General features: G+C 38.1%; 1 protein-coding gene across 4 annotated transcripts; it reads right to left on the reverse strand.

Annotated features, from left to right (window-relative positions):
• Positions 1-74,443: 74,443 nt before the first annotated feature.
• On the reverse strand, positions 74,444-223,488 carry LOC133097486 (contactin-associated protein-like 3). Of its 4 annotated transcripts, none has more exons than XM_061199365.1 (22): positions 223,348-223,488; positions 178,507-178,654; positions 165,315-165,518; positions 164,169-164,344; positions 162,961-163,104; positions 159,581-159,842; positions 154,177-154,323; positions 144,197-144,368; positions 130,538-130,644; positions 127,222-127,341; positions 116,192-116,389; positions 112,422-112,578; positions 106,278-106,405; positions 98,593-98,763; positions 97,673-97,891; positions 94,605-94,844; positions 93,812-94,039; positions 92,408-92,541; positions 91,514-91,601; positions 78,879-79,100; positions 78,562-78,633; positions 74,444-74,637 (listed from the first exon to the last, which is right to left on the reverse strand). In XM_061199365.1, the coding sequence occupies exons 1-22, from the start codon at positions 223,471-223,473 to the stop codon at positions 74,444-74,446; spliced, it is 3,657 nt and encodes a 1,218-aa protein (XP_061055348.1). In that variant the 5' UTR covers positions 223,474-223,488. The 4 variants fall into 4 exon arrangements, with proteins under 4 accessions (XP_061055348.1, XP_061055347.1, XP_061055349.1 ...); XM_061199364.1 differs by having other exon boundaries at positions 78,870-79,100; XM_061199366.1 differs by lacking the exon at positions 154,177-154,323.
• Positions 223,489-288,358: the final 64,870 nt, after the last annotated feature.

Raw genomic sequence — 288,358 nt, forward strand, 5'->3', positions numbered from 1 at the left:
AGACTGCCCACTGCCCCCTCACACATTTACTTACATACAGCCCAGGAAGGAACAGTGATGGTTACCTGTGCCCTTGGAGAGCAGACACTATGTTGGCCCACTTTGTAGGGTGACGGGGCACCAAAGGAAAGCCCCCTGCCTCCTTAAAAGGGAAATTGGGAGAGTTAAGATGGCGGAGGAGTAGGAGGATGTGGAGATCATCTCTCTCCATGGATGCATCAGGAATACATCTATAGGTGCAATAATTCTCACAGAACACCTGCTGAACACTAGCAGAAGACACTGGACACCAGAAAAGACTATAAATATCCCTGCATAAGTGGGTAGGATAAAAAAAAGAAGGGAGAAGGAGGAGGAGAGGAAGCAGGACAGGACCCGCAGCCCAGAGCACGGGAGCTGAAGCAGAGGAGAGATTCCCAAATTTGGGGAAACCCCCTCTCTGACAGGGAAATCGATTGGGACAGAAGGGAAGCATTTGAGGCTGTCAAAAGAGGGTGAGGTGGCCGATCTGTGGCAGATGGGATAGAGTGAGAAATACACAGAAGGTCTGTACCACAGACCTATGTGCCCTGGACTGGGACGTGTGTTCACAGGTGTGCAAGGGGGCTGGGAGCTGGAGCATGGGGATTGGAGAACAGGCCTGGAGCGAGAACTACTGCTGGCTGTAGGGAGATGGGAAGGAGGAAATCCACAACAGGGAATGCCTACAGAGGAAGACCGACTTCCATGGAAGCAGGGCACTACTGCTGAGTCACATGGAGGGAGAGGAGCCACTGTTGTAGCCTCTTTCTCCCCACTTGCTGGCCCCTGCTGACAAACAATAAAAGAAGACCTCTCAGGGTGACCCCTCACGTGCCTCATGCCAAGAGCAAGAAAAGGCCCTCACTAGGGCCATATATTTTGCACCCGTGGCTGCAGGCTTCCCTGTGCATTTGGTGCCCCCAGGGCTCCTGCGACCCAAGCAGTCATACCACCTCTGCGCCCTGGCCTCACTGGGGCAGACCCAAGAACTCCAAGGCAGCCTCAGGACCAGACTCCTGTGGGTGGACCACACGCAGAGGTGGGGATAAAACCAAAGCTGAACCCCAGGGACAGGGCGACTAAGGAAGAGGACTGAAAATCTTTCCATCAGCTCTACAAGCTGCAGATTAATCCCCGCAATCAGCTAGGTAGACCCTGCGTCCATGGAATATCTGAGTAGACGATGAGTGTTCCCACAAATGAAAATGGTCTAGCTCTGGCAGCTGTGGACTTTCGGGGCAGCACACGCAGGAATTGGGCCACATCAGAGTCTGAGTGGTCCCCACAGGGCCCACAGCAGGTTCAGAGACCAGCCTAGAGGCAGAGGAGTGCCAACTGGGGAGGCAGAGGTGGGCTGTGGCTCATGGCATATGCAAAGACACTTATAGGGGAGACCCCAGGGAAACATAATTATTACTATTAATTCTATCATGTTTTGATTCACTCTGTTGTTTGTTCTGGCTTTTTTGGGGTTTTTTTTGTTTGTTTGATTTTTGTTTGATTGGTTGGTTGGTTGTTCTTGTTGTTGTTTTAGTATTTTTTTTCTTTTTTATTTAGTCTTTTGGGATCTTCATGTTTTATAACATACTTTTTATTTTTTTTTATATATTTATATTTTTACTTTGCTTTTCTGTTGTTCTGTGTTCTTTTCCCTTATTTTTTTCCTTCTTTTTCTTTAGTATATATATTTTTTATATTTCCATTTCTACTTTGCTTTTCTGTTGTCTTGTGTTTTTTCCCTTTTTATTTTAATTTATTTTAATATATTTTATATATGTATATTTCTTAAATAATTTTTTATCGGTTCATTCTGTTTCCTTGCTTTATTCTTCAGTTGGCACACTACTTTGGTTTTGTCTTTAGATTTTGTGTTTTTATTAGTTCTGATTCTAATTGTTTGATTTTGTTTTGGGGTTCTTCTGTTTGTCTGGTTGCTCTTTTGCTTTTTATTTTATTTGGTTCTGTTTCTGTTTCTCTTGCATGTGTTTTTCCTTGTTTCTGTTTTTGTTTGTTTGATTCTGTTTTTACCATTTCTCTGGGGTTTTGTCTTTTTTTTCCATTCTTTAATATATTTTTTATTTTTTATATTTCTATTTCTGGGTTGCTTTTCTCTTGTTCTGTCTTCTTTCCCTTTTCCCTTTTTCTTTCTTTTATTTTTAAAATCATTTTTGTTGGTTTGTTTTGTTTCCTTGCTAAATTCTTCAACTGGCACTCTGCTTTGGTTTTGTTTTTTGATTTTGTGTTATTGTTAGTTTTTTTTTAATTGTTTGTTCTTGGGTTCTTTTGTTTGTCTGATTGTTCTCTTGCTTTTTGTTTTATTTGATTCTGTTTTTGTTTCTTTTGTGTGTGTGCATGTTTCCCTGTTTTTGTTTTTGTTTGTTTGATTTTATTTTTTACAATTTGTCAGGGGTTTTGTTAGTCTTCTTTTTTTTTTAATCCTTTTTTTAATCCCCTTTATTGCCGGGATGAGCAACTTTCGGGGTTTGGGTTCCATGACTGGAAGTCAGGCCTGAGGCTCTGGAATGGGAGCACCAAGTCCAGGACGCTGGACCACTAGAGAATTCCCGGTCCCAGGGAAGATTAATCACTGAGAGCTCTCACAGAGGCCTCTATAGGAATCCAAGACCCGGCTCCACCTAAATGTCTGCAATTCCCAGAGCTGGACACCTCACACCAAAAAATAAACAAGGCAGGAACACAAACCCACCAATCAGCACACAGACTACCTAAAGTCATACTAAGCTCACAGACACACCAAAACACACCACCTGACACGGCCCTGCTCATCAGAGGGAAAAGATTCAGCTCCACCGACCAGAACACAGGCACCAGTCCTTCCCATCAGGAAACTTACCCAAACACTAGACCAACACCACCACCGGGAGCAGAGAACAGAAGCAAAAGGAACTATGATGCTACATCCTAGGGAAAGGAGAACTCAAATACTGTAAAGCAGACAAAATAAGAAGACTGAGAAATATCTTATAGGCAAAGGAGCAAGATAAAAACCCACAACACCAAAAAAATGAAGAAGAAATAGGCAAACTACCTGAAGAAGAATTCAGAGTAATGATAGTAAAGTAGATCCAAAATCTCGGAAATAGAATAGAGAAAATACAAGAAACATTTAACAAGGACCTAGAAGAACTAAAGAGCAAACAAATATATATAATGAACAAATACATATAATGAATATATAATGAACAACACAATAACAGAAATTAAAAATACCCTAGAGGGAATCAATAGCAGAATAACTGTGGCAGAAAAATGGGTAAATGAGCTGGAAGATAGAATGGTGGAAATAACTGAAACAGACCAGAATAAAGAAAAAAGAATGAAAAGAATGGAAGACAGCTTCAGAGACTTCTGGGACAACATTAAGCACACTGTAGGACAGTCTCAGAGACCTCTAGGGCAACATTAAGCATACCAACGTCCAAAATTATAAGCGTCCCAGAAGAAGAAAAAAAGAAAGGGTCGGGTCTGAGAAAATATTTGAAGAGATTATAGTCAAAAACTTCCCTGACGTGGGAAAGGGAATAGTCAGTCAAGTCCAGGAAGCACAGAGAGTTCCAGACAGGATAAACCCAAGGAGAAACATGCCGAGACATATATTAATCAAACTAACAAATGTTAAACACAAAGAAAAAATATTAAAAGCAGCAAGGGAAAAGCAACAAATAACATACAAGGAAATCCCCATAAGGTTAACAGCTGATCTTTCAGCAGAAACTCTGCAGGCCAGAAGGGAGTAGCAGGAAATATTTAAAGTGATGAAAGGGAAAAACCTACAACCAAGATTACTTTACCAGGAAGGATCTCATTCAGACTTGACGGAAAAATCAAAAGCTTTGCAGACAAGCAAATTTAAGAGAATTCAGCACGGCCAAACCAACTTTACAACAAGTGCTAAAGGAACTTCTCTAGGCAGGAAACACAAGAGAAGGAGAAGACCTACCAAAACAAACCAAAAACAAGAACAAATCAACGGACAGAGGATTAATCTCCAAAATATATAAAAGGCTCATGCAGCTCAATATTAAAGAAACAAACAACCCAATCCAAAAATGGGCAGAAGACCTAAATAGACATTTCTCCAAAGAAGACATACAGATGGCCAAGAAGCACATAAAAAGCTGCTCAACATCACTAATCATTAGAGAAATGCAAATCAAAACTACAATGAGGTATCACCTCACACCAGTTAGAATGGGCATCATCAGAAAATCTACAAACAACAAATGCTGGAGAGGGTGTGGAGAAAAGGGAACCCTCTTGCACTGTTGGTGGGAATGTAAATTGATACAGCCAATATGGAGAACAGTATGGAGGTTCCTTAAAAAACTAAAAATAGAATTACCATATGATCCAGCAATCCCACTACTGGGCATATACCCAGAGAAAACCATAATTCAAAAAGACACATGCACCCCTATGTTCATTGCAGCACTGTTTACAATAGCCAGGTCATGGAAGCAACCTAAATGCCCATCGACAGATGAATGGATAAAGAAGTTGTGGTACATATATACAATGGAATATTACTCAGCCATAAAAAGGAACGAAATTGAGTCATTTGTTGAGACGTGGATGGATCTAGAGACTGTCATACAGAGTGAAGTAAGTGAGAAAGAGAAAAACAAATATCGTATATTAACGAATGTATGTGGAACCTAGAAAAATGGTACAGATGAACCAGTTTGCAGGGCAGAAGTTGAGACACAGATGTAGAGAACAAACTTATGGACACCAAGGGGGGAAAACCGCGGTGGGGTGGGGATGGCGGGGTGCTGAATTGGGCGATTGAGATTGACATGTATACACTGATGTGTATAAAATTGATGACTAATAAGAACCTGCAGTATAAAAAAACAAACAAACAAACAAAAAAAACAACTAATACTAAACTTTCTTTGGGTTATTTGTATGGAAATATGTTAATATAAATGTTTCAGACATTACATGAAATTCCTAAAAATCTTATATGTTCTGGTATAATGTTATAAGTCATAATTCTAGTTATTACTTTAAAATGTATATCTCAGAAATAACTAAATTTCCTTGTCAATTGCATTATTATGAACTTTCATCAAATCTTTAACCGTGGTCATTTTTAAGTCTTTTGTCATTTACAGACAGTTCTGGGTGTACTCTGATTCTTTTGCAAATGTTTCTATAAAAGGGTTTCATCTTCAAGGAATTCATGGAAGAGACTCTGATAAGTACAGGTTTCTGGTAACTGACTATACTGCTGAACTGAATGAATAAGCATTTTCAAAACTCTAATGGAAAACTGATGAATTCATAAAAGTGCTAACAAAAGATCAAGATGGAAAAAAATTAATTACATGGGACTGAGTGAACTGATGAGGATGATTATAATTTTTGTGACTTTCTGTTTGAATAAAAAAAATGTGATGTAAATTTATGTAAAAAGAACTTAATGTAAAACATGCCACTCTTCTCACATATTTTCTCTTGTTTTGGAAAATATAGATATTTTCTGTTAAAAATGTGATTTATGCTGACATGTAATAGGTTGATTATTGTTATTATAAATGAATTAATAATTTTTTTAAGTTTAAAAAAAAACAATTAAGAAAATGGTAATAGGAACATACATACCAATAATTACCTTAAATGAGAATGGATTAAATGCTCCAACCAAAAGACAGAGACTGGCTGAATGGATACAAAAACAAGACCCATATATGTGCTGTCTACAAGGGACCTACTTCAGACCTAGGGACACAAACAAACTGAAAGTGAGGGGATGGAAAAAGATATTCCATGCAAATGGAAATCAAAAGAAAGCTGGAGGAGAAATACTCATATCAGACAAAATAGACTTTAAAATAAGACTATTACAAGAGACAAGGAAGACCACTGCATAATGATCAAGGGATCAATCCAAAAAGAAGATATAACAATTGTAAATATCTATACACTCAACATAGGAGCACCTCAATACATAAGGCAAATGCTAATAGCCATAAAAGGGGAAATCCAGAGTAACACAATAATAGTAGGGGACTTTAACACCCCACTTACACCAATTTTCTGCTTGGACACATCATCCAAACAGAAAATAAATAAGGAAACACAAGCTTTAAATGACACATTAGTCCAGATGGACTTAATCAATATTTATAGGACATTCCATCCAAAAACAACAGAATACACTTTCTTCTCAAGTGCAAGCAGAACATGCTCCAAGATAGATCACATCTTGGGTCACAAATCAAGCCTCAGTAAATTTAAGAAAATTGAAATCATGTCAACATCTTTTCCGTCCACAGGGCCATGAGACCAGATATCAATTGCAGGAAAAAGACTGTAAAAAATACAAAAACATGGAGGCTAAACAGTATACTACTAAACAACCAAGAGATCACTGAAGAAATCAAAGAGGAAATCAAAAAATACCTAGAAACAAATGACAATGAAAACACGACGACCCAAAACCTATGGGATGCAGCAAAAGCAGTTCTAAGAGGGAAGTTTATAGCAATAAAATCCTACCTCAAGAAACAAGAAAAATCTCAAATAGACAACCTAACCTTACACCTAAAGCGATTAGAGAGAGAACAACAACAACAAAAAAACCTAAAGTTAGCAGAAGGAAATAAATCATAAAGATCAGATCAGAAATAAATGAAAAAGAAATGGAGTAAACAATAGCAAAGATCAATAAAACTAAAAGCTCATTCTTTGAGAAGATAAACAAAATTGATAAACCATTAGCCACACTCATCAAGAAAAAAAAGGGAGAAGACTCAAATCAACAGAATTAGAAATTTAAAAGGAGAAGTAAAAACTGACACCACAGAAATACAAAGGATCATGAGAGACTACTACAGCAACTATATGCAAATAAAATGGACAACCTGGAAGAAATGGACAACTTCTTAGAAAAGTACAACCTTTCAATACTGAACCAGGAAGAAAGAGAAAATATGAACAGACCAAGCACAAGCACTGAAATTGAAACTGTGATTTAAAATCTTCCAACAAAGAAAAGCCCAGGGCCAGATGGCTTCACAGGCAAATTCTATCAAACATTTAGAGAAGAGATAACACCAATACTTCTCAAACTCTTCCAAAATATAGCAGAGGGAAGAAACACTCTGAAACTCATTCTCTGAGACCACAATCACCCTGTTACCAAATCCAGACAAAGGTGTCACAAAAAATGAAAACTATAGCCCAATATCACTGATGAACATAGATGCCAAAATCCTCAACAAAATACCAGTAAACAGAATCCAACAGCACATTCAAAGGTTCATACACCATGATCAAGTGGGGTTTATCCCAGGAATGCAAGGGTTTTTCAATATACACAAATCAATGTGATAGGCCACATTAACAAATTAAAGAATAAAAACTAAATGATCAGCTCAATAAATGCAGAAAAAGCTTTGGACAAAATTTAACACCCATTTATGATAAAAACTCTCCAGAAAGTGGGCATAGAGGGAACCTACCTCAACATAATAAAAGCCGTATAAAACAAACCCACAGCCAACATCATTCTCAATGGTGAAAAACTGAAAGCATTTCCTCTAAGATCAGGAACAAGACAATGTTGCCCACTCTCACCACTATTATTCAACATAGTTTTGGAAGTTTTATCCATGGCAATCAGAGAAGAAAAAGAAATAAAAGGAATCTAAATTAGAAAAGAGGAAGTAAAACTGTCACTGTTTGCAGATGAGATGATACTATACATAGAGAAACCTAAAGATGCCACCAGAAAACTACTAGAGCTAATCAATAAATTTGGTAAAGTTGCAGGATACAAAATGAATACAGAGAAATCTCTGGCATTCCTATACACTAACAACAAAAAATCAGACAGAGAAATTAAGGAAACACTCCCATTTACCATTGCATCAAAAAGAAAAAAATACCTAGGAATAAACCCGCCTATGGAGGCAAAAGACCTATATGTAGAAAACTATAAGACACTGATGAAGAAAATCAAAGATGATACAAACAGATGGAGAGATATACTATGTTCTTGGATTGGAAGAATCAATACTGTGAAAATGACTATATTACCCAAAGCAATCTACAGATTCAATGCAATCCCTATGAAATTACCAATGGCATTTTTCACAGAACTAGAACAAGAAATTTTACAATTTGTATGCAAACACAAAACACCCCAAATAGCCAAAGGAATCTTGAGAAAGAAAAATGGAGCAGGAGGAATCAGGCTCCCTGACTTCAGACTATACTACAAAGCTGCAGTAATCAAGACAGTATGGTACTGGCACAAAAACAGAAATATAGATCAATGCAACAGGTTAGAAAGCCCAGAGATAAACCCACGCACATATGGTCACCTTATCTTTGATAAAGGAGGAAAGAATATACAATGGAGAAAAGACAGCCTCTTCAATAAGTGGTGCTGAGATAACTGCACAGCTACATGTAAGAATGAAATTAGAACACTTCATAACACCATACACAAAAATAAACTCAAAATGGATCAAAGACCTACATGTAAGGCCAGACACTATAAAACTCTATGACATAAATCACAGCAAGATCCTTTTTGGCCCAGCTCCTAGAGGAATGGAAATAAAAACAAAAATAAACAAATGAGACCTAATGAAACTTAAAAGCTTTTGCACAGCAAAGAAAACCTTAAACAAGATGAAAAGAAAACCCTCAGAATGGGAGAAAATATTTGCAAATGATGCAACTGAGAAAGGATTAATCTTCAAAATCTACAAGCAGCTCATGCAACTCAATATCAAAAAAATAAACAACCTAATCCAAAAATGGGTGGAAGACCTAAATAGACATTTCTCCAAAGAAGACATACAGATTGCCAACAAACACATGAAAAGATGCGCAGCATCACTAATCATTAGAGAAATGCAAATCAAAACCACAACAAGGTATCACCTCATACCAGTCAGAATGGCTATCATCAAAAAATCTACAAACAATAACTCAATATTTTCAAGGTTTCAGTTCTTCCCAAGTTAATCTATAAATTCAATGCAATTGCAATTAAAATCCCAGCAAGTTATTTCATGGATATCAACAAACTGATTCTAAAGTTTATATGGAGAGGCAAAAGATTCAGAATGGACCACATAATATTGAAGAAGAAGGACAAAGTTGGAGGACTAATACAACCTAACTTCAAGACTTACTATAAAGCTACTGAAATCAAGAGAGTGTCATACTGGCAAAAGAATAGACAAGTGGATCGTGGAAAAGAATAGAGAACCTAGAAACAGACCCTTATACATATAGTCAACTGACCTTTGACAAAGGAGCAAAGGCAACACAATGGAGTGAAGATACTGTCTTCAACAAATGGTGCTGGAAAAACTGGATATCCACTCTAGACACAGACCTCACAAAAATTAATTCAAAATGGATCACAGACATAAATATAAAATGCAAAGCTATAGAAGTCCTATAAGATAACATAGGAGAAAATCCAGATGACCTTTGGTATGGTGATGCATTTTTAGACACAACACCAAAGACATGATCCATGGAAGAAATTATTCATAAGCTGGACTTCATTAAAATTAAAAACTTTTGCTCTGCAAAATATGTCAAGAGAATGATAAGACACAAATGGGAGAAAATATTTGCAAAAGACACATTTGATAAAGAAATATCCAAAATATACAAAGAACTCTTAAAACTCAAGAATAAGAAAACAAACAACCCAGTATGAAAACGGGAAAGAGACCTTAACAGACATCTCATCAAAGAAGATATACAGGTGGCAAATAAGTAAATGAAAAATGCTCCACATCATATGTCATCAGGGAAATGCAAATTAAAGCAACATGAAATATCATTACACACTTATTAGAATGGCTGAAATCTGGAACACTGACAACACCTACTGCTGGAGAGGATGTTATAGTAACAGGAACTCTCATTCATGGCTGGTGAGAATGCAAAATGGTGTAGCCACTTTGGAAGGCAGTTCAGTGTTTTTTTACAAGACTAAACATATTCTTTCGGCATGATTCAGCAATCATGCTTCTTGATATTTACCCAAAGGAATTGAAAGCTTATGTGCATGCAAAAACCTGCACACAGTTATTTACAGCAGCTTTATTCATAACTTCCCAAGCTGAAAGCAACCAAAATACCTTTTAGTAGGTGGATGGATAAATAAACTGTAGCATTTCCAGACAATGGACTATTACACAGCTCTAAAAAGAAATGAGCTATCAAGCCATGAAATGACATGGAAGACTCTTAAATGTATATTACCTAGTGAAAGAAGCCAATCTGCAAAGGTTACATACTATATGATTCCAACTATATGACATCCTGGAAAAGGCAAAAATATGGAGATAGTAAGACAATCAGTGGTTGCCAGGAGTTTTATATAGATGAATAGGTGGAGCACAGATGATTTTTAGGGCAGTGAAAGCACTCTGTATGATACCATAGGATGATGTTGTCATTACATATTTGTCCAAACCCATTGAACATATAACATTGAGTGAACTGTCATATAAATTATGGACTTTGAATGATTATGATGTGTCAATGTAGGTTTATTAATTGTTACAAATGTTCCACTCTGGTGGGGGATGTTGATAATGAGGGAGGTTATGCATGTGTGGGGAAGGTGATTTATGGGAAAGCTCTGTACCTTCCCCTCAATTTTGCTGTGAACCTAAAATTGCTTTAAAAAATAAAGTTTTAACTCAAGGAATTTTCTCTGAATGTGGATCAGACTAAATTATCCAGGCAGTCAGAGAAGGGCATGTCTGGAAAAGAAAGCTCACTGGTAAAGCCTTGGCATAAAGGATCTTGTGGAAATTCAGGAAATAAGAGAACAAATCCTGATTGAGAATGGTTATATTTGCCGAAGCATGATTACTTATTTGTCTCTGAAATCCTGCCATTTTTTTTCTTCTCAATATAAGAGGCATGTGCATTTTATAAACAAGTGGTTGTAACTTCATTTGTTCTAAATTACTACCTGTTTGTACTCAGTAAAGAGTGAGCTAGGGGGGATTCCCTGGTGGCGCAGTGGTTGAGAATCTGCCTGCCAATGCAGGGAACACGGGTTCGAGCCCTGGTCTGGGAAGATCCCACATGTCGTGGAGCAACTGGGCCCATGAGCCACAATTACTGAGCCTGCGCGTGTGGAGCCTGTGCTCTGCAACAAGAGAGGCCACGATAGTGAAAGGCTCGCGCACCGCGATGAAGAGTGGCCCCCGCTTGCCACAACTAGACAAAGCCTTCGCACAGAAACGAAGACCCAACACAGCCATAAATAAATTAATTAATTAATTTTAAAAATCGACTGCATTTAAAAATAAAAGTGAGCTAGTAGGTATTATACAGTCATAATTTCAAGACATGATTTTAATTAATAACTGAAGCTACTAATAATTAATAATAATTGAAGATGACAAAGTGTTTCATAACCAGGTAGTTGAGCTTCTGAGCCTTAATGAATGAATTTCTAAAACTGCTCTGTATAGAATTTTGGAACTACATTGCTCCTTCATAGTAATCTCTAAATAATTTTCTGGCTTATGAACACATTGCCAATACTTCCTCTTTTTACAGCTGGCTGGCTGCACACTTCTTTAAAATATCCTTCACTCTCTGATTCTTGAATTACCCTCACATCATTTCTGCAAAGTATGCGCTGTCTTCTTACTTCTTTCCAAAAAAAAAAAAAGGAAAAGGAGCTGAACTGATTGGTGATGGATGAAGTGTAAAGGGATCAAAGTATTAGCTGGCTTTGGATTGATCAGGAAGGCCTGATAAGCTTCCTTCAGTCTGAGGGACCAGAAATGTGGGATACTGTCACACATTATAACTACATAGGAAACTCTAATAGGGCCAGTCTCCTGGGGAGAACTTGACTCCATTGCTGTGCACTGGACATTCAGCATTTTCTCTGCCAGCTCAAGGATGAGACAGGACTTGTGTATGAATGTGGACTTGCCTGCACACCTAAACTGCTTTGATAGTTCAGTTTAAAAACTGAGTCATTTAAAAACTGAATTATTGACTGAATTCAGTCAATAAAGATTGGTTCTAGTACAAGAACCCAGATAATGAACATGAAGGATTTTTTTTTAAAGACTGCGTGGATTATATTTATAGATTTCAAAAAATGCCCATTTGATAAAATAGGGAGTAAAGAATATTTGAAATCTCTTTCATGTTAATGTGAAGTTTTTTTTGACAGTCTGGCTTATCACTTTTTAAATTTTACTTATTTATTTATTTATTTATGGCTGTGTTGGGTCTTCGTTTCCGTGCAAGGGCTTTCTCTAGTTGCTGCGAGCAGGAGCCACTCCTCATCGTGGTGTGCGGGCCTCTCACTATCGCGGCCTCTCTTGCTGCGGAGCACAGGCTCCAGATGCGCAGGCTCAGTAGTTGTGGCTCACGGGCCCAGTTGCTCCGCGGCATGTGGGATCTTCCCAGACCAGGGCTCGAACCCGTGTTCCCTGCATTGGCAGGCAGATTCTCAACCACTGCACCACCAGGTAAGCCCTTATCACTTTTTAAATCACAAATGGTTTGGAGAGTGTTTAGAAGAAAACATCCTCACTCTTTTTATTTCAGTCACAGTTCTGTTAAAAAGGCTCAGCTGACTTGGAGCCTTTCAAATGGGGTTGAAGTTGCTTCAAACTAACAGGCACAGAGCACATGGCATGACAGCAGCAGTGAGGGGGTGTGACTGGAGTATCCCTTTTTTGGCCTCAGCTGAGCCAAGGCTGACAGTTACTCTATCAAAAACTGCAACATCAGAATGAGAGTTTACAGACTCACCCCTTTCCAAGAGTACAGGCAAAAAACACAAACAGAAAGACCTGACGGAACTAAAAGACCTACAGAAGATATATCTATTAGTAATTCATCGTGTGTGTTAACACAAGCCACAGCAATAATCATTACAAGATTTATTACACTAAAGATTTCTTGTCTCCTAAATTCATATATTGAAGGACATTTGTATTAGTTATCTATTGCTGAGAAACAAATTGCCACAAACTTACAGGCTTTAAAAAACACACCTTTATTATCTCACAGTTTCTATGGGTCAGGAGTCTGAGCACAGCTTAGCTGGCCCTCTGCAAGCCTTCAATTAAGATGTTGGCTAGGCATATTGTCTCACCTGAATTCTCGACTGGGGAAGGGTCTGCTTCCAAGCTCACCCAATTTGTTTGCAGAATCTATTCCTTGCAGTTATAGGAATAAGGGCCCTATTTTCTGGCTGGCTGTCAGGTGTAAGCCCTTGCAGGCTGTTGGCTGGAGGCTGCCTCAGTTCCTAGAGGCTACCCCCAGTTCCTTGCCATGTGGGCTCTTCAACAAAGCTTCCTCCTTCATCAGAAACAGCAGGGAAGAGAGTGTGAGCTTATTAGTGAAATGGTTTGCATCTTATACAATGTAATCATATCAGTAATCACAGATTGCCATTACCGTTACCATATTCTATCAGAAGCAACTCACAGGTCCCAACCTCACTTAAGTGGGGAGGGGATCACACAGTGAAATAAACACCAAGAAGCAGGGATCATAGAAGCCACCTTTAGAGTAGGTCTACCACAACCAAAAATGATTTTTTAAGGGTAAGCATAGTAATTGTTGACACATCAATCATCTAGAGTTGTTCTAGTCAGTATCTAGAGCTGTGTTATCCAATATAGTAGCCACTAGCTACATGTTAATATTTACATTTACATTTAAATTTAATTTAAATCTCAGTTATCTGGTCACACTAATCACAGTTCAAGAGCTCAATAGCCACATGGGGCTAGTGGTTATTGTGTTCAACAACACAGATAAAAAACATTTCCATCATTGCAGAAATTTCTATTGAGAAGCAGTGATCTAGAATGACTTTCAAGCGAGTCACTTTGTTCATGGCTGTTGATAGATGACATTGGTTTTTACAAATTATAAAAATTCTTATTTTATTTTATGGAATATAATACAGTTGTTTCCTGGGATATGATTCAGAATAAAATTTTCTGTCCAATTGCAATATATAATATAATCACAACTAAAATTTTAAAAGTATTTTCAATCAAACCACCAGCTGTGTATTGTTAATGTGTAGGTAAAACAAATGTACATTTCATGCTGTTACAATTCCAAATAGATGAAGTTTAATTCTCTTGATTTTCTATCAATAGTGCAAACATATGTAAACATATATTCAAAGATATCCTTTCTCTCCCTCCCTTCCTCCCTTCCTCCTTCCGTTTCTTTCTTTCTCTTTGCCTTCCCTCCATGCCTACAAAATATGTATGCAAGGCCTACCATACACCATGTTCTATTGTAGGTGTTCAGGACATACCAGCACACAATAGGTACACTCTAGTAATAAATAAAATACTCTGTTGAAAATCAACTTTTTTGATAAAAGAATATGATAGGAGTTAACAAAGAATAACAAAATAAAATTCCTTTTTTCAGTGGCCTTTTCAGCTTGCCAGACATGCATGTCCAGCCATGGGATGATGTCCTCCAGGGTATTTTTAAAGGGCTGCTGGGCCTTGCCCAAATGAGGCAGTTAAACCTCATTTTCAATGTCAATCTTATTATAACTGAACAGAACCAAAATAAAATGAAAACAAGCCAAGAAATAAACAAAAACAAAGTTAACAGCTGAAGAGAGTCAAGTTTTTCAAAGCTTGAACATCTAATGAATTCAATGAATGTCAAAGTTTACAAGTTTATTCATAATGTCACTAACTTCAAATTCATATTACTCCTGGAAATCTTACAAAGCATATTGGCAGTTTAATTGCTCATATTTATATAATTATCAGGACTATTCCAAAGGACATTGTCAGTTTAATTATTTTTAAATGTTTTTTGACATCTTGAGATATTTTTATTATGAACTAAGATATAATTTTAAGATATGGAGAAAAGTCATTTCAGAATACAGATGCAGGTACATATAATTAATAGATCAGATCAGAAATGCCCTGACCATGAAGAATTTTGTGACTACTTATTGCTTTTATTCATTAACTGATGAGATAAGTTAAGTTACTAAAGTCAAAATAATTTTGCTTGTAAAAACACTGACCAGGTAAATTATAAGAGCAAAAAAAATAAAAAGACCTAAAAGCTAAATGAAATGTTCATGCTGAGTATAACAAAATAATAAATATGTTAGGGAAGAGTAAATTAATGTATATGAACTCACTGATTTTTATAGCTTTAGTTATCACATTATTCTGGGTGAGAAAGCTCCTTGAGGACAATCATTTTATCTGTACCTCCCTTAGCCCACATAATCCTCATTTCCATAGAAAATTCCATACTCAATACCCAGGTATTATTTTCTTAATCCATTATTTTCTAATTAGAAATGCAGTCAGTCTATTAGATATTTATGGCCTCCAATTATATATGTGTGCCCTCCAATTAGATATCTGTTTCTACCTTTTAAATATGCATACTCTTCCAGTAGACAATCATGCCCTCCATTTAGAAATGCATTCTTTTCAATTAGCTATATTTGTCCTCTAATTATACATGTTAGCACTTCTATTAGATTTGTGTGTCCTCCAATATGATATATCTGTGCTTCAAATAGATGTGTCTTTCCTCCTATTAGAAGTGCATTCCTTATGAAGTCAAATTTAAAACAAAAAGAAATAGGGGTGGGGCACACACAGAAACTTAAACAACCCTAGTAAAGGGCCAAAGATATCAAAAGCCTTAATATTCCTACCTAGGTTTTTTTCTTTAAGCCCTGTCCACTAAGAGGATGAGAGAGAAAATAATGACAGGGCTCAGATTCTTTCAAGGATAAAAGATTGTTGGTACTGGAGTTACATGTTACGGAAAAAGTAAATAGTTTGCTGCTGTCTAAACAAACTCAGTGCAAGAAGGCAAAAAATGATGGGAGGAGGGAGAAAAAACAAATAGTATTAAGTAACACTTGTAATATTTAGTAGAAATATCTGTACATTTCTGGTTGGTAGACAATTTTTATCCTTATTATCTGTAGGGTCTCATTATGACTTGTATGGGCCTTAGGAACTTTTGCTTTTCTGGGCCCCTTTCTCCACAAAAAATACAAAAAGTTATATTTTGTGGCTGTGTTGATATAAAGGCTAAAATAATCCAGCCTGTATTATTTTTATTTTTCTTGAATATCTGTTTATTGTCAATTATCATATAAATTATCTATATCAGTTTCCTAGGTCTTCTGCCACAAATTACCATAAAACAGGTGGTTTAAAACAACAGAAATTTATTCTCATATTTTTAGAGACCAGAAGTCCAAAATCAAGGTGCCGGCAAGACCATGCTTTCTCCAAAGGCTCTAGGAAAGGATCCTTTTTTGCCTCTTCCAGCTTCTGTTATTCTCTGATTTATGGCAACATCACTATAATCTCTGCCTCGATCTTCATGTAGCCTACTTTCTTGCCTCTATGTGCCATTTTTTTGTCTCTTATAAGGACACTCCCACTGGATTTAGATCCCAACTTAACCCAGTATGACCCCCATCTTGATCCTTACCTAAATTACATTAACAAAGAGCCTATTCCCAAATAAGGTCACATACTGAGGTTCTGGGTGAACATCAATAATGGGGAGGCCTTATTCAACTCACTACATTACACAAACATATTTTTACCCTTATGATTTTAAATGATGGTGTTGTCAACAAATTTTATTTTTTGTGACAGTATGCGTGGTTTAAAGTCAAACGGAAGCAAAATTTTACATTTTTAATCATAAAGTAACTTGCATTTTTAATATATTACTTGCAACTAATGTAAATGAATGCAGTTCATCTTCTTCATGGCCACTTTTTTACCTTTGTACCTGGTGATCATTGGCTCCACCCATCTGTCCCTCCCGCTTACTTTTCAAACACCTTCATCTGACCCAGTTCTGAGACCTCCTCCATCTTGGTCACTTGTCCCCACTGTTCTAGAGCCTTCACATATGCAGATCCCCAAGTGGGATGAGTTCTGGTGCTGAGTAGACAGGATTCCATCCTCTATTTCTGAGCACTCTACTTATGCCACATGCAGGAGTAGGATGTGTGTGCATTGGAGAGGTTTAGTCACATCATTGACTCCCATGAGTTTACTGTGGAGGAATTTTTGAGGTCAATTATACATATTCAGATTGTGTCATGTACTTACCAGTTGCTGTTTCAGACCCAAGTGTAGAATGAAGATGTGTGTTAACACAATTCCTACCGTCAAGCAGACACTTTCCTAACTGCCCGATGTGATGTGTGATTGTGTACATTTATGTATTAGACACATCAAGGATCTTTCCAAATATAAATGTGAGGATTATTTGGAACCTCTCTCTCGTACTTTCTTTTACTCTCTCAACTCTTCAGTATACTGGGGTTCAACCCTCTCACACCAATGGCCAGTGACCAATGCCATAGCCCACTGGAGCCTGAGGCCCTACATGGAGGGCTCCACCTAGATCTGCCTACAGTAACAGGAGCCATTCCTTTCCCTCGTCTCAAAATTTCTGTGTCCCATTTTCTTGGATCATCATAAGTTAATTAACATGCTAATGGCACAAAATAAACTGAATTAATGTCAGTGGGAACTAATAGCTTAAATTTCTACTCCTCTCAGAGAGTATCTGCAGTATAACAGCTGTCAGTCACTCCACTTCCAAATGTGTTGTGTAGGGATTTTAGGCAGTATTGCAACTCTAGTACATGAAATAATACCAACTGCAAGCATACAGCAGAACCACCACACAGACTCACAAGATAAAAAGGTTATTGCTCAATGAATGCCAACGTAAAGGATCAGAATAATAATGCAGTCTTTTAAAAACCCGCAGTGAATACTTATCTCTCAAATATTCACTTGCCTTGACATACCTCATAAATGACTGTTAAGCAATGTGTAAGAGGGAAATTGCTTAAAAGATAATTTAAGAAAAAGTATTAGCAAAGAAGCTCTGTTATCAGGGAAAATGCTAATGTGTTATGTCACTTTTTTGACAATTGGATTTGAAGAATCAGATATCTTTAATAAGCTCCTTATTCTATCACATATAAAACATCTAGAAAAAATGTATCAGAGAAACCTAACAATTATCCATGATTTGTGTTTTTAGGTTTAGAAGCTATCCTGATACAATGTGTACCTTATGTTTGGCTAAAATCAGAATATATAGGACTATTCACTCCCCAGAACGAACACTCATTGACTTAATCTGCTGTAAATAATCACTAGAGCTGACTACAGGTTGAATGTTAAGTGATTCAATGGCAACACATTTGATCTGATTCAAATTAACCATTTAGTTATATGGTGATAGATCTATTGTTAATAAATACATTCCTATTGGTGGATACAGCTAGCAAATATAATTGAATTGAGGCATTGTATAGAAATAAACTAATTTACATTGATAAACTTATACTAGAATAATCAAAGTTAAAATGGATGATCGCTTGATTTTACTATATGCTATATAATATATATTTTATACATTATATAATAAATATACAAACAGTATATACGTATACATAGTATATATATATATATATATATATATATATATATATATATATATATATATATACTGCTAACATCATTTTATTCAAAATGATGGCCCCAAATTTTGGAACACTTAGTGTTCTATAATCATTTGTTCAATATTGAATTTATGAATGAATTTCCATTAGATTTACATGTACCTTTCTCCCTTTATTTAATACCAATACTGGAAAACATGGTACAAAAAATTAAGACCTTTCCTAGAGACTGTCATACAGAGTGAAGTAAGTCAGAAAGAGAAAAACAAATATCATATATTAACGCATATATGTGGAACCTAGAAAAATGGTACAGATGAACCGGTTTGCTGGGCAGAAATTGAGACCCAGATGTAGAGAACAAACGTATGGACACCAAGGGGGAAAAGTGGCCGGGGCATGGTGTGGTGGTGTGATGAATTGGGAGATTGGGATTGATATCTATACATTAATATGTATAAAATGGATAACTAATAAGAACCTGCTGTATAAAAAAATAAATAAAATAAAATTCAAAAATTCAGAAAAAAAAAGAAAATTAGGAACTTTCCATATTTTATAGGTACAGATAGAAAATTTTTAAATAAAGTATTGACAAATCTGATTCAGGAGTATATTAAAAGAATAATAATGGTCATTAAATAGTTTTTAGCCCAAGAATGTCAGGATTTTTCTAAATTAGAAAACCTAATAATATTAACAGATTAAAGCAAAAAATATGGTATATGAAGTTATATAGGAAAAACATTTATATAATTTATATTAATTCCTAATAGAAAACAATGAGCAACAGCAGTAATGACAATGAAACTGCTGAGCAAGTACTAAGTAGAATGTATACTGATAAAAGCTATATGTTATATTGCACTATAAATCTTAAACTTGGATGAAGATAAAATTTCCCAGGATCATTCTTCCTTAGAACTGTACAAGAATTTATAGCATAGACAAAAAAAAATGGAAGATGATAAAAGTTTCAAAAGAAATTGTCAAAATTTTTTAACTCCATTATTTGCCTACACAAAAAATCCAAAGAATCAAGACATTAGAATATAATAATTCTCCAAGTTTGTTAGTTGTAAGTTCCATGCACAGATATCAATAGTGTTACTGTAACTAGTCATAGCATTTGAAAACTGTAAAAGAATCTTTTCAAAACAGTTATCACATATTTGTGGCCAGGATTTAATATAGAAAAATCATAAAGAAAAAAAAACTGAATAAGCAGAGTGAAATAACATGCTATGCAATGGAAGATTCAAGGTTATAAAGACATAAAAATAACTCCATACTAATTGATAAATCTAATATAATTCCAATCAAAATTTCAAGATAATATTTATTTAACAAGGTTGTTAGCAAAACTCAGAAAATTCTGAGATAGAAGAACAAGAAGTTCATATATACATGTATATACACACACACACACGTCTCACACACATATTTATTACAATTAAAAAGAATTAAAAGAATTTGATCTTAGCACAGAGAGTAAAAAAAAATATGTCAATGGAACAAACTACAGAGTCCAGAAGCAGCTACATTTCTATATGATAATTGATATATGATACAGGTTACATAGAATATCAGAGAAAAAAAGATGGATGGACTTTATAGTACATGATGCCGAGCAGCTGGTTTTCTGGTATGAAAAAAGTAAAATTGTACCTCAACTTCAAACCATCTTATACAATAAATGCCAGGTGGCCAACATAAATGTTAACTACAAATCTTTAAAGTGATAAAAAAGAGAATACTCTCTTGGCTTTGGGGTAGAAAAAGATTTTTTTCTTTAAGCAAGGCCATAAAAAAAATCACATATCATAAAGGAAAAGAAATTTGACTACATCAACATAAAAAGTTCTGTACAACATAAGAAACAGGGATTAAGATAAAAAAACAATTGGTTATAAAATTACATAGACCTATGTTCACAGATACACCAATGAGTGCAGGTAAAACTGGTGAAATCTAAAGATGATCTTTGGATTACAACAATGTCAATTTCCTGTTATCACATATTTCCTGGTTGTGGTATTGCACTAGAATTATGAAAATGTCACCATTGGGGGAAACTGGGTGAAGGGTACATGGTACCTCTCCTGTCCTTTTGCTTTTCAACACCTGTGACTCTACAATTATTGAAAAATAAATAACATTTTTAAGAATTGACGAAAAATGATATTTGCAACATAGGTAAAGGAAAAAATATTGACATCCAAAATAAAGACTTCCTAAACATCAATGAGGATTTTTTTCCTTTGAAATAAAGAAAGAGACAGAGAGGGAGAGAGAAGGGACTGAAAGGGGAGAGGCAGAGGATAAAAGGAAGGAAAGGAAAGGAAAAGAAAAGAAAAAGGGCAAAAGTACCAGCAGTTTAAGAAATAGAAAACTTAAATTAAAAATATATTTAAAGATTCTTAGACCCATTAGTAATTAGAGACATGCACGTTATAGCAATAATGAGATTGCAATTTTCGTTATCTGCTCTTGCAAAAATGAAAGAATTGGAGAGAATCAAGCATGGATAAAGGGGAGATAAAGGAGCTCTCCCACGATGCTGGTGAGAGAATAAACGGAAGCAGCTACTGTGCAGATGATTTGCCTACGGAGTTTACAGGTGACTATGCCCTGAAATCCTCTGCTCCAGCAACCAGACATCTTCCATGATCCAGGCAAATGGGCACTGGGGTGTCCTTGGAGGCCACACCACTCACCTTGGTGCCTGCGTGCTCTCAGTCCTCACAAGGTGATGCTATTCTAGGTGTCCTGGTGTGTTCCTGACACTGTACACTGAGCCCGTGGTAATCCTACTTCTGACTGGGGCAAAATGATATAATACGTATTTGTTTGGAGACAGTTTGCAAAGAGCAGGAAGAATATAAAAGAAATATATTTGTGCCTGTGTATAGATACCCTGAAGCCATCACTGGCCTCAGGTTTAGAAAACCTCATCTAGAATTTAGCTAGCGTGTTGTCTTTCCTCCAGACACAGTTACCTAGCTGGAATTGAGTGTAAATCATTTTGTTATATTTTCCATGGCACCAACCTAGAAAACAAAATCATGCTCACCCCGACTCTGTTACACATTTGCCAACACTACCTCCTGTGGAATTTTCAGAACATATTACAAATTAGTAATGAAATAACTTGGCATTTGAATCTACTTGGCCTCAGTTTTGGAGACATCATGGGACTGATAGGCACGGTGGCAAACAGGATGGTCTATTTTCCATGCAGAGTGGAACCACTGCTCAGCAGCGGTGCGCTGTTTGTCATGAGCAATGTTCATTTATTCTTCAGATAAAGATGATGACCATATTTAATAATAAATATAAAATAATAAAAATAAGCCATATTTATTCACCAAATAAATATGGTATTCACTCAGCGAATACCATAAGTCAGTCACTTTCTAGATGTTTGGTAAACACTGATCAAAATAAAACTCTTGCTGCCTTGGAGTGAAAGTTCCACTGAAGGAAGATGGGTGGTGAGCAAACACCCAAAGAAATGTCAGATGTCTAGTGCTATAGGTGCACAGGGGAGGGCCAAGGGGCATGACAGTGGTGGCATGAGCTTGCTGTTGTTTCATAAGACAGTTGGGGAAATCCTTAATAGTAGGATAACCTTTGAGCAGAGAGGTGAACCAAGTGGGGGATGCTCTTCTTAGCATTTAGATATCAACGCATACTCAAGAAAGGCAGGCAGTCCCAGTTTTTAGGCTAAGTCTGCAAATATTTAATTGGGCAAAAAATTTAAACCTCGTCCCTGGTCAGAATTTAGCACTCACACCACCATTTTCTAATCCCCACCATAGTGGGGGAAAAAAAAAACAACCCTGGGACCAGAGGTTGTGAGCCCCGTCCATCAACAACTCAGGGCTCTAAGTCTCCAGGGCTCTTCGATTCTAGGTCTTTAACAAAGTCACCACCCACTCTGGATCCTGGTCTCTTCATCTCACAAATAAGACGATTAAATCCTACAGTCATACAGTGCTATGATTGTATAACTATTAAGTATGATGAAAAAGGAATAGAAAAGATGATTTTAAAAGGCATAACAGAATGGCTATCATCAAAAAGACCACAAATAACAAGTGTTGGCGAGGATGAGAAGAAAAAAGAATCTTGTGCACTGTTGGTGGGAATGTAAATTGGTGCAGCCACTATGCAAAGCAGTATAGAAGTTCCTCAAAAAATTAAAAATAGAACCACTATATGAGTCAGCAATTTCACTTCTGGGTATTTATCTGATGAAAACAAAAACACTGACTCAAAAAAATATCTGCACCCCCATGTTAATTGCAGCATTATTCACAATAGGCAAGATATGGAAACAACCTAGTTGTCTATTGATGGATTAATGGATAAAGAAATGTGGTATATATACACAATGAAAAATTATCTGGCCATAAAAAAGAATGAAGTCTTGCCATTTGCAACAGCATGGATGGGCCTTAAGGACATTATGCTAAGTTAAATAAGTCAGACAGAGAAAGACAAATACCATATTATCTCACTTATATGTGGAATCTAAAAACAAATGAAACAAAACAACAACAACAAAAACAAACTCATAGATCCAGACAGATTGGTGGTAGCCAGAAGCAGGGGTTGGGGTGGTGAGAAAAATGGGGGTGGGAGGACAAAAGGTACAAATTTCCAGTTATAAAATAAATATGCCATGGGGATATAATGTACAGCACGGTAACTATAGTTTAAAATATTGTAAAAAGAAGGCATAATCTTCTTAGCAGAAATATTTCCTTCATAACTGAACAAAAAAGGGGATAAATCTCAAAGCAGTGTCCACATTTCTTCTAGCTCATATCATGATACCCAAACTCCTCCTCCCACCAAGTGCTGTAAACCCTTTAAAGTGAAAAACAAAGAGAGGAGCTGGCATTAAAAGAACAGACCCGTTAGAAAAAGGAAGGTGCAGGTGAGAACAGAAAGACAGAAACATGAAATTCCCCGTGTTCTTATTCTTCTAAAGATCATGGCCAGTTCTCCCCAAAAACATCTGTCCTTGGTGCTGCCCAACAGGTGAGTCCATCCCAAAGGCCTGTCCTCACCCGTCCTGACAGGATTAGACAGAAGGGCAGGAACCATTCAATTTCCCTGAATGAGCCTTTTGTTGACCATTTTACTATCTGCTCACACAAGTTTATTCTGAGCCAAAAGATCAAAGACAGCAAATAATCATGTTACCAGGCACAATTTTTTATAATAACAAATAAAATACTTCCCCAGTGAAAAGTTTGATCATACCAAGTAAGATTCAGTGACTATTTAAAATGACTGACCTTGGACTCTTGTGTTTAACCTCGCTCTGCCTCAGGGTCCTCATTTATAAAATAGGAAATAATAATAATAATAGCTTACCTCATAGAATTGTTACATGAGGTAAGCAAATTGAAATACCTTATATATTTAGAACAATACCTGGGAATATTTTAAGCAACATATCAGGATGCGTTTTTATATTTGCAATTACATCTGCCCCCAAATTAGAAGGCTCTCGTGTTGGCCTTCGCATTTCTCTTACATGCTTACAGAAAGCTAGAGAGTCTATTTGTTCATTGATTCGTGCATTTGCATTTATACAGGCTGATGTAAGACACAGTTCCAGGGGACTGAAACACTCATTCTGATGAAAAAGAAGAAGAACTTATAAGGATGGTTTTATAAAGCACAGGACTGAAGGGTTAGGGAAGGCTGCTCTGAGATTTGACTACTAAGCCCATATCTGAGGGATAAGGAGGCTTTAATCAACACAGAGGAGAGGATGGATGGCAAGCGGTAGAGAATTTTAAACAGAAAAGTCAGCAGAGCATAGTCCTTGTAGAGGAAGGGGCAGGGAGTGACTGAAGACTGGAAGGTGGCCTATAAGACTGATACCAACTGAGGGATCTGGAGAGGCACAAAATCTGGCCCCAGAGCACAATGAAACTGGTGGCCCATTGGCCACAAACAGCTCGCGGAGGTGCCTCTGAGTTAGGGCATGTATACATATTCCTAACAGGTAAGAGTTTAGCTAAGCTGGGTGTTGGCTGTAAGATTTGATGAAAGAGAAAATCGGAGAAAGCAAGGGCTTTGCTAAATAGAAAAAAGAAATTGTGTATCTATTCCAAATCCTGCCCATCAGGCACCAGGCAGCAAGCCAGCGTTCTCATATCTGTTTGTACAATGCACATGTTATCATTACACTGGTAAATTAAGTGATATGTTTGCCTTATTTCAAATCACTAAGTTTTATATTAGAGTGATATATTCATACCGCTTTGCTTATCAAACCAGAAAATTCATCACGCAAAGTCCATTTTTTCACAGCACATCTAAATCCTTTTCTCTAGGCAACAAGCCTGGTCCATGTTAATGCAATTCCTTTAGACATCAGTGCCAAGCTAGAAAACCAGAGCATGCCTTCAGGGGACACCAAGCACATGATGGTAATGGCTTTCTAAGATTACTTGTTTTTCACAAAATTGAAAAACTTGATACAAAAATGTGTTATAGGACACTAAAGATGTTTATCTAAAATTGAGCACAATAGTAGCCTATTTATCCTGTATGAAAGCCCAGGTTCTTTCCTTAAACAACTCTTGAATAAAAAGAAAATGAGGGTTTAAATTTAATATCAGATCCTAACATTAAATGTATTATAAGTGTTGACACAGAGAATTGGCTGTATTCCACAACTGTCTCCAGGTACAGGAATATAAATTCAAGGCAACATGCATTGGTAAGTTGGCATTTGATGTTTCTGAATTTTCCATATTTTCATTTTTCCTGAACTAATTTTCCAATATATCAAATTATTCTTTTAATTAAAATATATAACCTAGATTAGAAATAATTGCTTATGAGTTATGATTTTATCTTCAGAATAAGTCAACCCAGAACCCAATAGAAAAAATGCTTTTATCCAAAACAGTTCTTTATTTTTGCTTATTCACTAAAAAAAATTAATTAGATATTAATTCTCATGGAGCTATCATTAGAGAGTGAGAAACATACCTAAAACATTAGTACAAAAAAAAAATCCTAAACATTAGTAAGCAGTCATCTTCCCCAGCATATTTCTTTTGTCAATGTGAATGAGATAGAGTCCTAGGCAGGAAAGCAAGGAGAATGTTTTGTGTAAATTTAAATGCTGAGATATATATATATATATACTTTTTTTTTTTTTGGATAAATGCTGATATATTTTTAAATGGTACAAATGTCTTCAGAAACACATGAAAAATTGAAGGGCTGGGTGACAAAAGACATGTAAATTTCATTATATGCCTTATATTTATATCAAGGGGTTGATAGAAATATATTTAGAGTTTGGATTTTTGATTATTTGGATTTTGAGAGATTAGGAAGGAACACAAAGGAAAAAAGAAATGTTCTTTTTTTTTCTGTGATCCTCATGAAGTTTCTTAATATGGAATCATTGAAATGTCTGCAGTTTCTATTAGATAGATAACAGAAAGAGAAGGAGAGAGAGAATGATGTTAGATAAGTAGATAGATAGATACATAGATACATAGATGATGGACACATAGAGATTCCCTTTGGATATACATAGTCATCTCCTTTGGAGGTACAAAAGGAAAATCCCTGGGCCAATGCCACTTTGAACCAAGGTCAACATCCTGTTGGCCTTTGTCATTCTCCTACCAATAGAGTGACCAACACAAGGCAATGCAAAAGGGGCAAGGGGGTCATCTCTGGTGTCCCTGAGAAGCTGTTCACAGCAAAGCCTCTAATTACCATGACTCACAGATGAAAGAAGCTTACACTGACCCTCCAAGTTTTCTTACTGGTGTGTTGCTATAGTTTTGTCTTCTTTCGGGTGACCTAATTCCCTTTTTTCTCAGCCAGTGGTTCCCCCCCCCCCCCCCCCACTTAAAGGGAATGCAGCAGGGACAGGTGTCCTCTATATCCCTGGATCCTCCCTGGACCCCACAGCCCAGAGGTCCAGTGGGTGGGGAGGTGGCCCCAGTCCTAGTCCACAAGCATCTTCTCCAGTGATGCAGGCAGTCATGGACCACAGCATCGCCTTTCTCCAGGCTCCCCATGACCCGGCCTCCAGGAAGCCAGAGTCCCCTTGTAACCAATGCCATCAACTGCTCAGGTCATGACATTGTCGACCTTTCTGGTAGAGGAGGCGATCTACCCCGGGCCTGGGAACCGATCATCCGAGCTTCTGTACTGGTCAGGGGCCAACAGGTGCCTCTGTGCCACCTTACCAAAGCATTTTCTTTCTCCTAACCCATCCCTACTCTTGTGCTTATTTAGATGTGAATTTACTTTTGAAGAGTATATTGTTTGGTGCATGTTTTTGGAAAAGCACTGGGCTATACATAAACCTCATTAAAAAAATATTTTTAGGTTGTGTTTTTAGGATTAATTTGCATCTTATTTCGTACTCTTAGTTATTCCTTCAGCGGTGCTCATTGGTGCCAAGCCAGAGTGCGCGGTGCCCACCTGGGCTTCCCTTCTGGCCAGTTCAATGGCTGTGACTATTCACTTAACTTCTCTGTACCTCTTGTGTCTTTCCCTATATGGGAAGATTTGTAATATATTGTTTTTAATGAGCTAATACATATATGAATGTATTATATATATCATAATACATATAGGTATTATAATATTATATATGTGAAGATACACATATATATACTAATAATATACATATTATAAATACATGTATTAGAACAGTGCCCAGTATATATTAAGCACTGTGTACTTACTAGCTGTTATCGTTTCTTCTTTATTCTCTACAGACCCTATTTTACTTATTTATTCTACTATTGAAAAGTCCTAAGTTGGCCCAAGTCTTCCCTACAAAAAGAAAATAGTGTATTGAAAATCTTTGCCAGGTCTTCTGTGGGCCCTGGGCCATAACAGCTGCACCTCTATGCTTAGTTGTGAGATTTTTGTGTAGTGGGGTTAATAAATACTCATATATCCTGACCAGGTATAACAGCTCCCTGTCCAGGGAGGCTGGACCAGTTAGCAATTTCACGAGTCATGTGTGACTGTCCTTATTGCCCCACATTCTTACCGATATTTAACATGATTTGACATTACACTTTTACTTCCATTAGGATGGGGATAATTATTTGTAAGTTAGATCATTTTTATATGCTTATTTTTCTCTTGAGTGTCCCCGTCTATAAAATGCGTATTTGTATATTTTCCTAATTTTTCTATTGGATTTTCTGGCTGATTTGTAGGAATTCTTTGTATTAACCACTTACTAGTTTTAGTTATTGAGCAAGTCCTCTCGACCTGACACCTTTGAGTTTATCATGCCTTTCACTAAATAGGAGCTACAGTTCTAACATAGTCAAATCTAATTATATTTTTTATTCTGATTTGTGCTTCGGGGTCTTGATTAGTGAATCTTTCCCCACACAATATCACAAAGTTATTTTACCACATTTTTCTTTACTTTTTGTTCAGTTTTATGTTTACATTAAATGTTGTAATTAACTTAAAATTTATATTTGTACATGGCTTGAGATTGAAATCTATTGAAAGATTCTACCAACTAGAAACATTGTTTCTCTCTAAAATATTTTCTTTTAAAATTTTTTCTAGGGAATTCCCTGGCGGTCCAGTGTTTAAGACTCCATGCTCTCACCACCAAGGGTCCAGGTTCAATCCCTGGTCAGGGAAGTAAAATCCCACAAGCTGCTCAGCATGGCCAAAAAAAAAGAAAAAAATTTTTTTTCTAAAGAGTTAATTTTGCACACAGGGAAATTTAACCCTAGTATTATTGCTTTACTTTACTAAAAATGAACATGCTTTACTTCCCTGCTGAAAACTCTTCAATTGCTAACAGTATTAGTTACGATAAAATCCATACCACCTACCTTGAACTTCAAGGTCCGCATGATATAACTTGTGAGTCACTCTCTGGTCTTGTCTTCTACCATGTTTCTTATTGACATGATATTCAAGTCTGATATCTGGTAAATATTTAATAAACACCTCATTTAAAGGTAAATAAAGGTGATGCTAAGCTTTTCCTGCAGATTCAATCATTTTTCATCTCATGGACATGTCAGTTGAAAATAAAAAGTGTGTCCTGATGTCCATGTACTAGTGTTGGACTTATTTTGGTTTAGCTCAAAATGTACATCTGGTCTGACACTTTAGTCTTGGTGCCTCCAGTGCACAATCATGTTAAGGAACACAGATCCCAGGAAAGTGTACCTCTTGCATAATAAGGATCGTGATCATCTAGGTCAGACACCATCTCTCCAGGACAGGCATACTTTCACACTTTTAATCTAAACTTGCCCTGTCTGTTCCAAGTGACCTAGTGTCTTAAGCCTTTGTATACATCAACTAACATTGCTTGATGGCATCTGCCTCTGCAATCACCCCACCACCTCTCATTGCTCCCCTCCCCAAGGTTTTCATGATGATAATGTGACTTTGGGTACCACTGCCTACACGGAGAGAAAATACTGATAAGAGAATATTAATATACTGTCCACCTGATGGTTTGCTTTTTTGATGTAAATTATGAAATTGGTATTATGGTCGCTACCCTGCTCTCTTTAGTTCCATTCACATTCAACTGTGAAAATTTGATAAATTCTGGGTATAATGAAAAAAATTAATGTCCTGACAAATAAACCAGTGTGCCTGGTGAGGAGTGCCCTCCATACCACCCACAGGATCCTTCCTCGAAGAAGCACATTTTTCTCTCCTTGATATTTCTGCTTTATCTTTTCTCTTGGTCACTTGCTGGAATGATCCTTCCTTGCAGTCCTGATATCCTCCTCTGTCTGAACTTATGTTTCCTGGGCTTAAACCCAATGGTTTTCCTTCAAGATCAGAAACATTTGAATGAACATTCAAAGCACGTATTATTTTTGTTATAGTTTAAATTTTATATGATGCATTGTCTTGGTTACTTCAGGATGTAATTGTTTGAGTAGTTCAAAAGGGGTTTCTGTTGGTGACACACATTAACATGTCATAGGAATGACTAAAATGTCTACATTATGAATAGGAGGAAATTCAAATAGATGAAAATGGTTAACATAATGTTTACATCTCGAGAGAAAGTTATAGTAAGTATGCATATCAAAAAAATGATATCTTTGAAAATATTCAAGTCAAGGCTCACCAGATACATAAAACTTTCCAATTTTTGTAGGTGATAGAGTTGAACATTCCTAGATTTGCAAGTTTAGAAACCAAGGTTTGTGATGTCAATTTTTAACAATTATCATCTTTTCACTGTATGAGTATGTGAATTTCACCCAAATAGGTCTAGAGTCTCTGTTATCTTGGGATGGGAAGAACATCAAGAATGTCACAAGAGAAAGAGAAGAGAAACATTGGGAAACATCCAGCTCTTACTCTATGGAACACAGAGGAAGAGTCCAGAGAGAATTCCCTGGTTCTTCCTTCCCAGGCAACACAAAGCTCAGCTCAGCAATAGAGTCTTACAGGCCCTTCATCAAATGAGCACCGTCCCAACTTCACTAAGTTCTTTTCACTTTAGTTTTAGTTAGCCAGTTTTCATTTTTCCTTCCTAACAGCATTTTGCAGAACACTTGCTTTGTCACTGCCTCCTTGATCCTGATTCTGGAGACTTTGGAATAGAAAGAGAGCTAGAGAACGGAAATATATTCATAAGATTACTGAATAAGATGAAAGGTTAAGACTACCTTTTTATTAATATATTCTTATTCATCAGAATGCATTCATATAATATTCTTTCTATTGAAGAACATACTCAAGGATACATATACATATATGCAAAAGAATATGTTCTTTAAGAATATATTCCTAGTGTATACATTATTTGTGAATAGACTTATAATAAGCATTCAGCAGTGAGAAGAATATATTCATAGGAAAAGTCTATTAAGAAGAAATGATCTATTTCACCAGCACATTCATATGGACAGACTTTTCTTATGTCTCATCAGCTTGCCTCTCTCTTTTTTAGCTTCCAGCTACAACCACAGCGAGCTGGTGCAAATAAATTAGACATTCTTTAACATGTTCATATGAAGAAAATATGAAAATGAGTGAAAAGAAACACATTCTGCAAATGAGTCATTCAACAGATTGACCATTCAATGGACTGGCTTTGTCTTTTAGCCCAGGTATGAGCATGTGAGACCTGCTTCTGCAGGACCTGCCATGGCAGGGAGAGATAACCCCAGAGCAGAAACTGGGGACAGTTGGCCAGATGGGAAAATGGCAAAGTCTCAGTGGTCTGAACTCAGCAAGAGGGAAAGGCAAGCTGAGTCAGTAGGGAACTATGGTTGGCACCATCCAGAAATATTCACAAACCCAAGAAAAAGCAACAAAATATGGTGAAGCCCTGGATGCTGGAAGCTACCAGGGCACCCAGTGACTAGGATATGTCCCAGGGGACATCCCAGGACATAGTGACACTGGAGGCCCCTCCTCATGTCCACAACCCCGGTAACATATGGAAGATTCATATTCCTGCTTTAAATACACACATGAGTGTGGGGGGAAGGGAAACTGCCTTGAGTCTGAACATTACCTCACTGCCTAGAGCACTTTGTAATCAGAGCAGACCAGAGATGGATTGGAGTGTCCATTTAGTTACTAACTTTGGGTTTTCTGCTTACCTAATGCATGGAGGCTAAGATGACAAATCAATATTTGACAAATTAAGCAATATGAGTTCTTTTAGTGACCCCACTACACAAGCTCATCTGTATACCTTTCTGATGCCACTAAGATGCCACATATTCCTCTAAACATGAGAAAGGATTCTTAAAGTAGAGCCTGAATTACTGTTTTCCATGGAGGTTCATTGTTTAACTTTATAATTGCCCTGTTTCCTTCCAAGTCCAGGCTATGAACGTTTAAATCAATTTGAGATGATTTAATTATATTAAATGGTTTCCATTCATATTATCTGCTGAGCTGGAAGTAAATAAGTCTTTTCTATCCCACAGGTAGTCATAAAAAAGCAGAAGCATTTTTTAAAAATTATTGACCTTGATATTTTCCTTTTTGTTTGTTTGCTTTGCCAGGATGCTTCCTGGAATTTGAAAAGAAAGTTTTCAAGAAGTGTTATTTATCTTTATGGTAATATAATTAAACTGTGAAGATGTTTTGAAAAAACATATAAAAACATACAAAAATAATTAAGTAGATATCATGTACTCCCATGCTACACTTTCCTACAACTATCAACATGTCAGCTCTTTGAGGAAATGTGCACATTATCACGCAATTGTTAAGCAATTTGTGGTTCAACCTAAGATCAATGCTTTATTGAAAAATATAATTGTACATCAACATTATCATTTTCACTACAAATTGGTTCCATGCTTGTAAAGTATGGTTGATATATGACAGTAATAAAAGTGATTAGTAATATATGGTGACAAGACTGATTCTGTGTGTATCTGTCCCTTGTCAAATCAACCAATAGTAACTCTTTACTACTTTTTTGCACCCCCTATTCTTTTTTGTTCAAGTGTATAACCAACCACGTCCTACTTAAATCTGAATTCCTAAATATATTCACTTTAACTTACACTGAGTTAGGTTTGTTTGTTTTAAATTTATTCTTATGTATGTTCACGTTCTATAATTGCCATGTTATTTTTAACAAATATAAATCATCAGACTTGTTATGCAGCATGAAATAGTCTACATAGAAAAATATCTTAACCCCAGGAATATTTACTTTTACATCACCCATAGAAATGGTTACTAATAAGTTTCTGATCAAAAATCTAAAACTATCATCTTCCTCATTATTCCATGATTTAGAATATGCATCAATATTTATACCAGCTGCATAAAGCAATGTATAGTCACACGCACTTAACATCTGTTTAAAACAAGCCATTTCAATTGAAAATAAAAATTCATCTAGGTATATGGGTGGCACTAATAAAAGAACAAAATTTATTTTCCTTGCCTTGAATTTCTAAAAAAATATATTAAAAGCTTAAAGCATATCCTGAAGTTTAATTGGAACTTCTTTAGATGAAACAACTGTGCTACAAACAGAAAGTGTATAATGCTGTTCAGATCTCAAAAGGCATCTGTGTGTAGATTTTCTCTTGGCCATTTCAATATTTATACACCACATATGCTGCATTGATGTGAAAGGAATGCTCCTTATCTTCTTGTCTGAAACACTTAAACACATCTGTTGGGTTCTTCACAAGTATATTTTTACTCACTCATTGATGAATATAGCCATTTTCATTTACCTGTAACTGTCAAGACTCACAACCAGTGTTTATATCAAGAAAATGCACCAACTTAGAAAGTAATTCTATCTAAAAAGAAGTACTTTATCTCTGTATTTATGAAATTCCCTTTGTTACAGGTTTTTTGTTTTTTGGGTTTTTTTTTTTTATGGCTGTGCTGGGTCTTCGTCTCTGCACGAGGGCTTTCTCTAGTTGTGGCAAGCGGGGGCCACTCTTCATCGCGGTGCGCGGGCCTCTCACTGTCGCGGCTTCTCTTGTTGCAGAGCACAGGCTCCAGACGCGCAGGCTCAGTAATTGTGGCTCACGGGCCCAGTTGCTCCGCGGCATGTGGGATCTTCCCAGACCAGGGCTCGAACCCGTGTCCCCTGCATTGGCAGGCAGATTCTCAACCACTGTGCCACCAGGGAAGCCCCAGGATTTTTTTTTTAAAAGGTAAAATTATTTTTCTCATAGGAATACAAACTGAACACGTGGTAGAGATTTATTTAGCTCATTAATTAATAAGGGAGCCAGCAAGATGTAATAAGCAATTTGAAAAAGAATCCAAAGAGCAGACAATATAAAGAATATTAAGAATGCTAAAAGGAATTTGCTTAATAGATGTAAAACTGGCTGAGGAAAATCGATTGCATTTCCACTGGACAATTCATTTGTGTGTCTATGAACAAGAATCATTTGCATTGCTATAAGTTATCTACAACCCACAGAATGCATAATAGCTCAAAAGAATGAAAGAAGGCGGAAACTCCAATGGAGGTGCCGTCAGGACAGCCAATTCAAAGCCATTTACAATTTTCCTGACACCTTGCTCTTGTAACTATTAATCATCATGTTAGCGTAAACAAATTACATTGTTTGGCTGCTTAAAGAGCTGATTCAATTCCTAAGAAAAATATCACTCAAATAAATATGTCTTTTAAACAGCCCTGTCAGAAATTCAAATATAAATTTCTTTTAAAGAAATGCACATTCACTCATACAGCTCAATAGCAAAACTTCTCAAACAGTCTTATTAAAAAATGGGCAGATGACCTGAATAGAAAATTTTCCAAAGGAGACATATAAATGGTCAATGGGTACATGAAAAGAGCTCAACATCATGGGACATCAGGGAAATGCAAATCAAAACCACAGTGAGATGTAACCTCACACCTGTTAGAATGGCTGTTAGCAAAAAGACGAGATAATAAGTATTGGTGAGGATGTGGAGAAAAGAGAACCCTTGTGCACTGTTGGTGGGAATGTCAATAGGTACCAGCAACTATGGAAAATAGTTTGGAGGTTTCTCAAAGATTAAAAATAGAACTACCATTTGATCTAGCAATTCTACTTCTGGGTACTTGTTCAAAAAGAAAAAAAATGAAAACACTAACTCAAAAAGATATTGGCACCCCTGTGTTAACTGCAGTTTTATTCACAATAGCCAATATATGGAAGTAACCTAAGTGTTCATCAATGGATGAATGGACAAAGGAAATATCTTATAAATCTATTAAATGGAACATTATTCAGCCATAAAAAAAAGTGAAATCTTGCTATGTGTGACAGCATGAATAGACCTTGAATGCATTATGCTAAGTGAAGTAAGTCTGCATTATGCTAAGTGAAGTAAGAAAAAGTCAAATGCTCTCACTTATATTTGGAATCTAAAAAAAAAAAGAGAGAGAGAAAGAGCTCAAAGATAGAGGACAGATTTGGCAGTTGCCACAGGTATTCTGATTTCAGCAGCTTTTTGTCCATCAATGCCACAAAGGAACTTTCCTCCGTGTAGCATCCCACACTGGAGGGAAAGTGCACAGGTTGGAAATATATTGGGGTTACATTAGAGTAACAAGGAGGGGTAGAAGAAAAAACTCTCAGGTACTTATTTTCTGAAGTCCGTTTGTTATCAAGATCATAGACATTGGAGATCATCTAAAGCTTCATGTCATCATCAATGATTTGGCAGACTAACTTCCAACAGACCTGGTCCGGATATCTTGGGAAATCTGTCTCATCAGATGGCATCTGCTTCAATTCTGAGAAATCTTTATTTTCAGGTCACCAGGTGATGTACAGTCAGAGATTGGTGCTTTCTTTAGTTGTGTCATGTGAATCCAAGAGTCTATTCCCTGGAGTTTGGCAGCAAAAGGGTTGGTTAGCAGTACCTGATAGGGGCCTTTCCAGCAAGAGGCTGAACAGAGTCCTTCTGGAGGTCTCTTTTTCAACGGACAAAATCACCAGGTACAAGGTATGATGCTTAAGTACTTCATCTTCCGAAAGCACACTGTGAAAAGATTGTTCTACCAAAGCATGGTTATTTTTAGTAGAAGCAATTAGGCCTTTACAATACTGGAGTATCTCTTCTTTTATCAACTATGGGTCAAAAGAAGCAGGAGCCAAGTGCATCAAGTGCCCTGTGACTATGTCAAAGGGTAAGAGTTTATGAGTTCCAAAATGGGTAGATCAGGTAGATCTGAGATTTAGAAGGCCCAACAACATTGCTTTTGGCCAAGGTATTTGGAAGGCCTTCACAAATTTTGCCAGTTGAGTCTTAATAATGCCACTAGTGTGTTCAACTTAACCAGAGGATTGAGGATGGTAAGCACAGGGAAAGTGTTGTAAAACCAGCCAAACAGCACAGACTTGTTGAAGCAACTGGTCAGTGAAATGAGTTCCTTGATTACTATGAGGTTTGAGAGGAGTTTCCCAGGCAGGGATAATCTTTTCCAACAGGACTTTGGCCACAGAAGATGCAGTGGCCTGTCTGCAAGGGAAGGTTTCAATTTAGTGTGAAAACTTACAGACATGGATATGTATATCCATGAGAGAGAAGAAATTGTATGAAATCCATCTGCCAGATTCCTAGTGGTCTAATGGTCTATCAGGCAGTTTAAAATATCTGGGAGCAGTACGAACAGGTTTCCCTGGGTTGCATTTCAGACAAATGGGACAACTGAGATAGGCACTTGTTAATGTTTCCCCACCAATATTGATTCATGAATGCTACCATTTTGTCAGTGGACCAATGGTTTAATGTATGTACAGTGGTGAGGAATGGGAATATTAAATTCTCTGGTAGGACTAGCTTGTTATTTGGTCAGAACCAGAGCTTTCTTTTTTTATCAAACAGTTGTTGAATTTCCAATATTGCTTTTCCTTTTCTGAGGCCAACTAGGCTTCTATAGCCAGTTTTTTTAAGTTATCATTTGGGGAAATATCCCTTTGGACCATGACAGAGCTTTGGCTGCTGTCAGTTCCTTTAAGGGCAGAAATCCTTGCAGAAATGTCAGCAAGGAGATTTTCCTTAGCTTCCAGAGAGTCAAGTTTAGAATGCTCCAGAATCTTTTTTTTTTTTTTTTTTAAACTTTGGGTTTATTTATTTATTTATTTTTGGCTGTGTTGGGTCTTCGTTTCTGTGCGAGGGCTTTCTCTAATTGCGGCGAGTGGGGGCCACTCTTCATCGCGGTGCGCGGGCCTCTCACTATCGCGGCCTCTCTTGTTGCGGAGCACAGGCTCCAGACGCGCAGGCTCAGTAATTGTGGCTCACGGGCCTAGTTGCTCCGCGGCATGTGGGATCCTCCCAGACCGGGCCTCGAACCCGTGTCCCCTGCATTGGCAGGCAGATTCTCAACCACTGCGCCACCAGGGAAGCCCCTCCAGAATCTTAATAGTAACTAAAATGGCAGGTAAAAATATTACATCCAATAATTCCTGAACATAAGGACCATTTTAAATTTAATTTCCACTATAAATAAGGAAGCCACGTTGCTTCCACAACATTCCAAAATCATGAGCTATTCCAAAAGCATATATACTAAACTATCAGTATAAATATTGGCAGTTTTGCCCTTGGCTAAAGTGCAGGCCCATAGAAGTGTATAATTCAGCCTGTTGGACTGAAGGCGTTGTAGGTAAATATGCTGCCTCAACAACCTTAAAAGAAGTTGCAGTAGCATACCCAGCTCATTTGCCATTGTCACATTTTAAATAAGAACCATCAGTGAACTATGAGAAGTCAGCATTACTGAAAAGAATTTCCTGCAGATATGATGAGTCAGGTGGTGATCCATCAGGATTATGCAGTGGTGCAGGATGCAGGGGAGAAGATTAGTAGTGTTATGGTTATTACAACATAAAAGAGTTAATGAGGAACAGTTAACAAGAGAAATTCATAGGAGGTGAGGTACCTGACTGAGAAATGTTGAGTGTGATAAGAATTCAGGAAGGCTTCTGCCTGAGGTACAAACGTGGTTGAAAGGGATCCCACAATGATTTTCTCAGTGGCCTTGACCAAAAGGGCAGTGACAGTAATGACTCTAAGGCAAGGGGTATCCCCATGTGCAAGTCCAGTTGCTGGCTATAATATCCTAGGGGTTGATGGTGGTCCCCATGTTTTTGGGTGAGTATCCCAAGGACATTTCCTTCTTTTTCATACACACAAAGGAAAAGGAAATGTGATAATTGGAATGCCCAAGGACACATGGGTTCATCAAACTCTCCTTTGAGGCCTTAAAGTCAATGTCATCTGATTTTTCCAGATAAAAATGGGCCAGGGTTGTTATTCTTTAGTAAAACATACAGAGATTTGGCCATAAGAGAGAATTTGGAATCCAATTTCAGCAATCATCACCTAACCTGATAAAACCGCATGTTTGGGTTTTAGGAAACTTAGGACACAGTGAAGCCTATCTGGATCTAGGTGTAGCCCTTGTTCTGATATCAGATGCCCTAAATATCAAAACTGGATTTGGGCAAACTGTAATTTTTCCTTGGTGATGTTATGTCCCTTTAAGGCTAAACATTTTTAGCAAGTGGATACTGTCTTCCTGTGAGGAGACTTGAGAAGGAGAGCAAAGAAGCAAATCATCCTATGTTGCAACAAAGTAGAATCTCTAGGGAACTTTGTATCATCCAGATCAGCCTTCAGGGCTTCTGAGAAATAAGGACTCTCAGTAAAACCCTGAGGCATTAATGTCCAGGAAAATTGTTTTTCTTCCCCTAGTGAAGGCAGAAAGGTATTGGCTAGGTTCATCAACTGGAATACTAAAGAATAAAATGCCTAAATCAGTTACAGTAAAGAACTGGCTTCCAGTGGGAATAGATGTTAGTAGCAGATGAAAGTTAGGAGCACCAGGGTGTCATGGGACAATAATGTTGTTTATTGTTCAGAGGTCCTGGACAAACCTCTACCCTTGGCACTTAGGTTTTCTCACCAGTAAAATGGGAGTGTCACAGGGACTAGTACAAAGTAAAATGAGACCTTAAGCCTTGTAATCTTCTATTATTAGCTTCCTCCCTTGAAGGACTTCTTTACTTACAGGGTATTGATTAATTCTAGGAAGAAATTTTTAAGGGGTCTATTTAAATTTGGATGGGAGGTGCACTGTAGAATTTGCCAACCTCAATTGGAGATTTTCATTCTAAGGAAAATGGTAACTGATTCAATAGGGACAAATGATCAGTGTTTCCAGAATCAGCTCTAGTACCATCAGAGACAGAAAAAATAAAAGATGTCAAAGGGTCATTTAAGACAACTGGTTGGTTACTTAGATGACTACTATCAATTTCTAGAATTATTTACCCCCTTTGGGAGAAAGAAATTTTGGCATGATACTTCTCTAAGAAGTGTCAGCCTAATAAATAAGTACAGGCAGAGGAACAAAGGAGAAAAGGGCATGTATCTCTCAAAGGGCCTAAACAAAAGGCAATAGGTTCAGAGACAGGAACCTCTTGAGGTTCATTAGAGATCCCCACCATTTGAACTGTTTTAGTACTCTGAGTCAGGGGCTGTTTTAGAGTAGTGGGGTTGAGCGCCGAGACTGTGGCTCCAATGTCAATTAGAACTGGAAGATATTCATCCGAATCTGGAGAAATATTTCTCCAAACTGATTAAGAGGAAGGATTGGAAGAGACTCTATAGTTCCTTGGAGCCCCTCCACTGAGAATTGGGAGTACATTGGAAAGGCTTGTTAGAGGGCCGAAGGCACATAAAGCACTTAAATTTGTGACAATCTCTTTACCAATGTCCTTTGCAACAATAACAGAAACTGGGAGGGTTTTGATTTGTTTAGGAGCCTTCATTTGCTAGAATTGAAGATTAAGAATCTTAGCAGTGTTTTTCTTGTTGTTGTTTGTTTGTTTTTAGGTGACTCATCTAGACTGTGAGAACTGATTTGCCAGATTAACTAAATCTTCAGTGGATATGGTTTCCCATTCCATCATGGTCCTTTTTACTAGAAGGGGGAGGTCCAAGTTCAGCCCATTAATAAACACAGAGTTAAAAGCTACCTGGCTGGAATCAACGTCTGAAGGAAGACCAGAATTTTCCTTAAAAACAATCTGAAGTCAATTTAATGGTCATGAACAGGTTCATCAGATTTTTGTGTGCGAGCCTGAATTCTGTTCTAGTTATCAGGCTTTGGAAAAACCCTGGGAATTTCCTGATGACATTGCCCGGCACTGCCCAAGCCTGATCATGTAACCAGGCTGGTCTCCTGATTGTAAATAATTCTAGAGACCTTTCAGAATTTTCCCAGTGATCAGTTTCACTGAATGCTGGGCCTGACCGTCACTGACAAGCATATGAACCAGCTGATATAAGTCAGAGAAACCAGGTCAATAAGTGTGAATGACTATATTAAATTCCTCAGCAAGTCTGCGAGGATCTTCGGTTACTTTGGGAAAATCTTTGACTATGGCTCACAGTTCAGCTTTACTCCAGGAAATATAAGAAATGAAGGGTTTTAGCCTCTGGGTCCTCAGAAGGCTTTATGTTAAAGGGAGAGGTTCTGATAAGTTCAGAGGAAAAGGGAGTGGGGAGAGTTTCAGAGAAAAAGGGAAGTTTGATAAAAGAATTAGTATGAGCGAACTGAGTGTATAGATGAGGTGGCAGCAGCATAGAAGGAAAGGAGGGAGATGGTGCTGGAGGTGAGCCTGAGACAAAGAAACCAAGGAAGGGGAGCATGACACTTCAGAAGCCATTTTATCTTTCTTTAATTGTTTGTTTACCTCAGTTAATCTTAAAATCTTATTTTGTAGAGAGACAATTTTAGGCTCAATAACATTTGGAAACCTTTTTTGAAGGCATTGAAATGGGCATTCCATTCAGTTTTGGAAATTTGAGACCTATGGTTATTCAATTTACTTATTTTTTTAAAGTAAGTTTAGGGATTTCAAAAGTTCCTCATAATGGCCATTGATATTCTAAATTGCCTTTGGTCAGGTCAGTCCATTTAGTAAGAAATGAACATGAAGAAGGACAATGGTTGTCAAACACAAAAACTGATCATGGTCCCTGAAGGGGGGCGGGCACCCTCAAAATATTTATAGAACTAGAATCCAGCTTCTCAGAGGTCTTTCTCTACAGTAAGAGAATAATTTTTAAATAGCCTAAACAGCTCAAATAGGCCAAATAGCCTTGAGGCCTAAAACCAGTCAGTTTTCAGGGAACAGTCTGATCCCAGAGGAGCCAGGCTGGAACTGTTCAGCACAGTTCTAATAAAACAGCCCCTATTCCAAAGGGAATTTGGCCTAAGGCTGAAAGGGCACAGTTCAATGAACTAGCCCCTGTTCCCAAAGGAATGGGTTGAAGACAAGCCAGCTCCCAGAGGAACAGCCCCTTTTCCAAAAGGAATGCGCCAAAGGCTAGCAAGGTCCAATTGGAACAATCTGATTTCAAAATCAGGTCAAAGTGCCAAATGAGTACTCACATATAGAACAAGGCCTTAACCAGAGAGGAAAAAAACCTTAAAACACATCCCGAATAAAACCTGAAAAGCTTCAAGATGCAATGAGGGCCAAAGCTTGGATCCGGGAGAAAGATTTACCTTCAAACCCCAGGGTTGGCAAGAAAAACAGTGAGCAACAAAGGGCTCAGTGTGGGTACTGCACCTGTTTGCTCACCAGCCTTGGAGAGTTTGGGGGTCTTCTCTGGATTCCTGTATGGGCCACGAAAATGTTGACCTATAGATGTCCAGTTATTTTTCCAGAAAAAAATTAGGTTTACTCGGGATCAACAAAGAATTGCAATTTAGGATTAGTAACCATGGCAAGCCATGTGAAAGTCTCCCAGCAAAAATGAAGAGGAGAACTCTTTTATAGAGGGGAAAAGGAAGTTGGGAGGGCCATAGTAAACAGAGTGCATTGGAGGAATTGAGAGTTGAAAGTATGGTTGCTTTTCATTGGCTGAGTTATGACAGTCTCTCATTGGCTGAGCTCTTGCAGGGCAAAAAGAGGAAGTATTTCTTCTTCCTCTTGGGCTCTGCTATCCTTGTAGGGTGTGAGAGCTCCCCTTTCTGGTCTCCAACTCTATTTTAATTGAGGTTTCTGTTTATTAACTTTTTACAACATTTTACCTGGAAGTTTTGATTTTTCCCACTCTCAAGAGTCTCCATTCTTCTGTCTGACTTTGAGTCTCTGCCAAATACAAGTGATGGTGGCTGACCTCCTTGCTCTAGCAAGCACTGAATAAACAGCCTTTGGTTGTTCTCATTGGGATGATGAACCTTAGAGGATTTTAGGACCTGTTTGTGTGTCTGTTTCTCTTTACCAGATGGCTTGCTCCTTTGCTGTCTGGGGACATGTCTAATTTACCTTGGCATTGTTAATGCTCAGCGCATGCCAAAGCAGTGATAAATAAATTTTGCTGAGTGATTGAATACACACATGACTGAGAATCCAGAACTCTGCATTCTTAAGTCTTTCGATTCCTAAGAGTAAAGAAACAATTGCCGTTGGCCTGTTTTACCTAACTGAGGTAAAGCAGGTAAAAGGAAGAAGGAAGTACAGACGTAAAACATTTGTTCTGGGGATGGATTTGAAGCCAAATCCAGCCTCTGTACCCCAACACTGAATTAATTCTCGGGGACAGAGTTTTGGGTGAAGTAAAAAAGAATAGCTTTATTGCTTTGCCAGGCAAAGGGGGCCGCAGCAGGTTACTGCCCCCCAAACTGTGTGTCCCAACCTGCAGGGGGTAGTGAGGAGTTTTATAGTAATGGCTCAAAGAGGGTGTGATCAGCTTGTGGATATTCCTCTCACTGGTTGGTGGTGAGGTAAATGGGAGTCGGCATTATCAACCTGGTTCCAACCTGTCTGGGGTCTACATGCTTGTGGGCAGCAAACTGTTAACTTCTCCCACCTGGTGTGGGTTTCAGTATCTGCAAAACAGCCCAAAGATACTGTTATGTATATCCCTAGGGAGAACCAGGACCCTGCCCTAAGGCTGCACTATTGTTTCTCTTGACTGTTCCTCCCTGGTCTCTGCATCCCCCCCCCACCTTCCCTAATTAGTAATTGTTTGAATCTGCTCCTTGGAACTCAGGGAAGGTCATGGAGGCTGAATGAAGCCTATTTCCTGTAATCAAGAAATGGGGGACATAGAAAGGCTTTTGTGCCCAGGAGCCCTACAGGGTCCTGCTCAGTATCAGAATGGATAGGAGGGGGCGATTAATGTGACTGTGACTTTTGCTAGTTGGACTATGGATGTAGCAGGTCCAGGTTTTATAAAGCCATTTGGGGTTCTCTGTGAAGCAGGCAATAGAGATTTGTATACAGGCCTTGGAACAGGCTGGCACACGTGGGAGCCTCAAGCTTAAGCTTCCTTAGCCTCCAGGTGAATCTGTCGCTGCACCTGTTGATGGCAAAGGTGAGTTGTAAAACTGCAGCATGTCCCTCACAGCCGACAGCTTCAGTGTTAGGAACTGTTAAAACTTTTCACTTGAGTTAAACTTAGTTTAACTCAACTGAGGCATATTAAAAATGTTAAGACTTTATTTCAGCAAAAATCAATTTGAATCCAGCAGCATCCAGTCTAGCAGATAGAAAGGAGCTCCTAGGAGCTGTACAAAACGAAAGACTTTTCTAGGCAGAAGGAAGTGGAAACAAGGAAGTTATAATGGGAAAAAAAAAAAAAATCAGGTTTGTTATAGTAAGGTGTAAGGGGATGGCAGAGGGTTATCAGGCAGATTACCCCTAGTGCTGACTAGGCAGTTCCTGACTGACTGGTTTAAGATTCCATTTCTGGGAGAGTTGAAACTGTAATTAAGTTAAGTCTTGGTTTGGTGAGATGGGGCTTAGCACAAACGACTCCATTTTGAGTCTGTTGTGTTTTTAACAGAACACTGAGTAGCAATCCGGGATCCTGCTTGAAAAAATCTCTTAGGGGACAAGAGGTGCAGCCATACCATGAGCAGATGGCATTAAACAATTTGTTGAGCTCACTGGATTCCATTTCCAACGCTATATTTAGAGTTAAAGTCCCAGAGCTCTTTTTATTTTTATTTTTTATAATCTGGAAGGCTCATTATACTTTACAAAATGTCTTGCCAGGCAACATTCAGAACTGCCCTTGTGTTATCTCAAATACAGAATAGTCTCCTGTGGTCTGGAGAGGAATATTAGAATAGAAAAAGGCATTGGGAAATTAAATTAAGCTCCTGTAAATCCCAATTCCTAACTTGTAATTTTTCTAGCTACTCTTTTCATTGCTTCTTCACTGTTTATAATGACAATTCCAGAGCTCAGCTGCAAGGTTGTCACTGCTTTGGGAGAGTTTTGATTTTTTTTCTTTGCATCAACTGGGTTGTTTAATTACATAGGTAAAGCTCACAAACATAATTCTTATGATAAAGACATGCACATGAAGCAAGGACATACAAGAAAGAGAGATTTTTAAATACCTTGTTTTGCTTAGGGTTTACCTCTATCCATAATTGCTCAAGGAATAGTTATGAAAAATACAGTCTAGGGAGCTTGTAGAAATTAAGTTTACCTGTTTCTGCACTTAACTTCTTAGCTGCAAAGTCTGAGATAAGGTTTCCTTTATTTCATATTTTTTGCATTAGGCTTTTCACATGAAATTTTTTCACAATGACATGTAAAAAAAAATAAATTAGAACTGCTATGCTTATAATGAAGAGAAATTCCCCAAGCTCATAAATTTCTACTCTCAGTTCTTCCAGCCAGATGTACCCATTATGGTAAAAATTTGTGCTTCATTGGAAAATTAGGTGTTGTTTAGAGCACATTCTTCCAGGTTATGTGACTAATTCTGTGCTTGCTCTGATCCTTTTATAGCCTCTCAACTATTTAACATTTGGGAAAGTTTTTAATAGCAATGTTAAATAATTTTCCTCTATAGATATGCAAATAAACTTTTTAAGGTGGGCATTCAGTTGACCGACCCACTGTGGTGAAGGGGAACAAAATATACCACCCAAAACATGCCTCTTTGGCATAAGGTTTATCTTGAGCTGATGTTGTTTGTTTTTTTTAAACTGCAGACACCCGGAAAAGCTCTGAAAACTGATAAAAGTTACCCTTTTGTAAGAGGCATTTACATTTACAAGGGAAGTCTCCATTTGTAAGGGAAGAGGAGGATGACTAAATCTCTAGAAACTCTTATCAGTCGAGAAGGCTAGGACTTAAATCTGCGTAACAGGACTTCCCTGGTGGCGCAGTGGTTAAGAATCCACCTGCCAATGCAGGGGACAGGGGTTCGAGCCCTGGTCTGGGAAGATCCCACATGCCGCGGAGCAACTAAGCCCGTGCGCCACAACTACTGAGCCTGCGCTCTAGAGCCTGCGAGCCACAACTACTAAGCCTGCCTGCCAACTACTGAAGCCTGCGCGCCTAGAGCCCGTGCTCCGCAACAAGAGAAGCCACCACAATGAGAAGTCCGTGCACCGCAACCAAGAGTAGCCCTCGCTCGCCGCAACTAGAGAAAAGCCTGCACGCGGCAACGAATACTCAATGCAGTCCAAAATAAAAATTAATTAATTTAAAACAAACAAAAAAATCTGCATAACAACCATGCCCTCATTTACTGTGCCTTGCCTGATAACCTCCCGTAACTGGCCTCCCCCGCCCTCCAACGTCTTTCTTTCTTTTTTCTTTAGCTGAAGATGGTATTTTAGGAGGTAACTTGGGCCATTTGGGGGAGTTACTGTTTTTCTGAGTATGAAAGGAGGTATAGAGGAGGTATACATGTCATTAAACTTCTGTTTGTTTTTCTCTTGTTAATCTGTCTTTTTTTTTGTCGGTGGGGAGTTTAGTTAAGAACCTAGAAGGGTAGAGGGAAAATTATTTTTCTCCCCTAAAGTGGAAAAAGCCAGTTTTGCCTCCAGTAAAAAATTTATCTCAATATTCCTGATGTATGAATATGTCTATTTTGGGATTCTCCTTTGAACCAGTTGTAACATTTTCCTACTTTACTCATTAATACTAAGTTAAATAAAATATTTAACACATATTTATGTTATATCTTCACTAGATATATGATTTTATCTTTTCACCTTGTTTTGAAAATCGTCTTTAAACCCATTTTATAACATATATAGCTTAGGTCTTCTAGTGATTACAAATGCAGCTTAAAATAATTTGGTTCTTTTACTATTTCTTAATTTTTTTTTGTTAGATAACTTTGAAACTTCTCTCCTAAAATTTGAGACTTATTTTCTCTTTAGTTATTACTCAGAGTTAGCCAAGCTCAAGGGTAAGGACACAATCTTCCCGTCTGCCAAGTCTGTCTGTTGCCCTTCCAGGGCCCAAGAGTGGGCTTGTCTAACATTCAAAAATGAATTGTCTGAGGAGACACACATGCTGACAGAGCAAGAGACTTTCTTGGGAAGGGGTGTCCAGGTGGAGAGCAGCAGGGTAAGGGAACCCAGGAGAACTGCTGTGCCACATGGCTTGCAGTCTCGGATTTTATGGTAATGGGGTTAGATTCTGGGTTTGTCTCTGGCCAATTCTGATTCAGGGTCTTTCCTGGTGGTGCATGCATCGCTCAGCCAAGATGGATTCCAGTGAGGAGCATTCTGGCAGGTTGGTAGGACATATGGACTAGAGTCTCCGCTCTCCTTTTGACCTTTCCCGAATTCTTCTGGCTGGTGGTAGCTTGTTAGTTCCACATTCCTTACCAGGACCTCCTGTTGTAAGATAACTCATGCAAGTGGTTACTATCTTGCCTGGCCAAGGTGGGCAGTTTTTGTCAGTGGTTCCCCTAACATATCTAAGGCTTTAGACACCCTCACTTCAGAGCAAGCCCAGGACCACCCTCACTTTGTTACCAAATGCAAGTTCATGTGCCTGATGCACAGTGAGGCCAAACAAATGGAAATGTCAGAGTTTGGAGCAGAGAAAGGTTATTGCAGGACCAAGCAAGGAGAACAGGTGGCTCATGCTCAAAAACACTAAACTCCTCAATGGTTTTCAGGGGGAAGTTTTTATAGGTGAAATTTGGGGTGAGAACTGCAAGGTGTGCTTGACTTTCTTCTGATTGGTTGGTGGTGAGTAAAGAGGCTGGTGCTCTAGGATCTTTTGCTGAGCCTGAAATTGCCATCCTCCACCTGCTCAGTTTCAACTTCAGACCAGCTTGTTACAAATTTGGGGGTCCCCATGATCACCTTCCGGTTTGATAACTCACTAGCATGATTCACAGAACTTAGAAAAGCTCTATACTTAAGAATAAAGTTTTAATCGTAGCAAAAAATACAAATTAAAATCAGCCAAGGGAAGAGCTATGCATAGGGCAGCAATCTGAAAGGTGTCCAAATGCAGAGCTTTCCAGGATGCCATGACTCCATAACTCCCATGAAGTCATGGATGACAACACTCCCTCCCAACCACAATGGTGACAATACACACAGACTATCGCCAACCAGGGAAGTTCTCCCAATCTTTGAGTACAGAGTTTCTATTGAGGCTTCATTACGTAGGCATAATTGATTTATTCATTGCCCATCTTGTTGAACTAAATCTTCACCCCCTTTCCCCTCCCTGGAGGTCATGCTTTATCACAGGGCCCAAGGGACCCACCCTAAATCACCTAGTTAGGAAAAACCATCAAGTGCAGCTCTAGGAGGCCACCATGAATAACAAAAATGCTCCCATCACTCAGTGAATTATTAGAGTAGAAATTAGTTGGGAACAAAGGCCATACCTCTCTTTGAGAAAAGCCATATTCCTTATTACACATTTATACTGTTTATTTTTATAACTTTAAATAATAAACGTATTTGTTTTTCTCATCTCTAGACCTCTGAAATCCCAGAAGGTGAGATGAGAAAGAACACAAGTGCCCTTATAATCCTTTCCTCCTCTTCCCCCCCCCCCACACATTTCAACTTCTTTCAGCTATATCTTAGACTTTACTTAGTCAAAGTCTTTAAAATCTATTTTATTATATAAGCATAGGGTAATTATTTTTTTTGGGTCCAAAGCAAGTTATTAGTATTACAACTGCATGTAAACATTCTCTGCTATAGAGCCTCATCAAATACTCCTATGTTAATCATGATTCCTGGCTACTCAGAGAAAAATGGTTCTAGCACCAAGGTAAATTAGATTTTCTCATTTTCTACTACTTACTCAAAATTACACTTCATTTTAATTTGCATCACATTTGCACCACTATTTTCTTTTTCAGATTTTTTTTTCTCTCGAGTTTTTAATTATTATTCTTTTTCTCTTTTTGACAAAGATTACTATGACTTCAACACATCATCAAAATTATTCTGCCTCTCAATCCCATTTTTTATTATATATCATCCACTTAATTTTTAAAGATGTTTTTTCCAGGGAGGGCCCATCTAATCTTCACGTATCTTTGTTGTTTTGAAATTTTATGAGGATGTTGAGATTTCAAAACCACAACAATAAGATGTGGGAATTTTTTCATTCATTCTTCTGAGAGGAGATAGGGAAGGGTAGGGTGTTATTTGTAGTTAGTCATTTCTCAGTACGCAAAAAGAGTGGGAATTCCTCAACTACAACTGGTATCTAGAGTACCAGTCTTAGGTTCAACACTGTCACCTCTGTTGACTGAAACAAAAACACACAACATGAGAGCTGTGAGTTTCAGTTTTACTTGGGAACTTACTTAAGACTACAGCCTGGGGGACAGCCTCTCATATAGCTCTGAGGAACTGCTCCAAAGAGGTAGAGGGAGAAATCAGCATACATGTAATTTTGGAGAAGGGGTATGTGCAATCAAGCACACATCTCTGTAGAAGGATGCTGCTAGTCACAAGGCACAGGTATCTTAGTTAATGATTTTAGTGTTTTCCTAAGTATGGGAAGGTGCAAGAAATTGGGTTCATAAAATTTTCTCCTGAAAATATCTAACTATCTGAAGACCTGTTCTGCCAGTTTTCCCAGAACAGTGTGCCTCATTCCTGATCTTCACCCTGAACTCCTTTTAGGGTGTGTTGAAGGTCAGCAACTGCAGTAATGACTCAATCCTTGTTGAGCTGGATGGTGAGTATCACTCCTTAGTTGGTACCTCTTAAATCGATATCAAATTTTCCAGATTTGGCCTTTTATTGTTTTTGTTGACAGTGAGAGAACCTGGGCAATTGACTCAACTTTATCCTCCAGCTCAACTAGTAAATTCATGTTTAAAAATATTTTCCAAGTGCAATTTTAATTTCTAACTATTTTCATTTTCTTAACATCTTGTTTGGGAAAGTATTTTATATATGCAATATTTCTTTGAATCGCTTTGAAAATACTAATTCGAATTTTTAATAACACAATTCTTTCTGTTTCCTGAATTATTGATCTTTCCTTAGGGAATTAGTTTTTTATTTTCCCTACCTTTGTATTTCTCTTTCATCTTTTCTGCATATATCTAGTAATCTCTGGTTGTACCATTATTTATTTATTTATCTATCTTTAAAATATTTTGCTGCAGTGTTTTTCTTTTTTATAAATTTATTTATTTCATTTATTTTATTTTTGGCTGCGTTGGGTCTTCATTGCTGCGCGCAGGCTCTCTCAAGTTGCAGTAAGTGGGGGCTACTCTTCGTTGTGGTGTGCGGGCTTCTCATTGTGGTGGTTTCTCTTGTTGCAGAGCACAGGCTCTAGGTGCACAGTCTTCAGTAGTTGTGGCTCTCAGGCTCTAGAGCGCAGGCTCAGTAGTTGTGGCACACGGGCTTAGTTGCTCCGCGGCATGTAGGATCTTCCAAGGCCAGGGCTCGAACCTATGTCCCCTGCATTGGCAGGCGGATTCTTAATCACTGCACCACCAGGGAAGCCCTCTTTATTTTTAATCAAGGATTAGAAATCAAATTGAGAAGAGAAGAATTGAAGTTACATTTGCCCAGCACATCACAAGATTGATATGCAGAAGAGGGCTGATGCAGATAATGGGGAGACATGGTCCCCAAGTCCCCCACTAGAGTTGCCACTGAATAATTATAAGTGGGGTGACACAGGTTTCCTTTGCTGTTCTGAAGGGAGAATTTTCCCCAATCCTTTCTCCAAGTTATAAGTCTTCCTGGAAACCCTGTTGATAGAGGCTGGACATAGCAATAATAAGGCTTGCCTTAACTTCTCTAACTGAGGTACCAACTCTTTGGAAATACTACACCTGAAAACCAAGACTATTTACCCAGCCCATCTTACTGTCTACATTAATGTGCCTTCACTATTCCACTGTCTTCATCAGTGTAGTTCCAAGAAACCCTTGACCAGGATGATAAAAGTTGCAATGAATTTTATGTTGAATTCTAAGAACTTCTTGAATGACTCACTGATCCACTACAGCCATCCTGCAAATTCTGGATGGATATATCCCACTAGGTCACATCCATCACCATGTTGCTCTTTTTTTTTTTTTTAAATGGGAATTATTTATTTATTTATTTATTTATTTATGGCTGTGTTGGGTCTTCGCTTCTGTGCGACGGCTTTTCTCTAGTTGCGGCAAGTGGGGGCCACTCTTCATCACGGAGCACGGGCCTCTCACTATCGCGGCCTCTCTTGTTACAGAGCGCAGGCTCCAGACGCGCAGGCTCAGTAGTTGTGGCTCACGGACCTAGTTGCTCCGCGGCATGTGGGATCTTCCCATACCAGGGCTCGAACCCATGTCCCCTGCATTGACAGGCAGATTCTCAACCACTGCGCCACCAGGGAAGCCCCTTCACCATGTTGCTCTTTATGCTGCAGAAATTCAACTGCTGAGCCCCAATTACACGATCACCACTATAAAAGGTAAACTCCTCTTTGAATACCTTTTCACAGAAATATGTTCATGGCCGAATGAGAAGACATACATAGGTGTTCATTCTACCATTTTCCACCAGATTATTCAGTGATGGGCCCAGAGTTTGTGAATTTGCCATAAGTTAAATTTTACTTGGATTTTAAAAAGATAAACTTATGTTTAAAGATACCAACTAGTATTTTTCTAAACATAAATTTCCAAGTTTACAATTTCCAAAGCCTAGATATTAAAAAGTGAGCCCACAACCTTTATGCAGTTCCATCTCATTGATTCATCCTGGAGGCTCTTGGACTTATAGGTCCCTTCTCTACTTTTTTGCACCTTGCCCTCTGCTTGAGAATAACCAGTGTGGATGACAGCAATGAGTTTCTGTGCCCTCTGGCCAGTGGGGAGCTCTGTCAGGAGAATAAAGAGAGGAGGAGAGAGGTCTAGGTGTCATTTTCCTAGTTCTCTCTCTGTGTGGTTGTCTCAGGCTGTGTCCCAAGATAGAAGGTCACTGTTGTTCTCAGGTCGCCTGTTCTATGCACTCTCCCTCTTTCCAGATTCTGATCATCTCTCCCCATGTGCCTTCTGACTAGGGGTCATGGCAGCTTTACTGCTTCCAGCCTTGGGTCCCTGTACTGTCCTCAGTGGCTTCCCTGAAGCCTGCCCACACTTTGTAATTAGATTCTTTGTAAATAAACACTCCTTGAAGAATCTTCCCTGGTGTGTGTCATCTGTTTCCTGTTGCCCACCTGACTAATACCGGAGGTTAGTTTGAAATAAAAAATATTGTTTATCTGCACTGAGAGAAAGTCATGCCATTGGGACTAGCTGGGTAATGTTTATAATTTATTTATTAAATAATTATGATGTTTTTACTCTACATAACATTAAATAATATCTATATTTTTATGTTTATTCAACTTTGGTGTATGTATCAATGCTAGACTAATGCATTTATTATTACATGATAAAATGATGATTCCCTAAGTATCTTAATATTGAAACAAAGGTCTAATCACTTGTACTATGCCTGCTGAATCACAGAATGAATTGTTGCCTTTTTGTGATTTTATTCACCTCACTGTCATAAAATTTCCACACTTAGGATCTGGGATTCTGAACTGCCTAACAAAGGTAAGATCAAAGCTAATTCTTAAGGTGTTCCTTACCATCATATGATGCTCTACAGGGATCAGATCTCTGCTGACCACCCCAAATTGAACGACAAACCTCAGTTCGCATCCCAGGACACTCTGTCCAGCCCTTACTTTATCCTGCTTAATTTTTCCTCAAAGCATTTATAGCTATCTGACATGTTATACATTTATTTATTTAAATTTATATCATTCCCCTGACTGCAATATAAGCCTCATAAGGGGAGAGGTTTTGTTTTGTTCCTAGCTCTATCCTCAATGCTCACTACAGTTCCTATTGGTTACTGCTTCGAAAGTACCTGTTCAATAAACGAATAATGGATGTGGCTTTGGAGCTTAGGAATGAGATCTAGAGAGATACATAGATAGATAGATAGATAGATAGATAGATAGATAGATAGATAGATAGATAATTTTATTGTTATCAGCAAAGAAATGGTGATTGAAAGTTCAGCTATAAATCTGGTGACTCAAAGTATCTGTGAAGGCTGAAGATAGAAAACAGAGGAGAAAGAAGGCTGTAGGGGTCCTGAAAAAGGGAGACCAGAAAAGAAGAGGAAATCTGGAGAGAGTGCTGTCAAAGAAAATGATGTCATGAAATGAAAATTTTGAGAAGGATGAAATTGACATCTAATTATTAAATGCAGCAGAAACACCACGTAAAGTCAAAGAAACATCCATTGGATGTGGCACTGCCACAGTGAATGTTGACTTAGCACAGTTCCAGGGGAGTTGCAAGATTCTTATGCTCTATCTCAAATTCCCCTCCCTTACCACTGCATAGGGTAAGAGTTGTTGTGTGAATGGGGAAGGGCTGATCTAGATCTACCTCCTGTTCCATGTGTGGGCAAGCAAGAAGGTGTTCCAAGTCTGTGCACAGGCGAACAGGCAATAAGCTGGGTCACTTTGAATTCTTCCCATGCCATGGCTGGTGGTTTTGAGTACCAGTGGGACCTGGAGGCAGGAGAATGAGTGAGTCAGAGGAAAAACACATGTGAAGAGCAGACCCACAGCCACTGCCAAAGAGAGCAAGAAATAAACGTTTATTGTTGTAAGCCCTGAGGTTTGTGAGTGGTTTATTGTGACAGCAAAGCTGATTAGAACACCTTAATATGCCATATTCTCTTACTTTAATAACTATTCAAAAGCAGAAAAGAAAGCACCTAGCCAAGTAAAAGCCAGGTTAATAGGGTTCATTGCTAAGGTCCTAATGATCAGCAGGAACCCTGATATGATCCCTTATCAATTACTATTGAATATTCTATGATCTATATATTATAGTCTATAATAGGATTTATGGAAGACCCAGCACTCTGCAAAGGTATGATTTTAAATTATTGAAAATATAGACTTCCACTCAATTACAATAAGACTGACTGGTTAACAGTAAAATCAGCAAAGGGCAGGCTTGCTCCTCACCCCTCATTCTTCCTTCAAACTCACTCTGCAAGTTCCTATCAAAATGAACTTAGCCAACTATCTCATGCCAGCTCCAAGTAGCTGAATTTTACTGGATAAAATTAGAAAAGCTGAGTGACATCACTGTAATTAATTCACAACCATCTTAAATGAGCACTCAGAAGTGCCCAGCAATCCTACTACGTTGCTCTAGTAAGCTCTATCTCTTATTAATATAGAATACACTTTGATATATTGTCTAATTTTTTCAACTATCCCAACCTAAAGTCACTTTTACCTACATGAGCTGTCCTTGGTTCACACTTCACTGAGAAAAGACTTTGTCATATTTTCAGTAGCACAATAACACATCTATGTGTGCCCTTACCTTCCTCTCCCTTTTTCCAACTTTTATAAAAAGAAACATTTCATCTCAGATCAAAGGACAGTCCTAACATGTCCCACCATGGAGTGCAGGACCCTCATCTCTCCTGCCTTTTCAGGGAATATGTCCCATTGAATGCTTCAGTGACAGAGGGGTGAGCACCTCCTATGTACCATGCACATTCTAGGACCACAAAGCAACAGTAAGCCAGACACTTGAGGCCAAAGAAGTGAGTCTTGGACTGGAGTAACTCAATAGATAGCAGTGGTGTTGACTGGTGTAGAAAATATTGAGGAAGTCAGGACAGGGGAAAGAGGAAGCCAAGAGTTCCATTTGGATGTTTTTATATTTTAAGTTACCTTTTTGACTTACAAGTGAACACACTTGTCTGGAGAAGTTCAAACTGAATTTATTGAGAGGCAGTGGAATTACCCACAGAGAGAGTATAGCTACATGAGAAGATTCACAAGTGGCACTGAGGGCCTCTGACACTCAGCAGTTACATGAAGGGGACTCGGCAAAGAAAACTTAGAAGGAGCAGCAAGACTCTAATATGAAAACCAGAATCTGGTGAGCAAGTTATTCTGGACTTGCTGAATCCAGATGATGTGAGTATTATCACTTAGAGTTTAGCATCTCTGTTGGCCTAACCCAGATTTCAGATGACTGGTAATAATATTATTCAAGTGTTTCCTAAAATCTCATCAATCCAGATTGCATCCAACAGGCATACTATAAATAATTTATAAGAATTGCTGGGCTTGCCTGGTGGCGCAGTGGTTGAGAATCTGCCTGCCAATGCAGGGGACACGGGTTCGAGCCCTGGTCTGGGAAGATCCCACATGCCACGGCGCAACTAGGCCCGTGAGCCACAACTACTGAGCCTGCGCGTCTGGAGCCTGTGCTCCGCAACAAGAGAGGCCGCGATAGTGAGAGGCCCGTGCACCGCGATGAAGAGTGGTCCCCGCTTACCGCAACTAGAGAAAGCCCTCGCACAGAAACAAAGACCCAACACAACAAAAAAAAAATAAAAAATATAAAAATAAATAAATAAATTTAAAAAAAAAAAAGAAGAATTGCTAATATTTGAGAGCTTAATTAGAAATTACAGTCCTTTGCAACTCACATTCCAGGAGTAGAGAAAGTATTTAAGATGTTGGAATACAAATCATTCATTAAAAAGTAAAGTAAGCCAAACTGTAATTAACACAACCAATTGAATGCATTCCATGACTCATGACCCAGTCCAATAGCTAACCAGGGCAGTTATGCTTTTTAGAAATGTATATGTTATCTTTACTTCTAAATCTGAGTTTATTGTTTAGATACTGCTTTCCCTGACCCAAATAATGCAAATTTTATAGTGTCCTGTAAGTAGAGAATAGCACTAAATAGAAACTATAAATAATCTGCTTATTAATTAATAAATTCCAAAAAATTTTGAAGCCTGACTAATAAGGAAATACTTTAAATTTTATTATATCTACATAGAAAATGAGTATATCAACAATGAAAAATGTATTTTATTTATTGCATCAAAGAAGTTATTGCAGAAGGAGAGGAAAGGCCAAAATGACATAGTAGGAAGACTGTGAGCTTATCTCCTCCCATAGACACATCAAAATTACAACTACTTACAGAGAAACTATCAATGAGAACAACCTGAAGACTAGCAGAAAGAAATGATATAAAGAAGAAACTACAATGAAATGGGTAAGAGGGGAAAGCACTCAAGCTGAACAGAAAAAAGAATTTTTAAAAACATTATGACAGGCTAAGAGACCTCTGAGACAACACTGAGTATACTAATAGTCACATTGTAGGGGTCCCAGAAGGAGAAAAGAGAGAGAAAGGGGCAGAGAATATTTTTGAAGACATATTAGCTGAAAACATCACTAACTAAACCAACATCCGGGTCCAGTAAGCACAGAGAATCTGAAACATGATCAACCTAAAGAGGACCACACCAAGACACATTTTAATTAAAATGGCAAAAATTAAAGACAGAGACTATTAAAAGCAGTAATGGAACACAACATTGTAAATCAACTATACTTCAATAAAAATATTTTAAAAATTAAAAAAAAAAAGCAGTATGGGAAAAGCAAGTAGCTACATACAAGGGAACTCCCATAAGACTATCAGCTGACTTTTTAGCAAAAACTCTGCAGGCCAGAAGGGAGCAGCCTAATATATTTAAAGTGATGAAAGGAAAAAACCTACAACTAAGAATACTCTATCTGGCAAGGCTATCATTCAGATTTGAGGGAGAGATCAAGAGTTTTACCACCAAGCAAAAACTAAAAAGCACCATGAAACCAGGTTTACAAGAAATGTTAAAGGGACTTCTCTAAATGGAAAAGAAAAGGCCACAACTAGAAATATGAAAGTTACAAAGGAAAAATCTAATTGATAAAGGCAATTATACAGTAAAGGTAGTAGATTAGCCACTTATAAAGCTAAAAAGACAAAAGTAGTAAAATCATCTATATCCACAATAAATATTTCAGGGATGCACAAAACAAAAAGATGTAAAATATGATGTCAAATACATTAAATGTTGGGAGGGAGGGGTAGTAAAAATGCAGGGCTGTTAAAATGAATTCCAACTTAAGAGATCAGTAGATGATTAAAATAATCACATGTGTACATATGTAGATTGCTATATATAAACCTCATGGTAATGACACACTAAAAATCTATAATAGATACATACACAAAAATGAGAAAGGAATCAAACATAATACTAAGGATAGTCATCAAATCACAAGGGAGGAGAGCAAAAGAAGAAGAAAAGAACAAAAAAGACTACAAAACAATCCCAAAATAGTTATTAAAATGGCAGTAAGTACATACCTATCAATAATTACTTTAAATGTAAATAGACTACATGCTCCAGTCAAAAGACATTGTGGCTGAATGGCTACAAAAACAAGACCCATATATATGCTGCCTACAAGAGACTAAATTCAGCCCTAAAGACACACACACAGACTGAAAGTGAAAGGATGGAAAAAGGTATTCTACACAAAAAGAAAACCAGGGTAGCAATACTTATATCAGACAAAATAGACTTTAAAACAAAGATTGTAGCAAGACACAAAGAAGGAATAAAGGGATCAATCCAAGAAGATACAGCAATTGAAAAAATATATACACCCAACATAAGAGCACCTAAATACATAAAGCAAATAAATAACATACAAAAAGGTAGAAAGTGACAGTAACACAATAATAATAAGAACTTTAACACCCCACTTACATCAATGGATAGATTGGCCAGACAGAAAATCAATAAGGAAGCATTGGCCTCAAATGATGCATTAGACCAAATGGACTTAATAGATAGAAGTAGAACTTCCATAGAAAAGCAGCAGAATATACACATTCTTTTCAAGTACACATGGAACGTTCTCCAGGATAGGTCACATGCTACGTCACAAAACAAGTCTCAGTAAATTTAACAAGACTGAAATCATATCAAACATGTTTTCGGACCACAAAGCTATGAGTCTAGAAATCAATTACGAGAAAAAAAAAGCTGTTAAAAAAAACACAAACACGTGGAGGCTAAACAATATGCTGCTAAACAACCACTGCGTCACTGAAGAAATAAAAGAAAAAAGCAACAAATACCTGGAGAAAGATGAAAACAAAGACAGGACAATCCAAAACCTATGGGACACAGCAAAAGGAGTTGTAAGAAGAAAGTTTATAGTGATACCAGCCCACCTCAGGAAATGAGAAAAATCTCAAACAGCCTAACCTTACTCATGAAGGAACTAGAAAAGGAAGAAACAAAACCCATAATTAGTAGAAGGAAAGAAATAATAAATTTCAGAGCATAATAGACTAAAAAAAAATAGAAGATAATGCAACTAAGATCTGAAAAGATAAACAAAATTGATAAAACGTTAGCCAGACTCATCAAAAAAAAAAAGGATAAACCCTAATAAGTAAAATCGGTGGGAGAAGCAGCTCTAAAGCTGGTAAAGCTTTTTGCTGTCTTACCTCAAGCCAATCCATGCCCCAAGTTCCTTGATGGAACGGGGCCACTGGCTTTGGTCTGCCCATTATCAGCTCTGCCTGCATGTCTCTGGGTTTGAGTGTTGCTGGCTTACACAGCTTTCAGGTGTTCTCACCTGCCCTTCTGATCAGATGGGTCCAGGAGACACTCTCCACAGCAAGTGGGGCTGTATAAGTTATACTTATACTGTAAGTATAAGTATACTTACAGTATAAGTATATATATGGCTGTATAAGTTCCCTTCCCTGGGCAGGATGGAAAAAGGCCACTCCAGGCCTCTCCCATTTGGGGGAGCCAAGAGCTACCCTCAGCCTTGACTATAAATTAATCTCCCTTCTGGTTATAGCCACGGAACCCTCCAGGCCTAGTACTGGCTTTATTCTGGGATTGATCAACACTGCCTGCCCACTTCTTGGCTTTTGCACTGCTGGTTACACAGCTTCCAGAGGCTTTCACCAGCCCTCTGGCCAGATGGGGCCAGGAGACACCCTCCCTAGTGGATGGGGCTATGACTCAGCTCCTTGCTGGGTGATGGGCAAACCAGGCTCCAGGGCTGGCAAAATTCTTCCTTTGAGGACCTGAAGCAGGCAGTTCTGCACCCCAATGAGTTCTCTGGTCAGAGTCTGCCACCAAGTTGGTTCTGCAGATTAGCAAAACCACTTGTTGGGATTATTACTTAGGCACTGCAGGTATGGACTCAGTCAGCCAAGATCCATGTGCTGGTTGTTGTAAGCCCCTACCCCCTTTCTCTGATCATAGCCAGATTCCCAGTGGTTGAGCTCTGCAAATCCCCTACAATCCCCATGGGGGTGAGACCACAGTAGGGACTCCCACAAAGCAACCCACAATGCTGGGTGTGCTGGTTGACCCCCCTGGACTCTTTTCCCACTAGAGGAACAATAGGCTCAGGGTAGACCTCTCTGTGTGACGCTGCCCAGTCCTGTGAGAGGGGCAATGCAGTCAGTGTTCCTCTTAACTTTCTAACACAGTCGGTCTTGGTCTCTGTGGTACAGGGGGTGCTTCAGCCTCATTCCAGTGTTCTAGGATTCTCTCAGTTATATCTTGTTCATGAATAGTTGTTAGTTGTTCTTCTTGCGAAGGGGAGTGAAGTCAGAAACAACGTATATCTCCATCTTGGTGACGTCACTCCTGGCAGTTATTAAAGATAATTTCCAGAAAGGAGAAAATCATGACTCTCATAAACATATAAAATAAACATGCATTAAAGATTTTGTTTAAATACCATATGCTAACGTACATATATGGAATCTAAAAAAACGGTACTGATGAACCTAGTGGCAGGGCAGGAATAAAGATGCAGGTATAGAGAACGGACTTGAAGACACAGCAGGGGAAGGGGAAGCTGGAATGAAGTGAGAGAGTAGCATTGACATATATACACTACCAAATGTAAAATGGATGGCTAGTGGGAAGTTGCTGCATAGCACAGGGAGATCAGCTCGGTGCTTCGTGATGACCTAGAGGGATGGGATAGGGAGGGTGGGAGGGAGGCTAGAGGGAGGGGATCTGGGGATATATGTATACATATAGCTGATTCACTTTGTTGTACAGCAGAAACTAACACAACATTGTAAAGCAATTATACTCCAATAAAGGTATTTTTAAAAAAGATTTTGTTTAATTTATTAATTAAATGAAAGAACCAAGCAGAATGCACAAATGGAGGCAAAACAGTTTTTTCGTAAGAGGGCTGTCCCTCCAGACATTTCATCTGCATGTCTATAGGCAAGAATTATTCTGCATTGGTGACAATTACCTACAACTTGCAGAGTTGTACAATAGCTCCTATAGAGTCAGCATCAGATTACCCAGAAAGTTGTCCTATGCAGACAATGCACACTTTTCCACCGAGGCACACACTTTCCCTACACAGCCCACATCTCAGAAATGCTCATGAGTGAAGCTAATCAGGATGCCATGTGGAATCTGCTGCCCTCTGTACTGCCTCTCCTCCTGTATCCCTTGGCTGAGGTATCAGCAGGTGGCCAGTGCAGCAGTGAACAGGTGTGATATTGAGTGGGTCTTGTCTGCCTGCCCGCCAGGCTTTAAAGATGACAGGCTGGTGCCTGCAGGGTATGAAGTCTTCCACAGAGACCCTCCAAAATCTGTGAGAAGCTCCTGGGTCCCTTCAGATGACAGATGTTTGAACAATTCCAGATGGCACATCAGAAGCGCTTCTGCTTTTAGTTCTGGTCACTGTTATGGAAGGAAATTCTAATTCCTTTAGATATCAATCTCTCGAAGGAAGGCTCCATGCAGTTTTCTCCCAGCATAACATCCTCATGCTGAATAAAGAAAACTACAGACTGGACTTCAGTGTGCAGAGAGTATTAGCAGCAATGCACCAGTACGTATGCATAGCACAGCTATAAAATGCAGATGATGATGTATGAAATATTCACATGCATGCAGACCACATGATGGCCTCACAATGAGCTCTTTCATTCCCCAGGGTTTTATCACAGATGTCTAGGTCATGTGTTCAGAAGACATATTATAGAATTTTTTTAAAAATCAGAATAATTAACACATATGTTCTGGGGGTGAAGGGGGGGCACTAGTGTTAAAATTGTGCTTTACTTAGTCTCTTCAGTACTGAGTTGCTAATCATTCTGCATATGTGAAAACCAAGAAGTAGAGGAGATGCATGAGAGCATGCCTTTGTCTGGATACCTACAGTTTTTTTGGAAGAAAATAAAATTATATGTTCGACTGATGACTAGGAAAGTATCAGAAAGCCTTCCAACAGAAAAGTTTTATTCTAAATAAGCAGTGCTTTATGACCAGGAAGTTGATCACACAAAACCTATGTTTAAATGATTTTAAACTCATTATATAAATAAGCCCAAGTCAATAATAATATTGAGGTCTAGAAATGTAAAGTGACCATTCCTTTCCTTTGTGACCATTCAGGGTCACAGCAATATGGACACAATTCGGTTTGCAAGAGAAAATGGTTATTATGAACCATGTGTTACAGACCAAATTTAAAATGTAAATTCCCTACCAGTAATTGTGAGACACTGAGTTGGAGGGAAGGGAAACAAAGCAGCTTCCACCTGTTTATGAGAAAAAAAAGAATGAATTGTCACAATTTGGAAAACAAAGAGCAGGAAATATTTTTATACTGTGGATGGTCAGCTTTGCATTACCAAGCACCTGCCCCGATCTGCCTCTCCTTCTCTGGCTTGGACAACCAATGGTCTATCAGAAAAGATGCAGATAAACCTCAGCTCCAGAAGGGGGACCTCTTTCTCTCTTTCACGGGGGCATGAACTTTCCAAATCAGCAGCAGCATAAAGATTCTGAAGAATCTTTGCAGAACAGATGACAGTAAGAAAAAATGCCAGGAATTTTGAAAAAGTGGAGGAACAAAGATGGAAATAATCATTGGAGGTTCTCAGGCTTCTTGGCCTGCTTTCTGGTTCTCTTCCCGCATTTCTGTCCATACTGCTGTGCCACATTTACCATCATTTCAAGTGGTTTCCATGTCTCTTTGGTGACATTATTGTCACGTGGGTTCGCAGTAGCTTGGTGAACAAAAGGACCCCTCCAAATCATGCTCTGGAATCCCCACATTGGACACCCCAGGAATCTTCCAGCTTCCTGGAATCTTTACAGCCAATGACCTGGACTAATATGTTTATGAATGCACACAATTATTATTATTTTTTAAAACCATACTTCCTGTGATGCCTTGAATTCAAGCTATGCCTCACTGTATTTTGTCTGCATACTTCTCTCAGCCAGAAAGTGTCGATTCATTCTACTTCCTACAATGAATTATAATTGCCTCTTTCTGTTTCTATGTATAGTTCTTTACGAACTGAACTTCCACTAAATACAAATTATTAAGATATATGCTCGAGGGTATAAAATAATGAGTCGTATTGCAGGCCCTGCTCACCCACCTCTAAAAATATTCTTGACGAGTACATGCATCGTTGATAGAGTAAACCAGGAGTAACTCTAATATATCATTTGTGCTAGATCAGATGTCAGCTGATATTAAATAATAAGGTGATGTTAAATGCCAAAAGTATAACAAAATTAAACCTAACAGAGGAAATGTATTTTTCCTATGAATTAGGAAAATATCACTTTTTTCAATGTTAGTAGCAGAGCACTTTTGTCACGATCACAAACTGTCAGAAACCAGGAGAACCAGAGCAGCTTGTGGGAACACTGCAGGAGGACCACTGACCTAGTCCAACCACAAAACACACTGGAATGCATGTTTCCTAAATGACAGAGTGAGGACTTTGGCAAACTGCTCTCCCATGAAAAAACAACAAAATGACAGTGAGACATTTAAATTTAACTATTTTTGGGCTCTGAAAATTAACCAAGCCACAGAACAAACTGAAAACCACCTGTCCAAAAGAAACTACTGAACCTTGGTATGATAATGGTATTTGGAGTGTTTTAATTCCCATCCTCCCCCCAACCCACCCACAGCTCAGTGGCATGATAGTCACTGACAGTCTCACAGCCAATGGAGAGGATTGACCTATTTTGGAACTTCATTTAAAACATCCCCAATGGCACAGTCAAAATTTTTTCTAAATGTCCAGCTTTATGGAAAATCTCTAGTTCCAGGCTTTCGTGACTATTTGATTAAACTCAGAGCTCAGATCAAAAGGGAGAGGGAAGCAAGGAAGGATATGCCCTATCCCCAGTGTATTTCTGAAACCATAACAATCTTTTTGGGACATTGCAGCTGTTTAAGTCTATTATTTCAGTTGAGGCAAACAAGAGCTTAGCCGGCATTTTTAAAGGAATTTCTGGAAAAGAAGATAACCGTAAGAACTATTAAAATCTTCATATATTCCTGAGTATCTAAAAAGCTGGGTACAGGTGCAATAATTTGTGCATGCCCAATAAAGACCTGGGAAAGTAGAAGAAACCAGTCACTCAACCTTGAGGCCCTGCACAAGCAGGAAGTGAAAGCTAAGGCTGCCTTATAAACTGCTTGAAGTTTGAAGGCAAGCCTTCTCACATAGATTCCCTTGTCAAAGAGTGGAAGACATACAAATGAGGAGTTTGAGGAAATCTTGTAGATCTTTGGCTGACCAATAAATTATACTAACCAGCAGTGGCCCCTAGGAATATTGGCCTAAAAGTAAAAACAAAAGCTTAAAAAAAGTGAGAAGAGAACTCAGTGGCCACACACTCCAGGGAATATAGAATCTGTATAATTAGTCCAGAAAAGTACCTAGATAAATAAGCATCAGTGAGAGAAACAACAACAATAACAACAGAAACCTTGCAATAATAAGAAATTCAGGGAAGAGTAAAGAATTTGATACCAGACTTGTTACAATATAGTATCTGTAAGGTTCAGTTTTCAATAAAAGATTATGAGACATGCAAAGAAACTGGAAAACAATCAACCACAGAAAATCTCCTGATATGACCTCGTTGTCGGAATTAGTAGACAAAAATATTCAATCAGCTATTATAAATACATGCAAAGAATGTAAACCAAGCAAACCACATCTAAAGAATTGAAGGAAAGTATGATAATAGTGTCTCACCAAACTGAGATATCAATAAGGACATAGAAATTATAAATAAGAACTAATAGAAATTCTCACTACAATTAAAAACTCACCAAAAAAATTTAATAATGGATTTGAACTGGAAGAAGAAAGAATAATTAAATTTGAAGATAAGTTAAGTGAGATTATCCAATCTAAGGAGCTGAAATAAGAAAAAATGAATAAAAATGAACAGAGCCTCAGAGAGATGTGGGATACTGTTAAGTATACCAACATAAGCATAATAAGAATTCCAGCAAGAGAAAAGAAAGAAAACGGTACAGAAAAAAATTTATTGAAGAAATATTGGCTAAAAACTCATCAAATTTTATTAAAACAATCAAAATTTACACATCCAAGAAGCTTAACAAACTCCAAGTATAATAACCTCAAAAAGATTTACACATCTACATAGAATAGTCAAATTTATTTGCTCATAATTGCTTATTGAAGCTTTTTTATGATAGCTGACTTAATGTCTTTGTCAGATAATTCTAACATGTCTGCCACCTTGGTCTTGGGATCCATTGATTGTTTTTTCTCATTCAGTTTGGGATCTTCTTTCATTCTTAATAGGATGAATGATTTTCTACTGAAACTAAATATTTGGGGTATAAATATAATACCCCATAAATATAATGAGAATGTGCATCTTCTTTAAACCTCCTATTTTAGCTAGCTTATTTTCACACTGGTCATATAGAGGAAGTGGGGAATACCAGCTTAGTTCTGGCAGGTGGGGTACAAGTACTTCCACTCAGCCTCCTTTGATCTCCCATGAGGGGCTCTTTTTACTCCTAGGCAGGGGTGGGGTTTTGACTCCACACTAGGGTCTCTACGATACCTCCCTGGCTGGGACAGGTAGAAGTGTCTTGTGACTTCTCTCTCTATGGCCTCCAACAACACTGCTGGGAGTGGGGAGTGGTCTTGTTTTCACAGGCAGGTAGGGAAAGTCCTGACTATCCACCAGACCTCTTTTGCCATCACCCCTGTAGGGGCACCATACTACTACTGGGTAGGGGTGAAAATCCAGCCTCCCATGTGCTTTCCATGATACTAACAGGTGGAGATGAATGTCAGGACTGCTTAATGAACCTTCTCTGACACTACACTGGTGGGGAGCATGGATTGGGGTAATTCATTATAGCTTTGTGAGGGTAGAAGTCTAGGATCCCCATGTGGTATTTTGTAGCATGTGTTAGGATGGGACTACAGATTTTTCTGTGGTGTTGTCTGGAGTAGAGCAGTTCTTGTCTAAAAGCTTTCTGTCTTGTAGGCTGCCCATCCTGTGTCCTTTGGCTAGAGAGAATAGGCTTTCATTGGGATGTGTGTGTTTTAATTGTCGTAAAAAAAAGCACAACATAAAATTTCCTATCATAACCATTTTTAAGTGTAGCGTTCAGATTGAGTAGTATTAAGTGTACTCACCTTGCTGTGAAACAGATCTCCAGAACTTTTATATCTTATAAAACTGAAACTCTATACCCATCAAAAAACTCCCTATTTCCCCCTTTCCCCAGCCCATGGTAATCACCATTATAATTTCTGTTTCTACGAATTTAAATAATTTTGACACTTCATATACACAGAAGCATACAGCAGCCATCTTTTTGTGATGGTTTATATCACTTAGCATAATGTCTTCAAGATTCATCCATGTTGTAACACATGACAAAATTTTTCAATGATACTGAGTTTTTGAAAAGATCAACAAGTTTTTAGCTACATTATATAAGAAAAAAATAGAGAAGACTCAAATAAATACAATCAGAAATGAAAAAGGGAACATTACAACAAATGCCACAGAAATAAAAAGAAATGTAAGAGAATACTATGAAAAGTTGTATGCTAACAAATTGGATAACCAAGAAGAAATGGAAAAATTCCTAGAAACTCACAATTTATCAAGACTGAATCATGAAGAACTAGAAATTCTACACAGATCAATGACTAGTAAGGAGATTAAATCAGTAATCAAAGCCCTCTTAACAAAGAAAAGCTAAGGACCAGATGGCTTCACTGGACAATTCCACCAAACAAAGAAGAATTACCACTAATCCTCTTGAAACTCTTTCAAAAAAATTGAACAGGAGGGAACACTTCCAAGCTCAATCCATGAGGCCAGTATTACCATGATACCAAAGCCAGATAAAGAAACTACAAGAAAAGAACATTACAGACCAATAGCCCTGATGAATTTTGATGCAAAAACCCTCAACAAAATACTAGCAACCTGAATTCAACAGTATGTTCAAAGGATATACACCTTGACCAGGGAAGGTTTATTCCTGGAATACGAGGATGATTCAACATATGAAAATCAATCAGTATAATATACCACATTATCAGAATGAAGGACAAAAACCACATGATCGTCTCAGTTGTTGCAGAAAAAGCATTGACAAGATTCAACATTCTTTCCTTGGGTACAGCCTTCAACAAGCCATCATCTAAACCTGTCTTTTATATTATCTTTGTCTGGCTTTGCTATCACAAATGTGCTTCTTTATCCTGAAATATTTTGTGTTACATTGGAGGAATTGTTCCTTGAGTAAGTGAGGAACTTGAGTCCACCAGGACTTAGACTTTCTGTGAAAAGATTTTTGACTGCTGATGTCTGGGATCCTCTTCCTGCCTGGGACACTTTATCTAAGAGGAAAGGACCACACAGCTCCAAACACTCTGTAACACCCCACTGCTCAGGTGGGAAGGAAGAATCAGATACAAAGGATAGCTTTTGTATAAATGCCTCATGTGACTCTGTTCCCTGAACCCTTTAATCCCTTTTAAAAAAGGGTTGCTGGATAGCTGGAGCTGCCAGTGGCCAGCTGTCTGCCCCTAAATACAAAGGGCTCAATCCAGAATACTAAGATAATTTTCTCCCAGCCATGCTCCTTTGGCTCTTTACTGGTCTTCTAAAGCAGAGTCTCTCTTTTTTAACCATGCCCTTACCCTCTTCCCCAACAATGTAAGAACCTAGAACAAATTAAGTTGAACGGTATGTAATTACCATGTTATTAAGTTTATCTGAATATTAATAGATTCACCATCTTATTGACGTTATTCATTCTTTTTAAAAGTTCTACAAGAACATTATTATTATTGTTATTATTATTTTGTATATTCAGTTCTTATTCTGATTTATTCACATATTTAACTCTGTGCACCTCATTCCTTCTTGCATCTCAGACCCAACTGTTCCTAGGAATGCTTTCTTTGTGCTTGTTTTACATCTTTTGGTGCCATCCAGTATGGTAACCATTAGCCGCATGTGGTTAGTTATATTTAAAGTAATTAACATTAAACAAAATTAAAATGTAGTTCCTAAGTCAGAGTGTTATCCAATGAATCGGGTCCTGCTGGTCGCTGCTTACAAAATCAAACTCATAAACGTTGGTAGAAAGGAAAGTTGTCTTCAATCAGAATGCCGGCAATCTGGGGAGATGGCGAACTCTGTCTCCAAAAAACCACCTCCGAAGAGTCTGCTCAGCCATGAAAGTTTTAAAGGAGAGAAGGGAAGTAATCTCAGTTAATTACTGAGATAGAGGGTCAGAGCCCTCGCCATCCCCCACTGCATGCAGGCTCGTGGACTTCTTGTGATCTTCCTCTAGATGTTACCTTGTTCACACAGTTTGGTCACACAGTTTGTTCCTGAGATTACTGAAGGGGAAGCTAGGGAAGAGATGTGGTCATCTGTTAATTACTTATTCTTCGTTCCTACTTCTTTTGATCTACAGAAAGAACCAACAAGATAGGCAAGGTATTGTGTGATTAAAAGATTTGAAAGGAGTGCTCCTGCGGGAGAAAAGTAGAGCATGGGGGTGACTGGTTAAAAATTAGTTACAATATAGCTTTGCTAAAGTGGCAAGGAAAGGGGCTTCCTGCTGAGGGCGGTTTCCTGTGAAGAGCTGCTTACAAGAGTAGCCATATTTCACTTGCTCAGTGTGGCTGGTAACTACTTTTCTGTCCTCGTAGAAATTTCTACTGAGCAGCACAATTAATTAAAATGTCATTAATGAGGCTCTTAATGGGACAGACTTGCTCATTTTTTGTTTATCCAAAATATCTTGACTTTGCCCTCCTTTTTCAAAATCTTCTGAGTATAGAATTCTAGGTTGAATGCCTGCATTTGCATGCAAGAGAAAGGTTGGTACTTTAGTAATCATGCAGCTTAAAAATCTGATCCTGGTGTGCAGGCCCCAAATGTGGGGGGCAATCAGGGACTGGCCCTCAGGTGTCCTTGCTCCTGTAACTGTGAGTTTCTCCTGATGTGGAGGACCACATCACTCTCTTTTTTTTTTTTTAATTGGGGTGGAGTTGCTTTACAATGTTGTGTTAGTTTCTGTTGTACAATGAAGTGAATCAGCTGTATGTATACATATATCCCCTCCCTCTTGGACCTCCCTCCCACCCTCCCCTCAGCCCATCCATCTAGGTCAGCACAGAGCACTGAGCTGAGCTCCCTGTGCTATACAGCAGGTTCCCACTAGCTATCTGTTTTATACATGGTAGCGCACATATGCCAATCCCAATCTCCCAATTCATCCCACCCCCCTCACCGTGTCCACAGGTTCATTCCCTACATCTGTGTCTTTATTCCTGTCCTGCAAATAGGTTCATCTGTACCATTTTTCTAGATTCCACATACATGCATTAATATATATTTATTTTTCTCTTTCTGACTTACTTCACTCTGTATGACAGACTCTAGGACCATCCACGTCTCTACAAACGACCCAATTTTGTTCCTTTTTATGGCTGAGTAATAGTCCATTGTATTACTTCTATTACTTCTCTATGCTCATATGTATAATGGCCCAAATGTTTCCAGCATGGAGATAAAATTGCAATTAACTAGTTACTTTCTTTCTTTCTTTCTTTCTTTTAATGAATGTGTATTTTTTAAAATTAATTAATTAATTAATTTTTGGCTGCGTTGGGTCTTCATTGCTGTATGTGGGCTTTCTCTAGTTCTGGCGAGTAGGGGCAACTCTTCGTTGTAGTGCACGGGCTTCTCATTGCGGTGGCTTCCCTTTGTTGCAGAGCATGGGCTCTAGGTGCGCGGGCTTTAGTAGCTGTGGCATGTGGGCTCAGTTGTTGTGGCTCGTGGGCTCTAGAGCGCAGTCTCAGTAGTTGTGGTGCACAGGCTTAGTGGCTCCATGGCATGTGGGATCTTCCCGGACCAGGAATTGAAGCCATGTCCCCTGCACTGGTGGATTTTTAACCACTGCACCACCAGGGAAGTCCCACTAGTTACTTTCAGTGGATGCAGTTTCCCCATGGGGCTTAAAATATTTGAATCCACAGCTCATATTGAAAAAATAGCCAAATAATCATTTTAAATTCCATTTCAGCTTACTTGATATATATGAGATCCCCAAAGTATCAATTGACTCAACCAAAGCAGTAAATTATAATAGCATATACTATGGGTGAGGGGCTGTGCTAAGCCCTTCATATACGTTGGTTAATTTAACTTTTTGTTAGAAAAATCTATGTGCATCACTAACCTTAAACTGGGAATATCACTTTGAATTGATTACCTTAAAATATTCTTTCCACCCTTGTCTCTAAAGTGGTTTAGCAATCCTACCTTTCAGCAGTATGCATGAGAAACATTCTCATATTGTTTCTATTTCAGTTTCTAATACTTTACTAAATGAAAAGATAACTCCTTGAGGGTAGTTAATTTCTTGTCTTAGGACAGAGTAAAGCAAGATGTTATGGAACATCATGTTGTGAACAGAAAGCAAGGATCCTTTAAAAAAAAAAAAGTCTGGAAGAATTCTGGAAGAATGATGGAGTCAGGTGACTCCATTTGACTCAATTTGATGAGACAAGAGAGAATACCAATTATCATACTAATTATAGATCTTTGAACAAGTTGAGACTGTAAAGATCCATTTAATGAAAGCTTGATATGATGGAGATAAAATATAGTTGTTATTAAAAATTATTGTAGAAATAATTCTAATTAGAATTAGATTACTAATCAGTGAATTTTCTGCTTAATTTAGTTTATCTCTGTATTTAAGGAATTGTTATAGGCTTATGTATAGAAGTGGGAAAGGCTGAATAAATGAAATTATGATGAGTTTTTTAAAAAAAGTAATTTATTACCCCCAAACAGAGGTTCTGAAAATCACATAAAATAACCAAATAGCTATCAGGTCAAACAGCATGGCAAAATAATGAATTCACAGTCTATTCATAAGACACTGGAAGATACAGCCAGGACACGTCCTGGCCAAGAATCCTTGGCTGGCAGCTGAAACCTTGCACCCTGGCTGGTCTGAGAGATGTATTTTTATTCTAGGTGAAGCAAATTGTTAAATCCCCTAGAAGGTATGAGCATAAATATTGCTATAACCTCAGCAAAGTAGAAACATTGAAAACAATACAAATGAATATAAACCACATTGCCAATGGTTTTGTAATAGGTTGGGCATAAGTGTTACAAAAATTTTTGTAATCACATTCATAATTTGAGTGTTATTTTTTCTGATTTTAAAGTTAATTTAAAAATTTAGGAGAAACTGACATATTAAACATTCTAAGTAATAAAATGTTTAAGGTAATTTGATGATGGTTTTAGTCAGCCTGATTTTATTTATAAAGCTAATTTTTTAAAGTAATTTTATTTATAAAGCTAATATTTATAAACAAATTTGTATATTGTGGAAGTATATAAAATGTTGAGAAAAATTCTATTTGATAGATTCATATGTGCTTAAAATTTTGAGCAGTAAAGAAAACATGGGTATTTCTCTATACACATTAAACATTCTAGGAAACATTCAAAGAATAAACCTGGCACCGGTAGGTAGAAAGTCTTGCGTGTGTGTGTGTGTGTTTGTGTGTCAGTGTGAGTGTGTTCCTAGGCAGAACAGTTTGAATTTCATATTTTTAAACATATAAATCATATCTTCAAAGATTGAAACAAAAGATAAATCTAGCCATGGTTTATATTTACTTGCTGCAGAAAATGGGAGCAAGTCAACTGTTGGAAGTGTCAGGACCTGCATTCCACTGTGTCTATCAGGAATTAATTATCTGTGTGACACTCATCCAAGCAATGAAAGCCCTTGTGCTGCAGGTGTCTGATCTGTAAAGAGGGGATAATTATAAACATTTTACCTCATTGGTTGCTTTTAAGAATTAAAGTCAAAGATTAATTATGCAAAGTGCTACATTCAGTTATAGATGTTCTATGTTAAGAAATTTCTTAAATGTTAGGTAGTTTATAAAATTTCATTTTTCAAATCTAAAGGGCAAGTTTAGACCTGAGAGCATTTGTATTTACAAAGTCAGTGATAAACTCTGGATCCAGCATCTCATCCTTTTGTAATAGAGAACAAATCGGACTCCATATTATATCTGTTCCTTTTACTTTAACCTATGTGCTCTGTTGCCTGTGCTTAGTCATGTTGGCTCTGCACGTTTTGTAAAAGAATGTTGCCTATAGCCTGAAATATACAGGACAGCCTGTATTCTCAAGGCTTTGACCTTTAAAAGTATAACACTGCTCCATTTATATAGAGATAAAAAGTTGCAGAAGAAAGGATAACATTTGTCTTGTTAGCTGTTTATAGGAACATCATGACCTGACCTACATGCACAGCTGCAGGAACAAAGGATTCCAACACCAAGAAGTTTGCAACAACTAACCATGCCCCTCCCTCACCTTGTCTTTAAAAATGCTTTGCTGAAACCCTTCAGGGAGTTGTGGGTTTTGGGGCACCAGCCACCATCTCCTTGCATGACCCTGCAATAAACGGTTATCTACTCCAAAACTTGTCTGTTTGGCCTCACTGTGCATCGGGCACACAAACTTGCATTTGGTAACACTTTTAACACAAACAATAATACAATAAAGTGAATATACGTCATTTTTCAGTCATAATCAAAGGATGGCAAATGTACTGCATTACTAGTAATTCTGAAACAGAGGTTTCATAGGAAGTAGCAGCTTATTTTCCCAGCAATGTGATTGATCTATATATGATAAATTCAGCCACACATCTTAGGCACACACACCTATCTGCCCTAAAACACCACCCATACTTGTACTAAACTTACACCACATATTAGTGGCTGATGTTCTGATGAAACTTTCAGCAGTAAATAGCAAGAGCTGCACCTGTGAGAACTTGTATAGCAAAACAAGGCTCAGGTAACCGAACTTTACTGATAAATGGTTGTTACCCTGGACGAAGCAACTTAGACTGGCTTAGAAGGCCTGTGAAGGGAGAGGAAAGGATTGGATGGCAGGATATTTAATGCTCCTGCCAATAGACAATCTCTATGATTCTGAGAATATGAATTGTTTTTTGTTTTTGATAAAAATTTGATTTTTTTTCTGAACTTAAATTTGCTAAACCATTGTTTATGAATACTTTCATCCTTTCCAAAAGTGATAATAGTCATATGTAGGTTTAGGTAGTTCATAGATCTATCATTAATAATATTTTTTTTCAGCTGAAGTAGTAAGTTATTTTCAATGTGCACAAAATCTGTTAATATCCCCCAACCTATAAATGTGCCCATGGGCACCTGTGAGGCTGTGGGTATACATAAACACCAAATCCATTTCCCCCACCACTTTGTGTGCAGACCATTTTATGTCTATCACTTTCTTTTTCATTCTTTCTTCCATGTTGGCACTCACCATAAGACACACTTAAAAAGGGAAAGAGACAGCCAGGATCTATTGAAGGTACGGAGGGACTCAAACATTTTTGTACGTGGATTGCAAAACAGTAGATTAAGTAACCCAATAAACATGCTTTTATTTAACATATGTCCATTTCATCTCCTTTGTTTAAAGAATGGCTTGATAATCCAACTGCATAGTCAGACTTAATTAACACTAGATGGAAAGTGCTTCAATCATATTTGTCTTCTTTCAAGGCAAGGACCATGAGCATCATATTTTATTTTTAAAAATCCATTGAAAGCTATTATCTATCAAATGTTCTACATGAAAGAAATTGAAAAAAATTCCAGAAGTAGTGTTTATTTAGACAAACAGAATATAAATTCCCCAATATGTTTTTCTACATTACTAAATAATACTGGGGAGGTAGTGGGGGGAAGGGTTCACTTCATAAGGAAGTAAACAGAAATTCCTAAATTCTAGTCCCAATAATGAGTGTTAATTATATGCTATTTTCCTTTTTTATTTGAAAATAAAACTTGAGGAATTATTATGTTTGAACTTTTATTTCATAGAAGGATGCTATTTGCAGCTGGAATCTATATATATAATTAGTGCTCTAGAAACCCAACTGTCTGGGGAAAATTATGTTTAACTAGTTATGAATATATAGTAAACATTCAACAAATAACTTAATGATTGTTAAATTATTGTTCTCTGGCAAAGTTTTAAATATCTATATTGATAGGTATTTTAACTTGTAGTAGTAGTCGGTAAATATCCATTACTTTGTGTTTCACTTTTTGTATGATAATTTAAATACCACCATAAATAATATTAACAGATCACGGTATTCCCTATATATACAGTAGAGATAAAGTAATATACACACCACTACAGAATGTATACATTTGCACATTTTTTAATATTTTAAGGGAGAAACAATATAATTTCATAATTCAAATTTCATTCAACTTTTCTTAAAATATTTTCCTAATTTAATTCAAAAATGTTATTTTATTAACAAATAAGCATGAAAAATTTACAAATCAGTCAGGAAAAGTGGATGATGCATCACTGAAGTTTGGTAAAAATATTTTAAAGTTTTCCCTTTAGAAAAGAGAGCATGGTACAGTGGATTTCACTACCTATAAATCTGTAAAATTTCAGGTACCAAAGTGATGCATTCTTTTGGAACATAAGGTGATCACTTGTTAAAGCTGGAGTGATTTAATGATGTTTACACTCAGCTATGCATTTAATGGAGCCTATAATTTTTGTGTTGAATCCTTCCCCAAACTGCACATTCCGTTGGGAAAAAAACTACATATATGTAGTTTTTCATTTACCAAGGTAGGTCCTTTATATATTGCTATAGTGACATCCTAAACTTTTTTCATCATTTATTTAAAGAAACCTGAATATAGATACAATATTATGGTAGATGGACTTTAAAGGGGTCCCCATGATCTCAGCCTGCTGGTTCAGGTCCTTATATAATCCCTCCCCTTGAGTATGGGTGAGACCTGTGACTTGCTTTTAACCAACGGAATATGGCACATGGTATGTGATGTCATTCCCATGATCACATTACATTATACAAGACTCCCTCTTGCTAGCAGACTTGCTCTAGAGTCCCTCTCTCTCCTCTGCTAGCTTTGAAGAAGCAAGCTTCCTTCAATCCTCCAGCAGTAAGGAATGGAATGCTATCAGTAATCAGGGGAGCAAGGAGGCAAATCCCTCCCTAGCTGAGTTTCCAAGTGAAAACACAGCCCTGGCAGACACTTGATTGCAACCTTGCAGAAGTCTCAGTGAAGCCATGCCCAGATTCTGACCCAAAGAAACTGTGAGATAATAAATGTGTGTAGTGTTAAGTCAGTAAATTTGTGGTAGTTTGTTACACTGTGTAGAAAATTAATACAAAACCATAAGAAAATTTTTTTTGAGAAAAGACAATATAAAGGATCTCTTTTCCCATTCTTTAAAAAGAACACAGAAAAGTAGGTATACACTCAAATATAATAGCAAGGCAAAATGCATATAAATCCAGATAGTCTTATTGTGGTCAAAGTAAGTACCTGGTAGGCACATGGCAGGTGGGATATAGAGAAGGCAGTGCATTTTTAATATAACTGGCTTTTCAGCACAAATGGTGACTCCATGCAATTATCTAATGACCACTGCCACAAAAGTAGTTATTGGATCAATCCCCAGAGTTAATATGAATTTTTTGCTCTCCTAGTATTCAGATATGCCCTACTTAAAATGAACAAGTTGATTTTGGGTGCTCTATTGGAAACGTATCTCAAGATCCTAGAATCTTGACTGGAATGACAAATTTAGTTCAAATCATATAACCTGTATCTTCCCTTAACATAAGCATCCTTCCGCTGATATTCCAAGTAGTAACAAGGTGAGAGGATAACTCAGGGAATGTTTTGCCTAGATCGGCTCAAAATTTAGAAAGGAAAATGAAGATATTTGGTTCAAAATATGACTTCTTCCCTAATAAATGGCCAGACAGTCACAGGAAATCAAAGGGTTGCTGACATAACCTTAAGAAAAAAAAATCACAGGACTACAAAGAAAAGTGAAGTGACTTAATCACCTCATATATAAAGGAAATAAATTTAGGATTATATTTCATTCAGATGTGGATGGAGGATACATTTCCAATGTTAAACATGGAGTTTACACATGGGCACAAGTTTAGTTAGAAAATATACATTTTTTGTGAGCTCATTAGGTGATCATTATTACAATTTACAAAGAGTATAATGACAAATTACAAAGAAAGATAAGCAAATTATCACAGATTGAAATCCTTTACACATTTTTCTACCTATGAATTCTCTGTTCCGTATCTGAACTTACTAGCAGAATTTCATAGCTGGCATTCAACACTCATTTCATCACTAAAATGTATCAAAACTGATTTAAAAGAGACAAATAGTAAAAACAATCAGCCAAAAAAATGTTTTTCAGGTTTCTAATGCATTTTTGGCCACTGTGCTCTGGTTCACAGGAATATGGGAAAGCAGCTGAAGGCCATCCGAGAAGCACTTCCTGGTTTATAAATGTCAGCAGGTGATTGATAAAGGAAGCATAACGTAGGTTTCCATGTAACACAAAACATTAGAGTCCAACTTTGACTTTCATAAACTTCCGTGTTGAATTTTTAAGAGTAGGGCCACAGCTCAAATTCTTATTCTCACTTAAAACCCAAAGTAATTATGCAAAATACATTTAAATTTTAGAGATCAAGTCAGAACAGTCAGAAACTGCCGAACAGTGATTAATGAGCACACCTAAGTCACTGTTACATAAGTTGATCAAGAAGAAGCACTGAGCAGAGCCTCCAGGGACCATGCGTGAGCAAGTTGATGGCGCTGCACACCTACCATCTGTCCCAGGAGGCCAAGAGGGGGGCTTCATCCACTGCGAGCCTGTGGCTTAGCAAGACGGTCACATCATCATAGTAATAAGTAAACGACCACTGCTGATCAGAAGAAATACTCTTTCTGGCTTTCATTGACTGTACTTTGCATGTTGAGCTCACTTTTCAGAGTAGTCTCAGCATTGTCTCCAGTTTTTGGAATATTCGACTCATTTTTTTCATATAGCCATCTCTGTTGATAAATGCGTACAGCAATGGCAGTGATGCAGAGCAAGATAAATATCACAACTGCTATCACACCTAGAGAGAAAGGAAAACACAAAGTCAAATTATAAACTGTAAATGTCAGCCTAACTAGAATCTACCCTAGCATCATTTATCATCAGAAAATTTGAAACCAAGTGGTATTATAACATTAAGTGTACTTCTAAGTCCATGCAAACTTTAGACACAGAGGTTTTATGCCTTAATTTCCTAAAGACATATCATGATTGGATTTCAGTGAATGCTTTCACACTAAAATGCAGAAACACAATGAGGTCTCTTAGGTTATGCCTACACTTCATGCTAATTGAGCAAGCAGGTTTTTATTATTTTAAAAGTATAAAGTGTGTAGCCCTACCACAGAGTGATTAAATGCTTATGTGTATTTTAATGAAAATTCGATTAAATTTTAATGCTGATATACAGTTGAACTACAGTAATGTGGTGTGTATCCCATCTATCTCTATGAGACCAACAGAGTCTTAAGTGATTGCTGCCTCTGGGGGGTCCACACCCTTGTGTGATCCCCTGTGACCTGCTTCTAACAGAAACAATATGACAAAGGTGATGGGCTGTACCTGATTATTTGTACATGATTACATGATTATGTTATATAAGCTTGTGGCATCTGTTTTGCTAGAGTCTCTTTCTTCCTGCTGGCTATGAGGTGGTAAGAGCCATGCTGGGAAACCCCACATGACAAGGAACTGCAGATGGCTTCCAAGTGCTAAGGAAAGACTCTGTCCAGGAGCCAGCAAAAATTCAGAAGCTCTCAGTCTTACCTCTGCAAGACACTGAATGTAGCCAACAACCATGCAACTGAGGAAGTGGCTCCTTCCCCAGTGGAACCTTCAGATGAGACCCCAGCCCAAGACCCCAGATGAGGCACCTTGATTTCAGCATTGTGAGACCCTAAGCAGAGGACCTAGTTGAGATGTGCCCAAACTCCTGACTCACAGAAACTGAAGGATAATACATGTGGATTGTGTTAAGCTGCTAAGTAGGTGGTAATTTGTCATGCAGCAACAGATAACTAATATACCATTTTATAAAAAATTGTAGACATATTAATAACATTCAGTTATCTGGAAAGTAAAAGGAAAACATTTCTCTTGTTGGAAATGTATTGAAGACATTAGGTTTGCCAGCGGTTCTCAACCTTGGCTGCATAGCAGACAATAACTCAGAATCTTTTGGTGGGAGGCCTAGGTATCAGCATTATTTTAAAAGCTCCTCAGATTATTTTAATGCACCATCAGGGTTGAGGCTGTCAAGCTAAGCCATAGGAATGTTTACTCAAGCTATATCACATTAGTGAAGAAGGAATCCATTCTGAAACAAATAGATAAAAAGAAGCATTCACTAGTGAATATAGTTTTAAGATGATGGACACAGGCATTAAATAATATCTCCATTTAACAAATGTAAGCAAACATATGTTACTGCTTAGTTGTATAAATCAAAATTTGTATTGCAAAATGAGGGTTCTTCATTATACTCTGGGACAGACATAAGCAAGTGTAATGGAGCCCAACAAACTCAAAGCTTGGTTGGGTATAACTGGTCACAGAGATTCCTGGGCACATGCTATCAGGAACCCAGACCCCTTCTTACCTGAGAGGAGGTAGCATATTTATTATTTTGTGAATATTCTTAAGTATTCATAAGTAGAATATTCATTACTTTCAATAATCTTGCATCTCACTTGGGAACAAACAACACAGTTACTTTAGTTATTTTTATGTTTAGCTATAGGACCTTGCTTTAAGAGCTATATCATATCCAATTTTAGTGTCAGGGACCAGTAACTCTCAATAACATTGATCAAGCCACTTGATTATATGATGACTCTCACCATTACACTGACCCACCTATACATCCAGGGTTTTCTGTATGTGATTGATCACGTCTAACTCTAGCTTGTTTTTGTTTCGTGAGGTTTGGTGGGATCCTAGCAAAACTTCTATCTCTACCCCCTATCTGAAGAGATTGAGATAATTTGAATAATGCATCTGATGCCTTCCATAACCTTCCTATCAGCAACTCCAGTGTAAGGGTGTTTTTGACAAACGCTCATGTCTGCCTGTGTCTCTGTCTATCTACACATCTGTCTCTTTCTCTATGCATCCACCTGCCCATCTACAATATGGATCCCTTGGCAAGAAACCCTCTGTGATCTCTGGCTTACCAAGTTTGAATACTGTTTAGGTTGATTCTCCTTTCCTATAACACTCCCTTTGTTTACAAGAGGAGAAAATAATGATGCAAAATGCAGAACATGGAGAAATCCACCTATTGGGATAATCCTTTAAACAGATCAAATATTTCACACGTGGGTGCAGTCTGTGATCAATTAGAAAAAAGTCTGATAATTCTTTTTGGAACAATACACTGGAGGTCTATATACTCAGTGACTGACAAACCACCCAGCAACCAGCCACCACACAGTTGGAAGGCAGGTTCAAGTGAATTGTGTGCCTAGTAAAATGAGCCATTCTGTCCCTAAGACCTTCTGTGCTCTCATTCTCCATCCCATGTATCAGGAACCAAGTAGGATTTCTCAGGGGAATGACACTACATCTTGCCAATGATACTCAGCAAGAGCAATACAACTCTAAGGCCCACATCTTTGTTCTATCATCAATTTGACTATTATCTCTGGCCTTGCTAATAAAAGGGAACAAACTATGATAATTTGTGAAATTTTGAACTTGGATTCCTAGTTTGTAAATGTTAATCACATTTAAGTTGATTTACTTTCACTTAGCTTTGGCATTATAGTGAAGTCTTCTCATTAAAAAATAAATTAGAATGATTTAGGATTAAGGTTTAATTTAAATTTTAACACAAAAGTTATTCCTTTTAGATATGTATTCTAAATAACATTTATGGTTTTTATTTGTTCTTGGAGTTATAAAATGGAGGTCATATTCCTCTCATTACAAAAATAAAAGTAGTTGAGACAGAAATGGAAATGTTAAAATTCTTACATAGATTTGGTCAGCACTTTAAAATGTCTGAATACTTTCCTAATTGTCTGGAGAAAACTGGTGTCTGGATGGATACAGACAAAATGAACAGATCCAATCTGAGCAGGTGTGTAGCCGGCCTGAACAGTGGACCCCCAGTCCTATCACCCAGCTCTAGCAGTAATTACCTCACTTTGAGGTAGCAAGGAATGGAGAGCAGTTTGCTTCTACTCACCAAGCAGAGTTTGCAACTTACTCACATTTCAATAATCTAATTAAACAAATTAAAACGTTCTTTGAATGATAAGGAGGGAGAATTGAATATTAATTTTTTGAGTCAGACCTGGATAAATTTTGCTTCAAAGGATATATTAGAAGATATTTAAGATGCGATTACTTTTACTTCTTCAAATATATTTATATATGTATATATATACACACACATATATACATATAGATGAATGTATTTATTTGATGGACATCTCTATCTAATCTATCTCTCCCTCCATCCTAAGATAAGCTTGATGCCAGACACAGTTTTATATCTTTATGTTCAGGAAAATGACAATTTGCATAGTTTAGGTGCTTCTCCCAATATATGTTTTATTTTTAATCTTATTTTTAAATGTTTTGGGCTAAGGGGACTGAGAGGTCCATGGCTATTTTAAATCAAAGAAGTAAAAGTAAATGCACCTTAAATATGTATATATCCTGAGAGATACTAATGGCTATATTCAAACGAAAATCCTCTTATTATTCTGTAGTTTGGCAACCATCCTTTAAAAAGTGTTTCAGTGGAGCCATCGATTCCTTCTCCTAAGTATCTCCAAAGGAGCTGAATTCGGTACAATCACGTCAAGAACATGAGCAATTGTATGTGGCCTGCCACTGCCATTGACCTCACAATCAGCACGGATTCTCACGGATATTTTTTGGACTTTGCTAACAGTGACAACAACGCCAAGGACGAGGTCATTCGCGGCCTCGTTACCTCCGATGACCGCGGAGTCACTTCCGTCCGCATTAACTAAGGGCTCTCCCTCATCTGTTGATCCAGAACGACCTACAGTAGAAAAAGGAAGAATGACAGAGGAGAGTGGAAAGGAGAACTTTTGAGAAATCCACATTGAAAGAAGAGCAGACAACGCAGTGACAGAAATGAACTTGAAACGAAGGACCGAGAATGGAAAGACCAGGGAATGGGAAGTTGTACGAACAGAGGACTTTCGGAAACCTCTGGGATGAAGACTGGGTGGAAGACCGCGGGCGCAGAATGACCGCGGGCGGAGGGCCACGCACCTGCGCCGCCTGCGAGCGGTCGGGTCGCCTCCCGCGCTGGAGCTCCGGGCCCCGCCCCCTCCGCGCAGCGGGACGCGGCGGCCACGTGTCCGCGGACAGTGACCCGGGCGGGCCCGCCCGGGCGCAGCGCCGCCTTCAGCGGGGCGGCGGGACCGAAGCGCACTGCCGAGAGGCAGCCGGTGAAGCCGTGCGCGCCAGCCCGCAGCGTGTCGCGGTCCGCGCCGGGAGGCCCTGCGGGCAAAGAAGTGGGACACACAGTTAGGGCTCAGGAGCGACTGGCTGGGACGCAGGAATAGCCTGCATCTGCGCAGCAGTGATGAACTGAACTTCCCTCCGAGCCCTTCGTTTTTAGGAAAGAGCCAGAGTCGGTACCTGCCGCCTTGGTTGACGCCCTGCGGGTGCTCACTCCCCGTGTGAGTCAAGTGAAGCTTCTCTGGATGCAGTCACGGGGCACTGACGAATGAAATCCTCCGCCAATGCATTTTTCAAAATATTTTTAACAGCATTTGTGGCCAGTAATCTAGGTCTCCTCGGTTGGGGGACAGCAGCGTTCTGGGAATCCCTTCTGCAGTTCTCTCACAATTAACACTTTATTCTGGCTGACTGTTCTGACCCCCACAGAGAGGGTCTCTCTGTAACTGCAAGTGCTGCCCTGGGAACTCGGCACCACACTTCCTTTCCCCCTCTTCACAAAGGTGGTCTCTGTCCCGGGTCCATAAATCAAGGCTTTTGCCCCCATCAACCCCCTCCTGATCCCCGCCCTCATCCCCGACTGACAGAAGTTGGTTATTAAGACCGAAGAAGAGCAGCGACTGACACGGGAGAGAACATCAATTCGTTCATTTCAGTTATGATTATATCCCGCAGTGCGCTTGCTCAGTGGGCACGAAATCTGACCAAAGGCCCTTAGCTGTAGACTTCAAGTTTAAATGTGTCAGTCCGGGAAGCGTCCATGTCCCCCACAGAGGAAACCACATCAGTATGAGGCAACTTTGGCATCTGCTGTCAAACTCCCTCTCACTTCACCTTGTGTAGAAAGGCTCGTTGCCTCTTCTTTTTCAAACAATCATAAACAGCTACCAAGAATTTACCAAATGATTCCCGTAGGCTGGGCATTGTGCTAAGCGATTTATAGACTTTTGAATAGTGGCATTTGAACTCTGAAGCCAAGGGTGTGTAACCACACTTCCAGCTAGCCTTGCCTGGTGCATCAGTTGCAGGAGGTCACTCTCCTTGGATCACCCCTCTCTCATGCAACATGTGGAAAGCCCTTGGTGGGCAGTGTGTTTTATTCTTGCCTTCCCCTGCACTTAGCTTAATGTCTGTTACATAGGATGCATGCAATACATATTTTATAATCAAAGAATAAATTTAGTCCCATTACCACCCTTCTGTGGACAGTTTGGGTACTGGAATTTTTAAAAATGTGTCACTCTCAAGTGTGACCTGAGAAGTTCAGAGGACCGACCTTGTGATAAAAGATTACTTGCTAAAAAAAGATTACTCCAGCTAAAAATGTACGTACACCATAGTTGGCTGCCATCTTATGCCACTGAGTTTTACTGAACGTCATGGTAACTAAACACATCCTCATTGTTGCTAAAGTTAAACAACATACCCTGAAGCTTCTATTTGAAGGGTAGCAGAATATGCCACCCCCAAATATGCCATTTTGGCATAAGGATTATTTTCTTGAAAAACAGCTGGTACAAGGACACTGACATCTGCTTTCTGTTCCTGAAAGCAGGAGATAAAACTCTTATGGGAAAGCTGCCCTTTTTGTACCAGGAGGAAAAATACATTTTTATGACCAGAAATGAGGAGACCAGCCCAGAGAAATCTGTACATACAAACCTTGTTAAAATAACCCCCATCTTCCTTTCATCTCCTCATACATTTTAGTTACTTTTTCACAATCACCACTCTCTGTTCAACCTCATATATAAACACTTGGGGGCCTATCTGCTTTTTGGGTCTTCATTTTCCTGTAGGGACACTCATGCACATTTAAAAATCTGTATGCTTTTCCCCTGTTAATCTGTCTTATGTCAATTTAATTCTCAGATCCAGCCATAGACCCTAAGAGAGGAGAGGTCAAGTGTTGCCTCCCATACAAACTCATGGGGTAGATTTCCTGAATCTTATTACAGGTCTCACCGTTTTTCCTATTAAACTTCATCTCACTATTTCAGTCTATAATTCCGGAAAACCAAATATTCTGTATCCTTATTTCTTCTGGCTTGGAAAAGAGCTGTACCTTCAAGAAAAATGGCCGAACTTTGAGATTTTCAGCAAATGTATTGGGAGTTACTTGGGCTTACAAAATTCTGTTCATGATTTTAAAGTTGCAAAAGTAAATGTCTGCTATGGAAAAGACCTCTAAAAACAACTAAAATTGGGGGCATACATTTGCATTGTTATAATCATAATAGACATCTGTCTGATACATATAGCTACCTTGGCCAAGTTGATTATACGAGACATCAAAGAGCTTCATGCATGTGGAATTTCAAGTAGCTCCTTAAGTACACTGAAGTAAAATGAGCTAGGCACAACCCAACTAAAGGATTATCAATTAAAAGGGTACTTTAAAGATGACTTTACTTTTTAAATTTTGCATTCAGATATTATCTATTTCTTAAAGAAAGGCACCCTTGCTTATGTATACTTGAGACAATGTCAAGAAGAAATAAAATGGGAGACACTGCAATAGTAACACAGGACTTTTGCAAGGCTAACATCTGAAAAAAAAAATTACAGGTAAAATAAAAGTTTTAGCTGTTGGACAAACACTAGCTTTCCTGTTCCTGGTCAAAGTCTGACCTGAGCACTACTAGGCAAGGGTAACAGAAGGAATCTCGGGCAGACATTTATCATAATGAATTAGGCCAATTTTGTGGAATTTATTTTTTAAAGATAACCTAACTTCATGTCTTTAGTGTTGTTACTAAGGAAAGAAACATCAGTAGCATATCATATCACATTATATTTTCCTGTATTTCAAGACTCTGTACTTAACATTTATACATATATGTGGATTTGTGAGTGTGAATGTGTATGGGTGGATTTATATGTACCTGGATAGCCTATCATTAATCATGTAGCTGTAACTATGTTATGCATGTACATGTGGGTATAAATATATGTAAAGGTTTGGTGCTCATAGTTTCCTGTCAATTTTCCATCCTGAGGTCATGGTTTTGATTCATTTTTTGATTGGAGTAATTCTCTAGTATTTTCTTAAGATGGGAAGTTTGATTAGTATTTAATCTCAATCTTTCCTTGTTATCCAAAATATCTTTTTTTAACCTTGTCAGATAAGTTATATATTAGATGCGTGAGTTGCAACCATTCTTCTTAGCAGTATAACTATATCATTCTATCATTTTTATTCTATTGTTGCAAATGAGAAGTTGGATGCTGATGTCAATATCATTATTTTCCATTGTAGTAACTTCTGTCTACAAAGTCTGGAAGATTTTTCTCTATGGTTTTGTAATTCACGGATTTTCCCAGAATTTCCCCAGATGTGTGTCTTTTCTCATCAGAATCAATGAGTCCTTTCAATCTGCAACTCAGGTTGTCCTTTAGCTCAGAGAAATTTTTTTAATACGTAAGTATTGTCTTTGCTTCTAGCTCTCTTTCTGGATTTCTATTTATTCATATTAGGTTTTCTAGATCTAACTTCCAAATCTGTTTTATTTTTCCCTCCTAATTTCTACGTCTTAATCATTTTGCTCTGTGGCTTGAGACATTTCATCTACATGACACTCCGTGCCACTATTTAAGGATAACCAGTGATGATTCTCTCCTTTGGATCACCCAGTGAAATTTTGAAAAATCGTATTTATTTTAATTCCCAGAGTTGGTGCTTGTGTCTATGTGTGTGACTTTATTAAAATCTCTTTGAGTGCCAAGTTTCATCCTAGTTGTCTTCTGTCTTCTTCAATAGCTCTATTTTGATGCAAGAAATTTTATTTGTTGCTTTTTCTTCTTTCTCTACCCTTACTCTTGCTTTTAGATTCCCTTAGTGGTGGCATCATTATTTCCTTATTTATTTATTGGGACTGCTTATTGGGACTCCATGGTTAAGGATGTTATACGATACACAGGTCCTGACAACTGTGGACAGTGCAGCTTCTCTGCCCTATAGTCAGCAGCAGACCTGCATTCAGACTATCTGACTTCTTATAAAGCATAGGAAGAGGTCTCTCACCCTCAGCCTCACCATGGTAGGAAGGATGCGGCCCGATAATCCATCCCTTTCTCAGCTCCAGGACGAGCAGAGAGGATGGGGACGGTAACGTGGAGCAATGTTGACCTTCCCTTTGGAAGTCTTGAGTTCTCTGCAAGGCAAACTTTCCCCAGGATCCACGGTCTTCACACACCACCCTAAGACTCTGCTATGTACTCCTCCTCCAGTCCAGAGGGCAAACTCCTACCCCAGCTCTCTCATTCACACTTTCCTGCCTCCTCTTGCCTGCTGGGCTGGCCCTATAGTTCCTAGGTTCAGGGGCACAAGCAAGTTGCATTGGGAGTAGAGGCAAGTCTTATGGTCCAAGCTGCATTTCCCAGAAACAGGTCCACACAAAGTCAGCATCCTAATTAATAGAACTGTGCTTAGAAAGACAATGAGTGCAAATCTATCTTCCCTGTTAGCTGACTCCTGAAATTCCATCATTAAGTTCCTTCCTTTTGGCTCAAAAATTTTCTTCCCTTTAAAGTGTAAAGAGAAAAAAAAGGTGGGGGAAGAACCTTAGGAGAATACTTAGTGCATTATTAGAAATTTACACGTCAGGATGAAAATGTCTGATAAACCTCTAGCTTGAGAACACAGGCATCAACAGAAGGTAAGGGGAAATCAGGTGCAGTTTCATGCTAGGAAAGAAGCGGAAGGGAAAGTGGTTTGAGCGTGAATGTGAAGAAAAGTCATGTTTAGGAAAAAGTGAGCTAAGGGCTGAGGATAAAGTTCACTTCTACTGTAATTTTGAGTAGAACCCCTTAAATCACTTTGGATAAAAACAGATTTAATATATTTTTTCTCTTAAAAAATGTCTATGGTATGAAATCTTGAGAGCACCATCAAATTTCCAACAATTCAGGACATAGACATTCTCAACTGTCTCAGGTATTGGGTAGTGTTGCCTTTAAAATATATTGCCAAGGCCATGCATTCCAACACACGAGATGATTTCTGGTTTTGTGAGGAACAAGCATGTTAACAAAAGGTTCACAAGGAAAAGGAAGGAACAAAGAATTAAAATGTGTGTGAAGAGCTTTCTGCTACCCACAATGAGCAGTGTTTCTGAAAGGCACCGGCGGTAAACAGTGGAACAGCAAAAGGAGCATTTCCAAGATTCCCTGAGGCTCTCATCCGCAAACAAGAATCAGGAAACAAAGTGAATTGTCCATGGAATTGCAGGAAGCAATGAAGAGCATCAGAAAGGGTAAATACGTAGATAACTGAAGTGAATATCGACTGTTTAAAACAACAGCAATAATAATGTCTTGTGGAAAAGATAATATGTAAAATACATGACAACAATGGCAAAAGGGGTGGAAGAGGAAGTAAAATGGAAAAAAAATAAGGTTTTTCCATAGTTTGGGAAGTGTACATTCAAAGTAGTATGTAATAAATCAAGGATGAATAATTAATCTTAAGAGTAACTGATAAAAAAATACAAAGAGGTACAACTATAAAGCTAATACAGGAGATTAACAGTCCCAAACTGGAAGCAATCCAGCTGCCCATCAACATAAGAATAAACAAACTGTGGTATACTCATGCAGTAAAAGACCATCCAGCAAAGAAAGCAAGTGAACTACTATTACATGCAACAACATGGATGAATGTTAAAAACATTTTAGTGAATGAAATTGGCTAGACTGAATATAAATATCAACCTGCTATTTATTTTGGAGTTGATGAAACCAGAGTGAACTTCCTTTATGCTAGCTAAATAAATGACCTAATTAGAAAATCATGCTAGACAGACTTTTTCAGTCTTGTCTTTCCAACAATTCAGGGTTGGAGGGACCTGATTTTCAGAGTCAGAAAGAAGTGAATTATTCCCCCTTCCCTGCACCCCACCCCACCACACCAAACTATCCCTGGCACTTGCAACCAATACCTGGGAAGAAATCAGGGGTGATTTGGGACCCTAAGCACTTTAACAAGCACTCCCAGCAGGTATTTACTGGAAGAACATTCTTTAGTAAATTATATCAACTCTTCCTATAATGACATTTCAATAGTCTCTGCCACTCTTTCACATGACAAGGAAATAATGTCAGAATCTACATGTTTGCTGCTTTTAGCTCATCAGCTCTTTTTAAAATTGTGACTAGGCTTGTCCAGCCTTCTCTTGATGTGCCCTCACTCCATCTCAGAGGTCCTTAACCCTGGGCCTTTCCAGTTCTCCCCCTCTATTTCCCATCAAACCCTGTTCTTGAATAAACTCATTCACACTAGAGAATAAATGTCCAGTTATGACTCAGTGTTCTAACTCTCCCAGGTACATGTGCAGAAAAGGCATTAGCAAAAGAAATAAATCTCTAATGGATTTTTTTCCTTATTTTTGAGATTCATTTCAGATGCCATAAAATTCACCCTTTTAAAGTGTACAATTCAGTGGGTTTTTTTACAGAGTTGTAAAACCTTTCCCAGTATGTAATTGCTGAATCTATCACCCCAAAAGAAACCCCGTACACATTAGTGGTCACTCCCCACTCCAACCTCCCTCCCAGTCCCTGGAAAACCTAAACTACTTTCTGTTTCTATGAATTTGCCTATTCTGGACATTCATATAAAAGAAATCATACATTATGTGGTCTTTTGTGTTTATCTTCTTTCATTTAGCATAATGTTTTCAAGGTTCATCCACGTGGTCCCATGTATGAGTACATTACTTTTTATGGCTAATATTTCATTGTACACCACTTTTGTTTACCTAATCCTTAGTTGATAGACACTGGGGTTGTTCCCAATTTTTGGTTATTATTAATAATACTGCTCTGAAAATTTGTGTACACCTTTTGTGTATGGATATATATTTTCAATTCTCTTGGGTATATACCTAGGAGTGGAATTTCTGGGTCACCTGGTAACTATGTTTAACGTTTTAAGGAACTGCCAAACTGTTTTTCCACAGCAGCTGCACAATTTTACATTCTCACCAGCAATGGACAAGAGTTCCAATTTCTCCATATCCTCTATGACACTTGTTACTGTCTGTCTTTTTGATCATAGCCATCCTATTGGTTGTGAAATGGTATCTTGTGGTTTTGATTTGCATTTCCCTGGTGACAAATGATTTTGAACATCTTTTCATGTTCGTATTTGTATATCTTCTTTGAAGGATGTCTAGTCAGATCCTTTGGCCATTTTTAAATTGGGTTATGTCTTTTTACTGTTTAGTTATAAGAATTCTTTATGTATTCTGTTTATCAGATACAGGACTGGCAAATATTTTTCCTCATTTTTGTGGGTTGTCTTTTCACTTTCTTGAGAGTGTCCTTTGAATTACAAAAGTTTTTAATTTTGATGAGATCCAGTATATTTTTCTTTGCTGCTTGCGCTTTTGAGAATCCATGATCTAACCCAAGGCTTTTAAGAAAACTTCTCTAAAAAAACCGTTGCCTAATCCAAGGTATATGGTGTTAGGTAGGGGTCCAACCTGATTTTTTAAACTTGTGGATATCCAATTGGGCCAGCACCATTTGTTGAAGAGATTATTTTTTCTCCATTGAATGGTCCTGGCACCAATGTTAAAAGTCAACTGACCATGAATATATAGTTTTACTTCTTGACTCTCAATCTAGCCCACTGACCAATATGTCTATCTTATGCCAATACCACACAGTCTTTACTACTGTAGCTTTGTACTAATTTTTGAAATCATGAAGGGTGAGACCTCCAATTTTATTCTTCTTTTCAAGATTGTCTTGCATGTCCATATGAATTTTGGGTTCAACTTGTCAATTTTTGCAAAAAAAAGGCCATTTGGATTTTGATAGAAATTGTGTTGAATCTGTAGAAAAACTTGGGTATCACTGCCATCTTAGCAATGTTGAGTCTTTCAGTCCATGAACACAGATATCTTTCCATTTATGTAAGTCTTAGATAATTCCTTCCAACAATGTTTTGTTGTGTTCGGTGTACATGTCTTGCACTTCTTTTGTTAAAGTTATTCCAAAGCATTTGATTCTTTTTGATACTATTGTAAATAGAATATTTATTCTATTATTTCATTCTTCATTTTATTCTTGTGTTGTTCATTGCTAGTATATAGAAATATAGTAAATTTTTGTGTGTGTTGGTCTTGTATCTTTGCCAAAACTGTTTATTAACTCTAATAGCTTTTTTCATGGATTCCCTATGAGATCGTGTCCTTGACCAATAGAGATAATTTTACTTCTTCCTTTTTTATCTGGATACTTTTTACTCTTTTCCTTGCCTAACAGCCCTCCTTCAAACCTGCACTACAGTCTTGAACAAAAGTGGTAAGAGTGGACATCGTCATCTCATTACTGATCTTAGGGGAAGACTTCCATTATTTCACCATTAAGTGTGATAATAGCTGTGGGGTTTTTGCAGATACCCTTTTCCATGTGAGGAAGTTCCTTTCATTCCTAATTTGTTCAGTGTTTTCATTATGAAAGCATGCTGGATTTTTTCCAAATGCTTTTTCTGTGTCTATTGAGGTGATCATGTGGTTTTTGTCCTTTAGTCTATTAATATGGTGCATTACATTGATTTTTATCTGTTGAGCCAACCTTAAATTCCTGGGATAAATCTTACTTGGTCATGGCATATAATAATTTTTATACGTTACTGCATTAGATTTGCTAATATTTTGCTGAGGATTTTTGCATTTACATTCATATTCCTGAAATTTTATAAACTCTTTGTGTCTTTCTATGTGAATTTCTTCTAAATGAGATAAATTCTTAGGCAGAGCATAGGAAAGACTAATATATGTCACATAAGTCAATGGAGTTTTTAATATCTAAACTCTAGTCTCTCTATGCAGATCTCAGCAGGTAATTTCCATGAATGATTTATTACCCAATTATCATATATGGAGCTCTTTTTCAACATACAATCCTTCAGTGGATTTTCTTTCCCCCACAGATAATTGGCCTACTAAGGTTTACTCACATGACTATATTGATGTGAATTGTATTCTCCCCCAGGAAGAGATAGGAAGACATATCTTTAGTCTGCACACTTCAAAAACAGATTTTTGTTTTGCTTTGATATTTTGGGTTTGTTATTTTTGTTGTTTTTTTTTAAATGCACAAAAAACAAAATGAATAGAATACCAAATATACAAGGGTCTTTAGAGAAACAAAATTTAGCAAAAATGCTAGGGCGCCTTCCTTGGTATTTTAAAGCTCTCATACTTTGGGAGTATAAATCCTATCAGAGTTAAAACTACATAGAACACTAGAAATCTAAAGATTTACATTAAAGTAGGATTATACTAAAATTATTTTATAGTAATTGGGAAAACTTAACCTGATTGGTCATCACTAATAAGATCATTGAAGAATGGAAAGAACAAGAGCATGTTAATTAGAAGATGATGCTGAACCATTTTTCCATAGCACACTAGGGTAAATAATAATAATGACTAACTAGATTAGTTAATCATTAGAACACTGTTTTATTGTCTATATCTTGTATTATACCACAAGTGCTTTGAGGGCAGGTACAGTAGTATATTTTGCTATGAGGCATTTGAAATGTCCAATGAAATATAAGTGCGTATTAGGGACCACCAAACATTTCTGAATGAATGGATAAGTCAATGAGTCAAAATAGCTAACAAGAAATAAGTACTGGATGACTTGTCATAGTTTGGGACTACTTTATTTGGGAAATTAATAGCTCCTTATTAGCCAATCTGTTGGTCTACTTTACTATAAGTTAGTGAAAGGCAGTTCTGCTTACACTCGCCAAATCTGAACACAAAACTGTAGTCCTCTTATACTCAGTAACTGATTTGAGAGTGGCAGCAAAACAGAAGCCATCCTAAAATAAAGTTATCCAAAACATGAAACGTTTTATTAGCCTTTGATCAAGATATATACCTCTAGGTACAGATGAAATGAATATTTATAATTTTATTAGATTCAATTGCTTCAGGCTATAAACTTCATTGCTGAGTTTCAACTTTAATTTTTGTGGCCTGAGAGAGATGTTTTTGAATATATCATCCTTGAATAAAAACATTAACACCTTCAGTCCCATGCTACTGTCCTCTATATATTAACTTATAGGAAAAGAAAAATTTATATAACAAAATTTATTATTCTACTTTTTTATTAAAACAATCCCCTTCATATAATGCAGTTCAGTGATTAAGTCGATTTCTGTAATCTATTGCCTATTTCTTTATAGATCATACATTTGAAGACAAATCGTTCTTAAAAATATTCCTTTGTCAATTTCACACTTACTGATGGCAACTTTCTATTCATACTTTGGGTGACAGACATTTCTGAACATGCCTCATCTCTCCTGTCAGATGCTGGAGTCACTGAGGGCATGAAGTTGTGTGTGGTCTGTGTTTGTTTTGTTTATTGACCATATCTGTCCTCCGGGCTGGGAAAAAGAGTACACACGGACTTCTGTCTGGCAGTGGAGGAGGGATCAGATCTGGGGGCACACAGAACCATCATTCCACACACAGCTTGCACCCACTCGACAAAAATTCAGCTCTGCCGCTTGCACACCCCTTGGGTGATCAATTACTCACTGCTCAGAGTAAGGATCCGTCGGGCCAGAGAGTAGAGCTCAATATCAAAGGGAGCAAATTCTTCTCCATTTGGATATTAAAAACAATTATAACTGTTGGGCTGACAGCCAAGGATAGGGTTCTATCTCACTGTTCTCTAAAGCTCAACGTGGTCTTTGAACTTTTAGGAATTTCATAATCTCTATTTGAACATATACTGTTATTCTCATGGACAAAAGTTGAAGGAGCAGTATTCCTTTGAATTGTTTTTCCAATTCGTTTTTGTTTTTTGAGGGGTTTGTTCTTTTGTTTGTTTGTTTTTCCAATTCTTTTAAAATTATGCCACAATTTTAAATAGAATTAAAAAATCTACTAATATCATGAAAACAGGGATGTCAGAAATGCCTGAGAAACATCGAGACCACACATTGGAGACTGGAATACTCACCTCTCCAATGGGCTGTGATAGGTATAAACATCTCCCAGCCCTCAGTGGGAAACAAATGTTCTCATTTTTATTTCTGTGGTAACTGTACCATTACTATCCCACATGTGGGAAGCGCGACTAGAACAATGAACCACAGGAAAGGACCTTCAGCACAAGCTACCACTCTGTCAATACATCATCAAGGCCAGATTCTCTATCTACCTTTAAGGCATGATTACAATGCAGGACCACCACCGCTTCAGCCTGAAGTTGTTATTCACTATACCATGCTAAAACTATATTCTTACCAGTGAAGGAGCACTGGCTTAATCTGCCTTTTTAACAGTTGGGCTGCAGCGTCTAAATGTTACACTTTTGTTATTACCATTTACAAGAGCACCCTTGGAGAGCATTAGGATTCATAACATTTCCTCTGTCTGAAAAATAAGAAGTCATCATTTCATTGCCCATCATCTGTTTGAAAGACGTGATAGCTTTAATAGTTACTGTGATTCTCGACATATTTTGAACATCCATTCATGTGCCTTTTCTAACATTCTCAAGTTGGTGATGTAATATATATCTGTGGGGTAGAAGAAATGACCAAAAGAATCAATGTATAAATGGCTGAACACCTAATAAGTTTCCATCGATTATTTAGGACAAAACATAGCCATATGAGTATCAAGTACCAGAGGAGGAATAATAAACATGCCACAAGAGGATTTCCCCTAGATATCATTTAAATAGCAATAAAACATACAGTTTATATGTAATCAAAAATAAAAGAAATGACTTTCAATATCCGTTTTTATTTCAATGTAATTCTTGGTGACAAGGGGGAAAAAATGGCATCAAGAGTTTGACGTCTAAATAGTAAAGTATGCTTTTACTTTGGCATTTTTATGGAGAATAAGTGGCAGCCATAAAGAATGTCTGTAGGATATTTAGGCTGTGATTTTCCAAGAGTAGCTGGGAGCAATGAACACATTTCACCTCAGCCTACAGGCAAGGCAGGTCCCAGACCACCGCCCAAAGCTTGTTTGCTAAGAGAAAATAAGCAGCCTTTTCTCTTCCTTCTTAAACATAAATCTAGATTTATCATTAAAATGATTTCTGCATTTGACCCCTGATTACTACAGAATTTGTGAACTTATATCTGCTTTGATTTTGTCTTTCCTGAATTGTTAGAAAAATGCAAAGTTTCATTATGCTTGATTGCCAAGTGAGAGGGTAAGTGTGGAGGCATTTTTCAAGGAACGCCCTTGTTCAACTCGCAAGCAGCACTTACTCGTGATTATATGCGCACTCAGACAAGAGTACAAGCTTCTACCTTGACTGTCACTCACTGGGAAATCATGCATATATCAAGGAGCTTCTTTCAGCATGATGAATGTTTCCCGTGTTTGCAAACTAACACTTCCAATCCCAGTCACTGGGCGTTGGGGGGAGGGGGCTCTCTTTCTTCCACTTACCTAAAATTGTCCCCAACGTGAGGGATTTGACAGCATTGAATTCTGTCCCTGAAGACAGGATGACTTGTCTCCTTGCATTCTGGTTAACCTATTAAATGTTCCACATGATATAAACATCAAAATGTCAAGCAATTTTGATGATAAGAGGATGAGAATCAAAGGAAGACCAAGAAAAATGATAAAAAAATAAGCCATATGTTCCTGCTATCACAAAGGTTAAAGGAGAAAAGTGTATTATAAACAATTCTTGTAACACCTCAAATTCAACTCCACCTCATTGCCCATCCCATTCCCCTACATTTGTCTTTATGATTTAAGTATCTATAATTGGTACAATCCACAAAGAAATGCAAGAGTTACTTTGAACCTCAAGGTTTTTACTTATTTAGAGGAAATTTGTAACATGAGCGGAAAAATGTATTATTCATACAAATTCAGTATAAAAGATTATTCTTCAAAACCCAGTGACAATGTGTGACTTAAAGACTCCGATGTTTTTCAAAATGTATTCCCACTTTGAGCAAGATCTTGCTTTTTCCCTTGTGTTTAAATTTCTGTAGCATTTGTTCTTTTGTAACCCAATGGGAATAGGTTCCCACTGAAATATCTCCAGTAGTCATTATGATAAACTAGGCAATATTTCCCAACCAAATAGAGTAAAACCAACGAGGACAGCTTGGTATTTTAAATGGTCAAATATTAATAATAATTTTGACAGTCTCTTGCTAAACAAACAGACATTGCAAAACAAAACAAAACACCTTGACCTAGTAAGACTTATGGAAGATGTGCATTTCTTTTACCAGGATTTATTATCAAATTTTTGCTTTAGGTCATACATTCTGAGCATCACAATTTTGATTACTGTTGCTGTTGTTGAATTTACAACCTTACCTCGACAAAGACCACTGCTGCTTCTCTGTTAATCTTCACCTGGTGAAGCTGTCCATCAGCCAGGTTTTTAAAACCAAAGTTAAAAACATCAGGTTCTTGGTGTCTGTTTAGCTTATACCTGATTTGCAAACTTCCTAAAGAAGAGAAAAATGACATTTTTAACTGAAATAGAATTTTATAAAAACCGCCAATGCAGGTTCTAAGGCACATTTAAAAAAAAATTAATATAACTTGAATCTATGGAGCATTTACTTGAGTGCACAATAGTCACCTTTCCTGGACTAGTAATCATTTATGTGATGTTCTGGGGCCAAATTCAGAATTCAATTACACAGTCTTAAAAGTCAAGACCAAATGGTCTTTTTCCAAGTTCTTCCATTTTCCTTAATCAGAGGAAAAAGTCTAAGTTAAGCATATGAAAATGCCAAGCTAGGCTTGAAGTTAATTATTCATGTGGTATTCATATTATTAAATGGTAAAACCTCAAGGAAGATTATATTAACATTCAGTTTCTATAAGCATAACTTTTTTTAATGTGACTTATGTTAATGCATTTTAATGTATCACTGACATTCACATATATATACATATTTTTTTGCACAACCAGAAATGTTTTCTAAGGTTTCTGCCGTAATCAAGAAGCAGCAAAAAGAGACAAGTGAGTGATTTGCTACAATATCCAAATCTTCCAATCCACACACTGCTCTCCTTCATAGATGCACCCTCTACCTGGTAACTCTGGTACCACCTGTAATAGATCCTATCAGTCAGCGACAATAGAAATCTTTTCCAGAAGTTAAGCTTCTCCCTTTATTCTCCATGAGAAAAGGTTAAAGCTTGGTTTTGCTCTCTAACTTGGAAAGTCTTGGTTCTGTTCTCTTACTGGTGACCATGGGTTAGGTAACTCTCTTCCCACTTTTTTTTGTATGCAGATAGGGCATAACTGACTTCCCAAACACTGATGGGTAAAGAACAATCATATTTATCTGATGCTCATGGAAATTGGCTTTTATATGGTTTAATGCACTTCTTTACTTCCCTTCCAAGAAGGAGGAAATATTTTCCATGCATAAAATATCTTCTTTCAAAATGAACTGTGACACTAATTTATTCACATGCAGAAGGAAAGACTCCCTACCAATAACAAGAAGCACAGTTGAACATCAGATACGTGAAATGATCAGACATTTATAGAAGAAAGCCATCTTAATTTAACCACTGAAATGGTAATGCTAATGAGAAACATTTGGGGTTATCATGAAAACAAACCAACCCTAATAACATGGGTGTCACAGGGATGCACTTGTGTTTTCTTCTTTGTAGTTTAGCACTGAAAGGGCCCCCTCCTTATGGTCCTGATTTCTCCTAAGTCGGTCTTCTTGTTCGTATGGTAAAGATACTCACCATTCGGGGCGAGGATAACTGAAAGGTATTCCTCATGGAAGGAGCTCACGTAAAGCAGTAAGCTGGGCATCCCTGTGGTCCGGAAGCTCAGTGTGGCCATTTCTCCCGCCAATGTCAGATCCTCATGAAATAAAGCCACAAAGGAGCTGGAGTTCTTACTGAAGGTGTCATTGTAATGTTGAAAATCGTAAATCACTGAGGAGCCAGCTCCAAAATAGGCAGAAATTTCTGGAATGACATGTATTTTTGGTTATATTAGCAATATGTAAGTGCACGTGTCTTGTTTTATGTATATTTCTGTATATTTAAAGAATATCTCTAATCCTTAAATATCTCAAAAGAGAAAATAATAATGGTATGCTTTGCTGTTTTTTAATTTAAAAATTTAAGATGAAAAACAATAAAATATAAATAAAAAGAATCTCTCCATATTCCCGTAACCCAAAACTGAGTAACAATATTTTATTATTACCTCCAAAAGGCTTCATCTTAGGTTTACAGAAAAGTAAATGTCCAGTGTAAACATATAGTTAAAAGGTTATTGCTCTCCTCAAAGTGTTGCATTGACGACCCTCTGAGAAACCCAGAGGGGATGACATCAGATCTAACAGAAGCAGCCAACGGCCTTCACAAGAATAGAATCATACCTCCTGCCATGTGAAATGGAGGCATTTGGGACAGAAACAATTCTATTTCAGCTAATTACAGAGAACTGCCTTATCTTTTCTTTACAGTGTCAAATGCCAGAAACGTCTTCATAGAGTTCAAATGTTCCATCCTTTCCCACACTCACCATTCTCGCAGAATGGCCCATCATACGCAGAGAAGGTACAGTCACACTCGATCCCTCTGCGTTTTTCTCTACACCTCCCTCCATTGTGACACAGGTGTCCGTAGCTGCTACAGTGTCCTGGACACCCTGGCTCCACTCCTGGCGTCATTGTGGCTCTTTCTTCCAGATCCAGGGCCAGCCCGTTCAACCTCAGAGACCGAATGCATCCCAGGAAGCCTCTCTGTCTGCTTGCTGTTCCACCTACAAGGGAAACACTGCAAATGCAAACACGTTCCTGGGTGTCTTCTACGGGATTTCATCTCCACTTTGAACTGAGGCCATACGACGAAAATTCATCTGTCCAAAGTTTTATGAACAAATATAATTCTGAAAACGTAGGCTGTGGTCAAAAGTTAAGAATCATCAAATGGCACTGAATAAACCATAATGAAAATATTTTTTAAGTTGAACTTGGTAAATATTTGTTCTAAAAATACTTCAAGTTATATTTAGAAAGACATTTTTGGGCTTCCCTGGTGGCGCAGTGGTTGAGAGTCTGCCTGCCAATGCAGGGGACACGGGTTCGAGCCCTGGTCTGGGAAGATCCCACATGCCGCGGAGCAACTGGGCCCGTGAGCCACAATTGCTGAGCCTGTGCGTCTGGAGCCTGTGCTCCGCAACAAGAGAGGCCGCGATGGTGAGAGGCCTGCGCACCGCGATGAGGAGTGGCCCCCACTTGCTGCAACTAGAGAAAGCCCTCGCACAGAAATGAAGACCCAACACAGCCATAAAATAAAAATAAATAAATAAATAAATAAGCAAAATATGGTTAAGAAAAATATATTTTAAAAAAATTAAGTTAGAAAGACTTTTTTTACATTTGTTTCTTTCTTAAAGAACAAAATAAACACCATTGATCCTTTTTAAAGTTTAACTTTACACACAATGACATGCATTATAAAGGTTACATAGTTGAAAATCTTTGCGATGTAATATATATTATAAATTTGTAATACATAAATTTGTGTATGTATTTAATATATATTACAAATTTGTATATATATATTTGTATAGTATATGTATTACACATATATAAAATACTAATTCTTACTTAGAAGAGCTCTCACTAATAAAGCTGTGAAAAGGAATTGAGGCGAGAACAAAGAAAAAGAAGGCAGAAGGGGTAAAACCAAAATTTAGGACCTCAGGCCTTTCATACTCCATCCTGGCGGCTCTGAGGTCAGGTGGTATAACATTAACCAAATAATATATATCTCCCTATATTTCTATCATTTCTCATGTGAGCATAATAAATATGGGGGCACAGGAGTCACTTGGAGTGTTTGCTAAAAACAGATTTTGGATTTATTCCAAAAGATTCTGATTCAGTGGGCCTGGGGAAGGTACCCCAAATCTGAATTTTCAACTAACTCCTCAGGCTTTAGAAACATTACCATAGTGGAAACACTAGTTCTAGGTAGATTTCCATCCAAACTTTGTTCCTAGAAATTCTGCTAATTAATCCTCAGGATTATAAATCAGAAAATAGAATTGTTTAATTTGATTTGCAGTTTGATAATTTAAAAGGAAGCCTCAACTCAGTAAGAACTAACTGTGCTTGAAGCTGTTTTGTGGTGCCATGGGCTGTGTACACACACACACACACACACACACACACACACTTAAATTCACTGAATAGCATTAGTTCCTGGACATGGCAGTAGGTATCACCTGGCAAAGCAGACTGTGTGCTAATTTGTGATTTATATCAATTTTTCATTGGACTGTGTCCTTATTTACTTTAAAATATGTGAGAAAAGACCAAGTGAGAGCTACTTCGTTAATCTGCTTAGTTTCCAAATTAGAATAGAGTTATCTAAAAAGTAATGTAGCAAAACTTGTTTCTCCCTTTGGGAAAAACAAACAATAATAAAGAATAAGCAGGTAAGTTAGAGGGAAGACTCCCACTACCCAGAGCTTTAATCTTTAAAGAATGGACAGCAGAATAATGAGCCAGCTCTGGGTCTAAACAAGGCATTTGCAATACGAGAGCAGCAGAGGGGGTGCAGGACTGAGAGGAACCAGGTGCTGGGCTGGGGAAAGCCCTGCTGTGCCCAGCCACACGAGGCTGCCTCAGCCTACCTGGGCTCCTATGGCCTGTTTCTGAGGGGACTCTGGAGGATTTTGTCCCAATTACAGGGCTGGTTCTCTAACTATACTGAGAAGTGAAGTGAGAGAAATGGATAAAAATGGCTAATTGTTTTATAAATAGTATGGATAAGAAGTAATTGAAACAAACATAAATCGTCTATGATACTGAGTGCAAGCTTGGGAATCAGTCCAACATGAGTTTGGATTTTCCTTCCAGTTGGGTTTCTATGGTTAAGTCCCTTGATGTCTCTGAGGCTCCATGATCTCATCTGCAAATTGGGTACAATAATCTATAGCAGAGATATTTATATTAAATGAGCTCTTGGTGCATAGTGTCTGTGTGGCTGAACCACACTGACTCCCTTTTGTCAGCTCCATTTTAGGCCCGCAGTCCCACCCCCTCCTCTTTCTGGGTGACTGAGCTTTAGCTTACTCACAAGGAATGCATCTCAGCCAGATAAGTTCCTTATCAACCTTTACCCTTGCCTTCATCTGATATGAAAACTGGAAGAGTGCCTTTTGCTGATGCAGGTGGTCATGAGACCCCCTTGGGGAGGAAAAAATCCCAATTCCTGACCATGGGTGCTTCTCACTTGGTAGTCAGATTCTATTTTTAGTTTTGGCCCCTTTAAATCCCCCAGGAGCCTTTTCCATGGCACGAAGTGCAGCTGTGAATGTCTCTGGCTCATCGTCCCCTGGATGTAAGTTACCCACAATAAACTTCATAATTGCACTTTATGGAGTTGCCTGCTTCGATTTTCAGTCCCAAAGTTCCTTCTCAGTTCAGAGGATTTTATTCAATATCTCTGCCTCCCACCAGGGCTGATAGTAGTCACTGTGGCAATTGCTATTATCACTACTGTTGTAGCTGTGATTTTCTCTCAATCCACCTCTGCACTCACAGCACAGCTCAGTTACAAGCCGCTAGCAGCACTCACCCACGAAGAGCTGACTGTTGAGCTGCAAGCGGGCGTGCCCATCAGCTGGGGCAGTTTGGGTCTCCCTAGGGAGCTGATCCACTTGAAGGGATGCTTCTTTAACGTTCCGTTCTGCCCTCACATGGTGCCATCTATTGTCGTTAAAGGGAGTGGGGGACTGCACCGTGACCTCACAAGGCCCATTCCCCACATCAAAGGAAAAGGTCACTTCTGCAGGGGCTGGAAATAAAGATATGAGAGTTGGTCAAGTTCATTCACAGGGGAGAAAATTTGGTCTTGAGTAGACATGAAATAAGCACCATGACATGCTCCTTATGAAAGAAGACCATGATATTGATGCAGACAAATGTCACTCTGAGTTGGTAAAAAAAAAAGCAAAAGCAAAAGCAAAAAGCAAAGCTGACTTTAACATACTTCTTCTTAGAGTTTACTATTCATCTTGCTAAGCCCTAAGCAATAGAGATATTTACCTATAGAAATAAAACTAACATTTTATCTGACTTCATAGGTATAAGTGAGTTTATTTAAAGGTGGTTTAAATCTTAATATAGTTTTAAAAGCACTATGTGAAATTCACATAGTAAGAAATTAAGCTTTGCCTACTTACATAAACAATATGACTAGTCAATTAAATCACATAATTTTGTGATTTAGTCAGCAGTTATTTGACCAGTTTGGTTTAATATCCTGATTGCACATAGAATTAAGACAACAAGGAATTGTATAGACTGTTGTATGTTTCATGAATCACTGTTTTACTTTCTATTAAAAATAATTATTGAAAATCATAGAATTTTAGCATTTAATCAAGAAATACAACTGACAAAGGAAGCATGGCAATACATCAGAAATTACGTTACTAACGAGGTTATTGTTAATAACTGAGTAGCCCATGGCTTTGCCCAGGGTGGGCAACTCACCTCGCAGCTCTAGCTTGATGAAGTCTGTGATCCCCAGGTTCTCTACAAACACCCCCGAAAAAGCTGTGGTCTTAAAAAAGAAAGACACATCAGCGCTAAGCTCTCCTCGGAACGTAGGGAAATGAAGGTATGAAGTCTCAGTATTGAAGGAAGCTGAATTCCAAAATGAATCTGTTTACAAAAAGAAAAAAAAAGACAGTGAAAATTAACAATGAAACAAAACAAACAACAATTACTTTTTATATTTCTAGGATTTTTACCATTCAGTGCATTATTTGTCTTTAAAAGCCTTCATTTAGTGGTTCTTCTGAACATGTAGCCATGACATGAATGTCCAAATAGTGATTCTTTTGAGGATTAAGAACCTGGACATGGTTGCAACTAAGTGGAGGGACAATCACTTTGGAAATGACCTGTGTTTTTTTAAAAACAATATTATTTTTGAATTATCATCAAGTAAAATTGACTTTTTAGGGGCATACAGTTATATAACTTTTAATACATTCATGGATTTGCATAGCCATCATTAAAATCAGAATAAAAGACAGTTCCATCACCCCAAAAACCTCCCTCTTGCTATTTCCTTATAGTCACAACCTCCAACCACCCTTAAGCCCTGGCAATGATGAACTAGTCTCTGTCCCTATAGCTTTGCCTTTTCTAAATAGCCTATAAATAGAGTCATGCAGTATGCAACCCTTTGAGATCGGCTTCTTTCACTCAACATAAAGCCTTTGAGATTCATTTGAGCTGTTGCATGTCAATATCTATTCCTTTCTACTGCTCTGTAATAATAATAATAATAATAATAATCCATCTATGGATCTGCCACAGTTTATTTGCCCACATTCAAGAACACTAGGGTTCTTTCCAGATTTGGTCAATTACACATAGAACTGCTATAAACATTTGTGTAAAGGTTTTTGTGTGGACATATGTTTTCATTTTTCTAGGGTAAATTCCCAGGGGTATAATCCCTGGGTCATATGGTAAGTATATGTTTAACTTTATAAAATACTGCCGAACAGTTTTCCAGAGTGGCTGTACCATTTTTAATTCCCATTAACAATGTATAAGAGATACAGTTGTTTCATATCTTCACCAGCATTTGATATTGTGAGTATATATTTCTTTTATTTTATTTATTTTCAAATTGGTGTGTAGTAGTATCTTGTTGTGGTTTTAATTTGCCTTCCCTAATAGGTAATGATGTTGAACACCTTTTCATGTGCTTATTTGCCACTCTTATATCCTCTTTGGTGAAGTGTGTTTTCAACTTGGGGAGAACTGACATCTTTCCTATATTGAGTCTTCCAATCCATGAACACAGTATATCTCTCCCTTTAGATTCTTTGATTCCTTTCTTCAGTATTTAGTCACTTTTTGATGAGTTACAGATCTTATACATGTTTTTGTTAAATGTATACCTAAGTATTATATTCTTTTGAGCTATTGAAAATGACTTTGTCTTGTAAATTTTGGTTTCCATTTATACATTGCTAGCATATATGACTGATTTGTCTGCTGTTGACCTTGTATCCTGTGATCTTGTTGAGCTCACTTATAAGACCTAGTAGGGTTTTTGTTTTTGTTTTTGCCGGGGGTGGGTACATTCCTTGAGATTGTCTATGTAGGCAATCCTATATATATACAGGTGAATAGAGTTTTCTTTCTTGCTTTCCAGCCTGTATGCACTTATTTTCTTTCTTACATTATTGCCGTGGCTAGGACTTCCCATATGATCAAAGTTGTTGAATAGACGTAGTGAGATTGGATACCCTTACCTTGTTCCCATCCTTAGGGGGAAAGCATTCAGTTTTTCACCAATTATTATGATGCTGTTTTGTATAGATACTGTCCTATTAAGCTGAAGAATTTTCCTTTTATACCTAGTTTGCTAAGAATTTTATTATAAATGTTATTATGATGCAAATTATCATGTTGAATTTGTTATCATAATAATTCAAATTATAATGTTCATATTAATCGATATAGAAAAAGCATCTGGAGTGATTTTTCTTCCTTAGACTGTTAACGTGGTAGATCACACTGATCATCTTCCAAATACTGAATCAGCCTTGCATCATGGGATAAACTGCAGTTGGTGGTGGTGCATTTTTAAAATATTCCTGGATTATTTGTTAATGTTTTGTTGAGGATTTTTGCATCTATGTTGGTAATAACATTATCAGTAGTTATCATTTTTTTGCACTTTCTTTGTCTAGTTTTGATATCCAAGCAATGCTCTCCTTAAAATGTTGGAAAGAATTTCCTCTTTTATTTTCTGAAAGAGATTGTGTAGATATGGTATTATTTCTTTGGTAGAATCATCAGTGAAACAATCTTGGTCTGGATTTCTTTTTCAGAAGGTTTTTAACTACAAATTCAATTCCATTAATACTATTAGGTCTATCCCAGTTGTCTGGTTTATCTTAAGAAAGTTTTGGCTGCTAGCGGTTTTTAAGGAATTGGTCCACTTCATCTATGTTGTAGAATTAATACGTGTAGAGTTGTTTGTAGTGTAGTTTTATTATACTGTTGATGTTTGTGGGGTCTGTAATGTTATCCCAACTCTCATTTCTCATACTGATAATTTTTATCTTTTCTTTTCTTTGGATAGTTTTGTTAGAGGTTTATCAATTTTATTAATATTTTAAAAGAATCTTTTTTTTGTTTTTATATACTCTGATTTTAATTTAATTGATTTCTATTCTTTATTATTTCCTTCTTTCTGCTTGCTTTAGGTTTTTCTCTTCTATTTCTAGTTTTTTTTTTTTTGGTGAAGCCTTACATTATTGAATTGAGATCTTTTTTCTTTCATAATATAAGCATTTATTGCTATCAATATCCCTCTAAGCACTGCTATAACTGCACACTACCAATTTTGATATGCTGTATTTTAATTTTCATTCAGTTCAATATATTTTATCATATCTATTGAGACCTTGTCCTTGACTCAGGTATTATTTGACAGTTTGGTGTTTAATTTCTAAGTGTCTCGAGACTTTCTCACTATCTTTTTTATTTATTTCTAATTTAATTCAATTATGTCAAATCTTGCATTTTGTAAGATTTAAATTGTTTAATATTGGCTAAAGTTTGTTTTATGACACAAAATATGCTGTATCTGGGTTAAAGATTCATGTGCATTTGAAAAGAATGTGTATTCTACTGTTGGTAGAGTATTCTATAAATGTCAATTAGATTCATTTGTTTTCTGGTGACATTCAGGTCTTCTATATCCTTGCTGATTTTCCCTCTATTAGTTCCATAAGTTAATGAGAGAGCAGTATTGGACTTTTTAATGATAATTATGAATTTCTCTATTTCACCTTTCCACCCTGTCAGTTTTTGCTTTATGTGTTTTGAAGCTCAGTTATTAGCATACACATTTAAGATTCTTAGGTCTTCTTGGTCCTTTTTTATATGTATTAATTTTCTTTGCTTGCAAGCAAAAAATTTAATATAGAAACTCCAGATTTCTTTAAATTCATGTTTGTGTAGTATATCTTTCTCCATCATATTCTTTTATTATGTCATTATATTTGAATTGAATTTCTTATAGACAGCCTATAGTTGAGTCATAACAATCTGTCTTTTAATTGGTTTACTTAGACCACTTACATTAAATACAAATGTTGATATGTTAGTTCTATCACTTTATTATTTTTCCCATTTGTTCTATTTTTTTGTTCTTCTGTTTTCCTTTTTCTGTCTCCTTTTGGGTTATTTAAACATTTTTCAGTATTCTATTTGTATAGAAGTTTCTTAATTGGTTCTTTTAAGGATTACAATATATACACTTACCTTTCTTAGTATGCTTAGAATCTATGTTTTAACCACTTCAAGTGATTTGTAAAAACCTTGACAACAATTTTGTCCTTTTACCTACTCCTGTTTATGTTGTTGTTGCCATGTGTATTATATCTACATAAAATTAAAACCCTGTGACCCTGTGAAATAATGTCGTATTTTTTGCTTTCAACCCTCAGATATATTTAAAATAACTCAATAGGGGAATAATCTATTAAATTTACCCAGTTATTTACCATTTCTAATGTTGATTTTTTTATTCCCAAAGTTCAAAATTTCCTTCTGATATCATTTCCTTTCTATCTAAAAAAACTTCCTTTAGAAATTCTTTTAAAGGATGCCTTCAGGAGATGAATGTTTTCAGTTTTCTTTCATTTGAAATTTTAAAAAATTTTACCTTCATTCCTGAAGTATATTTTTGCTTAACATAGAATTCTGGGCTGACAATTCTTTACTTTCAGCACTTGAGAAATGTTTTGCCACTTCCTTCTGACCTCTATATTTCTGATGAGAAACTTACTGTCATTTGAATTGGTGTTTCACTATAGGCAATGCATCATTATTCTCTCTAGATGATTTCAAAACATTTCTCATTGTCTTTAGTTTTCACAGCAGTTTGTTTATGATATGTCTAGATGTGAATTTCTTTGAGTTTATACTGTTTCAGGTTCATTCAACTTCTCAAGTCTCTCTTTTGCCAAACTTAAAAATTTTCAGCCATTAGTTTTTCAAATATTTTTTCAGCACCAGCACTCTTTCCTCTCTTCTTCTGGAAATTCAATTACCTGAATATCTTTTATTATTAACCCACAGGTCCCTGAGGCCCTGTTCATTTATTTTTCAACCTTTTTTTTTCTCTTGTTCAGATTGGATACTTTCTATTTATCTATCTTCAGTGTCATTGACTGTTTCATCTCAAATCTACTATTTAACCCATCCAGTGCCTCTTTCATTTCCATTACCGTACTTCTTATTTCTAAAGTTTCCATTTAGCTCTCCTCTATGTATCCTATTTCTTTGCTGAAACTTTCTCATTTTCTATTTGTTTCAAAAGCATTTATTATTACTTGTTAGAGTTTTTGTGTAATAGCTGTTTTAGTGTCTTTATCAGATAATTCTAACCTCTGTGTCATTGGTATCTGTTGATTACCTTTGCTTATGCAAACTTGGATTTTTCTGGTTCTTTGTATGCCAAGTAATTTTGGACTATTTCCTAGATCTTTAAAATATTATGTTAACAAACTCTGGGCTTTGCTTAAATTCAAAGTGCATGTTGATATTTTTCTTATTTTGCAGGCAGCTGTCCTGGTTAGGATCTGGCCACACATTCCAACCTGCCCTCCGTGCATGGTCCATGGCTCCTATGGCTGTCCAGTTTTCAAAGCTTTTGCAGTACTATTCAGCTCTGCCTCACTTTTGCACCACTCAGTGGCCAGTCTGAGTCCTGGATGGTAGCCTCTTCAGTTCTCAACTTTGGTCTATAATTAGGACCAGATCCAGGCACGTGTAGCTCTGAGGTGAACCCAGGACTTCATAGACAACTTGTGGCATCTCTCTCTTGAACTCTTCCCTCTCTGTGCTCTTCCAGATACTTTCCAGTTCCCTGCAGCTCCCTTTTCAATCATAGAACCAGAAAACTAGGGCTCTATTCAGCCTGCTTTATTGTGCTTTCCTATTCACTCCTGCACCTGTACATATGTCCATTGCCTAGTGATGGGTGAACCGAGGAAGAAAACAAAAGTAACATGAGTCTGCCACTGTCGTAGAGTCAGGGCTCCCCCGTCCAGAGCAGAAGATGCCTTTCCTCGGAATTCTGGCTCTTGTATGTTTCTGAGGCAGCTTCTACCACTATTGCCATGGGGCTGCCTGGGAACTGGAACCTCAGAAAACAGAGAGAAGGGGAGAAATGAGACTACTGTGCTCTCTCACAGTTAGGAGTTCCCTGTCCCCTCCTCCAACCAGGACTAGAGGACACTCCTGGGACTCTCTCCATCTGGGACCCAGCGGCTGAGAGATACTGGAGGAAAAAATACATGGTGAATTTTGCTTTCTCTTTCCTGCTGCTATTTGCTTTCCAGAGTCCTGAGATAACTGCTTCATGCATTCTGTCCAGGTTTTATGGGTGAGTTCAGTGAGAGAGATGGGGTGGGTTGTACTTGCTTCACCTTATCCAGAAAGAGAACTGTAGTTTGCATATTTATGTTATGAGTGAGAAAAATAACTATACTATCATCGAGTCAAGGCACGTTCATAAGCTTTCTACATTTTGACTATCTGCATCTCAGTATTTTTATTATCTGAAAAAGGACCCTCTTTTTTTTCCAATAGCAAGGTTCAGAAATGCCAGGGTTCCCTCACATGGCAACACCTCCTATTGGGCCCCAGGGAGGGTTGTGGTTCCACAGGCCCCACTGTGGTCCTGCCTGGCTCAGAGGGCAACATGGCCACTGTGGCCTTGGTGGACACTGTACTTTGGCCTCTCCTCTGAGAGGAGTGCCAGTAGAGAGTTTGGGGCAGAAGGCTGACATGACCTGATTTTATTCCCTCTGGCTCTTGTATGGAGTATCAGCTAAGCGGGCAGAGACAGTAGCAGGCAGGCCAGTTATGGGGCCACAGCAACAATCCAGGTACAGGTGGTAATGGAGATAAATTCTGGATCCATTCTTGCAGTTAGAACCAATAAGATTTGCTGATGAATTAGATGTGGGTTATGATAGAAAAGAGAAGTTATGAGTGACTGTAATGTTTTCAGTCTAAGAAGCAACAGGAAGAATGGAGTTGCTATGCACTGATTTGAGGAAGGTTGGTGTGGAAATGCTTTCTTTTTCTTTTCTCATTTTTTGGACAAGTTGGGTTTGAAATGCCAATTGGAATGAATAAGTACAGAATAGCCAGTTGGAGGCAGGAGTTGGGAGTTCAGGAAGACTGGGTATAGGTATAGGCGTGGAGGTCATTGATGCCCATGCCGTATTTAAAGCCATGAGATGATGGGAGAAGATCACCAATGGAGAGCAGAGAGGAGAGAGGGCGGAGGATAGAGCCCTGGGGAACCCCAACGTTATCCCGCTGGCGAGGTGAAGGAAGGTTGGGGAGAGGAGGGTAGGAAAATTTTGTGGTATGCTGGCCACCACGTAAAGAAAGTGAATTAGAGAAGTTTGAATCATGGGAGGAATCCAAAGTTGCTGACAGGTCAATTCAGATGATATCAGAGAATAAGAATTGGATTTAGAAATGTTGAGTTCTCATTGGTGACCTGGAAAAAGCAGTTTCTGGGGAGCAATGGACGAGATGGAGGAGAAGGCCTGATATTCAAGAGAGAGTAGAAGGATGAAAATTAAAGATAGAACTCATATATTTTATTTCAGTTATTTCGGGGGCATGAAGGATACGCAAGAAATCCAGATGCAGTTGGAGGGGTAAGTGGAGTTAGGAGCATCGAGGGTTCCTGTGTAAAAATTCAGAATTGCCAGAAGGCATTAATGACTAGATACACTTGATGGATTCTGTCCTCTCACTTTCTCATTATCTTACCAATTTCAGGCATCTTAGCATTCGGCAAAATGCCTTATACTTAGTAGGTACATATTAGATGTTTGCTGAACAAGTGATATATTTCAGATGATTCCATGAATCTTTGCAGCACAGTCTCATGTAAATGTCATATAAAAGATACCTGTACATAATCCAGAGGTAATATGTTTTTTCTCAATTACATTAACAATATACACTTATTTTATAAAGTTAATACATTCCTAATGAAGTACAGATTATCAGTATAGACAGCGTTTTTATGAACCCAGGCAGTTCGATTTCTCTTAAAACATTGAAATGTATTAGCAGGGATGAAGACAGTTCCCCTTGCCACTACTTACTGTCTCCCGAGCAGAGCAGAGGCCCCAATGTATAAGCCACTTCAGAATGGGGTCGCCCTGTGTCTCTCATCACAACCTGAGTGACCGGCAAGTGCTTCTTATGGGAAAGGACTACTGTGTTGCTGGTCCTAGAAAACAAATACAACCACCTTAACATTATTCTGAATAATGTACAGAAAAGTAATAGTCTTTGATTGTAGTTCAAGGGGTATTAAGCTAAATTTGTGAATACCTAACAGTAGGGAAATCAAACATCTCATCTGAACACTTACAAACATACTAATATATTGAATGAGGTCTTCTGAGGACCAGAGACCTTTGTTCATCTACATGACCATAGGGAAGAAAGCAGGCAGGTCCAAAATTATGGTCATGGATACAGGCATGAGATTACATTTCAGTGCAATTAGCAGCTCATTGCTCTTTCCAATTCAGCCACTGTGTAATACTTAAATGCAGAATTTACAGAGGTAAGAGCAATCTTCCTTCATTAAAAAAAACAAACAAAAAAAAAGACAAAAAACAAAAAACAAAACCACCTGACTGACAAGACTTAGGTTTTCAATTCTTGGACTTTTTTTTTCACTAAAGTTTCAGAAATTCCTACTGTGGTTATGAGGCATTTCCTTATTTGTTGAAGCCATAAATTTAAAAACAAAATCAAAACAAAATACTGATTCAAAACCAGGACGAAGATATGATACAATATATTCTTAAAATTAATAAATGGGCTAATGCATGGGAAAGTGCTTTGCCAAGGATTGTCACCATCCATTCATTCGACAAACACTTATTATGCATCTTCTATTTGCCAGGCCCTGTGTGTTGGGGATGTGAACATAAAACCCACCATCAATGCCCCACAGTGGATGTTATAAATAATAACAATAACAATACTAATAATATCATCATGTAAGTAACTATTTGGGGACATATTAATATCTATGGTTTAATACAATAGGACTGGAACAGGAGCCAGAGGTCCTGGCCGGCAAGTTGGCTGTACCACCACCATCCTCTCTGGACAAAGTAGGAAGGTTTTTCTATACCTTGTAAGCTGTTCATATTTTTCATTGTATACTTCAATTACATACGTACTTCTGATTTATGAACAAATACTAGTTTGTCTAATTTATTGTTCTGTGTAGAACCTAGTAAGTTTTAATTCCAAATAATTACAAAGCCACCACTCACTCCTGTATACACAAGTTGAAACATTTGAAACTGCCACTTTTGCAGGTCAAAAAATCAGCTGTTTCACATGGTTCAACCTGACAGCTTTCCTGCAAAAAAATCTTCCTAACTTAATAGTTAATCATTCCAATTCTGCTAGGCATCAAAATATTCTTTTAAGTTAGAAAATGTAAAATTATTAAGATTTTTATTTTGTTTAAAAATTTGAACAAAGTGACTGGCAGTGCGTATGGTAAGATATGAAAAATAGGAAATAAAACCCTAAAATTTAAGAAACAATTTTTAAAAATCAGATTGCGTCAAAAAATCAGACTGAATTAAACAACATGGCTTTATCTGGTGAAGCCCCTGCGACTCCTGCTGTTAGAAGTACACAGGCTTCATCCCAGGCACATAACACCTGACTTTGTTGGGAACGGTATTCACAAGCTAGAAGGTGCCACTGGATTATCGGGAAGGGGGTCAGTCTGGAAACTTATTTTGTTATAAACACAGGGAGAGCACACCAAATCAATTCCTGGTATTAAATATCAGTAAACATTACAAATAGTATTTTAATTCCCGTGATTGCTATTTTGGTAGAACATCTTAGAGGAAAAATGTAAGTGCGTAAGTTCTTCATTGAGGATCTTTGAATTTTAAGGAATCTTTTAAAAGCTACACTTTCTATATAGGAAAAAGCTACATTTTAATTCTGTTTTTAACATTGACAATGCATTCACAGCCCTGAAAAAAACTTAAAAAAAAATCATAATGCATGTAGTGTGCATTAAGGCAGATAGCATCATAAAGTCTTTTTGTCCTTTTGTTGTTTGCAAAATACCTTCCTGAATCTGAGAAAATTTTAAATTCTTCTTACTAATAAAATTCTTTATTAGTACAGGTCATTCCCACTGTCCATGCTTTATGCAAGATATTATATGCCATGTTCACCAGACTCATTCAAAACTGCCTAATTTTTAGTTATGTCTGTTTTCTTCTTGCTTCTCAATTTTTTCCAAAATTTGTAAAGATTGCATGAATATCTAGGTATGAAAATTTCTCACAGACAGTTTTAAACATTCAGTAAGAGAACTTCCAAATCCACCTTTTTTGGTTTGTTTCTAATGCTCTAGAAATTCTTCTGGGTTTTTGTTTGTTTGTTTGTTTTTCAGTAGACTTTTTTGAGGTATAATGGAGCTTTGACTACTTTGAGTTGTTGGGAAAGCTGCAGGGGAGAAATACTGGGTCAACTTTAAGTTTTATAATTGCTGGGGAGAAAGAGGGACTGGCGACAACATAATTTTCATCACCCAGAATTACACATTTTGAAAGCTCCCAGGCTCTCTTTTGGGGTTAGCTGTTCTACTGGCTCATCCCTTTGGCAAACTCACACTGTATTAATTACTGCGGCATCATAAGACTTATTCACGTCTTGTAGGGCTGGTCTCCCCACATTGTTTCCATTTTCCGAATCGTCTTAGCTATTCATGTACCATTCTTTTCCAAATAAATTTTAGAACCAGTTTGTCACTACCCCCAAAATAAACAAATGTTTAGCATTTGTTTGGAATTAAATGGAATCAAGAAAATTATTTGGAGGAGAGATGCTTAGTTTTCCTATTCATGGCAGTGGTGTGATGTCTCCACTTATTTAGGTCTTCTTGTATTTTCAAAATAAAGTTTTATGATGTCTTTTTTATAAAAGTCTTGCATATTTTTGTTATCTTTATTCCAAGGTACTATACCCTTTTGTTCCTTTTGCTAGTGGTTTTTATATTTTCTTATAGTAACACATTTTTGATAAGAATCCAGTTATTCTAAGGTTCAGTAAGTAGCCTTACCAAACTCTCATTAATTTCAATAATATTTCTGTATGTTCTTAGGTTTTCTTTGTTGACAACCATATTTTCTATGAGTAATGTATCTTTATTTCCTTGTTTCCAGTCTTTCCAATTGTGGTTTTGAATTGCCTCATGTATATTTTTTTATCTTTCTGTTATTCATTTCTCACCTAATTGCATTGGAATCAGAGAAACTGTCCATAGGATAACAACTACTGTAAAATTTTTTGAGTTTTGCTTTATGGAATATTGGGAAAATCAGTTTGCAAAAATGCACTACATGTGCTTGAGAAAATTATGTATTCTACAATTTTATGTTCCCAACAAATCAAGTTGTTAATTTCATTTGAAAATATTCTATCTTACTAATTTTTGTTCATTTGATTACCAATTACAAACAGATGTACATTTAAACCTCTTCTTATCATGGTTGATATGTAAATTTCTTCATTCAGTTTTGTCAATTTTTTTCTGTATACATTCTGGGTCATTTTTATTAGAAACATACAAGTTTATTAGCATTGTTGGTTTTTTATAGTGAAATTAAGCAATATCTTATAGTAATAGTGATCTTTGTCCACATTAAACCTTAAAATTTTACTTACTTTTTCGTATATTTGCCTGGTAATTTTTTTTTTGGCATTTTGCTTTCAATATGCCTAGGTTTACAAACAAGATATATTTGTTTTTTGGTTTTTTTTAATAAATTTATTTATTTATTTATTTATTTTTGGCTGTGTTGGGTCTTCGTTTCTGTGCAAGGGCTTTCTCCGGTTGTGGCAAGCGGGGGCCACTCTTCATCGCGGTGCGCGGGCCTCTCTCACTGTCGCGGCCTCTCGTTGCGGAGCACAGGCTCTAGACGCGCAGGCTCAGTAGTTGTGGCGCACGGCCTTAGTTGCTCCGCGGCATGTGGGATCTTCCCGGACCAGGGCTCGAACCCGTGTGCCCTGCATCGGCAGGCAGACTCTCAACCACTGCGCCACCAGGGAAGCCCTGATATATTTGTTTTTAATTCAATATGACATCTGGATTTAAATGGTTATTTTTGTCACATTTATTGTGCATGATTACTCAGTTTTTATCTTGTACTTGTTGCTTTCTATTTTTTTAAAGTCTCACTTTCTATCTTCTTTTGTATTAACTAAGTTTTTAAAATCCCATTTTTTCTTTCTTCCCTCTACTGATTTGAATATTATATGCTTTGTTTCTATTCTTTAGAGGTTACAGAAATTTTAAGACATAAACTTTAAGGAATTTAATTCTAATAAATATTTACAAAACAAGTTTTAAATTTCAATAATATTTTTATTTCTAAACATTCTTTTAGTTCTTTTGTAAACCACAATCATCTCTGTTAATAGGATCTGACTGCTTTCTCGTGTTTCAAATTCATACATATAGTTACATGTTATCAGTGTCTAGTATTTTCTTCTTTTAGTTTTTAACCTCTTAGTTTACAATTTTTTTTCCTCAATATTTCCTCCTGCCTCTGAGACCTTCCTTATAAGATCACTTTCTTTCATTCTGAAAACCATTCTTAAAAATCCCTCTTGTGGAGTCTGCTAGTGGTAAATTTCTTCAGTGTCTGTTTGTCTGGATTTTAATTTTATTCCACTTTTTAAAATATCAGCTGGGTAAACACTGGAAGTTTGACAGTTATTTCACTTCCACCCTGTGAGGGGTGTGCCCCGCACTCTGTGGGCTGGGTCCTGGGCTGTTCAGGGGAGGTCTGCTGGCTGGCTGTACTTCCTTTAAGAGTCTTGCTTTCATCTCTGCTCCTTTTAACATTCTCTTTGGTGTTCTTTGATTTCACCATGGTGTGTCTAGATATGGATCTACTTTTATTTATCCTGCTTGGTATTCTAATGTTTTCTCAAATCTGGACATTTTTCTGCTATTTGAATATTGCCTCTTCTTAATTATCTCAAATCTTCTCTTCCGAAACTTTAATCAGACACATTTTCAATCTTCTCCACTTGACTCCTCCATGTCACTGCTTTTCTCGATCCCATTTTGCTTCTCTCTGTTCTGTCTGTTCTGTGTCATTTATTTACACATATTTTCCATTTCACCAATTTTCTGATCACTTGTGTCTAATATCTGATCCAACAAATCTTAAATTGGGTAAATATTATCATTGGCTAATATTCTTTTGCAAATCACAATCATCTTTGTTAATAGGATCTGATCACTTTCTCATGTTTCAATTCCAGTTTTGATTTTTCAAGCAGCTCACATATTTATTTTATCTTATGTTTTGAATGCATCCATGATCTGAGACTTTTAGGCATCTCATCTACACTTTGTAGTTTCTTCTGCCTCCCAAATCTGTCCTCTGGTGTTGTATAACTCTGGATTGTGAGCTCATGTTTGGTGGCATTTTATCTGTGGGAATCCTTTGAGGTCTGTGTGAAGAGGGAGGGCAGGCCTCCAGTGAGAATCTCATGTAATCCTATGATGAGCCAGTGGTGCTGCCAACCTGTGGCTATGTTAACTTAATTTGAGGACCATCCAAGTTATATAAATTTGGGCTCCAAATCTGTGTGAGGGCAAGTCTGTAGACATGAGTTTTCAGGGAGCTATTTTTTTCTACCCAGAGTGCCTATTGGAAGATTTGTCCTTGTCTACCTTTTCTTTGGGTTTGCAGCCTTCTGAGACCTCCAGTTGCATGGAGAGTTTTGTATTCTGTATATCCCCTTTCATGGACTCAAGGCCTTGTCTGGTTTCCCCTGTGTGGCCATTTAAGAAAATGAAACTGGAAATTAGGAAGGTCAGCAAATAGCCCTGGGTCAGTCAAAGGGTGGTCATCTTATTAACTGGATTAACTTAACTTTAATAAGTCAGATATTTCACTTTCAGTGAATGGGAAACATTAATTCCTATTTTGTCTTACTAGAAAAATAAAATGGACATGATTAGTTACTCACAAGTAAACAAAAATAGCTACCTAATATTTTAGGCTTCAGATTAATGATATCATACACATCAAAGCTTATACTTTTAACTTGCTAGGGAATACTTTAATTTTTTCTCTTTATTATACTGTTGTGTCCAATGTCTGCCTAAGGTACATAGTTTAAGCAATAAAAAAATCACAGTTTGCACAGGGAAATTATATGGAAATCACCATTCATTCCGGTCAGCATCACAGTTGCAGTAATATTGAGAATCAATGCAGTTCCCCTCTAATCCACAAGTACATTTTTGAGCATCAGGCAGAGAACCTCCCCAGTAAGTGTGTGTTTCATTGGTTCTTCCAACCCACCAGCTCACTGGGGTTCCATCTGAAAGACAAGTATGAGAAAGGTGACACCTACTTTTCCCCCCACTACCTGCCTCCCCAATATAGTTCCTTTACTTCCCTCTATTTAAAACATAGAGAGACTATTTTAGAAGTGAGCATATTTTAACTCTGCAATAGGATCATTTTTAAGAGGACTCCCAACTGTTTAAAAAAATATATTTTAATGTCAAAACTTACGTTGTCACCAAATTTTTTTCTTTTATCAGAAAATGAGCATGTAGTCCCTAACTCATTCAGGCACGATATTTACAAACTTCTCTTGAGGACTCCACTTACATAATTTCTTTGGAAATAACATTCAAGAAAGAATTGTCATCAAAATAAAAACCACAGTAATTTACACACTGAATCTAAAATCTGTTTGAGATCCTAAAATGCCATTAAAATGTTTAATGTTATTATGCGAAATATGGATTTCTTTCACTTTATTTATTAGCTAAAAACACTGGCATGTGTTTAAGACATGTACTTCCTAGCATGTCCTAAAAGTTTCTTGGAGACGTGCTTCTTCTTACACTGAATGGGTTGCTCTGTATTTGGAAACTAAAGAAATGGCACTGATAAGCCTTCTTCATGTCTGAGGCGTCTGAGGCTTGAGCAAGTCTGAGACAACTACACCCAGTTCTTCAGCACATTCCCCTCCTCAGCGCAACGTATAATTAAGTGACAGGGCCAGAGGCTGCCTCAGCTCTGCAGGACTGCTCATTTACGCTAAAGATGCTGCTGAGACCCCAGTGTGGGATTACAGTACACCTGGGGGCGGATGATCAGAAAAGATGGCGCACACGGGAGGGTGGAGGGGAAAGAGTCCCTAGTAAACAGAGAATCAGGGCAGGAGGGGAAACGGAAGTGACATCAATTCTGCAAAGATGCCCGTCCATTTTCATGTGCTCTTTCAATCTCTTAAATTGTCCCCATCAGGCCCCCACTAAGAATCTGAAACAACTTCTCCCTAACTTACAATCGCCACTGCTCATTACAGCTTCCTGTTCAATGAGACTTTTGCTTCTGCTGACAACCTCTCAGCTGGTAAACACATGGACTGCATTCATTACCACGCACTGCAGGCCCAGTGGGTGACATGTGTGCCAAGAAATCAATATCAACCATGCTTTTTTTTAATGTGTTGAAAACTTATCTTTAGGGGGTGGAATATCTTTTTAGTGTATTATTTAATAGGTACTTAATAGATATTTTTCAAAATTCCATCTTAAAAATGTAATTATTCAACATCCTCTTTCATCAATTTGAAGAGCAAAGAAATCATTATATGCCAATGTGTTACTGTTTGTTTACATTTTTCTCTCTAAAGTGAAAACCATTAAGTGCTTTTAAAGGTACAAAATGCATGTGGCTCCATTCAAGATTCCTTTGAGTAACTTAGAGAATTTGCATAAGAAATAATTAGGAATAATATGAAGAAGAATTAGAGGCTGAAATGAAAAGGAATAGGAGAGATATCAATGACCAGGGTGCACAGCTCTACTTCCTCAATTATTTTAGCCCATAGTTCACTATCCTTCTCTCCAGCCACAGCTACAATCCTCAATGACCTTAAGCATTCATAGCATGGGTAACCAAATGGTTTCCTAGAGTCAACACTTACTGTCATACAACATCCTGTTTAGCCACCTGTAATCATATCCCCTGAAACTATATGTAACACAGAGACCTTAAAGATGCTGAAGGAAAAATGTTTCAGAACCCTAGCAAGATCCTAGGCTCTCTGCCCCTCCCTGGCCCTCTTGGAAAACTAAACCTACACAAGAGCTGCTGCACTGAGGCCCCAGACTTGCTATATCTCCTCTCAAGATTACCATCACCTCAGTCTCCTGATAACTTCTGAGAATTTGAAGAGTGGAAAATTCTTGAGAGAAAACTGTATTTTGACTGACATTCCCCAACCTACCCTATAAAATTCCTAAGCTACTTGTTCCCCACATTGCAGTCCCCTTGTACTGTTTTCACACTGCAACCTTCTACTGAGGGACCCAGGCTTTGTTGTTTTCACTCCTTCCACACAAGAGTAGCATCAAAGCTCTGCACACCCATTTGCGTCTATTGATAATACCGAGCAAATTAGTGCAACAATTTTAAGGTGTATTGGACTACACTATTTGCCTGCCTCAACTCAACCTTAATTAAGCACTTCTGGAAATATATAGGTCTGTAGTGAATTTGTTTAAATTAAGTTTGTACTAACAATCCTCCAGTAGCAGCATATAAGAAATGCAAATAACTTGAGCATGTATAGTTAATGAAGTCCCTTATTTTGTTTTTTTTAGCAGGTGTTTAATTAAGTTTATAAGTCTTTTCTCTTTCCATCTTTCCCCCCTAGCCCCAATTAAATACTTGTTGAAATATTTGTTTTTGTTGCTGCTGTTGCTGTTTTATATATTTATTAACATATCGAAGGGCTAACAATTGAGCAACCACATGCAAATCAATAGGCAGACACTGGCCCTCCAGGCGGGACTCCTTTGCTGATCTGGGTCGTGTCCAGGTTCTGGAATAGACCATCTGCTAGTTTGTATGAGTTTGCTCCATGACTCACTGGGTGGTTTTATGACTTTGTTAGTGGTTGGTTCCAACACTACTCTGTCTTTGCCTTGTTTTCCCTGATTAGACAACCCATAACAATAATTTACTCTCCTGGAGGCAGCTTTCTCATTCTTCTGGGGACATACAATTTTAGCTCGGTGATCTATTTGGCATCAATCAACTAGCATTAAGTACTAAACCCACTAGCACTAACTATAAATTCAATAAACTGGAGAGATGCAAATAAGTAGCATTTACTTCATGCCATTTATAGACGTGGTGCAGTTAAGTTCTGGCAAGGTCAGTGTCTTAGCTCTGAAGACTCAAAAAAGAGAAAATGATTTCCTGAGTCTCATAGCTGCTGAGTGGCAGGGACTTGTCTAAGTCCTAAGAGCTTGAACTCAGAGGACCTGCCTACTGCCCTCTGCTCATTCCACTCCCCAGATGCCTAACCAGAGAAGGGGCAGGCCAGCCTCCAGAAAACCAAGCAGTTTCATGAAGGCAGTGAGGCTGCACATTCCAACAAAATGGGATTTTTCAAAGGAAGAAAATATAAAACTAAAAATAAGAGTTTTCAAAAGACGAAAAGATATGAGAAATAAACTATTAGCACTTACGTTGTGTGAAAGAGCCGTTGATACCAACATTGTTCCCGAATTAACAATTAGCCAAGACACTAATTGCATTGTCTATGAAAAAGAATCTCATGGGATAATCACCTCCAGGTAACTAAGCCATGTTGTTGTTAGCAATCCTTCCCAAGATAAAACAGAATTAAGACGTCCCTGCCCCTCATGGCAGATGAGCAGTGAGCATTCCAGGGGCCTCCTTAGGGGGCTTTGACTGCTCAGTTGCCCAGTTGAGTCTAGGGAGAAACTTCAGATCATTCCTGGCTTTGAGCACAGACCTTGGTCTTTGCTCCAAAGAAGAGTATCCCTGTCACTTCAGATGTGATCCGGGCACTATGGGCACAGATTCTCATGCATCTCTGGCAGGCCATTGTGACCTGTGGGGACTACAGCCCACAATGTCTGATTACTCTGATTACTCACCATGGGGAGTTGAAAGCCTTGACTTCTTGCAGTGGAAAGTCAGCTTCTGTTGGCAGTGGTCCGCATAGTCAATTATGGCCTGGAGCTGGTCCATGCTGGCTGTGTACTTGAAAAACACAGGATGGGGGCTTTCTCCATTCGAGCTTTTGACACTAACCAAGTGGGAGCCATTGTGCTGTACTGAGGTCCATGCAGTGTCTGGTGGGCAGAAGAGGGGTTGGGAGGGAGAAAGGAGACTGTGACGAGAATGGAATCATTAAACATAAATATGGAAATCAGAAGCATCTTTTATCTGAATTAAGGTTTGTATTTTTGTAGCAATCAGATCTCTTTGACATTGGAATCAGCGAGTGGAATTCTTAAAATGTGAACAGTAGGGATTCTCTTTATTGAAATTTGCATTACCATTACTATAGTCAACATTGTCAGGGCGTCAATTTTTTAAATTCTGTATTATAACACTCAAAGTTATAAACAGAACTTTTTGGCTTTTATTTTTTTCTTTCCATTACTATAAGAGGAAAGCTAAAGATTATCGCGTATATACTTATGTTTTTAACAAGCATATTCCTCATCTCACTGAGCATCTTTTCCTCTGATAATCAAAGAAATGTGTAAAAGACACATTTGAGGAACAAGCAGCCCACAAAACCATTATTTTGATCATGCAAAATAATGGAAAATAAGTATTTTTGACAAAAATTGACTAATAGTGTGTCAGCAACTTGTTCCATGGCCAGCACTAAAAGACACAGTGCCTTGGGGTATCTAATATAACAATTCCTAGCAGTAACCATAGCTACATGAATGTCTGCTGGAAAATTCTGGCATATTTCTGTTACATTGATTACCTATATTTTTCAAAGAGATTTAAAAAACAATGCACACTCCACAATATTTATAACAGAAGAAAAACACCTTGACTTCTTTTATCTTCCCCAAAATAACCTCCCACCATGAATGTATAGAAGCTCCCACAGTATAAAAGGCCCATGGCTCAGTGGCTAAAAGGCTGAGTTCAAGCTGCCTTAATTCAACTATATTTATAATGTCATGTCATATAACTTCCTCTGTAATATGTATTTGATAAAATGATCAGTATCCACACAAACTTGCCATATTACAAGGGCAGGAAACAGTCTTGTGGAGTTTATTTTTTATTATTTTTTAATAGCTAATACATGAGCAAGGTTCAAAAATCAAAACAATGCTGAATGGAACTCAGTGAGGGGTCCCCTGCTCCTTTCCTGCCCTGAGAGTTTGGGTCTGGGAAAAACCTACAGCCATGCTGGTGTCTGCAAACCCTTAACACATCAAATACATCCAGAGATCCAGGGAAAAGAACGCTAAGGGCCATGGAAAAACCTCCGATTCAAAGCCTATGGAAAAGAACATCACAAAATATGCAAAAACTAGCAAGAAAAGGAACAAACTGTGAGTCAGCATGACTAATGCAGTTTTATATTCAATTAGGAAAAAAGACTTAACAGATCACCTGCCTCTCTGCTCACTAAAGGGCGCTGTGAGTGTTCCTATGGCAACTTGAAATCCATAGATTGTGTTTCTCCCTTAATCATGTTTTCACTAGACATTTTATATTTCAACATTTTCCTGGAAAATTACTTAAATGCGCCTGGCATTATTTTTGGTAATTACCTACTCCCATTCACCCTCAGGGTTTCTTCCAACAAATGAAATGAGGGTACAGGGAGCCATGCAGAAGACTGTGTTAGGCTTAGGAGTTCATCAGTTCCCATGCCACTGTGTCATTTATTTTCATGGCTTAGGGCACAAAGAAAAATGATGTGCCTGAATAGTTCATACAGGCTAGTGGTCAGTATGATAAATTTATGGTCTTGCATGGCTAAGGTGTAATAATAGAAATCTTTTGAAGTGGAGGGAAGGGAAAGGTTGAAAAGAACCTCAAAACTGCCCTTCTGAAAAAATACTTTAAATGGTTGCCCTTTCTAGAAATATTATTTAAAAGACCCCAACAAAGACACATTATGTTTCCCTAATATTCCACAACATATTATTTCAAAACTATGAGTAGAAAGGAACCTTTTGACATGACACATAATCTTAGCCTTCAAGCACGAGGAGACAGACTAAGGAATTTAAGTGACCAGCATGATGGAAAAATACTTAGCTGTTATTCACGGTAGTCTGAAGCATAATTTTGGATCTGAGGTAATTAATTTTAATAGTGGTCAAATTTAAACAGGAATTTTGAACTATTGTTGAATTAGACCCTATCAGAACATGTTCATCCAACTCACTGGAGCCTTTCCTCTGCACAGGAGCAGGGTGACCATTGGTGGCACCTGGTTGACCGTTTGCTCGGACAAATGAACCTGCAGCCAAGTTAACTTGCTGGTTTGGTTTTGTAAGCAGGATATAAATAATGACATTGACTTACCATATCATATGACATCCTCCTCCTCCTGTTTGTTTTGCCAACTTAGATCCACTTTGCAATTGGCAACACTTCCTACGCTTTATAATAGACCTCTGAACTATACAAGGAGTCTTTCATAGCAAAACAAGTGGTTGGATGGAAAAAGAACCAGATCTTTATTCTACAGATTCAGGTAAACACACATTGAAAGCTTATCTGCTATGCTTATTTCAATCTCCCTGAGAAAAAAAGACTTCACGAAAAATATGATGCCTTTCTACTTTGTGGGACCATCGCTCATGATCTGGAAACAGACCTCGAGGAAAGTAAAGGCAAAAATCCCTTCTCCCACAGATGCCTGAAATGAAGTCCAATTTGTGTCCAAACACCACCTCTTTGGAAGTGAAGCCAGCTGCCTCTGTTTCTTCTGATGGGAAGAGGGTACACATTCTGAGAAGACTGGGAAGGCAGCATGCCAAATGATTTAACTTGTCACATCTATCTCCAGATAAAGCTGGTCAAGAAGATGCACTCAGGATGATAAATAAGGACAGACTGATGTAAACACTAGCAGCCATTCCTGGATCCACAAAAATAATCTGAATACTACAATAGAGACCCACAACAGCCTTCTCAGAATTTCTCCCCCTGTGTTACTATCCAGAGAGAAACACTGTTACAACCTTTTATCCAGCCCAACCCTCTGGCCACACAGATAAGGGAAATGGAAGTCTAGAAAAACTCACGTGCCCAACTTCACAAAACTATGTAACTTTGCCACACATTTCTAAGCAACACAGCCTGAGTCGCTGAGCTTTCTGAGTAGGTAAAGTTCTCAAAGAGTGCTGAGGTCTGTAACCTTCCCAGAGTGCCTTACCCATCTGAGCCCTCTACTATATTTCCAATGAAAAAACTCCAGAAGAAAACAGAACTAGATCCTGGGCATTTATGTGTCCATAGTGCTGGGAATGGCCAACTGCGCTGCTCTGAATGTCCAGTGGGTGCCCTGAGGAAGACAACGGTCAGCTCTCACCTGGCCCTGACCTAGATCTCAGAGGCCCTGGGCCCTGCCATGTCATCTGTTTGTCAAAGCCAAGGATGACTGGTGTGTGTGTTTTATTGAAGGGGAGAGATGACAGCTCTAAGCAGATAGTCTCCAGGCCCTGGGAGGGCCCAGAGGTGGCACTCATCCCAGGCCCACACCTGTGGGTCCCTCTTGATCAATATTTGTATGAAGACCCTCATAAGGGCTGCCACAGATCTGGGGCCTTGAGGCTTTTCATGATTTATTTTAGTATTCTGAACACAAGAAAATGCTATAAGATACAACTGGATATCCTCAAGGGAATGCAGCTACTTCACAGCCTTCTTCCCTAGGATTTCAGAGGGTGATCTGTTCACTTACTAGGTCACACTGAATACAATTTTGTGTGTCTGCTCATTCATAAGGGTAGGCGTCTGCTATTTAACATGAACTGACACTTACTCAACACGACATACATTGTCTTGAGGCAACATGTATGTGTGCTTGGCCCCGTGCCTGAAACCTCCCAAGAGCTCAGTTACTGGGAGATATTATTAGTGCTTTCCCTTGTTTATCAGCCTACCACACAGCACAAGAGCAAAGTAATTTCCTCAGAGAGTACATTATATATGCACTTCTAAAATTAGATATGGACAGAGTACAGGGTCATGGTCAATAAGAGATATGGGTTACAATCTATGGTCTTGGAAAAGTCCAAAAAATCCTCTGAGCCTCCAATTCCGTATTTGGTAAATGGGGAAAGTGGACCAGGCAGCATCTAAAGACTGAATGCTATTGTCTAGCCACCTTTGAATGCTAAGGCAATGAACCAAGCATGCTGCTGGCCTAACTGCTCTCTGAACATCTATATGTTTATTGTTCATCAAGACCATTCACTTTGTCCACCCATAAGGCCAGGGCAGACTGTGTGGCTGACAGAAAAGCAGGAAAATAAACTTTCCTGAAGCATTTGTCTTTTTTCCCTTTGGGCACGGTGACAGGACCTGCTCTAGAAACTCTGCATTGCCAACCACATTAGGCTGCCTGTTTTAGGAACTACCTTTACAAGCTGCAGGAGGCCAGCCAGAAAAGGTACCCCCAGTGGGGGCAGGAAGGGTTCTTTCTAGGCAAAAGCCAGGATAAAAGAGATGCAGGTTCATGGTGTATGAATCAATACCCATTCTATAGAGGGCTTTTAAAAAATGACATGAGTTATGTGTAAAGCAGTTGGGCTGACTGCCCTTTGCTAAACCACAGTGCTGGAGGCCTGACACAATTTTTGACACAGGGAAAAGGATGTTTAAGAAACACAACTGTGTATATTTTAACCCCAAACTCCTGATTTATCCTCCCCTCTTCCCCTTTGGTAACCATAAGTTTGTTTCCTATGTCTGTGGGTCTATTTCTGTTTTGTACATAAGTTCATTTGTATCATTTTTTTTAGATTCAACACTTACACTCTACTATATATAAAATAGATAACCAACAAGGACCTACAATATAGCACAGGGAACTATACTCAATATTTTGTAATAACCTATAAGCGGAAAAAAATCTGAAAAAATAGATACATATGTATGTATTACTAAATCACTTTGCTGTACACCTGAAACTAACATAACATTGTAAATCAACTATGCCTCAATTAAAAAAAAAAGAAAAGAAACACAATTGCTTGGTTTGCATAAAGGCAAGTGACTCAGCAATAATAATGAGTAAAAAATTCTGGATTATTAACTTGTTGAGTCAATAAGTCAAGATCTGAAGGCGCAATGGGCAGGGATGCCATAGACCCAGTCCTCAGCTTGTTCATCAAGCCTCCAGGTGATTTTTATGGACTGGACGTTGAATCACTGCTCTGACTGCAACCTATCTTCTTTCTGTGACAATCATTCTCACAATGCAACATCTGAGAAGCAGTTTCTGAACCTCACAACTATGAAAATAGCAAACAACTACCCTGGGTTTAGGGTGGGCACAAACAGTTCTATCTCTCTCAGTGAGTAGAGCCACTGGCCTTCCTCATCTTGCCATCAAAGAAGTTATGTTTTGTTTCTTCTGTTTAGAAAGGGAATAGGTCTGTCAACAAATTGCACAAGCAGTCCATTCAAAATAGCTTACTATTTTGTCTTGTTTTGGTTGTCTCTGTACTAAAGGTACTAAAAAAGACATGCAGAGTGTGTCCTAGTACTACATTTTTGAAGGCTATTACCAAGGATATAATTTTTTTTTTTCATTCTGAAATTCGATTTTTTTTTTTAGGCAAGTTTAAGTTTATTTATTTATTTATTTATTTATTTAACATCTTTATTGGAGTATAATTGTTTTACAATGGTGTGTTAGTTTCTGCTGTATAACAAAGTGAATCAGCTATACATATACATATATCCCCATATCTCTTCCCTCTTGCGTCTCCCTCCCACCCTCCCTATCCCACACCTCTAGGTGGTCACAAGGCACCGAGCCGATCTCCCTGTGCTATGCAGCTGCTTCCCACTAGCTATCTATTTTACACTTGGTAGTCCATGCTACTTTCTACATGTCCATGCTACTTTCTCACTTCGTCCCAGCTTCCCCTTCCCCCTCCCTGTGTCCTCAAGTCCATGCTCTACATCTGCGTCTTTATTCCAAGGATATAATTTTAACCATTGGTTTAGAATTCTGTTTTTTGTATATTTTCCCAAGTGTTAGTACTTGTTTTTTAATAATTAGAGGGTGTTTAATTGTCCACAGGCATCGCAGCATCATGGAGAAGGCAAATTTTTCATAGTGGACATATTTCCAGGTTGGAAGAACAGAATCAGGACCCTAAGATCTTCCTCTATCAATAAGCAGATTTGTCAGAGGGCACCTCATATGACTCCTGGGCAGTAAGGACCATTTAGCTGTAACTTTGGTTCATTCCTTGGATTTTCCCCAGGAAAAATCTGGATTTAAAAAAATTTTCATTAAATATTTTGTTGTGTAGCTGCTGGAGGTAGTTAGTCACTGGTCTTTGGACTGGCCTGTGTGTTTGTCTTCAGCACATTGCTTTCCTTACGGTGTTGAGTTTAATAAAAATCCTTGGTATTTAACAGCATTTGGAAATCTTCACTGAAGTAGTTAACTCCTGCTCTCCGTCTTGGGTATGTGTGTGTGTCTCATGATCCATTTGATGTTCCATCTCAGTCATAATTATGGAACCCTTACGACATTGATCTTTTCACATAGAACAAGAATATACGAATTTCCGGAGTTTTACATGAGAGCTAGGCAACTATAAACTTCTCTAAAAACCTTTAATTACCCAAAAGGCATTGTGATACAATAATCTCTATGTAATGTTTGTTCATTTGCAATGTAATATGAAGATATATAGTTATTAAGTATGCTTTAATAATAGACATTTACACATCAATATAAATCATTAAATTATTAGCAATAATTTTCATGAATCCCTACACAAACACATACACACACATACACACCTTACAGCTCTTGAAACTTTCCAAGATTACGTTAGAGAGTTCAGAAGATATTTAATTTAGAGAATTAGTGTCACATACTTTATCTTAATATATGTGAACCATTCCTGTTGCATTTGTGGATGCATCAGAGCCACAGGGATTCAGTGATGGATCATTAAACCTCACCCACAGCAACCTATATAAATAGGAACAACAGGATAATTGCTTGGACCGTGAAATGAGTAGCAGCACCAAAATTTTACATCTGCATTGGTTTTGTATTTTTTTTTTTTTAATAGCTACTTTATTTATTTATTTATTTTTTAAGCTGTGCTGGGTTTTTGTTTCGTGCGAGGGCTTTCTCTAGTTGCGGCAAGCAGGGGCCACTCTTCATCGTGGTGCGGGGGCCACTCTTCATCGCGGTGCGCGGGCCCCTCACTATCGCGGCCCCTCCCGTTGCGGGGCACAGGCTCCAGAGGCGCAGGCTCAGCAGTTGTGGCTCATGGGCCCAGTTGCTCCATGGCATGTGGGATCTTCCCAGACCAGGGCTCGAACCCGTGTCCCCTGCATTAGCAGGCAGATTCTCAACCACTGCGCCACCAGGGAAGCCCTACATCTGCATTGGTTTTATTTCTCCATTCTGTGATGCCCTTTGTTCCCTTTCCATTTTAATTTTTTGGACGATAGAGTAGCCTATGCCCGCTAAAACCAAAGATCCTCAGCTACACGACAGTGCTTTCTAAACCCATGTGCACATAAGCATCTCTAGAGAAGCTTAATAATAATACAGCCTCTCCTGGGATACTGCCCCGCAGAATCTGGCTGTGGAAAGCAGAGCTTCCCCTTGGGGAACAAACACGTAGGGACCTGGAGAAGCTCTATCCTGCTGGATAGTGACAGTAAAGCAAACAGGAGCCCTCTGGTCAGGTTAAATTAATTTGTAAAGTCACACTCCAAATTATATTTTTAAAAGGTTGTATTGCCAAGGATGTTATAACCACCCAGTAGGCTTTAAGAAGATACATTACACTTGTTTTATAACCAACAGATCTCCACTATCTAACTAAATGACCAATAGGCAACCCAAACTTCACATATTCACAACTGGAATCCTGGTCTTCCCTTACAAACATGGTCCTTCCCAAGAATTCTCCGTCTCTGTGAATAATACCTGCACCTTCTTTCCAGGGCTCGGATCCAAATACAGGAGCCCTGCTTGATGCCTCTCTTTCTCTCCATCGGTTAGTCCACCGGTTCTAACTCAACATTTCTCTCCTCCTCCTCCTCTGCTCCCAGCCTGCTACCCACCACCACCATCCTGGCTCAATTACTAGAGCAACGTCCTAACTAGTCTCCTTGCTTCCTCTTGGTGCACCATGATGGTTAAAGGCCCAAACTGCACAGCTGGTGTGAATCCTGGACCAGCCCCTTTCCAGCCACGTGACTTGAGGAAAGGCCACCTTCTAGTCCTTCCACCTGAGTCTGTCCAACATGCCAGCTCCCCATGGCTGCAGGCCTTCGGCACTTGCCTCCTCCCTCCCCTTGAAGGCTCCACCTCAGGTTTTCTCAGCGTTGCTTCTTTGATGTGGTTGGCACAAATGTCACTTTCCAACTGAGTCCTTTCTTGATCCCTCTATTTAAAACTGTAACCCATCCTTCTACAGTCTGTGACCCTGTTCCCTGCTTTGTTCTTCTTCACAACACCTGCTACCTTCCAACATGCCAAGTATTTGATTCGCTTCTGTCAATGATCTGGTTCCCCACCCCAGAAAGCACCCCCTACCAGGGGAGGGAGGTGTTCAGATTCACTCCCTGCTGTGGCCACAGCCGTGCCTGGCTCAGGGCAGGCGCTGACTACACATGTGTTCAATGTTGTCAGAAGCTTTTTTGCAACTCTTCAGTTTTGCGCCTTTACTTGGACATTTCTTCAGGTCACCCGGGGAAGGAAATGATTCATATCCTCAGCAGACAGTTTTCAAGCCATCATGTGTCTAAACCGACCAGGAGGGTTAATCAGTAGATTTCGCCTTTTCCCTCCCTTATTTAGAGGTTCTTTCTCATCTCTAATGTAAGAAAAACCTGCTTGTATATCATCAGGTATTATTCTAAGGTACCTGAAATCAAAAGCTGGGCATCTGTTTTTACTGTCTCTTTGCATTTTGATGATAACTACCCTTCTCTCTGGTGGTAGGGGCCAAGGTTCACTCTGAAAAGGTAACAGCAATTGCAGGGAATCAAAATACATCAGCTATGGTATCAAATTAGCATTAAAACAAAACACCTTTGAGATAGTTACACATTCCAAAGGGGCTTTATAAATATGCACAGCTAAAGCTTCATGGGGAAGCCTAGACCGCGTGTTCACTAGCATGACTAAAATACTTTTCTTTTATTACAACCATAAACTGCAGAAGATCGGGCCCTCAGCTCTCGGTTATTCCTCTTCGCAGCAAATACCTTTCCTTATAAACTTGACCTCAGCCTGCCAATAGTTAACTATTAACAAAATAGCTTCAGTCATTGAAACTTCACTCATTTTGGAATGTGCCAGTTGGGATTATTTCCACCTTTCTAGAATCTTGGAATTTTTCAGTGTGTATGGAACTCTGCTCATAGAATTAACCCAAGATAATATGTATGAAAATCTTTAACATGCCCTAGAATTCTGTGATAATTAAGAACTTAACTGATAAAGGGAAATGTTTTATTGGGATGCTAGCAACTTTATTTAGCTTTCTTTGTTCTTGGCATTCGCTTGAGCCATGGTCATGAAAGAAAATCAAAGCAGGAATTGAAATCACTTGAAGGTCTGTTATAAACCACTGCAGTGCAGTATATCTAGAATGATCCCCTGGGCTGTTTCCTCACATATTTCACTGATCACACGTTTTTCAGTAAAGGTAAGCCAATGTATTCAACTCTGTCATCACACTGCAATATTTTGGTCAGTATTTATGATAAAATGTTTACCCCAAGGCCCAAAAGAGCCATACTCACACCCAGTGCAATGCCCTGCAAGTTCTTGCATTTTCTGTACCAACTTTGGGGGTAGTTTTGGGGCTGGAAGATATATTTGACTGAATTCAGATCTAATCATACGATTAACCACTGCCAAAATGCTCAGATTTTGTTTCATGTATGAAATGGTAGTAGGTAAAAAACCACACCAGGATTGTAAGCTACTCACAAAGCATCATCATAAATTTACCCATAAATAATTCCCTCCTTGTGAGAATTGCAACCCTGTCAGGGTGACATGTAGCCATAATAACAGAAGAACAAAATTATAACTAAGTTATAGTTGCCTTAGAACCATCTATAGTTGATTTTTTTTCTGATCATTAGCTCAGAATTTGCAGAGTCAAATTCTGTGGTTGTTGAAGTACCTGTTAGGTCTACACTGCTAGAGTAACAGAAAGTTTTCTTGGAGGTTTGTCCTCTTTTTATTGGTAAAATGTTATGCGAGCATGGAGGAAAAGTTATGGGTACAGACACACATAGATACAGGTACAGAAGAGGTATAAAGAATTTGTATCAATTCCATCAGGGCAGTTGTCATTCATTAAAGTGGATGCTTTGGTCCTTTGTGGTCCTATACTGTAGGCGGAGATGTTAAATTAAAAAGTTTCAAAGAATTAAAGGCATCATAAACAAAATGTCGTAAACAAGTCCTTTAACATATAATTAGGTTTCTAAGGAAAATAAAATATTATTTATACAGTTGCACAAGAATAATATTATTACTTGAAGTATATACACTTTAGAAACATTTATTATCTCCTAGATAAACTCATGTGATTACAGATTCAAAAGAATACAAATGGATGTTTTCATAAATTTGAAAAGTGAATATTCTCCTAAGTCTGTGGCATTTATTGACATGAACTAAGAAATAAAGTTTATCCTTTTTTGTTTCAGAGTAATAAGCAAAGATTTATTGTTAATTTTGCACAAAGAAAGAACATAACGTTTAATTACCACCTCTTAACTATTTTAGAACATTATGTTTAATACTTCTGAGCAATCATATTACAATTACAATCAAAATGCACATCTACATAAAGCTGCCACTAGGTAAACTCTACTTTCCCCATCTGGGTTTTTCATGCACAGCAAGTATTTACATGAGTTTAACTGTCATAAAAAAGGCTTATTAGCATACCTGTCATGTTGCAATATACAAGGGATGGTCCCAGCGGGCCACTTCCGTCTGAGTCGATATAGTAGAGCCCTGAAGAGCTTCCTCTGTGCCTGTGGGCTTCACATGACTGCTCGTAGAGAGCTGCAAAGAACACGGGTCTCAGACAGGCGCTACAGTGGGATGGATCCCTCCATGTTGTGAATTAAGTGATACTTTCCCCAGTGACACTCATTCTGCATAGCTCTCAGGGACATTTTCTTTAGAGGAGTGTTTCCCTGTTTCAATCAGATAGAGTGAAGATTCTGAAGCACAGAGTGAAAGATTTTAGGAGGTATCACTGTGGGACATGTGGATCTGAATCCTGTATGTTCTAGAAACACAGGATTCTTTTCAAAATTTTGGTAACTGGATTTACTCTTGTCTAATTCTTTTTTGTTTCATAATACCTAAGCACCTGAAGTGCATTGGCTTAATCTCCCTAAATCATCTGCTTTTATCTAAATAATCATGTTATTTTATAAATTACTCTAATTATACTCTTTGTTTACTTAAAACAATTTACATGTGAAATGCATTTTTTTCAATAAGATGAATTTCACAAATCAGCAACTCTTCTTCATTCAGTTTTTAAAGTTTGCTTTAAAAAGAAACATCCTTAAATGCTTTGCAAATAATTCAAGAAAATTGAAATTCAAAGAAATATATATAATATATATGAAATATCTCTATATAGTTTCAATTTATCTTAATTCATAATTGAATTTTCTACATGTACAATAAATGTTTCGCTGTGTACAAGGCAAGTGATTAGCATCTGCAGATGATGGACTCAATTAATACTCAGAAGACATTTAAATGAGTGATCAACCAAGTAACATCTCCCGTGTGCATCACTCGCTGCCTTGACAGGAAAAACCCTTTGAAAACCTGAAAAACCGCTAATGGCTGCTGGGACAGAAGTGCAGCACTGATTCTGGCAGAGTGATGGACTGGATCTTTAAGCCAGCTCTAACGATTAGATTTGGCATCCACACAGACAGACTCAGGTGGTGGTTAGGCAAGATCCACAAAATGGAGCGATCCGAGTAGGATATGGCTTTATGCCATGCTACAATGACTGGATTATCTACACTTCTAACTTTGCCTACTTCAAATAATCAACAAAAACCCAGAGAGAGATCGAGGGGTTGTTTTTTCTCTCATCTCAAAGAAAAAGAAGATGAAGGGAATGCTTTTTGTCCAGAGATTTTACAAAGGTAAACATCCTTTTGTTAAACATGGCCAAGTGTCAAATGTATCAGATTGTCCCAAATCAATGTCACAGCTACTACCATCTACACTGATGGACACAGAGACAATATGGATTGCTTTTCCACCATGCGTGCATTTTGGCTGCTCATGTTTACATTTCTATAAATACATACATATGCCCATGACCACCTAGAAAATTGTCCAGAGGGATACACGAAAATTGATAGCGGTGTTTGTGTTTGGGTTGGGGCTGAATTGCCTAGGAAACAAGAGTAGAGGAAGAATGACTAGGAGAAAGCTTGCTTTAAACACGAATGTACACATGTATTAATTGTGCACTTAGACCCAAAAATAATGGTCTCCTGATCATTTATTTTGATTTGGCAATATCTCATCTTCATGTAGCTTACCAGTTAGATGATCCCAATAAAGTCAATTCAGTTATTAGACCAAATCATGGGGCACAAATGAAACACCCTACATATATATATATATAACAGATATATATATATATATATCTGTTAGTTTAAAAATCAGAGTTGTTTAGAATGATGTTTAGATCACAGTTACTGATAGCATTTTAGCCATATTTCTTACTCATTAATATTCAGTAGATATCTGCTTCATATAAGACACCTTGCTAAGTATGATGGAGGACACTCTAAGGAAGAGATCACCCCATTCCTAACTGTGACTTGGCCAAGTCACTTAGCCTCAAGTTTCCCAGATGTCCAGCTCTTTTCAAATGAAGAGTTACCCTGGGAAATTCTCACCTGGCACTAGTACAGTAAATAGAGTTGCAGGTGGAATTGCTCTGGTTGAACTTATGGGATGTTTAGGGCATAAGTCACCTCCCTTTGTCTTCCAAGATGCTTTGAGCTCCTCTGTGGAACATTCAGGGCTGAGGACCCAGGGCTCTCATCCCAACACCGATGCCTGCCTCGCTGGGATTCACTTCCCATAAAGACAAATTTATGTCAGTCCAAACTCTGCTTTTCTCCCATATGTGGAAATAAAATTAAATAATTCACAGGGAAGAGTTCTTAAAAGTGCAATGTATTCTCCCAGTAGAAGAGACTGAACACGGTGAGATCTGTGAATTTTCATATCATGCTCTCTCTCTATAAAGACCCAGAGAGAGGGGTGCTACCAGAGAAGGGATTCAGAAATATCAGCAGTGACACACAAATAGGGAAAAACTAAAAGAAAAACATATGCAAGAGCCAATAATTAGAAGACCAAGGGCATTTCAGAGGCTCTGTCATAAGCTAATGGATTAGCGGTCAATAAAGTTTTGTTAGCTTTAAAGTTGAAAGAATAATTCTTCAGAAAAGAGACTGGTGTTCTAGACAGAAGAAACACCACTGAGAGGAGATGGAGAGTGTGACCTTGGGTAAACAACTTAGCATCTCTCGTTCCTCAGGTGTAAAATGTAGATAAAAATACATTTACCTCCTAGAGTTGTTTTGAGGACTAAAGGAGCTGAAACATGCAGAGAACTAGAATCGTGTAAGTACATGGTAAGTTCCAGTAAGTTCCATCATCATCATCATCACCACCACCATCATCATCAGAGAACATCAAGATTGCAAGCATTTGCCTGGCTTGTCACTGATGTCTAGAAGCCCTACCATGTTAGCGCCCATCCTGCACTTCTTCTGAGACTTTTCTTGTTTAATTTTATAAATATTGAGAATCTAGTAACTCATGCTTTTTACTTAGGCAGACAGGACTTGAGAACTATAACTGGATTCCGCTCGAGGAAGAGAACAAGATATAATATCATGAGTTCTAGATTTAATTTATACTTTGACTATATTTTATTTTCCTATATTTATTTTCCTTTGCCTACTATTTTTTTCTATCCTATGATATATGTATTTCTGTTAGCTGGCGTATCATCAATAGGAAATAAACTTGATTAAAAATAAACCAGACAAAAATTAGTGTCTAAAATAATTATTTTTTGTTGTTGCTTTCTAGCACATGGTTGCACACACACACATATACACAAAATAATGGAAAGAAAAATAGAACTACATGGCAATCAGAACAGAAAGGAGAATGAATGAAGCGTGAGGCTTACAGGAATGGCAGGTTGCACCGGTGTAACCAGTGTGTGCGCAGTTGCAGGAGAAGGTGTCCCAGGACTGGGAACATTCACCCCCATGTTCACAATAGCTGGGCAAACACCTAGAAGAAGACAGACACAGCACTATTTCCCACACTTGGTCATGATAAATGTGTATCTTAATATGTTGTAATGAAAGACATAAAAACAGTGACTTGACCAGAAAAATTTCAACATGAACAAAAGTTGTGTCTGTCATCAAGGTTTCCAAATGTAATATCAATCATAGACTAAAAAATCCATTAGATGCTACCAACTGTCATGTATTTGTGACAGACAAATTTTCTACACATCTCATTACATCAGAAAATGTGTTTGCTTTTTCACAAATAAGGCAAGATTAATTTCATACATGACAGGGATATAAATTGCTTGCAATGGCCATAGACAGCACATTTCCCATCCCTGCTTCCATGTCCTTGCAGTGTGACCTATAGATACTTCCATCAAAAAGTATAGCTTACTTCACCTTGAATCTGGGTTGGGCATATGACCTGCTTGGATCAATGAGGCATTAGCAAACTAACACAGCAGAGGCTAGAAAAGTGCTTGGGCAGTGGGCTTGCTCTCTTGCTGAATTTTGAACCTTGAAAGCACAACCACATGAAGAAACCTGGGCTTGTTCAGGTTGTCTAGTCACCCCTGTAGGTTCAAACCACAGGACAAGTGAGTGAGGGGATTATAAGTCAACCAGCTGCCAGCTGATCCCCCAGGCAACCACAGATGCATGAGAGAGCCCAGCAGCAAATACAGAATTGTGAGATAAACAAACAGTTGTTTTCAGCTAGTAAGTTTTAAAGATAACTTATTGTGCAGCCAAAGCTAACTGATATATGTATACCACATTGTAATATGTTACCATGTTGACTTAGTACATAAGGAAACATTTTAAAGAGAAGGAAGGAAGTCAGGAAAAAGGAGAAACTCTTTATCCATATAGCATCACAGTGCCAGGGGTTCTGAATGTCATCTACTTTAGATCAGACTGATGATGCCTCTAGGAATTAGATTTAGAGATCACTTAAGACTAAGGGATTTATTGTTATTTTTTCCCCCACATAATTGAATAAACCACAAAATCACTCAGGCAAACCAAATAACCACTTGTATCTCATGGACATTGTTACATCTCACTTTTTGAAACTGAAAGTGAGAGTTTAATGTTTGTTTATAAGATTAAAATTTTTAATTGCAAGAATGTTACTTAATTTTTTCATTATCAAAAATAAGTGCTATTCTCAACAATAGTAAATTGAATCCAAAAGTGTATAAAAAATATATACAACATAATTGAGTGGAATTTATTCCAGGTATGCAAGGCTGCTCCAAAATTTGAAAAAAATAATTTGAAAATTAATATAATCTATCACATAAACAGGCTAAAGAAGAAAAACCATTTGGTCACATAAATAGATGCAGAAGAAGTATTTGACAAAATTTAACACTGATTCATGATAAAACAAAAATAAAACCAACCAAACAAAAAACCTTGGCAAACTAGTAATAGAGAGGAACTTCCTCAACTTGATTAAACAAACAAACAAACAAAACCTCCAAAACCCTACAGCAACATTATATTTAATGGTGATAAACTAGATGCTTTCCTCTAAGTATGGGAACAAAGCAAAGATTTGCTCTCACCACTCTTATTCAAACATCATACTGGAAGTCTTATCTAATGCAATAAGACAAGAAAAGGAATAAAAGGTACAAAGATTGGGAAAAAAGAAATAAAACCATCTTTGTTCACAGATGACATGACTGTCTATGTGGAAAATTTCAAATAATCAACAAAAAACTTCTGAAACTAATAAGTGATGATAGCAAAGCTGCAGGATTCTTTCTTATAAATGAACAATGAACAACTGAAATTTAAAATGAAAAACATGACACTTACATTAGCATTATCCAAAAAAATAGAATACTTAGACATAAATCTAACAAAACATATACAAGATCTATATGAGAAAAATTACAAAACTCTGATGAAGTATAACAAAGAAAATCTAAATAAGTGGAGATATTCCATGTTCATGGATAGTAAGACTCAAAATTGGCAAGATTTCAGTTATTCCCAATTTGATCTATAGATTCAAGGGAATCTCAGTCAAAATCCCTGCAGGTAATTTTGTGGATATCAACAAACTGATCCTAAAGTTTATATGGAAAGGCAAAAGACCCAACAAAATATTGAAGAAGAAAAAAGTCAAAGGACTAATAACACTACCCAACTTCAAGACTTACAAAGCTACAGAAATCAAGACAGTGCGGCACTGGCAAAAGAACACATAGATTAATGGCACAGACTAGAAAGCCCAGAAACAGACTCACACAAAAATAATCAACTCATCTTTAACAAAGAAGCAAAGGCAACTCCCTGGAGAAAGGACAGTCTTTTCAACAAATAACTGCTGGAACAACTGGGTCTCCACATGCACAAAAAATAATAATATAAACACAGACTTTACATCTTTCTCAAAAATGAACTCAAACTAGATCTTAGAATTTTAAAATGTAAAATGCAAAACAGTTAAACTCTCAGAATATAACATAGGAGAAGATCTAGGTGACCTTGGTTTGGCAATGACTTTTCAGATACAGATACAAAAGAAAAAAATGATAATTTGGACTTCAGTAAAATTAAAAACTTCTTTTCTATGAATGACACTAAGAGAATGAAAAGATTAGCTATAGACTAATGGGTAACTTTTGCAAAACACGTATCTAACAAAGGATTGGTATCTAAAATATAGGAAGAGCTCTTAAATTCAACAATAAGGACATAACCAATTAAAACCCAGGGCAAAAGATCTGAACAGACACCTGGCCAAAGAAGGTATCAAGATTGCAAATAAAAATATAAAAAGCTTCCCAGCATCATATGTCAGTAGAGAAATGCAAATTAAAGCAATGAGATAACACTACAGACCTATTAGGATAGCAAACATCCAAAACACTGACAACACCAAATACTGGCAGGGATGAGGAACAACAGGAACTCTCATTGATTGTTGGTGGGAATGCAAAATGGAAGACAGTTTGGCAGTATCTCACAAAACTAAACATCTTCTTACTACATGATCCAGCAATTGTACTCCTTGGTATTTACTCCGATGAGTTGAAAACTTACTTCCACACAAAAATCTGCACGTAAATGTTTACAGCAGCTTTGTTAATTGCCAAAACCTGGAAGTAACCAAGATGTCCTTCAGTAGGTGAATGGACGAACTTGTGCTACAGAATATTATTTAGCACTAAAAACAAATGAGCTGATCTCGGGCTCCCGGTTCCCAGGCGGGTGCTGCTGCTGCAGCTGCTGCTGCTGCGAGGCCAAAGACGAGCCGGCGATCAGGCCGTCCAGCACCTTCCTGATGTTGAATTTCCTCATGGTCTCGACGGGGTCCCCCGCAGCCTGGGAGGGGAGATGAGAAACTGAGCCAGGAAGAAATTACATCTGTTGCCCAAGGTTACGTGGCTGCTAATGCATCACTTAAACTCTGAAAAGGATTGACTTCCCCATGGAGAAATCAAATTCATAGTGTCTCAAGGAATCAAATGGCTTGAGTTTCAAGGACAAGTAAAGTGCATGGGAGTGACCATTCTGCTGGCTCAGAGCATCCCACAAGTTCCACCCGTCTGGAAAAAAATAAAAGCGGCAAGATGGCAGAAGAGTAAGACGCGGAGATCACCTTCCTCCCCACAGATACATGAGAAATACATCTACACGTGGAACTGCTCCTACAGAACACCCACTGAACGCTGGCAGAAGACGTCAGACCTCCCAAAAGCCGTGTGGATGAAAGGCTCTTGGTGCTCCAGCCAGGCATCAGGGCTGTGCCTCTGAGGTGGGAGAGCCAACTTCAGGACACTGGTCCACAAGAGACCTCCCAGCTCCACGTAATACCAAATGGCGAAAATCTCTCAGAGATCTCCATCTCAACATCAAGACCCAGCTTCACTCAACGACCAGCAAGCTACAGTGCTGGACACCCTATGCCAAACAACTAGCAAGACAGGAACACAGCCCGATCCATTAACAGAGAGGCTGCCTAAAATCATAATAAGGCCACAGACACCCCAAAACACACCACCAGACGTGGACGAGCCCACCAGAAAGACAACATCCAGCCTCATCCACCAGAACACAGGCACTAGTTCCCTCTACCAGGAAACCTACACAACCCACTGAACCAACCTTAGCCACTGGGGACAGACACCAAAAACAACGGGAACTACGAACCTGCAGCCTGTGAAAAGGAGACCCCAAACACAGTAAGATAAGCAAAATGAGAAGACAGAAAAACACACAGCAGATGAAGGAGCAGGGTCAAAACACACCAGACCTAACAAAATGAAGAGGAAATAGGTAGTCTACCTGAAAAAGAATTCAGAATAATGATAGTAAGGATGATCCAAAATCTTGGAAATAGAATAGACAAAATGCAAGAAACATTTAACAAGGACGTAGAAGAACTAAAGAGGAACCAAGCAATGATGAAAAACACAATAAATGAAATTAAAAATACTCTAGATGGGATCAATAGCAGAATAACTGAGGCAGAAGAACGGATAAGTGACCTGGAAGATAAAATGGTGGAAATAACTACTGCAGAGCAGAATAAAGAAAAAAGAATGAAAAGAACTGAGGACAGTCTCAGAGACCTCTGGGACAACAGTAAACGCACCAACATTCGAATTATAGGGGTCCCAGAAGAAGAAGAGAAAAAGAAAGGGACTGAGAAAATATTTGAAGAGATTATAGTTGAAAACTTCCCTAATATGGGAAAGGAAATAGTTAATCAAGTCCTGGAAGCACAGAGAGTCCCATACAGGATAAATCCAAGGAGAAACATACCAAGACACATATTAATCAAACTATCAAAAATTAAATATAAAGAAAACATATTAAAAGCAGCAAGGGAAAAACAACAAATAACACACAAGGGCATCCCCATCAGGTTAACAGCTGATCTTTCAGCAGAAACTCTGCAAGCCAGAAGGGAGTGGCAGGATATACTTAAAGTGATGAAGGAGAAAAACCTACAACCAAGATTACTCTACCCAGCAAGGATCTCATTCAGATTTGATGGAGAAATTAAAACCTTTACAGACAAGCAAAAGCTGAGAGAGTTCAGCACCACCAAACCAGCTTTACAACAAATGCTAAAGGAACTTCTCTAGGCAAGAAACACAAGAGAAGGAAAACACCTACAATAACAAACCCAAAACATTTAAGAAAATGGGAATAGGAACATACATATCGATAATTACCTTAAATGTAAATGGATTAAATGCTCCCACCAAAAGACACAGACTGGCTGAATGGATACATAAACAAGACCCATATATATGCTGTCTACAAGAGACCCACTTCAGACCTAGAGACACATACAGACTGAAAGTGAGGGGATGGAAAAAGATATTCCATGCAAATGGAAATCAAAAGAAAGCTGGAGTAGCAATTCTCATATCAGACAAAATAGACTTTAAAATAAAGACTATTACAAGAGACAAAGAAGGACACTATATAATGATCAAGGGATCGATCCAAGAGGAAGGTATAACAATTGTAAATATTTATACACCCAACATAGGAGCACCTCAATACATAAGGCAAATACTAACAGCCATAAAAGGGGAAATCGACAGTAACACAATCATAGTAGGGGACTTTAACACCCCACTTTCACCAATGGACAGATCATCCAAAATGAAAATAAATAAGGAAACACAAGCTTTAAATGATACATTAAACAAGATGGACTTAATTGATATTTATAGGACATTCCACCCAAAAACAACAGAATACACATTTTTCTCAAGTGCTCATGGAACATTCTCCAGGATAGATCATATCTTGGGTCACAAATCAAGCCTTGGTAAATTTAGGAAAATTGAAATCGTATCAAGTATCTTTTCCGACCACAACGCTATGAGACTAGATATCAATTACAGGAAAAGATCTGTAAAACATACAAACACATGGAGGCTACACAATACACTACTTAATAACGAAGTGATCACTGAAGAAATCAAAGGGGAAATCAAAAAATACCTAGAAACAAATGACAATGGAGACACGACGATCCAAAACCTATGGGATGCAGCAAAAGCAGTTCTAAGAGGGAAGTTTATAGCAATACAAGCCTACCTCAAGAAACAGGAAACATCTCGAATAAACAACCTAACCTTGCACCTAAAGCAATTAGAGAAAGAAGAACAAAAAAACCCCAAAGCTAGCAGAAGGAAAGAAATCATAAAGATCAGATCAGAAATAAATGAAAAAGAAATGAAGGAAACAATAGCAAAAATCAATGAAACTAAAAGCTGGTTCTTTGAGAAGATAAACAAAATTGATAAACCATTAGCCAGACTCATCAAGAGAAAAAGGGAGAAGACTCAAATTAATAGAATTAGAAATGAAAAAGGAGAAGTAACCACTGACACTGCAGAAAAACAAACGATCATGAGAGATTACTACAAGCAACTCTATGCCAATAAAATGGACAACCTGGAAGAAATGGACAGATTCTTAGAAATGCACAACCTGCCAAGACTGAACCAGGAAGAAATAGAAAATATGAACAGACCAATCACAAGCACTGAAATTGAAACTGTGATTAAAAATCTTCCAACACACAAAAGCCCAGGACCAGATGGCTTCACAGGCGAATTCTATCAAACATTTAGAGAAGAGCTAACACCTATCCTTCTCAAACTCTTCCAAAATATTGCAGAGGGAGGAACACTCCCCAACTCATTCTACGAGGCCACCATCACCCTGATACCAAAACCAGACAAAGATGTCACAAAGAAAGAAAACTACAGGCCAATATCACTGATGAACATAGATGCAAAAATCCTCAACAAAATACTAGCAAACAGAATCCAACAGCACATTAAAAGGATTATACACCATGATCAAGTGGGGTTTATTCCAGGAATGCAAGGATTCTTCAATATACGCAAATCAATCAACGTGATACATCATATTAACAAATTGAAGGCGAAAAACCATATGATCATCTCAATAGATGCAGAGAAAGCTTTCGACAAAATTCAACACCCATTTATGATAAAAGTCCTGCAGAAAGTAGGCATAGAGGGAACTTTCCTCAACATAATAAAGGCCGTATATGACAAACCCACAGCCAACATTGTCCTCAATGGTGAAAAACTGAAACCATTTCCACTAAGATCAGGAACAAGACAAGGTTGCCCACTCTCACCACTATTATTCAACATAGTTTTGGAAGTGTTAGCCACAGCAATCAGAGACGAAAAAGAAATAAAAGGAATCCAAATCGGAAAAGAAGAAGTAAAGCTGTCACTGTTTGCAGATGACATGATACTATACATAGAGAATCCAAAAGATGCTACCAGAAAACTACTAGAGCTAATCAATGAATTTGGTAAAGTAGCAGGATACAAAATTAATGCACAGAAATCTCTTGCATTCCTGTATACTAATGATGAAAAATCTGAAAGTGAAATTAAGAAAACACTCCCGTTTACCATTGCAACAAAAAGAATAAAATATCTAGGAATAAACCTACCTAAGGAGACAAAAGACCTGTATGCAGAAAATTATAGGACACTGATGAAAGAAATTAAAGATGATACAAATAGATGGAGAGATATACCATGTTCTTGGATTGGAAGAATCAACATTGTGAAAATGACTCTGCTACCCAAAGCAATCTACAGATTCAATGCAATCCCTATCAAACTACCACTGGCATTTTTCATAGAACTAGAACAAAAAATTTCACAATTTGTATGGAAACACAAAAGACCCCGAATAGCCAAAGCAATCTTGAGAACGAAAAATGGAGCTGGAGGAATCAGGCTCCCTGACTTCAGACTATATTACAAAGCTACAGTAATCAAGACAGTTTGGTACTGGCACAAAAACAGAAATATAGATCAATGGAACAGGATAGAAAGCCCAGAGATAAACCCACACACATATGGTCACCTTATCTTTGATAAAGGAGGCAAGCATATACAGTGGAGAAAAGACAGCCTCTTCAATAAGTGGTGCTGGGAAAATTGGACAGGTACATGTAAAAGTATGAAATTAGAACACTCCCTGACACCATACACAAAAATAAACTCAAAATGGATTAAAGACCTAAGTGTAAGGCCAGACACTATCAAACTCTTAGAGGAAAACATAGGCAGAACACTCTATGACATAAATCACAGCAAGATCCTTTTTGACCCAGGTCCTAGAGAAATGGAAATAAAAACACAAATAAACAAATGGGACCTAATGAAACTTAAAAGCCTTTGCACAGCAAAGGAAACCATAAACAAGACCAAAAGACAACCCTCAGAATGGGAGAAAATATTTGCAAATGAAGCAACTGACAAAGGATTAATCTCCAAGATTTACAAGCAGCTCATGCAGCTCAATAACAAAAAAACAAACAACCCAATCCAAAAATGGGCAGAAGACCTAAATAGACATTTCTCCAAAGAAGATATACAGATTGCCAACAGACACATGAAAGAATGCTCAACATCATTAATCATTAGAGAAATGCAAATCAAAACTACAATGAGGTATCATCTCACACCGGTCAGAATGGCCATCATCAAAAAATCTAGAAACAATAAATGCTGGAGAGGGTGTGGAGAAAAGGGAACACTCTTGCACTGTTGGTGGGAATGTAAATTGATACAGCCACTATGGAGAACAGTATGGAGGTTCCTTAAAAAACTAAAAATAGAACTACCATACGACCCAGCAATCCCACTACTGGGCATATACCCTGAGAAAACCATAATTCAGAAAGAGTCATGTACCAAAATATTCATTGCAGCTCTGTTTACAATAGCCAGGACATGGAAGCAACCTAGGTGTCCATCATCGGATGAATGGATAAAGAAGATGTGGCACATATATACAATGGAATATTACTCAGCCATAAAAAGAAATGAAATGGAGGTGTTTGTAATGAGGTGGATGGAGTTAGAGTCTGTCATACAGAGTGAAGTAAGTCAGAAAGAGAAAAAGAAATACAGTATGCTAACACATATATATGGAATCTAAGGAAAAAAAAAAAAAAGGTCATGAAGAACCTAGTGGCAAGATGGGAATAAAGACACAGACCTACTAGAGAATGGACTTGAGGATATGGGGAGGGGGAGGGGTGAGATGTGACAGGGTGAGAGAGTGTCATGGACATATATACACTACCAAATGTAAAATAGATAGCTAGTGGGAAGCAGCCGCATAGCACAGGGAGATCAGCTCGGTGCTTTGTGACCACCTAGAGGGGTGGGATAGGGAGGGTGGGAGGGAGGGAGATGCAAGAGGGAAGAGATATGGGAACATATGTATATGTATAACTGATTCACTTTGTTATAAAGCAGAAGCTAACACACCATTGTAAAGCAATTATACTTCAATAAAGATGTTTTAAAAAAAAAAACAAAAAAAAACAAATGAGCTGTCCAGCCACAAAGGACATGGAAGAACCTTAAATGCATGTTACAAAGTGAAAGGCTACGTAGAGCACGATTCCAACTATATGACATCCTGGAAATGGCAAAACTATGAAGAGAGTAAAAAGATCAGTGATTTCCAGGCCAGGGGTTGGGGGAAGGGAGGGGGATTGAGTTGGGGAAGGGAGGGGGATTGAGTGGGGGAAGGGAGGGGGATTGAGTGGGGGAAGGGAGGGGGATTGAGTGGGGGAAGGGAGGGGGATTGAGTAGGTGAAGCATGGGAGATTTTTAGGGCTGTGAAACTATTCTGTATGATACTGTAATGGTGAAGACATAACATTATGCATTTGTAAAACCCCATAGAACTGTTTAACACAAAGAGTGAACTTGTAAACTATGGACTTTGGTTAATAAGAATGTATCAATATCAGTTCATCAATTGTAATAAATGTACAACACTGATGAAAGATGTTAATAATACAGAAACTGTGTGTGAGGAGACTGGGAAGAGAGGAGATAAAGGGAAACTCTCTATACTTTCTGCAAACCTAAAACTGCTCTAAAAAATAAAGCGTATTAATTAAAAAATGTTCATTGTGAGGGACTTAATACAGGTAAGTATATAAAACTAAAATGTATTCAAAATCTCACCTTAGAGAAAGAAAATATGTGTGTGTATAGATTTATAAATTTATACATAATTTTATATAAATGTTATATTATTTTTCTATTATTGCCATAACAAACTACCACAAAGTGTATTAAGAAAAAGAGAGATTCACACCAATGATAGGCTCTCTGCTTAGAAGACAGGACAGTATGAACATGTAGAAATACCCAGAAAGCAACATACACCCCTGTTTCATCCCAGTCAGCTCCCCAACAGCCACTTATCTGCAAATCAGAAAAGGTAAAACAAACATCGTTAAAAGGAAAGTAGGAAAAACAAAAGATGAAAGGGAGCATCTGGCTATTTTATGATATTTTTTTCTCCTCTAATACTGCACAAATTACACTCCTAGACACTGAAATTCCAGTAGATCTAACCAAAGAACTATTTTGGTTTTCTTTGGAAAAATATGGAAAAATTTCAACTGTCAGTAAGAACTGGAAATAGGCAAACTCACTTTTACTTGAAAAAGAAATAAAATGATATATAATAGATTTTTTGAAATTTTTCCTGGATATGCTTATTTTTAATTTCTGACAAATTTCAGAACAGTTTGTCAACTGTTCTGATTGTGAATCAGAATCTCTTCAAGATTGTGAATTTCAAAATCAGTTTGGGCCAGTTGGGATTCACATGTGGAATAAATGGTGCCCGACTTATTTATCTTTCTGGAGAGGTTTACTAGGTGAATGCATAGGATGGGGCATCCATACCTTGACAGTCAGCAAATTACTATAACAGTCGAAGAACAGGACAGTCTATAGCAAAGTCACAGAGTATTAGGAGTGGTGGTATTTCAGATCATGTTACCGAAGAACCCCATTGGACCGAAAGGGTGGCTTGACCCGAGCAGGGCCCAACCCCTTTACCCCTCGTTTGAACAGAGTAACTTCTTGCCTTTCTTTTTGACACGTTGGAACTCTCTAAAATCATACTAGAATAGATTCCATACTTTTTAACGCAGTGAAAATGACTGCTCTATGATAAAGAATATCATAGTTTACCTAGAAATGTTTTGGGATAAGATTTTTTTTTCATAAATTAGAACTTAACGTTTGTGGTAATTAATTTTCTTCTAAATGTGTTATTTTCTATTAAAAAGAACCCCAAGGTGTATGATGCACAATGTCACATTTAGCATCTAGAAGATTAATGTTGGGCCAAAGGCAGTGGAAGTGAGAAAAGTGACCCCATCAGCACCATCCATGGCTGGGGGTGCTCTAGACAGCAAACACCTGAGCCTAAAAGGAACCTGAAAAGAGCTATGTAGCCTGAGTGACATGACATGAAATCCTAATGTCCAAAACCCAAAGGGTGTAAGACACGATCCCTCCTCACTGCTCTCCCCTCCCCACAGCCTTGTCCCAAAGGACTGCGCTGCCTTCCCTATAAAGTGTCATCTGAGCCACAGGAAGACAGAGCGTCATGCACAAGTCCTTATATGGCTCAGGAAAGTTTCCTAAGTACCCCTAGGATTTCAAACATCTTTTCAGCATTTGCAGTGTGAGGAATGCTGCTATGTATCAAGAATTATTAATTCCTGTGCCCGATGGATAGAAGTTATAAAGCTAGCTGCATTTTAATAATAAATCTCAGTTTCACTTGAGCACATTAGGACTTGCTCTGGGCAGGCAGAGTGGTGGGCTGGGTGGATGGCTGTGTACAGTGCACAGCGCCCGAAGGCAGCCCAGGTGTGAGTGTCTGCTTTGCTGCACTTTTAAGTGAATCTATTTCATGGTGCATTGGACATGCAGTTAGTAGGTATGGACTAAAGGGTTGAGAAAAAATGAATATTTTTAGTATTAAGAAGAATGGAGAGTAAGGATATGTCTTTAGATGTTGAACCATAAAAAATTACAAGTAGTGACTATATAGGCCATCCAAAGTGCCAATAGCTATGTTTATAACCACTTACAAAGTTGCCATGAGCCTCAATTTTATAGAAGATAACTTAATACCACAGATGTCTCCATAGACTGGCACAGATACCTGAAAATCTTTTAAAAATGTGATGTGGAAATTTATTTTATTTTTCTATTTTGGTCACACACACACACACAAAGATACGTTGGTTTTTTGTTTTGTTTTTGAAATAAAGACCTTTATGCACAAAGGGGCAACCTTTATGTGAGATAAATATTGTGATTACACATGTGTTGTGATGGAATTCTCCAAGCACTAATATAACTTTCTGTGAGCTTCCCGACTGAAGTGACAACCGGGCTACTGGCAGTGAGCTGTGACCTCCCACCCTCCTGACCCACTAAAAGCCATTCCCATGGGTGAGAGGATGTACTCTACTTCCAAGAGAGCATCTCTAACCCTCTCCCAATACCAAGATTCAGGATGCCAGAGCTGGCTGCAATTATAACTTGCAGATGATGTTATACTTTCCATGCCAAAAAAAATTTTTATAATCTGAAAATTAGGGTAGAGAGTTTTGTCTAAATTCTTTAAATCATTTTTTCTCCTCTACAAATGAATAGAATGTGAACATATGGCCATGGACATTTGCATTAAAGAACTCAAATTCTTGTGAGTCAATATTTTACATACTGGGAATTTATGATCTTCTCATACACTGCTAGATTGCACTGTAACTTGCAGTTAATTGGACATGACAGGGAATTTCAATTAGTGTTAAATTTGGATTAGATTTACTCCACAAAGGACTCTGTGCAGTGTGAACTTTGGAAAGGTGCCCGTGTATGGATGTGTGAGGATGTCTGGAGTGTGTATATTTATTCAACACGAACTTAATGCACTCCTACTGCAGAGAAGTCAGACATACCAGTCACAGAAAAAAACTTGAATGTGTGATGGTTAAGCCATCCCTTTTAGCCAAAATTACTTAAAAGTCAGACATGACTAACAAATAACTTCAGTAAAGTTGCAATGCTTAGCAATTTTAATATGCTATTGTTTTAAAGCTTTGCCTTTCTTGTCTTCTTCAGTGAAGTGGTACCATGCTCAGTATGTGGTAACTGAATTCTCTCCATTCTTTACTGTGTTTACAACATCACTAGAAATCCCCAAAGCTTCAACCTTTCTCAAAGGAAGAGTTACTTTTCACTTTTCCTGTAGAATAGGGAGTGTAAGGTGAATGCAGCTGACCACATAGAATTTTTATTTCCGGGTCCTCAATGATCTCTTTAGAATGTTCTAATCTGTCTTGTGCAATGTTCGAATTTTTTAAAGTATATACTAATCAATAATTATAACAGCATCAATAGTATTCTGTGTGAATTAAGGAGCTTGGAGGCATACACAAGGAAAATTCATGAGAGTGTGTCTTCTAAGAAAATATCATTGGAAAGAAGCAATTATTTAAAGTTTGTCATTTTTGTTTTCAATGTAAATATAATTTTTCCCTATGGAATGGATATCAGTAATGGAGAAGGGGCAAGAATATGCTCTTTTCCAGCGGTTCATTTGTTTGTAATCTACTATCAAAAAATTGAAAACAGGCACGCTGACATGAGATTGCCTACCTGTCTGTGAGGCCACAGGTGTCTATCTGGAGGTCACGGTAACTCCCCAGCGCCCCCTGCTGTATGGAGATGGGATCCACCGCTTTGTCACCAATGGAGATGAGCCTCAGGCAGCCCTGAAATCCATCCAGGGGACTTGCACATCCAGGGTCAGAGCTGTTGTCGGGACAGCCTGAATGAACATGGAGACACACAAAGGAGAAAATAAATAGTTATGAAAAAATATTGTACGGTATTTCTCATATGCAAAAATTGCTACCTCCCCCTGTTTGCAGACACCTGAAGATTAGACTTCCTGCACCATTTGGGAAGGTCACATTACCCATGGATAGGGTGGTGGAGAGCTGACAGGAACAAAATTTGTTGGTATTGGTAACATGTAAAAATAATAACTAAAGCCAGGCTTATGGAGAGATGAAAGGAAGGGAAGATGTGAAATCTGACAAATAGAATTACTGTACATTTCATTTAAGCAGTTTGATTTCTTTTTTGAAAGCATACTCAAGAAATCACTCCTTTTAGCATGATGTTAAATTAGATGAACTAAGGGCATGTGATAGTAGAATCAGAAAAAAAGTTACAGGCATAATAGGACTTGCTAAATTTAAAATGCTTGAAAAATAATTTTAAATTGAGAATTGACCTGGACACCCTCCATTCATCTAAAAACTGTTAAATATCCACTCTGTATGTGCATGTGTGTGCATGCACAGGCATATTTTAAAACACTTTTGATAATAACTGGTCTAAGAAATCTAATAGCAATTTATATTTACTTTTCTTTTTTTAATTAGGCACTTTAGTCAAATATCTTTCAACATTAACACGTAGACAAATTAACAATATCTCATAATGATATGGCATTGCAAATAATGGAGAAAAATAAGCAACACAGAATATTCTATGAAAAAAAAAGAAATGAGTTTTGATTAATTTCAATAATAAGAGTTAAATTTTACAAGTTCTGCTACAGCCATTAATTGGTTTGCTGTAACTCACCCACCACAATTCTTATAGAGTGGTTTTGTTTTATCCTCCTAGGTTTCCCAAGAGACAATGCTCTTATAATGATTATGAGCAAACACATGGCTTTGAAATCAAAATCAAAGCAAGATGGGGTCTAGAACCACCTTCTCCACATAGGGGGCCAGCAGGGTTTTGAGTGCCCTCCTACCCTCCACTTAGTTGTCCCCTAAAGGAATCACAGGTTCTTAAATTTGCCTACAGCAAGATTGGCAATGTAAGAGAGGAAGGGGAAAGTTAGGGTAAGAGCATAATATGGGACACTTTACAACACACCTGGCTCAGGCTTTTCAAAGTCAGTATCAGAGGGAAGAGGTGGAATGGGAGACTTTTCTAGATTAAAATAAACTAAAAAGACATAGCTGTTTGCATTGCATGAAGCTTGATTGGATCTTGATTCAAATGTTTAAAACAACCATAAAAACATCTTGGGGACAATTGGGATGATTATAGATTGGTATTAGATTATTTTGCAAAACTACTGTCAAGTTTGTTAAGAGCAAAAATGATACTATGTAGGAGAATATCCATATTTTAGGAGATGTATGTTGAAATATCTCAAAGTGTAGTGTCATGATGTATGTAGCTTATATTCACTGGTTCAGGGGAAAACGCAAATATAGCAAAATGTTAATTATTGAAACTCAGTGGTATGCGTATGGGTGTTCATTGTACTTTGCTTTCCACTTTTCTGTGTGCTTGAAACTTTTCATAATAGAAAGTGGTGGAGGGGCTTAGGTGATCCTCAAAAAATTAAATGATTAAATGAACCCCCCCCCCATTTCCCACTCCTTTTTGGATTAAAGAAAACAATTTATAAAGGAAAAAAAAAAGAAAGTTAGGGTAAGAGAATGCTGTCATTGTGAAACGTTTCTGTAAAAGGCAACAATTTAGGGAAATCTGCTATACAGAGCCCAGATTCCATTATTCCCCCCTATTCAAGACTGATGTTCTTCCCAGGATCTGCCAGGCTGAAGGGAGCTGACTCTCATAAGGCTGTGCCCCTCCCCAGGGACAACAGTGCCCAAGAATACAATGGAGTGATGCAATGCAGTGGCAGAGACCCATTTTCTCAACTGGGACCTCCCTGAAGGGCATCCCTGCTTCAGACTCCCCCTTGGGGTATTCAGAGACTTCTGTTGCAACTGCACTGCAGTTCAACTTGTCTCTCTGCCCATCGCAGCTGCTCTTTCAACCTTCCAGGTGTTGTTCCCAAGAATTACCCCCACTCAACCACCCACACGCAAATCTCCCATGCAGAGGCAGCTTCCTAGGGAACACACCAACAGCCCTACATAGGACAAAAGGTCAAAGCATTTACTGAACTGAATACTTCATTTTCATGTGCAAATATGAAAGAAGCACAACATTTTTAATAATTAACATTGTTTTAATTCCCAAAAATTGTCAAGTAAATTTTGTTTCACATAAAATTTACCTATTTTATTTATGCTCTGCTTTATAAAATTATGTTTCATTTACATCATTTCCAGAACTGTTTTAACTTTTTAGATACAATGTCATAATTATTCATCTTTTTGCTTTGTATTTTCCAATAATTTAAATATTCAGGAATACTTATGTTAATATTTACAGCCTGGGGTTTGAGGTTACTTTTTCAGATTCTTATTTTTTAAATCGAATGGAATAAGTAATTTTATAAAGTAAAGATTTTGCTCATTGTACTTATGTGTTTTTCATTCATCTCTCTTTGTACTTCTGTCTTGAAATCACTGGTGTACTTTCAAAGAACAAAAACTAAAGATAGAGCCTCTTCTTGCTCCTGCATAATAGATACTAGCTTTCTACCTAAGAATTTTCATAAAATACACACAGTTTATCTTTACTTTTCTTTCAGTGACTGAGGCTTTAATGTTTTGTATTTCTGACAAATAGAATTCAAAACAAGCCAAGGCCTGCATCAGGTTGAAACCATTAAAGGCACAATGAAACCTCATAAATTAACCTCAATGGGATTTTGACATTTCAAATTTAATGTTATGTCATAAAGAACTGTTTAACTCTACAGCTTTCCTTTACCATTTTCTTGTCTTATGTGAAAATGCACACATTTAATTTGTAAGAAAATTACTGAAGGGTTGGATGTATCTGGAAAAACTTCATATATCTTTTTTTTTAAACATTTTTATTGGAGTATGATTGCTTTAAAATGGTGTGTTAGTTTCTGCTGTATAACAAAGTGAATCAGCTATACATTTACATATATCCCCATATCTCTTCCCTCTTGCGTCTCCCTCCCACCCTCCCTATCCCACCCCTCTAGGTTGACACAAAGCACCGAGCTGATCTCCCTGTGCTATGTGGCGGCTTCCCACTAGCTATCTACTTTACTTTTGGTAGTGTATATATGTCCATGCCACTCTCTCACTTCGTCCCAGCTTCCCCTTCCCCCTCCCCGTGTCCTCAAGTCCATTCTCTATGTCTGCGACTTTATTCCGGTCCAGCCCCTAGGTTCATCAGAACCTTTTTTTTTTTTTTAGATTCCATATATATGTTTTAGCATACGGCATTTGTTTTTCTCTTTCTGACTTACTTCACTCTGTATGACAGACTCTAGGCCCATCCACCTCTCTACAAATAACTCAGTTTCATTTCTTTTTATGGCTGAGTAATACTCCATTGTATATATGTGCCACATCTTCTTTATCCATTCATCTGTCGATGGACACTTAGGTTGCTTCCATGTCCTGGCTATTGTAAATAGGGCTGAAATGAACATTGTGGTACATGACACTTTTTGAATTATGGTTTTCTCAGGGTATATGCCCAGTAGTGGGATTGCTGTGTCATATGGTAGATCTGTTTTTAGTTTTTTAAGGAACCTCCATACTGTTCTCCATAGTGGCTGTATCAATTTACATTTCCACCAACAGTGCAAGAGGGTTCCCTTTTCTCCACACCCTCTCCAGCATTTATTGTTTGTAGATTTTTTGATGATGGCCATTCTGACTGGTGTGAGGTGATACCTCATTGTAGTTTTGACTTGCATTTCTCTAATGATTAGTGATGTTGAGCATCCTTTCATGTGTTTGTTGGCAATCTGTATATCTTCTTTGGAGAAATGTCAATTTAGGTCTTCTACCCATTTTTGGATTGGGTTGTTTGTTTTTTACTATTGAGCTGCATGAGCTGTTTATACATTTTGGAGATTAATCCTTTGTCCGTTGATTCATTTGCAAATATTTTCTCCCATTCTGAGGGTTGTCTTTTCGTCTTGTTTATGTTTTCCTTTGCTGTGCAAAAGCTTTTAAGTTTCATTAGGTCCCATTTGTTTATTTTTGTTTTTATTTCCATTTCTCTAGGAGGTGGGTCAAAAAAGATCTTGCTGTGATTTATGTCATAGAGTGTTCTGCCTATGTTTTCCTCTAAGAGTTTTATAGTGTCTGGCCTTACATTCAGGTCTTTAATCCATTTTGAGTTCATTTTTGTGTATGGTGTTAGGGAGTGTTCTAATTTCATTCTTTTACATGTAGCTGTCCAGTTTTCCCAGCACCACTTACTGAAAAGGCTGTCATTTCTTCATTGTATATTCTTGCCTCCTTTATCAAAGATAAGGTGACCATATGTGCATGGGTTTATCTCTGGGCTTTCTATCCTGTTCCATTGATCTATATTTCTGTTTCTGTGCCAATACCATACTGTCTTGATTACTGTAGCTTTGTAGTATAGTCTGAAGTCAAGGAGCCTGATTCCTCCTGCTCCATTTTTCTTTCTCAAGATTGCTTAGGCTATTCGGGGTCTTTTGTGTTTCCATACAAACTGTGAAATTTTTGTTCTAGTTCTGTGAAAAATGCCATTGGTAGTTTGATATGGATTGCATTGAATCTGTAGATTGCTTTGGGTAGTATAGTCATTTTCACAATATTGATTCTTCCAATCCAAGAACATGGTATATCTATCTCTCCATCTGTTTGTATCATCTTTAATTTCTTTCACCAGTGTTTTATAGTTTTCTGCATACAGGTCTTTCACCTCCTTAGGTAGGTTTATTCCTAGGTATTTTATTCTTTCTGTTGCAATGGTAAATGGGAGTGTTTCCTTAATTTCTCTTTCAGATTTTTCATCATTAGTGTGTAGGAATGCAAGAGATTTCTGCGCCTTAATTTTGTATCCTGCTATTTTACCAAATTCACTGATTAGCTCTAGTTGTTTTCTGGTAGCATCTTTAGGATTCTCTATGTATAGTATCATGTCATCTGCAAACTGTTACAGATTTATTTCTTCTTTTCCGATTTGGATTCCTTTTATTTCTTTTTCTTCTCTGATTGATGTGGCTAAAACTTCCAAAACTATGTTGAATAATAGTGGTGAGAGTGGGCAACCTTGTCTTCTTCCTGATCTTAGTGGAAATGGAGAAACTTGGTATATCTTTATATCTTATAGGTGACTTGTACTTACCGCACTTAGTAACTAAGAATGTTAGGATAAAACATAGGAAACATAAGTCAATAAATAGTTTTGTGGAATCACTGTTATTCCTTTTCTGTTTTCTTCCTTTTCTCCATATCACCAGCCTCAAACTCATCCAAAATACAATGTAGTATCTAACTATATCTGTTAGGAGAAAACAAAACCATATCCAGTTGTCACGAGGAAAGCTTTCTGAAAGCGAAACTTTAAAGAAGGAAAGTTTGAACCCTGAGTGCTCAATTCTCAGTTATGACATAAAGGTCAGGAAGTAGGGTATCACAGCCCAAGAGAAGCTCAGGGCAGGAGACACTCATTTGTCCATACAGATGGCTGCCCTGAAGCCCTGGTGCTAAAATGGCAGAGGGCCATTCATCAATGACCTGATTTGGGATGGAGAGTGAAATGGACATTGAATAGTTATTGCTAAATTAATGAAAGATATCCATCATGACTGAGGGACTCAGAAGTTTAAGTACCTCTGAGGACGACAGTTAAATTGTCACTATGTCACTGCACCAGAATGGGTCCTCAGATGAGACTTCATTAGACTTGTCATAGGCTTGTTGGCCTGCTGATGTTTCACAGAAGGACACTCGGGGGATTTTGAACATAGCTTAATATTCCCTGACTCCGCAGTTCAAGTATGCTATTGAGTAGTACAAAGATTCCATAAAAGGGAATTTATTAAGAGCTTAACTTTCCACCACCCTTAATAGCAGGCACCAAAAATCTGTGTACAGTATACTATAGTGAAACTGCTGTTGAAAGACAAGTTACAATAAAAGCACAGATTAAGAAAAGGCAGAAAATGAAAATGTGATATCTAGATCACAGATCTCTCATAGGACGTTTAAGAAATGCTGCTATTAGTATATAGATGACCCTTCTCACAGTAAGAAAGCTGTGCTCTGAGACTGCCAGGCCAAAATAGAGACTTCCAGGTAGCCACAGAGCCCTGGTTTATGCTTCTGTCCTGCAATAATCACTCAGATCATCTCCTTCATTTGCTAAAGTGTCCTGAAATTATATGGTCACCCTAACTAACAGCAAGCCGTACTAGTCTGCTTTTACAGTGAAGCATTGCAACGAAATTTGACTGATCATATAATGATAATTGGAAACTTGCAGTTGACTATCCATCAGGAAAACCAGTAATGGGAAGGAAACCTGGTCAAGGAGTATTTCAGAACACGGGGTATTGTTTTCCGTGAAAAATCAGATATCATTAACTGGCTTTCACCTAGTTGACCCAGGAACACTGGCTTTATTAGTCCAAATATTGCTAGAGAGCATGGATTGGATGAAGTTCACTTCCATGTCAACATCACACATATTCTGGTACTGACAGACACTAATCAAAAAGATAAGTAAACAGATACTGACATAAGCTACTCTTTGGATTGAATAAATTACCCAGACATTGGAGTTTTCAGGGTAGAGCTTCCACTCAAGCTGTAGCTGACCTGTCCTACTTTACCCGGAACAGGGCTGGAACATCCAATGAATTATGCAGACAAAGGGGCCCTGAGCAAGGGTTCTACATGTGCATAAAACTTGTGAATATAATAAATCTATTGAGAATCAGAACTCCATGCCTGTTGGTCCTAGACCTGCCTCTCCTGGTTTTCCTTTAGTAAAAATAGTATCCACATTTTTATTTAACATTAGTAAATTAGTGTGTTTTGGTTTTGTTTGTTTTAGTTTGGCAAAGGCATTACTTGAATTTTTAAAATAGTATATATTCTTTCTCTAGGAAAAAAAGATGCTGCTGTGTCGATATAAAATGTACAGTTGACTAAGTTCGTTTGACTCAGTGGCTGAAACTGTTCTGTAGGAATCAACTGGATATTTAGAGCCATGCATATAGAGGTCACTCTAAATTTATACATTGGTTAGGAAGAAAGTGCTGTGACTGTAAGTTCTGTTTTTGCCACTCAGTGCCAACACAGAATTACATCAGAAAAATAGGAAAGTTGTAATGAAGAAAAGTCATTATACTGTCTCATGGAATGTTTAAACTTTGTAATTCCACTCATCTTAGGGACACTTTCTTCTTGGAAACTATATTAACAAGACAGCCTGCACATCAGCACAATTTTATGAAAATACACAAGAAAGGCTCTTTATACATTTTCAACACATTTCCTCTAGAGCTCTAGGGTCCTTTCATAGATATTAGTGGAGCCAACGGCTGGGTCTATGTGCACAACCAATGTGACAACTGTGGGTTCTTGAGCATTCATTCATCTTAACCATTGGAGCGTGCCACTAAAACCATGATACTGACTGTTGTTTCACTAAATTGACTGTACTTCTTATTAGGAAAGTCAGATAGTTTGTGCATAAGGAAAGTTTAAAAATCACTGGCAAGATGGTTCTTAGCAGCTGTACCAATATTTATAGCATTTTTATAATAAAAAGTGGGCACAATCAAAATGTCTATCAACATAAAATGGTGAAATAGATGTGTAAAACATGGTATAATATGCATCAAAAAGCATACAGCCATGAAAATTGATTAGCTATTCATATCTACATCGCTGGACCTCAAAAACTAATGTAGAACAAAAAAAATGCAAGTCACAGAAGAATGAATGCAGGATTATCCTATTCATAAAGTTAAAAGCAAGGCAACACAAGACAATTTATTGTTTAAAGTTACCTACATACATGATAGATTACAAAGAAAAGCAATACAAAGATTGGTTTAATAAAAGCAGGGTAATACTTAACGAGGGGAATGAAAGTCTGGAGGAGCACGGGAAGATTCAAATGTGTTGTAGTGGTTAACTCTGTAGATGAGGGGATGCACCCACATATATTCTTTTAGGAAACAATAGTAGTCTTCTTAAAATGTGTGCATATGATCTATTTCATAGTAACGACTGACTCATGTCACATCAGTATGTAAATATTTATGGCAAGTACCTACTCTCATATAGCTGTGCATTCCACATTCTGAGTATGTAGAATGTTCAACATGAAAGATGATTCGAAAAGTACTTTTTTTTTTTTACTTTTCAATACAAAATGTTAAAGGTATTTTATTTTGTGTCATTAAACACTAGAGCACAGATTGTTCTTTCTAAATCTTTTAGTACTTCAAAATCTTTTAACTTTTAAATTATAGCTCTTGGATAAACTCTTTATTTAGTTTTGAAGGAATCTGTTTCTCTCCAGAGCTACAAAATCCATCAGAAGTGTAAAGTTTTAAAAGAGTATCTGGGTCAGAAATGCGTCACATTTAACAAGCAAGGAAAGAAAGCAATCTGATCTTTTAAAGCTGCTGGCACAATTCCACCTTTCACAGTAAAGGTTGCTTTAGGGGACTTGAAAGATTAAACAACCTGATTCATGGTTGATGTGCTTGTTGTCAGTTCTTAAGGGAGAATTTTATACTTTCTTGTTGGGCTATCAAGCTATCTCCACCATGATTCCAAACTTATTTTAGAAAAAAACAAGTATAAAGTGCAAAACAGCAATAAACGTCAGAGAGGACTTCAAGCCAAGATTAAAAAATAAATCTTACAGGTGACAGTTCTAAGCTTCCAGTGGCTCAGGATTTTTTCACTTGAATGCCCCAGGGATGGAGATTTATTACCTTCAGAAGCTCCCCCTCCCTGGTGGAAAAGATCCTGGATGGACTCAATCAAGGTCCACTAAGCAAGCAAACACCCATACACTACAGTCCCGGGGAGATGGCCTGGTGCGGTCTTGGTAAAATCCATCACTAAGCAATGAGTGACATATTAATAGCCATTAAATTAATTTCTTCCTCTGTTGTATGTAATGATACCCTTTGTACAGGCAGTGGGAATAGAATGTTTCTTAAATTTAAAGTGCAACAGACCACCTGGGGATCTTGGTGAAATGCAGATTCTGGTCAGGAGGTCAGGGACGGTGCATCTGCATTTCTAAGAGGCTTCTAGGTAATGTTGATGTTGCTGGTTCATGGACCACACTTTGAGTAGCCAGGCTCCAGGCAGAAGAGAAGCCAACAGACAGAAAAAGAACACCCACATGCAGCAATAAACTTGGCACATAAAATCTGAAGGAAAGGTTACAAGGGTCACCTGGCATTAAGAAAATTCCCTATGGCAAGGTATTAAGGGTGAGAGAGAGAGCAATGACCCGCAATATTGTCTGCACATAGAATCACCCAGAGAGCATCAAGAAACCTGTTGTCCAGGTCTTGGGACCAATTAAATCAGGATTTCTGGGGATGCAGCCAGGCATCAGAATTTTGAAGCTTTCTGGGTGATTGCAATGTGCAGCCATAGTTGAAAACAAGTGCTGAATTTAAAACCAATCTTACCACGTGCACTTTTAAACAAAGCCAACTAGTAGACTTGCATTTTAGACCATAATTTATCATCTTTGTCCACTCAGCATTCCCAATGACTATAACTGAAAGAGAAAAATCACTCTTTGGTAATAATTTTCATTTAACAACATGGGTTAGAAGGCAGGAGCTAGAAAGATAAAGATGGTTTGATTGCCAGTGTAGCTCAGTTCCTTTCACTTACCCCCCAAATAATAGGTGTCGCCTGAATCAATCTGCCCACGCAGGGAATGAGCCATGGAGGCGGCCTCACTGTCCACCGTCACACTCAGGTGATTCCCTTTTGCAGATAAGGACACAGAATGCCACTGCCCATCATTCAATCCAGCACCTGGAAGTAAACAAAATGGGTTAAAAGAGATTCCTATAAACCCTACAGATGCCTCTAAACAGAGCAAGTACTTGAAAACAATATGATACCTACCCTGGACCACCTGCCACAGACCACCAAGAACTCACCTAAAGCCCACCCAGGTCATTTGGCTGGCTGGGCAATGGAGAATGCACCACGGAAGACACAGAGAGACAGAGAGAGGTGTAGGGTAGATGTGGGCTTGGCTAGGGGGCTCTAAGTAGGCAATTAGGTGATGTGGTATGCTGGTCACTCTAATCTAGAGGAAAGTGCTACCCATGTCAGTAGGAAGAGGGGCTTGTTGAATAAATTTTGTAATTGCAGAGGGTCCTTGCATCTTATCCACCACAGTCATGGACTGGCCTGTCTGGTACTTGTTTATGTAATAACAAAAATTATTATGTTCAGTTAGGAATATTATGGCCTATATGCACACTGCCAGGGGTGTTTTTCACTTTCTCACCACTCAATTTAGTCAGAAATGTGCAAATAGAAAAGAAAAGAAAGAAATCAGAATGAAAGGGGTAAAGAGGAAACAAGAGTGGATCGCCCAAACATTCTGCCTTGGAAAGTGCAGCGTTGGTTTCTTCAAGTCTTAGGGCCTTAATTGAATAAAATTTCCATGAATGACCCTGAACAATCATGAAATGATAAAACATTTCCAATTACATGGCATCGGACGTATTTCAGTCTCACCTAGTCCATCTAGTTTGAGATGTCGAGAAGTACAGGTATTTTCCAAAAATATAAGTTACAAAAATAAAAACTTTTTCTTACTTTCATATATTGTCATTATCTATAATCATCTGGGTAGACTATTTAGAAAAAAATATACTGGCAGTCTTTAAAAATAATAATTTAAGTATTAATAAAACATGAAAATTCATAGAATATAAAGTTATAAAAGCATTACATTAAAGTATGTGTGTGGGTACATATTCAAGCATTACATAAACATGGAAAAGAGTGGCAAGAAATATTCTTAAATATTAACCTTCATTTTTGGATGAGGGAACTGTGTTTTTCATTTTATGTCATTTTTACATTTTCTATTCTTTTCCAAATTTGATACAGTATATCAAGCTATTATTACATTATTATTAAAAAAAAAAATTATCAGTCCTTTAAAAGCAGCACTGTCTCTTGAATCCTTGAGAAGAAATATCTATATTTTCTTCAAGTGGTGGAGTTGAGAATGGTCAATTAGTTGAATTGTTGACCAGCTACCAACTGTGCATGACTCTCCTACAGACTTACCTGCTGGGTCTTCTACTGAATGAAAAACCGATGCTGTGTCATGCAGATAAATCAATAAGCAGTATGTGTCCCAGTACACTCACCCAGACAATTTGTGTTAGTTTCTACTAGGTTATTTTGTGGACACAAACAACCACCAAGTTTCAATGAGTAACAACTAGGGTTTGTTTCTTGCTCTGGCCCTAGGCCAGCTGGGTCTCTGTCCTCTGTGTCCCAGGTGTTTATTCATGCAGGACCAAGGCTAATGCACAGCCCCCATCCCTGTCTCACGACTTAGAGAAAACGGCATTCGGGAGAATCTTGCTACGGCGTTGGCAGCTTCTACTCAGACGTGGCCCAGGCCCCTTCTGCTCACGTGCCATTGGCCAAAATGAGTCACTTGGCCAAGGGCAAGGGATTCCTCCCCTTCACAGGAAGCCACTGCAACTCCCACAGCAGTCCCAAGAGATGCATGTTTCAATTAAGGGGGCAGGGGGGCGGGGAATAATTGGAATCTTTAGAAATTATGTTGGTCAACAGGGAAGGGGGTCATGAAGAAATACTTTCACTCACTGAAAAACAACAGTGGGATGACTGCTTGATTTTTTGATGCCATGCGTGAGCATGCTAGTGAGATGGCATGACTCTAATCTGAGCATCTTCGGGAATGTCCCAATATATTTAACTAATATATTTTACGAATGATAAAGGTACAGACTGTTTACAGCTCTATAAGTTTAGAAGTCAACCTGTGGGAATTAGAAGTTATGTTAGAGTCCAGTGGGGATGTTAGCCCCCCTCCCCAAAATATGGTGGTATTTCTGGTAGAAAGTTAACCAGTCCTATCTAGTTTAATATCATAGTTTGGTATGTATAGCCCAGTTGACCATGTCCCTCAAATGCTCTTCAAACCAGCTTTTTTTTTTCTGCTTGATCTCTCATTAATGACTTTGACGTGGACTCAAGATCCACCTGAATGGGTAATTTTCTAACATGACCCAGAAGGTCAAAGATCCTGTTGTGAAAACAGCTATAACTTTGTTTTTCTCAGAAATATTAGTTATGATACTTCCCAACACTTTCTCACTTTCAGGGAGGGGACAGTTTTAAAGTCACCAGTTACTTCTACCACGTGCACATGTACACACAATAAAAATGCTAGACTCTTGCTTTTTGTTTTATATTTGTGAAGCCAGAAACATTTTCAAAGACTCAACACTGGTTCATGAAAGATCATGAGAAAAGCCGAGAACTAGAATATGGAGGATTTAGGTTAGACACTTAAAACATATATTATGAAATTGAAATAAAGTTTTGAAAGAAGTTCTGTAATCCTAGAGCTAAAGAGAATGAACAACAACAACAACAAAAATCTCTAAATGTTCCTTCCAGTCTTATCATTTGCTGTTTCTCTTAAAGGCTACGTAGTACACCTGTCAGTATGATAACTATGTCCACTTAAAATCTGTCATTAAAACCCAGTATTGATTTTGCGAACTATTTCCTCTCTCTCTTTCTCTCTCTCCCTCTCTCTCACCTCCTCACCCCTCCTTTGTCTCCCTCTCTCCCTCTCCACCTATCTAGCATATAGAGTTATTTCATGGGAGAACTTGCAGAAAGCCCTCAGAATATCTCCTTGAATTTGTAATAGATGCCATTCGCCTATATAATACAAGACTGTTCTTAGAAAAAGTGGTCATTCTAATTTAAAAATAAAATGCAGGCATTTATATTCATTTTCTTCATCTGTCCATTATAATTCTCATCCTTTGTTTCTCTTTAGTGTGGTTTCAACTCGGCCCACTTCTGATGAAAGGACAGCCTGTTTCCCAGGCAACACTATTGTCAAAGGTTGGATGGAGACCAGAGAGTAGATTTTGTATTTTTGATTTGTGCTACTATGAAGATGATGCTAATTCTATCACACTCCTCCAGCCCCTCGAAAGGCTTCAATCTGGGGGGATGCTATGGTTGTGGGACTAGTGTTGAAATACTAATAACCAGAAGTTGTTAATAAACAGTGCTGTGCTAAGGGTTTGTATATGTTATATCCCTGGATTCTCACCATAACTCATATTAGTGTCATTTTAAAGATGAGGACACTGAGGCTTCAGGAGAAGAAGTGGGCTACATATCAAAGGAGCAGGGGCAGACTTAGAAACATGCATGGGACGGGAGTCCTCTCATACACCCTGCTCACTTGCTCAAGTCACGTAATTTCTTCTAATAATAGGAGATAATGACCACGGCAGTAGAGACAATTTGGCAAAGGGTGGAATTGTGTCTTTTCTTACATAAAGGGAACTCCATCGGTGAACACGCACACTCATTTTCTCCCTCTTCCTCTGTTGCTCCCACTTTTCCTCTATTTCCACGACCCTCCCCCACCTGGGCCCAGCCATATGAACACACATGCACCAGATTATCCACTCTTGGTACATTTCTCAATCTCTTCAGAACTATCTTGAGATAACTGTTGGGAAAAATTATCTAAAACCTGGAAATATACTAAAAGATGTCTTTTCAATGTCATTGAATGAAATTTAAGTTTCAATCTGATACATGGGTTGGGTACTTGATACAAGATTTAAAGTGAAAAAAACTGCAGCCTGTTTTATTTTTCAACTATTTCAAATGTATAAAAGATTCCCCTTTAAGTGCTACTTAAGCAAGCAGCAAGCATCATGAGAAATTTCTCTTTGGTTTGCTTCTGAAAAATAGCACATTACACTGTAAAACCTTAAAAATTGGTACAATAAAATATTTATGTAATGTGCCAGTGCCAGCTTACAAAAAATTCAATAACTAATATATATGTGTGTTGGGAGGAAGGGTGGTGTGTACCCACGTGAAACAACACTAAAAAGCTATCTCTTTTAGCTCATATTACATGTAAATTATAAATCTACACAAACCAAGATTTAGGCAATTTACTGAATCTGAGTTGACACTATCAACTCAGTCCATTTGCATGCTGACCATCATATATTTTTTATTTATAAAAAGAAGGGAAAATTTAATTTTCATTCCGAGCTTTTCAGTCCAAAACTGATAACCATAGGTCAGGCAAGATATTCCCTTCACATTCAACATTCAGGGAATGACATGTCATAGTCCTGCTTGGGTTTAAATTTTACCAGTTTTAAATGCAAAGCAGTCCCCAAAGTTCAAAAATAACATGACTTAGAAGTGAGTCTAGAAATAAACAGGTTCTTCTCAGAAAACTACAGAACATTCACCCAGTTAGTAGAAGCCTTATCAAAAACAAGTAGGTACAAAGGAAGCAGTGGCTCTGATGTAAGAGGGAAAAATAACTTACATTATTTTGAAAATCAACGTGTATATAGGTTTAAAAGGCAGTTCAAAGAAATCTATTTTCTCAAGACTACTTGGAATTAGGCTAATGTCTTCTAGTATTTCAAGTCTACTGCTAGTTATTGACCACAAACTTATAAATAAATTTTTTTCTTTTTTTTAATTTTATTTTTTTATTGAAGTATAGTTGATTTACAATGTTGTGTTAGTTTCAGGTGTACAGTAAAGTGATTCAGCCATATATAAATACATATATTCATTTTCAGACTCTTTTCCCTTACAGGTTATTACAAAATATTGAGTATAGTTCCCTGTGCTATACAGTAGGTCCTTGTTGGTTATCCATTTTATATATAGCAGTGCATATCTGTTAATCCCAAACTCCTAATTTATCCCTCCCTCTCCTTCCCCTTTGGTAACCATAAGTTGATAATCATTTATTTTTAAACTTTTTGATAATTATGCTTTGATGTAGGTAAACTTCTGTCACATTGACTGACACACCAACAGCCTAGAGTTACCTATTTCAAAGGAAAAAAGAATCTAGTTCCCTCTAGTAGGATTATGAATATCTCATGGATTCAGTCATTCATTTATTTTAGAGATCACCAATCTTAGGTTTACATGTAAGAAGGTACAGTCATGGCAAATACCTATACATCATCTCAGAGAAGACGTTTATTACCTGCTGTGACGTCCCTTACTGGATGTCCAGGCTGGGAGAGACTCAGCTTGAGTTTTCCATCATTAAGAAGAAGGATGAAAGCTCCTGACCTGTGTTGAAACTGACTGGTCAGCAACAGCCCTGCTCTGTTCCACGTTCGAAATTGGAAGATGGCAGACACTTTGTCCTCTCCAGGGGTGCCTGGCAAAGCCAAGTAACTCCTGGAGCTCAGAAAAGTCATGGGGACAGTTTGAGGGGGCGAGCAGGAGAAGGACACATTTCCCTGTGAATACAGTGAAAGAGGCTTTAGGAAGGCACAGGAGGGATGTTTCCATTTCATTGACAACAGATTTTCCAAAATTTACAGAATTTCTTCTCAATGATCCAGCAATCTAGGCCTTTAAAAATTAGGCTTCCCCATGAAACTTAAATCCAGATTTACCTTATAGGTCCCTCTAAGCACTGTTCAGCTGGGCAAACCTATTTCTGAGACTCTTAGAAATTGTCCATCTTCTCCATTTCTCAGCATTTGCAAAGGAATCCCAAGCCACATCTCTCCCAGGCCTAATGCTGGGTGTGGGATACAAGAGTAGAAGAGACAGTTTTCTTCCCTTGAGGTGTTAGATGTTTTTATCCAATGTGAAGGCTAGCACCAAGCATAACTTACACCACGAACTTTCTTGTACTTGCCTTGGTTATGTAAATGAGATTATAAGTGTGTCACTCAGGTAACAGATACATCTTACTCTAGGTAGGAGATGCGCTTTTGTGCGTCTGAAGAAAAGGATATGGCCAGGCTGGTCCTGCCATAGGGAGGCTGGTTTTGTCTCCAAAGCTCTCACAAACCAAGTCACCCAGGGCGATCAGCCAGCCTAAGATCTGACCTGCCTAGCAGGTTGTTTTTATTTTTTATATAATTCTGTTTTTAAAGACACTTTTAATCCCTAGGATACCTCTATTGCTCCAGGAACAAACTATTTTTAATTATAGTGTCTGGATGGGAAGGACTTAATGTAACTCCAACTAAGCTCTCTATAAAAATTTTCCCTGGGATTAAAAAAAATTTCATAAATTTCAGATAGAAGAATAAATGCCCAAACATTGCCCTTTCTCTCCAAAAAATACAATGCAAAGAAAAACAGTGAGGCAGAACTTAACTTACCAGATAGCAAAGCATTCTATGAAGTCACTGTAATCAAGTCACTGTGTTATTACTATAGGAATAGACATAGCAGTGGAACAGAATAAGGGACCCACAAAAAGATCTGAGAATATATGTAAAGTTAGTATGTAATGAAATTCAACTATGTGGGATAAAGTTTGGGTTAGTTACTAAATAGTGTAGGAACAAATGGATATCAATAAGGCAGCATATAAAAATTAAACTTTATCATATATCACATAAAGAATAAATTTCAGACAATCAAAGACTTAATTTTTTAAAAATTTAAAATAAATAGATAAATAAAACCAATTAAAAATTCTTACAAGAAAATCCATGAGACCATGTATAGGTTATAGGATTTTAGAGACATTCCAAAGCTACAAAGAAATACACAGACCTACTGACCACATACAAATAAAAATATTTATATACTTAACATATCATATAATATTTAATATAAAATTGATAAATCTGAAAAAAATATATGGACTATGAATGACAAAGGATTATCTATCAAATATAAAACTCTCTTGTAAATTAACAAAAAGTTAAAAAAATAAAATAAAAAATAGGGAAAAGAGTAAGGCTGAACAATGATCAGAAAAGCAAATCCAAATGGACAAGAAACAGGTGAAAAGATTATTTAATTCACCAGTAGTCACATAAACATGAAGTAACAATGAGATATTAGTTCATGTTCCTTGAGCTGGCAAGAGTCTAACAGATGTGGAACATGTGGCTGCCTGAGATGTCACGGAAGGGCTCTATCATACGTTGCTGGTGGGGAGTGTCATGTTATAGCTTTTTGGAAGGCAATCCAACAACATTTATTAAAATTTAAAACTGTTTCAAACTTTCAACCAAGAAATTCTACTTTTGGAACTTTGTCCCATCAAAATGAAAGCCCCCAGTATCTGAAAATACATGTGTAATTGTGAGCTTATAGTTGTAAAAAAGTAGAGATAAAGCAGATGCCTTGGGTAGGAAATGACTAGATAAATAATGGTACACTTTCATAACGGAAAGTGATGTAGAAATTCTAACGTGGAACTATTCCTGATAACTGAAAAGAATTCCTACAAGGTATAGTTGAATCAGAAAATCAAGATGGAGAAAAGCTTATATAAAATGCCAAATGTGGAGGCATATAAATTCATAAATACATGTGTGAGTATGAGTCTACCTATCTATAGAGGATTCCTTTATAGATCGGTATAATATTATGGACCAAAGAAGGAAGGACAAATGCTAGCTTAGTAACATCTCAGCTTGATGGAGGGACTAGCCATGTGGAAAGAAGGGAGAAAGAAGGAAGAGGAAACCAATCAAAGAGAAAGACATGGACTTCCCTGGTGGTGCAGTGGTTAAGAATCCGCCTGCCAATGCAGGGGACATGGGTTTGATCCCTGGTCCGGTAAGATCCCACATGCCGTGGAGCAACTAAGCCCGTGCGCCACAACTACTGAGTCTGCGCTCTAGAGCCCGAAAGCCACGACTACTGAGCTCACGTGCCACAACTACTGAAGCCCACATGCTCCGCAACAAGAGAAGCCACTGCAATGAGAAGCCCGTGCACCGCAACGAAGATTAGCCCCCGCTCTCGGCAACTAGAGAAATTCTGCATGTAGCAACAAAGACCCAATGCAGCCAAAAGTAAATACATAAATTAACTAATTAAAAAAAAAATACACTGCATTAAAAAGCTTTATATGATTGTACTTTAACATCTTTTTGAAAGTATTCATCTGTTTCCATACCTATATAAAAATTAAACCAAACATGAACGAAAAAGTACAGTAGGCTCTCTTTATGCCGGGTTCTGCATCCTCGTATTCAACCAACCAGGAAAATATTTAGAAAAAATATTCCAGAAAGGTCCAAAAGGCAAAACTTGAGTTTGCCCTGCACCAGTAACTATTCACATATCATTTGCATTGTATTTACAATTATTTATATGCCATTTACATTGTATTAGGTACTATAAGGAATCTAGAGTCAAGTTAAAGTATATGGGAGGATGTGCCTAGGTTATATGCAAATGCTGTGCTATTTTATCCAAGGGACTTGAGCGTTCTTGGATTGCTCCGATAGGAGGGTCCTGGAACCAATCCCCCAAGGATACCTGTACATATGATTTGTACCTTCCCTGCCTTCAGAAGAGGTATATTTTAAAGCTGAATCAATCAAAAAAATTACAGCTCCCTTTTCTCTTGAACTTGCATATAGACTTTCTTACCATGATGAGGACCTGTGGTTTGTGTTTCTTGCACAAATCAATGATATCCACCCCATTATAACAGAGATTTTCAAAGCAGCCATGAAAGTTTTTATGTGGGAACGCCACTGATTTTCTATGTCGAGGAATCCCTCCGAAGCTGATCTTAGAAAGAAAACAATGACATAAATAATAGTGTTTAATGATTTTCTGAGTATCTGCCTAAACATGTATGATTAGCAGGTATAGTGACAATTGTCTCAAATCTATTTGGCATTATTTTACATTATCATGTTAATTTCAAATGAAGCTTCATATGCAGATTTACCAATGTTTTATTTATTACATTTAGATAAATAAGTTAAATATCCTTCTTACAATTTGCTGCTCATATGGCTCTGTCATTTTTGTGGATGAAGAATGCTGCATCCTTATGTCCATGGTAAATCTTGATTTGTGGGACAATGCAGCCTACTGTGATGATATTCTACTTTATAAACCAGCCTGTAGGATCCTGGTCTTTGCCATGACTCTGATAGGTTACAATAATAAAGCCATTGATAATATCATTCAAGACCAGAATCTCCAGCTGGTCTTTGCTGCTGAGGACACTCATACCAAATGAATGTTGAATTCTGGCTTGCTGAGAGATGCACTGAGCAGAACTGGCCGAACAAATGCTGCATTTCAGTGTAGGTTAGACACACATAGGCAACATGCTGCAAATATTGTTAGGCCTTTAAAAATCCCAAGAAACAGTATTCTGAGTTGTGTGCATTTGGCTTTCTTGTTACTTAAAAAATCAGGTTGGAATATACGGTGATTACTTCTCCAAGTTATCCTAGGTAGCTATTCCTGTTTAGGATTGCCCTAAAACACAGAAATCTCCAAGGTAATATTCACAGCCAAACACCAGATGGAATACAGAAGAACTGTGCAAACAATTGCATTTAAAAATGTTCCTTGTTTTATTGGTAGCTCTTCAGGTATAGATTTCCTAAACTTAATGACTATTTACTCTCATGTGAAGACTAACATCTGTAAGGGATAAAATGTCTTAATAGCTCAAGCATGCATCTCGCACTGTGCAATTATCACCCATAGGGAATATTTTACCAGAATTCTGAATTACTAGGAAAGGGAATTTCTCTATGTAGTAGTATTTTCTCTAGAAGGTTACTTCGCATTAAATGATAAAATTTGTAATACTTAAAAAGTCATTTTCACACCTTATAATCAAGGTCCACATAGCTGGACTCTCCCTTTGCCCGAAAATGATGAGTGTGCGTGTCCACGGTGAAGTTGACATCTGTATCGAGGAGCTCAATGAGGACAGAATGCCAGTGCTGGTCGTCCAGCAGGCTGCCCAGCATGAGGGCATCAGGGGAGGGCAGGTTAGCATCGCCTGAAAAGAGAGGAAGGGTAAAGGCACTGTTCCATCCAGTTCAATACCAAGATTTCTACAATATTTTGAAGTTCAGCACTTCTCACAACAATTACACTTGCCTGACATCCTTTTATCCCATGAACTGGTCAGCTGCTTTTATCTTAGTCTTAAATACAATCTTCTTTTGATCTTGAGTAACATATTCTATCTTACTTGTTTTATTATTATTATGCACTGAATTTTCATTTTTCTTGAAAATATTTTCTTCCTAGGACCTCATTCACAAGACTACTTCAAAAATTTACGATAAGCCACTCTTGTCTTTATGATATTATCAGGTTATTTATTGAGCATCTGCTACTGATCTTATACAATTATCAAGCTATAAAACTTTTTACGTAAGGGTGTACTCAAGATACACACATGTTGTTCTTAGTATAGCTCACTTGTAGGTGACCATGTTTCCATTTGCCTGGACAGTTCTGGTCTTCAGAGTAATTATTTATAGGGTCTGCTTTCTTTCTTAGAAGTTTTTTTTTTTTTTAATTTAAAGCAAAGCAGACTGCCACATGCAGTGCCTCATTTGGATGTGTCTGGAGTCTTGGAAGCTTGACTACCCTATGTTCTCCTACAAATGGACCTTGAGAGCTTGTTTGGAGGTTCTAGCAGGGGAGCACAGCTACTCGTATAGCCTTGACTGAAGAACGGTCCTTCTCTATCGGGGAAAGTCGTCCTCTTCGACCGAGCCCGCAGCTTCAGGAGGGACGCACATGGAGCAGTGAGGGAGGAAGAGGACACCTGTCTAGACAGCCAGATCAGCCGAATCAACCCTGGCGATCAATGGAGTGACAGATGTCACAGCCAGATCGCCCTCACATCCAAAAGTATTCTGGTTTTAAATTAACTACTTAACTGTGAAAGAATTCATTATAAAAAGATACTTTCGTCTAAATAGTATTTCCAAAAACACCACCTTGTAGTTTTTTACCTGAATTAAGGAATAAGATGAGTTTTCCTTTAACTAACTCCAGGGTGATATGTTTACCATTTGATCCTTCTCTGTGGAGTAGAATCCCATTGTTCTCTCTGGTTTTAAATTTCAAAGAAATAACTTCTTTTGTTGGATTCATGGATTTCTGATTAAATGTGTACAGCAAGGAACTTTTCCCATCAAAATGAACCATCTCAGATCCTACAGTGGAAGACATTAAAAAGTGGTCTAAGTATAATATATTCTTATTAGTGCATTGAAATGTGTAAGTCAACATACACATACACATACATAGCATATCTCTGGTTTGTTTAATGCAGGGGGAAAAAACTCTACTGCCAATTTTCTCTTGATACTGGTGGTTGATATATCTAAACTCCACTCTTAACCTTTTCTGACATTGTCCCCAAAATGTATCATCTAGAAATACTTTCGTTGAATAATTCTAATTGCTCCTGTCTTTTATTGGCCTATTTTCATCCTGTAAATAATAAAGATCAGGAAAAAAGCTGAAGTCAATCTCCCTTGAATAAAGTCTCCTTGCATGTTTAACAATCATTGAACATTTCTGTTTTTCTGAAAAGTTATAATAGTTCTCACACACTGGTAAGAGGTAAAATACCAGTGTCACTCAATGTAAATGGCTTAATTGTTTCTGAACAAGCAGCTTTGACTTTTAACAATTTCCACATAAGCAGTCACTTGGATATACTTTTGTCTGTCCATAAAAGACACACATAAAGACACCAGATATACTAAATACTGCTCTAAACTCATATTAAAATGTCTTCAGTTAACAGGATGTATTTTTCTCCCAACATTTTGGCCCAGTGACAGCACAGAAGGGCACACCTATTTTGTGTTGTATCTTAAGCATACTATGAAAATTGTTCTGCTGCAGCAGGCCATTGCTACACTGCTGCCATGTTCTCTCAACTTTCTGACAGTGTCTTATCTTTCCAACTATCAAGGTCACTTGCACTCAGTTTATATTAAGTAGTTATATTTTATCATTAGTATAAAAAAGACAGTGAAACCAACTGAAGACAGAACAAGATACACACAGTCATTTTTATTACCCAGAAAAATCTCATATTTTTCCTATTTCACAAGTAAAAAGAAAAGACATAATTGTCCTTTAATAATACATTTGAGTCATAAATAAAGGTCTAAGAGAAAGCCAATAAAATATGAAGTTGACATCTTTCAAGCCAATGATAGGATGTTGTTTATTTAATTTCACAAAAAATTGTGACTAATGTATACTTGGACCTGCATTTTATTGAGATTAACTAAAATATTTCCAGAAAACCCTTTATGTTCACAACTTAGACGAATCATCCATTTTATGCAGCTACCTTTTGAAAATTCAGAAGTTTGATTCACATACATAGTGTAAAATATATAAACACTGCACTTTGTCTATAAGTTGTGTAAGCAAATAATTATTCTTCATTGCATAATTAAATAAACATGCCTGATAAAAACATAACTCTGTCAAATTCAAATGATGTCCCTTAGAGTATTAGATGACAAACTAATGAAAACTTGATAATAAAGAATTTAAATGCTTTCACATTTTTGCAGTACAGTTTATGTGTCACTGAAAGGCAATGATAATAATTAAGGCTTATTATTGCAGTTAGCTAATAAATTTTTTTTCGTAAATGATTTTGCCAGGGCTATTTTGATCGAATAATTTTTGTCCTCATCTTCCCTGTTGCTGTTTTGCTTTGTAATAGTAATATTGATCTTCTTGGGATCAGAATCTCCTGGAGTGTTTGTTAAACACAGATTGCTGGGCACCATCTCAGAGTCTCTGTCTAACCAGGTTTGGGGTGGGACCTGAGAATTTGCATTTCTAACAGGTCCCCTAGCGATGTTGATACTGCCTGTCTGTGACTATATTTTGAGAACCACTGCTCTAAAGCACCTAAATTATATTTCCTGGAATATTCCCCTCAAGCAAAATGGAGTAGTGAAAAATTTATTCGGTGATAGAAACGCAAAAGAATGGCCTTAAAAAAACTCTTTTGTCCTAATGTTTTGACTTTCCTTCTAATGTGATCACTAACACTTGTACCTAGAACAATTAACCACATGTGAGTCATCAAATTATATCTTATGAGGCAGGTTCAACATGTATTTTCACAGATTTTTTAAGCCTAAAGTGACTAAATTATAATATAGATAGGTAGCCAACTGAGTAAAGCAAAACCACTTAAAAATAATGTACTTTGTAACAGTCCTGAGATTTTAACTAAAATCTTAAATGAGAATAAACTTAAGCTCAATTCAAGGGGTTTAATAGAGATAGATAAAATTCAGGAATTGCTTTTAGAAGTCCGGAGTGTTAAGCTTCCCATATCCCTCTGCAGCCTGTTATTGTACAGTCCCATGAGCTAATTTTTAAAGATTCGTTGAAAAACGAGCTTAAAAACCAAGAGTAGGTGGCAGAGAGCACATGTGCCTGCAGAGCCTAAAATATTTGCTGGCCAGTCCTTTACAGAAGAAGTTTGCCATCCCCCAATCTGCAGAACCATCCAGTGATGGTTGATGTGCTTGGTTTCTGATTGTTAAGCAGTAAGAATGAGCTCACAACCAGACATTTTGCAATCTTTCTATGATTGAAAAATCGAAAACCCTATTTTATATAGGAAATCACAAATTTCATTATTTTTTTTGACCTTCATGTTGCATAATTCAATACACTTTGTGGCTATTCTTGAATATTTTATAAGGTAAAGAATAGGTCAATACTTCAGATCCTGGCTATATATTTTTTGTATAATATTAAAGATTGATTTCTATATAGACAGTCTTCCACAGCTTCAAATTCTACTTTGGCAAGCATTTTGCTTTGGCGTAATATAGTTTTGTTATTAAAAGACCATTTTCTTTCCATCCTCCCTCTCCCCCAACCCCAACCCAATTTCCATCCATTCCACAAGTACAGTTTTATTTTCAGTTGATATTGATGTAGCACCTTCTAAGTATCACAAACTCTGCTGGATGCTGGGATAAAACATGGCCAGACATGGCCCAGCCTTCCTGGAGCTGATGGTTCTTCCCTCACTTTCTCACTTCCACTGTCGTGAAAAAACATATTGCACCTGTGATATCCTAGTGTCTTATTGTGCGTTGCTAGGAAACTACAGTGACAAGGAAATAGCTTACAGCCTAGGATGGAAGTAGGAGAAAGAAAGGCTCTTCTCTAGTGAAAATGTTTGAAAAGAATGCAAAATATCAAGGTAATCTAGGTATCGTATCATCACACAATACCCTTCACATAAAATTTACACAGTCATCGGAAAGTAGCCAGCAATGCTTCAAAAAATGGGCTACACTGTTAATCAAGAAGCTCTCCAGTTAAGCCCACACAATAAATAAGAATATGCATTATCACAAGATGATTTCTAACAGGAATGTTTAGATTGTAAAGTCAATTATAGGCCTCAGCATAGAGAATCCATTTTATAAAATGTCATTTACTAACAAATGTTCATAAAGTAACCCGAATATTTGAAAACAAATTGGCAAGTCAGTAAATAAAATTTAAAAAAAAATTAGTGCTATTTACTCAAACGTGATTTGTAAAAGCAGTAGATTAAAAAATGTAAATTAAAAAAAATACTCATATTTTGGGATAGAGAGTACTTTGCTCAGTAGGTCATCAGCAGTGAGCTCTCCAAGTGTGGATGGGGGAGAGCCCCAGGTGGCCCCCCTTGAGTTTAATCTCCACTAAGTAGAGGCTTCCTTGACCCTCATATCATTGACCATGGAGTGACCTAGAGAAGCCAACTTTCAAGTCTCAGAGGTCACTGGTAATGAATGCTAAGGTGACCTTGTTTCTATCGGTCCACTAGCATGAGATTTTTGCTATTGGACTGTTGTAAGAACAAATAAAATTTTATATGTCCATAATTAATACAAATAATCCATCATATTTATTTGAATGAAACCACCAAAATAATGCATTAAACTACCACTTAGCATCATACTTAACTTTTATAAGAAACGCTCATGAAAAATGTTCTTGTATGTAATTCAACTATTTAAATAATTGGGGTACTTGACACAGAAGTCCCTTATTATGCACTGAAATAGGAAGCGATAGTTTCCCCTATTGTAAGAGTACAGAACCTACATTCTAAAAAGAGTAGGAGGAAATGTGATACTTAGTTCAAAGTAGAAAGTGTTTTTCCAATTTTATGTGATTTTAATTTATAATCATTAGTTTTATTAACTGAGGCTATGTTTTGATAACTGCATCACTAACAATATTATTAAAGTAAACCCCACACATACTTGCCAGTTAGGGAAGGAAATCTATTTTACCAGTAGTGAGACTAAATTTGTGCTGATATATTTATAGCCTCTGGATCTGTTCCCACAAACAGCCCTGCATAACACAGAGTAGTAGCTCAGAGAAAGGACTATGGAATTGTCCTATAAGGGTTTGAATACTGGTTCTATAGTGAAAAACTTACTTAACCTCTCTGTGCCTCAGTTTCCTCAACTGTAAAAGGATAAAGAAGTCTCTCCCACACAACACTAATATGATTATTAAACAACTTAATATCTATACAGTGTGTAGAGCAGTGCCTGAAACATGGCAAGTCCACAATGGACATTAGCTACATGATTATTGTTAGAGCAGTGGGCAAAGAAAAGGAGCTGCAACAACACTTAAAACTGCATTTATGACTTCTGCTTCTGACCAAGATGGAGTAACAGGGGCCAGATTTACTCTCTCACTTGAAGCAACCAAAAAAAAAAAAAAAAAAGAAGGAAATAACATAAAACAATAGTTTTCAAGATATCTGACTTCAAGCAATAAAGGAGAGTGATGTTGTAGAGAAAAGAGACCGACAAGATAAGCCCTACAACTCCTTGGGGCACTGCATTAGAGAGTTTCCATCTCACAGAGCAGGAAGGAGAAACTGAGGCAAAGCCCAGCAGATTCCCTGAGTAGAGGAGACAGAGACAAGAGCGTGGTAAGAACAAAGCCCAGCAGATTCCCTGAGTAGAGGAGACAGAGACAAGAGCGTGGTAAGAACAAAGCACGTGAAGTCCATAGGCAGAGGTTGGAGAGGAAAAAATGAACACTGGTGATCTGCAACACACCCCTCTTGAGCTTTCAGCAAAGCACTGATCAGTGCATGCAAGTAAGGAAACTCATCAATGCTGGGAAAAGAACCATCTGAAAGGATTAATTGGGAAATAGTGCTAACATGCACATGGGGTTGGGAATAGTGCCCATGCATATCATCCAGACTGGAAACCTCATAGTTCACTGTCCTTGGTTAGAGTACTCAGAAGGCTCTTACTTCAGTAGTGAACCCTAGACTAAACACTGCTCTGGTGTGAGCTAACGAATTTTAAAAGCAAGACCTAAAAGGATCAAATCCCCTTCAATTCAATGTTTCCTGAACAAAGCTCAAGCATATAAGAATACAAAAATATCCAATAAGCTAAAAATCAAAATGTCTGGCATTTAATTGAAAATTTCCAGGCATACAAAGAAGTTGGAAAGTATGACTCATATGGAGGAAAAAAAATCAATTGAAACTTACACGGAATTGACACAGATTATTATTAGCAAAGAAAGACAATAAGGTAGTTATTATAACATCCATCCATATGTTCAACAAGTCAAATAGATACACAAAAGATACTAAAATTTGAAAATTTCAATGTCTGAGATGAAAAAATACACTGTATGGGATTACTGGCAGGTTAAACACTGCAGAAGAAGAAATTAGTGAACTTGAAGACAGCAATAGAAATATTCTGAAAGGAAATAAAAGGGAAAAATAATAATTTAAGAAAATAAATAAAACATCAGTGAGGTGTGTGACAAAACAAAATCAAGCAACCTAATATGTGCTTTAACTCATATATGTGGTAATTGAGTCCCTTAAGAAGAAGAGACGGGGGACGTTAGAAAAAATATTTGAAGAAACAATGACTGAAACTTTCCAAATCTGATGAAAACTATACAACCACTGATCCAAATAGCCTAATGAACTCCAAACACAAGAAACAGAATAAAACAAAACCAAAGAACATCAGAAACAAATTGCTCAAAACCTTAAAAGCAGCTAGAGAAAAAAAGATATGTCACACTCGTAGAAACATAGACACAGATGGCTGCAAACTTCTCACCAGAAGAAAAGCAAGTGAAAAAACAGCAGAGCAATATTTTGAAAGTACTAAATGAAAAAATGTCACCCTAGAATTCTATACTGTGTGAAAACAATGTACAAAAATGAAGGTGAAATAACAACTTTTTTCAGACATACAAAATTTGAAAGAATTTCTCACCAGCAGATCCACACTACAAGCAATATTAAAGGAAGTCTTTGAGGCAAAAGGAAAAGGATACATGGAAATATGGATTAATACAAAGGAATGAAGAATACCAGAATTTACAAGGAAATTATCATGTAGATTTTAAATGTCTTTTAAAAATAATTGAAAGGGTGAGACTTCTAAAATGTCTGAGTGAGAAGCCCGGCAAATCCTACCTCTCAAAAGCAATGATAAAACTTGAAAAAAAAATGTTAAGGATAACAACTGAAGGACACTGGAAACTGACCACAGACATACAACAGATCTAGAAGCATATATTCAAGAACATCTACTGAACCTCAATAAAGACAGTGGGAATCTGTGTTCTTTCAGCTAGAGGCTGCTCCACCCCCAGCCCCTCAGCACTGAATTTCAAACAGGGCTGCGGAGCCAAGCACATGGAAAATTCCTTTCCAAGGGACACTGTCAACAACAGCTATCTCAGTGACAAGCAATAAGGGAAGGCCAACATTGCAGCCAGCCTGAGAATTCAATGCTGTTGGGGGTAAAGCACTGACAGGCTGACCAGCCAGACACTTAACAAATTTAGAGGAATTTGGAGGAACCAAATTTGTACTAGCAGTCAGTGAATACATCTCTGAGGAAGAGATATTTAAGTGGAGACCTGAATGATGGGATGTGGACAGACAGGTGAAAAACTTGGGAAGAAGTATTTCAAGCCAAGTAAACCACTTACGCAAAGAAAAGAGTTTGTTGGCAAGTCTTGAGTTGCATTATGTGGGTGAGTTGAGTTGGAGAGATTTGAGATGACTTAGGGTATAATTTGGAGATAGCATATTCAGAATTTGATATCCTTTAGATGTGTAGGGACACACGTGTCAAAGGTGACTCCCACGTCTCTAGTGTAAGTTCCTGTGAATGATGGAATCATTAGCCAAGACCAGGAAAACTAGAAGAAGAATAGGTTAAGGGGTGGGGTGAATCAGGTCAAGAAAGCAATTTGAAACTCATTAAGTTTTATGTACTTGTGAAAGAACAATGTTCCCGATAAGAGATTGATTCCGTTTTCTTAATAATTGGTCCTATTGTCCAACTCTGAGGTTTTTCAAACATCACAGGTCATTTCAGGATTAAAATTCTGGTATCAAATTATAACATTTTAAATGTCTAGAAGTTATTTCTTTAGACTAATTTAGTTACTATAACCCACTTTGTTCTGCTGCACTTTATTAGATGTGTATTGGTATGTCTTTCAATATTTACTTTCAGCAAAAGCCTTAGATGTATTCCTTTAGATGCAATAATTTGGGAGGTGATTAAAGATAAATCAGTGAGTAATTGTGTAATAACTTTAATTGAAATTAAATAAATTAAAATAGCACTAAATGAATGTCTATTATATACAAAAATATGAGAGGCTGTTCTGTTTCATATGATTTTAGGGTTAATATTATTTTAACTTTAATATTTTTCTACTTAATATCAGATAAAACCATAAGGCTATATTATCAAAGTTTAGCAAAATTTATCGTTTTTACCCTTAGATAAAAATCTATCTTCTATTTATACTTGAACATAAATTGAGAATGAGAAACCTATGCCCAAGTTTAGCTGGTCTACAAAATACAGACATTTCCCCTCACCTGCACTGGCTCCTTAGCACCTGGAGGACAGAAATTGTGCCTTACTCATTTTATTCAGCGGGGGGCCTTGAATGGGGTAAAAGTTCTGTAAACACGTATTGAATTGAACTGACACTTTTTCTAATTGAGTTTGAGTATTTTCTACTGTTGCCATAATTGGAATGGATAATACAGATCAGTGTTCTCTCATATGACTAAAGACCATTATTAACTTCCAGAGTTTTTCTTTGTCATGGTGACTATTTCTCCTTTCATCCTATGTTCTTCTGTTCCTATTAATGCATTTTCTAAACTGAAATCTACTTAGAGTAGAACCAGTACTGAACAGAAGGAAGTTCCATATGCAGACTTTTCTCTTGATATTCTCCCTAAATATTTCAAAATACACATTATTTTTATAGAATGTTAACAACAGGTTTATAAATATTGACACATGTTGATGTTGTTATATAAAACCTACATTTTTGGGCTTCCCTGGTGGCGCAGTGGTTGAGAATCTGCCTGCCAATGCAGGGGACACGGGTTCGAGCCCTGGTCTGGGAGGATCCCACATGCCGCGGAGCAGCTAGGCCCGTGAGCCACAATTGCTGAGCCTGCGCGTCTGGAGCCTGTGCTCCGCAACAGGAGAGGCCGCGATAGTGAGAGGCCCGCGCATCGCGATGAAGAGTGGCCCCCGCTTGCCGCAACTAGAGAAAGCCCTCGCGCAGAAACGAAGACCCAACACAGCCAAAAATAAATAAATAAATAAATAAACTCAAAAGTTAAAAAAAAAAAAAAATCTTGACCCTCCTATTAGGATTGCTCACAGACTGTTGTGAAATAAAATTCATATTTAAAAAAAAAAAAAAAAAAACCTACATTTTTTTCACTGCAACAGTCTATGTATTCTTTTTTTTTTTTTTTATTGGAGTATAATTGCTTTACAAAGTTCTGTTAGTTTCTGCTGTACAATGAAGTGAATCAGCTATATGTATACATATATCCTCTCCCTCTTGGACCTCCCTCCCCACCCCCATCCCATCCATCTAGGTCATCACAGAGCACCGAGCTGAGCTCCCTGTGCTATACAGCAGGCTTCCACTAGCTATCTATTTTACACATGGTAGTGTATTTATGTCAAACCTAATCTCCCAGTTCATCCCACCCTCCCATTCCCTCCCTGTGTCCACACATTTCTCTACGTCTCTGTGTCTATTCTTGCTCTGCAAACAGGTTCATCTGTACCACTTTTCTAGATTCCACATATATGCGTTAATATGCAATATTTGTCTTTCTCTTACTTACTTCACTCTGTATGACAGACTCTAGGTCCATCCACATCTCTACAAATGACCCAATTTCATTCCTTTTTATGATTGAGTAATATTCCATTGTATATATGTACCACATCTTCCTTATCCATTCATCTGTCAGTGGACATTTAGGTTGTTTCCATGTCCTGGCTATTGTAAATAGTGCTGCAATGAACACTGGGGTACATGTGACTTTTTGAATTATGGTTTTCTCAGGGTATATGCCCAGTAGTGGGATTGCTGGAACATATGGCAGTTCTATTTTTAGTTTTTTAAGGAACCTCCATACTGTTCTCCACAGTGGCTGTATCAATTTACATTCCCACCAACAGTACAAGAGGGTTCCCTTCTCTCCACACTGTCTCCAGCATTTATTGTTTGTAGATTTTTTGATGATATGGCCATTCTGACCAGTGTGAAGTGATACCTTATTGTAGTTTTGATTTGCATTTCTCTAATAATTAGTGATGTTGAGCATCTTTTCATGTGCCTCTTGGCCATCTGTAAGTCTTCCTTGGAGAAATGTTGAGTTCTTCCACCCATTTTTGGATTAGGTTGTTTGTTTTTTTGATATTGAGCTGCCTGAGCTGTTTGTATATTTTGGAGATTAATCCTTTGTCTGTTACTTCGTTTGCAAATATTTTCTCCCATTCTGAGGGTTGTCTTTTCATCTTGTTTATGGTTTCATTTGTTGTGCAAAAGCTTTTAAGTTTAATTAGGCCCCATTTGCTTATTTTTGTTTTTATTTTCATTACTCTAGGATGTGGGTCTAAAAGATCTTGCTGTGATTTATGTATTCTTTTAAATAAACACAAGATTTTAAAACAGGCAATTATATGTTCTATTCCCTTCTTCTATTCCCTCTTAATGAATTTGATTTTCAATGCCTGATTTGACACAGGACTACAGTGCCACATGAATGATTGGTAGACTCCCATGGGGCTTACCATTCTGTGCCTATCTAGTCCACGTTTCTAATAATTTATGCACTCTTTCTCTCCTTTCTTCCTTACTCCTTTCCTGTCTTACTTCCTTCCCTCTCTTATTCAAACAATAAACACAGTGATAAACATAAAATTACATTACAGTAGTGGGGCTAAGACAACACAATATGACAAGGGAACACTTGAGAATGACACGGAGCATGAACATGGGGAGACAAAGTAGATGGCAGAAAAGAAGGGACAGAAGAGACCCAAAAAATGACTAACAACCTCGTTAAAGAAATGAGGGTGGAACTGGGGATAATTATCCAGATGTGTGGGGCTTCAGATACCTGTGTCAAGGATGTCAACTTGGAATTGGTCAGACAGTATGTAAATGTTGTTGAAAACTTAAGAAAGTGGATGAAAACTCAAAGAGAAACCCTTTTAGAGTGGAATACAAAGCCTAGAACAAGTACATAGGGAATGTTGACATTGGATGGAGGGGACTGCTAGAGAGGGGCGGGGTGAGGGAAAGTGAGGAACCCCATGCCAGACACTAGCCTTGGTATGCAGGTCAGCAGGGACTCTAAGAAGACCCCATGCACTCCATTTCTACTCTAGAAATGGGGGAAGGGCTTTTCAGTTAGTGAAAATATATATGTCAAGCCAAGAAGCCATGAAAATCTGCAATTTTTACAGGAATAGTAAATATCATTGTAAATGGAATGTAAAAAGATGAAACTGAAAAGAGAAGTTGCATATAAGAGACATTAAATGCCAAGATAAGCAATTTGGACATTCTCTCACTATCAACAGAGCAGTGGAAATACACATCAAAAAAGATAATAATTATCACTTTGAGCTGTAAACCATATCACACTAAATTACTGCCAAAAATAAAAATGCAAAGTGCTACACTTGAATAATTATTAATAATAAGAATGAAGACAAAACAAAGCCACTACTATTGAGGAATGTATTTCGTGTTGTTTTACAAATAGTGGTGATTATTTTCTGTTTGCATTTTTATGCTAGGAGTCCCTTATGCCCAACAGCTCGTGTTTGCTGAATTTAGGATGCATGCAGGTTCCATGACAGCTGCACAGCCAACTGGCCCTTCAGGGGACCAGACATGCAGCTTTGATCTTCCTGGTACAGACCTCTAACCCAAGAAACTAGAGTAATATCTCCTCACGAAGAACGTCAAGCTAACGGCAAATCCCCATCAAAGAGCACGTTCTGCTTTGAAGTCAGTAAACCTCGAGTTGTTTCCAAAGTAATGGGAGAAGGAGATGCTAATTTCATGGGATCAAAGAGAAACTCTAAATATCAGGTGTCCTAGCCATTGCAGCAGTGAGCAAAGCAACAGACCCCAGAAGCAAAAGGATGAAAGTTAATGATCAATGGAAAGAGGGAAAATAGATACATAGCAATTCAACACCATCTATGCTAAATGTTCCATGGACTCATAAATACTAGAGAGCAGAGGCGGGGTTAGGAAGCAGAGCCAAAGTGGGACAGGTCATTAGGAAGGGGTATGAAACAGAGGCTGAAGGTGACCCTTGAATATGGGATGGGTGGCTTGGTGAGACTCACCTCCAGAACCACCCATTGTCTGTTGGGTTACCAAAGTGGAAATGATATCATTGCTATTCAACAACGCATGTCCACCCCCATCCCTGTACCATGAGAACACTAAATTCCTGCTCCCACAATTTATATATGCTGTTTCTTCCTACAAGCACCATCCCTGCCTCCTGTCTCACTGCCCATGCCTTCTACTTTGAAAACCGACTGCTGGAAAGGTTCCTTTTCCCACCCAACTGACTGAATACTCTCTTCCCCATGCCCCATGTTCATGTTACAACATTTTATATTTGTTTTGTACAATTTTATGACTTCTCATAAAATCCTGACAAAGAAATAGATAATTTTAGAAGCATCCCCCACATCCAATACAGTTCTCTGCAAATAAATAAATTCATATATGACAAGTGAGGGAATAAAGAAATCAATGTCTGAATAGTATGGTAGTTATGAAAACAAAATTAGGAAAAAAGACAGATAGTTTTAAATCTTAGATTCAATATGTAATGGCTCCAGCAAACTTCTTAATTTCTCCAAGTTTCAGTTTCTTCTTTCTCTGAAGCAGTGAGATTACTACTATACTGAATTCATTTGGTTGGTGTGGGAGTTGATTGAGAAAATGTCTGTAGGAGGTAGGATCTGACACATTAAATATCCTGTAAACGGTAGATCTTATGGTTACACTTTTCTGCAAAGTTAATGCTCTGATCAGGTACAGAATGAGGTGTGACCAAAAACCCAAGATGTTCCCATCCAACTTATTCTTTGGGTTATTCTCCAGTTTTCTAGAATATTGTTTTTTAAATTATTTTTTTCTTTTTGTGTTAATTTAAGAAATACCAGTATATTCTGGACCTCCAAAATGGCAGCTGTAGAGTTGATCCCCTATATATTTCACTGAATGCTTTTATGCTCATGTTTATGCTCACATTGGCTGCCAGCTCTTTTACTTTTATCATCAGTGGGGAAAAGAGGGAAGACATAATACATAAATGATGTTCAAAAGAAGGTTCCACAGCGATGCAAGTAAAGTAGAGGGAAAAGTGAGTCATCATGGGGAACAGGGAACACAAGGACACCTGCACTCACCTGTTTTCCCACAGGAGGATCATCCCAGTGTCAGAAGACAGCACCATCAATCACAGTAAGTAACTGTTCTTGATTTGAACTTTGTTCATTTTATGAACTGCCTGCTATGAAACAGATATTCTGCTAAGCTCTGCGAATCTAAGATTCTAAGGCTCATTTCAGGTCCTCCTCTGAATTCAACCTTAAAATAACTATAATATTATCAAGACTTTCCATAAACCCAGTTCTACATGCACAGGTATTTAAAAGGTTGAAGAAGTCAAGTTCAGTTTTCAATTTGGTGTTTAGAACACATCACTCCGTCATCAATTTCCATCGGGGAATAAACACCACTTACTGTATGCACATCCATACACTTCAATCCTCATCCCAATCCTGCCCTTGGGATTCCAGGTTAAGGGGAGGAAGCGCAGGAATCTGGCTTCGAAGGGAGGCTGGAGTCTGTAGTGCACCACGCTGTCTGCATTTGTGTTTCCTGGAAAACCCTGGGAGAAAATGGAGAAAGGCGTCAATGTGTCTGCAGAATATCGTCTTCCTGTTGTCACCTCACATGCTAATGAGTGATCAATGCTTCATTTTGTTAATATGCAAATGGATGCTTGCTTTTGAGAAACTCTGCTAACATTTAAAGAGGGATGTGACAACCTCTTCAATGCCTGGATTAGTGACCATCATCTAAATTTTCCTTATTTGCAGGGTAGTTTAAGTTTCAATGGCAAAATTAAAGCAGCTATAAACCTGCTACTTTTGAAGGCTTGCTTTTAGAAAGTTACTCATCCCCTAAATCATTTCCTAACCTCCAAGCAGTCAAGACACTCACAAGCAGCCTCACATCCAGGACAATCAAGCACAATGGTAACCTGCAGGTTTTGTGATAAGAATCCTAGATCCAAAAATTTGAGAGCTGGGGGGGGACCTGATCAGCGTTCTAGTTCAAAACCCGTAACTTATAAATGCAAAACTCAAGCCTGAGAAAATGAAAAGATTCTGTGGAGGCAGGACAGCTATTATCCAGCATGGCCAGGACAAGATCCTGGGGCTTTGGATTTCAATCCCTGTGTTCATTGTGTGTTGTCAGGCTGCCCCAAGTCATCAGCATTTAGGGGGTGCTTGGGAGAAACATATCAATGCCACCTGCTACAAGACAGAGGTGTGCTTTCTTAGCCGCAGTCATTTGGCTTCATGCTAGAAGGGGTCAGCATGAGAGCAAAGGAACTTGTTATAAGGAATGTGACTTCTTTTTCATGGTGTTCTTTTTAATGTAAATATCAGCAAGAAGGGAAAACAAAGAATGCATGATGTTGCTGTACATATAGCATCTTAACAGAAAACGTTGCCCCATCCAAGACCTGACCAGTTTAAGCTCTGAAAACAGAGTAAGGGCTCTCAGGTATGGGTCTCTGCTGAAATCTACTGTCAAATGTAAAAACTGTCTAAATTTCACCAATTTTTTGGAATCCACAGTGAAAACATAAAATGTAGTATATTTTTGGATGGGTCACCTTCAAGTTCTGCACTCCTTGATTTCACAAATTTTTATTATCCAGAAGTCAAAGGTGTTCACATAATAGTTCTCCATTTAATAGTAATAAAATTAGGGAACAAAAGGGGTCGATGCTTTCTCATGCTCACTTGCACTAGGGGGACAAACCCACCTACCTGCCATGCAGTTAATACAAACAGCCAGATATAATTACGCAGCCCAGGAGCAAGACTCTTTAGTTCTACCAAAAATGATGCTTGCCTAGTTATTTAGCTTTGTGAAATGCTGAGCCAGGTTTAACAACCAGACCAAACAAAGCCAGTAATCAAGTTTGTGAATCATGACCACCAGGGAGATTTCCTTGGTATAAATAGATGGAACTAAAAAAACCCAGAAAACTCAAATGTAATGAGAGTGCATGTCCCAGACGTTATAAAGAAAATGTTTAGATTATAAGCCTATAAAATTCCTTACACTAACTCATCAAAATTCCAGGATAGAGAGTCTTGTTCCTACTTTACACATGAAAATGCTGACTTCCCCAAGGTCACAGCGGTAACGAGATGGAGAAGGATTTTGAGGAAGCTGGTTGCCACAGGTTAACTCTGCATAGGACTGCCTAGTCCACTGTTGAAACTCTGAACCTAGAGTAGGGCTGCTGAGGAAGCACTGGTGGCTCTTCGCTTCCATGCAGGACTTTTCTTCCTGTTCCTACGAGCTTCATTTTTTCACGTGTTAGAACAAACTTCTTGGTTAATGAATGAAACACCACCATGGAGGCACTCAATCATTTCTCTTGTTCAATGAAAGTGAAATCTTTGACCTACATCATCTTTTCTTTCAAGTGTTAACAACCGTTGTGCCAATATCAGGTAAGCTCTTTTCACTGCCTCTATGCTCCAAAGAAGAACTCAAGAATGTCCACTCCCTATCTTTACACTGGACCCCAGGCTGATGTGGGTAGAAGCAGCATTTTCCCAGCTCCACCGCTGCCTAGGGCGTGGCCTTAAGCTGGTAATATCTGCTGCAAGTCACAGTTCCCTCGTCTACAAAACCAGTTTGGTAAAACCTACTTTAAAGATTTGAGTACTAATTAAGTGAGATAATGTCTGAAATGTAACCCACCCACTGCCCACCTGGAGGTAAATGCTCCAGGAGTGGTGGATGCTGTGCTTGTGGCCGTGGCTGGTGTTTTGGTTATTACTGGTGCATTTGGTAGAGAGAGCTCATCTGTCAGACTCTGCATCCCGTCTTTACATTTAATCTCCGGTTCAATGTCCAAGACCTCCAGATAAACAGTCAGGAGAGGAACATTGCCTCTTACATTTGCTGCAATTCTAAGGTTATAATTCAAGGTAAGAAGTAAAATTGATATTTATTTTAGTAGCTGACAAAACTTGTAAACCTCAGCATAAACTACATAATGAAATTATTTCCTAGGAATGCTACTTAAATTGTTTTATTTTCCTTATATAATATTACTTCTTTCTGAAGTAGTTTGTTTATTGAATACAAACTCTGAAAACTGTACTTCAGCTTGGTGTGATGACAATGCCCTACAGCAAAAGGAATTTCTCTTTTTGTTTTAATGAAATTTAAGGCAGAATACTCTTTTTTTTTTTGAGACAGACAGTACGCTTCAAGAAATATTTCAGGTGAGAATAATCGATGTTAATAGTATATGAATAGAGGAGATGAAGAACACACTCTACAACTTCTGAGATCTGCACACAAAACATTCATTATATGTGATTTTAATCACAATCAAATATTTGAAATGTATGTACCTATGTATACATATATGTATACCTATGTGATTATCTTAATTAATTCTAATTTCAAGAAATTACATTATTTTTGTCCTATATAGAACTATCAATAGTTCCTTTGAATATAAATAAATGATACATTTCTTTAAAGATACAGAAATTTAAATGAAATGAGTTTGGAGTAGAAGGGATCTCTACTAGCATGCCACTCAGACATTTGGAGCTTATTACTGAAATAATCTCATATTTTTTACTAAGCTAATGTTTATCTTTTAAAAATGTGGCATAATCTATTATTTGGATTATATAATTTTGCTTTGGTGTTTCTAGAACAGACGTAAATGTACAGGCTGAGCATAGAATGTCGGGAACAAAGGCCCACTCTTGCTTTGTTCTAACAAGTGGAAAAATGAAGCTCGTAGAAACAGGAAGAAAAGTCCTCCATGGAAGTGAAGAGACACCAGTGTTTCCTCAGCAGCCCTACTCTAGGTTCAGAGTTTCAGCAGTGGACTAGGCCGTCCCATACAGAGTTAACCTGTGGCAACCAGCTTCCAGAAAATCCTTCTCTATCTTGTTACCTCTGTGACCTTGGGGAAGTCAGCATTTTCATGTGTAAAGTAGGAACAAGACTCTCTATCTTGGAATTCTGATGAGTTAGTGTAAGGAATTTTATAGGCTTATAATCTAGCCATTTCCTTTATAGCATTCCTCTGTTAGCTATTACAGAATTAAAAAAACAAAGCAACAAAACTCTCCCCACTATTGATCACCAGAACCACTTTAGTTTGATGTAGACTCAACAGTCAATAGCCTAAGGACATCACAAATGAACGTTTTATCCACTATTAAGAACAAATATTGTTTGATAAAGTTTTCAGTTTCTACAAGCATGTTTTTTAGCTACGTGCGAAAGTGACTAGAGTCTGTGGCTTGTGGTCCACTCACATGCTATAAATGTATTTCCAAAATAATTTATTTAGAAATTGATGATGCTTCTGAAAAGCTGCCAAGTCCTCATTTAGCTTGTTTAGCAATCACATCAGTGGCATCTAAACAATCATGAGAAAGGATCGGTATGAAGCCATGGTTTCTGGTGTAATGTTGAGTCATCACAATGCTGTATTGAACGACCTTCAAGATGCCTGTAATGCATTTATCAGTTTAAGTTTGAAGTATTTGTGACTTAAGAAAGACTTTTACATCAATTCTTTACTTCAAAACGTGAGAGGCACTGCTTATAGCAATAGGTCTCAATGCATTAAAAATTAATGAAGATTGTCTCTACTCTCTGTCACTAGGAAATCAGGGATTCATAATTCAAGCACACTGTTAAGAGTATTTTACCAGGCTTCCCTGGTGGCGCAGTGGTTGAGAGTCTGCCTGCCAATGCGGGGGACACGGGTTCGAGCCCTGGTCTGGGAGGATCCCACATGCCGCGGAGCGACTGGGCCCGTGAGCCACAATTGCTGAGCCTGCGCGTCTGGAGCCTGTGCTCCTCAACAAGAGAGGCCGCGATAGTGAGAGGCCCGCGCACCGTGATGAAGAGTGGCCCCCGCTTGCCGCAACTGGAGAAAGCCCTCGCACAGAAACGAAGACCCAAGACAGCCATAAATAAATAAATAAAATTAAAAAAAAAAAAAAAAAAAGAATATTTTACCACCTCTGAGGTAAGGGGTAGGATGTTGTTGGGATTAAAAGGGCACACAGAAATCCCCAAGTTCTAATTCTGGCCTTTTTAATTGCTGGACCGTGAAGATCTTAGACAAAACATTTTATCTTCCCAACTCTCAGCTTCTTCATGAGTAATGTGGGAACAGTAATAAGTATTATTGTTAAAAATAATAATACTCTGTTCCTGTTATTTCCAGAGGTTCACAGACCATGAAAAAGTATACTAAAATTACTTCCCATAATTAGACAATGAAAAAGTTGTACTAAATTGCTTTAAAGCAAATGGTCTTGTTAATTATTTTTAATATATTCTTGAACTGCAAAATACTACAACATTTATACATGAATAAAATTGAGGAAAGTATCCTTTCACTTCAGTTTTATCGAGTGAACTAAAAATTCAGTTACACAGTTTGCAATGCCAAATATGTGACCTGGAGTGAGTCACTCTTTGAGACCTTGTTACAGGGAAGAACCAAATCTGACTACACGTTGAATCTGTTTCTTTTACTTTAACCTTTGCTTCCTGTTGCTTTTGTTCACTAAAAGGATACTGTCTATACATAATGGCCTGGCTCGGGGAACCCTGCCCCTCTGCCTGAATGTTAAACCAAAGTGCCTTTGTTCAGGGAAACATCTGGACTCTGTCCATCTGTGGATGGATGCAATTAAGAAGAAATTAACACAGCCCCTCCCTGAGGCTGGCCATTCCAGGGGATATTCGCAAAACTTATGGCCCTTTTACCTTACTTCCTCATCTCCTCCCCCTCTCTGTGCTATAAAAGAAACTGGCATCCAGACCCCGGTAAGATGGTTATTTTGAGACTTTAGTCTGCCATCGTCTGGGTCTGCTGGCTTTCCGAATCGTATTCTTTCCCTCAATGTGTCATCTCTGATTTATTGGCCTGTTGTGCGGTGAGCAAAACGAGCTTGGATTTGGTAACAACCTCAGTTTATCCGGATGCGGGTGCTTTGTACCAGGTGAACGCTAAAGTTTTCCCTTGTGTAGATAAGTTTACCTCAACACGCTCCAGAAGGTAAAAGAATAATCTCTCCTTCTGCTTGATTAAAGTAAGCAAACATCTACCTAAAGTGCACTTAAAATATTTGCTTTCCAGACATTTATGTAATATATTCCGCCATGAAAATCTCAAGTGGTGGTCAATGTGTTGGAAAAAGTATGCACTTCATCAGTATTTCCAGTTTGGGTTTATGGCCTCTTGGTGGAAGCAAGTCACGAGAGTCAAAAGCAGAAAGAGACAACCATCTCCGTGTGTCCCACCACCTTCTCCTACAGCAAGAGGGGACCCACCTGCCCCATGGCTGAGCACAACTACACCACACAGGAACTCACAGCGCCTGGCCCTGAAATAATCCAAAACCCAGGGCCAATGCAGATCTGTGAAACTGGGTCCTAAATGCTGCTTTTAATTGACATGCTTTTGTTATCTGTATTGTTTAGACAGCTGCAACGTAAGCATGATACAAATATTATTGAAATCAAGTATTTTTCAAACACATTGCTAAAGTTATAGGCTTTTACTTTTTTTGTTTTTCCCTCCTGCTTGAAATATTATTAATCTAGGATGGAAGACAGCTCACCCTTCCTGTGCAGCAAAAGTACAGCTCAAGTTTCTCAATACTCTTTCTTTCCCAATCTTTCTAAATGATCAGGAAGAAAACATTTTAGAAGACATCTGGGAACATATCTTTTGCTGGCAAAAATGTTGAAAACAGAGAAAAAGTCAGAAAAAAATTACTTCCAAGGACATCAAGACCATATTTTGAAACTGTTACCGACCAGGGTTCTTGGCGTCCTTAAACAATAAAAATTGATCAAAGGCCAGACAAGAAACTCAGGCAAGGCTTTACTGGGGCCCCTGCTGCAGCAGGGGGGAGCGAGAACAAATAACAGGTCCCTTTGCTTGCTTGCTCCCTAAGGGAGGGCGAGCTTGCTCCTTATATGGCAGTGGTCCCCAAACCTTTTTGGCACCAGGGACCGGTTTCATGGAAGACCATTTTTCCACGGACCGGCAGGGGGTGGGGTGGGGGGATGTTTCAGGCGGTAATGTGAGCGATGGGGAGCAGGAGATGAAGCTTTACTCACTCCCCTGCCACTCACCTCCTGCTGTGCAGCCTGATTCCTACCAGGCTGCGGCCTGGGGGTTGGGGACCCCTGTTATATGGCGTGAGGGTAGGGGTGTGTCCAGGGGTCGGGCCAGAAGGGTGGCTTAGGTGGTCTGCCCACCGCTTAGGTGGTGTTGCGTGCAGGGGGCAGGCTCAGTACCTTGCTTTTGCTCTGGGCTCTTCAAAAGTGGCAGTTGGGTTTTTTGGTCTCTTTGTATCTTTTGTCCAGAATTTGCCCCAACTGGGCATGCACATCGTTATTTTTAGTCCCATACAGTTTCTCTGTATTTTGTTGCTCGAGGAGAGGTGTGTCGAGGTGCAAGCACTGCAACACTGCAGCAAAGGGCCCCAGGTCCCAGCAAAGGGTCCCAGGTCCCAGCCTGTCTCAAAATCAATATATGGCTGTTGAAAACAATACTAGAACACTGCAAATAAAAGTATGTTATTTGATACATGGCACAAATTTAGTTCTGACAAATGAATTGGCTTCTAAACTTCAAGAGTAACACAAAAGAAGAAAATGAAGTATGGTTAGTGTTATAAGGAATGCCTCAAATGAGTGCTGGGTAGTGGGCATATTCTATTAGCAGCTTCAAGGAATTAAATAAATTAATGAAATTAAAGGAATTAAAGTATTTAACTGTGAGTCTAGACTGTTTTAGGACTACTGGGAGAATAGTACTAACCCAGTGGCCTCCTGTATATGTTGAAAATAGTAATATGCAAATTGGGTCATTTGTACAAAATTTAGGAAGATTTCTCATTAAGAAGTTCCATTGACTTAAAGTGATACCAATATGTGTTTAGTTCAACATTAAACTACTTCAAATGGTAGGGAATTCCTTTAACCTACTGTTATGTTGAAGCCCGAACCCCCAGTACCTCAGAATGTGACTGTATTTGAAGAAAGGGTCTTTAAAGAGGTGATTAAGGTAAAAGGAGGCCATTAGGGTGGGTCCTAATCCAATCTGACTGGTGTCCTTACTAGAAGAGGAAATCTGGACACAGAGAGGCACCAGGGAAGCGTGCACACAGAGGAAAGACCATGTGAGGACACAGCAAGAAGACAGTCATTTGTCAGCCAGGGAGAGAGGCCTCAGAAGAAACCAACCCTGCCAACACCTCCATCTGGGACTTCTAGCTACCAGAACTGTGAGAAAATAAATTTCTGTTGTTTAACCATCTGAATGTGGCATTTTGTTACTGCAGCCCGAGGAAAATAATACTCTTAGCTTCTGGATTGGCCTGTGGTGGCCTTGCTGAGTGACTTGGATCAGTGAGTCCCTTATGGCTCAGCCACAATCCATTATACTCATGACCCTCAGGGTCTCACAAGGTTTGTATGCTAGGTGGGTGCAATGTTCGCTACCACTCTCTAAGTCTGCCTTATTTCCAAAGTAGTTTAAGTTTCTCCTCAGACCATCACTGACCGGTCTAGTTCTGGCAAGCAGAAGGCACTCGGTGGCATTGTTGAAATTCAGGAAGTTTTCAAGTTTAATTGTGTCTGCCACTTGAATCCCCGGAAGAGTATGTGGCTGAGAAGAACCACGATGGTACCTCCTAGCTAACTCAGACCATCCTTAACCACATTCCACACCGTCCGTGCCTAACAGACACTTGTTAACTGACTCAATTTTCAGGGCCAATTGGTCATTTCTAGGCCTTTCCATTCTTTCTAGTGCAGGCTCCTTGTTTTTTCCTATAGAGAGGGCCAGTTCAGAGGTGTCCTCTATGAGTCATCACTCTTAAGGACTCAGGGAAATTACCCTGAGTCCTTATTTTTGAAATGTGGCATCACTTATTTTTGAAATGTGACAGATTAAGCGCCTTACTAGGGAATGACCATTTCTTAGTTAATGAATGAAGGGCCTTGGTCGTGCCCTCCTCAGGAGCAGAGCCTCCAGAGCTTCAGAAGGACTTGGTGTGTTCTGTCCACCTTAGCACAGGACCATGCTGGTATTTTCATGTAAGAAACTAAGGGTGTTAAATCAGATCATCTTACTAAAATAATAGAATATAAGATTGAAGGAAAGCTCCAAGGTAAGAAAGACTGAAGGAAAGGAAGAAAAAAAATCAGAACCAAAAGAGATAACAGTGATAACATCGCAGGCCTGAGTCACCATCCTGAGAAAGGCTTGCTGGTGTCTAGGAACCTGGATTTTGGGAGGGCTTTCACCACTCCCAGAATTGATAAGAGTGACTCACTGCTGCCTAAGATGTTTATGCAAACAATATGGTTGGTGCTGAACACTTGCTTTCCTTCTGGAATCTGGGATTTTGATATGTACCAGGGAGAGGGTGCCTACATGACCATCCCCCATAAAAGCCTGGGCTCCTAGGCTGAGGCTAAGCTTCCCTGGTTGGCAACATTTCACACATGTTGTCCTCATGGCTGGAGGACTTAAGCGTGTCCTGTGTGGTTCCACTGGCAGAGGACTCGAGGGAGCTTGCCTCTGGTTTCCTCCAGACTTTGGTCCACTTGCCTTTTCCTTTGTTGACTGTACTTTGTGTCCTTCTGCTGTAATAAATCACAGCTGTGAATATAACCCTAGGCTGATTCATATGAGTCCTTCCAGTGAATCATGGAGCCTGGGAGTGGCGTGGGGGACCCCAATACAGGAGTGATCACGGAGAACTGCCAGAGGCAAAGAACCCAGAGCGAATGCAGCCTGGAGACATTCCCTATAGGACACAAGTTACCTCCATGAGAACTGCACAGAACAAGCTCTTAACATAGCATCCTCCTTTCCACCTGTCACAGATGGGCCTTTCATAATAACAGGAGATCTGTTCTGCATTTCCACACTTTCAAGTAACAATCACAGGTCACAGGAAGACGTGTGACACAACATACTTATATATTCCAAGCGCTTTATCTAGTAACAGGGCAACTCTACGAGGCTTTCTCAAGATTTGGCTCTTTCGGTGATTTCATTGCTTCTGAGAATGAGATTATTATCTTGTGCTCAATAAAACATACAAATAAAAAAATGTGTTAATGTCTTTACTAACTGTTAGATTTTGGTAGACTAGTATAGGCTATGTGCGGTAGGATTAATTCTTAGATTTGCCAAAGTCCAAAAGAAGAGAAGCAGGTAGGCATCAAACTTCACACTTGTCATCACAAGAAAAAGAATGTGTAACAATGTGAAGTGATGCTTGTTAACTAAACTTATTGTGGTAATCATTTCACAATATATACATATATCAGATCATTATGTTGTACACTTTAAACTTACACAATGTCATGTGTCAATTACATCTCAATAAAACTGGAAAATAAATTTCACGCTAATGGTAGACATCTTGAACAAAAATTCCATTTTTAAATAATTTGTGAGGGAGAGTGAAAGCCACTGAACAACTAAACCCTTCTGAGACATTCCGTATGGATTTTTAACCTCTTTCAAGAGGATAACTGTCCATTTTAATATTAGGGAAAAGTAGACAATCTTGCAACAGTGGAATGAAAAATTCCTCCATTCAAAATTTTCTTCTCAAATCAGAATATTTAGATTTATCCTACACTGTGTTTATAAGGGAAACATACTTACTACCACAAGATTTTGCTCTAATTTATGCAAAAAATAGTAGCTCTCTTACAGTGTTTGTCACAATTCCGATTTCAGAGGAAGTGTTAAATAGGATTTAGCCAAATATGTTTAAAAATATGTCAAGATCGGGGCTTCCCTGGTGGTCCAGTGATTAAGACTTTGCCTTCCAATGAAGGGGGTGCAGGTTCAATCTCTGGTCAGGGAGCTAAGATCCCACATGCCTCAAGGCCAGAAAAGCAAAACATAAAACAGAAGCAATATTGTAACAAGTTCAATAAAGACTTTAAAAATGGTCCACATCAAAAAGCTCTTTAAAAAAAAAAATGTCAAGATCAAACAGCTGCTTTTAAACTAATTGTGTATTTAAAGCTGTTTTGGTAGTTTTAGTGACAAAATAGAGATGCTTTTTTCTCAGCATTTTAAATTTGAGTTAGCAATACTGTTAAACCAAAATGATTAGGGTCATACGGTTCACACTGTAATTTCAAAATTAACTCTTACACAAGAGAAGTTAATCTTAGAATAGGACAAAGAAATATAAATTTGAAAACTAAGTTTAAGTAAATGTGAAATAAGTCCTTTGCAACATACAATTGCCATTTCATAAGAAAAGTAAAAGGCTGTGTGTTAGTCAGAGCAGAGGTAAGACAATTCTCCATGGGTTTCTCACATTTCTGCACATCTTACAAACAGAAGCACCGACAGCCCTTTATTCTCAGCTTACCTTTCCAAGGATGCTTATATAGAAAACAGCCTTGTAAGATAATGTCCTCTTCCAGAGGTAAGGGCAAGCATGCTTACCTCCCAAAAGATTCTGATTCCCTGAACTCTTGTATTATAACCCACTGTGTGTGCAGGCATCCATCTGGGCCTATCCACACAGCCCCTGTGTGACTCAGGGTCAAGGAGAACCAAGGCAAATATTCTGATGCCCATGCTGCCTGCAGTGGTTTATAAGTAACCAAGTAAGTAATAGAGTCCTTTGTTTCTGACCCATAAGTCTTCTGTCTTCTACCTGCATCCATGAAAACGGCAGGCTAACTTGTTGCAAATAGGGCAAAATCTCAGATACTCCAAAGTTCTGGATGGAAAGATTAAAGTTCATCTCTCAGAAGACTTACTATAGAATGCATATGAAAAGGTCTATGACTAAATAATCTATTTATTTCAGGTCACTATGCAAACATTTATATATTTTAACATATTGATCTGCTCAATATGTTAAAATATATATGCATGTTTGTGCTCTTTTGTTTTTTATTGCTGCATGATTAGAAATTCTTCTTTGTTTCCTTTTTAAAAATGGTATGTATTGCATTGTTTTTTGATAGAAAATAACAATGAAAAAAAATGTAGTCTGTGGTCTCACTAGTCAGAAAATCCCTGGTGACATAAAAAATAAATAATAGACATATAGGCACACTTGGCTAGAAAATTCAAATAGTACAGAAAAGCTTAAAGAACACAGAAGCCACTCTTTCCCCCAGCACCAACTTAACCATTTTTATGGTTTATTAATATTGTCTGGGTTTCCCTGCTGGCGCAGTGGTTGAGAGTCTGCCTGCCGATGCAGGGGACACGGGTTCCAGCCTTGGTCTGGGAAGATGCCACATGCCGCGGAGCAACTAGGCCCGTGAGCCACAACTACTGAGCCTGCGCGTCTGGAGCCTGTGCTCCGTAATAAGAGAGGCCGCGATAGTGAGAGGCCCGCGCACCGCAAAGAAGAGTGGCCCCCGCTCGCCGCAACTGGAGAAAGCCCTCGCACAGAAACGAAGACCCAACACAGCCAAAAATAATTAATTAATTAATTAATTAATTAATTAATTAAAAATGAATATCTGCTTTAAAAAAAAAAATTGTCTTTTACTTCTGCATTTACTGCTTCCCATAAATCCTTTCTTTTCAGATTTTCTGGTAGGAAACTCCACCATCTAAGACAGGGAAGGCATCAGGTTCCTGGTTTAGGCACGGCGGCCACCATCCCTCTGCCATGAGATCCTTCTCATCATTAACAATGTTCTAGGGAAGCTGCAGCTTAGGTTCCAGGCACTGGGGGAAACGTAAGCAAATACTTCCTCCTTCCTCTTCCCAACAGGGAAGTGTGCTGGGCCCACAAGACTCCAGTCCCTGTCACCTGGGGACACCCTCCCCTTTTCTCTTCCAAAAGGGAAAGAGAAAAAGATCTACCATGGCCATAGTTAATCTTCTGAAGAGCAGATCAGGAGCTTAGTTTTGCTTTAACCATTTAGAAGCAGGATCAACTGAAGTCACTATTGTGAACTGATTACCATTCATTTTTTTTTTTTTTTTTTTTTTTTTTTCTACTCTTGAGTCCTTCTAGTTTATTTTTCATTTTAGTTATTGTATTCTTTATCTCTCATTCTTCTTTGTATTTTCTAACTCCTTGTTAAAAACTCCTAATTTCTCACTCTGTTCATCCATTTTTCTCCTGAGTTCTTTGATCATCTTTACAATCATTACCTTGAACTCTTTTTTTTTTTTTTTTTAAACATCTTTATTGAAGTATAATTGCTTTACAATGGTGTGCTAGCTTCTGCTTTACAACAAAGTGAATCAGTTACACATATACATATGTTGCCATATCTCTTCCCTCTTGCATCTCCCTCCCTCCCACCCTCCCTATCCCACCCCTCTAGGTGGTCACATTTTTAATTAAAATGTGACATAATAAAAAGCATGCATCTCGTTAACTATATGTCACATTTGCTCAGCTCTAAATTTTGCTACACCATATTCTATTCATGTAATTTCAGTCTTTGAGTTTGTTTCTGCAGTAAAATTTCCACCTACATAAAATTTTACAGAATTGAAGAAACATGTTATGTGTACAGCCAGATCTTTATCATTTCGAAATGTTTATATCCATACTTCAGTATGCTTTGATGATCTTATTTTTAACCTCAGAGTACAGGTTGGACTCTTTAGATATGCAGATTAATCTATGATCTTGTGATTTCAGAGTCACAGGCAATGATGGTATCATTCACCAACCAATTGCTAGTGTCAGGAAGCAGACTTTTCTTCTGCCCTATTAGGTTTAGTAATTAGGGGCCTGCAAATTAAAATGACAAAAGATAGTTTAACAGAAGAAGTTTATTCATATATATGGGAGCTAACAAGAGAAGTTAACTATCTCACTAAATGTTTAAAGTTAGAGGTTTATATATCTAACTTAGCAGAGAAAAGGAAAGTGGAAGAAAGGACTTCTATTCTTTTAGAAGAATAAATGAAAGATAAGTAATTTTGTGATTATTTTGTGTCTGCACGTTCAAGGGGTCTTTCCTTCTTCTACGCGAATCTCCCCAGAGAGGGGATTTGTGGTAGGTTTACTCTTGATTTCTCTCCTGGGAGTAGACCTGTCTTGAAGAGGGAATCATAGAAGCCTCATTTCTCAGAAATGTCTGCTTTTAGTCAAATAAGGAAAGCTCTTTCTGCATCTGTTGATTCCCAAATGTTTTGAGCTTAAAATACTCTCCATACCAACTCTGAGGTTCCAACTGGGTCTCTAGGCATTCCTCCCTATATGTCCTCACTTGTAATGTCGTGAGGCAGTGCCTACTCTACCTTGTACAGATAAGGAAACTGGCTCAGAAGGACTCAGTTACCTGCCCCCAGTGAACAACTAGCCAGTTTCAGAGCTGGATTATTACAACGGACATCTGAATCCATAGCCCAGCCTCTTAGCCCTTTGAGACATGATCACTCAAGAGATCTTAGAGGGCTTCCCTGGTGGTGCAGTGGTTAAGAATCCACCTGTCAAGGCAGGGGACACGGGTTCGAGTCCTGGTCCGGGAAGATCCCACACGCCGCAGAGCAACTAAGCCCGTGGGCCACAGCTACTGAGCCCGTGGGCCACAACTACTGAAGCCCACATGCCTAGAGCCCGTGCTCCGCAACAAGAGAAGCCACTGCAATGAGACGCCCGTGCATTGCAACGAGGAGTAGTCCCCGCTGGGTGCAACTAAAGAAAGCCCATGCGTGGCAACAAAGACCCAACGCAGCCAAAAATAAAATAGAACAACAACAACAAACGTTTAAAAAAAATGAGAGATCTTAGAGCTCATGTGATCCAACCCTCTTTATGCTATTGAATAAATTTGTTTACCTCACTGTCAATCACTAAATGGGGGGTCTTGGACAATTTTCTCAGCCCATTTGTGTCCCGGTTTTTCCATCTGTAAAATGATTACAGTACTCACTTCAGAAGCATGCTTTGAGGAACAGTGCCAGGCACATAGTAAGTGCTAAGTATCTGCTCTTATTATTATTTACTTTATAGACATCAATGCATTCTTATAAAATATTCCAAGACTAAGTGTACAGAATAAAACATGTAAATCATCTCTTCCCCACCTGCCCACCCTCTTCCCAGGGGTCACCATCAGTGGATGTGTTTCTAGTCCTTTACCATCATAGTCATACATATTTTTAATCTGTGCAAACACTCATGAGCTGTCTTCATGCATTTTAACAGAAATGGAATCATATTTTGCAAATTATTCTCCAACCTCCTGTTTCCATTTAAACCACTCAAGTCTTATAGATCTTTCCATGTCAGAACATCTCAGTGTTGCTCATTCTTTTTTAACAGCTGCATGGTGTTATTCTGAATGGACTTAAAATGATGTACCCTTCTGATATTGATAAGCTTCTAGGCAGTTGTGGGGCTTTTGGTTTTGTTTTTTTCATGTAGCTAGACAAGCCCCTAGTGATTAGACATGTGGAAAAGCTAAAGAGAGCATGTTGTTCCAGAAAAGTTCACATTAATATACAGCAGAGACTCTTCTCTCATGATTGGCTTCGTGTCTCTCCAGCTCTGATAGATAATATCATCTAAACAAACATTTGGGGGGGTTTTTTACCCATTTCTAGTGGGGCTGCACTTTTGGTTCCCTAACAACTTGCAGCTTCTGATCTGGGCAGAGTGAAGAACAAAAATAAAGGTGATGGTGGAGCTTGTGCCTAGGATGACACCCACTGGACTGAGATAATGAAACAGCCACTGAATGATGCACGTTTGACCCTGGGGATGTCAGAGGTTTCTAAGGGAGCTTTTAATGGGCTAGTATCACAGGGTCACTTTTTTTTTTTTTAATAAATTTATTTATTTATTTATTTTTGGCTGTGTTGGGTCTTCGTTTCTGTGGGAGGGCTCTCTCCAGTTGCGGCAAGCGGGGGCTACTCTTCATTGCGGTGTGCGGGCCTTTCCCTGTCGCGGCCTCTCTTGTTGCGGGGCACAGGCTCCAGACGCGCAGGCCTGATCAGTAGTTGTGGCTCACGGGCCCAGTTGGTCCGCGGCATGTGGGATCTTCCCAGACCAGGGCTCGAACCCGTGTCCCCTGCATTGGCAGGCAGATTCTCAACCACTGCGCCACCAGGGAAGCCCCCACAGGGTCACTTTTTAACAACAGGTTCTACTTAAGTTGGACTGCATCTTTCTGCGTATTTCTTTCTACCATCCTAGTTTCCTTCCAAACCAACGGGATGACAAACCATGCTACGATAACATGAACATGTCGGTTTACATGAGGGAGTAGGGAGTTTACCCTTATCTGGGGAATTCTGAAATAGAGACTCCTGGAGGCACTATTTCTACCTGAATGTTTTGCACACTGCTAACTAATCACTTCTTAACCGCATGAGAGAGGAGTTTTTCTATGTACCATTTCAAATCAGAATCCGATGATATTTTACCATTAGGCAACAAAAGATCATCAGTTTCCAAAATTTCGTGAAATTTACAATAATTGAAAAAAATTTTTGTGCTAGCAAAAGTATCCAAGAGAGAAGAATCCAAGCCAGGAGCAAATATATTATCAAATTATTCATGAAATAATAATGATAATGATGTTGTGTGTTTGTGGAGTGCTTTCCCAAAATGACGCCCTGAGCCAAGCACTTGGCTTAGATCACCTCACTTAATTGTCTCGACAGCATAATCACTCTCACCTAAATATGAATTCAATCAGTCTGACTGGTTGAAATGCAAGGAAGAGTTCACTGATGTTCCCTGGTTTATAAAGAAAACTGCTTGTTATTACTTCTCTTCTGGATTATTTCACAGACATTAGACCGAAGTTTTAGAAGAAAATTCCCCATTTTAGTTTAGCAGATCTTCCCATGTTTTTATCATGTCTTAGCTATAAAAATTTCAGAAATACAAATATATAATGTAATATAATATACACTTTACAAATAAGTAAAAGCAAAGATTTATCTCATTCACGAAAATGCTAAAAAAGCAAGATAGCAGAATTAATGCTTTAAACTTAACACCTGACTACTACAGACTAGTGCAGATGAATAAAGGTCTATAGAAGATGAACTATAGGGACTTCCCTGGTGGCGCAGTGGTTAGGAGTCCACCTGCCAATGTAGGGGACACGGGTTTGAGCCCTGGTCCGCGAAGATCCCACGTGCTGCAGAGCAACTAAGCCCGTGCGCCACAACTACTGAGCCTGTGCTCTAGAGCCCGCGACCTCTGCAACATGAGAAGCCACCGCAATGAGAAGCCCGCGCACCGCAACAAAGAAGAGTAGCCCCCGCTAGCCGCACTATAAAGAAGGACTATATGATGAACAGCGTCAAATTTATAATCATTGGGCAAACTATGAGGTACGATTTGAAATATACTAGAAATGGTCAGTGTCTTTCAAAATATCCCTTCTAGTCTTCCCCATAGTGTCTAAGGGGCCACCATGGCATTGAAATATTGATTTACTGTGAATCTCAAAGACTTTTCAATCTTAAGTGTCTTTCTGAAATGGAACTACCCTTTGTGGCATTCTTTTTTTAAAAAAATTAATTATTTTTTAAAATAGATCTTTATTGGAGTATAATTGCTTCACAATACTGTGTTAGTTTCTGTTGTACAACGAAGTGAATCTTTTAAGTCAGGGTCTCTCATCCGTTTATTCATCCAACAATATTACTTGAACCGCAATTGCCAGCAGGCGCCGTGTAAGGCTCTGAAGAGGATGGGAGACAGAGGCAGAGCTTTCCTAGGAAAGCTCACACTTTCACCTCCTTTATTCTCACCTGAGAGCAGCTGACACAGAAAGAGCAGGAGAAAATGTTGATGTCTGAGTAGGTAAGAGGGAAAGGACAGAACACTTTCTTTGACCGCCTTACTATGAGCTGCCGTGGGCTGGCTCTGTGGACAGAACATAAAACATGTGGAAAGACTGTGCCTGGGTAAGTGGTTTCTACATGGACTATTTCTAAGACGGTGTTATGCTCTTACAATTTCTCACTTTCATTGTATAACTGTCTCTACTCTGAGTACATTTCAGAGAAAAATCTTAAGTGAGCATTCAAGTAAAGCAATGAAAATGTACTGCAGTGTGATCAAGCAGGTATTTTAGCGATTTATAATTATGCCTCTAACATATAAAATGCTCTACACTTCACAAGTTGGGCTTGTTAGGAGGCAGATAAATTCATGAATGTGTGCAGTCTCTATTATATTTCTATCCTGGACTATTTTTCTTAAAGATTTTTATAGCTGCATAGGAGGTGATTTTAAGAAAAATACTTTGACTACTTTTTTCATTTTAAATACTCACTACAAATATTGTAGGAATATTCAAAGATAGAATTCTCCTGTTCACCTCCTGTCTTGAAGAAGCTTTTACTTTGTGTTTTTGAGTGACATAAAGTCTCTTTGACTTTGTGTTTGAAAGTGACATAAGTGTGGTAGGTGTCCTGATACAAGGATGGCATTTTCGGTTCCGTGCCTGTTTCTCAAAGGTTCAATTAAGCACAGAGGAGCGGGTGACTTCCTTACTGTTTCTGTGTGGGCTCCGCCTGTCCCATCACTGAGTCTGCCTGTCATCCTCGTGCAAACTGGCAGGCAGTTTACAGGCCCCATGGGGTCTGTGTCCTGGCTTCAATGTTGGACCCATTAGGAGAGCCCTGGGGGACCATATGAGTTGCCCACAGGGTCCTACCTGCGCTCAGGGGAGTAAAGGGGGAGACTGAGGGCAGTGAGAGCCCCCAGCGCCGCTGCCCCTGGGCTCCCTCCCTGGAGGTAGTGATGACGCCCAGACCTAAGAGCCTTCTGCCCACGTTTGCTGCGCATATAAACTTAGTGAGGAAGCGATGAATTTGTGGAGAAAAGAATATTTTTTTTAAGTCCAAAGAACTAAATTAGAGTTCCTGACCTATTGTGATTCCAACTTTGCATACATCTCTTAATCTCCATGAACCTCCATTTTTCTGTGCAAAAGAGAGGTAACAGTGATTGCCCTGACTACCTCCACGATGGAAGATGTATTGGTGTTTTATGTACAATGAAAAACTATACAGGAGTTCCATGGCCAACGGTTTGTAGAATGAGGCAAGGTAGAATAAAAACAGTGACAGAAGGAACAAAAACAGAAAGACGAGGTGTTCTTTTCTTTTAAACAATAACGTATTCACTGAGGAGTCTGAAAAGTTCCAGGAGCTGGGTGCTGCAGAGCCCAGCGGACACCATGGAAACCTCAGCGGGATGTCCAGTGTTTCAATGTTGCATCACCGTTAACTAATAGGCAGCCAGTTTCCTCTCCCTAACTTTCAGAGAACTAAGGATTGTATATTTTGGAAAATAAGGTTGAAAATGAGAATAAAGAGTGAAGATGATTGGATTGTAAATTTTTTTTTAAATTTCCTATTTTCCTGCTGCCTCAACACCCAGGGGACCAGGTGCGCGGGTGTGCCCAGGCTGGTTCCTGCTGCAAGATTCCCTTTTTGCCCTCCCCGACTGTGACCTAGACATTCCAAGAAACAATGAAATCTCCTCAAGCCTTGTTTCTGCTCCACCCAGACTTGCCCAAGGTCCTCACTCTCTCTCGACTCCCCGCCTGCTAGGTGGCTGCTGCATGGTGAGGTGCACCCTGTCTTCTCCTCTAGGACCTGTGAGTATAATAAACCCTTTAATTTCTTCTGCAGAAATATTGCAGTGGCCCTTAAAGACCCTACAAGGGGGACTTACTCCCCCATTTACAATGATACTGGCAGCAAATGGAATTTTAATTCCAAATGTATGCAGTTTGGGAAAGCTAGATGATTTCCTATACAGACTATCTAGAAGGTTCTGTTGGCTCCTAGACACCCAATAAGCTATTAGAGAGTCTGTTTCCTGGACCTTGGCTCACAATAGCTCAGTTTCTCAGGCCCCGTCTTGATTTTCATTCTCCCTATTTACACTGGCGCTTATGACTGTCAGCCATGGTTTATGACGAATAAAACCCTATTGTGTAAAATGCACTAGAGTGAGGACCTTGCACAACAGGTGATTTAGGTATAAGAAGCTATCCTTCTGCTATATTCTTTTAAAATACTGAATCATTTTTTAAAACATGAATTACAAGCTGTCAGGGATGTCAGTCATGTACACGCAGATATGCAACTAAAACTGTGCAGGTGTATCCCTCAGATTGTTTAGTGCTTACAATTTATTTTTGAAAGACATTTTGTGCTACGTGAACGTAATCTAACATATAATTTTGGTATGTTTTACGAAAGCGACAATCATACTTCTCACTATTATCATTTAATTCATATGAAAAGAGTTAGTTTGGCTTTTGCTCAATTTTGAATGTGATTTTTAAATCTCATTTTATTAATTTAGATGAACTATAAAACTATGGTATATCATAGTATCAGCAATTCAGAAATCCTCAATGCAGTTTAACTTTCAACCTGTTCCAAGAGGATTTAAGGGCATCATAATGTCCCAGGGCTGTAAAACTTTGCTTGTGGATGTATTAACCATATGCTTATCTCACATACAACTTTTCAGTCTTAGAATTAATGGTTTTTGTGAATTAAAAATTATTCTGCAAAAATTAGCATAGCTGTCCTTGCCTTTAAGCATCACTCTGGTGAGCTGGTATTAGGAATAATGAGAAGAAACTTGTATCAACCCTGCCCCCCACCACTGGTTAAACTACAATATGCTCTATACACCGTGAATCACTTCTTTTAAGAAAGTTATCTTAAGAGATGGCAGCTGCTTATACCTGGAAATGTAGAAAATACTTCACTCACAACGTTTACGGAGACTAACTGATGAGGAAACACCCAAGGCAGAGACAAATGAGACGGAGCTGTGCACTCAGGGACGCACGGGCTGGGATGCAGGAACCAAAACTAGCACCAAGTGGCCCCTGACCTGACGTGATTCTGCAGGGAATTGCAGCAGATACGTTTGCTGGGAAATCAGGCAACGCTCAAGGAGGAGGAGGCTGCAGGTTTGTAATTTAATGATGAGGAATTTAAACTGTTGCCACGAAAGGAGGGGCATTTCTGGTAGAGCAAACCTCCATGCAAAGGCCCGGACTTGGAAGAAGGCGGCGCACTCTCCGGACAAACAGGATGCTGGGTGGAACTTGGCTGAAGTTTAGGAAACAGGATGGTGAGAAGAGTCTGGGGAGTCAGGTCAGGGCCACTCCTGAGTGTGAGAGTAAGGAAGGGAGACCGCAGTCCCCAGGCAAGGGGGTGCCCAGGGAGGCACGGGGGAGAGGGGGGAATATGCCCACCTTCTCTGGGGGAAGATGCCTCCCCCCTCCCCAGGCCCCACAGGGGTGGGAGGCGAGGCTGGGGGATTTGCTTCAGAACACAGACGGGAATCTATTGTTATAGACTGTATCTGAAATGAAGAAAATTAGTAATCAGTAATGAGTTAAAATAGACATCATTTTGTTTGGAATTAGACAAATCCTTAAAAGGTGCTACATACACACGGAAGTTCATTTATCTTCTGGTGCAGAGTCAGGTTTTAGTTTTAGTTTTGTTTGTTTTCCCTTTTTTCTAACCAGCCACAATGAAATCAGGGCTGGGGTAGAGTTCTCAGTAGCAGTGACTCCACTCCGGAGGGAGGGGCAGTGAGCAGGGTCTCACCTCCTCGCCTGGATGCAGCTCACCGAGCTCTCAGGGAGGAGGGCGAGCTCCCTGCCGTCTTCCGCGGTCCCGAGCCCTCGTCCTTCTCCAGCCCGAGGTCAGAGAGGTGAGCGGCCCCTCCTTCCTCAAGGGCAGAGCCCTGCCTTCCCCTCCTCAGGAGTCTCTCCTGGGATGAGCCCTGGGTGTGGGGCCCTGAGAGGCTGCCCCCGGCAGCTCCCTGTAGTATTAAGGGCTCCTCCCAGCGTTTGCCAGCAGCTTCCGTGCTGGTGCTTGTTAGGGCCCCTGGGCTGGGAGGACGTGACCCACAGAAATGTGTCATTTAGTGAATCCACAAAGTGGCATCACTCAGCCCTGGTTGTTAGGATCACATCCAGATGGCCCTCAGGAAACATCTGATAGAAATTGGTCAGTGTAGGTCACCTGAAATGTACCTAGAGAGAGGAGATCCTGGGGCAGGGAAGGGCTTAGGGGACCGGCAGAGCCAATGACAGCCAGACACAGGATAAGATAAGGCCTGGGTGGGTCAATAGGGAGACATTAGATGAAGTCACTAAAGGAGCTCAGGGTCAGGTCTGGTTTCTAACTGCGATACTAATTTTTTATCAAATCAAATCCTGGCCATGTACTTCCTGTGTGGAGTGAAGGCTGCCTTAGAAACTGGCATGTTTTTATATCTACAGTACTTCTCTTACTTCCTGAACAAGTATTGGCCTGGGAGCATTGTCAGAGCCCTTGAATTTGTGTGGGGTGTCCAGGCATGCAGTGTTCCGTTTCCAGCAGCATCTGGAGAGACTGACACCACCCTCAGCAGAGGGAGCAGAGCTGTGTTTGAGGGGAAGCATCTCCAGTTATACAAGGTCAATTGGTTCTCTGTAAAAAGTGATACTATCCACATGCAGTTTAAAAGGCTCTTGTAGACATCACACATAACAGGGTTGGCAGAGTAAAGACTCTTTTCTTCCAGCAGTGACGAGAATATGTTCCTGTTTTGATTTAAGTACAAAACCAGAAACAGACTAAAAAGGCATTATAGAAACTATAGACATGAGTCAAAGATCTATAACAACCAAGCGAACGCACCATCAAAAAAATGTCACATTTAGAAGGGTAGGAAACCTGTGGCATTTTTTAGTCATTTTTTAGTGCAGCTTGAGGAAAGTGGCAGCCAGATCCCCAGCCCCCTTTTGCAAACCTGAGAGAGAGCAGACTGATCTGCAATGTTCTAACTTGTCTGTGGGCTGCCTAAGGATTGGTCTTTTGACACCTAACTCAGAGTTCAGACAAACAAAAATGGCTCAGATCTCAGAATAAGGGAGCCATGGGAAGCAGCGGGTATGATTTGTAAAAACGGTTGCAAAGGTAACTATAGACCCCCAGACACCAAGGACAAGAGATTACTGATTGAGGAGTACAATAGAGCAGCTAAGGCCCCAAGAGTAAGCAAGAGTGAGACTCTTAGAAAAGCAAGACATTTAAAAGCAGATGTATAAATAGGAGAACTGGGGGAAAAAAAACACACGCACTGGTCCAGAGACAACACAGGCTTGAAAAGACCCTAAGACATCACATTAGGCTGATTACAAAGGTCTTCCCCTGTGTAGAGCAAGTATAAGAAGACTGGGAGAGGTGGCTGTGTTTTAAAATGCCCAGTTTTCAACAAAAGATCACCAGGCATACAAAGAAACAGTAAAACTAGGCTCATTCAAAGGAATAAAATAAATATCCAGAAACCATACCTCAAGAAACAGGTTTTGGACTTACTGGAAAAAGATTTTAGAACAACTATCTTATATATGCTCAAAATGTTAAAGGAATACACCAACAAAGAACTAAAGGAAATCAAAAAAACAATGAAATGAAAATGAAAATGAAAGCACAACTTACCAAAACTCATGGGATGCAGGGAAAGCAGTACTTAAGAGGAAAGTGTAATATAAAAGTTTACATTGAAAAAGGAGAAACATATCACAATCAGCCACCTAACCTTACACCTTAAGGGACTAGAAAAAGAAGAACAAATTAAATTGAAAGCTCAAAGAAGGAAGGAAATAATAAAGATTAAAGCAGAGATAAACAAAGAGAGACTAGAAAAACAATAGAAAAAATCCATGAAACCAAGAGTCCGTTCTCTGAAAATCAACAAAATTGACAAATCTTTAGCTAGATTGACTAAGGAAAAGAAAAAAAAGAAGACTCAAATAATTGAAATCAGAAATAAAGACAAAGGCATTGCTACATATTTAACAGAAATAAAAGGATTATAAGAGATTGCTATGAACAACTGTGTACACTAAAAAACTGGATAATCCAGGTGAAATGGATGAATTCCTAGAAACACATAACTAACCAAAACTAAACCAAAAAGAAACAGAAAATTTGAATAGACCTAGTAAGGAGATTTAGTTGGTAACCAAAAGTTTCCTGGCAAAGAAAAGCCTTGGACCGGATGACTTCATGGATGAATTCTACCAAATATTTAGAAGAACTAAGAAGAACCAACACCAATCTTCTCAAACTCCTACAAAACTTAAAGGAGAAGGAACACTCTCTAGTTCATTCTGAGGCCAGCATTTCTCTGATACCAAAGCCACATAGACACGACAACTGTAGACCAACATCCCTTATAAACAATGATGCAAAAATCCTCAACAAAATACTGGTAAATCAAATTTAGCAGCATATTAAAAGGATTATACACCACGACCAAGTGGGATTTATTTCTGGAATGCAAGGGTGGTTGAATATACAGAAAACAAGCAATGTCATATACCGCATTAATGAAATGAAGGGGAAAAGCACAGGATCATCTCAAGTGATACAGAAAGAGCACTTGACAAAAGTCAGCACACTTACATGATAAAAGCACTCAAGAGACTAAGAATAGAAGAAACTACCTCCACATAATAAAAAGCCATATATGAAAAACCCACACTGAACATGATACTTTTTGGTGGAAGGTTGAAAGCTTTTCCTCTAAGATCAGGAACAAGACAAAGATGCTAGATTTTGCCACTTCTGTTCAACATAATACTGGAAGTCCTAGACAGAGAAATTAGGCATGAAAGACATCCAAATTGTAAAGTAAGAAGTAAAATCATCTCTGCAGACAACATGATTTTATATGTAGAAAACCCTAAAGATTCCCCCCCCCGCAAAATTGTTAGAACTAATCAGGGAACAATGTTTCGGGATACAAAATCAATACACAAAAATCAGTTGCAATTCAATACACTAGTAAGGAACAATCCAAAAATAAAATTAAGAAAGCAATTCCATTTACAACATTATCAAAAAGAATAAAATACTTTGGAATAAGCTTAGCCAAGGAGGCAAAAGACTTGTACTCTGAAAACTACAAAACATTGCTAAAAGAAATTAAAGACACAAATAAATGGAAAACCATTCTGTCTTCATGGATTAGAAAACTTAATATTTTTAAGATGTCAATGTTTCACAAAGTGATCTACAAATCATTTTCAACAAGGGTACCATGTATTCAATGGAGAAAGGACAGTCTTTTCAACAATTGGTGCTGGGAAAATTGGATATTCACATGTAAAGGAATAAAATTGGACCCTTACCTTACACCATATACAAAAATTAACTCAAAATGGATCAAAGTCCTAAACATAAGACCTAAAACTATAAAACACTTAGAAGAAAACATAGTATAAAAATTTCATCACATTGGATTTGGCAATGATTTCTTGGATATGAAACCAAAAGTACAGACAACATAAGCCAAAATAGATAACAATATAACATATAGCTATAAATGCTTACATTGAAAAAGAAGAAATATCAAAACATAACAACAGAATTTAAAACTTGGATACATCAAAGAACATTATCAACAGAGTGAAAAAGGCAACCAATGGAACAACAGAAAATATTTGCAAATCGTATATATGATAAGGGGTTCATATCCAGAATACATAAAGAACTTTGTACATCTCAACAACAAAAAAATCAACCTGATTTTAAAATGCACAAAGTACTGCAATAAACATTTATCTAAAGAAGATACACAAATGCCCAATAAGCACAGAAAAAGATGTTTGTTAGGGAAATACAAATCAAAACCATAGTAAGATACTACTTCACTCCCTTTAGGTTGGCTATTTTTTTTTTTTAATGGAAAATAAGATGTGTCGGCAAGGATATATAGGAAACTTCGTGCACTGCTGGTAGGAATGTAAAACAGTGCAGCCACTTGCAAGACCGTTATGGCAGTTCTTCAAAAAATTAAAAATAGAATTACCATATGATCCAGCAATTTCACTTCTGGGTATATATCCAAACAAGTTGAAAGAAGGGTCTCAAGAAGATATCTGTACACTCATGTTCACAGCAACATTATCCACCATAGCCAAAAGGTGGAAACAATCCAAATATCTACCAACAGATGAATGGATTAAAAAAATCTGGGATATACATACAGTGGAATATTATTCAGCCTTAAAATGAAGGAAATTCTGACACATGCCACAACATGGATGACCCTTGAAAACATTACATTAAGTGAAATAAGCTAGTTACAAAAGAACAAAAATTATATGATTCCACTTATATGAGGTATCTATTCAAATTTATAAAGCCAGTAAAATGGGGATTGCCAGCGCCTGGAGAAAGAAAGGAAATGGGGAGTTAGTCTTTAATGGGTAGCAAGTTTCAGTTTGGGACGATGAAAGAAGTTCTGATGGATGGACTTGGAGGGCATTGTGCTGAATGAAAGAAGTCAGACAGAGAAAGACAAACACTGTATGATATTACTTACACGTGGAATCTAAAACCTATAACAAACTAGTGAATATAACAAAAAAGAAGCAGACTCACAGATATAGAGAACAAACTAGTGGTTACCGGGGGGAGGGGGGCAAAAAAAGGGTGGGGAGTGGGAGGTACAAGCTATTGGGTGTAAGAGAGGCTACAAGGATGCATTGTACGACATGAAGAATATAGCCAATATTTTGTAATAACTGTAAATGGAGTGTAACCTTTAAAAATTGTATAAAAATATACACATTCAATAAATATTAGTTGTTTTACCTCTCAAAAAAATTTTGAAGATGAATAGTGGGGTGATGGTGACACAACAGTGTGAATGTACTTAATGCCACTTAAAATACTTAAAAGGGTAAATTATATGTTATGTATATTTTACCACAATAAAAATTTAAACAAAGTAAAAGTGCATTTTCATTTAGGCGAATGTTAGCAATGAGACCCAGACTGGTACAATGAGAAACAGAAAGTTTCCTGCCTATGAACTCCCTGTGGTAATGGGAAACTCTACTCATCCCAGCCACGGCTGCAGATTTCCTGGGCACTCTGGGTCGCTGCCACCACGCCAATCCTCAATTTCATGTCAGTGACACAAAGCCCATTGCGACTGTACCTTGTTTGGTGTCACGCAGTGGCAGGACACGACAGAATTTCTCAGTTCTTACCAGGGAATATCGTCATCATCAACTTCACACAGTGAGAGTCTCAAATTGCCCACAATCTTATCTAGCTCTTGCCAGCAGGAACACCTTTTCTATCTTAAGGTAATGAACTCTGAATCATTCATACAAATCAAGAGCTGAAGGACAGAAAGTTACACACCCATGATTCAATCAAGATAAACGCGGAGAGGCCACATCCTCCCACCCCCTGTGATTTGGATGCTTATATTACCCAGCTATGACGAGTGAGCCAGTTCTGACTGAAACTGCTTCCCACTGAAAATGGGTAGCGGAAAGTCTCCCAGGAAATTGTCTGTTAGGCAGCCTCCCCACTCTTTCTTGGGGAACACGGTGCAGTAAACAGATCATCTCAGGGGGCTGTCAAATAGACAAAACAGGAGTGAAGGTAACAAAATCAGCCCTTAGCAAACAACGTAAACTGGCATTAAGAAGAAGAAAATGGTGATTGAAAGAAAAGTGTTACTTGAAAGTAATAAAGCCAAAATCAGGAGAAAAAAGCAGAAAGCAAAACCAAAGTAAGTGTAAATGAGAAAATAAATTTAAATGAAATTTGAAAATGACCTAACAACTTTTTAATAGAGAGAACTGAATCCAGTCAAGCTCTCCAGGCTCCAACCTGGAGGCAGGTAAAGTGAGGTGTGAACAATCAAGGCCACTTGCTTCTGTTCTGCAGGTGACAGCTGAGCTAGGACCCTTACCTGTGCACCTCTCCCCTGCATCCTCCTTTCATCCTTCCTCCCCTTCCCTGGTTGATTCTTGGCCTAAGGTAGTTCTTGAGGACCAGGCATTGGGTTCAGATTGATTTAGGGAATAATATACATCTTGATGCACCTTGAGGGCTTCCTATGACTGAGGAAAGGACCAGTAAAGGACAAAGACTCAGGAAAAACTGATGCTCAGAGAGGTTGTGTCCAGATAAGAGGGCAGAAAAGCAAAGCCTGGTCTGAACTGCTCTGTCTCTCATTTCCCTGAACCAAGACGCCCCAGGTCCTGAGCTGAGCAAGTCCACACCCCTTTATGAAGCAGGGAATGCGTTTTGTCCAACGCTGAACTCCTCATCGCTGGCTTCCAAACCTGGCAGGAACATCTGTGTCTATTCTACATCTCACTCCCAGTAGGGAGACAGAATTCACAAAGGCACCAAACAATCCAGCATCTTTGTTTCTATGTGGAACCTTGAGCAAAGATGGCAGATCTCTAAGAACAGAGCCACAGCCTGGGCTGGGACAACAGCAAAACCACAGCACATAGATGTCCATTCAGGATCCTGAGGTCAGCAGTTCTCCAGGTCTTTTCTGACCACTGCCCTTGGGTGCACCCTCACCTCCTAAACCCAGCCCTAAGGTGACCCAGACTTGCCTCTGCCCCACCAAGAACACGATTGCGTTGTAACGTCTTCCTCCCTCTCATCCTCTCTTTCTTCTGTGTGCTCTGGGAATCTATCTCACTGCACGTAATTAATAATAATAATAATAATAATAAACAGGAAAATAAAGGGCTACTTCAATCATACCTTAGAATATTCCAGAGTAACACAGAAATTGACCATTGTGTAACTCTGAGCCTCAGTTTCTTCGTCTGTAAAATGAAGACACTCATGGAGAAAGATTAAATGATATGATGCACCTGAAATGCTTAAAACCATGCCTGGCTCACAATAAACACTCAGTAAATGTCAGACACCAACCACGGTTCTTCACCTTGACACAAACTCCAGCCTCCCTTTCTAGATGCCACTCCTTGTAGTACTCAGGGGTGTTTGCTCATTTTCTCACATTCCATTTGCCATGGTGTCCAGAGCATTTCTTATCAATTTCTCGTCAATTCCAGATTAATCTTCTTCTTCCCTTACAAAAAGTGGGCACAAAAAAAAAAAAAAAAAAAGTGGGCACAACAAACAAAATGAGAAAGTGCCTCTTTTCCTTTACGATAAGCATCGTTTGACTAAAGCCACCTCTGTCCTTCCAGGCCACTGTCATGTTCACGTTGAGATATATTGGAGTTCTTACTCCGGAACCTGTGAATGTGAACTTATTTGGAAATCTAGTCTTTGCAGAAGTCATCAAGTTGAGATGAGGTCATGACAGTGGACCCTAATCCAATATGACCTGGGTCCTTACAAGAAGAGAAGAGACATGCACAGAGGGAAGATGAAATAAAGACACAGAGGGAGAACACCCCATGACAGTGGAGGCAGAGATTGGAGTGATGATCTACAAGCCAAAGAACTCCAAGAATTACTGACAACATCATAAACTAAGAGAATGACCTGGAAGAGATTCTCCCGAGACCCTTGCCCTGCCCATGCCCTGCCAAGACACTGATTTTGGACTTCCAGCCTCCAGAATTATGAGAGAATAAATTTCTGTTGTTTTAAGCCCCTCATTTTCCAGTACTTTGTTACAGCAGCCCTAGGAAACTAATACAGGGAGAGATTTAATTCCTTTCAGTCTAAAGGTGCCCTGTACTGTTTGACAGGGGAGGGTTTTCAAAAGACCCTAGATATCACAGTCAGGTTCCTTTAATAAGTGATTCATGTATTTATTATTTATTTAATCTAAGGATAGAACACCTATTGGCGATGTAATTCACTGACCATTTCACTTATTATTACTTGGTTATATATGGATGAAAAAGTGTTGCCACAGTAATTTTGCATTCCATTCTGACGATATTTTTTGGTAACTCTCAAATTTTCTTCCAATATGTAGGAGCTTTTCCTATGTCTGAATTTTCCATCAGTGGGAACTTTAGCTAATAAAGCGTTTGCTGCAGCATACACAAGAGCTCCCCAGGGATCTCTTTCCACTGCTCAAGTGATTTTTCTCTTCTCTCTCTTCTAAAAAAGAAGGATATTGAATCATTAAAATGTTCAAAGCTCTGAGAGGAAGATAAGCCATTCAGGTTGAATGATTAAGAACATTAAAAAACACAAAAGAGAAGACAGGAGTTCAAATCCAAATAAACTTCATTTGTCTAATGCACATCAAACATTATTTATTTTGAACTTCTCTCCCTTGGCCATAGGTGTAGTGTGAGGCTAAGTTCTGGCATTTCCACCGCCTGCCCTTCTTCTTTCTTACGCACAGCTCCTTCTAGAAAAATGCCCTGACCTTCGACTCTTCTTCAAAACTGCTCTTCCTTAGCTCTTAACTGATTCCTCCTCAAGGACAAAGTGAAAGGTGGATTATGCCAGTAAAATAAGCAGAGGGTTTCAAGCATACCACAGGGTAATTGGGAAAATGACTGAGAGATGAGTCATGTGCTTCAGGTCTGGAGCTCACCCTATAGGTATTTAGGGTGCGTGGCAGACAGATGCACTCCTGTCCATGCATCCAAACCAATGTAATACAATCTCAGAGACAGCTTATCCTTTTATATGTCAGAAGAAAGCCACCTCACCATAAAACTCTTAGAAGAGAACATAGGCAAAACATTCTCTGACGTAAATAGTACCAATGTTTTCTTAGGTCAGTGTCCCAAGGCAATAGAAATAAAAGCAAAACTAAACAAATGGGACCTAATCAAACATACAAGCTTTTGTACAGTAAAGGAAACTATAAACAAAATGAAAAGACAACATACGGACTGGGAGAAAATATTTGCAAATGATGCAACCAACAAGGGCTTGATTTCCAAAATATACAAACAGCTCATACAACTCAATAACAACAACAACGACAAAACCCAATTGAAAAATGGGCAGAAAACCTAAATAGACATTTCTCCAAAGAAGACAAACAAATGGCCAACATGCACATGAAAAGATGTTCAACACTGCTAATTGTTAGAGAAATGCAAATCAAAACTACAATGAGGTACCACCTCACACCAGTCAGAATGGCCATCATTAAAAGGTCTACAAATAACAAATGCTGGAGAGAGTGTGAAGAAAAGGGAACCCTCCTACACTGTTGGTGGGAATGTAAACTGGTGCAGCCACTATGGAAAACAGTATGGAGGTTCCTCAAAAAACTAAAAATAGAGTTGCCATATGATCCTGCAATCCCCCTCCTGGGCATATATCAAGAGAAAACTATAATTAGAAAAGATACATGCACCCCAATGTTCATTACAGCACTATTTACAATAGTCAAGACATGGAAACAACCTAAATGTCTATCGACAGATGAATGGATAAAGAAGATGTGGTACACATATACAATGGAATACTACTCAGCCATAAAAAAGCATGAAATCATGCCATTTGCAGCAACACAGATGGAACTAGAGATTATCATATTAAGTGAAGTAAGTCAGATAGAGAAAAAGAAATATCAGATGCTATCACTTATATGTGGAATCTAAAATACAACACAAATGAATTTATCTAGGAAACAGAAACAGACTCACAGACACAGAGAACAGACTTGCAGTTGCCAAGAGTGAGGAGGGGTGGGGGAGAGATGGATTGGGAGTTTGGGATTAGCAGATGCCAACTGTTATATATAGAATGGATAGACAACAAGGTCCTACTGTATAGCACAGGGAACTATATTCAATATCCTGTGATAAAACATAATGGAAAAGAATATGAAAAAGAATGTATATATATACATAACTGAATCACTTTGCTGCACGGCAGAAATTAACACAACATTGTAAATCAACTATATTTCAATAAAATTAATTTTTAAAAAAGAAGAAAGTCACCCAAAAAGGTTTTCCTTAAGTTGAAATAGTACTTATTCTTATCTATATCATCTAAAAGCCTGTATTAGGAATATATTCACTGTGGAAATGACTTAGAATCTACTTACATGAAAGAAACTCAAGTCTAAATCCCAATTTGAGCTGAAAATCTCAAGTAAGTAATGAGCATATTTTTATATTTTTTATGTTTAATAAAAAGGCCATATAAATGGTTTGACTTCTAACAGTTAGTACACAGATCTTATATTTGACATAATTTATGTCGAGTGTATAATTTGGGAAACAAGATCAGCACAAAAGCACCATGAAAGAGAAAAGATGGTAACTGAAAGCATTCCAAACACCAGCACAGAGAGACTGAGCATCGTATAGTTCATGGTCATCCAGAAAGACATCTGGGAAATGGCACCATTTTGGAAGCTGTTCACGTGGCAGAGACACGGCTTAGTGAATACTGCCTCAGTTTCCCATGAACCTCCCTATGTGCTACAGGTAATGCAAAGGGTCCAGGATGGATGATGCTGCAGGCAGTGGGCTGCTTTAGAGGATCAAGCACCACGCTTGGGGGATTCACTGCTCTTATAATGAGAAGATGCAGACCTGCTCCTTGTCTGGGGGAGGTTGGCCTCTCATCTCTCAGGACTGCTGTTTCTCTAGCACGCCCTGAGAATGGCCTGGATAAAATGCAGCTAGAGCCTTCACTCTTAGCCTATCCGGAAAGAGCACACAGGCACTCAGGGTCCATGTGGATTGCATCTCCCCACATATCTTGAGGGTATTTCAGTGGGTAAGGGAACCAAATAAAAACACTATTTAGGGGAGGATGCAGAGAAATTGGAACCCTTGTGAAAATGCAAAAAGGTGCAGCCACTATAAAAAACAATATGAAGGTTCCTCAAAAAAAGTAAAAATAGAATTAGCATAATAAGCTCCAGCAATTCCTCTGCCAGGTATATGTCCAAAACAACTGAAATCTGGATCTTGAAGGGATATTTGTATACCCATGTTTTTCACAGCATTACTCACAATAGCCAACAGGTACAAACAACCCAATTGTCCATAGATGGATGAATAGATCTCTTAGTCCATTCAAGTTGATATAACAAAATACCACAGACTGGGTGGTTTATAAACAACAGAAATTTATTGCTCACAGTTCTAGAGGCTGACAGTCTGAGGTCAGGGTGCCCATAAGTTTGGGTGAGGGCCCTCTTCTGGGTCTCAGACTTTTTTTTTTTTTTTTTTTTAATTAATTAATTTATTTATTTATGGCTGTGTTGGGTCTTTGTTTCTGTGCGAGGGCTTTCTCTAGTTGCGGCAATTGGGGCCACTCTTCATCGCGGTGCGCGGGCCTCTCACTACCGCGGCCTCTCTTGTTGCGGAGCACAGGCTCCAGACGCGCAGGCTCAGCAACTGTGGTTCACGGGCGTAGTCGCTCCGTGGCATGTGGGATCTTCCCAGACCAGGGCTCGAACCGTGTCCCCTGCATTGGCAGGCAGACTCTCATCCACTGTGCCACCAGGGAAGCCCTGGGTCTCAGACTTTTGTTGCATTCTCTCATGTTGGAATCAGGTAGGGATCTCTCTGGAGCCTCTTTATGAGTCACTAAGCCCTTTCTTAGTGGAAGACTTAGTCACTTCCCAAAACCCTCTACCTACTAATACTATCACCTTAAGGGGTTAGGATTTCAACATATGAATTCTGGTGGGATACAAACATTCAGACCATAGCAACTGATAAACAAAATCTGGTATATACATACAATAGAATATTATGCAGCCCTAAAAAGAAGGAAATTCTGTCACGTGCTACAATATGGATACTCAAGGACGTTATGCTACTTGAAATAAACCATCACAAAAGGACAAATACTGTATGATTCCACTAATATGAAGTATCTAAGGTAGTCAAAATCATTGAAACAGATAGTAGAGAGATGGTTGCCAAGGGCTGAGGGGATGGGAGGGAAATTTGTGTTTAGTGGGCTTAAGTTTATTTTACAAGATGAGAAAGATCTAGAGATCTATTCCACAACAATGTGAATATACTTAACACCACTGAACCGTACACTTAAAAATGGTAAGGATGGTAAATTTAATGTTATGTTTTTTTTACCACAATTAAAAAACTATTTTGTATTTCCTTTGTTTTTTTCCTCTAATCCTTTCAAAACCTGGTATTGAATTGAACAGCAATATACGCATGTAGTTTAAAAATACCATTCATCGCGTACTCATGGCATATCTTTACCCAGAATGAGAAATGCTATTAATAATTTATCTTGTATGCTTCCAGCATACAGTCTATATATATTTCAGTCTATATATATTTACATGCACATATACGTATATGTTCATCTTGGAAATTTCTAATGGAAGCACAATAAATACATCCCTTTTCCTAGCTGTAAAAATAAATGTTTCTTAAATCTCATTATGAATAAATGTATTTGATAATCTTATACACATGATACTTATATAATGTTTTAAACCAATGTTACGTCAAATAAATAAATAGATCAATTAATTAAATAACCTCATTGTTTTCAAAGGAATGAATTCCATATAATATTATATTATTCCATAAAATGGAGTATCATAATTTATTTGTGTTCACCTATTGACAGAAAACTGGATCTTGACTGTAAACAATGCACTTAGTTTTCTCACAGGCACTTTCTGTGCACCTCTGAGTGTTCCCGTGGGACTAACTCCTAGAAGTGGAATCGTTACTTGGTGTAGACGATATATTGACAGGACTTAAAAGCATTGCTCCTTTTGCGCTGTCATCTTCAGCGCTCTAAATAGCGGGTGCTTTTGAACACTTAAGTTTATAGAAGTTGTCCTCCAAGGACGTGCATAATGCTGTGATAAACATGGGTGTACAAACATCTCTTCAAGATCCCGCTTTGGGTATATGCTTTGGGCATATACCCATCTTATGCCATTTTATGCTCCTACCAGCACTGTCTGAGAGTGCCTGCTTCCCATGCCCTAAGGAAGAGGATCCCCATCCTGTATCATCACTTTATTCACCTCCAACATGAATCCTCTGTACTGTGATAAGGTGGTTTGAGTGTGGGCCCTGTAGCCAGACAGCTGGGGTTCAAATCCTTGTTACATCACTAACTAGTTCTGTGATTTGAGGATAGTGAACGTGAACTTTTCATGCCTCAGTGTCCTTTTCTGTAAACTGGGCATAAGAGGGCTGTTGTGAGGATGTGTTTAATAAATATGTATAAAGTGCATGAAGCAGTGTCAGGCACTCACTAAGTACTCAGTATAACACTTCTTATTGGTTTAATATTTTTCTTTAAATTGATTCTCTTTTTAACCTTAGTTCTATGCTAAATGCTATGTAATAATATCATAGATCAGATGTATACTATTTATATCTTATTCTGAAAGACATGAAATTACATGCATACATTTAAAATGAAAAGAAAGTTTTTCTAGGACACAATTTGAAAAGGACTGTCCTAAGCAAGAGTATTAGCAAAGGTTTTGTGGAGTTCAAGTGTGAGAGGTTACATTGTGTCACACTGATGTTGTCATTTTAATTTCTTCATACTGGATCCCTACATCATACCTTAAATAGATACAAAGTGGACTAGACCAGGGGTAAGCAACCTAAACCCAGAACCAGCTGGCTGTGTGGCTTTTTAAATAAAGTTTTATTGGAACACTGCCACACTCGTTCATTTACATATTGCTTCTGGCTACTTTCACACAACAGCAGAGTTGAGCAGGCACAACAGAGACTGCATGGCCTACAAACCCAAAAATATTTATTATCTGTCCCTTTATAGAGAAAGTTGGCTGGCCCCTGGTCTAAACCAATATTTCTCTCTGTCTGAGACCCTGAAACATGCTTGAACAGCATCCAGCTTCTCAACTGCTGCCCTAATCTTAACTACTCTGAAAGTTTGAGGTTTGCTGATCAGAAATTCTCAACATCTCAGAGTTTTGAGACTGTGATATTAATATTAAAAAAAGTACTCAAAGCCTGTCTTCCTCTTTTGTAAAATTTTAAAATTTCATCATTGCTTTTGTCTATACAAATTTATAAAATGTGGCCTGCATCAAAGGCAGAAAATTGTTCTAACTGTTAAGTGGCATAGGACTGCAGAGTGCAGAAACCATAGGAGTTATCAAGGGCTGTGAACACAGCAGTGCTCTGAACACTCCACCTCTGCTGTGGGCCATTTTCTCAAGATCCCAATTAGTTTGGTACCAAACCACTTGAGTCTTTCATGTCAGAACAACAGACCCAGGAAATCACCCATGAATAGCCTGAAGTACATACCATGTCTGTGCCTTCTGTACATTTACATTATGTGTGCAAATTGTAGAATTTGTAGACTTTGACTGTCGTTCCCTATGAGACCCACTATTAGTACAACATCCCATGAAGCTAAGCTGCCAGAACTGCAGTCACGAGGAAGAATTTCCATGAAATCCTGGTGAGATGCTCCCTGGGCTGTCCTGCCTTCCACCTTCCTAAAACTTGGCTCTGCAGCACTTCCTTTCAATGAGTCTGCTGCCGGAGCACCTTTTTTTGTAAAAATTCACTTTTTCCATCATTTACTTTTCTTGATCAGAAACAATGTTTTTGCCATCTCCCAAATGAATAAAAAAGTCTACTTATAAAGCTATTTCCCCCACAACTCTGCCATACTCTGTTCATATTACTGTTTAAGATTTACCTTTTTCATAAAATATATCCTAATTTCCATACATCTCTAATAACACCACTTCTGGAACTACTTCATTCTATGAAAAGTAAAACTGTAATTTTTACTTGAGACTGTAAGATGTCTCAAGAGTTGCTATTTATCCTGCTACATATTTAAAATTCTAGTCACCACCACATCCCTCCCTCCCAACCTGATAACACGTGGCAATTCAAATGAGCAAAATCGTTACTTTTGCAAAGCAATAAAGTAGGTACAAAGGATATCGGGATAAACAAGCTGTAGTCCCTGATGCCAGAATTGATGTGAAATAAGCACGAGGTGAATAAATATGGCAAAAGAAAAGTAATACTTGAGAAATAAAAATGAAAAATCCCAGGAGTAGAAAAAGAAGGGAGTGTCTACACAATTTTAGTAAAAGGGGATTTGAGTGAAGGTTTTCAGGTTGGGAAGGACTGTAATCGACAAATGGAAGGAAGGATGCTCCACACCCACCGAATGCAGCTGGCCCTGGCAAGAGGCAGTTGTTACTGGATCCTGGGTTTCCAGGGACCCAGCGGTTACTTTGTGGTAGCAGCTCAGATGTCTCATTCACTTCTCTGCCTCAACCTTTTCAGCTGCTCTGAGAGTTTTCCACAGACCAAATCCAGCTTTTATCTCTATTGTTACTGAGACCTGCAATGAAGGGCAAATGGAACCACCTCTCTCTCGGGTTCAGTAGGGCATCATCCTTGTACAACTTTGTGGGGAAAAAGTGTTAAGCCTCTTGTTACACTTAGGCTTGGCACCGAAAGCCTCCCATCACACAAGCAGCAACACACAGTTGGCTAAGTTTTAACTTAACTAACCATCTGGGTTGAGGTCTGTTTGAGAACAGCAACTTTTCCTTAACTCAATCTAACAACTCCTTATTGAGAATCTGTAATAGGCCTGGCCCTCTGAAGAGATTAATCCCTGACCTAATGGCTCTCAGAGCCCAGGAGGGGGAGACATGTACAGAAAATTCAACTGTGGTCCACGATGGTAAGTGCAATCAACAAGACTGTCCATGGTACAAAGTCACTGCCTCGGGGATCAATGCGCTTGATGTAATGAGGTGAATGGTTAGGAAGGAGAGGGCCGTGTCCCTGACAAGGCCAAGTACATGGAAGAGATCGATACAGAATCATTGAAATGCTGCTCCTATTCTGCCCAAAACCACCCAGTCTCAGAGCCAAACTTGAAATCGGCAAGCCTGGAGCTGGCACAAGCCTCAGACAGCCAAGGCACACTCTGCAGACCCTTCTTTGCAACCTCCTACCTGATGTGGTAGGATGGACCCTTCTTTGCAACCTCCTACCTGATGTGGGGCTTGGCTCTGTTGAGTCATCAACTCATTAGCAATAAATGTATTAACCTAGACCTGAAATAAACCAACACATATTTAAATGACTGAATTAGCAGGAATCTCTGTCAAGAGAATTTCCACTCCTTCTACCAATAGAGCTTCACACTTAGCAGAGTGTCTGCTTCCTTACATACAAACCCTCCTTATCTCTGAGTCCAGTTTTTCTTATTATGATTTGACACTGTTCTTATCCCTCTTTATTTTGAAACTACACAGTCATATGATCTTTCTATTTATACCAAGTAAACATAATTCTTTTAAACCTGAATCCAATATTCTTTATTAATTTGATTATGCAATATTTCAAATATCCCCCCAAAACAGATATGCGTGTACTGATAATCTAGATTTATTTTAACAAGGTAAATATTTTGCCATATGTGCATCAGTTCTTTCTCTTAAATAAATGAAGTGGTGCAGGTATAACAAACCTGCATCCCCATCCCAACCCCCATGCTTCCAGTATTTCCCTGTCTTTTTTCTGCCCTGCAAATTTGGGGTTACCTTTGTTGCTCTCTTAGAGCACTGTGAGATTGTTGTGAATCTTTCAATACAATATTAATTAGCCTCATTAATTAGTCTACTTGGTGTTCTAGGTTGGAAATGATCTAAAGAAGAACAAAGTTTCAAACGATTTGCTATGTCTATTTTATATTCATTTAAGGACCTACTGCTACCTATTTTTTCAAGGCGAAAGAAATCTATTAAATAGAATTATTTATACTAGAACTTATGTTTATTTCAAGTAATTTCTTATTTTTCTCAAATATATTTTGCCAGTCCTTTCTTAGAAGAATGCCTTTTTCACACAAAGGGCCTGCATAGGAAGAAAAATCCACTTAAATTCTAAGCTTAATTCAATGAATTTTGAATAACAATTTCCCTCTTAAATTCATAAAGGATATAACTTCTTAATTAGAGTTCTGATGAGTTTTTAATATGAAGAATAAACTCCTAATGAATGCAAAGTATAGAGATTCAGGAAATATTATAGTTCTCAAAGATAGGACTAACTTTAACCACTTGATTGTTATTCACTGATAACAATGAGAAAATACGTGGGCTCCACCCCCCTAGGTTGGTGACTATCAGGGAGAAAGAGGGTGTCTTGCAGTCAAAGGGCACTGGAGCAAGGTTCCTGAGGCCCTGTTACAGAGAGCATCACCTGTTCAGGCTAACACGTGCGTGGGATAAGCTGCATCCTTGAGCAGGGGGCACAGTCTCCTCTGATCCAAGCAGCTGGAGGATAGTTAAGGGGCAAAACAATTTCCCCCACAGATGGGACTTGGTTCATCCCAGTCAGTGCTTCTCACAATCTAGCTTGTACTGGAATCCCCTGCTCATCTTGTTGAAATGCAGATTCTATTCAATAGGTTGGGGTGGGGGCTGAGAGTCCATATTTGTGTCAAGATCCCAGGTGGTGCTGCTGGTCCGTAGGTTACATGTTGAGTAGCAGGACTCATAGCAATCTAGGTCCTTTAATTCGTAGAGAAAAAGGGAAGGCGAGGAGTAGAAAGATAAGATGTATAAGAAGAGGAAAGCAGAGAAATAGGAAAGAAAGCAAAAGGTCATGGAGAGAGAGTGAAAGAGAGAGAGAGAGAGACAAAGAACAGGAAATTTGATAATATGGCCCTCCCAGCATCCCTCCCTTCTAAGTGCCCCCATTAGGGTGGAAATAAAGTCTTTACATGGCCCTACCCACCAATCCAGGGGCTTCGGTGCTAAGCGTAGGGTGGCCTGGGAGCCGTCCTGATCAGATCAGCTCTTCACAGGTGGTGAGATCTGAGACTCCCCTCAGCCAGAGTCAAGTAAGTCCGAGCATTTCCTCAGATTTTTGAACCAATATAGGAAAATGAATGCCAGAAGCTAATCCACAGAAGGCACAGGACAGGGCTGCCTCTTAGTTACAGCCATGTCAGAGACCCAGCTAAATCCTCCCCTTCTCCGTGTGGTCGGATTCCCAAATTACCTAGACTGATTCAAGTTGATTTTCTAGAATTTGTAACAATACAGATAGAAGAGGGATATAGGGAAAAATGGAGAGACAAGAGAGAAATAAGGAGAAAAATATTTAATGATAGGTGAGTCAGCCCATTGTTCCCAAACAACTGGAACGGGGAGGGAGAAGAGACAGAGTCAGGGCAGGCAGGTGGCCTGGGAAGGACAAGGCTTGCTATAGGGTCCCAAGAAGACCAAACAGGTGCCCAGGAGGGTGGTGATGGAGCTGCCCCAACACTCCTCTAGAATACTGCCAGCACTCTAGGCTGCCCACTCACGACCTCTCCTGCCCACCAGGGATGCTCACGGACCCAGACTCAGAGCAAGACAGTGGTTGGAGCCCACACCTCTCCCCAGCCTGGTCCAGAGGCCCCCAGGGAGCTCAGAGCTCACATCAGCTTGCAGGTAAGAATACTGGTTCGCAAGGGCTGCCCCACAAAATTCTTGTAATGAATCTAAGAGTCACAGTAGATTGATGTTAAGTGTTTGCTGACATATTCTCAGGGAAACAGTAGAAAATAAACATTAGTGAACTTTGTCAGTGATCACTGATCTGTTGCACTGCTCACTTCAATGCTGTTCTATGATCCTCAGTGTCCTAAGACTCTGGCCACTTTCTGATTTAGTTGGGCTGAAGTTGCAACTTCAACTCATCTTCTAAGTTGCAACTTCAACTCATCTTCTAAGTTGCAACTTCAACTCATCTTCTAAAAGTCCTATGGATGTTTAGCACCAAGTTTGGTCAAGCCACCTGGTTTACTAAATGACCGATGTAAACCATGATTGTTCACATATTATAGGAAATGCACCCCTTCTAAACTTGTTCAAACAGTGATACTTCTTCCACTACATTTCAAGTGAGGGCATTTACTCTGCACATCAAAAGAGTTTGTATGTCCTGAGATGTAGTGCATCCCTTGGTGAGAGATGGTGATGCCTTTTCTGTCATGTAAGACACATGCCTTTATTTCCATTTAAATAAAACCCTTTTGGAATGTATTTCACAGATCTGAGTATTTGTTTAATTTTTTTGGTTATTTTCACATAGAAATCCAGTTCAGCCATGGAAGCAGTCACTCATTAAGAAAAAATATTAAAGTGGAACATATCACCAGTGAAGAACATAATTTCTTTTTTTAAGAAAGTCAATTTGGATAACTAACCTTCAGTAACTGGACCTGCAGTCCTCAAATCCCTTAGTCAAAGACTTTGTGGCCAGCCATGTCTCAATTTCATAATTTTGAGAATTTAGAGAGGTATACTTTGCATTTCACATATTAATTAATATTCCATGGCAAACATGTGGCAAAGCATATGGACAACTTGCCCAAAGTAACATAAGTAAAGATCTTCTGTCTTATTATCATCTCATGTCCATTTTCAGTAAGGAGTTAGGATAGACTTTTTTCTGAGAGTTTTCGGAATTTGGAAAGAGTTAACATATATTAGTGGACAGAGTTAGCACAGACAGCAGATAGACCCAGAAGAACAAGAGAAGTCATTTAAAAAAATTACGACAGGGAGAATATCCACAAAACTTTTAAGGCCACAGGAGGAGTGCTTGATTTGGACTTTCTTATAAAAGTAGGAGGCTTCCTGAGAAGAAAGCCAATACACAGTCTTTCTTGCTGGGGGTCAAGGTTACATCAGCGAGGCCACAAGCGGGGGACACTGCTGTGGGTGAGAGCTACACTAGTGATGGTGGGGCAGCAGCCTCTCAGGGGGGACACCTGTGACACACCAACTGCGAGCAGGTGCTCAGATACCCCTGCAACGTGACTTCATATGACTCTGGAAAACATCTTCAGATCCAATGAGAAATGTGTTTGCTAGGAAAGGATACCAAATGCAGAAAGAAAAAAAAAAATCAGAGATGTATAAATACAGTGGGGTGGGCAGAAAGGCCTCAAAGATATCCAGGCCCTAAAGAAAGGAACTGTGAATGTGTTACTTTGCATGGCAAAAGGGACTCTGCAGATGGGATTATGGTTAGGAAGACTGTCCTGGATTACCCAAGTTGATCCAGTCTAACCGCATGAGCCCTTAAAGTAGAGGACTTTCTCCAGCTGGAAGAAGAGGGAATCAGAGAGGTGCAGCAGGAGAACAAGAACAAATAGCGATTTGAAGATGAAAGGGACTCGACCCGCTGCTGCAAGAACAGGCCACACAGAAAGCATACGGGATGTGGGAAACCTCTAGGAGCAAAGACCAGCCCCCAGCTGGCAGCCTACAGGAGATCAGTGTCTCAGTCCTACACCCACAAGGAAGCGAGTGAGGGTGTATGCAGAAGCATCAGGAGGGCAGTCCTGACTGCTGCCCTCTGAAAGGCCTGCTTGCAAGGCTGGCCCATTCCCAAGACTCTAATGATAAAGGTGGCTTACTGTGCCTAATGTTTGTTCAAACAGTGTGGTTCATGCTCATTACCTGCCTTCCTTCTGGAAGTCTGGAATTTTGTTACATGCAAGGCAGAGGGTGCCTACATGACCAGCCCCCAGTACATGAGCTCACCTGGTTGGTAATAGTCCATGTGGGTTTCTAGAACTCACTGCTGGGGGATTAAGCTAGTCCCATATGACTTCCCTGGGAGAGGACTGTAGAAACTTGGGCCTGATTTCCTCTGGGCTTCACCCCAAGCACCCTCTTCCTTTGCTCATTTTGCTCTGTGTCCTTTCACTGTGCTAAATCATAGCTGCATGACTACACACTGGTCCTGTGAATCCTCCCAGCAAATCATGGAACCTGGGGAAGGTTCTGGGAATCTCCAGACACCTTGAAGGACAAGTCTTCCCCAGAGCCTCCAGGAAAAATGCCCTAAGCAGAGAACCCAACCAGGTCTACTGTACTTTAGACCTACAGAACTATGACATAATAACTCTGTCTTGTATTAGGTCACTAAATCCATGAAAATTTGTTAAAGCAGTGATAGGAAATTAAGTAAATGGCACCATGAATAAACATATTACTTTCACTAATGAAGAGTATAATATCTCAAGGAAATTTTTTAAAATCTTAAATTCATTCTCAAGTTAACACCAGCAATTCATATCTAAAACAACCACCTGAAGAAGGGGTAGAACCTCTGGTAAGGTGTATGGTTGATTTTTAAGAGCAGCTGACATTTTGTGAGAGGTCTGGAAAGCAGCCAAACCAGCCCAATCTTTTTAAAGAAAACTGTGAGTATAATGTCAGAATCATCAACTAGTGTGATTTACTGCTGTCAATGCCAGTTTGTATAGTCGGGCCCAGATTAGGAGATGAATTCACTTAACCCATGGTGGTGCACGCGGAAGATGGGAGGATGAGCCCTTTTCCTAAAGGAGCTCAAAATGTGAGAGGAGAAACACCTCCACCGGAGCTTCAAGGATCACTAAGTTGAGACCAAGGGCTACAGAGAAGCACAGAGCAGGGAGCTAAGGAAGGCATCCTGCCAGAACGTAGATTCCACTCATTCGTTTTAATTCAGCAAACATTTACCAACGTGCTCGGCCCCAGGCACCATGAAGTGCTGGGGACACAGGGAGGGATGCAAGCTCAGCAGGAGTGTAAGGCAGGCCACTTTACCCATGTTTACTGTGTGATAGGATGGATAGGATTGAGGGGTCCACTTCTGTCCTCACCTGCATGATCTAGGATTAATAATGCCACTATATTCTTGACCCTACTTCCCCAAGGGTGCCTGACCTTTAAAGAAATCAGCAGAGAGTGATGCTTACATATGATTCCTCTCCAACCTGCTTAACTAAAAACAAGAATTTTTAGAGTTGCTCAATCAAATGGAATTGGAGCGGAGCGAAAATATGAACCTTAATTAATACAATGAAGAATAAGTAGGCATTAACTATTAGTTAACTAATTTTGAAAAACAATATTTAATTTTGAACAAAAGTTCTCTATGTAAGTAGATGTTTCATTAAGCTTTAACTTACTTAAGCAATATTGACCTTAACCCTGCTTTGGACCTGGTGTTCTTAGTATCACAACATTAGTACAACATTAGTATCTGCTTCTGATCATACACATGGCAACTACTCGTTCGGAAACCTTCGGTCAGCCAGCCCTAAAAACACTCACATATCCCCTCCCACTTTGTTCTTTTACCTAGTATTAGACAACTAACTAGTTTTTCTTGATTCAATTTGCATCAACATTTATTGACTAACTAATAAAAGCTCCAGGGATAAGAAATTAAGTAGACCACAATCTATTAAGTTATAATAAGTTACAGAGTTCTAAGGAAATTCAAATGAGGGCAGTTTGTTACCCAACGAATATTATCATTTTGTTGCCTGTTATTTTGATAGATAAGCTATGTGCTAAGACATAACAGCTTTTTAGCTGACAATTTTCTTCTTACCCTGACAATTAAGAAAAAAAAATTTTTAAGTGATACAACATTCTTAGCCTAAATTAAATGGAAGATACACTGTGTATTTTTTATTGTGGTAAGATATACATAACAAAAAGTTTAGCATTTTAGCCACTTTTAACTATACAGTTCTGGGCATTAACATTCACATTGCTGTGCAAACATCACCATGCTCCATCTCAAGAACTTTTTCATCTTCTCAAACTGAAACTTTGTCTCCATTAAAGCATGTACAGTCCATTGCTCCCTTCCCCCGGCTCTTGGCAACCATCTAAATTATATTTTTAGTAAGGAGAAAAAAGTAATTTCTTCTCCACCTGATGAATCTTCTTCAGGCCACACCCCATCAGCCAGTTGCAAACCTGCTGCAGACCTTCACAACACTCTACTTTTAGAGCTTCTCATTCAGAGCAGACTGTGATTTAAAGATATGAAATGCTAAATATAGAATAAATTACATATATTTTAATATTCAAAAAGTTAAGCAAACAAAATTTAATTCTTCTAAAAGAAGCATGGATATGTAATCAGAAGTAGAAACTATGTCACTGATGTAAAATATTTATGATTCCAAAGAATCCTAGGGATCTATTGTCCATAAATTACAAGGGGCCACATGGTGCCCAAGTTCCTGTTGGAGCAGGAACTCAGCATATCCCTCAACAAGTCGCCCACGGACAGACTCTCCATTACATCTATTTTTACATGTTCAGGGTCTTTCAGAAATTTCAGTTTATCAGAGGGCATAGAGAAAATGAATTTGCTTTATTTAAAAATGCTGAGGCAATATAAACTATTGTGTTTGTTATAAAACAAAAATAAAATCAGTTGTATGTGACTTATTTCTTAGACTTCACACTATTTAAAGGAATAATGGGAAGACATTTGCAATATTTCGCTACATTATAAAATTGTTTTACTTATTTCATAAATTAGCCATGGACGATGTATTCTGGAATGTCACATGTGGCTTACATTCAGGGGAAATATTTTCAAGTAATTTAGGAGGCTCTGTTTCTATACTTGATCTGACAGATGGGCAGCAACATGCAGTAACTGGCATAATTCATACTCCGACAGACTGCTTTTCAATAAAGCACATACCCCGATGCTTTCCTCTCGTCGATATTGCTTCCAGTTCCTCCCGCCATCGCTGAACATCAGGAGGTAGCTGGTCACCCAGTCGGAGCTCCCGTATCCTCCCTGGGTGGCCACAGCTGTGACCTCCATTCTTTCTCCAAGGTCAATCTGCAGCCACTGGTATTTATTTGACACAAGGGGAGACCAGCCACCAGCTCCTTTTTGTGGGAATAAAAATAAGAAAACCGGTAAAGACAGAGAAATCTATATTAACCTGTAAGAATGGGATCATAAATAAGATTTATGAAAATCACAGTTTCAAATTCTGCATTATATAATGCCTCATAATTATACAAATACACTCACACACACACACACAAACACAAAATAAAAACACAGGTTAAACATAAATGGATGAAGCCTATATTAATTGTTTTGTTTCTTAGTTCATAACCCCTGACTCTCTGGTATTGGGGTGTCCCGCTAAGTGAAATTGCTTAATGTAATAGGTGGACAACTAAACACCATGCCATTACATCAGTGCTTGGAACTAGTGTCTTTATTGGCTTCAAGGCATGACTTGCCCTTTGTTGGACATAAAGGAAAATAAAGCTAGAAAACCTTAATTCTGGATTCCCTGCATGAGGAAGTACAATGTTGAATGTTGGGATAACAAAGATGGCTATGGCATAGCCCTACACTCAAGGTGCTTACAGACTCATAGGAGAAGGAGACATTTCAAAGAACAATTTGAAATGTAATATGGGAGGGGTGGAGGTGAAAGTGATTTCTGTGCAGGGAGGGAGAGTTCTAAAAAGGCAGCAAGGAGGGTGAGAGAGAACCCAGAGGAAGTGAATGAGGAGGAGTTTCTCAGGTATTCAAGACAATAGGTGCAGAGTGGAAATTACTGTGCTTTGTTTTCTCCAGTGCCTGTGAGAAACCGAAGAATTAGGGATACCTGTGAATGTATTATTGATATATTTTGTTCTTCTAGTTTAACAGAAACATGAGTTTTGAATTTGGATTTAGATGTCATATTAAATTTTCTGAATTTAAATTATTATGCAATATAAAAATTGGGAAATAGGTTTGAAGTGCATTCTGGAACTGATATTTTGCTAATTATCCGTGTCTAGAAAACACAGGGTCATGTAAACAGTCCCTAACACAAAAAAACTAGCTTTAAAAAGATTTTTCCCCATTGTCCTGACACCTAATTTGAGGCTCTCATAATAAGGTGTGACACTTTAGACAACATTTATTATCTTTTTATTAGGGGCTATTATTAACATCCATGTCCTGTTTACAAAAGCTGTTACGACCAAGTACATGTCAGGAGGTGTGTGACATGGTTACAAGACAGCTCAAAGGAAAATGGAAGTGGCGCGCTTACATCAGGGTGTGGAGGTGAAACTAGTAAGTGGGCACATCTGTTGCTTCACTATGTCCTCCGCTAACGGCACTACGTGTATAACCCTTAGCAAAATTTAAAGCTTACAAATTCTTTAAAACTCAAATTCTTTCTAAGATTTCCTCATTTCCTGCAATCTTTATTCCAAAATTCCAAAATTTCCTCTCAACCACAAGCACAATGTCTTTTCCTTTGATCCACATCTTAAACATGCCACAACTCCGGTTGTTCTGTAATGCATTATTAAACTTTTTATTTTGAAATAATTTCAGATTTACAAACGAGTTGCAAAGATGGGATAGGGAGTTCCTGTCTACTTTTTACTCAGTGTGTCCTAATGTTAATATCTGACATCACCATGGTATTTTGATCAAAACTAAGCTATTAACACTGGTACAATGGTAACAAAACGACAAACTTTATTTTGATGTCTCCAGTTTTTCCACTAACTCCCTTTTTCTGTTCCAGGATCCCACATTGCATTTAGTCACCTTGTCTCCTTACTGTCTTCCAACCTGTGATAGTTTTCAGTCTTTCTTTGTCTTTAATAACAAGATTGATCACCACCCAACACCTCCCTGCTACTTCTACTGATTTGTGCAAAGGTCCCATCTAATGTTTGATGAATGGTAAGTCCTTCTGGGTTCTAGCTGAGGGTTAACTAATAGTCCCAAGTAACATTACTCTGCAACTGCCTGTAATTTTATAATAATTGCCAAAAGAAGTCAGAAATTAGGTGTTGGCATTTAGCTGATCATTTTAACTTAGAGGTTCTACATATGAAGTTTTATATGAATCAGTTTAAATCTCTGAGAAACTGCTAAATGTCCTGTATTCTTAGTATCAAAGTTGTAAAGAATGTACTGAAGATACTTCTTCTTTTTGCATTTCACAATCTTTCTCTGTCATCTTTAATCTCTCTTGAAGCGGGAAGTATCATCAACACGGGTACCACATGTACAGAAATGCAACAGAGTAAAAAGCATCAGCATGCTTCCAGCATGTTGCCCTGGGACCAGCCTCTCCCACAGATGCAGCCACATCTCTGTCAACCACTCTTCAACATCTGCAGGTAATCAACCTTGAACATTTCATATTCCTTACCTGTGGTGAGAAGGTGCTACTGGTATGCAAATTAAGCTATCTGATTAAGTAAGTACTCTGATAAAGTAATGAAACTGCAGAATTCCCTGTGCTGCAAAGCAATTCATTTCAGCTGGGTAACACAGCCACGGTGTAATCCCCAGACCCCTGTAGGGTGATGATGTTGAATTACTGTGCATTCGCCCATGCACACAGTCCACCGGGGTAGATGTCCTTTTTTCTAATGACTGGAAAAAGTGGGAAATGCACAAATATAACCTGAGGACTGTTAGGGAGCCCCGAACAGTTTTACTGACGGGTAAGGGAGATACTGTTCTGTAATGGAAAACAAAACAAAATACACTGAAACAACATTAAACTGGGTACGCTTGAGCACAGCCACCCCACCAGCTCTTAGCTGCAGAGCAGTGGTTCTGAAACTGATCAGCCTGCATTATTAAATGTTGCAAATCTTCAGTAAATTCCCCCTGAGAACCAACACCCCCTGAAACAGAGCCCAGGGATTTGCAATTACTGTTTTGGAGTCACCAGTGCTGAACCCACAAGAAAGGCACTTGCCCTCCCACCCAGCTCTTCCCCTGACCACACCACAGACTGTCTTTTTCCATTGTCACCCTCCTGTCTCCTGCCTCAGCCCCTTAGTTGAATAAAGTGTCACAATTCATACAAAGGAAAACATGTCCAGAGGGTCTGACTTGCACAGAACAAGGTTCCACAGCTTAGGACACTGAACACAAAACATCCCTCCCAGCAAAGAGTGATAGGTATGCTTTAGGGCTGCAATGAGAATTCAACAAGAAGCTGTGTTAGAGCATCTAGCACAATACTTTCTCTCCCATACACGATCGCAAGACGGGAGACAGTCATGGTCAAAGAGGGGTGACATCCAGAGTGTGGGGCATTGCAGTCTTTTCATTACTGAATGGCCCATTACCTGCCACTTTATACTAGATAAAGGAGAGAAAATGAGGAAAGCCAAAACTTGTCACAAGCATGTGATGTGTTCAGGACCCTCCCAGATGCTCTAAGTGCTACCTCACAACTCCTCCATGCACTGGGCAAGTGGCACGGGTGTTACAATCTCTGCTTTGCAGACAAGCAAAAAACAATCATTTTAGGTTCGGGTGAGGGTGTTTTATTAAAGCTTAGCTCCCTTTTCATTCTCTACCCCTTCTAAGAACATATCCCTGTGATTTGTCAGTTATTCAGTATTGTTTGCTTATCAATACCAGACTGTCTTTTATATTGATATACTGGCAGATATATTGGAAGGTTTCTGTCTCTAGTTATCCCTGTGTGATTGTTTCCCCCACCTTTGGTTGGCTCAGACACAGGCAGTGACTTGTGTCTTTGGGGAGAGGAAAGGCTGAACAGGAAACTCTCAGCTAGGGCCTTAATTATTCTGGTCACTGATCAAGATGAAAATGACCCCTGCTCCTGGTGGCCACGGGGCATGCACTGTCATAATGAGTGTCAGCTTTGTGCAGAGGGGGAAATTACCCAGAGGTGGAAATTACCCAGAGGTGAAAAGGAGAATAGCTCATGCCTTCTTCAAGTTGGAACAAGGTCCAGAGCAGAAAGATACCAAAGGGAGCAAAGTCAAGTGGGATAATTTGAAGTGAACAGACTAACCTATCTCCAGGGCATCTAAATATCAAGCAAGTAAATGGCTAGATTGAAATTGTAATCAAGGGAAGTTTCCCTCCAAGATCTTCATTACATTGTCTCAAATGGGAGCTCATCAAGCTCTGTGTATTTCTTTCCTCACTTAAATGCATCTTAATTCACATAAAACTCATTCCAGATTCCAGGTGGGGCTGGGTGAGTGGGGAGAGGGTGAGATAAGCAGGAGTAACAGATGTTCCCAGGAAAAAGGGGCCATAGGGCGGCAGGCCCTGGGGATGCTCCCTGACCATCCCACTCAGAGATCTCTGGGATTTATATATTGATGTTTTTGTCACAACCCTGCCTACATTGCTGAGGGAAATTTAAGCATTTGCTCCAGCTCTGATTTCTTAAGGAGCAATTCCAACTATCGACATATACCATTTCTGGCTATCAGGATGTAAAAAATGCAGAAATCCTCCCTCTGGACCTGTCTAGGTAACCTCTGATTCCCTTTCTGCTGTGCTTCCTGCAGTCTGCTAGCAGCCTGAGCAGGAGACAACAGGTAGTTTTCCAAAAAGTGCATCCATAATGAAAAAATCACACAGAGCTGCCTAATTGTAAAACAGATTCCTGTACTAAATGCAGACATACCCTATAATGGTTTTGTAAACAGACAATTTAAAATTAAATAAAAAATAAGTGTATACTTGTTAATTTGTGATTCAAATTAAATGCCAGTGATATTAAAGAAAAAAAGCACAGTGTGACTGTTCACATGACTCCCTTAAGTTCTCTGTGTGCAGTGTCCCGAGGGACAACTTTCAATGCCCTTGGCAATTAACATTCATCGCTGCAGCTCTTTCTGCATAAAATAAACAAAAATCCATTGCTACTGTGTGTTTTGTTTTGCTTCTCTCATAGACACTCCTGACCAAGTTTTAAAGAAACACACAGTAGAGAGGCATTCAGATCTGAGTTGATCTCAGGCTTTGCAGTTCTTATGTGTTTGAAGTTCTGTATTGACAAGACTATAAGATGATTTTGCTAATTTCTCACCTTAGAAATAAAATAAGAATTGCCCAGCAAGCCTATAAACCATCCGAACATGTACTAAATACCTCATTCATGACTGAATAAAATGTATGACCAAGTTTATTTGTGCATCTCCCGTGAAATCTTCATGTTTATGAGAGATGCAGCTCTGAGATCTGGTCTAATTCTATAAAAGCATCATTGTGCATCTTTCAGAGGCCCCCTGAGTTATTCAGAACAGATATGATTCCAGATCATTCTTGAGGCCACTCAGAATAGCTGCATCTCCCTCTGATATGTAGAGAACAGTGGGGAATCCAGGATGCCCAGAAGGGCAGGAGACCAGGCGTTCTGCTCCAAGGCCCCCACCACTTCCCAGGGACACACTGTTACTCTTCTTAAGGCAATAGCTCCTTTTTCTTTTTAATTAAATTCAGTGTAGGATCATGTCAGGAAATGCAAGGGTGAGATGCTTAGAAATAAAACCATGAGTACTAAATTATCCATCCATACGTGACTGCTCAGTTAGCCAGAAGCCTTTGGAAAAAAAGTCCATTGATGGTAAAACTTATTTTCTTTAGTGATGTTATGTAGCTGAACTCATTACAATTTGTAAGCACACTGTGAAAGCCTTGGATAAAAAGAGATATGTATAGACGAGCTGCTATACAAAATAGAGTAGTAAAATGAGAATGCAAAAAGGATGAGGTCTAAGCATCACAAAATGTAAATACTACTGACAAAGGTGCATTTTTTTGGGGTGTAGGCATTCATCCCCAGCAAAGTATGGCATTATTTTGTGTCGGAGAAAAGCCTGCTCCACTGGATTTCCTTGGAGGAAACATGGCGACAAGGGAAGAGTCTACTGCAAGGATCACAGGACAGAGAGAACAGGGAACCCCTGAAATACCATCTTCCAGTCAGCCCCTAGTCCAGAAGCTCCTCATTAATGTTCAGAGCAAAGGTAGGAGTAGCTGACCACAGGGTCCACTGAGATATTCCATTAGCCTTTGCCACTGGCTGTGGTCTTCCTGGACCAGTCTCTGTGCCACAAGTTAAACCAGAAGTTCAAGACTCCTGTGTGCTTTGATTTAACATAGGATCCATGTATCATTAGTGATCCCAGATGCCTCATGAAAGGTTGCTAATTGAACCTCACCCCTTTGGCAGGATTCAAGGTCACCTCACTTGGTACGTCTTTCATCAGTGACGCCAAACAAGAAAAAGGGGATATCCCTACAAGAGGCAATGTAATTGCATTGGATGAGTAAAGCAGTATGTGATGGGATAAAATATATCTCCATAGGGATGCCAATAATATTTATTAAAAGTGGAGTAAACAAAGACATCATGGTGTATGTCAAGGATACATACTGTTAAATAAATAATTTTCATGAACATTTTTGTATATTATACATGATATAAAAGTGAATTACTTTGGAAAAGACCAGAGTAGAATTTGCTAGACAACTATTTTTGAATTTGGATAGTGCTTAGAAGGGCTTCCACATATCTTTTGGGAAGTTGCCAAGTACGTCAAAGGCAGTACTTACTCTTGGAAAAATACTATGGCAAAATTGTGGGCACCATAAGATACTTACTGGGCAGATAATAAACACAGACATAATTTTGCAAGGATAAACTGTTGTGTTTTTTCATTCCTCTCTGGTAAATTCTGTTAGTCAGTGATCATTATCCCATGAAGCCCTAGAGAAGCCAGGGAGGGCAAAGACCAACTGAGAAAATAGGAAACAGGACGTGTGATGTCTCCCTCTTTGGCAGGAAGAAGAGATGGGAACCCAGAGGATCGTGGGAAAGAGACGAAATGGAGGAAGGGTAAAAGGTGGTGGGAGGGTGATTCAGACACCTTGCTCAGGAACGAAGTCCCAGGGGGATCAGAAAAGTGAGAGGAATAAGCAAGCTGTGGAAAGGCTTCGTCTTGGCTTCCATTTGGAATTTTGGGAGATCACCCTGTAGGGGGCTGTGTAGTCATTACTAATGGTTGCCAACTATTTCCCTTCTTCTACCTTCCAGGCACTTGGAGGATTGCGATTTCCACGCCCCCTGGTGGTTGGGTGGGGCTATGTGACCAGCTCTGGCCAACAAGCTCTGAGTGGAAGTGATAGGTTACTTCTGGACTAAACTTCCAGGACAAAACAATTTGACGACCTTTTTCCCCTTGGCATGGTGAACCAGACTGCCCACAGGCCATCAAAAGGGGGCACAGAAGTGAGATGAGAGTCTGACTGGATCTGAACAGAAGGTCAACTTGGCAAAGGCAAATTAAACCTGTAACCAAGGCTGCTCAGGCTGGAAACCAAATGAGACTCATGGTCAGGCTTCAGGGAGGCAAGAAGTGACATCGCAAAGATCCCGGAAGGGACAATGACCTGTTCCCTGGGAACACGGTCTTACCAAGAGGTAAATCCGCCACAGGCTTTAGGAGCAGGTGCCAAGTAACCCTCAGCGTTAAAAGCAGACAAACTCCCTTCAGCAGATAGCAAGGAGCTGAGCCCCAACGTGAGAAGCCCCACCATCCAGCTCCATGAGGGCACCAGCCCTTCTGTAAACCCAAACACTGTCTTGGAAAGAAGCAGGAACAAAGAAATCTGAGCATCCCTGGAAGATGCTCACCCATTCAGAAGAGTCCACTGAATCCAAAAGAGACTGAGGATTGCCTTATTCTGGGGGTAGTGCTATAATTTGGGCTACTTGGTAGAGAGAAATGACAACATTGTCTCCCTGCAGGTTGTTGACAACACTGAAAAACACGTTTGGTTCATTCTGATTTGTCTCATCTAGCATCTTAGGTTCTATGGAGGTAACCTGGAGACTCCAGACCTTGAAAAGGACCATGGGAGAATCTGAGCAGATGAGTTCTGTGTGACAACTGTACGGCAGGGTCTGCACGAACCCTGGGATTTGGGGGCTTCTCCTCTCACATGCTACCATCATGCCGTGATTTAATAAAGTTGCATGGTCGCCAAGACAGTGCTCTGTGCTTTAGTACATGGGTGTATTTTACATGGATGCTATTACATTTGGCCTGTCCACTGCACTCAATACCCACAGTTGCATCTGCAGGATCATTTGTTAAGAAAAATCAGAAAAAGAATGCGTCTTGGCCCTAATAGGTCTAAAAACTTTTAGGAAGCACAGATAAACAGAATGAAAAATCTGACATCCAGAGGCAAAAATTCCCCAGTACATTCATATGCCTTTATAAAAATCTGGTTCGCAAGCCCTTTTATTGCCATCTGAATTGCTCAGACTAGTATTTGGGAACACTGACCAGTTCTACCAGGCACCTAGCCTGTGAATAAAAGATAGAAATACTGGAGAACTACGATTGTATGAAAAAATATGAGGGACAAGTTTATTATTATAAGATTTGCATCAAACATTTTTGATGTATTCAGTAATATTCTGATTTATATCAGGAGTTGATATACGTCTAGATATTTTAAATTATTATTCACTCTTTCCATTTTCTAACATTTCTTTGTAAAAAACAGTGAATTTTACATCATAGCTTATTTGGGATATTGCAGAGTCCAAATAATCAGACGTTCCAGGTTATAAGAAAATATTTAGTGTCTGATGCCCAGGCCTAAGCATTTTCTCCTAATCTAATCATGTGTATTTATTTCCTGCTAAAACCTGGAGTATTAACTTGTACTAGTAAATGTACTTTCTAAAGTGAGAAATAAATATCTTAACGCTGAGAATTGTTGCTAATATGCTCAGCCATTAATTGTATTGGGAGCATTAGACAAAATCTTTCCTGGTTCCACCAACACATAAGTCTGTTGTGAGGAAATACGATCAATGTCTCGGTACAGGAAAGGTGAAGAATTACAAAGAGAAAAGAAAACATCCAGTCAGTTCAGCTTGTCTCCATCTACTTTCTGTTTGCAATACACAATATAGTAATCTGAAATGCATTTTTGATCAAGTTAAATTTAAAGCAGTCTCATTTGCGCTGTCAGTGATGAGTGGCTTGCCGCATTAGAGGGCGTGATTTTCAGCATCTGGGCCATGAATGGAGTTGTCCCTCTTTCTGGGGATGATTGTTTATGCAAGCACTTTGGGGGAACAAAAAAGGAGAACAAAATGTGTGTACACTTCCTCCTAATCAATCTCAATCAGCTCTGGCCAGACCACTCATCTCACCACCACGCCTGCGGTGACTAAAGAGAACACGTCACGTGGCTAAAAAGAACATGTTATCCGGAGTTGGAAAGCAGCATCTGAAGTGCTAAAGCCAGTTTCATGAAGGGTCACCTAGAGTAACAATAATTGTAAAAACAAAAGGCTATTTTCACATGCAAGATCTAGAATGAAAGTCCAGCATGGTTTACTCTAAGGTAGTTTTTTTTACTTTTGGTTTTGGTTTTTTAACTTTTGTTTTGAATAAACTTGGATAAACTGCATAAAGTTCCTTTAGGAGATTTTTGAGAAGAAAAAAATGAAGTCAATATTATAGCATGTTCTTATTTAGAATACACAGATTTCAGCAATCTTGATTTTATATGAGAAATATTAGGTCACTTGTAATTCTAGGAAATATCAATTTAATATTGATGGAAACAAATTCAGCTAATATGAATAGTCAAACCCAATTTGACTGTAAAGATGTAAAGCTTCAAGAACTTTACATTTTTATCTAATGGCATCAATTTTCTTGAATAGGTATATGAATAAATGTATGTGTCTGTGCTTTACTCCTTAAAAAAAATCCATCAGTTCTGAAAAATTATACATTCAGGCATTTCTAGCAATTTGTGTTTCTTTGTATAAAAAGGGAAGGTGTATGACCTCAGAGTGGATACTCTGTTAAATGTATTATCTGGAACCCAATCCCAGACTTCAAAATGGGAATGCTAGAGGAACCAGACTAGAAATTTCAAAAGTAAACTCCAGGAGCACTTAGTCCAATGTTGAGTGATGATACTAGCCCATTACTATCTCTGCAGTAACCAACACTTCCATTAGGGAGCTCACAGAAAACACTGGCAAACAGGTGGTAACATGCTCAGGAATCATGGTTTTCAAAGCTCCTAGTCTGCATCTCTCTGCTTTGGCCCACCTGTCCCTAGAAACGCCTGGATCCCTCCAAACTTCTCTGCTCATCCCTCTTAATATCCTTCATAGACTTCTTTCTTCTATTTATTGCAAAGTCTTTTCTAAGAAATATTTTACTACTTTTCATAAATTAATAGAAAACAAAATACCTAAATAAACTGCATAAGTAAAAAATATGTAAAAGAGAAAACATGAAACGTGCAATAAGTTCTAGTCAATTAATTAACATTTGCTGTGTGTTGAATCAGTGAAGTACTTTAAAATCATAAAATGCCTTAAAGTTTGAATTATTTGGCTTTGGGGGTTTATACAGTGGGTCAAATTTATATATGTGCATACACATACAATCAAAAATTATGTATAGACTATTCTCTTACTACCTTTATGTATCAGGTAGATGAATTGATCAGCTGCTATGTATAAAGTTCTTGGTGGAAGCTGTGATATTTGAGACATTTCTAATTCTTAATGAACATTCTAGAAGCGCAATGACTTATGGGCAAAATAAGAAACTAGGGGTGTAAGACAGACCACCTTCTTTAAAACTTCCAAATACCACAACACAGACCAAGGAAATTTTAACCATACAATCAGGGAGTCTAACATGATTTTCCTCACTAGATCATACACAAAATATTCAAAAAAGCTGAAACTATTATATATGAAGAATCATCGCCCTCATTATATTCATCCACATTTCATACTATCCACATTTTACATCATAATAATCTAAACTAAAGTGAACTAATATGTTCTCCAGCATTTACCAAGGCAAAGGAAATGTCAATAAAGACTCTGGGATGCTGGCTTTTAACAGAAAACACATATAGATAATCCTTCAGAAGGAATGTTGATAAATTGTGCTGTCTAAAGCATGCTTTAGAAATGGGTCTGAAATCAGGTGGTAATATCTAGGAATATTTAGTGAAATGTACACTATATGCAATCAGAGTAGCAATAACCATTAAAAAAAAACCTCACCAGTTGATTGCCACTCTTAAAATAATTAATTTAAATTTGCAAAGAGTAGTTTAAATATAAAAGATAAGCTTTGTACTTACCATTTTATAATGATGGCTTATAATATTCTGAGTTATTATTTTTTTAATTAAATATAATGGAAATAAGTTCATCTTAAGCTTCAGGATTTTCCCTTCTAATGTTTATAAACTTCCCAGTGCCACCATACTGATAGCACTGGAGGCCTGAATCATAAAGATACTCTACACATGCAAATTAGAAACACAACACACAAGTCCCTCGGCCCTCTTTAAACTAATTAAACATGGCTTGTTTAGTTTTTACTATTTTAGGGAAACCACTGGAAAGTTTAGATGTTAAGCTGATATTAGAATAACCATCAGACTGAAAATGGGTAATTTGATAACTGATCTCATTGAAATCTGGTTTCAATGAGAATATATTTTTACTGGGGTGATAAAAATGATTATGAATGATGCTTTGAGGAGTAAATATCTGGCCACAAAATGCTTTTTCCTGGGAAAAGACCATGAAGGTGGACAATTAATGGACATGCCTTCCCATTCTGAGCTCACTGAATTTCTTCACCTGTGTTTACTCTTCCCTGCCAATCTATTTGATCACTTACTAGGTTCCCGAATTTGATCCTTAAGGACACAGTAAAGTTCAAGCTAGATTTAAACTCTGATCTTAGAAATGTCAAAGAAAGGGAGGAAAACACTCAGTTCCTTAGTAGTATCTCCAGAATTTACAGCAGTGCATTTACATGGGACACAGTTAACTTTAACTTTTACTTTCTGAATTAATCTTTCATTTAAAAAATCTATCCCTTAAAACAGTAGCAAAACAAAAGCAGAAACAGAGACACAGACGTAGAGAACAAATGTATGGATACCAAGGGGGAAAGGGGTGGGGTGGGAGGAATTAGGAGACTGGGATTGACACATATACATTATTGATACTGTGTATAAAATAGACAACTGATGGGAACATACTGTATAGCACAGGGAACTCTACCTAATGCACTGTGGTAACCTAAATGGGAGGGAAGTCCAAAAGGGAGGGGATATCTGTATGTGTTTGGCTGATTCATTTTGTTGTGCAGTAGAGGCTAACACAACATTGTAAAGCAACCATACGCCAATAAAAATTAATCAAAAAAAGTAGCAAAGCATTTGAATTTGAAGTGTATGTATACACTTACTTAATCCACTGAATTACTACTTGTGCAATAGAAGAGGTAATTCACTCGACAACATTCAAGTAGCAAAAATGGACCTTTCCAAAAAGTAAGTCATTAACTCCCTTCCCACTAATAGGAAGGGAATCTTTATTTTCAGTAGCAGCCTTCACCTGGTCTCCTCCCAGGCCAAGTCCTGGGAGTGGAGTCATTTTCCCATGACATCCTTTGGCAGCTTCACATCTCGCAAACATCACGCAGTGACCTGTTCAGTTTTCCCCAGTGGCTGCAGCACTGGCTCCTTCATGTGTTGTTTTAGTTATTCATGACCAGTGCACTTGACTAGTCACCCTTCTATCACCGGTCCTAAAACTAAAAAGGGATGATAACCCTGGAAATAATCTAGACTCCAATAATTCCCTTCTCATAAATCTTACTGATGATCATTTGCTGGCAATCAATAGGGAAGGAAGATATCAAAACAAACCAAAAAATGGATGATAAGCAAGAAGAAAGCTAGCAGAGGAATACTAGCAGATATGATGAACCTGCTGCTTTCTTCAATTTCATTAAACTCAATATAATTAATTTTTGACCTATAAGAAGGAATATGAACTAAAAATGAAAATAATTCTGTGAAAGAATCAGGGTGGATTGACAAGAAGACAGCTGCAGACTCACCGTCTCTGCGATTAAGACTTGCAAAGCCAGGGCCGTGGCTGCTGGACAGCTCTGAGGAGCTGCTGAAGGAAGCCCGGGGCAAGGCAGACGCCAGAGGAGCATCACAGCTATCTGGGGGGAAACACCACGTTCGGGTTAATACACTGATTAAAGCTTTCCTGTCTTCTCTTCCTCTCTTCTTCCTTCTCTTTTACTTTCCTTTCCTTCCTATTTCCCTGCCACCCTCCCTTCTTTTCTTCCTTAATTTCCTTTCTTTTTAGTTAACAGGCTAGGAAAATGCTAGAGCCTGTGGCAAACATCAGTCTTGATCAGAGGTGTCTTAGTAAATGTTTAACAACAGGCTCTTAAGGAAAATTAAAAACCCTGATTGGTAGCATTTGCCACTTTCCATGGTGTAAATACTCGTACCATGGCCAATTCAAAGCTATCAACGTGATGTCACTGACCATGAAGTTGGAAAAAGAATCATTATATAGTATTTTCACCACGCAGACACAAGGTATGTAAATAACCTCAAGAGCACTGATAACGGCAAGATGACATAAAATAAAGTAGGAAGTGGTGAGTTTTCAGAATGTATTACTTTTGTTTTAATATGATTTAATTAATTACGTTTATATAATTTAATTTTTAATAATGATTGTATTTTCATGCAAAATTCATGAAAAGTTAATGATTGGCTCTTGCTAGCTGCTAAAAATTGTTCCAGCACATCACTCCTAAATGGGAAAATTATTAAAAGTATTTCCTTGAAAATCAGAAAGAACACTTTTCACAGACACCACTGTTTCTATTGAACATTGCACTGAAAGTCCTATCAGTACGTAAGAGAAAATTTAAAAATTAAAAGCACAAAATTGGAAAAAAAAGAGCAACCTTTATCATTTCCAGATGATATGATTATGGAGGTAGAAATTCTGAAAGTCATTGGCTAGCTTAACAATTCATTATACAAAAGCTGATAGTATTTCTAAACTTATCCATAGTTAGAAATTAAATTAAATAGAATAGCAAATACTAACAAAACATATAAAGTATCTAAGAATGAATCTTACAGAATTTGCAGGACATTTATGGAGATTATTATAAAAATTGTATTGAAAGACATTAAAGAAAAACTACATAAATTCAGACTACAATGATTGCAAATAGGAAGACTACTTTTAAGGTACTGGTTTTCCCTAGCTTGATCTAAAGATTCATTAGAAGTTCAATCAAAGCTCAGGAGGGTTTTTCACAGAACTTGAAGCAGTGAACCACACAGCTCAGGGGTTCTTAACATGTGGTACAAATACAATATAGGGGGTCCGTTGAGATGAATAGAAAAAATTACATCTTTATTTTCACTAACCTCTAGCTAAAATTTAGCATATTCTTCAGTCACAAATGTAGACAAACCAGACTATGTTCACCAGTGCCTGTGCATTTGTTACCAACATAAGTTACAGATATTTTAATAGCAATCGTTGTCACAGATATCTAGAAATATTGTTTATGGTCCCCTTTACTTCAAAATAACAGTATTTATTAAAGTCACCACTAGATCTTGTTTTTTAATGCGCTAATAACTAAGAGGACATTATGTTACAATTTCTAGTACATTGATATCAGCATTTCAATGTAACTATTTACTTTGTAACCCTATGCATACATTTTATGCATTTACAAGCATTGCTGTGAGAAGGGGTCAGGCTTCAGCAAAGTGCCCGAAGCATCCGTGGCACAAGGAAGAGCAAAGAAGCACCCGTGGTGAGTGTGTGCACTGCAAGTACAAAGCTGTTGAGACATTACTGGGGCATTATTAGCCATTCAGAAAATTCCAGAAGATTGGGATCATCCACAATCCACAGTCAGCTGTGCTAACTCAAATGTTAACGTGACAATTTCTCAGGGGTGACAGCCTGTTGAGCAGACCAGGCCTGCATCATTCCCCCTTTAGGTAAAGGGGTCCCAGGGATCTAAGTAACCTGCTCAAAGTCACAGAGCTGGTTGAGGGTAAGTGAAGATTATCTCCATCAACTGTTTAGCCTGTGAAGCCTGCTCCTTTCCCAGCCTCCCCCACCCCCCCAGCATGGCTTCCTTTCCGAGTCTCCCCAGGCGCTCCCCACTCAGTCCCCTCTGCTCACATCTTTCTCATCTCACCATATTGGGGTCTCTCCTTTCTGGGTTGGAAACAGTGAGGACCAAGTGTAGATTCTGGAGCCAGACAGGGTGTGGGCATGACATTTACCAAGCTGCCTACTCTTGGGAAGTCACTGGCCCTCCCTAAGCCTCAGTTACCTCATCTGTACAATGAGGATGTCACACAACTGAATCACACAACTGGACAAAGGGGAATCACACAACTCATAGGGTTTCTATGAGGATTAATAGTGTTTGCTTTTATTATTTTCAGTATGGTAAGACAAGTCATCACATAAGCTTCTTCAAAATATTCTATAAGGACGTTTTCCCTATAGAGAGATACAGAAGGCAGCATTCAACGTTCGAAGCCATATTCTCATTTTTTATTCTTTCCTCAAAAGAAGGCATATGAATCTTAGTCTTTAAAAAAAAAAAAAAAAGAGTAAGATGTACTCGCTCTTATGAAGTCATCTTTGCCTTTGAGAAACAATTTTAAAAGTGATCATTTTCTTTACAACCCTAATTGGTTGTTCCAATTCACTTCCACACAGTCAAATTTGAGAATGCACGTGATCAAAAAACGTGACCATGTCCAATTAAGGTACTTGGAAAAGAGCGGCTCTGTGTTTGGACAGTGTTTTCTGTACATTCACTGTGTTTTTAACTAAATTACATTCAAGTAAGGTGAAGTCTCAGATGCCACCCAAAAATCTCCTTAACCATTGTTTTCAATCTGAAATGTCTATATTTTATACTACGATTCCTGGAGCCAAAATTGTTAAGACACAATTTAATTTTCTTTTTCTGGAATCATTAAAAAATATTTGATTTCCACTGAATATTATTCTTATCAATAGTCTGATAGATACTATTTCTATCCAAAAAAAAAAGATGAATCCTGAAATGCTTCAAAGCTACAACAATTATTCATAAATAATTGTTTTTAACAAACGAGATGGCAAAACAACTGAAAAGTACAACTATTTACCACTTAGGGGGAAAATGAGGTGAGTACAAGTAATAACCTTATAAGAATTAACAAATGAAAATAGATAATATTACAGTTAAATAGGCTAAAGCAAGTTTCTCTTCATAATAACACTCATATTAATAAGAAATTATTCTATGAAATAATCTCAGTTTTGAAATGCACTTATTCCTTCAAAAGTTCAAATGTACTCAGAAGCTCAAATGTTCTCAGAAAAGCTTAGGAACTCTAAAGGGAAACTGATGATCCATTGTAATGTGTCTTATAGAAAATACAAACACACCATAATTGTTCATGATTTATGTATGATTCAGATCAGAGTGCTCGGAACATCACTGTGTGCATGCTTCTATAACAAGTTCTCATGTATTAAATGAGCAAACATTGTCTCAGTAGTTGTACCTATTGTAACATCATTTTAATCAATAGCCTATTGTTTGTCCTGCCAACAGAACAGCTTTATACTGAAATTATTAAACAATATTTCAGCTTCTGTTTTTAAAAATTATATATATATTTTTTTCTCCAGGTAAAAATCTTAGAAATTTGGAACTTCCCATAGCTGGGGAAAACATAGTTGCCTTAATCCTCTCAATCTAAGTGACACTATCTGAGTGTTTTCCAGACCCTTGACCTCCTCCTAAAACTACTTAAATCTACCCCCTCCATAAATAAAAAACAGTCCCAGACAAACCTCTTTGGATTACTACAGCTCATTGGAAATGCATGCTCTTAGTTTCTTCAGAACTTTCAAATCCAGTTCATACACACTTGTATAGAAATGGCATCTTTTCAATCTGCATTATGTTCTAAAGTAGACTAAAAATTCCTCAGCAAAGAAAATGCCACTTTACTGAATTCATTGATGAGCTCTAGTAGTTTTCTGGTAGCACCTTTAGGATTTTCTATGTCTAATATCATATCATCTGCAAACAGTGACAGTTTTACTTCTTTCTTTTCCAATTTAGATTCCTTTTCTTTTTCTTCTCTGTTTGCCATAGCTAGGACTTCCAAAACTATGTTGAATAAAAGTGGTGAGAGTGGACATCCTTGTCTTGCTCCTGATCTTAGAGGACATGCTTTTACATTTTCACTGTGGAGTATGATGTTAGCTGTAGGTTAATTGTATGTGGCCTATATTATTTTGAAATATGTTCCCTCTATGCCCCTTTCTGGAGGGTCTTTAATCATAAATAGGTGTTGAATTTTGTCAAAAGCTTTTTCTGCATCTATTGAGATGATCATATGATTTTTATTCTTTAACTTGTTGATGTGGTATATCACAGCCATTGATTTGCAGATACTGAAAAACCCTTCCATCCCTAGGATAAATCCCACTTGATCATAGTGTAAGATCCTTTTAATGTATTGTTGGATTTGGATTGCTAGTATTTTTTTGAGGACAGATGAATGGATAAAGAAGATGTGGTACATATATACAATGCGATATTACTCAGCCATTAAAAAGAATGAAATAATGCCGTTTGCAGCAACATGGATGGACCTGGAGATTATCATACTAAGTGAAATAAGTCAGACAGAAAAAGACAAATATCTATTAAAAATTTTGAAACAATAATTCAAATAATTATTTTAATAATACAATAATAACCTTCCAAAACAGAAAGCACAAAGTTCAGAGGGCTTCCTGGGTGAATTCTGCCAAACATTTAAGGAAGAAATCATGCCATGTCTCCATAATCCCTTTTAGAAGACAGAAGCAAAGGAATACTTTTTAACTTATTCTATGAGGCTAATAGTACCATAATACCAAAACCAATCACAGATATTACAAGAAAAGAAACCTACAGACCAATATTTCTCCTGAACACAGATGCAAAATCCTCAACAAAATATTAGCAATCAAATCCAACAATGTATAAGAAGAATTACAGGGAATTCCCTGGCAGTCCAGTGGTTAGGACTCCATGCTTCCACTACAGGGGGCCCGGGTTCAATCCCTGGTGAGGGAACTAGGATCTCACAAGCCACACAGTGTGGCCAAAAAAAAAAAAAAAAAAGTAAAATAAAATAAAAATTTTAACAAATAGATTTTAAAAAAATAGAAGAAGAATTACATACTGAAACAAGTGGAATTTGTCCCAGGTATTCAGGGCTGGTTCAACATTCAAAAATCAGTTTACATAATCCATCACATCCACAAGCTAACAAAGAAAAATCACATGGTACTATCAATAGATGAAGAAAAGCATCTGACAAAATCCAACACCCATCCACGGTAAAAACTCTTGGTAAAATAGGAATAGAGTTGAACTTTCTCAAATTGATAAAGAATATCTACCAAAAACTTACAGCTAACACCACACTTAATGGTGAGAAACCTGAAACTTTCCCCACTAAGATCAAGATTAGGCAAAGATTTTCCCTCTCACCACTCCTTTTCCACATCCTACTAGAAGTCTTAGTTAATGCAGTTGGACAAGAAAAGGAAATAGAAGGGATACAGATTAGGAAAGAAATGTCTTTGTTATGGATGACAAGATCATCTATGCAGAAACTCCTGGAACTAATAAGTGGGTATAGCAAGGTCACAGGATACAAGGTTAAAATACAAAAGTCAATTGTTTTCCTATATACCAGCAATGATCAAGTGGAATTAGGAATCTGAAACACTATGCTATTTACATTAGCACCTAAAAAATATAAAATACTTAGGTATAAATCTAACAAAATATGCATGAGATCTATATGAGGAAAACTACAAAACTCTGAGGAATTAATCGAGGAAGAACTAAATAAATGGAGAGATACTCCATGTTCATGGACAATACTCAATATTGTCAAGATTTCAGTTTTTCCCAATTTGATCTATAGATTCAAGGCAATCTCAATCAAAATTCAAGCAAGTTATTTTGTGGATATCAACAAACTGATTCTAAAGTTTATGTGGTGAAGCAAAAGACCCAGAATAGCCAAAACAATACTGAAGAAGAACAGAGTGGTAGGAATGACACTACCTGATTTCAAGACTTACCATAAAGGTACAGTAATTAAGACAGTGTATTGGCAAAAGAACTGACAAATAGATCAGTGAAACAGAACAGAGAGCCCTGAAGTAGACCTACACAAATATAATCAATTGACCTTTGACAAAGTAGTGAAGGCAATACAATAGAGCAAAGATAGTCTTTTCAATAAGTGGTAATGGAACAAATGGACTTCCATAAGCAAAAACATGAATCTAGACACAGACTTTTTACCCTTCACAAAAATTAATTCAAAATGGTTCACAGATCTAACTGTAAAGCACAAAACTATAAAACTCCTTGAAGATAACATAGGAGAAAATCTAGATGAACTTGTGTTCTGCAAAGACTTTGTAGATACAAAGCCACGATCCATGAAGAAAAGAATTGATAAGATGGACTTTATTAAAATTAAAAATTTCTGCCCTGCAAAAGACAGTCAAGAGAATGAAAACACAAGCTATAGGATGGGAGAAAATATTTGCAAAATACACATCGAACAAATGACTTTTAGCCAAAATATGCAAAGAACTCAAACTTATCAATAAGAAAACAAACAACTCCAAGTAAAAAATGGTCCAAAGCTGACTTTAACAGACACTTCACTGAAGAAGATATACAGATGAGAAAGAAGCATATGAAAAGATGCTCCACATCATATGTCTTCAGAGAAATGCACATTAAAACAACAATGAGATACCACTACACTCCTATGAAAATGGTCAAAATCTGGAACACTAATGACACCAAATGCTGGCGAGGATGTAGAGCAACAGGAACTCTCATTGGTGGTGGGAATGCAAAATGGTGCAGCCTTTTTGGAAGACTGTTTGGCCAGTTCTTACAAAACTAAACATATTCATACATGCAATCCAAAATCAGTTCCTTGGTATTTACCCAAAGGGGTTGAAAACTTACGTCTACACAAAAACATGCAAAAAAATGTTTATAGCAGCTTTAGTTATTAAACTCCAATGCTTGGAAGCAACCAAGACACCTTTAGTAGGGAATGGATAAACAAACTGTGGTACATCCATATAGTGGAACATTAGTAATAAAAAGAAATGATCCATCAAATCATGAAAAGACACAGAAGAAATTTAAATGCATATTACTAAGTGAAAGAAGCCAGTCTTAAAAGGCTACATACCATACGATTCTAGTTATATGATATTCTGGAAAAAACAGAAGTGTGAAGCCAGTAAAATGATCAGTGGTTGCCAGTGTTTAGACAGGAGAGAGGAATGAATAAGAGGAACACAAGGGATTTTAAGAGCAGTGAAACTATTCTGTATAATAATATAATGCTGGATACATGTCATTATACATTTGTCCAAACCCACAGAATGTACAACACCGAGAGTGAAACATAAACTATGGACTTGAGGTGACTATCATGTGTCAGCACAGGTTCACCAATTGTAAAATAAAAAAAGTATCAACACCATTCTGGAGAAGGATGCTGGTAATGGCAGAGGCTAAGCATGTGTGAGGGAAGGGGGTATATGGGAAATCTCTGTACTTTCTGCTCAATTTTACATAAACCTAAAACTGCTCAGAAAATAAAGTTTATTTTTAAAAAAGGGCAGGGGGGCTTTCTCTTTATCAACTACCCTGAGTATTCACTTAAAAATAAATGCTATGATTTAAATAACTTACTGAGAAAGAAGAGAAATTTTCAGGGTTTTTTTCCCCCAGTTATACATCCTGGAGCCCATTTATAAAACTTAGTTCTATCCCTTCATGGTTTCAAAATTGTGCAAGGGTGTGTGACTCTACCAGCCTTCAGAGGAATCAAATATCTGGAGGGAGAATGGTTGTAGTTTTTCATGGATTGTCCTGCTTCAGCACCCTAAGCAGACAAGGATTCAGACCTGTTTTAAAGGTCAATTTTAATTATCCCAATTATTATTCACTCATGACTGCTGAAAAATTATATTCGACAAAAGGAACAGATTCCCAGTGGTGGGAGTGTTTCTAAAATTATAACTTGTGCCAGTTTAATGAATCATACCGCTTCTCATACAGGAATAGCACTTTTTTTTTTTTTAAAGAACCACTATTTATCTTTATTTCTTCAGCTTCTGTCACAGTGCCTGGCACATGGTAAGCATTTGATAAATGTTTGCTGAATTAAATTGATCACAAGTCCGAGAGCAACTTTCTTAAATCTCCATATCTAAGTTATATTTCAACCCTGACATATATTGAGCTTAAAACATTGAAACAGCCAAGTTCATCCTAACAGAAAAATCATGCGGTCTTAATTTCCAGGCTGGGTGTGGGGTAGGTATGTGATAGTGGGACCCAGGAAAATATAGATAGAGAAGAGGGGTTCTCACTAATAGGAAGGGACTGCCAATGAAGTGTTCATTTCAGAAGGCATTCTCATTCCTGCTTAAACAGGGCATGTCAGTAAAATTCAGCAATCCAACACACTCAGATATTTTTCAAAAATAATTCACAAATGGAAAGATGAGAACATGTCTGTGTTAGAAGTAACATCTCTAGATTTATCAAGATTGTATAATTTTGTGCAATGAAATTCAGGGGAGAAATAGACACAGCAGCTTTTCAGACACTGATACCCAAGGGGCAACTCCCCATCCCTGCCCCTGAAATTCTGATTTAGTGAGAGGATTTATTTGTGTACTTAAGGCAGACACATTCTGTTCTTCAGAGAAGGAAATGTACAACACTCGGGACAGGAGCTGAGAGATCTCTGCAGTGGATGAAAACCTCAACTGTGCCAGGAGAGACCCTCAACGTGGCCACCAGGAGTGTGCACTAAATTGCAGTTTTCATATGAGTAGCCCTGGTATCTGTATTATGTTCTGTGGTTATTAAACCAGAATTGGAGAGTTGGGCAGTGTAAAAGACATACTTTCAAAAATCTGAAGCCCTATCACGCTAGTGCCCAGAAAGATGCACTTGGGAAACTCAGCTGTTGACTCATATTAGTATTGATATTACTTTAAATATTTAGTTTAAAAAGACTTTCACTATCCATAGCTCATTAACTGGAAAACTTCCTTGCTTGTATATAAATCTGAAATATCCATTTAAGGGGCAAAGTCTAATATTCCATACAACTTACTCAAATTGTTGAAATAGTCACAGAGCAATGAAATATGCAGTTTTGGGGTGACGTCGGTATCATGATAGTGTGAATCGTTCCTTTTTTTTCTCTCTCCTTTGATTAACAACTATTGGGACGTCCATAACCAGAAAAAAAAAAAAAGCACCTATCCACAGCATACACCGACATCCAAGAGATCCATCCACCTGTGCATCCAAAGTGGGTGGATTGGACCATGGAGGAGGTAGCAGGGATTGAGGTAAGTGGCTGCAGAGCTGGTGGCAGGAGGCTGTGAGAGCATAGAAGGCGGCTGCTGTTCAGGCAGCGAGCCAGCACCACCTTTCTGGCAGAGGAGCTGGAGGATGAAGGCAGTGACTGGAAGTCTGCCCAGCCACGTGTGTTACAGCTGGCGGGACCAGTTGCTCTCTCTGAGGAGAGACTGCAGTGAATGGGCAGAGGGAAAGGAAAGGTAAGTAGACAGACAAAGAGAACTGAAGTAAAATGTCTCCTGCTGTCTGCCCCTGGAGGCAAGGGGACCGACCACCCAAGGACCCCTGGGACCCCGCCCCCATCCCAACTTGAGGATCTCTACCAGGCCATGGACACCCACAAAGCCCCAAGTGCTAAGTACACACACACACACACACACACACACACACCGCGCCCACATTCTGCCACCACGCTGTTGGTTTTTTTTGGTTGTTTTTGTTTTGTTTTAACTGTGTGGGTTCCCAATCTTAGAAGCCGCTAGTTAACGCTGGTAAGAGAAACCAAAAACTTGTGCCATAGCGCCACCTTCTGGAAAGGAAGGCTCCTAACTACTAACCTGTTGCATTCTTAGGATCAAAGTAAACAAAGTCTTACCTAAATAAAAATGGTGTTCCATTTTTTATTTAGGGAATCATGGTAATACGGTATCACAAAAAAAAGAAAGACAATTTTCCAGCAGCCAAACCCAAAGGTATGGAATATTGTGATCTAACTGATAAAGAGTTTTAAATAGTTAGGAAGAAATTCAATAGAAAACTCATAAAGGCAATGCAATGATATTAGGAATGAAAACAACAAGCAGAAGAAATACTTTACCAAAGAGATTAAAATTCTAAAAAAGAATCAGACAGATTTCTGGAGCTGAAGAACTCAATAAATGAGATAAAGAATGCATTACAATGCACTGGAAATAGAGCAGATCAGGTAGAAGAGGAATTAGCAAGCTCAAGGATAGAAATATAGAAATAATTCAGGTGGAAGAAGACAGAGAACTAAGATTTTTAAAAAGTGAAGCCTATGAGAAATATCTGATTCTATTGGAAAGGTAAACGTAAGAATAATGGGCATCCCAGAAGGAGAAGAGAGTGGGAAGGGGACAGAGTTTATTTAAAGAAATAATAGCTGAGAAATTCCCAAACCTGGGGAAGGGATGAATATACAGATCCACGAAGCTAACAGAATATCTTGTTATCTCATCACAAAAAGACCTCCAAAACACATTTTAATGAAGCTGTCAAAATTCAATTATAAAGAAGCAATTTTAAAGGCAGCCAGGGAAAAAAAAAAAAAAAAGACAGCAACCTACAGAGGTACCCCCATTAGGCTACAGTAGATTTCTCGGCAGAAACTTTGAAGGTCAGGAGATAGATAGTGGAATGACATATTCAAAATATTGAAAGATAAAAATTTCCATCTAAGAACACTCTATGTGGCAGTTATCCTTCAGATATAAAGGAGAATTAAAGCCTTTCCCAGACAAACTAAAGCTGAGGGAGTTTACCACCACTAGACCTGCCTTATGAGAAATGTTGAAAGGAGCTCTTCAAGCTGAAACAAAAAGACAAAAGTACACAAAACTCTGATTAATATGATAAATACTCATAATTAGAATACTGTAAATATTTTTTAGAACAGTATATTAAATTCTTAACTATAATATAATGGTTAAAGGAAAAGAGAGTTAAAAATAGCTATAGATACTACAACTTGGTAATGAAATCACAGCATAGAGATAATTTCTAACATTAAAAATATAAAAGGGGAAGAGTAAGCAGATGAAACCTTTATAGGTGAATGAAGATAAACTGGCATCAGCAGGAAAGGGGCTAGTTTACCTGTAAGATGTTTTATGTAAACTTCATGGTAACCACAAGCAAAAATCTAGAGCAGAAACATAAACATAAAAAAGGGGAGAGTGAGCAAATCACCATGGAAAACCACCAACTTATAAAGGCAGACAGAAAGAGAAGAAAAAAGGAACAACAGAGAGACAAAATAAGCAGAAGGCGAAAGATAAAATGGCAATAGTAAATTCTTACATATCAATAATCACCCCTAAATGTAAACAGATTGAACTCACCGATCAAAAGGCACATAGTGGGTGGATGGCTGAAAAAACAAGGTCCAACTCTATGCTCTCTACAGAAGACTCATTTCAGCTCTAAAGGCACATAGGCTCAAAGTGAAAGGATGGAAGATGATATTCCAAGCAAATAGAAATGAAAAGAAGGTGGGTATAGCCATCCTTGTATCAGACAAAACACACTTCAAGCCAAAAAAGGTAAGAAGAGACAAAGAAGGTCAGTAAAGGGGTCACTACATCAAGAAGATATAACAATAATAAATATGTATGTTCCCAAAACCTGATCACTGAAATATATAAGTATATAATAATAGATATTAAGGAACAAATAGACAACAATGCAGTAATTGTAGGAACTTCAATACCCCACTATCAGCAATGGATAGATTGTCTTGATAGAACATCAACAAAGAAACATTGGACTTGAACCACACCTTAGAACAAATAGATTTAATAGACACATATAGAATATTCCATCCAACAGTAGCAGAACACACATTCTTCTCAAGTGCACATAGAACATTCAGGCTGGATCATATGATAGGTCACAAAACAAATCTTAGCAAACTTAAGAAGACTGAAATCATATCAGCTCTCTTCTGTGACCACAATTGGTATGAAACTAAAGTCCACAACAAGAGGAAGATGAGAAGATCTACAAACATGTGGAAAGTAAACACACGCCTAAACAACCATTGTGTCAAAGAAGAAATCAAAAAGGAAATAAAAAATATCTCAAAACAAATGAAAATAAAAACACAGCATATCAAATATCATGGTATGCAGCAAAAGCAGATCTGAGTGGAAAGTTTATAGCAATAAACACATTAAGATGTTAGAAAAATCTCAAGTAAACAACCTAACTTTATACCTCAAGGAACTAGAAAAAGAAGAAAAAATTAAGCCCAAAGTTATCAGAACTAAGGAAATAGTAAGTATCAGAATGCAAATAAATGAAATAGAAACCAGAAAAACAATAGAAAGGATCAAGGAAACTACAAAATGTTTCTTCAAAAAGATAAACAACATTGACAAACCTTTAGTTAGACTAAGGAAAAAAAAGAAGAGTCAAATAAATAAAATTAGAAATGAAAAGAGAAGACATTACAACTGATACTACAGAAATACATAGAGTCATAAGAGACTACTATAAACAATTATATGCCAATGGATTATACAACCTAAAAGAAATGGATACATTTCTAGAAACACACAACCTACCATGACTGAATCAGGAAGAAATAGAAAGTAGGAACAGACCAATAATGAGTAAAGACACTGTATCAGTAATTTAAAAATTCCCAACACAGAAAACTCCAGGACCAGGTAACTCCCCTGGATAATTCTATCAAACATTTAAAGAAGTAATACCAATCGTCCTCAAACTCTTTCAAAATATTGAGGGGGAGAAAACACTTCCAAACTTGTTCTATGAGGCCAGCATTACCTTGATACCAAAGCCAGATAAGGATACCACAAGAAAAGAAAACCATAGACCAATATCCCTGATGAACATAGGTGCAAAAATTCTCAACAAAATATTAGCAAACCAAATTCAAGAACACATTAATAGAATTATATACAATGACCAAGCGGAATTTATTCCTAGCATGAAAGGATGGGTCAACATATGCAAATCAATAAATCCAACACATCACATCAATAAAATAAAAAATAAAAATCACATGATCTTTTCAATAGAGAAAGAAAAAGCATTTGACATAAAACAACATCCTTTCATAGTAAAAACCCTTAACAGACTGGGTATAGAAGGAACATACTTCAACATAAAGGCCATGTATAACAAACACAAGGGTAACATTATACCTGATGGAGAGAAATGGAAAGTGTTTCCTCTGAGACCAGGAACAAGGCAAGGATGCCCAGTCTCACTACTCTTATTCAATATAGTACTGGAAGTCCTAGCTAGAGCAATTATGCAAGACAAAGAAATAAAATATATCCAAATCAGAAATGAAGAAGTAAAACTGTCATTATTTGCTGATGATATGATTGAATATATAGAAAATCCCAAATAATCAGCCAAAAAACTATTGAAATTAATCAACAATTTCAGTAAATTGGCAGGATACAAAGTCAACATACAGAACTCAATTTCATTCCTCTACACTAATGATAAAGCATCTGAGAAAGAAATAAAGAAAACCATCCCTTTCACAATAGCATCAAAAACAATAAAATACTTAGGAATAAATTTAACCAAGGAAGTGAAAGATCTGTACAATTAGAACTGCAAAACTGCTGAAAGAAATCAAGGACACAAACAAATAGAAAGACACGCACAAAATCAAAGAAATTGAAGACACAAACAAATGTTCATGGATCCAAAGAGTTAATATTGTTAAAATATCAATAGTTCTAAAGCCATCAACAAATTGAATATAGTCCTCACCAAAATACCAAAGGCATTCTTCACAGAAATAGAAGAAACAATCCTAAAATGTGTGTGGAACCACAAAAGACCTCAAACAGCCAAAGCAATCTTGAGAGAAAAGAGCAAAGCCAGAGATACCACACTTCTGGATTTCAAGCTATACCACAAAACCATAGTAGAAAAACAGTATTGTACTTGGGGGAAAAAAAGACATATTGACCAACGGAACAGAATAGAGGGCCCAGAATTAAACCCTGGCATATACGGTCAACTAGTATTCAACAAGGAAGCCAAGAATACCCGGTGGAGAAAGGATAGCCTCTTCAACAAATAGTGCTGGAAAAATTGGAGAAACATATGCAGAACAATGAAAGTAGACCCCTATCTCACACCACTCACAATAATTAACTCAAAATGGGTCAAACACTTAAACATAAGACCTGATGCCATAAAAATCCTAAAAGAAAATGTTAGGGGAGAAGTTTATTGATATTGGTCTTGGCAATAATTTGGTAGGCATGATGGCAAAATAACAAACAATAAAAGAAAATAATCAAAACATGGGACTACATCAAACTCAAGAGCTTCTGCACATCAAAAGAATAAATTAATTAATGAAATGAAAAGACACCCTACAGAATGGGAGAAAATTTTTGCAAACCATTTATCGAATAAGTGATTAATATCCAAAATATATAAGGAACTCAGTCAACTCAATAACAAAAGACAAACAATCTGGTTAAAAGATGGGAAGAAGGAGTAAATAGTCATTTCTCCGAAAAGGACATCAAAATGGCCAAGAGACACATGAAAAGATGCTCAACATCACTAATCATAAGGGGACTGCAAATCAAAATCACAGTGTAACATTACCTCACACCTGTTAGAATGGCTATCATCAAGAAGACAAGGACCAAGAGACGCTGGTGAGGATGTGGTGAAAAAGGAACCCTTACATACTATTGGTGGGAATGTAAATTAGTCTAACAACTATAGAAAGCAAGATGGAAGTTCCTCAAAAAATTAAAAGTAGATCTATCATATACTCCAGGAATTCCACTTCTGGGTATACATCCAAAGAAAATGAAAATAGGATTTTGACAAGATATATGCACTCCCGTGTTTATCACAGCATTACTCACAATAGCCAAGATACGGAAACAACCCAAAAGACCATCAGTGGATGAATGGGTAAAAAAATATGTGGTATACATACACCGTGGAATGTTATTCAGCCATGAGAAAGGAAGAGATCCTCCCATTTGCTACAACATTATGCTAAGAGAGTAAGTCAGATAGAGAAAAACAAGTACTGTATGATGTCACTTACATGTGAAATCTAAAAGTTAAACCTGTGAAAAACAGAATAAAATGGTGGTTACTAGGGGATAGGGACAGGGACAAGAGGGAGGGTCTTTAAGGGTACAAACTTGTAAGAACTGGTAAATAAGCCATGAAGATCTAATGAACAGTATAATAAATAGACAGTAATACTGTACTATAATTATATAACGTGATCATGTGTATTATAATTATATAATGTGATATTACTTCAGCAATCACATTAACAATATATAAATGTATCAAAGTAACATATTATATACCTTAAACATATGCAATGTTACAAGTCAAATTTATTCAATAAAAAAGTGTGCAATTTTATATTTTTCTGTTCATACATTGTTCACATGAATTACCAAAATACTGTAATTCCCAAAATCACATAATTTCCTTCTACAAATGTTGCTGCTATATAAGTTGCTTCATGGAGCAAGGACCTAATAAATATTTTTTGAGTGAATAATTTATTTTGAAACTTTAGAGATTTTTTTTATCCTTCAATTTCTCAATTCTCTCCACTGAAAATTGGAGACAAAGTTATGTATTTCTCTCTGTATTATATGATTGTAGAAGAGTTAAAAACTGCTGCACAAAGTTTTTAAAAACCTGTGATGAACATGAAAGGGTTAGATGTTCCTTTATATTTACAGGAGTGCTTCTTCTAAAAGTCCATGTGACTTTAAAAACTTACAAAATTTAACCAAAAAATAACACCTATGTTATAATATTTGATCCATAAATACTATAACAATTGTTAAAATTTTAGGACAAGATTTAAGTTACACAAGAATTTTTTACACTATGTTTGGTAATTTGGGCATTTTCATTGGAAAAAATTTAAAATAAAATAACTAACATATTCCAAAGCTAAAGATTCACTGCTTTGCAGTAGAATGAGAAAACAGAATACACATCATTGCAAAGAAATGTGTATTTGGTGCTTTAAATAATCAGCTGGGAGTTTCAAAAAGCTTGTCTGACTACAGATAAAACTCCATTCATATGCTGTCTTGCAATTTGGAAATACTTTCCTTCTGTCCATCCATCTCTCCTCCTCCCACCCTCTCCTTCTTCCTTGTCTTCCTCCTTTCCTCTCTTCCTTCTTTTCTCCAAGAGATTCAACAGGGGACAGTTGTCAAAAAGATGTTCATAGCTAAAGGCAGCAAGTACAATCAATCCATTCAATGCACAAGTACCTCTTAATGATCCCTCCATAAAATACCGCTTTTCTCATTTTGCTGGAGGGGATAAAAAACAAGACAGTAACTTCTTTGTAGAGTTCCAAGAATATACACAAAATATATAGGGGAAAAAGGAAAATTTTATATTTTGGAATTTGGATTCAAATGATACCTAAAGTTTTAATACAATTAATTCCTGGTAAATATTTTCAGATTTAATCCACTGAGGTACACTATTATAATATAGCATTGCTGTTTAATGTAATGTTTACCTAAAAATTATTTAATTACTAATAGCAACAGATCACTGAAAACTTGGGTCTCTGACTAAAAAGTTTCCGTAAAACAATCATTATGTTTAATTGTTCATGTTTATTCAAAAATACAGGCCACTGCTGTTACAAGAGTAGAAAACCCAATCATTTTACGCAGTGTGTGTGTGTGTGTGCATGCGTGCACGTGCGCATGCACGCACATATTTAACAAGTAAATAAAAAATTAGATTACTATTGAATAAAGCAGTGCATTCTCAGGTATCTCATTAGATACATATATAAAGATAAAATAACTATTTGGACTTGAACACAAAGACTATTACAAGAGACAAAGAAGGACACTACATAATGATCAAGGGATCAATCCAAGAAGAAGATATAAAAATTGTAAATATTTATGCACCCAACATAGGAGCACCTCAATACATAAGGCAAATGCTAACAGCCATAAAAGGGGAAATCAACAGTAACACAATCATAGTAGGGGACTTTAACACCCCACTTTCACCAATGGACAGACCATCCAAAATGAAAATAAATAAGGAAACACAAGCTTTAAATGATACACTAAACAAGATGGACTTAATTGATATTTATAGGACATTCCATCCAAAAACAACAGAATATACTCTCTGCTCAAGTGCTCATGGAACATTCTCCAGGATAGATCATATCTTGGGTCACAAATCAAGCCTTGGTAAATTTAGAGAAAATTGAAATCATATCAAGTTATCTTTTCCGACCACAACGCTATGAGACTAGATATCAATTACAGGAAAAAAATCTGTAAAAAATACAAACACATGGAGACTAAACAATACACTACTTAATAACCAAGAGATCACTCAAGAAATCAAAGAAGAAATCAAAAAATACCTAGAAACAAATGACAATGAAAACACGATCACCCAAAACCTATGGGATGCAGCAAAAGCAGTCCTAGAGGGAAGTTTATAGCAATACAATGTTACCTCAAGAAACAAGAAACATCTCAAATAAACAACCTAACCTTACACCTAAAGCAATTACAGAAAGAAGAACAAAAAAACCCCAAAGTTAGCAGAAGGAAAGAAATCATAAAGATCAGATCAGAAATAAATGAAAAAGAAATGAAGGAAACAATAGCAAAGATCAATAAAACTAAAAGCTGGTTCTTTGAGAAGATAAACAAAATTGATAAACCATTAGCCAGACTCAACAAGAAAAAAAGGGAGAAGACTCAAATCAATAGAATTAGAAATGAAAAAGGAGAAGTAACAACTGACACCGCAGAAATACAAAGGATCATGAGAGATTACTGCAAGCAACTATGTGCCAATAAAATGGACAACCTGGAAGAAATGGACAAACTCTTAGAAAAGCACAACCTTCCAAGACTGAACCAGGAAGAAATAGAAAATATAAACAAACCAAACACAAGCACTGAAATTGAAACTGTGATTAAAATTCTTCCAACAAACAAAAGCTCAGGACCAGATGGCTTCACAGGCGAATTCTATCAAACATTTAGAGAAGAGCTAACACCTATCCTTCTCAAACTCTTCCAAAATATAGCAGAGGGAGGAACACTCCCAAACTCATTCTACGAGGCCACCATCATCCTGATACCAAAACCAGACAAAGATGTCACAAAGAAAGAAAACTACAGGCCAATATCACTGATGAACATAGATGCAAAAATCCTCAACAAAATACTAGCAAACAGAATCCAACAGCACATTAAAAGGATCATAAACCACGATCAAGTGGGGTTTATCCCAGGAATGAAAGGATTCTTCAATATATGCAAATCAAACAATGTGATACACCATATTAACAAATTGAAGGATAAAAACCATATGATCATCTCAATAGATGCAGAAAAAGCTTTAAACAAAATTCAACACCCATTTACGATAAAAACCCTCCAGAAAGTAGGCATAGAGGGAACCTACCTCAGCATAATAAAGGCCATATATGACAAACCCACAGCCAACATCTTTCTCAATGATGAAAAACTGAAACCATTCCCTCTAAGATCAGGAACAAGACAAAGGTGCCCACTCTCACCACTATTATTCAACATAGTTTTGGAAGTTTTAGCCACAGCAATCAGAGAAGAAAAAGAAATGAAATGAATCCGAATCGGAAAAGAATAAGTAAAGCTGTCACTGTTTGTAGGTTACATGATACTATACATAGAGAATCCTAAAGATGCTACCAGAAAACTACTAGAGCTAATCAATGAATTTGGTAAAGTAGCAGGATACAAAAGTAATGCACAGAAATCTCTTGCATTCCTATACACTAATGATGAAAAATCTGAAAGAGAAATTAAGGAAACACTCCCATTTACCATTGCAACAAAAAGAATAAAATACCTAGCAATAAACCTACCTAAGGAGACAAAAGACCTGTATGCAGAAAACTATAAGACACTGATGAGAGAAATTAAAGATGATACAAACAGATGGAGAGATATACTATGTTCTTGCATTGGAAGAATCAACATTGTGAAAATGACTATACTACCCAAAGCAGTCTACAGATTCAATGCAATCCCTATCAAACTACCAATGGCATTTTGCACAGATGTAGAACAAAAAATTTCACAATTTGTATGGAAACACAAAAGACCCCGAATAGCCAAAGCAATCTTGAGAAAGAAAAACCGAGCTGGAGGAATCAGGCTCCCTGACTTCAGACTATACTACAAAGCTACAGTAATCAAGACAGTATGGTACTGGCACAAAAACAGAAATATAGATCAATGGAACAGGATAGAAAGCCTAGAGATAAACCCACACACATACGGTCACCTTACTTTTGATAAAGGTGGCAAGAATATACAATGGAGAAAAGACAGCCTCTTCAATAGGTGGTGCCGGGAAAACTGGACAGCTACGTGGAAAAGAATCAAATTAGAATACTCCCTAACACCATACACAAAAATAAACTCAAAATGGATTAAAGACCTAAATGTAAGGCCAGACACTATAAAACTCTTAGAGGAAAACATAGGCAGAACACTCTATGACATAAATCACAGCAAGATCCTTTTTGACCCACCTCCTAGAGAAATGGAAATAAAAACAAAAATAAACAAGTGGGACCTAATGAAACTTAAAAGCTTTTGCACAGCAAAGGAAACCATAAGCAAGACGAAAAGACAACCCTCAGAATGGGAGAAAGTATTTTAAAATGAAGCAACTGACAAAGGATTAATCTCCAAAATTTACAAGCAGCTCATGCAGCTCAATATCAAAAAAACAAACAACCCAATCCAAAAATGGGCAGAAGACCTAAACAGACATTTCTCCAAAGAAGATATACAGATGGCCAACAAACACATGAACGAATGCTCAACATCATTAATCATTAGAGAAATGCAAATCAAAACTACAATGAGATATCATCTCACACCAGTCAGAATGGCCATCATCAAAATATCTAGAAACAATAAATGCTGGAGAGGGTGTGGAGAAAAGGGAACCCTCTTGCACTGTTGGTGGGAATGTCAATTGATACAGCCACTATGGACAACAGTATGGAGGTTCCTTAAAAAACTAAAAACAGATCTACCATATGACACAGCAATCCCACTACTGGGCATATACCCTGAGAAAACCATAATTCAAAAAGTGTCATGTACCACAATGTTCATTGCAGCTCTATTTACAATAGCCAGGACATGGAAGCAACCTAAGTGTCCATTGACAGATGAATGGATAAAGAAGATGTGGCACATATATACAATGGAATATTACTCAGCCTAAAAAAGAAACGAAATTGAGTTATTTGTAGTGAGGTGGATGGACCTAGAGTCTGTCATACAGAGTGAAGTAAGTCAGAAAAAGAAAAACAAATACCATATGTATGCTAACACATTTATATGGAATCTAAAAAAAAAAAAAAAGAATGGTCATGAAGAACTTAGGGGCAAGACGGGAATAAAGACGCAGACCTACTAGAGAATGGACTTGAGGATACGGGGAGGGGGAAGGGTAAGCTGGGACAATGAGAGAGAGTGGCATGGACATATATACACTACCAAATGTAAAACCGATAGCTGGTGGGAAGCAGCCATATAGCACAGGGAGATCAGCTCAGTGCTTTGTGACCACCTAGAGGAGTAGGATAGGGAGGGTGGGAGGGAGGGAGACGCAAGAGGGAAGAGATATGGGGGATATGGGGATATATGTATACGTATAGCTGATTCACTTTGTTATAAAGCAGAAGCTAACACACCATTGTAAAGCAATTATACTCCAAAAAAGATGATTTTAAAAAATGTCCATATTTGCAAAAAAAAAGAAAAAAAGATAAAATAACTATTTGGTATTATTTTCACAAGGTACAACTAAACATTTCTTTAAAAATTTATCTGAAGAGGGTGTTTTTTTCTCTTTCTGTACGAAACTTCCAAACTGTGCTGGTGTACAGCACTCATGTCAAAGAGAAGGTGAAACATTATAATTCCGCAGCAAGTGGAAATTAAAAATTCACAGAATTTGTTGAATTATACCAGGTATGGGAATGGCCTTTTCTTTCATAAACCTGACTATATGTATATTATACATAAGACTACATATAAGCATTATATAAGATTATAGAACTTAAAATTAGTTTATAAAAGATACAAATCTGTTAACGTAAAGGGAACTCCAGATTTTTATAGAAAATGCATGATAAGATCCAATTTCAAACTATTTAAAAATCTGAGAAAGAGACAAATATTTTAATCACTTACAGGAAAATGTTTCAGTTATTTATCAGCAACAATAATTGGTGAAAGTTTCTACGTATAATAGTAAGATGTGAAGGGCATGAATTATACTGTGTCACCCAAATCCACCCAGTGGTGCTACTCATCATCCTTAACAGTTTTCACAGGTCTGCTTCCGCAAGCCAACAGTAGTCTACAAAAAGAATAGATTGGGTAAAAAAAATCCACATGCTTAAATAGCCTCATACACCTATTCTAAAGTACAAACAAACTTTCATTGTTTAACCAAGAATATTCTCACTATCAGATGAAAGAACAATGAATGAAAAAACATGCAATCATATTAAAACATGAAACAGAAAACAGGACTTTTTCTGAGGAGGAAAATCAGTTTCATGATTTTGAAAAGCACACAAAATATCACATTTAATTTATTTTCTACTGATCATCCTTCTATTTATAACGCAATACTTTATCTCAATTTTTAAACAATGTCCATGGTTAAATTCTACTTATTTCTCAAAGAATATTAGCAAGATTTTAGTCTCCCTCTTCACCCTCTCCACTCATGTTTTACGATGGTTTAAATAATAGTTTCCAGTAAAAAAGTTATTTTCCTTCACAACTTATATTTATTTCTATATTTCTTTTTGCTTCTGGTATTACAGCTCTGCTGAAGTCAAACTAGCTCTCATTCCATTATAGCAAATCAGTTTATATCATTATTTTCGGTGGTTTAAAATGTGACCATGTTTCTAGGTATTTTTTTTTAATTATTGTTTTCCATTCATCTAACTCAGCACAATATGAGCTTTTATAAGTGAGATACATTATTGCTTTTCAGTTTTAAGAAATTTTATTTTTATGTTACTAATTCTTCTAAATTTATTGAAACTGGTTTTATGGTTAAGTAAAAATGTAAATATTCCACATGTAATTGAAAAGCCTGCATAATATTTTCTGTTATATATATATCCTTAAAATCAAAGTTGGAAATAATTTATTCAAATCTCTTTATCCTTATCACTTCATTTTATTCTATTTTATGCTTATTTGTCTATTTTTCTCAGTTATTTTCTCCTCCCCTCTCTTCTTGCCTTCTGTTGAACAGACTGAAATCTACCCCCATCCCATTCCATTTTTCCTACTGGTTTGAAATGTATATGTCTTATTACTCTTCTTTAAGTGGTCATCCTTAAAATTTTACACTGCATTCTGCTTAACAATTTAACAAAGCCTAAAATTAAACAAAATAATGCAGGGACCTTAGAATGCTTTAAGTCTGGTAAGCCTTTTCCAACTATATTTTCAATTGTTCACTTAGATTTATCTTGTCTTCTTCCTTTGAATTCCATCAACTTCATAAAGATGTTGTACAAACAGCTTTATTACTGTTCAAATATGTGATTATACCTGAGGACCTGCCATTTGTTTCTAGCTACTAGATTATAAGCACTCATAACTGCCCTCTGTAATAATTTTCTTTCTTGCTAAGTATATCCATTAACACTTCTTTAGTGAAGGTTAATTGGCCTTAAATGCTCTTTGATTTTATATTTCTGTGAATGGTTTTATCTTACCTTCATTCTTGAAAGAGAAAGAAAGAGAAAGTCAATGAGTCTACAATTCTTGGTTGGTAATTATTCCCTCTCAGAACTTTAACAGTTCTTGTCTCTGATTTTGTTTGTTTATTTGTTATACTTATCTTTTATCTGCTTTTAACACCTCTTGATTCTGGTGTTCTACAGTTCCAATATAAAGTGTTGTTTTGGGTGGGAATTTATTTTCCTTTGTATTACTAGGGATTTGAGAGGTTTCCTGAATCTAAACATTGGTGACTCTCTTCAATTCTGGGCAATTCCCATAGATTATCTCTTAAGTATTTCTTTTTCCCACATGCTCTTCCTTCTAGAACTAAGATCAGATACAAAAATCAATTGCTTTACCCTGTTCCCTAACCTGGCTTTCATATTTTCCATCTCTTCATCTCTCTGTGGTGCATGCTGGTTATTAATTTCAAATGTATCTTCTAATTTGTTGAGTCCCTCTTCACCTGTGTCTAATCTGCTGTTTCAGCATTCACTAAATTCTTTATTTCAGTGATTACATTTTTCATTTCTCAATACTACTCTTTTTCAATTCTACTTGATCATTTTGATAGTCTTATTCTTTCCATTCTTCTAATCTTTTATTTCTTAATACATATAAAACAAATTTTATATCCTAAATCTATTTCAATATATACATTTATTTTGGTCTAATTCTGTAGTTTATTATTTCTGATGATTCCTCCTCTTGCATTTTATGTTTTTATTCTTATTGTGAGCATATGTTTCCTGGAAATGGATCTGTAAGAGCCTAGATGACTGTATTCAACAGGAAGACAAGACATGGAGAGAAAGTGCCAGAAGTAGAGAGAGGGGTAAGTGAAAGTCCTGATGGAAGAATGCCAGGGTAGCTAGGTGGTGGCTGTAGTTTAGGGTCAGTTAAAGGAGGGACTAGGAACAGTAAGTGAAGGGAAGGGACCTTTCAAGGAATAAATGTGTGTGTGTGTGTGTGTGTGTGTGTGTGTGTGTGTGTGTGCGTGATGTGAGGGAAGATTCAAAAATCTCTACCCAGAAAAGCAAGATCATCAGGTAAGTGGTCTTTAGAAAGATTATTCTGGCAGCAGGACAGCAAGTGGATCAGAAGGAGGTGAGGTAGGGACAGGAAAATCATGAAGACAATAATAGTAAATGCCAGAGTTTAGAGGGTTTGAATAAGTCAGTGATGGGATAACTGAAGAAAAGGGGACATGAGAAAATTCAAGAGATGGGGCTAAACCTAACCTTTCAGAATCAAATAGTAATGCTCTCTTTCCAAGGATCCACACCAAAGTTTTCATACCCATTCTAAGTGAGATGACATTCCAAAGCATACAAAATATGTTTGACTTGGACACTAACACTCATTTCACTATCATAAATGTCAAACAATCCACATTGATGGTCAGATACTATATGTCTTAGAAGACTTCATGAAAAACAGCCAGATAACAAGCAGTATATGTTTCAGGGGCATATTGTCTTGATCTGGGGAGTCCTTTTCAGCTAATGAAAAAATATATAAAACTGAAAGAAGTTAAAGTTGCTAGTGACAATTTAATCCAAATAGCTGAATCTGAAAAGCTTTATTGTTTAGAGAGATATAATATTACAGAAAGCTGAAACATATCAATGTACTGTTAGAGTTTCTAATTCTATGACATAAACTTATTTTTAAATATTCTTCTTTTGTAATATTGTCTTAATCTTGCCGTATTAGTGATAATACTTTGAATAATGGAAATACCCAGTATAAATGCCTTTCCCTAAAATTGCTTATCTGATTATTCTACCTGAAGTCATGGACCAAAGTCACATTTCTGATTTCACGCTTGAGATCAACAGGAGCAATAGTAACGGCTAAAATTCACTGAGGACTTACTATGTTCCAGGCATTATTTATACATATTAATTAATTTAATCTTCATAACAGGTCTATGAGATGGGTTATAATTATTACTTATATTTTTGGAGACAAGGAAACTGAGACACAGAAAGGATAAGCAAATTACCCAGGGTCACACAGCTGGCATTAATCAGTGGAAGCAGAAACCTAATCCAAACATTCCTTTCATAACCACTCCACTCCACTGCCTATCTGACAGTGTGACTCATTATGTTAGTACATCTTGTTCAATTTTATAGTTTCATGCTGTTTGAAGGAGTGCTGCTGGAATCATCTTCATTTATATACCTCCACTGTGCCCTTCTATGTAATTCTGAAAATACAATCTTTGTTTGAAAATAGAGGTAGTCTTTAAGTGATAGCATGTGCATTTTGTCATGCCTTTGAGCTAGCTAGTCATAAAACTTCTCAAAGATTATAACAGGTTTTGTGGACAATAATGGCCACCCATAAATAGACTCAGAAATCCCTCACCCTAGACCAGGGGGTCAAGTCTGCAAGCACAATGGGAGCTTCCACTTGATGTTGCAGGTTACTGGACACAGAGTCCATGGTTCTCACTCCCAGAGGCAGCTGTGACCCAAATGAATTTAGCCTCATGGGTGTCAAGGAGACAACTGGACACCTACACTGAAGTGCAATGGCCACCTGTGCACCTGCAAGCCCTCTGCCCTGATGTGCAGTGAGCCTTTCCCACCTGGATTAGATGCTGCTTCAAGTAGCAGGTAGACACTATGAATCAGGCTTGTGGAGAATGCCAATTACACACTGCCTCCAGGCATCTCTGTTTCAGGCTCCTCCTGAATATGGAGCCTTGCTGAGATCAGACTTGATCAAGATCTCCCTAGATAACAGTCATCTTGCCTGATAATACCTGCCAGAAGGCCTCCTCTTTGCTGCTTGTTGGTCTTTGGTAGTTCCCCTGACACCTGGCCTTTTCAAGCTCTCCCTCAGGGCTTCCCAGCAACTCTTAGAACAGGCACCATGCTTTTTATCAAAGCCTTGGGTCAGAAATTAGGTCAGGCATTTTCCTACTGGAAGAAAACAAAACACTCAAAATCAGCCAATGGATCCTTCCATGAACAAATCAGTTGGCTAGTAGAGAGCTCAGGGATAGTCACATAAAAATTCATTTTTATTAGGCCACCTAAAAAATGATTATAAAATACACAGGGGGATTCTGCAGATATTCTATATACTTCCAAGGTAGCATATTTAAAATATATTAATTTCTCCATTTATTTGGTACTTACTGAGTACCATCAGCAAAGCACTGCAGGAACAAAGCAGCGTGATTCTGTTTTCAGGAAGTTTAAAATCTGATTAAGGAGGGAGACATGTAACCAAACATCTGTTCTATGAAGCCAGTAAGAGCCTGAAAGCTAGTGCTTTTCATAATAGATGTTAAACTAATTACCTAAATGGATTGTGCATTTTGCTTTCTTGTCAAAGTGATGCGGTCAAAGCACCTGGGCAAGTATCAAGTTGCAATCACTTCCTGGCTCCACCACTGGTCATGAGGGCCACCCTTTCCTGTCACAGTAGCTGGATAAGAGCAGTCAGAACACAGACAAAACAGTGAAAGTCAGATCTGGGGATCTTGCTGGATGTTTGGGGAAAGAGAATCATTCACCTTTTCACTTATCCAATAAATATGTATTGAGAACCCACTGTCTTCCAGGACCATCCCTGTGCTCTGGGGATTAGGAAGTAGGAATAACAACAAAAAAGAAAGAGGAAGTCTCTGCTTTCTTGGAGCTTGAGTTGAGGGAATAAACAAATAAATACATGCTTAGTGCTTCAGGGTAATAAGGACCAAAGTCCAAATAGAGGAAAGCGTTCTCTCTATCACTGCGACTAGGAAGGTTGACCTTGGACATGGAGCTACCAAGCAGATTCCTGCCTGAGCATCAGGCTGACACTGGGAAGACAGAGCTGAAAGATGAAGAGAGGCTGATCCTGATGGCACAGCCTCATCTGTAGATCCAGACCTTGCCTGAAATGAAATGATGTGAACCAACAACTCCCCGTTTTGTTTAAGTCACTTGCCAATACCCCAGTCCTTCACACTCCCATTTCTTATTACTCCACATATAATCAAACAACCATTAAGTCCTGAAAGTGTTCTTTGTGTGCAGTGTCACTTTTTCATTCTCACTGCCATCCTCCCACTTCAGTCTCTCTTACACCTGGGAAATGGAATAACAGTGGAAGACCTCAGGGGGATGGATCCCACAGGAAGTAGTGAAGGAGGAAGGACACCTCTTTGGCTGGCCAAATCCACGCAAGTCAACCCAGGAAGTCATTCGGCATCACCTCCATCTAAGAAAATGGAGGAAGATGCTCATGAAGGCTCTGGGCATGTTGATGCTGGGGGTTGGGAAGGAGGCCTTGGGAGGGTGGGTAAGCCAGTCTCATCCCTAGGGAATTGGGATGGTGATTAAGATACAACATATGTCCTTTTCATGCTCCAATGTGCAATAGCCTGCAGGATGTATCTTCCCACTCCTGCTTCACCTTGCAGCAATATTCATGAGGAAAAGGAACTTTTCCTAGGCAAACATGCAGCCTATCTTCCAACAAATGAATCCTATCACTTAGAAGAAGAACAAGTGAAATCAGTCCATAGCGCTGCAAATCTCCCAAAGATCAGGTTTTCAGGTTTCTTAAAATAGATCAGTAGTTCATCATGACAAAAGAATAGTAAATAATTATGATCCAAAATTTATTCTTATAACCTGGAAAATCAATATTATGTTTGTTAACCTTGTACCATAGTTCAAAATAGATCATTTGACTTACCTCTAATAGGTAGTTGACTCTGAGATCTGTCAATTCTGTGTTCTATGCCAGAAAAAATATTTTTCAGAAATGTTCCTTGTCACTTTAAGAAAGCAAAGAGTAATTTGGCGTTTGCTCCCTTAAACATACCTTAACTAAACTCTATTCAACATATCCTCTTTCAGTCCCCCAATTTTTTTAACCCCTCGCAATGACGGCATGGTTCACACCATAGAAAAGGATGTGCTCTGAAATGTCAAGGCTCACAGGTTTTCTTATCAGAACTTCCGTGAATCGGAACTTCCCCGGTGGAGTAGTGGTTAAGAGTCCGCCTGCCAATGCAGGGAACACGGGTTCGATCCCTGGTCTAGGAAGATCCCACATGCCGCGGAGCAACTAAGCCCACGCACCACAACTACTGAAGCCCTTGCACCTAGAGCCCATGCTCCGAAACAAGAGAAGGCACCTCAATGAGAAGCCCGCGCACCGCAACAAAGAGTAACCCACGCTGGTCGCAACTAGAGAAAGCCCGTAGCCTCAGTGCCGCAATGAAGACCCAACACAGCCAAAAATTAATTAATTAATTAATTAATTAAAAAAAGAAAACTTCCATGAATTAACACAACGTTGCAGAGAAGCCTAAGAATCACAGACACACAGCAGCTAGCCAGCTTGATGACATTACACAGCTATTTTTTTCTTTTTATGTTGTATTATTATACTTTTAGTGTATAGCAATGTCCTTATTCTCAAGTTTCTAATCATCAAAGACACAGCAAACGTAAAGCTATATGACAAATCCTTAATTTTGATAATCTCCAAACATTTGAACATATGTCTACAGAAACATATTATTTTTCTTACATCAGCCAAATCTGAGACATTAAAATAGTTAACAGTTCTTAAAATATTTTCTTCCGTAATAGAAGTTTATATTAAAATTACTTTCTTTGACCTGAATCAAATTACTGAATTATTTTCGCATGCTAATCAGATTCCCTTTATTATATCTACTCACCTTTAAATCAAAATCCTACCAGCCATTCCTTAGAACCATATTAACAGGAACCAGGACCTGGGAAGGCCTCAGAGGCAGGTTAAGTGCTGCTGGTTCTAACGGTGGTGGCTGCATACCAATATCCTAGAACACAAAACACCTCCGACACGTGAAGGCAATAGTTTCAACTGGGGTTCAACTGGGTCAGGGCAGATGTCTTTGTATTTCCTGATTGCTCACATGCTCAGAAATCCAAAGTGGAGAATATCCGTTCTGCATGGTAACAAGTAAGAAATAGCTCAACCCACATAACTGGATTGTCACCTAATCCAATCTGTGCCTCTCTTACAACTATTGACGGTGGTTTTTAATTCCTTCAGCAGGTCTCTCTACCCAACCAGCCTCCCTTAAGACACACAAACATACGTACACACACATGGTTCATTCTGCCACTTCTCCCACCAATTCACCACTCCGAGAAAGAGTGTATTTAGCTTAACTTTATCAAGCTCTTTGGCTGCCTGAGGATTTATAAATGTTAAAAATAAAAACTAATTACAACCTTGAGAACTGCAGGTGGCACCTGGTCTTATGTCTCAAGGCAGCAGGTCGCTCCTGCAGCATCCAAGCAGCAATGTCACTGCTTGCTCCTAAGCTCCAGAGAAACCCTCTGTTGGGTCTCGAACACCCCAAGTAATGAGATGCTACTGAAACGAGCATGTGGGGACCCTAGGTCTACGCCACAGCGTTAAGTGGCTTCTGAGGTTATCGAAACTGCCACAGATTCCAAACAAGGTTCACCAGCCCCTTCCTCCCACAGTGGTCCAGTGAACACGTGGAATAAAAATTCCTTCTCCACAGGTGACAGCCACTAAGGCCAGAGATGGAACCACAGGTGATACAACTTAGGAACACATAAATTTAAATATCTGATACACCATTTACCATATCCCTAAAATGACTCATCCGAAAGTATAATATTTGCCAGTTTAAAAAACAAACTTTTTTCAAGTTTCTCTCCATGAGTTAGCTATAACTAGCACATCCTCCATGAGTATCTTTTCCTGATGTACAACCGAGGAAAAACTTAATAAAAGCCACAGCCTAGATAAAATATATCATTTTTTCATTTGTGATTAACAGCCTTGGAGGGAGATTTTTTTTTTAAACGGGTCCATTAAAAGGGCATATATTTAAGTAAAAATTATATAGTTTCTAACTTTAAACTACTCAAAATTTCAAGTACTTTATGTTTCAATTCTATTTCAAATCAGTACACTGAAAATACCCATTACCTGGAAACTAAGGAGAATATTTTTATTTTTTATTGTGAGCCAGACTCCCTATACTATTATTGAAAAGTAAAGTTTCTAATGAACCAGAAAGGAAATTTATTGTAAAGCAACACTCAAACTAAGCACATGTATTATCACACCAGGTTATGTGTACACCTACCAGACATGTGCAATCTCTATGTCAAAGCATTATTTTCAAAAAGTTAAAAACACAACACGTACAAATATAGAACAAATGCATGCCAAAGAATCATAAACTCATTAATGACTAATCCAGTAAAAGAGCATTTTGAGAAACTAGGAATTTACAGGCATTTATAGAAGAACATTAGAATGAGATTGCTAGGTTACAAAAAAACTGATCAATGTCCTACAGGGCAATAAAACCTTTGTAGTTACCATATGTACCTGAAAAAAAAAGAAAAGAAATCATCAATTTCAGCGTCTAAACTCCAATCAAATAGTAAATGACCAAGTCAGACATGGGTGCATTCTTCTAGGTAATTAAGCAATCATGTGGGCCTATTAAACAATGTTCCTGCATAATGTCAAAAGGTCACTCTATCATACCCTCTCTTTTTTTAACTTTTCATTTTACATTGGAGTATAGTTGATTTACAATGTTGTGTTAGTTTTTACAGTATTTACAAGTTGTGTATAACTTTAATTAGCACACAGATTTTAACCTTATGCCATAGAACTCAAACTGGAAAAAACAAGTATGATATTTTGAAGGAACATATTACGTATGGTTTACTGCCTCTCAGAAATAGGTAGACATAAATAATTCCATTTTTAAAAGTTATTCAATACGATGCAACAGAGCCTATAGCAATCAGCACCGCAACGGGCCCCAGGTAGGCAGACTGAGTGGGGACACTTTGGAAGTGACTCTGAAGAACTTTGTATGTTGAAGCCAAGCCTTTAAAGGCTCTGAAAAGTTAAGTGGGGAGAAGATCCAGAGGTTAATTTCATATTTGTTTTTCCGGATTAGAATTAGAATTGCAGGTAAACCCTGGATCTATTCATTCCAAATTGTTTGAACTGTTTTATACTTTTATAAGTATAGTTTTATATTCAAATTCTGATTTTGATTTAAAGGGAAAAATTCAAATTCAAATTTGCTCAGTTAATTGAGATTTTTGTTAGTGAATATGTCCTTTATTTAGTACTTTTGAATGATTTGGGGTTTTTTTTCCAAATCAACTCAAAGGAGCAGACATTCTTGAGCTCCAGTCTTCTCCCCAGAACAGGCTTTCAGGCGTGGGAGGGTCACTGATAATGTGTCTTTAGGGTCATTTTGTTTGTTTGTTTGCTTAAAGAGTCTCCCCCAGTTGCATGGGGGAGCTTCAGGACCCTCACAGCTCTAGCCTTGCCTGTCACTCTGTGTTGATAGTCACATGGACTTTGTAAGTTTTTTTGGAGAAAAAAATGTTGTTGTTTTCCCTAAGTTTTCAAAAATATTCTGACCTCAGTATTTCTGGGAAGTTTATTCAAATATGATTTTTTTAAAAAAACGGTCCGTTTACCAGTTTGTTGAAGACTCTTTCCAACAAGTCCAAGCTCCAGTGCTTACTAAATACTTCTCTCTATATTCTATGCTCATTTTCCCCAACATGTTTCACTGAATCACGAATGGATTCCCCATTCACCTGCTCCAGGGGCACATCCTCTGATAGGCTCCCTCCCTAAACCAAGGAACATATTACATATGGTCTAATGCCTTTCAGAAATAGGTAGACATAAGTAATTCAATCTAAATATCAACCAAAATACTGACATTTTCTTATTCAGATTATATCTCTTCTTCCTCCCCAAAGAGCTGAAAATTCATAAAGAAACAGTAGATTCACAGGGATAATCCTGATTAACTTGGAGGATTCGACTCACTCTAGAAAACCACTAAGCACACAGTTGAGACAAAAAGAAGCCTGCACCAATTAAAACAGTAGCAGGATTTTAGTCCATATTACCCAAGGTGAAAACTTCTTTATGGACTGTATTGTCTCAGCACACATGGCATTACTTGAGATTGACTGTGCTCACATAGCAATAGAATATGTTGATGACACTTAGCAAATAATTACAAAGAATCTGTGCCCATTGAAATGACAGGAGTTCTGACAAACAATATCCTTGAGAAGAGACATATGATAAACACACTATTAGACATTCACTTAAATCAATTCTCACGATTTTATACTTCTTAGCAGTTGTAGCATTATGTTCAGTTCCTCCATTCTGCAATGCATGTATTTTTTTTTTTTAATATTTATTTATTTATTTTATTTATGGCTGTGTTGGGTCTTCGCTTCTGTGCGAGGGCTTTCTCTAGTTGTGGCAAGTGGGGACCACTCTTCATCGCGGTGCGCGGGCCTCCCACCATCGCGGCCCCTCTTGTTGTGGAGCACAGGCTCCAGACGCGCAGGCTCAGTAATTGTGGCTCACGGGCCTAGTTGCTCCGCGGCATGTGGGATCTTCCCAGACCAGGGCTCGAACCCGTGTCCCCTGCACTGGCAGGCAGACTCTCAACCACTGCGCCACCAGGGAAGCCCAATGCATGTATTTTTATACCAAATTCTTAAGGGTAATCATGTTATTGGGTTAGGATAATTTATACAAGTGTCTCACTATTATACTATGTATGTTATTTTTATTTTAAAAGAATAATATTGTGTGATAATATCTATTAGAGGATCATATTAATAAACTTCCATTAAAGATGATACAGTAACACTTTAGCACATAAGGAGCCATTGCTCCAGTGAAGAAAGGATTCAAATCTGATACATATCTTCAAATTGAGGTGCTGATATATTTGCCTAGATCAAGCACTAGGTATTACATGAAGATCACAGGTTTGTCTCTCATGTTGGCCAACAAAATGGGCTTGATCTGGTCCCCCAACCAAGGGCAGAGACCTCTCATATATATGCAGGACGTAACAGGGAAGAGACACTGTTGGATAAAAACAAATCCTGATTACCAATCCCAGAACAGTGATTCAAGTTGTGTGCCCCACCTGTAGTGGGCCAGAAATACATCTTTTATTCTCACAACAGGAAGGGCACTTTTGACAGGGGAAGGAAACAAAAGGAGACTTCTAGAGAAAATTACAAGTACTGAGATTTAACAAGGTGCGGATGAGTGTGTAACACTCACTAAATTGAACCCCTGGGTCTATAAGTGTCATCATTTACGTCAAATAATCACCATCAACAGCGGCTGAAATGTCTAACACTGGCTTCAGTCCTTTTCAGAGACTTCAGTCCTTTTTCTTTTCACTGGGGAGTAGAGTTAGGGAGGACAGCAGCTACTAGCTATAGCTGGTACTTTACTTATATGGGGAAAATAATTCAGCTGTAAATTAACTTCCAATTGTGTTGTTCCTTAATCGGGAAAGAGTGAACATTACTCCTCAAAGTGACATGCGATCCAGGAGACAGATTTACAATACTAAATATGCAATCAAAATATTGACATTTTCTTATTCAGATTATATCTCTTCTTCCTCCCTCCCCCCCAAAAAGATCTGAAAGTTCATAAACAAATAGTAGATTCACAGGGATAATCCTAAAACAGAGAGCTATTGCCCTCTTCCACTTGTGGCTCATGGTAGGAAGTGAGCAAACCAACCACTGTCTGCACAACAACTTCTGGAAAACGGGGCTCTAACTTAGAATCTATATTCTAACTTTCCTCTTGCGTTCCATTTAAGAGGATAACTCCATTAGAATAACACTTTCATCTTGACTAAATACAAAGAGTTCTAGAAGGCAGACCAGGTAGAGATGCACAATTTTTAAATATCAGGTCCTAGAGGATGCTGTCCATTCAACTTGTTTTATCTTCAAAAAGACAGAGAATAAGAGAAAAAAAAAAAAAAGCCCATATTTTTGGCTATTTAGAAACATTACTCTCGCCCTGTGTAGACTCCTCCTGACTTAAAATTTCCCATTAATTATAAAGATTCATGTCAAAACATGGATAATTTCTGAGATGTCAAATGTTTCAACCAAGTCCTGTATGAGAGTATGTCTTATGCCAGAACCTCACCCAGGTTGACCCCCCGTCTGACTAATTTACTACTGAGAACCAGTTGTAAATAGAGGAAAAATGCCGCTGTATCCTTTTGGGGAGAAGACCTTTACCTTTTAAAAAATTTACATACAGTTCTCATTATTTTATCAGGGCTTAAGAATATTTCATTTTTGTTAGTTTTAAAGTCTTGTCTGAAAAGATTACTTGAGTTCTTAAAACACTTCTTAGGAATAAAAGGTTAGCGATCAAAAGACTTGAGCAAATGCTGGTGTTCGTGATTTCTTGTTGGTAGCCTAAATCCCATCCTGCTGGCAAACTCCTCTTTAGAATTTCTCAAATGATGGGACAGGACTAAAAGAACCCTCTACCTTGATTTATGTAGTAACAAATTTCAAATATGGGTTTGAAATACCTTGCTTGTATATACATCTACACATACAAACAAACACCTCCCAAATATTCGAGAGTTAAGGAAAAATCCAATTGGTCAAATTAGCTAATCTAGACTATAATAAGATTCATTCACCATTACTTCTACTCCTACAAAGGATACTGTCAAATGAGATTAGCAAGCAATTATCAAACACAGTTTGTGTAGCCTCTGTGAATCTTTAAGTCTGCAAAGACATTTAAATACATACTTGACACCTGAACAACTATAGTAGCCATCTCTGCGGTGATCAAGGACTCTATAGTATCTAAAATGTTCTTAGCCATGCAAATTTACATAGGTACTTTTAACTTACTGAACTTTTAATAAGAGTACTAAAGACATCTAAATAAAACAGAGGCTGAAAAGTGAAAACTAGCATTGACATTTGAAGAGTCAGCCAGAGACCCAGACGAACTGAGCTCAGAGATATATCCAATTCAGAAAAGGATATCTGCCTGGATAGTCAGACATGGAGCACCTCGGAGCATGTGACTCTTAAAAAAGATGCTCAGTACAAAGAACATGATACCTCTGTGGATTTCAGGGAATAAAATACACACAGAAAATAAAGAAATATCAAAATAACTGATCTTGCAATATCCTGTAATCACAGCTAAGGAGACAAGAAAGGCAGCACGGCACTCTGCTTCTCTTATAAGGGAAGGATTTTTGAAGCCATGTTTCCTTTAAGTAAGAGTGACCTCTGGTGACTTTTTAATTGCACCTCAGTGTACTCTGTCAAATTATTCTATAATTCTTTTATACTAGCAAATCATTTAGTACTACATTTTTAATTTCTTAGCAAAGTGATAAATGCTTTACTGCAGGACCTAAGGATTTCATGTAAATGCCTCCATTTTAATTAATTCATGGAAATTGTGCCCAAAGCTAAATCGAAATTCTGTCTGAAACACGGGGCAGTATTTTCTTAAAGGAGACTAAGGCTCATTTTCAGGAGTGACTCATATAATATGGCATTAAATGAGCTGATACGAAATGATGACAACACAAACTTATCACAGCCTCGGGGCATATATGGATGAACGCTGGAAGGGTAACTATTTGTACAAAATGCTTTTCACTTTAGCACAAACTTCCTGGTAAGGGCAGAGTTCCCCAGCCCACCCCACCCCCAGATAAAACTGGATACCCAGCAGCAAGGTCGGTTTCTAACATGCCTACTAGCACTTTCTTGAAATGCATAATAGCTTGCCTTACTCCCTACAACCTGATTTTAAAAAAATTCTTGAGGGGGATGGGGTGTGGATGTAGGACTAAGGGGGCTTTCTTCAAATCCCTCAAGGAAAGAAAAGCCCTATGATGGAGATTTCAATCTGAATAACACTTCGAAAACTTTTTCCGATTTCCAGATTAAAATGCCTTGAGGTCGGCTGAATCAATTTGGCTAGCATCTTTAGATCAGACTCACATTGCCAGTCCAGAACTGAGAGGTTAATACATCTTCACTGAACCAACAAAATGAGAAACACAGCACATCACAATATACAAGCATGTGCACTTGCAAATGAACCTGAATGGCAGGTTATGTTTTTCCTTTAAGCAAAAGCCTTCTACTTCTGAGGGGTCTATCCTTCTCGTAATTCTGGGGACTAACCAGGTTTGCCGCCTGGGCTCTGCAGCGGAGCCTGCCCGCCGCTGCAGCGCCCGAGTTCTTGGTACCCGATTCCGCAGGGCGCCAACTGCAAACATCTACGCTAATGCAGGACCCGGCCAGGTCGGCCAACGATTTCCTTTCTGACATAAATCCTGCAAAATGTATTCATAGTAAAAAGAAATAAATGACATATTGGCATGCTCTTCTCTCCTCATCTCCTGCTATTCTCTCTCTGGTCTCTCTCCGCCTCGATATTCTCATGCTAATTTTAGGTTTGACTAGAACTTTAGCTTTCTCAATGAATATTCAAAACAACAGCACACAGACAAAATTCAGCTCACAGACAAGTCAAAACAGGCTTTGTGTATTACAGACTTGACAAGTGGAAAAACCATTGTAAACCATCCTATCCAAGCGTTGGGACTTTGCGATGTTTTTTTAATGCCTCATTTTCAGAAGCAGACCAGTGATTCCATTTGTAAAATTCAATTATTTTTTTAAAAAACACGAATTCTCAGTTGTCAGTATAAGTTTTAAAAGATTTGCTGTACTCACAAGTATTCCCTGCTGCTAATGTACTCCAAGGCTGGGCAGACAAAAGAAAGAGCATCCTGAGATAGGCTCCCGCGGCGGAGTCCATGTTCACAGTCGCCGAGGCTCCCCACCCCAAAACCCAAGGTGTCCACACAGCTGCTCTGAGCCGGAGTCTGCAAGCTCCCTCCCGCTCCGGGTAGCTAGCGCTCCCTCCTCCGGGCTCGGCGAACCCGCGCAGCCGGCGGGGCGGGAGCCCCAACCTGTAGCCACACCCACACCCACACCCCCACCCCCACCCGCTCCCGCCGCGCTGCGAGCTCCACGCGTCCCGGGCGCTCCTGGCGGTGGCGGGAGGAAGTGCGAGTCAAGTCGGTGAAGGTCTTCAACCTGCGCTCGCTCCGAATCCGAATCCGCGGTCCTAGCTCCTTCACCGGCAGGTTTCCCACTCTGAACAGCTGAGCAGTTCAGTGGACTTCAGTCTGAGACCGAGCTTCACCACGCTGATGATGCTTGAGCATTAACACTGATGCTAGGAAAGATGTGAGTTTTTTTCTTTTGGTTGAAAAGAAGTTAGGACAAGTAACTAATCCGGTTTGAAGAAAATATTTACATGTACTGAGAACTGTTGGAAAAAAGACTGCTTTTGTTTTCTCAACTCATTTAATGATTCATATTTAAAAATAAAAACCTAAAGAACCTTATTATGGTGATCATTTCGAAATATATACGGTTATATATACAGTGTTATGTGTCAAAATACATCTCAATAAAGCTGGAAAAAATAAAAATTAAAAAATAATTAATTAAAACACCGACCCGACTTCTACTATAATGTCAGCATTTTATTATGTATATTCCTACTTGGAGATTTGAGAATTGTGGTCAGCAGATATATAAAACTAAAAACTGGCATCCTAGGAGAAGGAATCTTACTCCGAATATCACGGAAGTGACCTTATGTTAAGTAGGTAAATTGAATACATTTAATTGAAGAATGAAGAGTTTTGAATCAACTTCTATATACTGTATGTGTATTCCTTTCCATTCAAATTCTTTAATACAATTACCCAAAAGTTCATATTGAAAAATGATGGAATATAAAAGGCATCTTAAATAAATAAATGGATAGATAAATAAATGGATAGATAGATAGACAGATAAATAGATAAATTGTTTCAGAGTATACAGATAGAGGCCTGATGGCCCATGCAGGAAGAAGGATTTCAAGATCCATGACCTTGAGGTAAGTCACATGGCCTCCTCTACTTCCTAAAGAGGCTGCCAGCAGATGTAAATGAAGGAGGTATGAGCATGGCATCACTAGGATCAATACTCTCCTAAAACTGTGACCAGACTCATGACAAATGTGCTGAGACTTAGGAACAGGGTCCAGGCATTCTTGCACCACCCAAAGTGATCAGACTATGAAAGTAACTTTAACCTTGATCAGGGCATTATATGCCTGAGAACAAAGCAGAAAAGCTGTTTTTATTATTTCTATTCTGCAACCTGGGTAAAAAACAAAAACAGGAATAGAAAATGTAAATAGCTTGGCAAGGCCACAGAATTTACAAGTAGAATTTGACCCAAATATGTAGATTCTGATCCCAACTTTCCAGCTTTCTCCACTCCTCCAGCTTTCTCCACTCCTACTCAGGGCCCCTGGGAATCAGGAACTCTTCCCACCCACCCCATCAATCAGCAGTCCTGGGAAACACTGAGCAAAGCTTGCTCAGAGGGTGCATTTAGAACCTTGAAAAAAGCCACAAGTGGTAGAGTGACCTTCATTTATTGGGCAGACATTGTCCCAGTGCCTAATACATGTCCCAGAACCTGAATATTTTATTTCTAATTTTTAAAGCAAATATAAATTAATGATTTACATTAAGTGTCTAATATTTTTTAAAGCCTATACAACAGACAGTCTGTGTGTGTGTGTGTGTGTGTGTGTGTAATCTAAATAAATGGTCACAGCATTCCTTTGAAGTAAATGTTACCATGCCCATTTAATGGATAGACAGACTAACCTCAGAGAGTTTAATGGATGTGTCACAAAGCAAGCCAGACTTGGAAGCCAGGTCAGCTGAGCTCTGAAACCCCTTCTCACCGGCCCTCAGGTCTCTGAAACAGAAAAGTTGTCACCTGTGAAAACTCTATTCAGTTGTTCATGGGAAATCCATTTAAAATGGGTTAGAAGGCGCCTCAATAATTAATGTCAATTAAAACCAAAAAGGACAATGCTGGCAAATTACTTGAGCAGACATTCAGGATGGATTTTCACAAGTCAGAGATGAAACAGCACACGAGGGATTGAGATTTGCAGGCAAATGTCCTTGTGCAGTGCACAGCATTGACCACTGGACAGCACTGGGGCTATTACATGACCTTCCAAGACAAGGGCAGCCCCAGGTGAGGAGGCTTGAAGAGACCATGCAAAGCAGAGCCCAAAGCAGAGACTTGCTAGCAGACAGCTGATGCGACTCCTGGTTTTACCCGTTTCCAGCTGCCTTCTTTCGCTGGAGACTTCGCAGCTTTATGCTTCACTTTTCTTGTTTGTAGAATGGTGATGATAGCCAGTCATAGAGCCATTATGAAATTACAGGTCTGAAACCTCCACAAAGGGCTGGAAACTGCTGAGCATTCCACGTACCAGCCCCAGAGCTGCCCTGGGAGTTGGTACCCACCCGTGAGACCCCCCGGCAGCCGCTCAGCATCTGTGATCCTCAGCTCCGTTGTCTGTTTCATAAGATAATAGAAGTCTTACCAGCAGAGAACTGATCCAAGGGTTACAGGAGAAAATGAACGTCAAGTACTTAACACCATGCTCATCCACAGGGCACTGGATCAGGTAGGCTGATGCTAGAGCTCTGGGCTCAGAGGAGAAAGGATGCCTAACGGGACCGCCAAGGCCTCCAAGCTAAATCCCTGCAGGTCAGGGGCAGTCCGCTGCATTCTGTGACCTGTTTCCACAGCCCTTTGCTCTTTTACATAAGAAAGATGACAGATAATCAATAAGGACCTACTGTATAGCACAGGGAACTCTACTCAACATTCTGTCATAATCTATATGGGAAAAGAATCTGTAAAAGAATGGGTATATGTATATGTATAACTGAATCACTTTGCTGTACAACTGAAACTAACACAATATTGTAAATCAGCTATACTCCAATATAAAATTAAATTAAATTTTAAAAAATCAAAACAAAGGAAAGGTGAAGAAAATGTGTAGATCTAATCTTGCACATTTCTATAAGTGATGATTCAAACCCCACAAATCACGCACGCGCATATATGTATGTGTCTGCAGAGTTCACACCAAACACAAAAGAGAACTTGAAATCAGCACGAGTCACAAATAAAAGACAAGAAATCAACTTCCGATGTTCAGAAGTGTGTGGACCCTCATATGTGTAAGTGCAGACAGGCTGCCTAGGAAAGTATATTCTAAGTGAAACTACACCCTTGGCATTTCCTGACCAAAGTCTTCTGTTTTCCTGCTCACCTGGGAGCAGTCTGTGCACTCAGGATTCCCTACCGAGAAGAGGAAGGATCAACTCACCCCACCCGAATGAAATCCTTTCTCTCCATAGATCAAAACATGACTCCATTCATTTTTCTTCTTTATTCAGCAGTTTTCTCCCTGTAAATTATTTCTGTGTGTTTTATCTAAATCTGGGAATACATTTAACTTTACTCTTGTAATGGGAACAGATTTATCATTAAATCCTCTGAAAGAATACTGTGAATAAAATATAATAGTATTTCTATTAGGAGTCATTTTTCCCATAAGCCCCCAGGCAACAAATCCTGAAGAACAATTATGGAGAGACAGACTGCAGGGAGAAGAATTGTCACATGTGTGATAAAAAACACACTGCACAGTGTCTTTGCAGGTTATCTCTGATGAGCTATGTTCCCTATAACTAGCCCTTGGAAGCCCTGGTTTTAACAACCAAAGGATTATGCATCTAATTACATAAATCTCAGCTAGAGAATAGTCAGCCTCATATTCTCACCCGAAAAACTAGGTTCGCCTCTTGGTGGGTGTCGAGCCAAAAGACACAACCAAGACAAAGAGTGAGAGAAGGAAGGATTTGTTACTTGCAGCAAGTAAGTAGAACACCGGGGATCTTTCCCAAAGCAGTGTCTCCCCAAACAGCAAAACTGGGGAAGTTTTAAGCTAAGGGTACATGTATATTCATGAAAGGGCTTGGGAGGTAGGCAGAGCCCAGGCTTTAGTTGATTGAAATCCGGAGGATCAGAAAAGGTCAATGCCATCATCCCTTAGGTTCCATTTGACCTGGTGGTTGAGTGCTTCAGGCTAATCTTTACCATGGAAACAGAACTGGAAGTCTTTACAACCCATACATTATTACTATTGCTACTTCTCTTGCCTGATAACAGTCAGCATTCTTGTTTTCCCTTAAGATCCTTAACTACTGAGACCTGTTCAAGGGCAAGCACTCTGGCCAGGCTTAGATCACAAAATGGCTTGTACTAAATTAATAGGTGTTCTCTTATGTCCAGAAAGCCATGCCTGGTTTTCTTTCTCCATAGACCCCCTACCTTATCTGCTTATAATATTTCTTTCCAATTCAGCCCATTTCAACCCAGTAGGACTTTTGGAGACTAACAAACACTGGTATCTAAGATAGAACAAACCACAATTAAGAACTTGAAGTATAAAAGCAATACTGCATGGTATTTCCAAAAGTGCTTAATAAACATTTCACAGGATTGCGCATAAACAACACACTTTTCCTGACATTCTGGCACAAGTAGAATCAGAGAGGCTTAACATTAAAATGAAGTGCAGAGTCAGCTGTCCAGCATTCTACCCAATTCAAGCACCACAGTCTCCAGTATCATCTTGCACACATGTCCACTGATGGCAGCAGCTGAGGTGCATACATATAGAGAAAAGGGAGATTCTACAACTTCCTTCTATCATATCACAAAGAAGGATAAATTCACAGAATCAACTACATGAGTGTCCAGGAAAAAAAATTCTTTTTTTTTTTTTAACTTTTTAAATTGAGATATATTATACCCTTTAAACAAAATTTCTAATTTTATGAAAGGCATAAAAGGTCACAATTTTTCTTTACTTCTTTGGGGTAGGAAGAGGGAGGCAGAGTTGAGTGTATCCTTAAAAGTCCTTTTCTAATTTAAAATTAAAATCAACATCTGATCCTGACATAAGAATTTTTCTATTGAGGTATAATTGACATAGAACACTATATTAGTTTCAGGTGTACAATTCAATGATTTGACATTTGTGTGTATTGCAAAATGAACATCACAGTAAATCTGGTTACCATCAATCACCATACACAGTCACAGATTTTTTTCTTTCTTTTTGTGATGAGAACTTTTAAGATTTACTTGCAGCAACTTGTAAATATGCAATACAGTATTAATAACTATATTCACCATGCTATACATTACATCCCTGTGGCTTATTTATTTTATAACTGGAAATTTGTACCTTTTGAACCCCCTTCACTCATGTCACCTACTTCCCACCCCCATCCCCACCCCCCCAGTCTGGCAACCAACTATCTGTTCTCTGTATTTATGAGCTCCTTTTTTTTCTTTTTAAGATTACTCATATAAGTGAGATCATAGGTTATCTTTCTCTAACTTATTTCACTTAGCATAATGCTCTCAAAGTCCCTCCATGTTGTCACAAATGGCAAAATTTCCTTTTTCTTAATGGCTCAATAGTATTCCAGTGTGTGTATCACATTTTTTTATCCATTCACCCATCAATGAACACTAAAGTTGTTCCCATGTCTTAACTATTGTAAATAATTCTGTAATAAACATGGGTGTGCATATATCTTTTGGAGTTAGTGTTTTCATTTTCTTTGTACAAATACACAGAAGTGAAATTGCTGGATCATATGGTAGTCCCAGTTTTGATCTTTTGAGGAAACTCCATGCTATTTTCCATACTGTCTGTACCAATTTACATTCCCACCAAGAGTGCACAAGTGTCTCCTTCTCTCCCCATCCTTGCCAACACTTGTTATTTCTTATCTTTTGATGATAATCAAACAAACAGGTGTGAAGTGATATCTCATTATGGTTTCGATTTGCATTTCCCTGATGATTTGTGACGTTGAGCATCTTTTCCTATACCTGTTGGTCAACTGTATGTGTTCTTTGGAAAAATGTCTATTCAGATCCTTTGCCCATTTTTAATTAGATTGTTTGTTTGTTTGCTATTGAGTTGTGCGAGATCTTTATATATATTAGATATTAGCCCATTATCAGATACATGATTTGCAAATATTTCTCCCATTCAATTGGTTGCCTTTTCATTTTGTTGATGGTTTCCTTTACTGTACAAAAGCTTTTTAGTTTGATGTAGTCTCACTTGTTTATTTTTACTTTTATTGCCTTTGCTTTTGGTGTCATATCCAAAAAATCATGGCCATGACCAATGTCCAGGAGCTTACCGTATATGTTTTCTTTTAGGAGTTTTATGATTTCAGGTCTTAAATTCAAGTCTTTATTCCATTTTGAGTTAATTTTTGTATGGTGTAAGGTAGTAGTCTAGTTTTATTCTTTTGCATGTGGCTGTCCAGTTTTGCCAACAGCATTTGTTGAACAGACTGTCCTTTCCCCATTGTATATTCTTGGCTCCTTTGTGATAAATTAAGTGACCATATATGTGTGCATTTATTTCTGAGCTCTCTATTCTGCTCCATTCATCAATGTGCCTGTTTTTATACCAATACCATACCATAGTTTTGTAATATAACTTAAAATCAGGAAGCATGATGCTTCCAGCTTTGTTCTCTCTTAAGATTGCTTTGGTTATTCAGGGTGTTTTGTGGTTCCTTACACATTTTAGGATTTTTTTGCTCTGTTTCTGTGTAAAATGCCATTGGAATTTTGATAGGGATTGAATTGAATCTGTAGATTGCTTCTGGTAGTATGGACCGTTTAACACTATTAATTCTTCTAATCTATGAGCCACAGAATATCTTTCCATTTATTTGTGTCTTCTTCAGTTACTTTCATCAGTGTCTTATAGTTTTCAATGTACAGGTCTTTCACCTCCATGGTTAAATTTATTCATAGGTATTTTATTCTTTTGATGCAATTGTAAGTGGTATTGTTTTATTACTAGCATATAGAAATGCAACCAATTTTTGTATATTGATTTTGTATTCTGCAACATTACTAAAGTTGTTTATTAGTTCTAACAGTGTTTTTTCTTGGTGGAGTCTTTAGAGTTTTCTATATATAATATCATGTCATCTGCAAATATTGACAATTTTACTTCTTCCTTTCCAGCTGGGTGCTGCTGATTTCTTTTTTTTTTTTCCCCTAATTACTCTGACTAGGACTTCTAATACTATGTTGAATAAAAGTGGCGAGAGTGGACATCTTTCTCTTATTCCTGATCTTAGAGGAAAAGCACAGAGTATGACATCAGCTATGGGCTTCTCATATACGGCCTTTATTGTGTTATAACCAATTTGATTTTATTGCACAGAATTGAATCTAAATTCAACCATAAGCATTTTAATGATTATCATTAAAAGTCTTTTTAAATTGAAAACAAGACTGAGAACTTGTAATAGTGCTGAATAATTAAAAACATACACCCTTAAGGATTAAGTTTATTCCATAATTCCGGTGATATTTTTTTAGGCTGAAGTACTGATGAATGAAGTACTCCAATGTAGAGGAATCTTGAAAATACTCTGAGTGAAATTAGTCAGTCATAAGGAACCATATATTATATGAGCCCATTGATATGAAATGTCAGAAAGGACAAACCTATAGAGACAGAAAGTAGATGAGTGTTTGCTTGGGGCTGTGGGAGATGGGAGACTTGTAGGCTAGAAAAAGAAAGATTTCTTTTTTTTGGAAATTGATAAAATTTCCAAAATTTTTTTTATCAATAAAATTGATAAAATAGATTGTGGAGATGAATGCACAACTCTGTGACTATACAAAAAAACAATTGAATTGGACACTTTAAGTAGGTGAATTGTACAGTAGGTGAATTATATCTCAAAGCTGTTTTTAAAAAGGAATACAGAAACTCTAGAAAAACATTGAATCCATTGACATCTACTTTGCCACACTATTCCAAATAGAAATGTAACTGAAAAATGAGAGTTAAAAAACATAAGCAGCAATATCCGTTATTTACTGCCATAATAATGCTGTGAATCAACCAGAAACCTCAGTGGCAGACACCACTTTACTGAGCTCAGGGGTCTCAAGACCACACTCTTGGCTCAGCAGGTGTTCTGGTCTCCTGCTCACCTGCCTTGGGGAGGCTGTTGTCCGCTGATGGAGAATGGCCCCATCTGAGATGACTGGACTTGTGTATCATTGCGCAGCAAACAAACCCAGGCACCTCTCACAGCGGTGGCACAGAACTAAGAGAAGAAGCAGAAAAATACAAGTCTGTTCTGATCTTCATGTGTCACATCAGCTGGCATTCCATTGACCAAAGTAAATCTCATAACCTAACTCGGGATCAAGGGTCAGGCGAACAGATTCTGCCTCTTCAGTAAAAGGAGCTGAAAAGCCATGTGGCAAAGAGGGTGAATCCAGGAGCGTGAAGAATGAGGACCATTTAGACCTCAGTCTCTGCCCAGCACAGGGTATTTGTGATGGAAGAAAACTGAGCAGAAATTAAATATTTGCCATCTGGCAGCTTCACTTTCTCACCATTTTCACTTAAAATTGTATCCGAGGGCTTCCCTGGTGGCGCAGTGGTTGAGAATCTGCCTGCTAATGCAGGGAACACGGGTTCGAGTCCTGGTCTGGGAAGATCCCACATGCCGCGGAGCAACTAGGCCCGTGAGCCACAACTACTGCGCCTGCGCGTCTGGAGCCTGTGCTCCGCAACAGGAGAGGCCACGATAGTGAGAGGCCCGCGCACCGCGATGAAGAGTGGCCCCCGCTTGCCGCAACTAGAGAAAGCCCGTGCACAGAAACGAAGACCCAACATAGCAATCAATCAATCAATCAATCAATTAAAAAAAAAAAGACTCCTCATTTCCTCCTCTTCCCCTTTAAAAAAGAAAAAAAAAATTGTATCAGAAACTCTGAAATATCTTTCTGTTTCATCTTGATTTAGATAATAGAAACATTTAACATTTCTGTAATTTAGCTCAAATAATGGCTGCATAATTCAAGTAGATTCAAAAGCAAATAGAATCTAACTTATAATAGCAAGTTTTGATATAAATGCCACTGGATGATACTGTGAGTATGTGACATGAGCTGGATGACTTGCTTTTTAATTATAGGAACTTTTAGCTTTTGCAAAGATAACTACTTTTTAAAATGCTTTTCTAGATGTTCTTGTCTTATCACAGAAATACATTCTTATATGTACATGTATAATTCGCATAGAGAAGTGTTAATAACAACTCCCTACACACACACACACACACACACACACTTCCATTGCTCTATTGTTATGTCATTGACATAACTGATGATAACTAGTTTCCTTCCTGTCCATACACACATTTATAGGATTAGGTTCATTTTCCTTGTATTGTAATTACAATATGATGTTATTCCTCAGCTTGAACTAGATTAAAATTTTGCATTTGTATTTTTCAATTCCATGTGGAAAATGAAATCTTATTTTTGCCTGTCAGTCTAAAACCACTTTGAATCGCAAATTGGTCTCCTATGGTAAACCTTTAAGGCCTCTTTTTTTTGTTGCTGTAACCTTTTCTACATAGTGGACTTTATTAGTTACATTAATTAAATAACAAATGCCCACCTTATTGAGCTGGATATGCTTTAATCCACAGGCACAAATCAAAAGAAAGAAATGATTATAACATTAGAGTTAAAAAACAAAAAGCTTTGGTTGATTTTTTTGTAAAGAATGGTTTAAAAGGAATCTAAAGTCATTCCTTTATTTGAAGGCTTAAGTAATTGTACCTGCCAGGTAATAGACGAGAGGGATGCCTCTCACTTACCACCCCCTTTTGTGTGTTTCAATTACTGGGAAGGTTAATGGTGCTGAACAGCTGAGGTATGAAGGCACCTTTCATTACCTTCCCCATCAGAAGTCCCCAGAGCCCGTTCACCTTCCCTCGTGTTTATGGGAAAAGACACAGTGTCCTCTCACAGCCCAGAGTACATGAGAACCAACTTCTCACAGCCTAGCAGATCTTTGCCAACATTTTCTGGAAAGTAATTCTGCCCCTTTCAGAGCCAGCGTGCAATGTAATTTGAACTCAAATCCCAACATCATTTAGAATGACTGAAATAATACCTTGATCTTGTGACTTGCATAGTCTCATTCTTCTAAATTTTAACTTTAATGATGCTTATTTATTAAGCAAGTACAGAGTATATGGGCAGAATTTTTCTTTGAATTTTTTATATTGAATGAATTGAAATAATTGGGATGTTAAAGGACTAGGGGATGATAATGAACATGTATGCACTGAAGCATTTACTCTGTACTAGGTAGGTTCTCTTCTGTATCATATCATAATGCCACCAAACATTAAAATTTAAAACAATTTATAGGTGTCCCTTTAAGACCCCTCGTCTCTGAATATCGTCCTCCATGTTGACTCCATCAGGATTCACTTACCTAGAAACAATAGGTAACCTGTGACCAGGGCAGATGTTCAGGGAATGGAAAGGAAATTACGGCTTCACCAAACCTCTCTTGCACAGTACAGATGTGTTTGTATTTAGCCTGAGACAAAAACTTTGTTCCTTTTCCTTCATTATTGTTCCTAACATGCAACAAAGGCAATTGTAGAAAAGGCAGTGTGGCCCTAAATTCCCCCTCAGCTGATCTTTAAGAACTTCAGACATTTTCCAAAGAAGATTTTGATCTAGGGAAGGACATCAAGCTCCAAATTAAGGTGGAATATGTGGGAAAAAGGTCACTGGGATAGGGTTGCCAGGTAAAATACACCATGCCCAGATAAACTTGAATTTCATATAAATATATAGTTTGGGAGACATACTTACAATCAACAAATATAAATCTGGCAACTTAACATTGCACTGCACCGTACAGATGGCAGATGATTTTAAAAAGGAGGGTCATGGGGATATAAAAAAAGAATGTGAAACTCAGAGTTTTTTCTAGGGTAAGGGTCAGCAAACTGGCATGAGGTCCAAATATGCTTTGTTCCTGTCTAAACAATGTTTCATTGAAACACTGCCACACCCATTCATTAAGTACAGTCCAAGGCTGCTTTCACTCTGCAGTGGCAGCGTTCAGTAGTTGCAGGCCCACAGAGCCTAAATATTTACTATCTGGCCCTTTAACCAAATAATAAAAAATGAAAAGTTCCAGTTAAACTGCTAAAATTACAATTGTCATTCTAAATACTCACTATTTCCCATCTCTGATGAAAGGCTTCTTTCCATAGGCATGCCTGATATTATAAAGCTGAAAATATGTAGGCTTTTAAATAAGTAATATTATTCTACTCAATGGATTTAAACATAAGGCAATATTGTCACTTCAAGAAAAATAAAAAGAGCTTTGAGAATTTTTTCCATATGTCCACATTTGTGTTTCACAACTCCAGACCACCTAATGCAAACTTTCATTTCTCAGCAAAATGAAGCAGAGAATATTACAAAAGACTCAGCGATGTCAAATCCAGCCACCAGTTAGATCTTCCAATTTTCAGTACAACATTTCCTGCCAGATGTGGCTCAATGTGGCTTAAAGAAGCAATTGTTTAATTCTCATGTGGAGAACTATTGTTCTGGAAGAATGAGGGCATTATAGGATTAATCTCCAAGTAGTAAGAAGAAAAGCTAGGTTTACAAACTCTGTATGACTCTGTACGTGCCAGTGAGTAGCTGGAAGTAAGCGTTCTATTGGAAGATAGGATTTTATTCCTCAGGAAACCAACACACTCCTGGGACCCTGGGTTGAAGCCATTTGATGGGTGGATAGCATGAGAAAGGTCTGGCAACCAAAGTCACCCCATGCTGCTGATGCAGACAGCTGGCAGAGACAAGATAAAGTTCACACAGTCACTTGAGGCTTTAAAACCTAGTCTGCAAACTAAAAGTAGAGAAGAAAATTCTATTTCTAATCTACCAGTGAAAGATGTGCATTTAATTTTCAGATTATGAAAGTATCGAAGGAGAAAGGCTGTGCTGTCATGAGTGACAGTGCCTCGGCCGCCAGGACTCCACTCAGAGGCTCAGTGATAAGTGAGAGTGAGCCCAGACTACTGCCAACGCCATGGCCAGAGACCGAAGAACACACGGGGAGGGGTTTCCTAATTGTGTATGGTAAATAACCCTGCATACAAATCCTCCAAGCCACGATCTGGGTAGTGTATTAGAGCAAAGAAGTAACAAAGAAAACAGGCAGGTTGACATTGAGGAGAGAGGACCAAATCAGTTTCAACAGACTTGAGGCTCTGTGGACCTAGGGAAGGAGAGGGTACAGAGCCCAACAGGATAGGAGACAAGGAAGGCGTTGGAGCTCTGCTCCTCACCAGAGCTCTCTAAATCTCAGTATCCACATTTAAAAAAAAATTTATTTATGTTTATTTATTTTATTTTTGGTTGCCTTGGGCTCGTGGGCTTTCTCTAGCTGCGGCAAGCGGGAGCTACTCTTTCTTGCGGTGAGCAGGCTTCTCATTGCGGTGGCTTCTCTTGTTGCAGAGCACGGGATCTAGGCACCGGCTTCAGTAGTCGTAGCTTGCAGGCTTAGCTGCTCTGCAGCATGTGAGATCTTCCCAGACCAGGGCTCGAACCCATGTCCCCTGCATTGGCAAGCGGATTCTTAACCACTGCGCCACCAGGGAAGCCCTCAGTATCCACATTTTTAATATGAGAATAAAATCACGTGTATTTTATAAAAACACTTCCTGGAAAGTGGTCATGGCTAGAAATATCATGAGACTTCAATAAATGGCTTATATTTATAATTACTAACAGAAATAAATACAAGAATCTAATATGTTTTATAACCTAATGCATTTTGGGTCACTCATTTCTATCCCAAAGATTTAATCTATACCATCGTGGTCTCTAAGCTGTAGTTTATATTATGTTTGCCACGAGTTGCTGTGACCAAATGTTACTGTTTTTAGTCCTATAGTTCCTGTAGCTTCTTGTTGCAGTGTTACAAACTAATGTTTCCCAAAAGTAATTTTTGTATGAATAAACAAATAAAAGTGAGAAGCACTCCTATGAATCCCTTATTAAATATTAAAGGATAAACAGTTCTAATTTAAAAATAAAAGAATTATAATTTTAAGTGCAAATTTGACTAATTGTGCTTTTCAAAAGCTACTGTCAAATATTTTTCACAACAGTAAATCTTAAGTTATGATAAAAAAATTCCTTGTGAAATCACACCTGACAAAATGAACCCTAATTAAGTATAATATCTCCTATCTAAACACATTCTTAAATAATTATTTCAATTTAAAATAAAGAAATTATCAAATTGGGTTGGAATTTGTCAGTTGGTTATCTCTCCATGAAGCACCGCTAAGTTTTTTAAACCTCCATCAGCGAGTGAGAACACCACCTTGCCAGAATCTTAGCAGTTATCAGAAGCAGGAGTTGTGGGAACATATTTACAAGATTAGGGGTCTGAACTCCAATGGTTTAAGGTGGATTTTCAAGATGGGAATCTGACTGGGTTTGGGCAAAACTCATGACATAATAGTTTTTTGATTTTGTGCTACAAAGGCAACTCAGTAGAGAAAAGATCGTCTGTTCAACAAATAGTCCTGGAGCAATTTGATCCTTGTGTAAACAAAAAATAAATTTTCATTCATATCTCACACTTTATACAAAAGTTAGCTCAAAATGGATTGTAGACCTAATTGTAAAACCTAAAATTATACAACTTTTACAAGAAAACATAGGAGAAAATCTTTGTGACCTTGGGTTAGGCAAATATTTCTTTGATATGACACTAAAATCACAATACATAAAAGAAAAAAATCAATAAACTGGACTTCATCATGATAAAAATGTCTGCTCTTTGAAAAAAGCATTCACAGTTAAGAAAATCGAAATAGGAGCCATGGACAGGAGAAAATACTTGTAAGTAACATATTTGATAAAGAACTTGTATCTATAAAGAATATATAAAGAACTCTTAAAACCCAATAATAAGATTTGAACAAACCAAGAGGAGATTGAATTAGTGATCAAAAATATCCCAACAAAAAAGTCCAGAACCAGATGACTTCACTGGTAAATTCTACCAAACATTCAAAGAAGAATTAATACCAATCCTTTTCAAAATTTTCCAAAAAATAGAAGTGGAAACACTTTGAAACTCATTTTAGGAGGCCAGCATTACCCTGATACCAAAACCAGAAAAGGATGCCAAAAAAATAAAATCAATAAATGGCTCATATAATTACTAATAAAAATAAATACAAGAATCTAATAAGAACATGTTTTATAACCTAATCATTTTGGATCACCCATTTCTTTCCCAAAGATTTAATCCCTGATGAACAGTAAACATAGATGCAAAAATCCTCAACAAGACATTAGACATCCTCAACAAGACAAAAATCCACAAACAAGATTCTACAGTAATTAATAGAATCACATACCTGAGCAACTGGGATTTATTCTAAGGATGCAAGGATTGTTCAATATCCACAAATCAATCAATGTGACACACTGCATTAACAAAATGAAGGATAAAAATCATATGACCATCTCAATAGATGCAGAAAAAAAGCACTTGACAAAATTCAACATTCATTTAAGAAAACCTCTCAACAAAATGGGTATAGAGGGACCATACCTCAACATAATAAAGGGCTTATATAACAAGTCCACAGCTTACATCATACACCATGGTGGAAAGCCGAAAGATTTTCCTTTGAGATCAGGATCAAGACAAGGATGCCCACACTTTTATTAACCAAGGAGGTTGAAAGACCTGTACACTGAAAACTATGACATTAATGAAAGAAGTTGAAGAGGAAACAAAGAAAAAGATATTTTGTGCTCATGGGTTGGGAAGATTAATATTGTTAAAATGTCCATACTACTCAAAGCAATCTACAGGTTCAGTGCAATCCTCATCAAAATTTCAATGGTATTTTTCACATACATAGAACAAAAAATTCTAAAATTTGTATGGAATCACAAAAGACCCCAAATAGCCAAACCAGTCTTGAGATAGAAGAACAAAGCTGGAGGCATCATGCTCCCTGATTTCAAATTATATTACAAAGCTATAGTAATCAAAACTATGATATATATTGGTATAAAAAAAAGATACATTGATTAATGGAACAAAATAGAGAAACCAGGAATAAACCCACATGTATATGGTAAATTAATTTGTAACAAAGGA

Source organism: Eubalaena glacialis, chromosome 9 (genome assembly GCF_028564815.1).
Source record: "Eubalaena glacialis isolate mEubGla1 chromosome 9, mEubGla1.1.hap2.+ XY, whole genome shotgun sequence".
In the NCBI taxonomy this organism is placed as follows: Eukaryota; Metazoa; Chordata; class Mammalia; order Artiodactyla; family Balaenidae; genus Eubalaena; species Eubalaena glacialis.

What these genes read in the sequence shown, in the direction of transcription:
- LOC133097486 (XM_061199364.1), bottom strand. Translation starts at nt 223,473, where the DNA reads ATGGAGGTCACAGCTGTGGCCACCCAGGGAGGATACGGGAGCTCCGAC. An exon ending in AGTTATCCTCGCCCCGAATG is followed by an intron (nt 92,542 to 93,811) that starts GTGAGTATCTTT and finishes TCTCTTCTTTAG; the next exon opens with GAAGTTTGCAAATCAGGTAT. An exon ending in ACCGCTCGCAGGCGGCGCAG is followed by an intron (nt 78,634 to 78,869) that starts GTGCGTGGCCCT and finishes TTTCTACTGTAG; the next exon opens with GTCGTTCTGGATCAACAGAT.